Source organism: Xyrauchen texanus, chromosome 29 (assembly GCF_025860055.1).
Source record: "Xyrauchen texanus isolate HMW12.3.18 chromosome 29, RBS_HiC_50CHRs, whole genome shotgun sequence".
In the NCBI taxonomy this organism is placed as follows: Eukaryota; Metazoa; Chordata; class Actinopteri; order Cypriniformes; family Catostomidae; genus Xyrauchen; species Xyrauchen texanus.
In genome coordinates, this window is record NC_068304.1 from 35,513,648 (window position 1) to 35,774,703 (window position 261,056).

General features: G+C 39.2%; 1 protein-coding gene across 1 annotated transcript; it reads right to left on the minus strand.

Moving 5' to 3' along the window:
• Window positions 1-7,882: 7,882 nt before the first annotated feature.
• LOC127622987 (protein unc-13 homolog C-like) lies at window positions 7,883-171,539 on the minus strand. The gene is given in 34 exon segments (XM_052097209.1): window positions 7,883-9,438; window positions 13,244-13,403; window positions 14,051-14,143; window positions 23,478-23,625; window positions 27,881-27,961; window positions 29,561-29,613; window positions 31,686-31,813; window positions 32,125-32,265; window positions 33,037-33,125; window positions 40,790-40,867; window positions 43,194-43,271; window positions 46,212-46,355; window positions 49,632-49,728; window positions 54,834-54,960; window positions 98,616-98,701; window positions 101,915-102,048; window positions 113,329-113,457; window positions 116,915-117,004; window positions 120,690-120,758; window positions 121,475-121,628; window positions 127,487-127,650; window positions 131,824-131,912; window positions 131,915-131,938; window positions 135,210-135,379; window positions 145,248-145,389; window positions 146,716-146,943; window positions 150,596-150,815; window positions 158,997-159,068; window positions 160,780-160,785; window positions 162,507-162,585; window positions 166,205-166,254; window positions 166,863-166,885; window positions 168,248-169,193; window positions 169,380-171,539. Coding segments are annotated over 34 exon segments (6,738 nt in total). The 3' UTR covers window positions 7,883-9,152.
• Between the last annotated feature and the right edge of the window lie 89,517 nt (window positions 171,540-261,056).

Sequence of the window (261,056 nt, forward strand, 5' to 3'; positions counted from 1 at the left end):
CTCCTAAAGTTTGCAGACGACACAACTGTCATCGGCCTCATCCAAGCTGCCACAGGTGCTGCTAATCCAGTTCTACTCAGCAGTCATTGAGTCTGTCCTCTACACTTCAATAACTGTCTGGTTTGATTCATCTATGAAATCAGAAGACTACAAAGGACAGTTTGGACTGCTGAGCAGATTATTGGTTGCCCCCTGCCCTCCCTTCAAGAACTGTACACTTCTAGAGTGAAATCTCTATGGACCCCACTCACCCAGCTTGCTACCTCTTTGAAAGGTTGCCTTCTGGCAGGCGCTATAGAGCACTGAGCACCACAACTGTCAGGCACAGGAACAGATTTTTCCCTCAGGCTATCCATCTCATGAACTGTTAAAACTGCCCTATTGAGCAAAAAATTTGTGCAATACACAGCTTAGTCTATTTATATTTACCTTACATATCCTTCCTCTTCTGCCAATACATTCCCTTGCATCTGTATATAAAATATTTTTATTTTTACATACATTTAAGATGAAAAAAAAAAAAGAAAATATATATATATATATATATATACACATACATACAAGGAATTTGTCTTGGTGACAGAAGCTTCCAGTGCACAAACAATACAACAACAACAATAAAAAAATCGAATAAAAATACGGAATGGAAAATAAAAGTATGTATAGAAATACACAAAATATAATAAAAAATATATATGTACATGTATATATTGTATGTTTAAGCATTCTTGGCAATATTATTATTGTTATTATTAGTATTACAGAGAATATTACATAACTATAATGTAGTGATATATTTCTGTTTACATTTTTTCCATTTAAATGTAGCTTTTAATTTGGCTGAGCTTTTATTTTGAAGTAAAGCGGCCCATTCCATTTTTATGTATTTTTGACAAAGCGCTTCTCACTTCCGGAAAATCAGGTCATTACCTGACCCAATGTGATTATTAAATGTCAAAAAGCCAAAAGCGTGCAATGCTCATGATGCTCAGCACAACAACAGCTCCACATATTCACAAGTGCCCACATTTAAAGTGCGCAGCACATGCAAACTAATTATTTATCTCATTACATCGCAACCTTTGCTGTTTGATAATCACACAAGGATATATAGTGATTTTACGGAAGGACATTCGTGCGACGTGTTTGGTATCGAAGTATTATTATAAGCATGAGTACAAGTACATGAGTGCGGTACTGGATCCGATTACGATACTTGAATCGGTATCAGGACATTCCTACTTGTCAGAGTATTTAGTAGAAGAATGCACGTTTGAGAACCGCTAATAAAATTATAAGTCATGAAAATTCAAGATGGTTCAGGAATCTTTTGGTACTATGGTACCTAAACGGTACTGTACCTAACCCTAAAGAAAACATAACCATTAAAATCAGAAAAGAAAAAACTATACGAGGTTGTAACAAAGTGAAATTTAGTAAATTAAAACAGCATTTTCATTTAAGAGTGAACAATTCCTTTAACCACCCCTACAATCAGAGGCAAATTATATGTTGGTAAGAATATTGGTGACTACATTATCCCTTGAATCGAATTAGTTAATGGAAATGTTGTGCTACTTGGTGAAATCATGTTCATCTCAAACTCAGAACATCTTGTCTTCTAAAATGAGATCTCTTTCTCCTGATGGAATAATAAACTCAAATTATATACAGTGTCACCATTCCTGTCCTTGAAAGCAATTATTACGATCCATAAATAAGCCATGCTGTATTCACAAACATCATCTCATTGGACTGTCAAGTGAAAGTCACCACACACAGATGCACGTGTGGACAGATGAAAGTGATGTGACATTTGAAGTCCTTGTCTTTTTGACTGATGCACACAGACATCTTAAAGTTCTCAACCTGATTGTGCGCTTCAGGTCGCAAAAAACATTAAGAATGAAGATGACAGAATTTTAACGTGACTTTATGTCCTCTATCTACTTTCCATAATGCGTCAAAGCCTGTCTCTTTCTGTCTTTCTGTCTCCTTGTGATTACGAGGAGATTATTATGGGCTGGCACGAGAATGTGGGTTGAAGGTTAATGTCTTTTGGCTGCTTGTGTATGTACAGTATGTTTCTCTGCACTTGATGAAGTGGAACATTTCACTTCCCAGAGATATGTCCAATGAGGACAAACAGCCGTCGGAGAATCGCTCTGAGACCAATGACATCGGAGTGTGTTTACCACAAGACACTGTGTGACTAGAGTGTTTTTTTTTCCTGTTTGCTATCTGAGGCAAATGTTGTCCTAATGGCTAATTGAGGAAATGCCTTACAGCCCAACATACCCTTAATAAAGCTGATAAGACCAAACCTTTAGTGGAAACCCTGACTTGGCCTCTCTTTTGTCCTTCGAATTCACCCATGGTGAGGAGTAACTAAAAGAAGTGATACTACTTACATTTTTCAGTAGCGTGACAGTAGGTCAGCTATGATTACCCCCTTGGCTGTATTGCTGCATGCCAAAAATGTAGTTTTGTGATTTAATTAAATAAATATAAAGTCTGCATGTGCTGCGTGCTGCAAAGTGAATGTGTGAAGCCACTTATAGGCTGAAAATACTTAAAAACTTGAAGCAACTTGATAAATTGAGAAACACTGGAAAGAAACATGCTATTGTTTTTTATTTTTTTATTTTATTTAACCTTTATTTATCCAGGTAAACTGTTTGAGAACCACTTCTCATTTACAAACATGACCTGCTAGCTATTGGCGGAGAGGAGATGGTAGATTGATGTAGCCAATTCAGGGATGGAGATTATTAGGAGGCCATGATATATAGGGGCCAATGGGGGGGGGAATTTGGCTAGGACACCGGGGTTACACCCCTACTCTTTACGAGAATTGCCCTAGGATTTTTAATGACCACAGAGAGTCAGGACCTCGGTTTAACGTCTCATCCGAAAGACGGTAATGTATTATTTACATTGAAATGTAACAATTTAATAAGCTAAATGAGTGTGTTCAATAGCATGTTACCTATTTTTCTTTGCTATCAAAATTAGTATTGAGAATCGAGAAACTTTACTGGTATCGGTACATAGTCAGTTTTTTTTATTCAAGCTAAATATTTAGATAATTTCTGCTGTTTATCACTATGTTTTTGACTTAGATATATAAAATAACGTAGTTTATTTGTAGTAGTGCATTTAATATTATAGGATCTTAATATATTCAATTTAATTGAATAAAGATACTGTATACCTTTTTTTGTACCACACAATACTGTTCTGAATATATACAGTATTTATGTGACACAAAAGTAATAATGAACCTTTGAAATATATATTAATATAGATATATGATATTAAGAAATATAACTGTAGTTACTATATATTTATAGTTCAAATAACAGTATTTACCTGGACTAAACTACATAACTGTATTAATAGAAATTTTGACTGCAGAATTATCATATGATATTTATATATTTAAAACAATTTTCATCCTTAAGTACAAATAATGTAGTTATCTACTTTTTGTTAGCTTGTAGTGTGGCTTAAAATGTTGCATGACTGTAGTTTAGCTGCTTTAAGTTATGAGTAGCTTGTAGCTTGGGAAACTTGGGTTACCAAGTAGCTTCCCCAAAATGGACTTTAATAAAAAAGATTTTTTTTAGAACAAATATGAAGGGTGAAGTGTACAATGTCTGTGTTCAAAGGTAACTTCAAAAATAATTACTGTTTTCAAACAGGTTTCATGAACACACCCCCTCTACATTGGTTCTACAAACAGATAGTACCATCCTTGGTTGAACCTGCGTTGCTGTATAGGGCTGGTCAGGATGCTCAAACTAAACAGAGCAATATTTTGAGTTGTGCCATATTGTGAACGCTTTTCATGGAAATCAACGTACGAATGGCTTACTTATAGTTGTCTCTGCATATTAAGCAGGGATAGAAGGCAGCATTTTAACATTGGAGAAAAATACACACCTCTGAACACACATTAAAAGGAATTTTCTAGGTTCAATACAAGTTAAGCTTATTTACCAGCATTTGTGGCATACTGCTGTTTACTAGGACTGGGCGATATGTAAAAAATATTTTAGCGATTATCGCCTTCAAAAATATCACGATATCCGATTACATCATCAACCCCCCTAGTGAGGGTCGGTTAAGTTTTTTGCTTTATTGATTTTGCTTTAAAAATGTAAACCCCAAGCCCATGAAAATGTTTGTCGATGCAGCCCTGGCCACAAATGTTGTCGATTGAGCTTAACGATTTTCAACCCAGAATATTCCTTAAATTGTATTGCTCTGTATTATTTTGGTATGTTAACAGTTTTCAAATTTGTCTCTATTTTTATTCCTCCTAAGTTATTTAGAGAAAATACACCAAATACAATGTTGGCATTCTAATGAAACATTACTGAGAAGTAATCCATAAAATTCTGAGCTTTAAAAGAACAACCTCTGAGCAATAAAATGTTCCTCTAGGCCCTGCTTTTGTCTTTCTAAATGTGAAGTAGGGTTTATCTCTTTCTACTTCATTGTAAAAGAATGTTCCGGTGGGTCTGAATTTATCCAGATGAGTGCAAGCATACAGTATGCCATCACAGTCCAGCTTTTGTCTGTATGATCTCATATAGTCATGTCTGCCCCCTTTAAAACGTTTAATATCCTGCCATAACCAAACAGATGAAGGGCATATGCAAAATATATCTGTACCTACCCATTTGTGTCCTCGCCTCTGTGCATATTCATAAATTACAGCATGTGGTGCATCTGACAGAGAAAGGGCTGCTCGATTTGTCTTTTTTGCATTTACATTCTGGAAAGTTTTCAGAATAGATTTTGCCATATGTTAATACAAGCATGTGGAATCGCTTTGAAAACTACATTCACCCCAGATGGAGGTCGATCGTTCGGGCCCATTTTGCTGCCAGCCCACAGGCAAAAGTCCCGGTTTTCCCTATTGTCAGTCCGCCCCTGGGCTTCAGGACAGTATTATACTTTTACAAAATTCAGATCTGTTTTGGTTCAGAGGAAAATCTGCTTGGGCAAACAGGGAAAACTGAGAGTCAGCAACAAAAAAATAAAAAACAGTTTTTATTCATCAGGTGTAAAGGATCCAGATTACACCTTTGACATTGTTGTGAATTCTTTGCCTCTCATTTTGCCTTCAAGATGCAGAGAGATTGATGACCCAGGGTCAGTGCATTACTTTACCCATGAGAACAGAAATATTGGCTCATTGCTAGTTTGGTGATTTTTTAAGATATCAGTTTGGATTCAGGAAGAATGACCCGCAGCACTCGGAGGCTGAAGTGCAGCGTATACATAGCAACAGCCTCAAAATTAATCCGAGGCTGCTGTCAAATGACTATGTGTGTAAATGCATTGAATATTGTATCCAGTCAATAATTTATTATGTGTTTTATAAAATTATTATTCCAGAGATGCACTGATTTGTCTCAGATGTTTCTCCCTAGCTGAATGCACAGTAAAATTGATGGGGTAAAAAATAAGAGGCAAAATATTGGTGAAGATGGTGACATTTTTCACATACAGAACATATTTATACACATATATATTTTAATTTAAAGATGCATATTAAAATGGGAGAAGAGTTTCTCTCTGAAATAAGTGTGACTTGACAAGCAGAACTCAAGAACCTTATTTTAGGTGGTCATGGCAGATGGTGAGGATTAAGGTTGTCATGATATTGTTAATAATGTCTATGAGAGGGACCTGGGTAGCTCAGCGAGTGACGCTGACTACTACCCCTGGAGTCACGAGTTCGAATCCAGGGTGTGCTGAGTGACTCCAACCAGGAGTCCTAAGCAACCAAATTGGCCCGGTTGCTAGGTAGAGTAGAGTCACATGGGGTAACCTCCTTCAGGTCGCAATACGTGTTTTTTGCTCTCAATGGGGGGGGGCGTGGTAAGTTGTGCATGGATTGCGGAGAATAGCATGAGCCTCCACATGCTGGGAGTCTCCACGGTGTAATGCACAGCGAGCCACGTGATACGATGCACGGATTGATTGCCTCAAAAGTGGAGGCAACTGGGACTTGTCCTCTGCCACCCGGATTGAGGTGAATAACCGCACCACGAGGACTTAGTAAGTAGTGGGAATTGGGCATTCCAAAATTGGGGAGAAAAGGGGATAAGTTACATTTTTTTTATAAATTATGTCTATTATATCAGCTGAAGCATCCTTATACCAGCTCTCAATTTCTTGAGCGTTTTTTATAGATACAGTACTATTGTTATTATTATTGTATTTAACAGGATATTTTATATAAAATAATGTAGTCCTGAATGTTTTAATTTCTCCATTTCATGCAACATTGCAAAAAAATAAAAAATAAAATAAAGAAAATAGGTGTAATTTTTACTGAATATGAAAAATATTTATTTTTGAGTGAAATATGACACAGGACTTCTTTGTAAGATTCACCTTTCCAAATCGCTTGATTTTTTTTTTAGTTTGTTTTGATTTTGAGGTGAAATGTGACATGGACATGTTTTCATAAGAACTTCTTTTAACGTCCTCTGATTAGACCTGATTAGATATCAGTGTTGATTAAGTTACTCAAAAACATAATCTATTACCTCTAAAACTGTAATTAGGTTATTCTTTACTTCATGGAAAAAACAATCACGTTTCTAATTACTCTACTTTTAAGTTACTTTCTAAAGCCCATATTACCAGAAAAGTATTTGTTGTCTGCTCAATGAATTCAAAATAAAAGTTTATAACTTCTAATGACAGAAGTCATTTCTCCATTACAATGACTTGTTATTTATAGATGTACGTCTGAGAGTGAAGAAGTGAATGGGGCCAATCTGTGAATGTTAAAATGCTACTGTTTCAAATGTATAGTTACAAGAAGTAAACCATGTGTTAACATAATTTAAGTATGCTAAAACTGTTTGCTAACCTTTTCTGTGTAAAGTTATATCCAATTTTACCACTTCGTTACCATGATGACGTAATGCCAGAAATCCTAAAACAAAATTATGTAAACACAATGACTTAAACGACTCAAATTATACACAAGTTTTATCAGAATAATTAATGTACTTTTATAAAATGCTAAGCTTCACACTTCTGCCTCCACAATTTGGCTCCATTCACTTATATTTTAAGTGACTCATTGTAACCTCGATTTATTTATGCCACATTATGCTACAAAGGCCAGTTGGTTGACCTTAAAGGTGCACTCAGTAATTTGTTCCTCATTAAAAAAGTTTAACTCCTAAATACATGAATTGAAGTTTTTCAATATATGTAGGAAATCAAGATCACTCAAATTAAAATAGAGACAAGTTATATCAGTAACCTTATAAAAGCTGTTTTATTCCACATGAAGGGGTCCGCACATGGGGGCTGCCATTTTAGAATCACATGACCAGCTGAAAACTACCTGTGTAATCTCAGTAGCCGTCCTGTTATTAGACACTTTCACTCGTTGATTAAAGTAACCATGGCTGACTGTGAATACTACATTTCTACCATGGAATCTGAAACAGAAATCTATTGATTTCAAATGATGCTACAGCCACACCACTAGGTGTCAGTGTAAGTCCAAAATGACACATAGACAAAAGTTACTGAGTGCACCTTTCACTTGTACTGAACCCAGATTATTCCTTTAAATTCTTTGCTTGTAAATATTTTTAGTAATATGTGTAACCAAAGTAATGTCTTTAGTGCTTAATTGACTGTATTATGATTAAAACCATTTTAAACGTAATGCTTTGTAACTATTTTAACTAAAAAAGTAATTAGATTACAGTAACTAATTATTTTGTAATTGCATTACATTCAACACTAATACATACTATAAAAGTGTGATGCGTGAAAAGATTGCTTTTCTTGATTAAAATGCAATACAATGAGACTTTCATTACAATATCTCACTAAATATATTTACATGACATACAATTTGCCATCAGTGCAATACATAAGAATGTTGCATAAATACCAAATGTTAAACTTTTTCCTCTGTAAACAAAAATAAATGAAATGATGGCAATAGATTTACCTTTTTTGTAAAGTAACATTTACAAATTTCATATCAGATAAAACAACCTCACAAAGATCATCCCAAATTAAATTCAGTACCGGCCCATAAACAATCAGATATGATTTAGCAAAACTAAAAACATAATTCATATACGTTTGTAACACGTGTACATTGTATATACTGATTTTCATACAGATCATGGATTGCTTTTGTATGAAATGTTTTTATATATAACTTTGGCATTTTTTTTTTTTTAGAATCAAAGTTGTTTGAAAAAAATAAAAGATGATATCAAACAGTCAGCAAAACTGATGTACGCTTGCGTTCCAGAGCCCATGTTCACAGTGATTATTCAGAAAGGCTGGAAGCCTATGTTTAAAAAATAAACAACATAAATGAACTAAAAATATGAAAAAAAAAATAAAAAAAATAAAATAAAAAAACATTCCTCCCTTTCTGCCTATACCGGCAAGACGGGAGGTGGATTTCATCGTTGTCAACAGCTATAAAATTACACACACTTATGAAGAGATTCATAGCAGTCATCGCCATTTAAAAAAAATGGTTTCTTTTTAAAGTCGGCTCAAAATACAAAACGTTAGAGGGGAAAGGGTTCGACCTGACACCCACAGTCACTGTGAACACATGGGAGAGACGTCACCAAGGAAACAATACATGCACCACCAAGTGCCTTTGTGAAAGATGGAAAGGGCGAGGCAACAAAAACTGAAAAAGTAGGGTGCGAATGAAAAGTCAAACGAAACCGCTACACACGTAAAGAGAGGATGATAAACACTGGACAAAAGCATCAAGCAAATTTAGAAAGACTTCATCGAGAATTCATATGGGTTTATGTGTCTATTGTTTTTTTTTCCGGTCATCTGTTTTGGCACTTTATCTGAACAAATTAACTATCTGTTCAAAAAGACTAATCGTCATACAAAACTGTATTCAACGTCTCTTGAACAAAACTTCTTAGAATATAATATTTGATAGAGCATACGGTAGGTAAACACTTTTGTACGTACTTGTAGTTTAAAATGAACATTCCAACAGATGTTTTACACACATGCACAAAAACAAACACAACCATCTTGCGCTGTTGGGATTTCCCTCTGTTTCTTGCCGCTTTTTTCCCCCTGCTCTTTTCCCCCCGCGATTATTTTTACGACACCTCCTCGGCTGACCGTGTGTCCGATTTAAGACGTACAAACTCTTTGGCCACTTCGTCGTTGGTCCTTTGTGAGAGTATTCTCATGATGGTCAGACCGGTTTCGTCCATGGTTATGTTCCTGACGAGTGGATAGCTTGCGTTCAAACTGCCTTTTTCGGCCAGTTCTCTGAGCTGCAGAACCGTCATTCCGATGATACGGTCCTCTCGGGCAAAGCAGTAGTCCTTCACGGAGATGTGAAGCTCGTAGGCCTCTGGGCCATGCTCGTTACTCAGCACACTGGGGAAAAAGGTACAAAAAGGCATAGTTTATATTCATTTTATTTGCTTCTGGATGAAGTATTAAAATACTTGCTACAGATTAGGGCTGCACGATAATGACAAAATCCAAATTGTTGATTTTTTCCCTTGAAGGTTTAATTGCAAGATCAGGTAATAGTGATTGTAATTGAGGTTACAGTAAGCGACTTACAATGGAAGTGAATGGGGCCAATTTTTGGAGGCAAAACTTAATTGTTGAAGCTGGTTGACCATCATGGTCTTTCTGGTGAAGCTGATTGACACACTAGCATCCAAAACACAACATATGCTGGTCTTTTCAGTGCAGATCTTTCAGTGCAGTCTTTGGTCTGATATGTTTGTTTTGTGACCAAAATCATGCTATTTTATGTGGTTTTTATGCCAGAGGTTAATACAGTGTCATTGAGTTTGATTGTAGAGAGCAATGCTTGGGTTAGATCATTTAATCACATTTTCTCTTTGGCTTTAAAAGTCTCTATTGAAATTTTGGATTCTGGCCTTTTTGTTGAGCCAACCCTTTACTAAAGCCTGCTCTTAATTCTCAGTTCCTCTGCAATAACCTTTGAAGCTTTAAATTAGACTGTCAGTGGTTAATGTTGACTCTTAATGTGAACGCTTGATTTCTGTGCTGTAATTCAAATGTATTTCCGTGGATTAAAGCTGATCCATCAATGCTGCTGGAGAAAAAAATAGGAGTTAAACACAATCATATTCTTCATCAAGATATTTCTGTCTCTTTCACGGGAGAAACACTCAGTATTTTTAAGCATTTTGAAGCCCCTTACACTAGTAAGATACGTGAAGATCTACACGTTATTCTCAGGTCCTGCTTACACTTGATATTAAAATGTGTCTTGGTTGATCCAATCACGAGTGGTCAAGTGGTCAAACTTTTTTTTATTCCCATTAAATGTTGAATGAATAATGTACAATTATTTGATGGATATTAATGGATTTGCCATAACTTATTAAGAGTGACTTGCCATCAAATAAATGTGTGAATATACACTCAGTGACCACTTTATTAGGTACACCTCGCTAATATAGGGTAGGACCCCCCTTTGCCCCCAGTATGGCCTGAATTTGTGGCATGGATTTAACAAGGTGCTGGAAATATTCTCCTTAGAGATTCTGCTTCACGCTTACATGACAGCATCACGCAGTTGCTGCAGATTTGTTGGCTGCACATTCATGATGCGAATGTCCCACTCCACCACATCCCAAAGGTGCTCTATTGGATTGAAATCTGGTGACTGTGGAGGCCACTGGAGTACACTTAAGTCATTGTCATGTTCCTTGAACCAGTTTGAAATGATGTGTGCTTTGAGACATGATGCGTTATACTGCTGGAAGTAGCTATAAGATAGCTAGACCGTGGTCATTAAGGGATGCACATGGTCAGCAACAATACGTAGGTAGGCTGTGGCATAAAGTGTGCCAAGAAAACATTCCCCACACCATTAAACCACCAACTACAGCCTGAACCATTGACGCAAGGCAGAATGGATCCATGTATTCATGTTGGTTACGGCAATTTCTGACCCTATCATCTGAATGTCGCAGCAGAAATTGAGATTCATCAGATCAGGCAATGCTTTTCCAATCGTCTACCATTCAGTTTTGGTGAGCCTGAGCCAACTGCTGCCCGTTTCCTGTTAGCTAACAGTAGTGATACCCAGAGGCATTTTCAGCTGCTGTAGCTCATTCGCCTCAATGTTTGACTTGTTGTATGTTCAGACAATCTTTTCTGCATAGCACTGTTGTATATTGTGGTTATTTATGTTGCTGTTACCTTCCTGTCAGCTTTGACTAGTCTGGCCATTCTCCTCTGACCACTGTCATTAACAAGCCATTTTCGCCAGCAGAACTGTCACTCGCTGGTTGTTTTTTGTTTTTCGAACCATTCTATATACACTAGAAAATGTTGTGCATGAAAATCCCAGGAGATCAGCAGTTACAGAAATACTAAATCTACTAAATACAGAAATCTTTATTGTAAAGGGTTTCAACAATTTTTTCCATGCTTGTTCAATGAACCATAAACAATTAATGAACATGCACCTGTGGAATGGTCATTAAAACACTAACAGCTACAGATAGTAGGCAATTAATGTCACAGTTATAAAAACTTAGGACACTAAGGAGACCTCTCTATTGACTCTGAAAAACAACAAAATTAAGATGTCCAGGGTACCTGCTCATCTGCATGAACGTGCCTTAGGCATGCTGCATGGAGGCATGAGGACTGCAGATGTGGCCAGGGCAATAAATTGCAATGTCCATACTGTGAGACGCCTAAGACAGATACAGGGAGACAGAAAGGACAGCTGATTGTCCTCGCAGTGGAAGACCACGTGTAACAACACCTGCACAGGATCGGTACATCCCAATATCACACCTGCGGGACAGGTACAGGATGGTAACAACAACTGCCTGAGTTACACCAGGAATGCACAATCCCTCCATCAGTGTTCATACTGTCAGCAATAGGCTGAGAGAGGCTGGATTGAGGGCTTGTAGGCCTGTTTTAAGGCAGGTCCTTACCAGATATCACCAGCAACAACGTCGCCTATGGGCACAAACCCACCTTCGCTGGACCAGACAGAACTGGCAAAAAGTACTCTTCACAGGCGATTCACGTTTTTGTCTCACCAGGGGTGATGGTCGGACTCGTGTTTATCATCAAAGGAATGAGCGTTACACCGAGGCCTGTACTCTGGAGCAGGATTGATTTGGAGGTGGAGGGTCTGTTATGGTCTGGGGCGATGTGTCACAGCATCATCAGACTGAGTTTGTTGTCATTGCAGGCAATCTCAATGCTGTGTGTTACATGGAAGACATCCTCCTCCCCCTTGTGGTACCCTTCCTGCAGGCTCATCCTGACATGACCCTCCAGCATGACAATGCCACCAGTCATACTGCTCATTCTGTGCATGATTTTCTGCAAGACAGGAATGTCAGTGTTCTGCCATGGCCAGCGAAGAGCCCGGATCTCAATCCCACTCAGCACATCTGGGACCTGTTGGATCGGAGGGTGAGGGCTACAGGGCTTCCTCAGAAATTTCCAGGAACTTGCAAGTGCCTTCGTGGAAGAGTGGGGTAACATCTCACAGCAAGAACTGGCAAATCTGGTGCAGTTCATGAGGAGGCGATGCACTGTAGTACTTAATTCAGCTGGGGGCCACACCAGAAACTGACTGTTACTTTTGATTTTGACCCCCCCCGCATTTGTTCAAGGACACATTTTTCCATTTCTGTTGAGTTTATATTTTAGTTGTTGAGTCTTTTAAGTTAACTTTGCTGAAAATAAAAGCATGTTTCTTTTTTTGCTGAGTGTATCTATATACATTATATATGCTGGCTAATTGTACCTCATACCTTTTTTTTCTTTAAGCAAAATCTATGTATGTAGATGTACAGATTTAGCTAGAAAAAAATTATAAAATATATCACTAAAATTATTTATTATGTACAATTAGGCCAGAATATTGTCAATATGAGCTGACACTTTGGGTTAAATGGGTTAATGCAGGAATAAAGTGCTGGGTTGCCAACTGGATTATTTTAAACCCAGCCAGAAAAGAAGAGAGTGCAGAAAATAATTCTAATTTTTGTAATGTGAATAATATAAAAATGCGTATATAATAAAATATATTTGCATATGAAATTACTGCAACAATTACTATATATAATGTAAACTGCAAAGTATGTATGCACCATGGCATAATGGCACAAAAAGCATAACCTCTATAAAAAGTTAAATACTTTATGAAATAAGTACTCACTACTGGAATGTTTCGTTGTATTTTGGAGACCAGTTGTTGTTTCTGGTTTTGGTGCCAAACTTGCGTTTCTTGTCAGCTAGGTGCGGTCCGATGGCGTTGATCTCCACAAATGGCCGGAACATGACGTTCGTCTGCCAGTTTATGTTGTTCACACCTATAACTGCAGAGAAGATTGTCAAACTACCATTAAACACATACAGCTGAGCCATATTTAACTTCTACAATGTCCATACATGTGACACTTTGACCTCAAATCCTATATCAAAATAGTAATTGGCTGATTTTAACCTCTATAAGGTTACTGTATGTTTTACTAGAGTGCCAGCTCTATAACCCTAGTGTTTTTAACTGTGTGTCTTATACCAGAACTTCAGTACTAGACCGGGTAAAGACTAAACTAACTCTGTAGAGACGGAGCTCATTAAAAGAGACTGAGCATGGAGGGTCCAGCTGAGAGCGATTACAGCTTGAGTCCTGATCTTTACAGCAGCAGCAAACCCCTCGCACAATCCAAACACATTATCAGTCAAATTACACTAAAGGATTCAATAAATATATAGACTGTGACAAAGAAAAATTATTTGTAGTAGCCTCTACATCAGATCTCAGAGTATCTTCATCATGTGTGTATCTACAGGCTCACAAATCAGCTAAATCATGTTTGCTTTAAATCTTCTGATATTAACAGGTGTGTGTGAGGGTTAGGTTTAGCAAATACAGTATATAAAATATCATTACCTCTTTATAAAGACCAGTTCATATTGGGGTCTTTTCTCATATAGTGAAACAAACATGTTTGTGTGTTACCTTTCACGCTGACTTTGTGTTCACCAGTACCAGGGTGTGAGATCAGGTCCACCTGGACAGCGACCTCGCCAATGGATCCAGACGTTGACTGACCTAGAAAAAGTTTTAAATCATGTAAACTTCATATGTCACATAAAAGCATGCAATAAATACCAGTCAACACATGACATTCACAATATACAATAAAAACATGCAAAATATTTACATTGAGACATTTAGCAGATGCTCATATCCAGAGTGACTTTCAAAATGTGCTTTAGCTTGACATAAATGACAATTATTAAAAACAGATAGCAAGTATGCAATTTAAAACAACAAAGAAGGGCTTCCTGTAAAAACATGGTAACTAGTACAAATATACTTAGACACGATACAAATACAATAAAACTACATGGACAAATATTATTCTCCCACAATCCTTCCACATTTAACTATACGAAAGCCACAAAAGAACTGTTGTATCAAAATTGAAGATTTGTTTCTTTCCGGTTCATGGCTGTTAGTTTTGAGGCCATCTACATTCTAATCCAAAATATTGACAAAATCAACCTTTATCAGATAGACATATTTAGAATTTGCAGAAGAGTAAAATGGACCAATAATGATGATTCAAATCGATGTCTATACAAATAGCCTTAAATTGTCCTATACAATGCTCTCCAAAATAAGAAAAATCCTTCCACCTAAATCACAAATACCACATGCCTCCAACCATTGTAAATAAAAAGGATAAGCCCTTCGAAATGTCCCACTCAAACTTCCTGTTTCAAAAAGGAAATACAACAACACAGGTCTGAAAACTGTGCTCAAGGCATTTCAGAAGGTCTGTACTTTTGAAAAATATTGTAAAAAATGTCATGTAACATTTTCAGGGTGAGAGACCTTGACTTTTAAAATACACATTGGCAGAAACTTGCACACACACACACACACACACACACACACACACACACACACACACACACACACACACACACACACACACACACACACACACACACACACACACACACACATTCTGATATGCTGATAATTGTGTTTGAATGTGTCCTGCATTCTAAAAGACACTCTGGTATGCCATTTAAACACCCAAAAGAGCCATAACAGCGTCGCTATACAGAACTACAGATGTCTTGATGCGATGAGCACACACACACACACACACTCTGCAATAAAGCCCAGATTGGTGGAGTATGGCAGTCATGGTGGTCCTTCTGGAATTTTCTCCCATGTCTACACATGATCTCTGGAGCTCAACCAGAGTAATCATCGTGTTCTGGGTCACCTCTCTTACCAAGGTCCTTCTGCCCCTGATTGCTCAGTTAGGTTGAGCAGCCAGTTCTAGGAAGAGTCCTGGTTGTTCCAAGCTTCTTCCATTTAAGAATTATGGAGGCCACTGTGCTATTGGGAACCTTCAATGGAGCTGAATTTTTTTTGTAGCCTTCCTCTGATTTGTGCCTCAACACAATCCTGTCTCTGTGCTCTGCAGGCAGTTTTTTTTTACCTCAAGGCTTGGTTTTACCTCTGATATGCATTTTCAAATCATGTCCTATCAATTTAATTTGCCTCAAGTGGACTCCAAACAAAGTGTAGAAACATCTCAAAGATGATCCAGAGAAATGGGATGCACCTGAGCTAAATTTCAAGTGTTACAGCAAAGGGTCTGAAAACTTATGTCAATGTGATTTTTCAATTTTTCTTTTTAATAAATTTGCAAAAAGCATTTTAGCATAAGGCTGCAACATATATAAAACAAATGAAGGGTCTGAACAGTTTATGAATGCACTGTATCTGACAATTAAAATATAGAGGGACTATAGCTCTGTTCCAAACTATAGTGAGCTGCCTGCCTAGACAGCATTTTGGGCACATGAAAACCACATGTACTTAATTTAATTTCAAAACCATTGGCAAAGGGAGTTGGTCCTCCCTGACAGCATCTACTGTTTTGGAAAACTTTCCACCAGATGTTGGAACATGGTTGTGAAGATCTGCTCCCATTTAGACAGAAGAGCATGAGTGAGGTTATTGTATGACGTATCATTAAGATTTGTCTTCATTTAAAAAAAAAAAGCCCAGCAAAACCTGTTAATTTGAAGGGAGTGTCCTCACACTTTTGGCCACATAGTTTATTTAGGAACCATTCAAAGCATGATTTAACAGAATGATCACACTGTGAATTCGGTGACAGCAGGTCACCAGTTTTTCGGCTGAAATCAGTCTGTGCTTAATGAATTTTAAATCACTTCCCCCAGTGGCTGAAGCTGGAAGCGTTTTTTAATGTATGGGCATGGGTGAGCGTGACACAGAGTGTTATAAATGATGTAATACAGTCAACAGAAATTTTTATTTCATTACCTTTTATTAACCCCCTAACACAAACCCAACCTTAAACCTAACTGTTAGTGGAGTAAAAATGTCATTTGAGAGCAGAAATGCAACCTCTGAGTTGTGCTCATCATTGTTTATGAACACGACTACCTCCTAGTTTCCCACGCGGGACCAGAACCCGTGTCTGGAAGGTTGCTCATCAGTATTGCAGTGCATGATTTCATTATTAATAGTGATCAGTTGAATTGGTGCAAAAACGTCTGATGGGGGATGGCACTTGCCAGTAATTCAGCAGTGTGGAGATGATTTCAGGGTACATTAACCCTCGGAAGCAACATGTCGATTTCCTGTATGATCATGTTGGATTTAAAAGCAATTACTCTGGCAGACAAACGTTGTTTAACTTTATTAGAGAGAATGTTCGAGACCTGCAGTACACTGTGATTGTTTTAAAATTGTGCTTAAAAATGAGAGGTATTCCTGTCTATAAGAAAAATCAATACAATCTGTCCTGCAAATTTTTTTTCACTAATTCATTTTTAATAGCTGGTGGTCTGCCATACATCCTGAATGCAGAATTCCTTAACTGTAGTCTATGGATTTTGGATGCCATCCATGATTGCTTGCTTAAACTGTATACTGTATTCTCACAGGACTTTGTCAAAGGAGTAGAGACAGACAGATTGCTCCTGCGCAGGAGAACACAGGTGAGAAATAGAGTAAATCAAAGGGCTTTGGTATATTTTTATTTGCTCTTCAAATTTACAGCAAACAGATAAACTATCAGGGCATCATTTGCCCAAACGAATTCAAGAGTGCTTAATGAGTGTTAGCTAAAAGAATGACGACACAATTACCTGCAGGTACCTTTCCATGGCAGACATCACCAATCAATCAAGTTCAGATTAACCTGGTCTCTATTTTCATTTGCTCTCTGACCTTTCATAACAAACACTCTTTTTGATCAGTGTTTCGGTGACTGATGCCTCGGGTCTTGTGGGTAAATTTCCTAATCACATTTGGATACTTAAAATGACACAGGAAATCAACATTGGATTGGATGGTGGCATAGTGGCTAAAGCACAGGGCTGTTAATCAGAAGGTCACTGGTTCGATCCCCACAGCCACCACCATTGTGTCCTTGAGCAAGGCACTTAACTCCAGGTTGTTCCGGGGGGATTGTCCCTGTAATAATTGCACTGTAAGTCGCTTTGGATAAAAGCGTCTGCCAAATGCATGAATGAATGTAACATGTTGTTTCCGAGAGTTAACACCCTGAAATCAATCTCATTCAGTTGAATTCCTGACAAGTGCCATCCCCCATCAGACATTTATGCATCGATTCAAGCATAAATACATTTCCATCTAGTACAACTTCCAACTGGAACCTCCAAGACACGGCTTGTTCTTCCCTGGAACCAGGAAGTAATCATGTTCACATAAATAAACAATGTTTAGTGTGATTCAGAGGTTACATATTTGCTTTAAAATTATTATTTTTTACTCTATTTTTTTACTGGGTTTAGGTTAGGGTTAATAAAATGTTACATTGTATTACATGCATTAAAGTTAACAACTCACTTTTGGTGCCCATAAACTGAAACTGAAGCTCACAGTTTATGTTCAGCAACACTTTCAGCTTCGGCCACCGGGGGCAGTGATTCAAATTTTGCTAAGCACTGAATAATTTCAGCAGCAGACCTTTCAACCTGCTGTGGCCAAATTCACTGTGTGATCAGTCTAACAAAGTATAATAAAGTACACAATGACTGTCCTAATGGAACACTGTGGAAAATGCTGTGACTACTAGAAATGTACTCATTGCAATGCAAGAACTTTAATTTAGTAATTTAGCATATTGTAATGATGAGATTATGAGAAAACTAATTTTCTTTGATCTTTTGTGATTAAAGATAATGAAAGAGAATCATTATAATATAACATTTCAGAAAAGAAAACATCCACCCTGGTAAAAAAGACAAACCCAAAATGCATTATGGCAAGCTTTGCTTTTCAACAGAAAGAAATGTCGATCAAATGTATGTCATTAAATACAGGACAGTATTGATGACAAAAAGAGTTACATTAATTAAACGCACTAGACTACTACATAAGAGCTCTTGATGGTCTCTTTGACATATAGTAATGTGTGAGAAGAAAATGTATTGATATCTCTGAATAGGACTGATACAGAGTTAGAGTTTCAATCTCTAGGTGTTGGACATGAACACATCTTTTAAATAAAAAGAAAACAACATAATGCTTAAAAGTTTTTCAGAAGGTCAGCGCTGATGATGTCATCCCCTCACATGTTACAATTCAGGCCAAAATACAGAGTAGTTAGTGGTGTTTGTTAATGTGAGGTGGATTCTTTTGACTTGGGTGAGTACCATCCATCTATTATACAGGTGAAACTCGAAAAATTAGAATATCGTGCAAAAGTTCATTAATTTCAGTAATTCAACTTAAAAGGTGAAACTAATATATTATATAGACTCATTACAAGCAAAGTAAGATATTTCAAGCTTTTATTTGATATAATTTTGATGATTATGGCTTACAGCTTATGAAAACCCCAAATTCAGAATCTCAGAAAATTAGAATATTACATGAAATCAATAAAAAAAAAGGATTTTAAATACAGAAATGTCGGCCCTCTGAAAAGTATAATCATGCATATGTACTCAGTACTTGGTTTGGGCCCCTTTTGCATTAATTACTGCCTCAATGCGGCGTGGCATGGATGCTATCAGCCTGTGGCACTGCTGAGGTGTTATGGAAGACCAAGAGAAAGAAATGTTGCATGGGGCAAAGCTCAAGCCACAAATTCTACTGCTGACTGGACTGCCTTCAGAATTTTAAGAAATAAATGCACAAGCATGACCAGAAAAGCAAAATCAGATTACTATCTAAAAAATGTGTCTGAAAATCTTAACAACCCCTCTAAATTCTGGAAGCAAATTAAATCTTTGTCTGGTTCAAATTCTTCTTCAGGTCTCCCGAAACACATTTTTGTAAATTCAGTTGAAATTAAAAACAAAATTGATATAATTGGACAGTTTAACAATCACTTTGTATCAGCTGGCTGTATTTTCAATGAATCTAAATCAAGTCATCATTGCTCTGACTCTAGCACTGAAGCACCATTGGAAACTTTTGTTTTTAGACCCATTTTAAAAGAAGATGTCTGTATTGCTCTTAAAGCTATTGACCAAAAAAATCAGCAGGACCAGACAATCTAGAACCTTTCTTGCTGAAGGTTGCAGCTGAAATTATAGCTAAGCCTATAGCATACCTTTTTAATTGTAGTTTGCAGACAAGTTCAATTCCCAAATTATGGAAAGCAGCCTATGTGCTTCCTTTGCTAAAGGGTGGCGATCCCTCAGATCTTCACAATTATAGGCCAATTTCCAAACTCTCCATTCTTGCAAAAATTTTGGAATCTCAAGTAAACTGTCAATTAAAAGAATACTTGGCAGAGCACAACATTTTAACTGATGTACAGTCAGGCTTTAGAGCTGGACACAGCACTGTTACAGCAACTTTGTTGCTATTAAATGACATTATAAATGCCTTGGATAAAAAACAACACTGCGCTGCCTTATTTGTGGATCTGTCCAAAGCTTTTGACTCTGTTGACCATGAGCTATTGCTAAATAGACTAAGTAACATTGGATTGGGAAACACAGCTATCAATTGGTTCAAAAACTATCTTACAGAACGAACACAATGTGTTTCTATAGATGATCTTAAATCAGACTTTTTAGAGATTTCTAAGGGTGTTCCTCAAGGCTCGATTTTAGCTCCTATTTTATTTTCTATATTCATAAATAATATTGGAAAGGATGTGCAAACTGCTAAACTACACCTTTATGCAGATGAAACTGTGATATATTCAGTTGCCCCTTCACTGAACCAAGCTATAAATTACCTTCAGTTAGCCTTTCAACAGCTACAAACTTCATTACATGGCCTCAAGTTAGTGCTAAATACTAAGAAAACCAAATCTATGACGTTTTCAAGGGCTCATTCCCAATCCCAAGATAATATAAATATTAATACACTAACTGGGGACTTAATCGAAAATGTCTCATCATATAAGTATTTAGGTTTTTGGCTGGACAACAAACTTTCTTTTAAAGTTCATGTTGAAAAGCTTGTAAAAAAGCTGAAACTAAGGCTGGGGTTTTACTTTAGGAATAAGGCTTGTTTTAATCTGTTAGCTAGAAAAAACTCGTGCAGGCTACTTTTTTAAGTGTTTTGGACTATGGTGATGTTGTCTACATGCATACTGCCTCTAATACTCTCCACGCTTTAGATTCTGTGTATCATAGTGCTCTACGCTTTTTAACTAACTCTGGTTTCCGTACTCATCATTGTACGCTGTATGAACTGGTAGGCTGGTCGTCATTAAGTCTACGTAGACAACTTCATTTGCATATTTTCCTATACAAGGCCATGTTGGGTAAATTGCCGGGATATCTATGTAATCTCCTGATGAAAAATTCCAGCAGTTTTCATCTCCGATCCACGAGGTGGCTTTCTTACCAGGTTCCAAGGGTTTTTACTGAGCTGGGGAAAAAAGCCTTCTCTTACTTTGCGCCATGGTCTTGGAATAACTTCTACATCTAACTGATCTAGTCCCATTAAATGATTTTAAGACCATGTTAAAATGCCATATAACTCAAAAATGTAACTGCCATATGTGACCTGTTCCTTTCTATGTGTGATGCTTGTTTGTTTGTTGACCATGTTGTATTTTGTATTTAAATTGTAACTGGTGTGCCGTCTTGGCCAGGTCTCCCTCGAAAAAGAGACTTTAGTCTCAAGGGACTTCCTGGTTAAACAAAGGTTAAATAAAATAAAATAAATAAAAAGACCAAGATGCTTCAATAGCGGCCTTCAGCTCTTCTGCATTGTTTGGTCTCATGTCTCTCATCTTTCTCTTGGCAATGCCAAGGGTTCAGGTCAAGCGAGTTTGCTGGCCAATCAAGCACAGTAATACCATGGTCATTGAACCAGGTTTTGGTACTTTTGGCAGTGTGGGCAGGTGCCAAGTCCTGCTGGAAAATAAAGTCAGCATCTCCATAAAGCTTGTCTGCTGAAGGAAGCATGAAGTGCTCTAAAATGTCACGGTAGACGGCTGCGTTGACTCTGGACTTAATAAAGCACAGTGGACCAACACCAGCCGATGACATGGCTCCCCAAACCAACACAGACTGTGGAAACTTCACACTGGACTTCAAGCATCTTGGATTGTGTGCCTCTCCATTCTTCCTCCAGACTCTGGGACCTTGGTTTCCAAATGAGATGCAAAACTTTCTCTCATCAGAAAAGAGGACTTTGGACCAATGAGCAACAGACCAGTTCTTTTTTTCTTTAGCCCAGGTAAGACGTTTGACATTTGAAGCCCATGTCCAGGACCCGTCTGTGTGTGGTGGCTCTTGATGCAGTAACTCCAGCCTCAGTCCACTCCTTGTGAAGCTCCCCACACATTTGAATGGCCTTTTCCTGACAATCCTCTCCAGGCTACGGTCATCCCTGCTGCTTGTGCACCTTTTTCTTCCACACTTTTCTCTTCCACTTAACTTTCTATTAATGTGCTTTGATACAGCACTTTGAGAACATCCAACTTCTTTTGCAATTACCTTTTGAGGCTTTCCCTCCTTGTGGAGGGTGTCAATGATGGTTTTCTGCACAACTGTCAGGTCAGCAGTCTTCCCCATGATTGTGAATTCAACTGAACCAGACTGAGAGACCATTTAAAGGCTCAGGAACCCTTTGCAGGTGTTTAGCTGATTAGAGTGTGACACTTTGAGCCTACAATACTGAACCTTTTCACAATATTCTAATATTCTGAGATTCTGAATTTGGGGTTTTCATAAGCTGTAAGCCATAATCATCAAAATTATATCAAATAAAGGCTTGAAATATCTTACTTTGCTTGTAATGAGTCTATATAATATATTAGTTTCACCTTTTAAGTTGAATTACTGAAATTAATGAACTTTTGCACGATATTCTAATTTTTCGAGTTTCACCTGTATATGCATAATGTGACATGCATTACAAAAGAAAACTTGAAATCCTTGACAGATTATCTCTTAGATAACTTTATAGCCACTATTAAGTACCTACAAATAAAAGATAAATACTGTATAATAGTTAAGACAACTGCATTGTGCTTCGAGATTTTCAAGCCAACATCAAAAAAGTCTGAAAAGTGCAGAAGTTTTGTAAGTTTGACCCAGCATGACATCTCTAAAATCGGCTGTGTAAAACCACAAAAGAGAATTCCCCTCCAAACCAAACCAACCCTAGAAATCCATTACCTGCCCCAACAGAAAAGCCCATGTAACTGCAATGATGAATTACACTTTACATGAAGTTTGATTAATTATAAACAGTATGAGGGGAAGTAAACAAAGCTCATCAACTCACATACACAAAATTGTGTATCACACAGAGAATTCACATTCTCTATCTGTATTTGGCCTCACTAGTTAGAGTGAAGCAGACCTGCAGGAGTAAGGTTGTGTTCTGCTTGCTGCATACTGCACAGTATGTACTGTATACTCTTTAAACATAGTGTGTAAAAAAGCCAAAAATATCATAGAAGCACCACAAATTGATGTGGCTGCTTCAGCAACTGCATTTTTCATGTATAATAGGCTTTTTATGTCACTACAATTTAGGTTTAGGTTTAATGTTTATGGTAGTGAGGACAGTTTTGTTGATTTAAAACTCGATAGAGCATTAACCTTAAAAACCTCATCTAACCAACATTTACAGTAACTCACTTTTAGCTTTTAGGTGGACATTTCACCTTGGAACTGCCGCAATATGTGTCAGGAACCACATAATATAATTTTGCAAAAAAAGGTCACATCATTTTCATAGTGATTTTGGCAGATGTAGTAGGTCATCCAGGTATTCTATGTATCCTGAAAATGTTCACACTGTGAATGGTATACATTCAGCGTAGTGTGCAATTTGTAACATACCCAGTCATACAAAAAGAGCATACAACTCTCAAACTCTAACTAACCCCCCCTCAAGTTCTGACACTGCTGAGATCATAAATATGGTCTCTTACCTTGAGAGGTCTGGGTGCATATATATTTCTTGATCAAGGCATCTGTGGATTGAGTGTAAAGGCTGAGGGCGTATTTCAAGGACTTCAGATCAGGACTCTTTTCCAAGAAAGTCTTCTTCAAACCGTTTCCCCCCGCATGGAAATATTGCTAGACAGAGAAATAAACATGCTGGTTACTAGCCAACCATTAACCTCAGTTTGACGGCTGTCAATTTAACACGTTAATTCAGTGCAATTTGTTTCTATAAAAATAAAGTGTAAAAAAAAATATGCAATGAATCATGTCTTTGGACCATAATAAGGAATCAGAGCAATTCATGTTTGAAGTATAACCTGTGTTCAGCAGGAGGCAGTAAGCAAAACTCCAGCTGTATTAGCAATGACAACAGACAACAAACCACACTCAGGTTAGCTCAGGTTAAGTTCTTGTGTTCAAACACAACTGCATGGAGTTTAATTACAAACGTCGGGAACTTGAGACGTGTTTTTACAGTTTCAAACTACGTATAACTTGACACTACGACCTAAAAACACTGTTTATGACACAGTGCAACCTAAGTGAGACGCTCCAAAAGCATCCGTCTGACGCATCTCTACATTGATGTGTCCTTAGAAAAGCCCTTATAATAAATCTATTTTGGACAGAAAGACGTATTCAATTGCAAAAGGTCTGCCACAATAATGTAATGCATTGTAATTACCTGAATTATTATAGTTACATAAAATTTAATAAAAGTTGGTGTCCTTAATATTTTTTACTATGCAGTAACCATTTAAAAAGGCATTCAAGGTCATTCTGAATTGACAACATACTTTAGCCATGACTATTCACAATATAGCACAGCCTAGAGCGCATTTTCGCTCAAGTATTTTAATACCACACACACACTGAAAAATCAGTCATTCATTACAACAGAGCAAATGAATTACAACATTGCAAATGAAACGTTCTCAGTGGAGAATCACCACAGGCTATGTTCAAGCAATTCTGTAATGTTCATAGTTCCATGTTATGTTAATTTAGTGAATCCCAAGTTAATCTTGAGACATAAGATGGATAAAGCAGCCATCACATTCACCTCTTGTCAGCCGAGCACAATCAGATTGGGGTTAAACAGAAACTCAGAGGAAATGTCAGAGTAAATGGCACATTGAGATATCTGATACGACTGCACATGGTTGTCTGCGACAGGTTGCCTTTTTATCAGCTCTGGTTTATTATTCCATTAGCAAAAGAAACGATTAGAGTGAATGATGGGGATGGCCTGGTGATGTTTTCTGGTGAGCTTATCATCTGCTATGATTAAGACAAATAAGATTAGCTGGTTCTCTAACTACATGATTCTCATGCAGTTCTCAGTTTGTTTTCTCATTTCAATAAGCGTCATTTCAGCGCTGTACCGTCTCAAGATGATCGGCTCTGGCCGCTGTGGTTTATCAGATGATGAACGATGACTGGCTGATGTTATTTATCTCTGTTGTATTGATTGGCCAGGTGGAGCAACACTTTGGTGGTTCAGAAGAAATAATAAACAAGCTGCAACATTTATGACATTTGCTCGAACTCAGAGCAACTGTCCTGTGGGTATAGGAGACTAAAGTATCGCGAACAATACATGATTCCAAAAAGTGCCCTAGTCTTTCACATAATGATCATATCAGTCTTTGTGTTATGGGAATACTTGAAATGCAGCAGATTTCAAATGCATGGTTTTCTAGTGGCTGATTATTTCAGCTGCATAATTAATTAACTGCCCAATATATCCTAATATTTTATTGTGCATGGTTGAATGTTGTGAATGGTGGACAAATGCTGTAAAAGAATATAATTTAAGCAGCTCGTCAATGCTTTGAAAATAGACAATCAATAATAAATAGGTGCTGTTTAGAGTTGCTGTCTGCAATAACCCTTTTCTCCCCTGACTATTTAAAAAGTTACACAGTTAATACCTCAAGCTATTATGGACTAGTTTATGCTGACAACACTGCGTGGACCACAAGAGACAACAGAAGCCTACATGTGTAGATATATTACACCTAAAAATACTTAATATCCAATATGAATACTATTTTTATGTATTTTTATGTCAATATGCTGTGAGAAAAATGATGTGGGTGACTCAATTTAAGTTCTTGATTTAAAATTCTTAACCATGATGAAACCGCAATGCAAGCACCATCTTGGGTGCACAAATGCCACACGCAATTTTACTAGTTGTCAGGTCCCGTGCCATGTGAAACTGCCTTGTTAAGTTTCTATTACATTGAATACATACCCATCTTTATGTTTTCATTGTTCCAGCCACCTCAGTAGTTGAAGTTATACAGTATTCTCTGTAGTAATATTCAAGCGTATTGGTTGACTGATGAGTGTGCCTGTGCATGTGTGTATGTGTGTGTGTTTGCATAAACACAGTGAAACAACTCTGGCTATGTCTACGACTTCGAGGGCTAATACAGCTGCATGCAGACAGAGATGTGTTCATTAATTTCTGTTTTGTTATTTTGTAATTTTTTTTAAATGTTTTTTCATTGCATCGCAAATGTCATGAACTCAGTTGGACTCAAAATACAGAGTTCCAAAGGCTCGAGTCCGAGTCAAGTCCGAGTCCATTAAAATTGGATTTGTGACTCAGACTCCAGTCCGAGTCCAAACTCGAGTACCTCAACTCTACACACAAGCATACCAGAAACAGATGTGAATTAACTATCTGTAAAGTACATGGATCAAAATCCACCCAGAGGAATTAGATTGGCAACACATAACTCAAATAATAAACAGGTCTGTCCAGAATAATTCATTATTTCTGCTTTTAAAGTCTCTGGAATGGTGGCCTGGTTTACTTTCATTGTCAGTGCAAGTTGTACAATAAGTGCACTCATAAGATTCACACATTTCAATTTCATATAAAAATTCCATCTTTCTATTAATCTTTAATAATGATTAAAAAAAATGATATATATATATATTTAAAGTTTTATTAATTTAAATGATAAACATTATACAATTCAATTAGATGGAATTTTGTTATGAATATGAAATGCATAAATCTTTATAATATGCTAAATTATAATTTTTTTTGCTTTAAACAAATTGAGGGACACGTCAAAATGGTTTTCTGTGTCAATCGACATTATGCCACAGATGCGGTCGATAGAGTTTAACTTATATTGAACCCAGAACATTCCTTAAAGGCTTTTAATAAGAACACATGAAGACAACAAAACAGATATCAACACAACAGGATTTCTCACATTATAAATCATTCTTGTTAACCCATGCATATATCTATTCTATCCTTACTTTGCCACCTCAGGCAAATAATCCTGCGGCAATATGTTAATCAAGGCTTTTGTTAATTTCTCTAATTTGCTTCTGTCCTGAATACTGATGAGCAAAAACTCCAACTCCATGACAGATCTAAACAGGGATTGGCGTGTGTTTCCTTGGAGACGACGGAATCAATAAAATCACTAATGTTGTATTAGGGCGTGCTGGGCACATATGAAACAGACTTCACGCCACTTTTTAAGTCAATCAGCATTCTTATCACAAGTGTGTATGTGTGTGTGTGCGTAGCCTATTTGTGATGCAGGGTTGACTAACTGTGTTAGCATTACAGAACTTCATAGTGAGTCTCACTTGCATTCCCTAAAACTGTTTATTAAAAGCATGTTTATTAAAAGTTGTCTCAAATCAACGACACACGTGGAATACAATTTAAAGTACAGTAGCGGCTTTGCTATCCAGTCAGTAAGTGACACAACAGATAGCATTTTTGTTGAAAACGAGATTGCCTTTAAAGGCACCATAATGTCATGTCTAATGACCTTAAACAAGTTCAAGTGAGCTTTAGAGATAACCAAGCAAATATTCAATAACTGCAATGCATATTTCTTGGTAGCAACAGAATCATAAGTTATAAAAAATAATTATGACACGCACCACATCACCCTCCAGAGGCTTGGAGAACAACTGACAGCATAAAGGGTTGCAGAAAAATGGCAATTTCAGAAAAACATAAAAAATTTTTCTGATTTGATCTTGTTTTGAGGGCAAAGTAGACTTTTGGAAATCGTCTGGTTCACTTTGCAGCTTATATGTCCAGTAACAGCCCACTTAAACATGACCTACATGCAAGTGACCAACCACAGTTTGCTTTGACATTTTGGGGCACGTAATGTGAAATCAGATTGGAGCCAGTTTAGATTGGTGCTTGTGATTCTTGTGCTCTTGTCTTTTTTTGTGTGTGGAAAATGGAGTGGAAAGTACATGAAAAGTCCTAGGGTGATGTCTATAGTGAAGACGAGATAAAAATTTAGCAAAAGAAGAGAGAATCAGAACTGAAAAAGAGAAAGAGACAGAGAGAGAGAGAGAGAGAGAGAGAGAGAGAGACCGATACCTTGATGGTTGGCAGCACTAAATCCATGGCAGCACACTGCCGAGAGCTCAGACTCCGAGCATCCTCCCTAATCACATGCTCCTAAGAGAAAGAGAGACAGTCATTTACTATGCTGATAATACACATGAACATTAAAATGCTTTAGTTAGTGCAATAGATCACCTAAATATTCTCTTTTTTAATAGAAAAATAAATTTGTTGAAGAATCTTTACGTAGGTCTTTGCCACAAACCAACAATTGACCATAGTTTTCTCCAAAAAGTAGTAAAAAAGCACCATAAAAGTTGGGCATTTGACTTGTGCACTATACATTTCAAGACTTTTGAAGCCATATGATAACTTTCTGTGATAAATGGACCAAAATGTAAGTCATTATTGACTGAAACTCTTACCCTCATTCATAGTTCTCGAATCACATTGTCCTAAAATTAGGCTTCATTGTCTTTGTGCAAAAATTTCATATTTTATTCTTTTAATTTTAGGGTGAAATATGACCTGGACATGCCTTGACAGGTTTTGTGAGATTCAACCAAACAGAGCGTGTTTGGAGAGCTCTTTACCATTAAGATAAAAAGTGACTTTTCTGCTTTAAAAAAAGAGTTTCAAAATGTTGATTCAGGCAGTAACACTTCATTTTATATTACAGGTCAATGGTCGTGCAAAATTAAATTAGAATAAGACTGATATTAACACCGGGTGGCAATGTGAAAGAAACAGGAATCCCATACAAAATCAGTGTGCCTACATATGAATTTCTCCACAAAACTCTTTTATTTGTTTTTTGCTGGAATGTTGGACCGGATAATGGGAAAGTAGTCAACAAGTGGCCAACATACACATGAACTTGTTCAACAGTGGTTAAAAAAGAATCCATCCAAAATGTTGTACAAAGCTAGAGAAATGTGGATAATTAATACTGTATACTTATAATTATTCACTACGAAAAACGATTATATGTTCCATCTAATAACAAACGTCTTCTTAAGCGTATTCAAGTATTTATTCACTAGGAAAAACTATCAATACTATTTTAAATCTAATTAAAAGCAGACTATTTTACCCAATATTTGTGCGTGCTGTATATTTTTATGCTTATTAAATTAATTCACGACATGCTGATTTCAAACTCCAATCAATTGCGTCCATCTGCCAGAATAGAAGAGAACGCTGTATTTTGAACATACTGTACCTCTCTCCAACCTGATGAACACAGTCTTGTATTTAGAGGCTTGTTTAATAAGCCAATATCCTGCCGTTTTGGGGGTTATGTTCACAGATGCTTACAGCAAATTGAGATGCTTAAAGAATGAGGAATGAGATGCTTTTTTTCATACATTGACAATTTATAGTTCTGAGAAGGACCTAGAAGGACTTTTCACTACGAAACACCAGTGTCGCTAAGATTTGGCAAAGGACAAGAGTATTAGTGAATAACATCTTAAATTTCATCCTGTTCCTCAAACAAAACTACTGTATGGCTTCAGAAGACTTTAGAAGAATATAGCGCATGACTTGTATGGGCTTTTTTATGATGTTAAATAGATGTGGTTACTATGAGCTATGTCCTAGTATGGAAAAGAGCTGCATACAGATACAGTTGTGAACTATTGCTTTAAAATGAGACATGACACTTTCGACCCATTACTTTACTTAGTGTAGATTACGAAATAAAATTCTCACCTTAAGCTTGGAGAGCTGACCCAAGTCCTTGGCAGCACTGAAGATCATCTGAGCTCCTTGCTGCAAAACAAAAGCACAAAACAAAGAGTTTAAATGTATTTCACTCACCTGGAAATGAGCTGTCTCCAGAGATGTGTTGTTTAGTGAGTGGAAACATAGTTTGTTTAGTGTGTTTGGCAGTTGGGACTTTGGGTGCTGAATCAGCTTATTAATTAGATGGACAGGAAGCTCCTGCTGGAATATTCTGTTTTCTCACAAACTGTTCCTTAGACACTACAGATTGTTAGTCACTAACTGGGATATTATTAAAGTCATTTTTGTAAAAAAAAAAAAAGAAGAAGAAGAAGAAAGAAAATATATTAATTTAAATTCAGTTTCATGTTGTCTTTAATATAGATGTCTAAATATATTATTAACATTTCATTTATTTGGTGAATTTACTCTAGTTTGATTTTGGTGAGTAGGGTTAGGTTTAGGGGTAGGGGAAGGGTTGGGGGTTAGAATATATCTTTAGCCTGCTATGAAATCAGTGGAAGTTTATGAGATGTCCTCACTTATATAGTGAAACAAACCTGTGTGTCTGTGTGTGTGTGTGTGTGTGTGTCTGTTAGAAAGTTAGTATATTTATGGATTTCCAAAAATATAAATAAATAAAAATAAAAATGGTTAATATAAAAATAATATATTATCTGCTATTTACACCCCACTGCAAATAGTGGCAGATATTATTTGCACCCCAGCCCTGGTGCACATAATGGTAGATACTAATTGCACCCATATTTACTAACATTCAGTATGGGCATCACTGCAGTGTGTTTATTGTATTTATTTAGAGTTCCACAGACACGCTACATTAACCCTACCCCTAAACTTAACCTTAACCTTCTCTTAGGAATTATTTCCTTGATTTTACTACAGTAACCATAGTTTCATTATGGTATTTTGTTGTAAATTTCCACCATGGTTACTATATTACATTTACATTTATGCATTTGGCAGACGCTTTTATCCAAAGTGACTTACAGAACCCTTATTACAGGGACAATCCCCCGGAGCAACCTGGATTTAGTGTCTTGCTCAAGGACACAATGGTGGTGGCTGTGGGGATCGAACCAGCGACCTTCTGATTACAAGTTATGCGCTTAGCCCACTATGCCACCACCACTCCATATTACCATTGTACCGTAGTACAACCAGTGTTAATTGCATTAAAACTATGGTTTCTGTGGTTACTACAATATCAGTAATGCAATGATGTAATCTACACACAAGCGATGCTGAGCCACGTGAACAAGTGCGATCAACAGTCTCCGCCTCTGGATCAAACCATCTCGGCTCTCCTCGACATTTACCGTGACCAAATCACTGCGATGAAATCAACATTTATATTCATTTTTATCTAACATTTTAAGTAGTATTAAAGGAAATATTAAGAGTAGAAACAGAAAATCGGATGCGAATAAGAGTGGGACAAAATGCGAATTTGAACCACGGTCGCTAGGACAACAGTACACATTCACACACTGTCTTTACACCCCATGCCACTGGAGCGACATCTGTTGTTTAATTTGTTGTATATTCCTGTGGTTTCACCAGACTATTGGGGTGCAAATAGCTGCACTGTGTGGCAGATGCTATTAATTCTGGTGTGCAAATAGACTCTATTTATTTTTCAAATAAAATAATAACAAATAATAATATCATAATAATAATAAAATATAAAGTATTTAGAGTGACATAAAATTAAATAAACAGATTAAGTTATCTTGTGTCTGCTATAACATATTTAAATTATTTGTTGAATTTCGAGTCTAACTGAATATAATGTAAGCATATTTATGTATTGACAATTGTATCTATCACAAAACAAAACATAAATATAAAGCTACCGTTCCATGGTACCTTTAAAAAACATTCCTCTTTCAAGATCCCTTTCCACTTAATAACAATTTGTATAAACACCAACACTCTTTTCAATCTGTGTATTCTCTGGCTACAAGCTGATCCCCTGTAATGTTGTCTTCATTCACATTTCCATAACCTTCTGTTAGCAGCAGATGTAGAGGATATGGCATGTGTGTCTAGCTGAGAGAGAGAGAGAGAGAGAGAGAGAGAGGTGTTACACTCACTGTCTGATCTGACAGTGGAGGCAGAACGATCTGACGCTCAATGGTGTTGAGGACGATTTTCCACAGCTCCTTCAGAACACGTTTGAGAACCGTCTTCTCGCAGATCTTAGCAAACAGAATCAAGCTGGAGAGAAGAGAAAAATTATTTCATGGGATTAAACATCATCATATCCAGAATTGCTTCATGTGTTGTTCTATATTGATGTATACTACTAGTCAAAAGTCTGGACACATTTGATTGAAATGTTTTTCATGACTTTAAAACGTTTTTATATAAAGGCTTACAAAGCTGTAATATAGACAAAGTGTCTAATTTGAAGAAGCTCAAATATAAGATATAAGTTTTGTTTTGTTTACTACATAATTCCCTTTCTTCCTTTTATATTATTTCATAGTTTTGATGATTTTACTATCATTCAAAAATGTGCCTCTTACTTCTTGTCCAGGAGGTCCATGAGCGGTCGCAGGGCAATTTCTGCATCCATAGCTGCGTTGCTCTTGTTTCCAGCATTTCCTTTTATCTGCACAAGCTCCTGGTTCATTTGTTTGATGCAATCCTCAATGACCGGCTTAAAACTGTGGATGTAAAATTTATCAGAATTTTAGAATTTTGATCACATTTAGAATTTTGACAAATGGTAGGTCATTAGAGGTCATACAACGAATGCTTTCAACAGCAACTTGTCTGGCAGTAAGAATATGTTGGTTTATATATATATATACAGTATATATATATAAAGAAGTATTATATCAGCTAATGTGTGTGCCTCTGCTGTTTGATATCTTTAAAGTCAACATGGAATCAAAATGAATTTCCTATCTTCATAAAGTTGCTGGTCTAATTGTGCACCATTCTTCAGTGCTCTTTTTTTCTGAAGAAAGGTTTTGTTTTCTTTTACTTCATCAAAAAGTAATTACTTTCTGCCTCTGACATAATTACTGCTGATGCATATAAGATTGCATCAATGTGGAAAAATTATATTAATAAATCATATCATTGCCTAATAAACTAAATTATTTTCTGCCGAACAATCTTTCACCAGGAAATTTTTCACATGACAAAAGTTAAATATGTTGCCTACAGTATACATATATATATATATATATATATATATATATATATATATGTGTGTGTTATTATTATTATTATTATTATTATTATTATTATTATTATTATTATATATTATCTACATGTATCTACAGCAAATCTAGTTTTTCCATGAAAATATCACATTCATAACATCCTTAGATCTTGGATTACTCGCTTCTGATGTACCGTTTCTCAATAGCAAGTCACTTTGAATAAAAGGGACTGTACACCTTATCTCTCATTTCCCAACAGTTTACCTGGAGCCGAAGACCCCGCTGAGCTCATCCAGCACTGTGTTCAGTTTATTCTGCAGTTCTTTCAGTAGATCACTGGCTTCAGCGTCCAGCTAGATGAGAGAGAGAGACAGAACCACTGTCACTCACTGACCATTACACACTGAATATGACACTGTCAGGATGTGCTGAAGATTGAGTCACACAGAATCAAGCCGTTTACATCAAATTAATCTGTATGAAACATTTAATGGTGGGTAGCAAATGCTAAACTCACTCAATATTCTTCATTACAAATAGTAATGCTATTCTGAGATGCGGCTTGGCACTCTTTTGGTGGCAAGAGGGGGACCTGCACAATATTAGGTAGGTGGTTTTAATGTTGTGGCTAATCAGTGTATGATGCTTCCCAAATTTGTTTTTATTTTTTTTATCATTGATCCTTGACTTTTCCATTTCCTTTCAAGTCAATTAATTGAAAAGAAGCGATTAGCTCACAAACTGAAAATCACTGTGGCATGCAAGCAAGTTTTACTCTACAGATGCTCAATATCTAGATCTAGCCAATTACATTTCCATTATCTACAGATATTTTGAAAACTTTTAAAATTTTATACATTTTCATAACTTTTCTGGGACTTGAAAATTTCCTGATGTTTCCATGTTTTCCATGACCATGGGAACCTTGGACAAAATATTCAGCTAACAAATCCCATTATGTTAGGGAAAACATACTGCATTTATCAGCCTGATCTCATGAACATTGCGTTTTCGTCACAAAATCTATTCAAAACAAAATTACGTGCCCATTTTGCTGCAGTTTCAAAGTGTAACGTCCAGTGGGTTGTGCCAAAAGTGAGTGATATGGAGTTGTAATCAGACAAGGTTTTTAAGGTGAATATTAGACTAGATTATTAGAGGTTTTTATGAGTAAAACTTAACTCCCTAACCTAAACATTTAACCTAAACCTAACCAGTAATTTTCGAAAAGCAAATGAAAGGTGAACAAAACAGACCATAAACCAACACCTAAACCTAAATGATAGTGTGCAAAAACAAAATACGAAATGAAAAGCACATTTTCTGAAGCAATCACACTTCTATTTCATGTTTTCAGCTTCTGAGCTCTGCTGGGGTAGAGCAGCAGATTACAGAGTTCAAAGTTCAACACTCAATCAGGTAAGCTACTGCAGAGGCTAATCACATTGTGGAAATTTGGGTGGGTCTGTAATAAAACATTAAAAATTATTGTTTTTCAAATGATGCGTTATATAACATAACATAGCAGTGTGTGAGTAATAGTGTGAAAAATTAGTGTGCAGCCTTTGTAGTCATGATTTACTTGAAAGAAAATAAAACGCAGTTATTGTTGTGCATCTAGTGTTCATTTCATCAGGAAACTGTGACGAAATGTATAACTCAGCATGTAAAAGTCAGATTGGAAAAAAATTCATTTTAGTAACGTTCCTCCTATGGCTGTGTTTGCGAATGACAACTGCATTTAATTAATGGTGTGAGTCTCGAAATGTTATTTTCATACTACAGATTATAGTGTACAGTATACAGGATCCATGTACATTGCGTTCGAATTTGTTTTGAAATTGGAAACAAATATGAACCAAGCTTTGAATGTTGTTTTTTCATTTCAAAAGAAACAGGAAGTCGGCCATTTTGGATTTTCTGAAAATCGCAGGCTCTGAACTGGTACCAAATATGTGAAACATCATGCCAAGAAAATGTAGATGCTTAATTGTGAACAGATGTTTGATATTTTGAATGATGTTGCCATGGCAAAGCAATACATTTATGGCAAAAATGGGAAACAGGAAGTGCGTTCAATCTTTTGTGTGCATTGTGTGATTTTAATGAAAATTCAGCTGTATTTTTGGTAATCACATGAAGGTGACTATTGTGGGTCACGGTCATAGTGCCACTACCTGGCAGCAGGAAGTGTAGCTCTTACAACAGACTTTAAAATAGTCCTCTTCTATTAACCCAAATTGATTCAAAATTGTTTAGAATAATGTCAAATGCCAAATGCATGTGTCCACCTTGCATTGTTTTCTGAAAGCCACCGGGTGGAAATTGACCCATGGTGCTTGGGCCAATCATCGTTGCTTGCAGATATCTCTGTGATATGTAGTTTGAAAAGCCTTGCAATTGATGTAGATGTATGACACATTGTTGTGTCCTCTTTTCCTCATCAGTAGAAATTCTGATAAAAATGTTCATGCTGTATAACCGTTTGAGAGGTTTGACTTCTTCCGTAGCGTAAGTACAATATAATACATTCTGTAGAATTCAAATGGAACGCACATGCAGTGAAGATGACTCACACAATAGATGCACGCTATCTTATCGATCTCTGAAGCACTCTGGTGTGAGCGCTGTCTGGTCCCTGCGACACATAAAAAAAGATGCACGTTTAAGTTCGGATGGATATTTAGCACCAACACACGGCCAAAAGTAAAATGAATGTAACTAAATTTGCTTCGCCGGTCCGGAATTCCAATCGCCAAGCTGATTCATACGAGCATATTCATAATTTTTTTTATTTACATTACGTTGAATAACATTGTCTTGTGATTTTGGCCTGAGATTTGTCCAGCGCATAAAAAAAATAAAAATAGTAAAGCAAAATGTATTTTTGTTTTTTCATTTTGAAACAAAAAACTCATGAACGAACAACTGAAGTCAAGCCCGTATTCTAACAACTGTATCCATAGTGACAATGACCAAAGCAAATATCAAAGATGGCGATGTCCGTAGCACTATGTAATTAAATAAACGAGTCGAACTGAGGCGCAAGTTCATCCATCTGATCATAATTATCCGACAGCAGCTTTGAATGATTCTTTTAACAGAGCGCGGGTTTCGTATCCTGTGGCATGAACAAGTGACCAGCAGATCTAGTTGAAAACAGCGTGTGGATCTTCGTCTTACAGTGACACGCAGCTCATATGTCTGTCTCTGTGAGTTAACAAAACCTCTCATGAAAAACACGAGTAAATAAATAAATTTAATAAATATAATAGCCACTAAGAAATAATTATTGGGCCAATAATTCTCAGTTCACTCGCCATTAGCAAAAAGTAAATGGACCCCCGTATATCCATGCATGGCTCAGATGGATTTGTTTTATTTTTTGGTTTTCTTTTTTTAACAGGTACAGTAGAGACTTGATTCTAAAATCTAGTGGACAGCTTTGTTTTCAATGGCTTGGTTAGGTGATTTTATTTGCCATTGCACAGCAAGCTTCAGTCATGTGTGCATCCGTTGAAAAGGTCTTGACGGAGGAATCGCTTGACTAATGAAGAATGCAAATTAAATATAAGCCTCTTGCCACATCAGAACAGATGAGCCAATGAGACGCAGGTGTTCTGCATTCAAATGTACTGTAACCTTAGTGCCTGTGGCTGTGTCCGAAAGCTAAGCCAGTCAGTCAATGATTTCTCTGGCAGCATTTTGGGTTTGGAGGCTTTATCTACAGACAGCCTTCCATGAAACCCTAACATCATGTCCAGGCCCAGACAGAATCTTTGTGCAGAACTAAGCAGAAAACTGAGTGATCTATCATTCATAATAGTTGTGTGCATTTCCCACCCCTTGCATGTTCATGCAATATTTTAGCTAATTTTACGAAGCTTTCAGCAACCAATAAGCGTGTATTGTAGTACTCTCAGCTCCATCTCTTCTGCTGAATTCCACAGATTTTGCCTCAAACAGTACATTTAAACCAAAAATCAAAACAGGACATTTATTACTGCTTTTTAATGCTCTTTCAGATGCCATTTTTATTCATTCAACCAACTACCAAATCATGCATAAAAGGCATTGACATTACATGACACATCTATGCTGTATTTAGAAATTGACCAGATGAGTTTGCTGATTATTAATTTGAAACTACTTCAAAACGCACCAAACAACCTCCTGGAATCTGAGTATGTCAATGTTGGTGCCAAATTTCTGTTATAATGGAGAATTTAAAAAAGGACTATAGGCCTTCTTGCGCTTGCCTTTTAAAATGATAATTTTTTAACATCCTAAAAGCTACATTTCTAGAGCACAAAATTTATTCTCCAGAAAATAAGCGCTGTTAATAATGACTGAAAACACAAACCATTAAAGAAATAACCTCTTCAATCCAAGGCTTAACATGCAAAATACACCTGCAGAAAACAGCTAATAGAATGACCATTAAACTACCAACGTTACCCGTTGTCCACTATTCCAACAAAATAGGTAGTCCCACCTTGAACTCACGGCATTGGTTAAGCCAAAATTTGACGTCAGGCGCTCAAACTAAAGTGCCATAGAGTCACAGTGTTTAGACTCTTCAGGAACTGAACCTACAACTGGCTCACTTACAGTATAGATTATTCTGCAAATTAAGCAGGAGAGAGTATTTTAACATCAGCCTTAAAATGAAGCACAAAATATTGCTTTCATCCACGAGTGTGTGTAGTAGTTTTGTTCTTGTTTAATAACATAGCTGTGCAGGCAGGCAGAGCGTGTATCTGGAAATGGATGGTTGACTTGTGAATTGTAACAATGTTTATGGTTCCAGGTAAGCAGACGGGTGGCCTGATCAATCAATGCAGGCAGCTGGCTGCTGTGCATGAATGACACCTCATCAGAATAATGGACATCAGAGGAGAATTCTGACACAGACAGAGCAGCATGAGAAAATATTCAGTGATACAGCCAGTGATACCATATAATGCAGGTCATTCTAAATGATAACTAATGGCAACAGATGCTTTGTAAAGCATTTTATTAGTGCAACCTTTGTAAAAATGCTTATTTAACCAGTTGTAAACACTAATGGATGTGAATCTCACGAAACCTGTCAAAACTTGTCCAGGTCTTATTTCACCCCTCTTATTATATTTTTTTATAATAATAATAATAATAATAATAATAATATATATATATATATATATATATATATATATATATATGCTTTGCACAAAAAAAATTACACCTATTTTAGGAGCCTCAAGATTTTTACTTCATGACATTATATTGCTATGACAATTAAACACATTTCTCTCCAAAATTTACATTACCGAAAGTCTTTAGGTTTCTGTTCTGTTGTTTCTATTTGTTAACATTAGTAAATGCATTAGGTATCAGGAACTAACAATTAACAATATTTTTTCATAGTATGCATATAAATCTGAGTTAAATTTAAAAAATGTAATTGTTAATTGTTCATGTTGGTTCATAGAGAGAGATTTTAATGTAGCCATAACATGTTTTTGTGAGATTTACCCAAAAACATCATATAGTTACAAAAGCGAGGAGAACCTGATATCGAACCATAAATATAATTAACATAATAAATACAATGTAATTAATTATATGGCAATAATAAGAGATATTTTTGCTAAATACTAATCTGATACTATGTTAAGAGGTTAAAAATATTAACAATATTAAGCCATAACCATGTTCATTTTATCATAATTAGATTTTTAATTAGGCAATCATGATGTGAAATATTACAAACGATTACTCGTGTTTATTACACCTGTGGTCTGCCTTGTATCTTTAATTGGCCTCTGTAATAATGTGAGGCAGATAACAGAAGCTTTGAGACGATCAGAGAGGAAGAATTCTTGAGAGCTTCCACTACACTGCGGCACTCCATCAACACTCCCGTACCCCCCTGCTATCACAGCTAACTTTGACTTCCACAATTAATATTTCCTGGACAGTTTGGGATCATTTATTTATAATTCCATGATAACGAGGCACTGTAATTACATTTTTTCTTTCAGTTTTCTAATTGCTTAGGGAACTGTGGCACTGCCAGAGCCAAGAAGGGTTATATTTGGAGTGTTTCACTTTAGCTTCCTCTGAAGGAATTGGAGTTTTATGAAGCAAGCGGAATTCATATATTAGTCAGACTTTCTAACAGCTGGACTCCTTATTTATACACTATTAGCCTTCCTTTCACCAGAGGTAAGACATATAACCATAGCCTGAACCTGTACTGAACCTACATACTGTATGATCATGATCCTTTATTCATCTTAAATGAGATTTTAGATTACAATGCAGATGGATAAAAAACAGCCCAAAAAAGAATTCACACTAGAAATGTTTTCACTGCCATCTCTAATGGTTTCATAGCTACTAACAAACCAGAGACATGTCAAAGCAAGTCTAGAGTGAACTTGGGAATAAACAGCTACAGTCTGGTTCCGGGATTAAAAACTCCCATTCATTTCTTCCATAGGTGAATTGATTATTAACGATAACTTATAAACCTTTAGAATGACCGTGAGCTCTGAAGTTGTTCATTGATGTTATGAGCATATTTTTCAGCCATTAGTGTGAATTGTTTCAACTTTATCTTTTAAAAATTGCACTCTTTGTTAATAGTGGAATTTGTGGGGAATAACATAGAAACTAAAAGAAAAATGCACCTAACAGAAGCTATGTGAATGATTCACCAATCAGAGAATTGTGGAAAACAAAGTGCGGCAAAAGAGCTTTGCAGTGACCGCCCACATCCCTGATGCACAACTAATAATGCAATCAAGTCAGTCTCTCTAAATGAATAAAATAATTATCGATTTGTATGTATATTCATATTTTTACAATAAATTGAAAATACACAGTTTCTGTACTTTACATTTTCTATACAACTTTAAACCAATAGTTTAATATTCTTACATTGTTTTTAATATGATTACGTCATTTGCAATGCTTTATGGGATTCATTCCCTCATCAAAGACGTTAAGTGCACAGTCTTACAGGAAACCTTTGTCTTTACGTTAGACTCTTTTGAGAAGAATTTTATGAAATCCCTATGGAAACAAATGTATGAAAAAAAAAACTTTTCAAGACAGCAGAAAAAGTGGAAGGGCACTGTAATTTTAAACTTCTGAACAGTTTGAACACTAAAATAATCTGCTGGAAAAAAATATTGATCCTGTGAAGTTTCATGGGAAAAACTCCAGCAGGTGTAGCATGCTCTTGAGGAAACAAGAATTAAGATTGATGTGAGGTGAGTTTCAATGGCAGTGAGAGGTCACGTGCTGCTAGTAGAACTGGTCAACTGGAATGAATTGAGACTGTACACTGCAGCCAGAATCTTAAACCAGAGTTCGCCTAAAATTATATCATCATTTACTTAACCAAACCTGGATGATTTTCTTCCATGGGACAAAAATGGAGATATTTGTTAGAACGGTAGCCCTAATCACCACTCAATTTCATTGCATCTTTTTTCCATACAGTGAAAGTGAATGGTGACTGAGACTGAACATTCTGCCTAACATCTCCTTATATGTTCCACTGATGAAAGGCATATGGATGTGGAACAACATGAGGGTGAGTAAATGATGATATTTAAAAAAATATATTTTTTTTTTTGGGTGAACTATTCCTTTAAGACAAAAGAATGCCTTTTGTTTGGCTGGAGAGCACTGGTCTTGGAGAGACGGGAGAGAAAACCAGTCCACACACCTTGCAGAAGACCACAACGCCTTCCTCCTGGTGCAAGACCCAGAGGAGACGGGGACAAGACGAGAAAGAAGGAGAACAGGAAACAGGACTCAAGACATTTTCATAACATAGTTAGAGACGTCTATCACATTTAGAAAATAGAAAAAAGAACACATATGCAAAATTGACGAGTTGATGTTACAGCAAGTGGCGTTCTTGAATTTAACTCACACAGACATACAAAATGTTAGTGGGAGAACATTGTTCTGGTTTAGGCCCAAGACATACTCCAAACACATGGGTAAGGTAACTGACCTGCTTTCCTCCCATAGACTCAAACATCTTCTCCAGTTGGACTCTGAGCTGTTGAATGTTGTTCAGGAGGATACAAGGCTGTTAGGAGAAGAGAGAAATATGTCATGACTGATCCATTGTTTTCCTTTTCAGAAACATGCAATCTTCAAACTCTCAGACCCTAATAATAATAAAACTAAGAGTAATTTGTTGAAGAAGAATTCTTTAAGGATATACAGTATACACAAACATTGATTCATTCAGATGTTGATGTGGTGGTGGACGCTGGAGCCATGCACCTCACAGAAGCCGTGATGAGTTTGCACATATTACTTTCATCAATGGCAGTAAATCTGAATTACATTATGTGAAATCTTTGTCTTCATCTCTCCAGAGAAACAGTTGTATTGATTCAACACTCAATTGAATGCATGAAAATATTTATCTTTTTCACACTAAAAGCGATATTGTCCCTTTAGGAGACATTAATTTAACAGGTGCTGTCGTGTGGATGGCGTTTATGCTGTCTGTTATTTTTGGATCTTCAAAAGAGTAATCTCCATTCACTTGCATTTTAAGGACCTACTGAGCCAAGATATTTTTCCATTTTTCTTCAAATGTGTTCTGGTGAAGAAAGAAAGTCATACACACATGGGATATCATGAGGGTGAGTAAATAATGAGATCATTATTATTTTTGGGTGAACTATCGCTTTAAAATACATTCAACACAATGTATTTATTGTGTAACTACGTGATGTTCTTCAAAATTCTCACAAGATTCACATTTGCTGCCAATGCAGGTTAAGGTTTAGCAATAGGGTTAGGGGTTAGAGGAAGGGTTGGGGTAGGGTTAGGATTAGGGGTAAGGTTAACAGGTAATTACATGAAGGTACTTCAAATGGAAGTACAATTCAACAACATTTGTATACTGCCGTTCAGAAGTTTGTGGTCACTTACAGGGCTGGACTGGGAAGAGAATGCTGTCCTTTGCTGCATATCACGGCACCATTTTGTGGTCCGTTTTGCATAAAGCGGTGGATAATTTTAGATTATCGCGGCCCATTCGACCCGTTTCGCGGCCGACCCAACGGCCTGCTCGGTTCTCCCAATGGCCAGTCTGCCCCTGATCGGCCCCAAAGTGTGTTGGCCCACCGGGAAAATGCCCGGTATGCCAGATCACCAGTCCAGCCCTGGTCACTTGACTGAAATGTTTCTCATGATCTTAAAAATCTTTTGATCTGAAGGTGTATGCTTACATTTTTTTTTATTAATTTTGTAGACGAAAATATAATTGTGCCACCATATTCATTTATTTCATCATAAAACTAAAATTTATAGAAATGGATTACTTGGACCGAATAAAAAAGAAATGCAGCCAATCAGTGCCCAACATAGTTGAGAACTACTTCAATACTGTTTAAAAATCATCCCAGGGTGATTCCTCAAGAAGTTGGTTGAGCAAATGTCAAGAGTACATGCCTGCAAATTCTAGGCAAAGGGTGACTTTGAAGATGCTAAAATAGTCCATAAACTTCATAAAACTGTCTCTAACGGTTCACATCCCCACAGTTCCTAAAAGTTAAGTGTCAACTTTGTGACAAATAGGTGTGAATCTTTGAATCTAAAATATTAAGCATCTGTGCTAATCGAACGGAGGTGCCATTGTCTCTCTGACAAGATCTGGCAATTTCACACAATCGTAAATTCAATTTAAGCCAGTGCTTATAAAATGCCATGGTGGTTATTGAGTTTATTTACAAGCCATTGGACCATTTAAAGTATGTGTAGACATTCTTAGGATGAACCAGGCTTCAATTAAGCGATGGATGAGCCGAGAGCAGCGGTTCTATCTTCTGAGACAACACAAAGATATGTCTTTAATTACCAGCTGCATGATTTTCTCTCTGTGTGCCTGTCAAAGCACTTAAAAGATATATCTGTCTTTCATTCTACCTCAGACGTCCTGCTTGTCAGGCTTTTATAATCATTGCAGAAAGACACAGTGAAAAATTTGAGGTAGAACAAAAGCAGGAGATTTAGTGTGCTGGCAGTCATTTTAAACAAATGCGTAAAGTTAAAAGAATGGAAAAGGGAGACAGGATGTGAAACAGGGACACAAGAAGGTCTTGTGCTTTATTTGTCATCTTCATGCTGCCATTTGATTCGCAGAAACAAAGAGATATTACAGAATGTGGCTCCTGCCACATGGCCAATCAAAATTTTTCGACTTTAATGTCTCACTATGACCGCCCGGCTGGTCTCCATGGCAATGTTCACAGAGTACGTCCTCGGATAATCAGATCAAGCCATGTTCATACACTTGCAGGGTCATGACTTTAAAATACGCTCACATTTCATGACCAAGTTTCTTACTGTGTAATTGTAAGTGAATAGATGTGTGTATGTGTGTTCTGTAAACTTGCCACTTTCTCCTTGCTCAGATGGTTGGTGAAGTCTTTCGAGATGATCGCCGCATACTGGAGAAGAACTTTATTTATGGTCTGCAAATGGAATAAAACAACAATGATTGCTTAAAAGGGATAAATCACCCAAAAAGGAAAACTCTGTCATCATGTACTCACCGTTAAGTCGTTTCAAACCCATGTGACTTTCTTTCTTATAATGAACACAAAAGAAGATGAAAATCAGAAGGTTATCCTCAGACACATTTCACTTACATTGTATCGAAAAATGATGCTAAGAAAGTGAATGGTGCCTAATACTGTCATTCTGCGTAACAGCTTCTTTTGTGTTCCGTGAAAGTCATTCAGGTTTGAAATAACATGAAGGTGAGTAAATAATAACAGCATTTTTGGGTGAACTATTGCTTTCATTTTATAATGGCTTAAAGAATTCAAAACATCACACAAAGATTCAAAATTGAATATCCAAGACGGTTCCCTTTTATGCCAAAGAGCTGTTTATCCAGTATTCATTTAAGTAACATTACTGTATTAGGTGGTGTACGCAAAGGCAAGCATCACTATTACTATTGTTTATACTTTGGGTTAGGAAATGTCAAGAAACCCTAAACCTAGGTATAAGCAATGTCAATAGTGATGCCTGCATTAATAAACAGTTTATTCATTGTAAATTATAGCAATGGTAAATTCCATTAACACAAACAACAAACAAATATGGTGATCTTGTCTCCCTGTACACACTCACTCAACCACACATACAGGATTTCAAGAGTTATAAGAGACTTCCAAAGGATTTCAACCCATCTAATGGGTTTTTGTATTCTAAATGTCTCTAGTGAGTGCAAATTAAATGTAAAGGGCAGAAACGGAGAGCAAGAGAGAAATTCCCAGAAACCACTGTACTCTTCTCAAAGGATTATGTGTAGAGAGTCTTGTAGGAGGCATTGATAACGTCACACAAAATCAACACGAGAAATCTACTACTGCAGCCACATATAATTTGCCACCCCCATTTTTACATATGTATTACTATATTGTATAGGTGTTTTATTAAGTTAAGCGTTTTATTAACTTTCCATTGGCTCCAGGTAGCTAGCCAGCACTGGAGTTGATGGGCTTTTAAGTAAGTAAGTACCTGGCAACCAATCAGAACACCCTAGCAATCACATAGAAATGCACGCGGGCAATCAGCACTTGCATTTTCTTCAGAAATTTTACAAATGTAGTATTTTGATGAACCTTGCCTATGTTCATTATAGTGTTCACAACTGACTTTTAATGAAGTCCTTCTGTTACATTTGTGATTAAGGGTCTACAAAAAAAACAGTTTGATCTTATGTCTTGATTATATATGACATGTTTTTACATGGGTGGTGTGAACAGTCACATGACCAGAGCCATTTAAATCCACTGTGCCCCTCTGCAAGAAGATGCCAGTGTCAAAAGTAAAACCTGCTGTATTACACATACAACTACCACATTTGGTACATATACTGTTTAAAGAGTGATGTTACTTTATTGTTTACAATTTTCTATTGGGTCTTAAGAACTGTGTAGAATTTGACTCTTTCCATCTGTGAATAAAGCACATACATTAACTTTATTATTATTATTATTATTATTATTAGAAAAGGCATGTAGTTTGTTTTTGTGGGCCAGCCAAAGAGTAAAATACTTTTCTTCACATAGCTGGGATTAAATGGGCTAATGTCAATCCAATAAATTCAATTCCTGTATTGATTGAATGGGTCGGCTGTATTGTATGCAAATATACAGTGCAGACAAAGTCATGCCAATAAATCACACTGGACTGCATTGCTTTTAAGTTGAACTGAGATCATCCGTATGTCTGATCAACCATTCTACACTTAGAGGACATGGTATTCTGATAGAAATAATTTACCCTCAATCTCAAAGGCTCCTGTTAACCTTTTAGATGCACCCCAAACACAGCACACACACACACACACACACACACACACACACACACACACACACACACACACACACACACACACACGGTAATGTTTAGTAAAGTCAAGAAGGCTAATCCACTCATTGTAAACCTGCTCAGACGTAATGTGCAAATTATGCTCTGTTTAAAACTTTCTAATTTCTGTTTCTAAATTAACTATTTATAGTGTTTCATAAACAGATAAATCTAGATCTAAAATCTGACTGAATCTGCCACATTAAAATCGAGTGTAAAATAGCACATTTACTGTACACATACATGCTACCACATGTCAATTCCATATTAAATATTGTTCCAATGGTAAACACCTTAATATGAATGAATTGAATAACTTACTGAACACTGGTGTCTTATATACTGCTGCCCCATGCATTATAGTGATTTCATCATGGTTTAGGGGGGTTAATCTTCATTGCATGGTTGCTTCATGCAACACCTTTAACCATATTAAAATCACTGTAACATACAGTCTTAAGGGGATTGCATTAAAATATACATAATATATTAGTTTATTACAGGACTCTCTGGATAACTCGATTCTGATCAATTGCACCATGTCTGATATTTCTGAATCGCTCTGCGATCTCTAAAAATAAGCTAAAAAAAGAAAACAAAAATTAACGAATGTTCATTTCTTTATTTATTTGGCAAGTTTTCATGTAATAAGCCGGATAATGAGCAGTCAGACAGTAAAACCAACAAAACTTCAAGGAGAAATTTAGCTGCTTCTGGAAGTCTCTTTCTTCTCACATAATAACAAATCTTCAGCGCAAATCAATATTTCATGTCCATTTTTGAATTTATTTGGTAGAGAACGATGTTATAAGTGGCATAATCTACAGTCAGTCTATCTTTGTAGCAAAATAAACCCTTCTGCTATGCGTCATAGGTCTATGATCACACTGTCAGGGTTTATTTTGAGATAATGACCAGTTGACTGACATTATCCCTTATGTATTCTAGCTTTATTGTAATCCAAGTCCAGTGATTTTATAAACATACACTTGAATATTAGAAACATTTCAATTCTGATACTCTCTTACCTTTGCGTATCTGTGCATGAAGTGAGCGAGGGCTTGTGGATTAGGACATTCTAGCTTCTTTATGATCTCAAAGCTTTGATTCAACTGTGTGAAAACATCCACCACCGAGCAGGAGAAGAGAGCATGATCTGATGTTTGCTGGAACTGCAATGCAAACAGGACAATTAAAACATATACAGTTATTTATGCCATGCAGTAGAGCAAATTCTCATTTGGATAACTCGGACTGAGCAGAAATGTAGCGTTTTATTTGAGCTGATGTACAATTTTTGTTGACCATGCTATCATCATGGTGGTATATGTTTCTAAAAATATAAGCATTTACAGTACATAATGTTAAAGTATAAATAAAGGTCCCAAAAAGGCTTTTGCTGCTTGGAAGCTTTGCAGCTTTGCCATGGAAGAACCTTTTAAATTCTATGTTGTTTTTAGTGTTGTTTTTTTTAGAAAACCATATCTAGTGGTCCCAAAATTCAAGCAATGTAAGTGCAGCATAGTTCTAGCGGGAAGACTAGCAGCTGTACATCATCGCACCATTAGCTGGGTAATTCCCAGCCAATCACATGTAAGCCGTTGCTTTATAAGTCTGCTCACAATCTATCACATTGCTGTTTCAGTGCGCTAACACGGCAACCTCCACCACCCCACCACCACCAGTTGAGTCCCGTCCTGCATGGGGGTAGTCTCCTCGCCCCTGCCTTCTATCTCCGGCAGGATATGACGGTTCCGAGTACAAGTTCCTCGGACCGCCAGATGGGGCCTACGCCAAAGAGAGACATTACCTTTCTGTTGTATATTCATCAAATAAATGTAATCTTACATTTCACTCCAGATGTGAGTCTTCCTGATAGAAAATCATTGCACGAAAAGATCACTGTTACATTTTCAATGCTACAACATTAGAAATACTCTTCAAAATGAAGACAAAATGTATTCGGACACTTTCTTGTTTTCACTTTCATGCCTTATTTTATTCCACTAAAAATCAACTTGATAACAGTTGGTTAAAAATCACGGCAAAAAAGTTAGTTGAGAAAAGCTCTAGCATCATTTGTTTGTGACTTGCTTTAATATTTTATTATTTGAGGGCTAGTTTCTTTTTGTACCAAAAGTGGTTCTTGATAAGAGGAGAGTTCTTGTGCTGCAAAGATCCTTTATTTATTTGGAAGACACTGCACTGATTTGATTCATAACCGTGGGGAATGCCTGCCAACATAACCTGTGACACAATTAACCTGTGACTCTGGCCTAATTCCCCAGGTGCATCTTCCAGTGAACACAAAATAATCATTAGACAATTAACTCAAAGGGCTGCTTCATTAGCAACTTAATCGTAAGAGCTGAAACTCACAAGACTTGAACTTGGGTGCATTTCAACAGCCAAACACAGTTAGAAACTAGCACTGGCTATAAATAAAACTCAAGCTCTGCTGATCCCTCACACCTCCCACCCTACATTTCTACATTAGTTTCTCTGAGGCGCTAATCTGCGTCTGAAAGGGTTGGTGTGCAATTATATTTCTCAGAGTCAAAGTTAGCCGCCCATCACCACAGTAGCTAATGCGCCGGGCAATATTAATGGCACTAAATAATTTGTGTTTTTATCGCAACTGGTTTTGGCTGAAAGCAATTAGCATATGAAACCAATCACAGTGGCTAGATTTATTTTTGTCGGCTGGGTGAACAGCGAGCAGGATAAATGCCTATTTTTATACTGTGATACAGTAACAGCAGCTTGCATTCAAACTACTTCAATCAGAAACGTTTGTTCAACATATACACAGTTGCAGTACTTCCTGAGCACTCATCAGCAGAGTGCATTCAGTTTCCCAGTCTATCCGCATGTTTGATTCAATTCATTGTGTTTACGTACACTCGCTATGACAAAAAGTGTTAGGAACCACATAGCAACATAAATTATGAGTAATATCTGCTGAAAGGTATAAGCATTTTTTTCAAGTTATATTCACACTCCTATTTAAAGAGAGGACTAAATTACATTTAAATAGTTCAAATCTTCTCTAAATCGTTGGAAATGATCATATTCATTTAAATAAGCTGACAGCTTAATTTTCTTCTCTCCTTTTATTGTTTTTTTATTACTATTCTATATAATTTATGCATTTTATTGTCTTATTATTTTAATTCTATTCTCTTATTTTATTTGTACTGTTTACTTCATTCTATGTATGTTTATGACATAGATATACCATGTCATTCTTTGACATATAAAAGATAGAAAACATACTGTATGTGCTATATAAATGAAGCTTAACTTACTTACATGAAACACCACAATGTCATATTTAGCTCACTGATAAAACCCTGATTTTCTGAGTAGGAAGTATGTCAATTAAAGCAGTGGTTTTCACACATCGGCCAGGGCCCACAAGGGGTACCCATGCAAGATGACTTGAAATGATTTAAAATGAGTTAATAAACCATAATACAATAATCTAACTTTCTATAATAAATCTAAAAATGCCAACCAAAAATGCTACGAATTAAGATGTACAACATGTAAACTGAGTTTTAGTTTTTATTTGTATTCAACAACTAAATATACAGTCTTGAAACTCCTGGACTCACAAAATAAATTGCAATTAATAATTTTAATCTACAGACATTCCTAGTTTCTGTTAATAATGTTTGAAAAGAAGCAGATTTGACATCATTAAAGCAGAGTTACCAGGAAATATCTTAGCCTACTGTACATGGGGGGCCTTTGAATATTGTCTTGGACAAGGGGTCAAAAAAGTTGAGAACCACTGGATTAAAGCACAATGGTGGAAACTAATTGATTTTGATCATAATGAGTAACTTTTGATTACATTTCTACAATTTGTAGGTGCCTTAATCAATTGTGCATCCATACAACTTTAAGCATTTTTCTCTGTGACAGCACAATGTCTTGTAAACCGTTAAAAAATCCATTGAATTGAATGTCACAATTTCCATCAAAATGTTTTATTAATGGACGGTTTATTAAAGACACATTTTGCTTCATCAATAATGCCCTTGGTGTGAATGTACATGATTTACTAGGAGTTATTACGATTTACACAGAAACTGGCCCTAAAAGTGTATCCTTTGGTCTTCATTTTGTTGCCCTGAAAAAGTGTGCTGTCTTTGTTATGAAATATTATAAGTGAAAAAGAAATATGAAATTGTCCAATGTGTACATTTTATACCGACCAAAATCACTTGAATATAAATCACATCGTAATTACAATTGCCAAAGAAACTTATATGTAGGAACTTCCCAGAAAGACTTAAACGCCTCATAGAAGCACAAGAGTAATGCTGCATTTAGTATTAATGCGACATTTGGATGATAACGGCAGTGTTAGGCTATTTACCAATTCACAAAAATGCTCTACAGAAACAAGGCAACAATTTTAAACTCAGTATAACTCTCACCCCATCTTTTTTATCTCTCTCCAGAGCTCCATTAAGGAAATCCATGGCTACATCTTCATTTTCATCCAACCACTGAATAACAAACGGCTCAAACCACCTGTAGATATAAAAACAGCATTAGTGAAAAAAGGCATATTGAGTAGTGGTGGTGTAGTGGTCTAAAGCACATAACTGGTAAACTGGTAATCATAAGGTTGCTGGTTCGATCCCCACAGCCACCACCATTGTGTCCTTGAGCAAGGCACTTAACTCCAGGTTGCTCCGGGGGGATTGTCCCTGTAATAAGGGCACTGTAAGTCGCTTTGGATAAAAGCGTCTGCCAAATGCATAAATGTAAATGTATGTTTGAAAAACAATCAATGAAAATAACATCACTAACAAAATTTTTACATTTATGGAAGAAAATTGACATTGTAAATGTTGCTAAGGTGTGTAAATGTGGCCAAAGTAAAAAAAAAAAAAAAAAAACTTTAGCTTGGGTCCCTCCTTCATTATAAGTCTATTGATATTTTTTCACCTGTTTTATAGTCTGCTAGGTAAAATCATATTTTTAATTGATCCTTCGCTAAGCTCCACCCCCCTTGGCTACAGTTGCACAGTCTGACAAGCTCTGCAGAACTCCCCATAGGAATGAATGGGAGATTGCTGTGAAAGGCACAGTGTTTGGCTAAATATTCTCAATAATATTACTAAGTGGGCTGGAATAACCAGTAAAATTGTAAAGCATATTTATCTGATGTTATTTGTAAAACAAATTGTTAGATTACACAGCAATTTGATTGAAAACTCTGCAATCTGTGAATCAGAATTGAGGCAAACGATCATCAGTGAATCAATACGTAAATTAACTAATGTTAAATTGTGGCTTTAATTTACCTTAGAGGAAATGTAGGGGTCCATGATGATATGATACATGCTCATTTGGAAATGAGAAATGACACACTTTAATCCATAACATGCTCTTCTAAAAAATTTTATTATAGAGAATAAAATTCCTATTCTGTAATTTGTCTGGACTCAGGAATAATAATAATTTATAGCCATGGATGTGTCAAAACACAATCTCAGATTAGCAGGGAATAAAGTGCACAGTAAGCTATAAGCCTAAATAGCACAATACATAGATCTTCAAAAGATAAAATCACACTAAAGTCGAACAAAAATAATCTCCGTCACTGCCTGCAACATAGTAGGCCTATTCTTAATCAATGGAAAATGCCTATTTCTGCCCAGGCAGATTCACTTTTACACGAGGCTGTGAGTGCTATGATTTATAAACCTCTTCGGGATGCTTTGACTTTAAATGATTTAGCATTTAACTTGTGTCATTATTGTCTGCACACCAGAGCAAAAGGGGAAATATATAGTGGCTCACCGTTTATCAAGTGCTGAATTATTGCAGGTGAAAAACAATCTAGAATCATGTAACAGCCACATTAAGTCATCAGAATGTCGATTTGTGACACCAGCACTATAAAAGCTTGATGCAGTGCAACAAATGATGAAACAGAACACAGGTGTCTTGAGATGTATTTATAATTATTGGAGTTCTTTTTAAGTTAACAATGTCTAAAAAATGTGACGGTCCAGCACAACAAATTGTAAAACAGGTGTCTTGAGATGTGTTTCTAAATATTAAAGTTCTTTTAAACTTAACACAGTATCTTAAAAAATGTGACGGTACAACGATCAAAGACAACGATCTAGTGCGTGTTAACAGAACAGTGCTCCACTCCAATCATGACAAGTTTTCTTATGTATCTTGTCTTGTTTTCTGGTGTTAACTCATTTCTGTTTCAGCCCATGTCATCTCATGTCTCTGCTGGAACCGCTGTTGTGATGATATGATAATCGATCTACTGTAGTCTTGAATCCACGCCGATGTTTCCCAAATACATTAAAGCATGTATCCAGCATATGGTCGACTGCAGTCACAGCGCTCTTCTTTAAGCTTCTATTTCTGTCAGTTGGTGGGCAATAAAATATCAGTATTTAGTTTTTTTGCATTGCTTGGTGTGCAAAAAAATAGACAACAGCTTTTTGTCATATTTTTCCTTGTTAAAATAGCCAAATTTGTAGGATATTTCTCCCCTTTTTCCTCATAGGAATGTATGAGTAACTATGGTAACAAGGCTTCCCTTTTCCCCATGTTATACCACGGCCCTGTGTATGTCGCATTGCCATCTGTGACAAGGGAACAAAGTCCCTTCGGAAGGGAATGTATGAGGTGAATTTTAGGATAGTCATAATAATGTAGAGAGAAAAGAAAATTTAATTTATGTGTACTTTTATTATATAATACTGTATTTTAATTATATATTAATATAATTATACATATTATATACTCTGCACCTGTCTACTGAGGTACTTCAACTTGGGAATTAACATGACATTTGTTTGAACATCATATTTAATTATTATAGACATTTTCATTGAAGCAAAGAATTATGGGTTGTGAGTGACCATGCAGGGTACACCTCATGCATCCTCTGAATTCCCGTGAAAGAAGGTCTCATTCGAAGGCTGCATTCGGAGCATCCTACTAACTTTTCTGAAACGAGACAGCCTTAATGACGGATGCGGCCATCAAATGCAACCTCCGGAGGATACAGCCTTTGAAACGAGACACAGCAAGTATCTATCGGGGAGAGCGCAATGTCTGTAACTGTCAACTAGCATTTTACGGCAGTTTAAATAAATGGAGAGAGCCGTAAACTGACACTTTACGGTTGTAAAATCGTCCATGACTTCTCTTATAAAACATCAATTTTATCATAGTAAACTCCACACATAGTTTACTCCAAAAGGATTGTGTAGTGTAAAACTAGTGTAAAGATTAGCAGACAGGTGGTTAATTCGTTAAAATTAAGATTATTCAGATTGATGAAGGATCACCTCCATAGACATCCATTAAAGAATAACAGCCTACCTCCCATACAACATCTATGGAACGGCTGCGTTTCGCTAATCTATGCTAACCTTGTAGGCTTCACGACCAGAAGGGCTTTGGTCAGAGTAATGGTGGTGGGGCAACAGTTGCTAAGACAGGACTGGTCAGCAATGCTTTTAAGGCTGGGCTTATCGAAGGATCAATTGCATAAGCAATAGCACAACTCTCCTTGCTGTCACTGAGATGTCACTGATGTTTATAAATATGATGGGTGGAGTAGCTCTCCAATGCAGTCACACCCTCACATCAAAATCAGTTCTCCTCAAGGTGTTTTTGATTGACATCTGTGTGGCTTTTCCCTGATGCTCTGTCCCATCTGTCAGCCCACCTCTCTACACTCATAACTCACATTAATGAATGAGTGACTTCTAATATGCAAACAGGGTGTGTTGACAGATTCAGGACAGCCGTATGAAGTGATCAAGATCCAAAATGAACACACACCAATTGCAAATACATGTAAAAACTGGCTTTGGCCATTTGGTTTTCACTGTTTTTGATTCTGTGTTTTGCACATACATGTGTGTTAGCTGGACCAGACAGAATTTATTTTTAGTATGATCTGGGCTAAAGAATCACAACTTATGATATGACTGTTGTCAAAGAAATGTTAACATTTTTAAATACATTTGAAATGCCTAATTCCCACTACTAAGTAGGTCCTCATGGTGGTGCGTTTACTCCCCCTCAATCCAGTGGCAGAGGACAAGTCTCAGTTGCCTCCACTTCTGAGACAGTCAATCTGTGCATCTTATCACGTGGCTCGCTGTGCTTGACACCCCGGAGACTCCCAGCATGTGGAGGGTCGCTCACCACACACTGGATTCAAACTTGTGTCTCCAGGGGTGGTAGAGAGTGTCAATACTCGCTGAGCTACTCAGGCCCCCAACAAAATTGTTTTAACCAAATATAAATATGTAATTTGTTCGTAACCTTGATCAACTGTCAGCTGGCCTTCCATTTAATGTAGTATGTTGAAATAGCTTTGGGAGACCACAAGGGGGTGATAGAATATTTACTGTACTCAATACTATGTCCGTCACGTTAGTCACCATTAAATTTGTCCTGCTGGTGTTTTGTTATGGGTAATGTTATGGCAGATAAAAAAAATGGAGAAAGTACAAAAGTTAAGTTTGAAGTCATTTTGGTTTCTGGGTAAATGGAGCTGGCCAATTCCTGGAATTTGTTTTGTAAAATGTCAGAATTGCCATACTCCGGGAACACAACCAATCTAATATCCCAAATTAACAGATATGGCAGGGATGTGCAGCGAAAGGCAATGAACAGGTACAGCTTACAATTGTGGAAGCTTCGAACCCTAGTAAAAAATATCTATTGACTCACCACAGGCCAAGAAGCTAACACATTTTATAGCTAATTTCATTGTTGGAGATATGCAGCCACTTAATGTGTTGGAGAGTCCCTTTTGAGACAGGATAGAGGAAATGGAACTGAAGTTTACCGTGCTGCTCACGCATTTATAACGTTGTGTTGAGAAATATGTGTGAAGAGACAAAAGCTGTTGTGCATATGCAGTTTGAGAAGTTGGAGGGCATCGTTCTTACTACCGACTCTTGGACCTCACAAGCCTACCATCGAATACCTGTAAGCCTTTTTAAGGGTTCGGTGTAGCAATGATTAGCCCTATTTATATCTGGGAAAAAAGCAGATATACTGTATATCGAATATTTTCTGATTATCGATGCCTGAAAAAAGCATTGATCCCAAGCCTAAAAGACAACTACTTTTTCTAAAGGGTAGCTTTGCTGTGGTTTAACAGCTTTAAAGTCAGCATGACATGGCATTCACAACCTACATTTTATTTACAAAATGGGACATTCAGTGAGACAAAGAAAATTAGTATGGGACTTGTTTTTATCCATTTGAGAATTAATTGGATCAAAAAAGTGGAAAAAGAAAAGTTGCATGGTGGTGTCAGAAAAGGAGAAAAGTTGTTTCAGAAGAGGCGCAGGATATTGCATTTTGAAGAAAGGTCACTAAGACAAAGACACAAAGACTATGTTGTCTTTGGAATAACATGCATGGATGAATCATGCACAAAAAGACCAGGAATGTGCATTAAGTAAAAGGGGTCAGTTTTGATTTCATGTTGACTTTAAATTATGAATTTATTAGGTTGGCAAGCAGCAGCGTTAGAGTAGCTTCACCAACACTGATAAACTTGAGAAAGTGTGAAAGTGAGATATGTGAAATGGCCAGAGAGAAGAGGACAGAAACTGTTGGATACTTACAGGGAATATTCCGGAGGAATTCCTTTAAAGGCTGGCAGGTCTCGAACATATTCGTTGTGGAACCATTTGACTTTGAAGTGCAAATTCATGTATTCTGTGCTCTTGCAAAGACAATGCTTGTTGTGTTCTGAACAGGACAAAAACAAGAAACAGTTTAGTAGTGAGATTACAGTGTTAAGAGTTATGCATGGTGTTTTAAACTCAATAAATTTATTCACCTTTAGAAATTATACAAACATTATCAGTAAGCAGTTTTTGGGAGTAACGGAATACATATAACAGGAGTACGTATTTTAAATACAAAATATAAGTCACTGCATTCCACTACAGTTACAATTTAAATCATTAGTAATTAGAATACAGTTACATTCAAAAAGTAATCTTGATTACTGAAGAGATTACTTTGCATTTTATTGTCATTTGTTTAATTTCATATTTAGTTCTTTCAGATGGAAAACATTTATACATATATATGATGCGATCCAAAGTGCATTTGAACAGCGGTGAAACACTTTCTTATGATGTGTTACATTCATACGAGCAGACAGAGAAGTACGTCTGAAGTAAGTTTGGAGCAGAAGAAATAGACATAAAGCTTGTGTAAATTGTCAGTTTTACACTAAGCTATAATGCTATTTCTAGCCATTTTACATGCACATGTTACCAGACACGTTCATATTTTTTATCAAGAAAATTCACGTTAGATCATAATTTAGTAGAAATATCTAAAAATCCTTAAAACAGGATCAGTTTGATTTAACTAGTTTTAGAAGCAACACTGCATAAGATATTTAGGTTTTTCAGAGAGTGTATTTTTAACATATATATTGTCTTACTGTACCATAGTTTTCATAGTCAAAACAAGTGAAAAAAATCTACCAGTGCTGAAGAAGTAATCCAAAGTATTTAGAATACATTACTCACCTTAAGTAATCTAATGGAATATGTTACAAATGACATTTCACAGCATGTATTCTGTAATTTGTAATTTTGTAACCCTCCCAACCTTGTCAGTAAGTAACCAGCCAAACTTTTCAACAGCTCAAAGGAAAGAAATCACCTGTGATATTTCTTTAATATCTCAATTGTTCTCCTAAACAGCAATGTCATTAAATCTAAAGTCTCCTGCTTCTCAGTTGTTTCTTCTTAGTAAAACTACACCAGTAATCACACGTGTCTCCTCCAGAGTTTCAGAAGATATCTCAAAAGGTCTCAAACTGTGCACTGGTTTGCTATGATATCAGTGTCTGCGATATCATTTCAATATGAACTCAGACATTTTTCATCAAATGTTTCCAGGACCAAAAGATCTGAGCTATACATTTAACATTAATTTTGCAGCTCCACACTCTTAAAGGATTAGTCGATGATTGGTTCCTGGGGCCAGAGTGCCGCTCACGCTCCGCCCCCATTCCTTTCTTCCCGGATGTGCATGATGAGCTCATGCGCTCGTGGCAGGCACCTTTCACTGCCTGCATGCGGTCCGTGAGCTCTCCTACCCTCGATGGCGGGGTGGCAAGGGGCTACTCGGCGATTCCCCAAGTGGACCAACGGTTGCGGTGCACTTGTGCCCGAAAAGCGCAGCCACCTGGCGGAACCGTCCGAGGCTCCCGTCCAGGGCCTGTAGGCTGACGCGTTTCTGACGGCTAAGGCCTACATCGCCGCTGGACACGCCGCCTCCGCCTTGCATGCCATGGCACTCCTGCAGGTGCACCAAGCCAAGGCACTCAGAGAACTACACAAGGGTAGTCCTGACCTGGGACTAAAGCAGGAGCTGCGCATGGTGACCCACTACGCCCTCCAGGCAACGAAGGTCACGGCGTGGGCTCTCGGGCAGGCGATGCCCACACTGGTGGTTCAGGAACGCCACCTCTGGCTCAACCTGGTTGAGTCGCGAGAGGCTGACGAGGTAAGTTTCCTTGACACTCCCATCTCCCAGGTTGGGCTTTTTGGTGACACCGGTAGATACTTCGCCCGGCAGTTCTCAACGGTGATGAAGCAGACAGAGGCCATACAACATATCCTGCCCAGTCGGAGACACAGACCCCTGTGGTGCCAACACTGACACCAGCTCTGCCACAGCCCGCCCCTCGGGGCCGGCCCTGTTGTGGAGCTACCCGCAGGACTGCGACACCACCCACCTCACGGCCGACCGCCAAGAACCCCAAGGTCCCTCTCACACGGAGCTTGGGAGCATGGCTCGAGCTCCCCAACCCGTCGTGCTGGTTGATCAGTACCGTCCGACTCGACTATGCGATTCAGTTCGCCAGGCGCCCACCCAGGTTCAACGGCGTCCGCTCCACTGCGGTGAGAGGCGATAACGCCACTGCCTTGCATGCGGAGATCATCTCCATCACCGATAGAGCCTGTCCCTCCAGCCGAGGTGAAAAAGGGGTTTTACAGCCCCTAATTCATCGTACCTCAACCTGCAAGTTCTGAACCGGGCTCTGCACAGACTCTCGTTCAAGATGCTCACACAGAAACGCATTCTAGCAAGGGTCCGGCATCAGGATTGGTTCGCTTACCAACCCCCTCCTCCCTTTTAGGAGAATGTTTTCAACACAAAAGTAGTTTATGCAGCGGTCTGAGCAAGGAGCTCGGTCTGAGTCATCTCCTCCACTCACTCACTTGCATTCAAACCGATTCAAACAGCTCTCCGTGTTCACCGTTCCATGATGGCACAGCAGTTGATATATTCAAACCAGCTGAATGATGCATCAATGTATGATTCTCTATGCTCCTCTGTTGTAAACAACACTGTGCTTCCATTTTTTTTTTGTATTTCATGGTCAGTTCTCGTGAACTTGGCAACGCACTTGACCTAGACCCTAGTGAACTTTTAATTAAAAAAAGTTTTAAATATTGATCAATTTCTTACACACACCTAGTGTTTCACTTCAGAAGACATTAATTAATCCACTGGAGTCTAACTGATTACTTTTATGATGGCTATTTGTACTTTTTGGAACATCAAAAATTTGGCACCCATTCACTTGCATTGTATGGACCTACAGAGCTGAAATATTGTTCTAAAAATCTTCATTTGTGTTCTGAAGAAGAAAGAAGGTCATACACATCTGGGATGGCACAAGTGTATGAACTAATCCTTTAACAATTGACTAATTTGTGTCTCTTTTTATTTCTAATTTTTTAGAAGAAACATCTGGGACAAATTTTATACTTACAGGTAAATTAAACATATAAAAGCCTATCAAAATTGACATTAAATTCTTAAATATTTCTCAAATAATTTTACTTCTGTAATGTGATCAAAAACAATGCTATATTTGGCTACTGGTGAAAGTGGAGGTGGAGCAAGTTATTAAAATTTGAATGAAGATTATGAAGAAAATTTGTTTTTTTACCATCAGAGTAACATTACCAATAACACTGATGAATTGTGCAAATTAAGTCAAGGAACATGTATTAATGAAGTAAATAGAGGCAATTTTGTTTTCATGTTGACCTTCATAGTTCACACAGAAAATTGAAATTCTTTTATCATTTACTCACCCTCATACTATCCCAGATTTGTATGACTTTATTCCCTCTGCTGAACACAATGACAAATTTTGTTTTCAGCAAAAGATAGAAAGTCATACACATCTGGGATGGCATGAGGGTGAGTAAACGATAAGAAAATTTCATTTTTGGGTGAAGTATCCCTTTAGGTCTCCAGAGCAATAGTGTGAAATGGCAAACTCTAAGCAATTCATATATTTTCCTCCAGAAAACCAAAAATGGTAGAACAGTTACAGAGGAATAGGACTGAAGAAAGCACAGATACAGTAAAGCTTCAGGCACTCTGTTTACATGGTACAAGATGCCATGTTAGATGGCAACTGAAATGATTCCTAGAATTTTTCCGAGTTGTTGTGGGTTGTTTTATTTTGACCACACAATTTGATAGTGACCACAGCGAGCTGAGCTCATCCAAAACTTGTCAAACAAGCTGAAAACTTGTACACCTGCGCAGATACATAGCAGACTGTGTCAAAGACTCGCAGGTCTGTAGGGGCATCTGGCAGAGGCTTTGATATACTCTGACTGGTCACACAATAAAGGTCACAGAGGAGTGTGGGTAGAGACAGACACGGCCCCAACCCACAACAGCTGCTACTGTTAATACACAGCAAGAGCAGAGAAAGAAGACAAGAGCACCCTGACATCCATTAGAGAAGGCAAGAGACAAACAGACAGGAAGTATAGCTCATAAATGACTGCAGGAAAACAATAAGAGCAGAAGAGAGTATTTATTGCAATTGTGCTTCTGCAGTCGTCAAGTGCAGGAAATGACATGCAACTACAATAATACATGTCAGAAGGAATGCAGTCCAAATATATGAATGGTAACGTCTCAGCTCTGACTGAAAACATGAAGATGTATCACTTCTGACAGACTTAAGATCAAAAATTACTCTTCGCAAGTATGTGAATGCAGACGCTAAACGTTGTGCATTGTTGAGTTCCAAAACAGGCAGACAGTCTCAACGTCTCTGTAAGGGGCGCTATTGCTGACATGTGTGAACTGTTCGCATCTATGGTGAGCTTTCTGAGCAGCAAAGAGATTTAAGATGACATTTATTTGATGAATATAAAACAGAAAATGAATGTCTCTCTTTGGCGTAGGCCACGTCTGGCGGTCCGAGGAAGTTGTACTCAGAACCGTCATATCCTCCCGGAGATAGGAGGCAGGGGCGAGGAGCTTATATATCAAACTTATTTACGCAGATACTTACTAAATAAATATGTAAACAAATGGACATGCAATTTTGATTTGAGTTTACTTTATTATGTGAAACGCGAATGCGAGAGACAGACACAAAGACCGACATAGATTATCGATGCGAGTGCATGTAGCCAAGATATCACAAGTGCGATGCACCCATGTCAATAACAGACAGACAAGTAGTATAAACGTCTGGGCCCGACACAGACTGAAACAGAACTAGACAGAAGTCAGGACCCAGACACTAAACTCCAGACATGATACACCACATATTGTAGAGCACGTGACAGGGAATATGACCCAGGGATACCCAACTTGAAATACAGAAAGAACAGGGCTTTTACTGCATTGCAAATTTTCCGAAGCAAAATTTCGGGACTGTGAAGCAAATTTTATGTGGAGTGTCTATTTACACTAAGTGCAAAGATATACCATCTTGTTGGCAGAGGCTATTCACACTAACTTCGCCCACCACTGCTCAGACCAAACTAAAGACAGCTATGATAGATTTATTTGGGGTCAACTGTTGATCAAATGAAGGTGGGCATATTTGAATTTTTTACAATGGGGCAGAGACATTAAACTGGTTAACGGATTAGACATTTAGTGGATTAAAAGATTGGATAACTAAGTGACTATTTGCACTTTTTGACTATTTGTGTATGTGTTGTCATGCTGGAAATTTGGGTTTGAATCCCACCGCTTGACATACTTAAAGTTAACCATGGATTTACTGTAGTAATATTGTAGTAACCATGTGTTTTGGTTGAAACTATATAGTTCTAATGTACTAACCATGGTGTTACTACAGTAACATGTTGTTAATATTAGGTAATAGTTACAATTTTTAATTTTGCGGTTACTATGATTTTACTAGAATAAAATACAATGGTGATACTATGGTTACTGTGGTAAAATCAGGATACATTTTTGTAAGGTATGGTTAGGGTTAGGGGTTGGTGTAGGGTGTCTGTGGGACTCCAAATAAACAGAATAAAAATGCTGCAGAGATGCTACTGTACTGTATGTTAGTATTTAAACAGGGGTGTAAGAGTGTACCTGCCACTATTTGCACTAGAGTGCAAATAGCACCTAACGCTATTTGCACTTAGAGCAAAGAACATGCTTTTTGTTGCTTTTTACACTTAGTGCAAAAAGCCTCTGCCAATTTTATGACATTCGTCTTGCTTTTGCCGCTTTATAAGTGCTAAATATGCTTCTCATGCGGATGTGTGTTGTGCAATCCATCGAGAATCACTCTAGAAAGTGATGCATTCTGCTCTATCCTCCTGTATCTCCGGAGCACACAGGTGCACACACATCATCCAGGCTTCCCTCGATATGTGAGCTCCTGTAACAGGATGGAGCAGAGTGGATCACACTCACGATTAAACTGGTCTTCCCTCGATATCATGACTCAGACAGCAAATTTTAATTTGACATGAGAATACACTATTTTAAAGCGCAGTGGAGCAATTCAACCATTTCAAACGCATTTAAAGCTCTGACATTCTGAATATCACTTAAGAGGGAAAGAGAAAACACCTGCACCAGAATCAATTACAATTCTTAGCACAGCTACACATGAACACTCTTACTAATATTTATCACAGTAAACTGCAACAGAATTTATAATTACAACTGTGGCAGTTGAGTTAGAAAACAATATATTTTAAAATGGGTTTAGGCTATTTTTTTTTCTTTTTATAACAAATAAACTCTTTATTTTTAAGAAAGACTAACTACCTAACCACTGCAATGAGAAGCCAGACATGGTCTTTCTTGTGATCATGGAATTACAAATGTAACTGTTGAACAAGGAAAGAATCATGGTAAACAAAAGGCCTTGTACAATGTAGAATAAAAGTCTGAACCTTTATACATTTTGAACAAAGTCGTGTTAAATATTGTAATATATTTCTTGATGATGTTTGAGATTAGGAAACACACACACACACACACTCATGTAGTGTTTCCATGTTTTATGGGGACTTTCCATAGACATAATGGTTTTTATACTGTACAAACTTTATATTCTATCCCCTAAACCTAACCCTATCCCTAAACCTAACCCTCACAGAAAACGTTCTGCATTTCTACATTTTCAAAAAACATAATTTAGTATGATTTATAAGCTGTTTTCCTCATGGGGACCGACAAAATGTCCCCACAAGGTCAAAAATTTTGGGTTTTACTATCCTTATGGGGACATTTGGTCCCCACAAAGTGATAAATACACGCTCACACACACACACACACACACACACACACACACACACACACACACACACACACACACACACACACACACACACACACACACACACATGTTGTGTTTCCATGTTTTATGGGGACTTTCCATAGACATAATGGTTTTTATACTGTACAAACTTTATATTCTATCCCCTAAACCTAACCCTACCCCTAAACCTAAACCTCACAGAAAACTTGCTGCATTTTTACATTTTCAAAAAACATAATTTAGTATGATTTATAAGCTGTTTTCCTCATGGGGACCGACAAAATGTCCCCACAAGGTCAAAAATTTCGGGTTTTACTATCCTTATGGGGACATTTGGTCCCCACAAAGTGATAAATACACGCTCACACACACACACACACACACACACACACACACACACACACACACACACACACACACACACACACACACACACATGTTGTGTTTCCATGTTTTATGGGGACTTTCCATAGACATAATGGTTTTTATACTGTACAAACTTTATATTCTATCCCTAAACCTAACCCTACCCCTAAACCTAAACCTCACAGAAAACTTGCTGCATTTTTACATTTTCAAAAAACATAATTTAGTATGATTTATAAGCTGTTTTCCTCATGGGGACCGACAAAATGTCCCCACAAGGTCAAAAATTTCGGGTTTTACTATCCTTATGGGGACATTTGGTCCCCACAAAGTGATAAATACACGCTCACACACACACACACACACACACACACACACACACACACACACACACACACACACACACACACACACACACACACACACAAAACTGTGTACATCAGCCACTACTGTACACCATTTTTGACCCTGGGGAAAGTTATACTTTTTCATGTGTAAAGACACATTTATATTGTCTAAAGTTAAAAGCAAAAAAACATTTATATCTAATGATGTAGTACAAACAAATATACAAAAGAAAAGTTCAATTAAAATGAACCCACCGTTTTTAGAAATCAGAATGAAACAGTAACAATGTCAAATTTGTTATTCAAAAAATTTATTTTTACAGACCTCCTAGCACACCCTCATGGCACCCAGTTTAAAACTGAAACACTGAAAACGCAAGGACTTTGCAACGTTCACATCTTTCATCCAAACTAGAAATGTAAGCGCAGTGTAGTTCTAGCGGGTACATCACATCATCACACCGTTAGCTAGGTAACTCCTAGCCAATCACATGTAAGCCATTGCTTTATAATAATAATAATAACTTTATTTTGTATAGCGCGTTTAAAAGTTAATTCTCAGAGCACTTTACATAAGCAAAGTAAAAAAATAACACATAAAAAGGCATGATCACACAATACAAAATATTTCACACAAGATTACAAACCTAAAAATAACAAATAAATAAATAAATAAATAAATAAATAAATATCAAGACAGAGTAAAACCATAAGATACATCTCATTAACAACCACTAATATCACCTTTACCCAAAAGCTTCCGTAAAATAATGAGTTTTAAGGGATGTTTTAAACCTTTTCAAAGATGGTGCAAATCTTATTTCGGAAGGCAAGGAGTTCCATAACTTTGGGGCGACTGAAGAGAATGCCCTATCACCCATTGTTTTTAGATTTGTTACCGGAACAGCTAAAAGACCGGCATCAGCAGAGCAAAGATTACGTGTTGGGATGTAGGGCATTAAAAGCTCTGCGAGATATTGAGGAGCGAGTCCATTCAATGCCTTGTACGTCAACATCAGAATCTTAAAATCAACACGAAATTTAACAGGTAACCAATGCAGGATCTCTAAAATAGGTTTTATATGATCTCTTTGTCTTGTCCTAGTCAGACTACGTGCGGCAGAGTTTTGTACCCACTGAAGTTTATTCAGAATAGATTTTGATGCTCCTGCTAACAAGGCATTACAATAATCAATTCTAGAAAAAACCAGAGTATTAATTACATTTTTCAGCTACAGGAAAGGACAGCATGGGCTAATCTGGATATATTTCTAAGATGAAAAAAAGAAACTCTAACAGTATTACGTACATGAAGATCGAATGTTAAATTAGAATCGAAAATTACTCCCAAGTTTTTTAATTTTGATTGGAACTGGATTACAGAGCCATCCACTTGTAACGCTACAGGTTGCACTCTGCGTAACTGGTGGGTCGAACCAATACGCATCACCTCGGTCTTATCACTATTTAAGCACAAAAAATTCGCAGACATCCAATTTTTAATAACTGTGTGTGGCAGCGGGGGCGTGGTCAAGCGCCCGTCCGGGAGAGGAAAGCGGTAAGGGCGCTTACACCTGAGCTAAATTATGCCTAACACCTGTCTCTAATTCCAGTGAGCACGAGGAGAGCGGCATAAAAGCAGAGACAGAGCCTCCAGTCGGGGGGAGACGACAAGCCAACTCAGTGCGCTTGTGTTACATTGTGCGTTGTAAATAAAGAGAATTTAAAGCTTACCTTGTGCTGAACACCTGTTTCCTGTCCTCCTTCCTGTGGGAAGTGTTACACTGTGATACAGTTAGAAAGATGTAATACGGCCACATTTACATCAGATTTTGAATGAACATATATCTGGGTGTCGTCCGCATAAAAATGAAAATCAAGACCTAGAGACCTCAAGAGTTGGCCAAGAGGAAAAATATAAAGAGTGAAAAGTAATGGACCCAAAACTGAACCCTGAGGAACACCAAATTTTACCATACCAGCCTCAGATCTGCAGCCACCCAGCACAACGAATTGTTTGCGATCTGAAAAATAAGACTTAAACCAGCTCAGAGCAGAGTCAGATACACCAAAGACAGACTCTAAGCACGAGAGTAAAGTGCTATGATCAATAATGTCGAAAGCAGCACTGAGATCAAGCAGAATCAGTGAGGCTTTATAAGTCTCATTGCTGTTTCAGTGTGCTAACACTTTTTAAGTGTATGAAAACGCTGTTCTAGTGTCAATGAGAGGCATATACAAAACAAAATTAATGAGTTTTCAAAATAAAACATATTAGTGTGGATGTGCCCGAAGACTTCGAAAACGCCCTCTATTACCGCATACTTTGGAAAATTAAGACATTAGGAAACTGTAAACTGAGTTATCGAACTGAAATGAGAATGAGAATTAGTGAAGACAGCCTAAGGAACAACGTATCCCAAAAAATAAGCAGTTTTATAATACTATGTGGTATCTCAATGTTTCAGCTGGAATCGTATCGTAAGATATGATTAAGGTATTGTGACAGAGAGTTAATGGCTATTTTGCCAAATAGTCACAGTACAATTTAACACATTCAGCCTATCAGACTTGGCTGTCGACATCTCGATGTGTGAGTGTCAGTTAATAATTAATGAAAGCATTAGCTCCCCTCATTTATCAATGAACTGTGAAATCCAGATTTCAAGCCCTTCTGCTAAAGTGATACGCTTGCATGTTTCTGCCCTCTACCCAGAGCCAGGCCCAAACCCATGGGTCAGTCAAAACCAAAAACCACGGTATTAAGTTTTTAATAGCTTTACCTGAACAACAGCTCCTTGTGTGTAATATCACTACTTAACTGTGGAAACAACACACCACTGAAATCTAAAATAAAGACTCTTTATATGCTGATTGCATACTTCTTGCATATAACTCGTAAATGTACACAATCAACTATATGAATATATAAATATATATAGGCTATATATACACACAGTGTTCTAAGGGGCATTCACACTGACATCAATTTTATGGGTCAAAGAGATCAGAGGTAATTATATTTTTATGAGAGTTGGTGATGTGAGCCAGCATGGGCAAATAGCAAATGAGGGCACATCCAGCAACTTTGAGAAAAGGTTATCGTATGCCATTCAGCTGTGATGCAATGCGGCGACCACCAATAGGAGTGAAAACCATGCAGATGTGATCCATCAGCTGTCGGCAAGATGGAGGAGTTTGATACAGTGAGCAATTTCACTATCCTATATGATTTGTCTCTGCCCACATTTGTTTTTTAAAATGAACCATGTTAGAAATTGTCGACATCCCAAGTGAGTTTGATTCACGTAATGATCATCGTTCATCTTGTCCATGATATGATGCATTATGCACTGCTGCAATTTATATAAAACACTTTCACCTCCAGAGCAACTTTTAGTGGCAAGAAAAAAGATTACAAATTAGAATTACATTTATTGTTTTGGGCAATACATCACATTTGTGATAACATTTTCAAAAGCTAACGCTAGTTGTGCAGCCTACCAATAAAATTAAAAAGAATTTAAAAATATATATTTCTGAATAAATGTCCCTGGTCTTATTGCGCATGTTACGCTACAGAAAGAAATGCTGATTTTGATCATCTTTCATCAATATGTAATATTGAAACCAATCGATCCAATCAGATCCTTATGGATAAAATCAAGTCCAGCCTTACTTATTTCCTACTGGATATTCAGTTTCATTACAGAAGCTAAATGTGCTGCAAATTCCACTTCATGTTGTCATTAACATACTGTCTTGAAAATCGAGAAAGAAATTCTAAAACTTTGATAAAACATGTCTCGGTTTATTTGTGCAACTCTGCTTTCCCATAATTCTTAATAAGTTTTCCAAAACTCCCTAATGGAAGACATTCATAACACCTGCTTACGATGCATGTCTGCATGAATTATTAAAATGAATGACTAACTCTTTCAGCAGCTCACTGTTTCCTGCAATGCAAACTCACAGAAGACAAATAGTGATGACGGGCTTAATTTGTGAGCGCTGTTCTGAATTTTGCCACTGGTTGCCATAATGTGCCGATATGCTGTATGCTGATAATTGCTCGTTTATCTTAAAGGAACTGTTTTGGTTGTGGCCCATTTCTTTCGGAGGGATTAGCCAGCCCTGGGGGTAATGTGAGGGATATCAGATTAATTTACAGAGGCGCTGGTCAATGACTCGCTCTACAGGATAAAATATAGCAACTCATCAGCAAAACGTCTCTCACTTTAACATCAAAGCGTTCATAATCCATATTTCACATTTAACTGGAGTTTTCCACCACAAAGAGAGTCCTGATAAACACCTGGTGTACTCTTCCATTTAAACTGTTTAATCCATTTTAAAGCTATTCTGCATGTTATATGGAGGCAGATGATGCTGAAAAAAGTTAGAAAATGCATTCTAGTGTTAGTTATGGAATACATCTAGAAATATAGAACTATATTCAGTAGATATGCACCGATCCGATACCTGGATTTAGACAGATCGGGTATTGATCCAAAGAGCCCGATCCAAAACTGTTACTGTGTGTTAGTCATGTTTGTTACTGCCAAGCTCACAAAATGACATAAAAGAACACAATTAAAGTAGTTCATATGACTTGTGCATTTTATTAAAAGCCACTTGAGGATGTGCGATAGCTCTGTGAATCATAAAAGGCTGAGTTTAAGAAGTAAATATATCAAATGCATGCGTAGCTCCAGTGCGTCAGTAAATGGCGCGGCTCTGTTTACACACACACACACACACACACACACACACACACACACACACACACACACACACACACACATGTTGTGTTTCCATGTTTTATGGGGACTTTCCATAGACATAATGGTTTTTATACTGTACAAACTTTATATTCTATCCCCTAAACCTAACCCTACCCCTAAACCTAACCCTCACAGAAAACTTTCTGCATTTTTACATTTTCAAAAAACATAATTTAGTATGATTTATAAGCTGTTTTCCTCATGGGGACCGACAAAATGTCCCCACAAGGTCAAAAATTTCGGGTTTTAGTATCCTTATGGGGACATTTGGTCCCCACAAAGTGATAAATACACGCTCACACACACACACACACACACACACACTCACAGCTATTTTTAACCTTCATGCAGTGAGCAATATTGAGCGCTACTCACGAACAAGATCTCAGATGCAGATGGTCAATAATTCGGTTCACTTATAATATGCATTTAGAACAGCACTGGAGGTGCATTTGGCCAGAATTCGAATAAGAAGCGAATTTACTACTGTGAACTTGCCTACAAACAGACACATACAGGACTTCCTGGAGAGTTCAGAATGTCAAAATAAAAGCGTGAGGGTTTAAAAGTACGCTAACAAGGAGGCTAAAGGCTACAGCCTCTTGAGGTCAGGAGAGTATCTGTCAGCTGGCCAACGTTATACTCACCCCCCAAAACCTCACTCCATTACGGGTCACGGCACCATTGTGACGCTCCTGCTCTATCTGCTCTGTACGGGACTCGAACCGGCGTCTCCGGCATGGGAGGTGTGCGCTAACAAGGAGGCTAAAGGCTACAGCCTAGCGTCAGTCGCTAGTGCACCTCTTGAGGTCAGGAGAGTGAGGTTTATACACATTGCAGAGCTATCTGTCAGCTGTCCACCATTACACTCACCCCCTAAACCTCACTCCATTCCGGGTGATGGCACCATTGTGACGCTCCTGTTCTATCCACTTCGTATGGGACTTGAACCGGTGTCTCCGGAGACTCAGGAGAGTGAGGCTTATACACATTGAACAACTATCTGTCAGCTGGCCACAGTTACAGGTGTATCCCTAATATTCAGTAGTTACTATAATTTGAAAAAAGAAAAGACAATTATTTAAAAGTTTATTTAATTAAGATAACCATTAAAAGTATTACAATTAATGTTTTATTTTATTTAAATTGTTTAATTTAATTATGAATTATTTATTTTAATTAAAACTATTAATGATATTGTAAGGTATTTATATATACAGCATATCATGGTAGTAATTGTTGTAATGCATTTAATTTATGCTGATTTAAAAATAAAAAAAATGCATTACAGGATTTCTTACTGTATTAAAGTAAAATAGGAAATAAACTCAAAAGTAATAGGTTCATAGAATTTAAGGGGAAAATTTCCTTAACTGTCATGAAAATATTACAATGAAAAAAAAAAATCTAAAATGCCATCCAACCGTTTTCCTTTTATTTATACAAAAAAACAGTTTCTTGTTTTGTTTTTATTTTGCTTTTTGGGGTGAAATGTCACCTGACATCCTTTTGTTAGATTCAACCCTTTTAGTACCTCTGAGCTTTGGGTAAATATACAGTAAACCTCAAAACACATAGGAGGTTTGCAGCTTTGTACCTCTGTGTTGTGTAAAGAGGTGGATGATCTCGAAGAGGAATGTGATATGCTTGGACAGCGCCACTTTAATCATCTGACCCAGAGGCTAACACGAGTGCAAGTGTGGGGTGGCAGAGACGCAGGTGCTTTTCTTTGCCCTGTCTGTCTTCCAACTCCAGAATGGGCCATATTCAGGACCATTCCCTCCCCGGAGTCAAGCCCTTATTAGGCTAAGACCAGCATTGGCCACTCTGGTTCTAAACACTGGGGGCATTATACATAAGTACTGTCATGTGACAGCTACGTTTTCCTGCCTATTTGACAAAGTTCCTGACTCCATACATTCTAATAACCTCAAATTATCCCCAGGCTGTGTCTAACTGTATTCCGCACTCACTGATTTCCCAGTTATGTTAATCAGTATATTATGAATGCAAATTCGGGCCTTGATGCACTAAACATTGGGACACTACTGACTCATAAACACACGATTGCATTGTACAATAGAAAAGTATAACATGCCTCTACCTACAGTATATACTGTACTACTGCAATCCGTTTTGTTTAATGTGCATCTTTGGTGTAACTATTAAAACATTTTACATTGCCATTAATAAGAATGCTAGATCATATAATCATGAAATAAAATGTTCATTATTTGAATGTAAAAAGAATGTAAAAATGCTACATTAAAAAAACTGCTAATTGGTTACTGGTACCTTACCATATAGATGAAAACTTATATTATATTAAACAATACAGTACATGTAATTTTATGCAAAAATATTGTAATATATATATACAGGGTTGTGAGGGTTAATTTTGAAAGGTATTCAACAACAGGTTACAGAATAAATGCTGTAAAATGTAATTTGTAAATGTAACGTATTCCGTAGATTACTCGAGGTCAGTAACGTATTCTAAATACTTTGGATTACTTCTTCAGCACTGGTAGATTATTTCACTTGTTTTGACTATAAAAACAGTTTCACAGGGGTGGCCGGGCAGGGGCCAGTGATCAGTCTGTGGTGGCACAGAACTTTTCAGGCAGTACATGTTAAATTTTGCCCTCAAAAATGGCAATTGCGTGTGGGGTGGCCAATGGGGTGGCCAGGCTTCAGTCCATGGTGGCTACGGCCACCCCCTAGCTCCGCCACTGGACAAAATACACATGTTAAAAATACATTCTCTGAAAAACCTAAATATCTTATGCAGTGTTGTTTCTAAAACAAGATACATCAAATTGATCTTGTTTAAAAGATTTTTTCATTTTTTTACAAGAAAACAAAACAAACATTATTATCAAGAATACATTTTTTGCCCTAATATCAAAGGTCTTACTAGAAAAGATAAATTATGATCTAACGTGAATTTTCTTGAAAATAAATATGATCATGTCTGTAACATGTGCATGTAAAATGGCTCGAAATATTATTTTAGCTTAGCGAAAACTTGACAATTTACACAAGGTTTATTTCACCGCTGTTCAAATGCACTTTGGATCGTATCATATATATGTATAAATGTTTTTCATCTGAAAGGACTAAATATTATATTAAACAAATGACAATAAAATGCAAAGTAATGTATTCAGTAATCAATATACTTTTTGAATGTAACTGTATTCTAATTACCAATGATTTAAACTGTAACTGTTGTGGAATACAGTTACTTATATTTTGTATTTTGTATATACTGTATATATATGTGTGTGTGTGTGTGTGTGTGTGTGTGTGTGTTTCAGAAGTAGATAGCTTATAGTAAACAATAAAAATGTTAATGTTAACAAAAAATATGCTTAAAAAGACAATAAATGTACTTTTATGGTAAAATATGGTTAAAATACTGATAAAAAAAAATACATTTGTTCCCAGAAGTTCTGGGAATGGGAAATTCCTCACATTTTATAATATCTTAATGAAATATTTATTTTTCTTCTTATTTTTCATATCAGTAAATTGGGGTGTTTTACATTACATTTTATGTTGTTGAAGGTATCCCAAAAATGAAAAGTTACAACCCACTAAAACATTTTTAAATTCTGTCATCATTTACTCACCCTCATGCTATTCCAAACCTATATGACACACAAAATGAGGCATAATGTCCTGTTGTGTTCCACAGAAGAAAGAAAGTCATATGGGTTGGAACAACATAAGTGTGAGTAGATGACAGAATGTTTTTTTTTTTGGGTGATCTACCACTTTAATGTAAGAAATCAAAGAGTTGCTACATTTAAAAAGTAATAACTGGTTAGAAATTTGATTGTAACTACTGTATACAACATATTGACCAGGCTGATTAATAAGCACATACAGTATGTGGCCATTACATTTGGTTAACAGCCTACAGTTAGGCTAATGAACTATACTCCTGAGCAGAAGAATGTTTACATCTGTTTATTAATATAAATATGAATATTATGAACTATTTAATGAAGACATGTGTTCCATTGGATAGCCATTCCAGGCTATGTTACATTGCTTTTTTACATATAAGGAAGTTCACATTCTTCTCTGCATTGTACCTTTGCGAACACCCCGGCCCTTACCCATGGAAAAATAAACGTAACAAATGGCCTCTAATTGCTTAATGCTCTCTAGATATCGGTATCAACATTTAGCCATTGAAAGACCCATATTGGCCAACCACCCGAGGTGTCATGCACCTTCAGGCCAGCCACCACAACTCCTGTATAAATCATGAGACACAGTATCACCTTTTTAATATAATAATTTGATTTATATTAAAGACGTGCAAACACTTTTATATGCAAAGTTAATGAACAGCGACTGATCAAATAAAAACATAATCCTAATCTTTTTACATTAAATAAAAAAACTGATTGACTGTTCCACATCGATCAAGCATAGTTGGCAAATGTAAACTGCTCTGAACTTGATACAATTAATTCGTTTTTATTACCATAACAGCACACTTTCCCTTGGTGCACAACATTCCCCGTGAGCACGATCTGCAAAGCAGCCATGGGACGCCGCGTATAGCAGAACATAATGTAAGTGACTCAGTTGGATTTGAACTGCCGAAATTTAGAGATATGAATAAGGATTCCTGCCACAGACATTATTTTTTACATGCATTAATCATTTAACGTAATTATCGAAGTCATAAATACGTTTTTGGAAGTTAAAATAATCCATTCAAAATCCTCTTGGCTCACAAATCTAAGGGGGCATGTGCCCCCTCAGTTTGAATGGACATGATGCCTCAGCTGACCACCACAAATCTAGGAAGCAGATTAAGACACAGCGCCTCCTCTCAAACAAAAGCTACTCTATGTGGATCCATTGTGGGTAAACAGGAGGGCATTCCTCTCTAGGGGAAAGATGGAGGTCAGGTTCAGTTAACAAATTTTGATGCCCAGCAGGTGTTGGTTTGTAGGGTGAAGTCAGACGCTGCTGTGCAGAAAACAGGTGTACAACCCCAGATTGTAGACCCTTCATATAATGCACTTGCAATAAAGCCTTCAGGAAGAGATGCAATAAATGCAAAACTCTTCTCTCCTCTTGTGGTAATGGTTATCAATTATGAATAAATTACAACTTGTCATTTATTCATGATGGTGTGCACAATTACTCAGGCCATATGGAAAGTACATTAATAATAAGATGTGATAATGAACTAATAAAGTGAAATGTGTTTTAATGGAGCTTAAACCACAGGTCTGTTGAATGCTTGATTCTGAATGGTTGACGAATGTTCTAAGGTGTGCAATTATTTTTCAATGAAACGCACGGCTATGAAGTAGTTCCAGGTCTTGACCGCATAACGGTTCCATATCACCAAATTATTTCAGTTATTTCGAAGAGCCCATACAGGCTACCCCAACAAAATAACCAATTAAGCCAAATACATTGGATAAGTACATATCAATTGAAAAGCATCATTGTGTTCCTTCTCTTTCTCTCTCTCTCTCTTTCACTGTCGTCTCACCCCCACACACACCTTACATGCTACCACAACAAAATGACCAATTAAAACAAAGAGAATTGTTTCAGTACATCGGATAAGAACGTCAAACAATGTCTATAAAATCCTACATTTATTTACATTTTGGTTGAAAAGCACTCCCTCGTCTCACCCACACTCACACACGCTAACACACATGCTAACACACACACACACACACACACACACACACACAAACACACATGACAATTGACAGTCATTTACTTGCCCTCGTTTCATTAAAAACTACAGTATTCTTTCTTGAAACAAAATGACTTATTTGAACAATGTTCAATCTGCTCTTTTCAATATAATAAAAGCATACACTATATAGTGACCAAACTGTCAATCTGCAAAAAACATCATAAAAGGAGTCAATATGACTCATGCACTATCATCCTAATACTCCTGTAGATGTTCTAATGTCCTTCTCAACAACACCTTCTTTCTGTATCACTCTCTTTATTGCCTTTCCCTTTTTTAAGTTTAGAGACATATCTCTTTCATTTGTGAGTCTCTGTGAAATTACTGGCCTTTGGAAGCAGTTACACAGTTTAAGGGGTTAAAAACCGTTAAGAGAAAGCACTTTCATACACACTGTTTCTGTCGGAGAACATGTCTTACATCCATAATATTAACGCATAAGTGGCATTCTTGGCTGCGGTCCAAATGCGATAAATCAGCCACCAAAGGGCACTTCAAAGGGATCATAATTGGCATGCTGTAAGATCGCTTCAAACTGAATAAAAAAAATACATAAAAAATAGCTTAAAGGAATATTCCGGGTTCAGAACATGTTAAGCTCAATCGACAGCATTTGTGGCATAATGTTGATTACCACAAAAGTTAATTTAGACTCATCTGTCCATTTCTTTGAAAAAGCAAAAATCAAGGTTACCTATGCCTCACTTATAACGGAAGTGAATGTGGCCAATGTTTGGAGGGTTAAAATGCAGAAATGTGAAGCTTATATTTTTTAAAAGCACTTACAATAATTCTTCAGTTAAAACGAATCGGTTACCTTACGTAACCTCGGTTCTCTCTAGAAGAGGGAACGAGTATTGCGTAAGCTAGCTTACGCTACGGGAAAGATTCATCTTTTCTGAGATATTGAAGCCAAAAAATTATCCTTAATTTTGTATCCATTGTCAACGCAGTGCAGCAGCTGCATACCTTGAGCGGGCTAGCTAGCGAGCTCATAGGTTGCTCTGCGGCAACTGCTGCAGCCTATAGATGAACTTGAGTGAACTTGCGTCCAATGACAGGCGCCCGCGCCATCACTGCATCAAAGCCCGCCAAAATGGGCGTGGCTAGAGTGCATATGAGCGTAAGTTCGGAGGCTGAAACCCTGGTTTTCATTGAATGAAGCGAAAATCGCCGTGGGCGCGAAGCACGGCCAGCTACGCAATACTGTTCCTCTTCTAGAGAGAACCGAGGTTACGTAAGGTAACCGATTCGTTCTCTTACGAGAGGTTCTCTCAGATATGCGTAAGCTAGCTTACGCTACGGGAACCCATTGTCAACGCCGTGCGCGCCAAGCATCCACTGCATGAGCCCCGGGGTGGGGGACCTGGGGAGCCCTTGTGAGTGGGGAATAATATTTGGCCGGCAAGAGTGCGGGCCAGTGTGTGTGTAATACATAAGCACATAGTGGGAAGGAAAAGACAGAGCGGCGGTGCCGGTCTGTGTGGAATGTGTCCCATCAGTGCAGCTCACCAGGGGAGCTGTAGCGTATTAAACCGCTAGTAGTTTCGCCTGCAGGGCGGGCACTTCCAGATTGTAAAATCTGACAAAGGTGGAGGGGAAGCCCAGCCCGCTGCCACACATATGTCGTGAATGGAAATCCCGCTGGACCATGCCCACGAGGAGGCCATGCCTCTAGTGGAGTGAGCCCTAATGCCTAACGGGCATGGTAGGTCTTTGACGCGTACGCGGCAGCAATAGCGTCCACTATCCATCTAGACAGTGTCTGTTTCGAGGCGGCGAAACCCTTGGTGCGCCCTCGAACGAAACAAAAAGCTGCTCAGAGCGTCTGAAAGAGGCGGAGCGCGCAGTATACAATCTCAGTGCTCTGACTGGGCAAAGGAGATTGGCGTCGCGTTCGCTATCGGATGCTGGCAGCGCCGATAGGGAAATGATTTGTGCTCTGAAAGGAGTACCGATCACCTTGGGGACATAGCCGTGTCTAGGCTTTAAAATGACCTTGGAGTCACTAGGTCCAAACTCAAGACACGCAGCGCTGACAGACAGCGCGTGAAGGTCTCCCACACGTTTAACTGATGACAGGGCAGTCAGAAAAACGGTTTTGAGTGAAAGGTATTTCAAATCCACGGAATGAAGCGGTTAGAAAGGGGGGGCTTTCATAGCTTCGAGAACTACGGAAAGATCCCAGATAGGAACCGATGGGGGGCGCGGGGGGTTCATCCTTCTAGCTCCCCTGAGGAAGCGGATGACCAGCTCGTTTTTTCCCAGTGACTGGCCGTGCAGGGGTTCAGCGAGAGAACATACAGTCTTCTCGTGGAAAGGGCTCTAGCGTGTATGATAGTGTTTATTACTCCTTCTGGCAAAGCGACGGGTAGTCGTTGATCACCCACGCGTGCAGCGCCCAGCGCTCTGGGTGGGGATGCCAGATCGTGCCGCGAGCTTGAGAGAGGAGATCTGCTCTCACTGGAATGGGCCACGGGGCTGTCAGTGACAGCCGCGTAAGCTCCGGGAACCATGTCTGATTCTCCCAGCGCGGGGCTATGAGGAGCACCGAGTGACGCGTTTCCCTGATCCTCTGCATTACCTGTGGCAATAGCGAGACGGGAGGGAAGGCGTAAAGCGGGCGGTTGGGCCAGTCCTGGGCCAGCGCATTCTCGCTTTTCGAGAAAAATACTGGGCAGTGAGAATTCTCTTCTGACGCAAAGAGGTCTATCTCTGCTCTGCCGAATATACTCCATAACTTCTGGACTGTTTGAGCGTGCAGGGACCATTCCCCTGGGGAAATATTGTCTCTGGACAGTCTGTCTGGGCCGCCGTTCAGGTGGCCTGGCACGTGCGTCGCCCTCAGCGAGTGCAGGTGGCACTGGGACCAACTCAGTATGCGTTTTGTCAGATGGAAGAGGTTCCCTTATTGTGCTTAACACCCATTTGGAAATCCCTGGGATAGCTTTCCACGCTTTGAAGCGTAACGCTAGAGGGTGAATGGCCAAGTCGCCCTGATTGCCGCACACAGCGAGCTGAACAGAATGTGTGAGCGCGCTTACTGTGCTTATGCATGACTGCTCGCAGACAGCAGGGACAGGCTGTTCTGTGAGTGACTTCCCGATTGAGGTGAATGGGGAAAGAGTCACATCTGTGAAGTGATGCGCGAGCATAGTCACGGGCATGGGACTTACATACAGAGAGGTGTTTGCTGGCCGTGTGACAGAGCGGGCAGAGCAGGGGCACGCGCACGGATTCGTGGGCGCGTTTATTGACTCTAACACTCGAGCTGGCTGTGCCTGCTTTATGTGAGTGGGCTCTGATAGGGACACGGGAAGTGTAATGCTTGTGTGTAGGGGTGAACACTGGATTGTGGGCACATTTTCTACACATAAGGCATGTTTGGTTTTCACAAAATTTCTTTTGTTCGCCGTGAAAACGGCATTTGAGTGCAGGCAAGCGGGCAGTATCACCAGCTTGTTGGCTGCTGAATCCACCACTGCAGTAGCCTGAGAGAAGGGGACTGACAGGGGGCGAAGCTTTGACGGTGGTCCGGCCGCGGCGGGACTGAGCCGTCGTTTCCTTAACAAAGCTAGGAGGACTTCGGTTGCTCAGGTTTCAGCGCAATCTTAGGCCGAGGCCCGCAGGGGGGCGACGGTCTGCGGCGGCTGTCTGAGCGCGTTCTAGGGCGGCCACCCTGTCGACGCTGAGAAGTCTGGCTTTGCTGAGCTGGGCGCTGTGACCGGCTTAGACCGCCATCTCGCGGAGGGCGGGCAACGGTGTGCTGCTACCGAATCCTCGACCGGGGGGATGGAAGAGTAGCCCCTCTCGGCGGCGCCGTCCACCAGAGCAAGAGAGGTGGAGACGTGGGATCGGTTCCTGGCCGAGAGAAGCGCGTTCCACGATTTAGAGAGCTCGGCGTGGAGTTCCGGCAGGAAGGGCGCGGCCCGGGCCGCGGGGGCCGCGGGCGCCGCGCGGCGACGGCTCTGAAGAAAGCAGCCGTCGAGTCTGTTGGGAGCCTGCTCAGAGGGCGGTGACCACTCGAGCCTGAGGCGGTCGACGGCCTGTGTGAGGAGGCGCGTTAGCTCTTCCTCGACTCCGGCGCGGGTCCTGCTGGATTCCTGGGCCGAGGAGGAGGCTTGGGAGCCTGACCACTCCTCGCTGTCCGAAGCCATGATGGAACAGCAGCCCTTATCCTCCGCCTCGTCATCCGAGATGGCAACAGTGCGGCCGCTCGGTGGCAACTGCGCGTCCCGGGAGGGCGGGGAGGGTGAAAGCGAGGCTCGAAGGAGAGGCTCCGGCGATGTAGTCGCTTCTAACACCGGTTCCGGCAGCCTTTGGGAGCGGCGCTTCTTTCTGCGCGGCGAAACGAAAGGCGGCGCGGCGGCTTCGGTTTTGAGTGCTTCGAGTTCTCGTAAGAGAACTCATGTATTAGGGGGGCCTGGGAAGCTCAGCAAGTAAAGACGCTGACTTCAACACCTGGACTCACAAGTTCAAATCCAGGGCATGCTGAGTGACTCTAGTCAGGCTTCTTAAGCAACCAATTGGCCCGGTTACTAGGATGGGTAGTATCACGTTGGGGTAACATCCTTGTGGTCGCTATAATGTGGTTCTCACTCTCGGTGGGGCGCATGGTGTGTTGTGGGTGGATGCTGCAGAGCATCGTGGGGGCCTCCACACATTTTTTGTCTCCACGGTCAACAAGCCACGTGATAAAATGGGCGGATTGACTGACTCAGATGCAGAGGCAACTGAGATTTGTCCTCCGCCACCCAGCTTGAGGCGAGTCACTAAGCCACCATGAGGACTTAGAGCACATTGGGAATTGAGATTTCCAAATAAAATAAAAAATAAAAACTAATGTATTTTTTAATTCTCCTGTTAGAAATCTTGCATTATTTGAGCTGTAAAGTTGTTTAAATTGTAATTTTAACAGTTGTTTTAGGGTTTGTTGACATAACATCGTCATGGCAACACAGTTGTAAAATTGGTTATAACTTTACACAGAAAAGATTAGTCAGTGACTTTATCACACTAAAATCATGTTTACACACAAATATTTTATGTCTTGTGGCTATCATTTTGAAACAGTGAGTATTTTAATGTTTGAAAATTGGCCCCCATTTATTTCCATTATAAGTGCCTTTTTTATATATAAAAAGAGGGGCAATTCAAAATGTATTTTTGTGGTAAGCAATATTATGCCAAAAATTCTGTCGATTGAAGCCCCTCAAGTGCTCTCACAGTGGATGGTAAAGACTTTGAAGGGACAAGTGCACTTTGAAGCATGCGTATGTGAACTACGAAGTCTGATATAGAGGGAAACGCCACTTTTGAAGCGCAATGCATCTGTCTCATTACACATTGCACGCCTCTTTCGTGTCTTCTTACTGGTGTACATATAAATAAGCTTTTGCTTTTTATAAATAAACTGGGATGCATATGATCTCTGCAGAAGCTATTACTCCACCCCCTGCATAACGTAATTAATGACAGCTCTATACTGTCGAACCAGCATGGTTCGAACGATGGTTGTGCGACATAGTTACTATGGTGTTGTGACTATCTAGTTAATTTCTCCAGCGATGCATTGTACTATGGTGGTAAAGTGCAACACTTTATCAGTTGAGTTAGCATGAAATTTGATCACACTCAAACACACTTGTAATAGTAGTTGGTATGTAATGTAAAAATTAAAATGTCATGCACTACAGTAAAAGTGTTTTGAAAGCATTGTAAGAGGAAAAGAGTGAAAAGTGTTTATGAACTGATAATCTGCCGTTTTACTCGTGTTATGTATGAAAGTGAATAGAAGTCATTGTTGTTGTAGTGCCTCTGGTGTTCATTTCAAAGGAATACTGCTGCGAAATGTACAACGGAAATGGGACTGTTGCTGAACTTCAATAAGACCAAGGTGATGACCAATGAAAATTACGATCAACGAACCCTTGACCTGGATGGAGACGAAATTGAGGTTATCAATGACTTCAGCCTACTTGGATCAATGATCAACACGAAGGCAACAACTCTCGAAGAAGTGAAACGAAGAATAGCCATGGGAAAATCAACGATGAAATCATTGGACAGAATTTTCAAATCGAAGGACATTTCTTTGCTCACAAAGACACGACTTGTTCACAGTCTCATCTTCCCTATTGTAACATATGGCAGCGAGAGCTGGATAGTCAAGAAACAAGAACCGAAAAGAATCAACGCCTTCGAAATGTGGTGCTAGAGACGAATCCTGTCAATACCATGGAAAGCCAGACGGACAAACAAATCTATATTGGAGCAAATCAAACCGGACATGTCTATCGAAGCAAGGATAACCAAACTACGACTTGCCTACTTTGGACATATCGTACGAACAGATCACTCACTGGAGAAGGACGTTATGATGGGACGCATCGAAGGAACAAGAAGAAGAGGAAGACCAGCAACCCTATGGCTCGACACTATCAAGCCAACAATGGAGAAGACCTTGGCCCAACTTATCCAACTGGCACATAATCGATCTTCTTACAGATTGTTCATCCATCAAGTCGCCATGGCTCGGAATCGAGCATAGGGCCTTTAACTAACTAACATACCAGGCTGTCCAAAGGCCTTATGAATGAATTTACTTTTTTATTAAAAGCCACCGAAGAGAAGTTTGTCAGAAGCCGTTTCTCTATTTAACTATTTAACTCTATTATGTCTGAATATCAATGCATTAGATATGAAAATATCTAAGGAAGTATCATTTATTTTATTAAGCACACAATTCAAACAAAACATTTAACAAGAAGAAGGTTTTAAATTGCAAAACAATAGATATAGTGTTCAAAATGATGCAATATCACAGCAGAACACATTTACGGTCATAAATAAGAGATATTAAGAGGAATTATCCCACATTCGACTGATTTATATAGCACCTTTCAAGGATCCAAGGTTGCTTTACAAAGCATAGGCAAAAATAGAATGAAGTATCACTATTTGGCTGAAATTTATCTGGACCTATTATGAATGCAAAGAACATTTTGGTGTATAACTGCTTAGAAACATTTATTCTCATTTCACTTACCTCCTCAATCTATTAAAGACAAATATATATAAACGGGTAGAGTTCTGCAACCTGATGGGACCTGACAGGTTTTGGGCTGGGTTCGGGTCAAGTTCAAGCTTTAAATATGCGACTTAGCTGGCTAACGAATGTTTATGTGCCAGTTTAATTGGAGCATAATTGACACGGGTTGACAAACCTTGATACATGTTGCTTAAAATTCATTGCAGCAATGGCTGGACAATTTGAAGTTAGTTCTGAGAAAAGCTCTAACAAGATTTGTTTGCATATAAAACTTGCTTTGATATTTATTTATCTAATGAAATGACATTCAAACATTTTAAAGTGTGGCTTAAGTCTCCAATTACTTTTCAGGCCTTTCTATGTTTCTAACCATTTCATAAACATCTCCATATTTCATCGATCACAGATTTTTACCTATGACACTTTTGCCCATCTGCTTATCAATCTTGTAGTGTGAGTGTGATTGCTGCTTTGGATTATCCTCGATATCAGTGGTCTTCAAACTTTGCCCAGCTCAAACTAGACCACCTTAGATGACTCTAAGCTTTGAACTGTTCATAATTTCACAGCTCAATGAACAATCTTTCTCCCTCTTGCCCCAGAAAATAAAATTCTTCCTGGATATCATTCCCTGATCGACTCCCTGAGTAGTGAGGCACAAAACAAGCTCACTGGGCAGCCAGACAACAGTTCGGATGAGCGCTGTGCTGATTGACAAAATATAGAAATATTTGAAGGAATCCGAAAAAGACAATTGTCATTGTGTACTCACCTTCATGCCATTCCAAACTTGCATGACTTTTCTTTTTAGTCCATGGATCATGAAAGAAGTTAGGCTGAATTGTTATGCTGTTATTTTCCATGCAATGAAAGTAAATAAGGAGAGGCTTTCAAGCTCCAAAAAAAAAAAAAAAAAAAGGACAATAAAAGTAGACTATACAAATTGTATGATTTGTACTACAAATGTTCTGAAGCCATACCATAGCACAAGTCACGTGGAGTACTTTAATGACTTCTTTTCTGTGTTATTTTTGAGCTTCACAGCCCCAATCCAAAACATAATCTTTTGAGTTCCACCGATGAAAGAGAGTCATTCTGGTGTGGAAAGACATGAGGGTGAGCAAATGATAGCAAGTGGGGAAGTGGAAAGTGTTGGTGTGATGACGCAAGTAATTTGTTTGGGAATCAGACTACACTGGTCGCACTGTGTGTTTTAAGCTAGATTCAAAAGAATGAATCATTAGTGTAATTAGTTTGGGGATCAAACTACACTGGTCATGCTGTATGTTTTGCAGTATAGATTCAAAAGAATCATCTCACTCATTAGAGTAATTTGTTTGGGTATCAGACTACATTGGTCATGCTGTATGTTTTGCAGTGTAGATTCAAAAGATTCGACTCACTCGTTAGAGTAATTTATTTTGAATCAAACTACACAGTCATGCTGTATGTTTTGCAGTGTAGATTCAAACGAACCGACTCACTCATTAGAGTAATTTGTTTGGGAATCAAACTACACAGTCATGCTGTGTGTTTTGCAGTATAGATTCAAATTAATTGACTCACTCATTAGAGTAATTTGTTTGGGAATCAAACTACACAGTCATGCTGTATGTTTTGCAGTGTAGATTCAAATGAATCGACTCACTCATTAGAGTAATTTGTTTTGGAATCAAACCACACTGGTTGCACTGTGTGTTTTAAGCTATAGATTCAAAAGAATGAATCATAAGTGTAATTAGTTTGGGGATCAAACTACACAGTCATGCTGTATGTTTTGCAGTGTAGATTTAAATTTGAATACACTGGATGGGGTGTATGAATTGTGATGAATTTTAGTGGTGGTGGTGTTGAGGAGTGGTGGTGGTGTAGTGGGCTAAAGCACATAACTGGTAATCAGAAGGTCGCTGGTTCAACAAACACATCTTCATTGTTAAGCTGTGACCTCTATGAGTCTATAATTAGTGATACATTAACTTGTTTCTAGTACTGTGTTCAATGAATCTCTCACACAGTAAAATTAGCCACCTTCATCTAACAACTGTCTGCCCTCAGGGCACCGAACAGGAAGTACATCAAAGCCTTCATTAGGCAAGAAACACATAGACAGACAACATATATGGTGACAAACCAGCCTTGTCTTCTTCTAAGTGCTACTGGGTAAGACATTATAAATGAGTTGCGCGCCCGGGGTCAGACTTTGAATAAACAGGTCAGAGAGAGTTAGCTCTAGACTGGATTACAGCAGTCGAATGAGAGAAAGATGTCAAATTTACAGTCAGCAAAGCAGCGCTATTTTTATTACTTATTTTTTATTAATGTTAGGGTAATATAACAAAAAATAATGTTATATATTTACAATAAATAATTGAACATATAAAACGTTTGCTAGATTTACACTGCTAAATAGGGCAGAAATGCATCATTATACATAGTCTGTGAAATATAGGCTTTAGGTGTGAAAGTCCCACCTTACAGTTTAAAGAGCCAATCGCCTGACAGCTGTAAAAATCGATGTCCCACCCACCAGTTAAAAAAGAGCTAATCACAGTTTGTTTGTTTTTTACACTGGAATGCGCATTAGCCTGAAAAATGCTGTTTTTTTTTTCAACTTTAGACCAGGTTAGTAAGTGATGCTATCACATTAGTCTAATCCCAACAAATATACATCTTACATCTTATGGCGATGCTTTTGAAATTGTGTATTTTAACATTTATTGCCAGGCCAATTTCCTTCCATTTTCTCTCTACCTGCATTCTTTTTTAATTTTTTACAAAAATTGAGAGACAAGGCAAAATTATATTCAGTGGTAATCCACATTAAATGAATAGTTCACCCCAAAAATCGAATGATGTTATTTTTTTTTTTTATTATTCACCCTCATGAAGTTGCCAAACCGAATTACTTTATTCTGTGGAACACAAAAGATGAGATGTTTTAATGAATATCATAGTCTGTCTCTTCAAAACAATGGCTGTGGACAGTGCCTCATTTTACAGCTTAAAAAGGACCCCGAAATTTCATAACAGCCATGAGCTCTTTAAATATTTCTATATTAAGTCTTCTAAAGATATGCAATAGATTTGGGTTAGAAACAACCTGAATTATTGTGCTAATAACCACCGTAAACAAGATTCTCTCATAGTGCTCATGAACATGCAATGGACGTCAAGATTTTCACTAGAAAATGATAAAAAATGTTGGGTTGTTCCTCACAAAAAGTTTGTTTGCCTTCATAAGACTTGGAATTGAATGTGCGAGTCGCATGGACTACTTTTATGTTACTTCTGGGTCCTTTTAATTAACAAAGTACATCGTACAGTAGGCTTGAAGGTGAACAGTGATACTCTAAAACATCTTATTTTGAGTTCTGCATATGAGAGAGAAAGTCATACAGGTTTGGAATGACATAATAAATTATGTCATCATTTTTATTTTTGGGTGAACATCCCTTTAAGCCACAAATGCTGTTGATGGAGCTTAACTTGTGTCAAACGCAGAATATTCCTTCAACACTGTGACAGTATCAATCTGAGTGAGAGAGAGAGAGAGAGTTTAGATCGAACCATCTGCTTAGAATGATGAAACATCTCCTATACAGAGAAAGTGAGAAAAACCAGCAAGCATCTTCTAGAATCTCCTAAATAATCTGTCTATATTAAAGAAGACAGGCTTGTCAGGTAGGTGTTTTTGCTCTACTCAGCTTGCAGGGGAAATATTCCTCTGCCGCAGGGTGAAAGCATTTGCACATACACACAAATATTCACGCACACACAAATGCCTCCTTCATCTCTTGCTGTGTTGCTGGCGTGTTTGTGAAGGCTTTTGTTTGAAGCTGCACTTTGAAGATTTCAGGCGTCAGTGTCAAACAAAGATTTTCACAGCTTTGTGGATGCTGATGTCAATGCAGAACACACAAACTGATATTTATTTGGTGGTGTTTGCAAAGGCATGAAGCATCACTATTACTATTGCTCATACTTAATGTGAGGTATTTCAACAAACCTTTAACCCTAATTATTAAACTTTGAACTTTGACTCGACTCACATACCTCAGATCAGCGGTTTGTTGAGGATAGGTATGCTATTAATTGTCTAAGAAATTGGACTTGTGATTTTTAACTGACAGACGATAAAACAGGCAAAAAAGCAAAACAAAACAAAAAAAGAAAATCGATTTTGACTTGGGACAATAATCATCCACCGAGAAACCACCAAGAACACCTTACAAACCACACAGAATCACTTTTCTCACATCTATATGGAGATGTAAAACTGCATACCACTATTGTAACTCCTAATCTTAGCAGTACAGCCGTTTGACCTGATGTCTGAACACTATCTCACACTATATCAGACTGCAGAAACAGCTTGAAGAGTGAAGAGTGTGAGAGAGAGCGTTGGCAAGCAATCGCTTCATACTCTTATTTACCAGGTATAAATAAGTCATCATGGTAATAGATGTAAAAAACCTGCATAAGATTTTCATTTAAAGACTTTCATAGGCACATCTGCCATGTCAGTGTGTGAAATTATGCTGAAAATAGATCTGCCCATGAAAGTCTTATAATATATATATATATATATATATATATATATATATATATATATATATATATATATATATATATATATATATATATATATCTCTGCATAATATATATATTGTTTGTATGTTTACATTACTGCTCAAACACATGCTGAGCCGTATGCACAAAATCTTATTCTTTAATCTCCTGTTTTTTGGAGCTCTACATGTGACCCCACGATTCAGAACCAGAACTGGCAGAGCATGTCCATTTGACAGGTGGCGGCACAGGGGTGGAAGGGCGCTAGAGTAGATTTGCTGTAATCCATAATGCAGTTTCTCCAATGATGTAAGGTGCTGCACCACACAATGAAACACCAAACATGCTGAAGATTTCTGGCACTAAAACCTAATTGTTAAAGCCAAGCTTAAATTGTACTAAAGGAATAGTTTTTGCACTGCAAAATATCTGGACAAGACATTCTTAAAACAAGCTCAATTGACTTGACAAACACTTAAGACAAGATGTTTTGCCCTGTTTTCAGAGAAATCTAACTAAATTTAAAGCGGTTAATGCTTCAAACAAGAAAAAAATAAATGTAATCAAGAAAAATTAGCTTATTTCAAAGTTCAAAGTTCTTAAAGTATCTTTCTTACTCCTCTGTCTGTTTTTTTCTTTTCTTGTTTTAAACATAAAATGTTGTACATTCACTGTCAACAGCAAAAGACAGCATTCACTGTCTTTTGATAGGCGAACCTATAGTCTTAGCCAGTCACGTGTCAACCCAACCTTTCTGCCTAGATCATATTGTCACATGATCCCAAAGGGGCTTCAGTCTCTACCTCATCCTCCAACAGGTCAGTTACATCCAAGGCAACTGCAATTTAACCCACATCCATATTCAGTGCCTAGTATTCCGGGTTCACAACCACAGCCCCCAGTCAATATGATGGACATCTTGATTGCCAGTTCATATGGAATACCTTTGCTTTACTCAAAATGGCTCTAGATAGTCTTGTAGTTGGCCATTCTCATCTTAATGAGCAGTTTAAATACCAAGTGCTTCTAGACAGATTAAAGCTACCAAGTGCCTACAAATTAGCACAAGCCTACATGCATGACCCAACTCCGTACACAACCGCATTGCAAGTCCTCCAAGACAAATATGGGCAACCCCGCCAACTTGTACAGAGTGAACTTGGAGCTATATTGAACTCTCCACCAGTCAAAGTAGGGGATGCTGAAGCATTTGATAACTTTGCACTCTCAGTACATGCTCTTGTGGGTATGCTTCGTTCCTTAGAGGGTGAGAATGGCTACAAACTGAGATGTGGCTCACATGTGGACAGACTCTTAGTCAAACTGCCTGCCAGCTACCTTGATGGGTTTGTTGAGCATTGTCTAAGTCGTGGTATACTAATCACAGGGACAGACCTACCCAGCCTGAGCTGTTGTTATGTTTCAAGAGCAGACGAAGCCTCAATAGAAAGGGAAGAGAAATCCAAGTCAGCCATCAGCTTCAGTGCTACAATACCAGTAGTAGTCCTGAAAAAATACACCCTAGCTCTCGGACTCACAGTGCCTTCCCTTTAAAGCCCAAAGACAAGCCTAAACCTTACTGACCATATTGTGAAACACGTGAGCACTATCTCTGTTTGTGTTCAAAATTCAAGTCACTGACAACTGCCCAAATTTCAGAGTGGCTTAAAGACAAAGGCTGTTGGCACTGTGGACGCTAATCACAAACCCGAGGCTTGTACCATCAAGAAGCCCTGTAAAATATGTCAAAAGCAGCATCTCACTGTGCTACATGACATAAATGAACAGGAGCCCAACAAAGTCCTCATGGTTAGTACTCCTCAAGACACCATATACCTTGACCATACCAACCGTCCACAAAATGTCATGTTAAAGGTAGTCAAAGTGGATGATGGTTCAGAGCGGACTATCATCCTCTCCTCAGCTGCACAATACCTTCAGCTACAGAAAGAACCATAAACCCTCTCACTGAGAACTGTACGGCATGAGGTCGTTCACCTGAAAGGAGCATCCGTCTCTTTTGAAATTTCCCCAGCTGACAACACTGAAAATAGATATAAGATCTATCATGCATTCACTGCTGATGAACTGGGTCTTTCTGAGCATAATTACCCAGTTAAAGTACTGATGAAGAAGTACAAGCACCTACAAAGACTGCCAATCCCAGGAATTGACAAAGTAAAGCCTGTACTACTCATTGGATCTGACTTTCCACATTTGCTCATCCCTACCCAGCCTGTTCCTGTTGGTCCTACTGGGGGCCTGTTGAAATATGTACCTCTCTTGGCTGGACACTTCAAGGACCTGCCAGCTTGTTATATCTCCCTATTGATGAGCAGCAGTGTTTCTTTACAACAGCGAGTTCTCCCCACTATGATCTTCAAAAGCATGTGGAGAAATTGTGGCAAATTGATACATTGCCATATATCAATGAGAAAACTGCCACCCGATCCAAGCTGGATCAGCAAGCACTTGAATTGCTAGAGCAGTGCACTGTAAGGGTGAATGTAGATGGCATACAGATATATGCCACACCTCTTTTCAGATGGAAAGACAGTCCTTGTCTACAAGCACCCAAATCTGCATGTCTTTCACTACTTCGAAGTACAGAGCGACAGTTCGCACACGACACCAAACAAGCCATGACCTATTGCCAAGAGGTACAAAAGCTTGAAATTGCAGGCTATGTGAAGTGATTGACACCTGAGGTTGTAGATTCTTCTACCGAGTCATGGTACCTCCCTCATCACTTAGTTCACCACAATAACAAAGCAAGACTTGTTTTCAATTGCTCATATCAATACAGAGGACAAGCTGAATGATCACCTTCTTCCTTGTCCCATTCTGGGTCCATTCCTTCTTGGTGTGTAAATGTGTACAAAGTTCTCCGGTTTCACGAGCACACGGTGGCCATCAGTGGAGACATTAAAGCAATGTTCCACCAGGTCCAACTTCTGACAGAAGACTGCTCCTTGTTACGCTTCCTCTGGAGGGACATGAAGAGGGACGAAGTACCAAGTGTATTTGAATGGCAGGTTCTTCCATTTGGGATGACCTGCCACCTTGTGCCACATATGCACTACAAAGACATGTGAAGGACAACAGTGAAGACTACGAAGATGTTCGGAACTCTGTAGAGCAGGCATTCTATGTAGATAACTGTTTGCAGATCTTGACTCCCCGGAGAAAGCCCATAACCTCGTCAACAGGATGCAGAGTCTTTTGTCTTCTTGTGGCTTTGAAATCTGTCAGTGGGCCAGTAACATACCTGCTGTAGTAGAACACCTCCCTGTTGAAGCCAGAGCAGCCAGCACCGAACTGTGGCTTTCTGAGCATAGTTCAGACCCACAAGAGCCAGCCCTAGGTATTCGTTGGAATTGTCTCACTGACCACCTTGGATCCAAACATTGCCAAGTTCACTTCTCTGAACCCACACTATGAAATGTGTACAAAGTTCTAGCTACACAATATGACCCTCTTGGATATCTTGTACCCTTCAGCACCAAAGATAAAATACTGATTCAAGATCTCTGGAACATCAAGATCGGCTGGGATGATATTATACACCCTGAGAGCTTGTTAGTACAATGGCAAGCTTGGGAGGCTGGACTGGTGAACTTGCACACTGTAGAAATACCTAGAGCCTACATACCAGCATGTGCTGACACAAAAGGCACCAAGAGATGGCAAGGTCTAGAGTGGCTCCTCGCAAACAGATCTCTATGCCCCGCTTAGAGCTTTGTGCAGCTCATACAGGAGCACATCTGGCAAAGTAACTTCTTTCAAGTGATATAACTTTGTGGACTGATTCGACAACAGTGCTGAGTTGGCTGAGGTCAGATTCCTGCCGCTACAAAGACTTTGCTGAGATCCAGGACATGACTTTGGCATCAAATTGCCGATATGTCAATACTGCAGATAACCCAGCGGATGATCATACTAGGGGGAAGACTTTGCAAGAGTTGAGCAAACCTCGGCGCTGGCGTCAGGGACCACCGTTCCTTTGCCACCACCCCAACACATGGCCATCCCTACCTCAACTAACAGCTCACGAGGTCAGTGATGAGTTAAAAAAGCAATAATTCTGTGGAAATGCATGTCTAGCCAAGCCGCAACCTGATATCTCAAATATCAAGAGTTGGAACGAACTGTTGAAAGCAGCTTTCCAGAGGAGGCGCACGCACTGACCTAAGGGAAGTCTATATCAACCCAGAGTCGTTTAGCTTCACTTTTCCCTGAATACGATCAAACACTTGGTTTGATCAGAGTTGGTGGATGACCGCGTCAAGCTGAGGGCCTAGATCAATACACTATGCATCCAATAGTACTAGACCCTAAACATCATATTACAATGCTCCTAATCAAAGAATATGACAACCAACTTCTCCATCCAGGTCCTGAGCGGGCAGAGAATCTATCAAGAAGCACCAGTACAATTGTGAAATGTGTCAAAAATGGAGAGTGAGTCCCATAATTCAGAAAATGGCAGACATGCCCCCATAATGCCTACGGCTACACAAACCACCATTCTTTCACTGTTTTGGGCCATTCACTGTTAAACTGGGCAGATGCACAGAGAAACGCTGGGGAATCATATTCAAATGTATGACAACAAGGTGCATACATCTTGATCTCTTAGAGAGCATGGACACTGATGCTTTTTGATGGCGTTAAGACGATTTGTGTCACGTCATGGTAAGCCATTTGAGTGCTATTGGAAGTTGAGGGAATCATCAACTCTAAGCCACTCGGCTATGTTTCATCAGATGTTGCCAACCCAGACCCAGTCACACCAAATCTATTGCTAATGGGTCTTCATGATGCACACTCCCACAAGCAATTTACTCATCTAGTGATCTGTTAGGGTGACGACGATGGTGACACAGCCGAATTCAAGATGATCACTTTTGGGTTAAGCCTACAGCCATGCCAAAAATGGCAGAAGGACAATGCCAATCTGAGTAATGGTCAGATAGTCATGATAGTTGATCCACAGTTGCCCTGAGCCTTGTGGCCTATATGCAGAGTGACTAAAACATATGTAGTAAGTGAAAGGGCGAACTTAGGTTAGTTAAGTTGCCATTATGGGATGATGATGGAGATACTAACTGACACTGAGACTTTCCTATCTAACTACAAATTTAGATAATAATAGTAGCAATGTAGGAAAGTCCATCCCTTTAATTGCACTTTCCTACTTCACCACTAGAGGTAACATGTCTTTCACATTACTGATTCCTATACACCTTTTCCCTTGAAGACAGTGGGCTTTATACATCGCACAAGCTGGGTTACTGTGAGCATATAATCTTTAAAGCTATGTGCGTTTGTGTGGAAATACCACACACACACACACACACACACACACACACACACACACACACACATACACACACACACACACACACACACATACACACACACAAACACATCTATACACTCATACCCTTTTCACCACTATACATTATAACCTAGTTGCTCACCGTCGTGACTTGTATCCATGTACCCAGCTTTTCATTAAAGTTTTGTGGATGTAACTCTCCGAGCCCTTACTCTCTTACCGGAGTCACCAGTTTTCAAGAACTATCTGAACATTCCAGAGGCACCACCTCTACAGTTATTGTTATTAATATATGCAATTAGGTATTGAACTTAGGAGTCTTTTGCTTGCCATGTTGCAACAAGCCACTTTAGGCCATGCATTACTGTGATTTTACGATGGCTAAGAGGGCTTCTGTATGCATTGTGCATAACAAAACCACCAAACCATAGTAAAATCACACAGCATGTGGATTACTGCTTAACACATTAAGATGAAATAACACCATCCATCCATCCATCCATCGTCAACCGCTTATCCTGTGTACAGGGTCACGGGGGGCTGGAGCCTATCCCAGCTAACATTGGGCGAAAGGCGGGGGACACCCTGGACAGGTCGCCAGTCCATCGCAGATGAAATAACACAACAAGCTAAAATATTATATTATTTATTTTGAAGGAAAATAATCATACAGAACTTAAATGTATAGGCACTACTGTATCTCACTTCCATATCAATCAACACAAACACTCAACCCTGAATATTTCACAACTACCCACACCCAAACTCAACTTTTTACAATTGTAGTCTGTTTATTTAAAAAAGGCCTTACTTTTCTGAATTAAAACTATATCATAAACTGTTATGAGTACTTTAATACTTTGGCAATATTGTAAAAGCTTTTTTAGATCCTGAAAACAGATGATCAGGTTATGAATATGCGGTAGTAAAGTTCATCTCTCAATACTGCATGATACTTATTTCTGATCTAGACACCTACTGTCTGCAATTTCAGTATCAATTGTGAACACTAATAGTTGAATCAGCATGTTTTTGGTGCAGATCCGTATCGGCTACAGGAATTCGCTCTCAGTAACTGCACAGAACAACAGACTTTGATCAAAATGAGATCTGAAATGCTGACCGCACATGTGCCAAGACAGCTTCAAGCTTATATATCTGCTATATATATATATATATATATATTTTATTTCAGAAACAGCAGTGAGTACACGCTATAACTGTAGACCTGATAACATTATTAAACAGATACTGTCATGAGTCAGGTTTTTCTTCCCTCTCGTACACACACGCAGACACTCACCCACACACACTCTCTTTCTCTCTTCTGCTTCGTTCTGCAGGCCTTCCTCTCCTCTCACACCTGTCAGTCATTGCGATCAGCGCTCGCGCTGATTTGCTTTGACACCTGTTTCCACTTTCCCCTAAGTGCGCACTCTTTATCTGGTGTTTGTTCTGGTAGATTCTTTGTCGGATTATTGTTGCATGTTACACGTTACTATTTCCGCGACCTTCATGTCATCACAGTTAAGTGCTTACCCTGTCTTGTCCTGTTTTTCTGGATCAGCCTCGCTTCAAAGTAGCGTCCGTGCCCTGCTGTTGCTGCTGCATGTGAACCTATGCGGTTCTCTCTCTCTGGCTGAGACTTCTACCCCTGATCATCAAGTCTGCCCCAAGGGAGTCCTGTTCTGTTTCTCATCGCGACTAGAGGCAGCGCTCCTCTTTAAGTTACTCATCCAGCTCTGTGTGCTTTTACAAGAGACTGCCTTTGTTTGTTATCACTCCATTAAAGACTGTTATTTCTGTCATCTCTGTTTTGGATCCATCATTTTACCGTAACAGAATAATCCGACCAGACATGGATCCGGCAGATGAGATGCCCGTCCGGGCGGCGGTCGGGCTCCAGGGAACTATGCTCGGCAGACACGAGGAGGAGTTGGCGCCGCTCATCAGGCCGTGAGGAGTCTTGCAGCTCAGGTGTCTGATTTGTCTGCTCGTTTACTTCTCCAGGAGTCTTCCTTGTCTCACAACCGACAGCTGCCCCCAGAGCCGCGAATCAACAATCCATCCTGTTATGCTGGTGAGCCTACTGAGTGCAGAGCCTTTCTCATTCAATGTGAGATTGTTTTTTCTCTTCAGCCCCAGACGTATGCGGAGGATCGGGCTCGCATTGCATATGTTCTCTCTCTCCTCACGGGACGTGCACGCGAGTGGGGGACGTCCGTCTGGGAGGCACAATCAACATGCTGTAGCAGGTTTGGGTCGTTCAAGGATGAGATGATAAAGGTCTTTGATAGATCCGTCTTCGGCAGTGAAGCCTCACATCTTCTTGCTGTTCTACGTCAGGGCAGAAGATCTGTGGCCGACTTCGCTATTGAGTTCCGTACTCTAGCTACTACTTGTGAGTGGAATGAACCTGCACTAATCGCTCGCTTTCTTGAAGGGTTGAATTTAGACCTTAAGGAGGAGATTTACGCACGGGGGTCGCCAACTCAGCTCGATCAGCTCATCGATCTGGCCATTCGCCTGGACAAGTGTTTCGAGCAGAGGCGACGAGTTCGTTCTCCCATTTCCACATCAGGTGATGAGTTTTCTTCTGCTACTGTTCCCGTCCTGCACCAGCCTGATGTTGAGCCCATGCAGGTTGGGAGCGTCGCGATCTCCTCGGAGGAACGCCAGCGGCGAATAAAGAACCGTCTCTGTCTCTACTGTGGTACGGCTGGTCACTTTGTTTCGATCCTGCAGTTTAAAAGCCAAGGCTCGCCAGTAGACGGAGGAGTACTGGTGAGCTGTCTGTCATCTCCTCATCCCCAGGTCTCGAACTACGATCTCTGCTGTTATCCGTCGGGCTGGGTTCTCTGCGACTGGTCTTGCTCTCATTGACTCAGGTGCTGAGGGCAATTTTATCGATGAAGGGTGGGCCCGTGAGCACAAGATTCCTTTGGTCGATTTGACTCAGACTGCTTCTGTCTTTGCCCTGGATGGCAGAGAACTCACTTCAGTTCGTCGCGTCACCAGTCCGGTTAGTCTCACGGTCTCCGGCAATCATCAAGAGACTATTTCTTTTTATGTTTTTCAGTCCCCCTTTACCCCCGTTGTTTTAGGACATCCCTGGCTTATCCAACATAATCCTCAGATTGACTGGGTTAAGGGGTCTATTCATTCATGGAATTTATCTTGTCATGTAAATTGTCTGGTATCTGCTGTCTCCCCGTGTCTTCTGTTCCTGTGTTTCAGGAGGAGCCTGATGATTTGTCTGGAGTCCCGGAGGAGTACCATGATCTGCGGGCGGTTTTCAGTCGCTCCGGCGGTTTCTTTACCGCCTCACCGTCCGTCACGACTGCTCCATCGAACTCCTACCTGACACCATGCCTCCTCGCGGTAGGCTGTACTCTCTTCGGCGCTCGAACGAGAGGCTCTGGAGAAATATCTCACAGAGTCCCTCGACGCGGGGATCATTGTTCCTTCTTCGTCCCCCGCCGGTGCTGGGTTTTTCTTTGTTAAGAAGAAGGATGGGTCTTTGCGCCCTTGTATCGACTATCGAGGGCTCAACGACATAACAGTCAAGAACCGTTATCCCTTGCCTCTTATGTCGTCTGCTTTTGAGATCCTACAGGGCGCAAAGATATTTACTAAATTAGACTTGCGCAACGCTTACCATTTGGTGCGTATCAAAGAGGGAGACGAGTGGAAGACCGCGTTTAACACTCCTGTCGGGCACTTTGAATATCGGGTTTTACCGTTCGGTCTGGTCAACGCCCCCGCTGTTTTTCAAGCCTTAGTAAACGATGTCTTGAGAGACATGCTTAACGTTTTTGTTTTCGTTTACTTGGATGACATCCTAATTTTCTCACCATCTCTCCAGGTACACGTTCAACACGTTAGCCGTGTTTTGCAGCGTTTATTAGAGAATCGCCTTTTGTTAAAGCTGAGAAATGCGCGTTTCACGTCAATCGGTTACTTTTCTCGGTTCGGTTGTTTCTGCGGAGGGATTAGTATGGACCCTGACAAGGTTCGAGCAGTTCTCGATTGGGCTGTCCCGATTCCGAGTCTCGCTCCAACGATTTCTGGGGTTTGCAAATTTTTACCGGCGCTTTATTCGTAACTTTAGCCAGGTTGCCGCTCCCTCACCGCTCTCACCTCGTCCAAGACCAGGTTTGCTTGGTCAGAGGAGGCTCAGGATGCGTTTGACTGCCTAAAGAGGCTCTTTACCTCGCGCCCATCCTGGTCACCCCTGACCCTGTACGCCAGTTTATCGTTGAGGTCGATGCCTCCGACATTGGAGTAGGAGCTATCTTGTCGCAACGCTCTTCCCAGGATAACCGGGTTCATCCGTGCGCGTTTTACTCCCACCGTCTTTCGCCGCGGAGCTCAACTACGACGTTGGTAACCGAGAACTCCTGGCGATCCGTCTGGCGCTCGGTGAGTGGCGACACTGGCTTGAAGGAGCCAGTGTACCATTCATTGTCTGGACGGATCATCGCAATCTGGAGTACATTCGCTCTGCTAGACGTCTTAACGCTCGTCAGGCCCGCTGGGCATTATTTTTCGATCGCTTTGATTTTTCTATTTCCTTTAGACCCGGTTCCAAGAACCTCAAACCAGACGCTCTTTCTCGGCAGTTCGACTCGTCAGAGGGTGCCTCGACCGATGAGAGGGTTTTACCTCCGCGCTGTGTGGTCGGGGCAGCCGTCTGGGGAGTGGAACAAGCGGTTAAGCGTGCTCTTTTGCGCACTACGAGACCCCCCCGCGCCCCTGAGGGAGCTTTGTTTGTACCCGAGGCCGTTCGTTCGACGGTTCTTCGCTGGGGGCATTCGTCTAAATTAGTCGCGCACCCCGGGGTAAGAGGTACGCTAGCTGTTATCCGTCAGAGATTTTGGTGGCCCACTCGTGAGCGCGATATTCGGCGTTTTGTTTCCGCTTGTTCTATCTGCGCCCAGACCAAGTCTAGTAACAGTCCTCCGGCGGGTCTTCTCAGACCTCTCCCCATTCCTTCGCGTCCCTGGTCTCATATCGCGTTGGATTTCGTTACCGGGCTTCCTCTTTCGGCTGGTAATACGGTCATTCTCACCGTCGTGGACCGTTTTTCCAAGGCCGCGCATTTTATTCCGCTCCCTAAATTACCGTCGGCGCAGGAGACCGCCCAGATTATGGTGGACCACGTATTCAAGATCCATGGTCTTCCTTCGGACATTGTGTCTGACAGAGGTCCTCAATTCACCTCTCAGTTCTGGAGGGAATTCTGTCACCAGATAGGGGCTTCCCCCAGTCTGTCGTCAGGATTCCATCCACAGACCAATGGGCAAGCCGAAAGGACCAATCAGATTCTTGGTCGCATGTTGCGTAGCCTCATCTCTCAGAATCCCGTGTCATGGTGCGATCAGTTACCCTGGGCCGAATATGCCCATAATTCTCTTCCATCGTCCGCCACTGGGTTATCTCCGTTTGAGGGTTGCCTCGGTTACCAACCGCCTGTTTTCTCTACGCAGGAGTCTCAGGCCTCTGTTCCGTCTGTCGAGGCTTTCATTCAGAGGTGCAAACGCACTTGGAGGAGGGTGAGATCCGCCTTATGTCAAACTAGGAAACGTACTCGTCGAGCCGCCAATCGCCGCAGAGTTAGATCTCCCAGATATGTTTGCGGCCAGAGGGTGTGGTTATCCACCGCAATTTACCCATTCAAGAGACGTCTCGTAAGCTCATGCCCCGTTTTGTTGGACCCTTTTCTATTGTGAAGGTCATTAGTCCAGTCGCTGTTAAGCTTAGACTGTCCGGTCAGATGCGGCGGCGTCCATCCGGTCTTTCATGTCTCCTGCATTAAACCCGTCATTCGATGCGCCCGCCGCCCCTCTTCCCCTCCTCCTATTGACGAGGGGCCTCTATCTACAGAGTTCGCAGGCTCCTCGACGTTCGGTCCTCGGGGCGTGGTCACCAGTTTTTGGTGGACTGGGAGGGTATGGTCCTGAGGAGAGGCGGTGGATTCCAGCCCGGGACATCCTGGACCGCTCGCTGATTGATGACTTCTACCGGTCCCGTCAGGCTTCTTCCTCGAGCCTAGAGGCTCGTTGAGGGAGGGGTACTGTCATGAGTCAGGTTTTTCTTCCCTTTTGTTTCTCGTACACACACGCAGACACTCACCCACACACACTCTCTTTCTCTCTTCTGCTTCGTTCTGCAGGCCTTCCTCTCCTCTCACACCTGTCAGTCATTGCGATCAGCGCTTGCGCTGATTTGCTTTGACACCTGTTTCCACTTTCCCCTAAGTGCGCACTCTTTATCTGGTGTTTGTTCTGGTAGGTTCTTTGTCGGATTATTGTTGCATGTTACACGTTACTATTTCCGCGACCTTCATGTCATCACAGTTAAGTGCTTACCCTGTCTTGTCCTGTTTTTCTGGATCAGCCTCGCTTCAAAGTAGCATCCGTGCCCTGCTGTTGCTGCTGCATGTGAACCTATGCGGTTCTCTCTCTCTGGCTGAGACTTCTACCCCTGATCATCAAGTCTGCCCCAAGGGAGTCCTGTTCTGTTTCTCATCGCGACTAGAGGCAGCGCTCCTCTTTAAGTTACTCATCCAGCTCTGTGTGCTTTTACAAGAGACTGCCTTTGTTTGTTATCACTCCATTAAAGACTGTTATTTCTGTCATCTCTGTTTTGGATCCATCATTTTACCGTAACAGATACTGTCAATGTTACACCGTACAGCACAGAATGAGTTCAGATTGGATTGAAATGTGTACATATGATTATTTATCGGAAATACAGTACAGCTATGGAGAAGATCCGATTAGTATTTCTTAGAATATTTGAGGGACAAGTGAGCATTTCAGGTTTTATTTTGTGTGTGTGTATCTACTGGATGATTATTATACAGTCCACAATGAACTAAATAGTTGTACAGTTTTTCAACTGAAAAGCAGGAATTTGTAAATATGAGTTAGTGCCAAATGCCACATGTAATTAAAAGAAAGGTTCAATTGCTTTAAGATGCAACATGCAACACAAAAAACATAGATAGATTTTTTTAGAATATTCCATTTGTTAAAATTAGTTAATGCATTAGGTATCATGAACTAAAAATGAACAAGATATTTTTTCATCATTTAATAATCTTTGTTAATGTTATTAAAAAAATACAATTGCTCATTGTTAGTTCATAGTGCTTTAACTAATGATAACATATACAACTTTTGATTTTAAAATTGTATTTGCATATGTTGAAATTTACTTTAACCAAGATTAATGCTATAAAAGTATTGTTCATGATTAGTTCATGTTAAATAATGCTGTTAACTAATGTTAACAAATGGAACATTATTGTAAAGTGTTACCACATTTTCATATGAATTCTTCCTCAAATAATCCCATGGGTCTGTTTGGGCTCCTTCACTCAAAGAATAGATGCTGATTAACATGCCATTATAAATAAGTGAAAATATTTAACTGACAGGGAGTGAAATAAGTTCAAATTCAGTTAACTTTGAACGTTGACATATAATACAAAAAATATATTAAGTGTGTGTGTGCTTTTGTATTTAATACCTGTAGTTGCCTCATATTAAGGTCAATTTAGCAACACACACTAATCTGGATTATATTAATCTGAAAGAGAGATTTGCTAAAAAGCCATAGTGGAAAACAATAATGAAATGACAATAAAACTGTTAAAAGTAATAGATGTTATCTCATGGCAACATGTCAATCCATTTAAATAAAATCATAGCAAAAGCAAGGAAGTGTGCAAAATCCATAGATTCCCATTACCTTGGCACCTGGTTCCTATGGCAACCTAAAGATGGTTCTGGAACCTGTGAAATACAGAGCCTGTGGGTGTGGCTTTTCATTCTCTAAGTTTTCCAAGTAGACAATCTGTGGTCAGGGGCATGGAAGCGCACGCGCTCGCGTGTGTGTGTGTGTGTGTGTGTGAGCGTGTATTTATCACTTTGTGGGGACCAAATGTCCCCATAAGGATAGTAAAACCCGAAATTTTTGACCTTGTGGGGACATTTTGTCGGTCCCCATGAGGAAAACAGCTTATAAATCATACTAAATTATGTTTTTTGAAAATGTAAAAATGCAGAAAGTTTTCTGTGAGGGTTAGGTTTAGGGGTAGGGTTAGGTTTAGGGGATAGAATATAAAGTTTGTACAGTATAAAAACCATTATGTCTATGGAAAGTCCCCATAAAACATGGAAACACAACATGTGTGTGTGTGTGTGTGTGTGTGTGTGTGTGTGTGTGTGTGTGTGTGTGTAGCCTTTGAGAGCATCCCATCTCTGGTTAGATTTAAATATCACGGGGAAATTTGAAACCAAGATAGTCGGTTCCAAATGTAACTATTAAACACAGATGCTACACAGTCCTATTGTCATCAGCTACACACACTATAACCGTAACCAATAATATCCATTAATTATCATTCCAAATCTTGTCATGATCATAATCACCAACTTAGTATGGTCAATGTATGCTTGAAATAGTTGATTTGTGGAGTTTGGTGGTCTCAAATCCAAACAGATCCATCTTTAAAGAACCATGCTAGAACAAACTTGCCTGCAAATATCTCTAAACCCACTGAGGCAGTTGAAAAAAAACTTCAGAGTAACTCACCCTCCATTGCGTACTTCATATCTATAGCGAAGAGGTTCCACATGATTTCAGCACTAATTTTACCCATGTTCAATTCTTGAGGGAACCTGGAATTAAAAACAGGCATCATTGCTGACGATACAGAAATCTGTTCAGCTATGTTAGTCATTCATTAATTCATCCATCTAGCTCTCTATCAGAGAGAGATATTCTCCTTAAAATTAAAGATTTTTGTAATCAATTAGAATTTTTTTTGTTTGTTTTTGGATAAAATGGAAACATTCAATATAAGGTGAGGACTTGAATATTGAGTGTTTGAAAATAATTTAGTTATAAATTCATTATATTCTCTATTGTCGTTCATTGAAATGGGCAGCATGTTGCTTGACTGACATGTCTTGGTCTGGGTCTGGTCTTATGAGTTAGGACTTGGTTTAGATCTGGGTCTGGGTCTTAGGGAGTCTATGACTTATGGAGCACAATATTGGTCTAGGTCTAGATGTTAGCTGGGCCTGGTATTTGTCTGGATCTTAGATTTAGGACTTGGTGTGGATCTGGGCTTTAAAGGGTCTGGTAAGGTCTGTGTTTAGGTCTTAGGGGTCTGATATTGGTTTGGGGTCTGGGTTTTAGTGGATCAATATTTGTCTAGATCTAGTTCTTTGGTAGGTCAGATATTGATCTGGTCTGGGTCTTAGATTTAGGCCTTGGCCTAGATATGGGCCTTAAGGGGTCTTGAAGGCCTGTGTTTTGGTCTTAGGGGGTCTGGTGTTAGTTTGGAGTCTGGGACACCTGGGGTGTAGTATTGGTTTGAGTCTAGATCTTAGGTAGGTCTGATATTGGTCTGATGTTGATCTTAGGTTGGTCTGATATTGGTCTTAACAGTTCTGGGACTAATATATAGGCCTTAGTCTAGATCTGGGCCTTAAGGTGTTTGGCAAGGTTTGTGTTTGAGGCTTAGGTGGTCTGGCATTGGTTTGAGGTCTGAGCTTTTAGGTGGGTCTGGGAATTTTCTGGGTCTTATGGTGCGTTCATATACAACACAAATTGAGTTTTTCGCACGGCGCGATTACATACAATGTCCATGCAAAGATGTGAATAGACGTAAATAGTAGAATAGAAGCTTAGTAGCAGAAGAAATCAGTAAAAATGGGTGAGAAAATGGTTGTAGCGGTGAGTGGGCACACGGAATTGTATGAAACAACGTCAGCGTATCTGGGACTTTCACAACAGATACAGAGCAGCAATCGCTGTGATATCGGCCATGGTTGATGAAGTTGTCGTAGAAGACCCTCCTCCTGTCCTATTCAAGAAGAGCAGGGGGAATACTCGTGGGTTCATGTTACTCACGCGAATGCGAGTATAAACACATATTTAATCCAGCGGTCAAACTCGCGCGAAAAAGAATGTCTGCGTTGTATGCGAACGCACCATTGGGGTTAGGCCTTTGCCTGTAACTGGGCCTTATGTGGTCTGGAAATCTTTAGGCCTTAGATTTAGGACTTAGACCTGGACATTAAGTGGTCTAGAAAGGCCTTTATTGTGTCTAATGTTCTAATATCTAATATTGATCAGGTTCTCAATTGTCTGTGAATGGATCTTAGGTGGTCAGGTATTAGTCTGGGTCTTAGAGGGTCTGGCATTAATCTGCATCCTGGAGTTTTTGGTCTTGATTCAAACCCTGTTCTCATAATACAACACATAAACTCTCTAAAATACACAATCAAGACACAAATGAGAATGAATATAGTAAATTGCTCTCATTAGGAACACTTCCATCACTATGAGAGAGAGAGAGAGAGAGAGGCAAGAGGAGTGTTAAGGCATCCCGTCCCATCTTAGACATGCATATCTTCACAGATCCCTTGAGCTCATTCCTCATACGGCCATCACATTTACCTCACTACCCTATTACAAGAGCTGTTTCCATGGCAACCAGTGCATAAGCTGCCATACCATACTAGTGAGTGAAGTGATCAGTTCTCCTTCCCCACACTCACTGCTCAAAAACAATTTCCAACCAATTTAGACCAGATTAAATTATATTTGGTCCAAGCTAATTGCTTTAGGACTTACAGAAGAGCCCAGTAGAGGGATGGAGAGATGGACACATATGGATGTATATGTCCATGGATATTATATATATATATATATATATATATATAGTAATTATTTAGTAAATTAAATGTTTGTTTATTAAAGCACATTTTTGTACATGTCTTTTGCTGATACACAGTGGGATTCAAAAGTCTGAGAATACACTGATCTTTTTTAAACCTGGAAATAAAACAAACAGTTTTTCCATTTTTAATAATTAAAAACAAACAGAAGAGATAATTGAAGAAGAAATGTTTAAGGAAAGTACATTTGAGACATTGGCCATACTAACTCTTTTGTATAGTTCAATTGAATTACTCAAGATACTCTTTAGAAAATTCTCAAATCATGCTGGATAACATGGATCAGCTTGGTTTGTCCATTCCAGCTCGAGTGCATGCTGTAATTAAAGCAAAAGATTTAGGCCCACAGTACATACCAAATACTGAAATAAAGAAATGCTGAAATTCGTGTACAACTGTTTTCACTCAAATTCGTGTTCTGATAATATAATATGTAATGAGAAAAATGGTACCAACCAGAAAAATGTCAAATAGAAACAATTTCCCTAGTGGTCTTGGACTTTTGGATCCCACTGTATACACATTGGCAGTACTGTATATCTGTATTGGCCCGTTGAAGAAAAATAAATTTGTTGACCACTAATATCCACTGAACTTGTGGTCTAAAATATATGATTTTCATTACTAAAATTTTTCATGCAACTTCTGAAGAGAAACAAAGGACAGGCACACATAAACACATAAACAAACAAAAACACACAGCAGTCGCTGTGAGAGATCATTAAATTCCAAACATAGTATATGCTGTTTTCTGTACTCAACACGAGTCCAAAGTCGCCATCAAAACTAATGATACTGTTTTATAAGTTTAAGGTATAGCCAGTAACATCACACTCATGCCCACACACACTTCTACAAAATTGTGAGATAAAAGAGAAAGGGCAGAGGAAAAAAGAAAAACAAATTGTAAAGGAAAGATGATTCTTTGCTCTGTTTGAATCGTGTGCTAAATTATTCAGTTCTGCTGCCTGCCTGTGACTCACTGCTGGAGAAACACTATCAGTGTCTGTTCAGCACTCACTCACTAAAACTCTTTTGCAGAAATCAAAAAAGACACAAATGTCATTGCTGTCTAATACAGATACATTCTGATGGGTTCAATGCGTGTTCCCATAGTAGTGTACGTGTGTGAGTGGTACTCACTGGTTAATGATGGGTGTGTAAGCTGTTCTGTCCTCATCTATAACAGACACCATCAGCGTGATCAGTTTGGGCCAGAAATCCAAGTTCTTGATGGACGGGCCCTGTTCCTCTCTTGGTAAATCCTGCTTCTTAACCTAGAGAAAGAGAGACAGAAAGATTAAATAAAGAAAAATTCTAACATTTTTCCTTATCCGTCTACTAACCGGTAGTGTTTTGTAGCGTTTTAATAATTTAGTCAGGTTAACTGATCGCAGGATGGAGAATGTGAGCTCTAAGCACTTTGGTTAAGTGTTTTTGCTTTATAAGGCATTTTGCTCAAGGTATTGAGAACACACACACACACACACACACACACACACACACACACACACACACACACACACACACACACACACACACACACACTCTGATCTCTGACTAAAATAATTTACACTCAAAACGATTTCGTTCTAAGACCTACTATTTCCTGCCCTTTAAGTTCAATAACGTCTTCGTCTATTATGCAGTACTGCAGTTTTGTAGGGCCCCAGTTCTGTTACAACTCCTATCAGACTATTCACTAAGGCTACGTTGAATCCCAAACACTCACTTTGAGTGTTTGGGATTCACAACCGGATGTTCTAAAGGATGTGACTCCATATTTTCTAACCAATTTAGCACTTCAAACAGGCTTGACAAACAGAGTATTCGCCTGCTGTGTGAACCTAGCCTCAATCAACAAGGAAACTTTTCATTAGCTCAGTTGATCATTGAGAAATGATGCATCTTATCGCAATGCTCAATGTGCATCGTGAGCATCCATACAGCTGTAAAGATATAAAAGACACTTTAGAATTCATCTAATACACAGTGAGTGTGATCTGGTGGATTACAGGTACATTTACATTTACATTTACATTTATGCATTTGGCAGACGCTTTTATCCAAAGCAGGGAATAATTACAGGGACAATCCCCCCGGAGCAACCTGGAGTTAAGTGCCTTGCTCAAGGACACAATGGTGGTGGCTGAGGGGATCGAACCAGCAACCTTCTGATTAACAGTTATGTGCTTTAGCCCACTACGCCACCACCACTCCTATTAGGTACGAACATCTCTTGCCATACATGTCAGAGTTCACTGTGGGGATGCTTGTTTATCATGGATCTGGGTGGTAAAAACAGCACTCTCTCTTCCACACGAACTCTCCCACAATGCCTTTCAGTCTGACATCAGGCCAGGCCTATTTGATGGATAACTGGGCATCATGCCAGTCTATTTCTGGCACCTCTCCGGGCTGTTTTCTACAGCATAACAATTCTCACGAAAACTCTAGAGCATTAAACTTCTCAGCGTCCAGGGACTTTAGAATTAGATTTAATCTATTCTTAAAGGAATCGTTCATCCCAAAATAAAAATTATATCGTCATATATACACCCTTATGTCGTTGCAAAACCCATATACCTTTCTTTTTCCATGCACAAAAAGCAAATTTACAGCAAAATGTAAAAGTTTCCCTTTTTCATACAATGAAAGTGAATTGTGACAATGGCCGTTTTCTATAGTGAATAAAATTAACAAACTTAAATTTCAGTTTTCTCCTCACACAAAGCTATCATATGACTTTATGAGACTTGGAATATAGCGCCAGAGTCATATGGACTACTTTTATTTTTTTTTGTTTTCCATTTATATGATTGACAGCTCATGGTCCCCTTCCATTTTCATTGTATGGAAGAGAGCACATCGAACATTCTGCCAAACTTCACTTGTTCAACAGAAGAAAGTCATATGACATATGGTTTAGAATGACATGAGGGTGAATTTAACCATTTTACTAACTCATCATAACCTCATACATTATAATTCACTTAAAACTATTCTGCACTTACATTTCATTTGAAATAAATTGAAATTTCATAAGGTAACACTAAGATTAATTGCTTATGCTGTTGCCCAGCACATAACTTCAATGTAGCATGCAGTATATGCAAAACAAGGACTGAGCATATTTTGCACATTGATGTCGTCATAATTGCACATTAAAAATATTTGCTCTATCCCGCCTACAATATTACCTCATCATCTGCAATTACAACATATATGTATATATATACAGCACTTACTTAATTATTTGTTATTTCTTGTTTTCTACCTCTTTTCAGTTCAATTTATAAATGTTTATTTAAATGTTTTTTTTTATTTCTGTATGCTATTTATTTACCTCTTAAATGTAACTATTGCCAAACATGGACACACAAAGTAAGAATCTTTATTATATAATGAAACCTGTTACCCAGTGCACATGACAATCAATAACTTGGTAACACTTTAAAGTAAGGTAGTATCTGTTAACAAACTACATTAGATAACATGATGAACTAAAAATAAAACAATCCTTTTACACTATTTATTAATCTTGTTAATGTTAATTTTCAACATACAGTATACTTTTTTAACATTAACATTTGTATACTTCTGCATTAGTTAATAAATCATGAACTAACATCAACTAGCAATGAACAAATGCATTTTCCTAAATTAACATTAACCAAACGAAATAAATGCTTGGAAATATTTTCATTATTAGTTCATGAAACCTAGTACATTAACAAAGGTTAATGAATTGAACATTATTGGAAACACTGTCCATGGGACTGAGATATGAAGTGCTGAAATACTGTCCATGGTGCTGAAGTACTCACTGCAGTCTGATTGATTGCTTTCTGATTAGTATTACTAATCTTCCTCATATACAGGGTATAATAATGCCTCAAATTACAGTACTATTTTTTTTAACACATCAGTGTACTGAATACAGCAAGCTTCACTGTAAACCATGCTAAAAATCTGTGTTGTCAATTTTGTGTTGTGTGTGAGTGTGTGTATGTGGGCGTCAGACCTGCAGTTTTGATTAAGGAGAAAGCTGCTCCTACAGGGCGTTGAGCAATATGTGTTGAACTACATCAGAGTCCACAGGATAAGAACTGATCTGAGGACAGAACACTGATTTCCACTTTGTTTTTAGGAATGAAAAAAAAAAAAACGTTTGTCCTCATTTCTTATTCAAATCCAGAATGTTGATGATGCGGTAATTTACATATAAAAGAAGAGGAGTAACATTTATAGTACTAAACTACAAGAGAATACACTCGAAACATCACACACTGACAATAAAATGCATAAAACAATTTTATTTTCATGTGAAGTTTATAGAATCTTGTTTGATATTAACAACACTCAATCTCTAAGTGCCCCATCACAAAAATAACTCGTTGCAAAAATAAATGTGGAGTAGGTAAAGTGGAGGAAGAATTTTCTCGGGAGTGACATAAACATCTTTTTACCGAATTTTTGGGTCATTGACAAATAGGGTTGTCTTTAATAAGAAAAAAATTCAGCAATCTTTCTAAATTTAGTTGAAAACGTGTCAAGTTCATAGACACATAGTCTTTGTGTCCATACTAGTTTCATTAATGTGATTTCATAAAAACATTTGTAGCATTTTCTACATAAAAATAAAATAATTACTTTAAAAATGTCAAGTGGTATAACCATCAAGTGAAAGGTATTAAAATACTTTCCTTGCACTTTGAATACATATGTATACACAACTTAATTAAATACGTTTTTAAAGGATTACGTTTTTACAAATATTATGAATTTTTGAGTCACAAAGCCAAATAAGTTTTCTTAGGGTTGCTCCATATGACCGGAATGGACTTTTCATAAAAATGTCAAAATATCGAATATGTTTTAAAGACATTCACACACACAGTTATGAAGGTCTAAAGAGGTCCTCTCTGTTTAATGTCTGTTCTTTTTTTCCACATGGCAACAGCAGGGCCTACAGTACTGTCAGTTACACCACCTTGGTAGATAAAAGTTTTTATTATTATTCCAAACTACGTGTGCCAACATTTCTTTTTCAATAATTTCAGCTTTTAATGAGACTTTTTATTTTTCCTGTCACTGGACAGTTGCACCACTTTTGGCATTAAGCCCTAGAAAATATATCAAACGAATTTGAAATCAGTAATTGAAAACATTTATATATTAAGCATATTTAAGTATTGATTTATGTGAATTGCATTTTTAATGTGTTTTTAATGAACTAACTAATTAAAAATGAGCATTAAATTGCAATTAATATTGTTAGTACTGTTTGCCAAGACAAGCATCATTACTGCTATTGCTCATACTTAGCAATAGCATGTACAGGTTTGAACAACTACCTAGCAATGCCCTAGAAATGGACTACAAATAACCTAGCAACAACCCACATCCCCTTAGCAACTGCACATCTATCCTTGGCAATTGGCAACATGACACTTTAGCACCGTGGAGGTGAATTCTTTACTCATTCACATTTTCTTTCCAAAATGTGAACATTTTGTACATTTTTTCATTCCTTCCAAACATTAGTTTGAAAAATGTAAAGGTATCTGCTCTGGCATAATTATTTATTTGTGTCTGTGTGTCACATCTCTCACAACACACAACACCAGCATCTGTCGGTCATCACACAGACACACACTGGTCATTAACACGAGACAAAGGACACACATACACAGAGTACACAAACACTCACACACAATTACATACACTCTACACACAGACAATTTTTTTGTCACACACACTTCATAAACACACACACAACAAATGGAGCTGAGTCACTCCATCCCAATGAATTTAGATGGGATGGATTTTTCCTTAGGGCATGTGTCTGTATGTATGTGTGTGTGTGTGTGTGTGTGTGTGTGCTACTGTTGTATAAGAGAAGATTGTTCTGAAAATGAGATTATCATATTCATATTAGAAATGAAAATTATCACTATGCCTTATTAAAAAGGCATAGTGAGTGAAATACGACCCATTAAAGAGTGAAATATGACCCAGAAATATTTGTCACAGCATGAAAATCACCCTAATACTTATGCAATTACATTCACAATTAAACAAGTACTGTTTTTCTTGTGGCCCTGCGATGGACTGGCGACCTGTCCAGGGTGTCCCCCGCCTTTCGCCCAATGTTAGCTGGGATAGGCTCCAGCCCCCCGCGACCCTGTACACAGGATAAGCAGTTGACGATGGATGGATGGATGGATGTTTTTCTTGTTTGTTTTGTCAGAAGATTCTGCCCATTTATTTGTCTCTATTCAGTGTATCTCTCTTCTTGTGTCCCATCATATTTCTCTCATCCTTTTTTTCTTTTTCCAGTCCCTCGACTCTTTCTCTTTCTCTCTCATGTTTCCATGTATCTCCTTCACTCAAATCATACTAACAGTATTTGGTTGTTCTTTTTGACATGATTACATAACATACTGCTGCCATAACACAATGCTGCCATATTTATATATAAAGCATCTTAAGAAGCATAATTCAATGCGCCCACTCCGCTATCACAAAAAAAAAAAAACCTTTCTTCCTCCACAGGGCTGGTGCTTCATTTAAAACAGAAGATGGGCCACGGGCCACTTCTGCCAAAATATATCCCTCTCCACTACTCTAACTGAAACTCTGGCTCATAATTTTGCCGTTTGAGGACTGCACATGGACTCTGAGCTGGTATTTAGGGCTGTAACAGTTTCCCTGGCTGCTATGCACGAGCATCTCTTTTAAAGAACAAAATGATGCAGACCGTGTTGCCCTCGAGAGATAATTATAATTTATAATTCAAATAAAACACATTTTAGAACATCTCATCTTGTCTGAATGACTTTTTTAAAGATTTTAATGAATTTTGGACACTAAAAGCATACATTTGCTTGCACTGTCTGTGTTGTAAAGTGACCAATTCACTAAAAGAATTATGCTAATCAGGTAACAGACAGTTCCTCTCCGGGAACCAGCACCTTATCGTGGTGGAGAGGTTTGTGTGCCCTTATGATCCTGAGGGTTGTGTTGTCTGGAGCCATGTGCTCCTGGTAGGGTCTCCCAAGGCAAAGTGGTCTCAGGTGAGGGGCCAGACTAAGAATGGTTCACAATGACTCATGGATAAAACGGCAAGAGGAGGAGTTATCCTGCCCGGAGGAAGCCCGGGGCCCCAGTCTGGAGCCAGGCCCAGATGGAGGGCTCGTCGGCGAGCGCCTGGTGGCCGGGTTTGTCACGGAGCCCGGCCGGGCACAGCCCGAAGAAGCGACTTGGAACCCCCCTCTACATCCCTTGGGCCCACCACCCATTGGAGGAACCGCAGGAGTCGGGTGCGCTGCCATATGGGTGGCAGTGAAGGCCGTGGGCCTCGACGGACCAGAACCGGGCAGCAAAGGCTTGCTCTGGGGACGTGGAATGTCACCTCACTGGGGGGAAAGGAGCTGGAACTAGTGAGGGAGGTGGAGCGTTACCAGTTGGATCTGGTGGGGCTTACATCGACGCACAGTTTTGGCTCTGGATCCGTACTCCTGGATAGGGGATGGACTCTATTCTTCTCTGGAGTTTCCCAGGGTGTGAGGCGACGGGCGGTGTGGGGATACTCACGAGTCCCCGGCTGACGCCACTACGTTGGAGTTTACCCGGTGGACGAGAGGGTCGCCTCCCTACGCCTACGGGTTGTGGGGAAAACTCTGACTGTTGTCTGTGCATATGCACCGAACAGCAGTTCAGAGTATTCGGCCTTCTTGGAGACCCTGAATGGAGTCCTGAATAGGGCCCCAGTAGGGGACTCCATAGTGATGCTGGGTGACTTCAACGCACACGTGGGATATGACAGGGACACCTGGAAAAGCGTGATTGGGAGGAACGGCCTCCCTGATCTGAACTCAAGTGGATGTTTGTTATTAGACTTCTGTGCTAGTTATGGATTATCTATAACAAACACCATGTTCGAACATAAGGATGCTCATAAGTGTACGTGGTACCAGAGCACCCTAGGCCGTAGGTCGATGATCGATTTTGTAATCGTGTCGTCGGATCTGAGGCCATATGTTTTGGACACTCGGGTAAAGAGAGGGGCAGAGCTGTCAACCGATCACCATCTGGTGGTGAGTTGGGTCAGGGGGTGGGGAAAGACTCTGGACAGACCTGGGAAGCCCAAGCGAGTAGTGCGGGTGAACTGGGAACGTTTGGAGGAGGTCCCTGTCCACGAGATCTTCAACTCACACCTCCGGCGGAGCTTTTCAGGCATCCCTGCGGAGGTTGGGGACATTGAACCGGAGTGGGCAATGTTCAAAGCTTCCATTGCCGAAGCTGCGGTGGAGAGCTGCGGCCTCAAGGTTTTAGGTGCCGCAAGGGGTGGTAACCCTCGAACACCGTGGTGGACACTGGTGGTCAGGGAAGCCGTCCGACTGAAGAAAGAGGCCTTCCAGGATTTGTTGTCCCGGAGGTCTCCGGAGGCAGTTGCAAGGTACCAACAGGCCCGAAGGGCTGCGCGTGAGGGAGGCAAAGCAGTGGGTGTGGGAAAAGTTCAGAGAAGCCGCACCAAAAGCCACACAAAAGTGCTTCTGGAAAACCGTCCGCCACATTAGGAGGGGGAAACGGGGAACCATTCAAGCTGTATACAGCAAAGATGGGACACTGTTGACCTCAACCGAGGAGGTTATTGGGCGGTGGAAGGAACACTTTGAAGAACTCCTAAATCCCAACACGCCCTCTATTGTAGAGGCAGAGCCGGAGGATGATGGGGGATCAGATTGTATTTCCCTGGGGGAGGTCACTGAGGTAGTCAAACAACTCCGCAGTGGCAAAGCCCCGGGGATTGATGAGATCCGACCAGAAATGCTGAAAGCTTTGGATGTGGAGGGGGTGTCATGGATGACACGCCTCTTCAACATTAGCGTGGAAATCTGGGACAGTGCCTAAGGAGTGGCAGAACGGGGTGGTGGTTCCCTCATCAAAAGGGGGATCAGAGAGTGTGTGCCAACTACAGGGGTGTCACACTTCTCAGCCTCCCTGGTAAAGTTTACTCCAAGGTGCTGGAGAGGAGGGTTCGGCCGATTGTCGAACCTCGGATTGAAGAGGAACAATGCGGTTTTCCTCCTGGCCGTGGAACGACGGACCAGATCTTTACTCTCGCAAGGATCCTGGAGGGGGCCTGGGAGTATGCCCATCCGGTCTACATGTGTTTTGTGGATCTGGAGAAGGCGTATGACCGGGTACCCCGGGAGAGACTGTGGGAGGTGCTGCGGGAGTACGGGGTGGGGGGGTCCCTTCTTAGGGCGATCCAATCCCTGTACGTCCAAAGCGAGAGCTGTGCCCGGGTCCTCGGCATGAAGTCGAGTTCATTCCATGTGGGGGTTGGTCTCCGCCAAGGCTGCACTTTGTCACCAATCCTGTTTGTGATATTCATGGACAGGATATCGAGGCGTAGTCAGGGTGGGGAAGGTGTGCGGTTCGGTGGGCTGGGGATCTCATCGCTGCTTTTTGCAGATGATGTTGTCTTCATGTCATCATCGGTCCGTGACCTTCAGCTCTCACTGGATCGCTTGGCAGTCGAGTGTGAAGCAGCTGGGATGAGGATTAGCACCTCTAAATCTGAGGCCATGGTTATCAGCAGGAAACCGATGGAGTGCGTACTCCAGGTAGGGAATGAGGTTTTGCCCCAAGTGAAGGAGTTCAAGTACCTCAGGGTTTTGTTCACGAGTGAGGGGACAATGGAGCGGGAGGTTGGCCGGAGAATCGGGGCAGCGGGGGCGGTATTGCACTCGCTCTATCGCACCGTTGTCACGAAAAGAGAGCTGAGCCGAAAGGCAAAGCTCTCGATCTACCGGTCAATTTTTGTTCCTACCCTCACCTATGGTCATTTCGTGAGCTGCATTATTTTTTCAGCATTGAAGTTTGTGTGTTTATTTTTTTAAATGTACTGTATAGATTAATGGACCATGAGAAATCCTGTTTTCATGTCTGACTAGGAAGATCAGATCAATGCGGCTTTCTAATTAGAGGGTCACTGTGTGTCAAGACACACATGCACGCACAAACGCACAACAAGAACATTGGAAATAAGTAGTGTCATAACACAGCATGTATTTTACCGCAGGGGTGAAGAGACTATAAAAGATCTGTCTTTTCCTTTTCAGCAAAGAAAAGACAGATCTTCATTCTACATGCTCATGTTTAATTACTAGGTCTGGGAATCAATAACAAGTTCTTATTCTAAACCGAATGATTTCATGACATTTGGTTCTGTTAACATTCTTGAATGTTTAAATTCATAAATATGGATGGAACATTGTACAAAAATACTGTGATGGCACTGGTATTGTTCAACAGTGCCACAGCAAAACAAATGAAGTTTAACGGTACTTTAATTATAATGTATTAAATAATAGAGCTATATGTAATCTATATATTAGAGCTGTCAAAATTAACACGTTAATGCATGCAATTAATAAAAAAAGTTTAAGGTGTTAATTAATGCAATTACAGTTAATAACGAATGAACTGAGCGAGTATTGGTGCTGACAACCACCCCTGGAGTCACAGGTTCGAATCCAGGGTGTGCTGAGTGATTCCAGCCAGGTCTGCTAAGCAACAAAATTGGTCCGGTTGCTAGGGAGGGTAGAGTCACATAGGGTAGCCTCCTTGTGGTCACGATTAAGTGGTTCTCGCTCTTAACGGGGCACATTGTAAGTTGAGCGTGGACCGCGGAGAATAGCATGAGCAAGTCTCTTATCTTTATAAGAGGTGTGGATTGACTGTCTCAGAAGTGGAGGCAACTGAGACTTGTCCTCCACCACCTGGATTGAGGTGAGTAACCGCGCCACCACGAGGACCTACTAAGTAGTGGGAATTGGGCATGCCAAACTGGGTAGAAAAGTAAAAATAATAATAAAAATAATAAAAAAAGCATGAACCCGCAAAAATACTGGGACTTGGACAGAAACTTTGACACACACCCCACAAAACACACAGATCTGTTACTGAGAAAGTACCTACTAATGCTATTGATTGAACAAAACAAGCCCAGATGTGACATAAATAAAGTATTTTGCAGACTCACGAATTATGAACGTGGCTGTAGCAAAGCAGATAGCCACAGTCTACCGGCTGACTAATCTTTTGGTGTATGAGTGTTTAAGAGATTTATTGTCCATTGCAATAAATATAGTTCTTTCAATTATTCAACCTCTCACTTAGACTTTGGGAAATGTTTAATGTTACTTGAAGTGGTGCTATTTTAGTGCATTTCTATATTTATACTGTGGTAGGCTTTGTTTTGAAAGATTTAAAAAAGCATTACACTGATACATATTGTTTTGTTTTCATTCCTAAAAAGGAAATAAAAATGCATTTTATCAAGAAAAGAAGTATATAGAGAGTCAAATTTCAGCACTTTCAAAATCTGTGATTAGCAATAAAAATTATGCAATTAATCGCAATTAACACTAATATATATATATATATATACTGTATATACACTGATCAGCCACAACAGTAAAACCATCTGCCTAATATTGTGTAGGTCCCCCTCATGCCACCAAAACTGCGCCAACCCGCAGATATTCATCTCACCACAATTGCACAGAGTGGTTATCTGAGTTACCGTAGACTTTGTCAGTTCGAGGCCATTCTCTGTTGACCTCTCTCATTAACAAGGTGTTTCCATCCACAGAACTGCCGCTCACTGGATGTTCTTTGTTCTTTGAGACTGTTGTGTGTGAAAATCCCAGGAGATCAGCAGTTACAGAAATATTCAAACCAGCCCGTCTGGCACCAACAATCATCTATGCGATTATCTAATCAGCCAATTGTGTTGCAGCAGTGCAGTGCATAAAATCATGCAAATACAGGTCAGGAGCTCACATCAACAATCAGAATGTGGAAAAATGTGATCTCAATGATTTGGACCGTGGCATAAATGTTGGTGCCAGATGGGCAGGTATGAGTGTTTCTGTAACTGCTGATCTCCTGGGATTTTCACACAAAACAGTTTCTAGAATTTACTCCAAATGGTGCCAAAAAAAAAGTCCAGTAAGCGGCAGTTCTGCAAATGCAAACGCCTTGTTGATGAGAGAGGGCAACAGAGAATGGCCAGACTGATTCGAACCAACAAAGTCTACGGTAACTCAGATAACCGCTCTGTACAATTGTGGTGAGAAAAACAAAACCTCAGAATCCTGTTCTGATATGCGGTTTGGCACTGTTTCGGCAGCACGAGGGGTTGTGCTTGTTGTTAAAAACTGTTTCGTTTTGTTTAGTATGTAGTTGTACTGTCATACAATAACATTTTTATAAGTCTAAAACTCCAGCTTTGATTTATGATCGCTATTAAATGATAAAAATGTTAAAGCTAGAATAGAAATGTTCGAATTAAGAAATGAAAATGATTAAATTAATTTCTTCATTTGAAAATCATGGAATCATTAAGGAACCTAAATCATTAAGTGGCATTGGTACTGAAGTTGGAACCACAATCATTACATTCCTTACGATTCCCATCACTAGCACGTCCTGATCACATTTCAGTCAACATTGCAGCTTGGTCTCTCTTCTCTTACCTGGTCCAGAAGTTGGTTGTAAAGCTCATGGCAGTTGTCAAAGATGTACTTGTAAGTGGAGTCCAGACATGCTTTCACGCAGTCTTTTACAACCATACTGGCTCTGGGGGGATTCTGCAGCTCCTGCACCTAAACAAATCACAAAACCACTCAAAAATTAGTCAAATATAACACACTCTCCAACACTCAACCTAAAACAGTTCATCACACAACACAAAGTTAGACAACTGGATTTCCATATATTCATATTAAGAAATTGTGAGTGGTACTAGCATGTGCAAAATATGCCACCATGATTATATGATTATGTCAGTTACAAGGGCGTTAGTATGCGGTTGCTAAGGTGTACTTACTTACTCATTCTTCAGTATATAACAATATCATCATGGACAGATGTCTTTCCTTGTACTAAGTAAGAGTTTTGAGAATTATATTGTGCTACATGTAAAGTAAATAAAAGACACTATATTTTGTGTGTGTATTTATTTATTTATTTATTGTTTTTTGTCTTATGCAACCGACTAACGTCAGGTTAGTCGGTTGCATAAGACAAAGACTATAAGACTAACGTCGCCATTCCTCTGAGATTGGTGTGTTGGTGTTTGAACATGAGTGCTAAGGGGAGGCATAAACTTCACCCCGGTATGGGCATTCTTCCATTACCCAAGATGCATCATGACAGTTTGAGTTTTTATCCCCCACTCACTCTATCGGTGTGTGGGGCATCTCTGGCTCTTTAGCTGCGCTTCATTGATTTGACTGTGCAGACTTCTCTAGCTGTCACTCATTAAAGTTGCAAAGCACTTTTTATAGGATGTGAGCACTGGGTAATGAGCTGACAGCACTGCGTGTGTGGCCATGTGCTGCTGTGACATCATCTCCTAATGTGCCTCAGTCCACTCTGACTGCACGACTCGGATTAAAACACACGACTTAATTCTTGCAGTTGACAGGCAATCAAAACTCAATGTGGGTTACAGACAAAAAAAAAGATGTCTGAAATGATGAGCGGGGAATATCTTATTTAAAAGCACTTGCCAAGATTTTTTATTGATCTTGGATTCATGTTTTTCAAAAAAAGTTGTATGCCATTTTCAACAATAATTTTAATTTAAAGATTTAAATCGTGCTAAAACGGTGCGCTACGTTTTATAAAATGTTCGTGAGAGTGCTAATTCTAAGTAAAATTTTCATGCTGGAGCAAAGCGCAAGTGGGTGTGGGTGTAGGCGCGCAAACTGTGGGTGTAATGCATGGTAATGAAGTGGCGCATAGCGCAATTTAATATTTTGCAATTTGCTATTTGTATTCACTTCCATTGTAAGTGCCTTACTGTACTTAAATTTTTTAATAAACGAGAAGCAACTAAAATATATATTTTTTTGTGGTAATTAACATTATGCCACAATTCTTTTTGATTGAGTAAAATTAATATTGAACCCCGAATATTCCTTTAAACCCCACATAAAATATCTAATTTAATTTTTAATCAGAAATTGAATTAAAGTTATTGCAAATAATCTGTATGAATGACACTATACATTTTTTTTATTAAATAGATGATGAAAGTAGATCTGGAAAGAATTGATGTGAAATTAATGGATTGTCTATTCAAATGAATACATCAATGTGATTAACATCTACAGCTTTGGAAAAACATTTTAGGCATCAAACCAAGCCTGAAACCTAGGCTACTTTACACAAGTTGCGAATGCAAGCACTTTTAGCAACACAATCTTGTGCTGTTAATTTCCAAAATGTGTCCAAATGTAATTCGAAACGCAATGGAAGTATTCGTTACATTCTGTATTCATTAAACTCGTTAAACTCTGTACAATTTGTAAAGGCAAAGTACTAAGGTGTGTTTCTAGCACAATGACGCAAGGATGCACATTAAGAATGTTAAACGGAATCTTGCACTCGCAATAAATTGGCCAAGCATTTACTTCAGCATTTGCGTACTTGCAAACAGCATGTTTGTGACCTAAGCCATTGCCTGAGTTTCCCAGAAGTGACCGAATCTGACAAAACTGAAAAGCACATGTGTGGATGTCTGTGTAAATGAACTTTATTAGCCTGGATGCAACAGCGAGGGGAAACATCAATCATTGTTTATTCTCTGTATTAAATATGAGGGCTTTTTTACAACTAGTATTAACCTGCAATTACAATAGCCTGCCATACCATATATTAAAATGCATGTTAACTGCACAAAAGAGAATCTAGCTCAGAGCAATCACAGAGGACCACCGCTTCTGTGATCTAATGTAGAGTGCGTCTATGAGGACAAAAATCTGAAACATTTACCCTACAGCAACCTACAGCTCTTTTACTGTGATTCTATGCACACATTCACTCTGAAAATATTTTCCGACACAGATGCTGCTCCCAGACAGAGAGAAATCACCATGTTCTTTATGACTTCACATAAAAGGCCCGTATTCTCTCACACAGAGCTGAGCGATATGTCTTAGACAATTTTATTGCCATGAGACCCCACGAGACAAGCCAAAACTTGTTATTGTGCCCAAATAAATTCGACTTCAAGAGCGCATTTTGAAAGCAAGGAGATTTTTTAACCCTGCAGTGCTGGTTAAAAATGTTTCATTACAGAAACACAGTCTGATGAAGTGTAACGTATTTCAAAACAATCAGGGAGTGTTTCTTCTCATATTCACATTTATCTGTGCCAGCTCATGTGAAACTCATCCGATCTCTTTCAATGCATGAATGTTATCAGGAACTCTGTGATTTGCAGCTCATTTGCACCAGAGATAACCAACAATAGATGTGTTGTCAATACTGCTGTGTATGTATGAGTGAAATATACTGTATCAGAATTATAGAACTGTAGAGTACATAGTATAAGGTTAAATCTCACGAAATCTGGCAAACGCACGTCCTAGTCATAGTTCATCCCAAAATCAAAAATCAGAAAGAAAGAATCTGAGAGTTCCCATTACCATTGTCATTAACGTCAAACAAAACATCTCATTCACATAAATGTAATAAAAAAATTAATAAAATATATTGTATAAAATTATTTACTATATTTCTTATATAGTATATACTGTATATATTATTTAGAATATAATTTCTAAATAATGTCAAAATTCATATATACATTAAGGTGAGATATGACCTGGACATCGTGAGATTCACCCATAAATATGTAAAAGTTTGACTGTGTGTCTTGGGACAGATTTGATATCCAGAGTTGTGTATCTGGAGTTTAATACATACTATTATTTAATGCAATGAGATCCTGCAGTGTCTGGTAAAAAGCTTTCTCAGTCAGAAAAACTACTGCCGCAGTGTTCTGAGTGCCCGTGAAAGCACCAGAGATGGCATCATTCACATTTTTATTTTATATAAGTTATTTCATTCATGAGTCGCATGAGGGATTTTATTGTGTGTGTTTAAGTATGTATGATTCATGGTGCTGCTGAGTCACACTTCTTTAATTCCAGTTTCAGAGCCTGCATAAATGTGTGTGTGTGTGTGTGTGTGTGTGTGTGTGTGTGTGTGTGTGTGTGTGTGTGTGTGTGTGTGTGTGTGTGTGTGTGTGTGTGTGTGTGTGTGCTGTACCTTCATCCTGAAAAAGGTGATGCTCGTTAGCAGGTCGACGGTTGATTTCAGGTCTTGGAGTCTCTCTGGATTTCCTGCTGGGAAGTTATCCTGCAAACACAAAAGAAATATAAGAGCATCTACTCCATTTCTATGTCATTTTCATGGTATCTCTGACACTGAAGAATATACTGTACTGTATATTATAATTATAGATTTGGCTATAGCTATAGATTTGGTGAATACATTTGTTTCATAATATTCTACTTAAACTGAAAACTATATATATGTTTGACATCTTAAAGATGCCATTATACCAGAATTGACATATTGTGGCCTTTATTATGTGTCCGTCAGTTTTGAGACATCTGTGTGCAAGTGTCCTTAATGTGACAAAATGAACTTTTAGCAGATATAAATGTTTAAAAACTAGTACAGCCTTTTTACTTTTGACTTTGGTCACTTCCAGGGACAATAGAGCAAAACATATTGATGACTTGCTCACAGGGGTGTATGCCAATTGTTTTCTGATAAAATGTGCCCTATACTGAGAATGTCCCTTCCACTAATACCACCTGCCTCTGAACTGCAATAACAGGTAGCAATAACAGTAACATGATTTTGCCAGTGACGTAAATTAAAGGCTATTGCCTCTTTTGAAAAAGGACAAGTAGTGTTTACATATCATGTCCTGATGCATTTGAGTATATTAATGAGACACTGATTGAATATGAGACCTCAGCTGGGTCCTGGTTTTCGGAAGCAACCCTTGACACGAATAAATGCCAACACACGATTGTTGATTTATCTGTTTATATTTCAAATGCCCTTTCTGGCAGAGATGGAATTGGTTGAATAGATGCCAATACAAGCTACATTTATACACCAAGCAGCGTTATAATGCATCATGCACTGCACTATGTGAAAAAATGAATAACCAGTACTGCTCGGGATACTGTACATGGGCACACATGTGCATGGCTAGAGGCCCCAACATGTAACATGAGCACAGAGAAAAAGCGTGCTGTGGGAACCTGAATTTTGTGGTGGGATGAAGTCATTTTGCACTGGCTTAATTCTTGGGTTTTGCTGATGGCAGCAAAAACAGACGGATACTTAATGGTTTTGTGATTTTGTGAGAGCGAAGAAATACTCCTGCAGTTGTAAAAAGATGTGAGATATTCTCTGTTAAGACCTGAAGAAGGCTTGCGGTGGTATTATTAATGGCAGAGCGTGAAAGCTGCTGTAACTCGTGTCTTTTGTTTCACTGCTTGCTTTTTATTCACAGTGCGTAATAGAGAGGTAGAGCTGTTTGTCAACAACAATAATGAAAAAGAACCCAAACAAATATATGAGGTGTTAGAAAACAAGCATTTTAACCAAGTACAGACTTACAAACATCAAATAATATCAGTAAAATCTATTTAGATTAAGTTTAACTTTAAAATGCTACGTGTGCATTCATGCTGCAACTGAATGTGATGCAAATCTAACACTTTCCCTCATAAATTACCCAGATCTGTTTTTGGATGAAAGTGTGGACAGTGAAAATCATGTGAAATCTGACATATTTAATTCTAATTAGAAAAATGGCATATGTATTTTATTTTTTTGCAATGTGACTTGTGTAAAATAAAATAGCATAGCATAGTTGGTCACCAGCATATGTTGTGTTTGTAATGCTGGACCACAGTATGGGTTGCAGGTGTGCTGGTGTTCTAACAAGGCTTTTCAACTACCTTAACCAGCAAGACTTCCTTGGTTATTTTGAATTACCAGAAAAACAGCTTCACCAGTTTGCGGGTGAGCAATATGACTATGCTGGTCCACTAGCTAGACCAGCACTACCCAGCAAAAAGCAGCTTAGACCAGCTCCAAACCAGCACTAACAGCATAAACCAGCTTAGACCAGTACCAACATGCCTCAAACAGCACAAACCAGTACTACCCAGCATGCACCTGCCTAGATCAGCACAAAACAGAGCTCACCAGTGTAAACCAGCCCAGACCGGCACCAACAACATGCATAAACCTGCCAAGACCAGCACCAAACCAGCACTAACCAGCATCAACCTTCCTAGAGCAGCGCTTCCCGCAAAAGCAAGCCTAGACTAACATAAGAGCAATAACAAGCATAAGCCAGCCTGCATCAGCATAAACAGCACAAACCTGCCTATGTCAGCATAAACCAGCATCAACCAGCATAATTATTCCTAGAACAGCAATTACCAGCATAAACCAGCAATAACCAGCTTAAACCTTCTTTCAAAGCACATACTGTACCAGCATGTAAAATAGCTCAAGGATGGGCAAGGAGGAGGCGAGAACCGGCTTGTCAATAAAAATGATAATTTAATGAAAACTTAAACCAAAACACATAAACAAACACACACGACGGACATGCCCATAATTCTCTCTCTCTCGAACCATCGTCACCGGCCGCCTTTATCCCTCGCGCGCCTCATCAGGCCGATTGGGGACCGGGCGCGCCCCCCCTCCGCTCCACACAGCACTAACAGCATAAACCAGCACAAACCTGCCTACACCATCATAAAACAGCACTAATCAGCACAAACCAGCATAAGCCAGTAATAACCAGCTTTAACCAGTCTAGACATGCACCAACAGTCATAAATCTGCATAGACCACCATAAACTAGCACTAACCAGCCAAAACCAGCCTAAACCAGCCTTAGCCAGCACCAACCAGCATAGAACTTGATCAGCACTAGCCATCATAAACCAGCTTAGATCAGCACTAACCAGTATAAACCTGCCTACACTTGCATTAACCAGCCTAGACCAGCACCAAACCAGCATAAGTCAATGCAAATAAAGTGTCAGGAGTAGTTGTGCAGCACAACAAAAATAGTGCCTGTCAACTGCAAACACGTTGCATTGCATTGTCATGAGCTGAATAGAATGTAGACGGCCTTGCTAATTATAATGTGATGTACAGTATCTTTGTCTGTGTGCAACAGAACTTCAGAATGATGTAGACAACCAAGCATCCTATGGTGAAAATTCCTCTAATAAAGACGAGGGGCTACAAACACTACTGAGGTACAAAAGCTGCCTCGGCCGAATCCATCCACCGCTATAAGGAAAACCAAACTCACTTTGCATCAGAATTTCATTACGGTCAGATCCACAGAGCCCCAGCAGATCTGCAGTGTATTACTGTCAGGATGTGTTGCCTCGAAGCTGACGGGATAGCAGCAGCAGGTAACAAGGGCACAGAATTCCCTGGATGACTGCCAGTGGAAAGTGTGTGAGTTGTAGCTCACAGACTGAGATAGGCTCTGGTGTATAGATGGACTGCACCATGTCCAAGAGAATTCTGCGATTGTAGTAACAGTCTAAAATGCGCTACATGACTCAATACAACCTTGTAGAAGAAAGTACAGTAATAATTTTGTATGATTCAGAGACATTTTCTGCTATTATATATTTAGTGAGGCATTGTAATTCGTATAAAAGCAAGACAAGCATCATGAGTCAAAGACAATCTTTGATTTTTTTTATCAGCTACTTTCTCAAATCGCTGCTGTGCATAAAAGAAACATCATGCCTTTTCCATAAATAGCGTGTAAAGCAACTGAATCTCAAAATGAAGGTAAGGGATCACTAAAGGTGATGGAGAGGTTATATGATATCCATGGGGATGAATAATAGATTTGTTTTCTTTTCAATCACAGTGAAAAGGAGAATCTATCTCTAGCAGCGTATTGGAATGAGCCGTAAGTTTACAGTACATCAGGAGGGATGATGGGTGGCTGAGAGCTGCTTTTACTCACTCGATACTTGGAGAGATCGATCCTCAAAGAGTTGTGCAGCTGATCCAGGAGTTTAACAAACTTCTCTCTCTGCAGAAAAACAAGATAAAAAACAAAATACTATCAATCCAAAAAAATGCATCCATTCATAAAGAACATTAACTGATTTATTCATGAAATCATCCATATCCATTCATCCGATTGCATTCAATTATACTGTTTATCCAGTCATATATTCACTCATTTATTCATGCAATCATTTGTCTATCTATCAGTTAATGCATGAATGCAATCATCCACCCATTCATCCGTATATACATGGAATCAGCCGCACAATCAATTATATTTCCATTCACGCATTCACCCATTCATTAATGCAATCATCCACACATTTATTCACCCCTGCATTGTTTCATGCATTCATCCATTTGTTCATTCATTCATGCATGTAATGAATATGTCCGTATTTATTCGTTTATTCCTCCAGCTGTCTGTGCATTTGTCATTCATTCTGCTGTTTATTCATCCATTCATGCACTCATCCATCCATCTGTCTGACTGTCTGTTTGGTCATATGTTCATCCATCCTTTTATGCATTCCTTTGCTTGTTCATTTGTTCGTACATTTGGTTCTTTGTTCGTTAATTAGTTAGTTCCAGTTGTCCTTTGCTTATTTGCTCATTTGTTCGTTTATGCATTTATTCATTAAAAAATCTATCTATCCACCAATTCAATTATTCATCCATTCATTTATTCATTCATCTATCCATCAGCCAATCCATCCCATTGCAGTGAAACTGACGAACCCCAAAGTTGGACGCAGCGAATCGATCGGAGGCAGAGATGTTGGTGGTTGCCGTGGTAGTGTGAGCGAAATAAGCATTTATGTTGGCAAGCAGGTTACTCATCACCGCGGGAACACCGGGACACATGTACTTCGATGAGAGACACGAGAAATGACTGAAAAAGTGAGAGGAACAGAGAGGCAGATGTTAGATTTAGTCATTAAAACTCATTTAGCACTCATAAGCAGCTAAACAATGAAAAAACTGTCATAATTGTATTTTGATCTTTAGATGTAAGTTTATGAGCACCAAAATTACAACAGCAATATTAAAAATGTACTTCAGAATACAGACAATAGCTCTGTTCCAAAATCTCATGAGCTACCTCACAGCTTACCACCCGCATTGGAAGCTGCCTCCTAAAGCACCATGTTAACCATCATCAAACCTTGATTTTTTTCAGAATTAAATAAAATATATTCATTTACATTTATGCATTTGGCAGACACTTTTATCCAAAGCGACTTACAGTGCACTTATTACAGGGACAATCCCCCCGGAGCAACATGGATTAAGTGTCTTGCTCAAGGACACAATGGTGGTGGCTGTGGGGATCGAACCAGTGACCTTCTGATTACCAGTTATGTGCTTTATCCCACTACGCCACCAACTGTTTCAGTGTTTGGCCATAACAAGGTAGCTAAGGTGGAAGCATAAGTTCCCTACCTTTTGGAACATCCTTCGTGTCAGGAGCACAACTATAGTAAGAAGCCTTAAATAATACTGCCTCCGTAGGCAGCCCCTCTAGATTTCCAAACAGCGTATATGTCTGCATTTCCTAAATTCCCTTATAAATGACTACTATAATCTAAAAATGACATGGTACTAAGACATTTTAGCATCACCAACATAAGAAAAAAATAACTAAGGACATGACACATATACAGATTATCATGTTAGATATGCAGATATAAAATGTGCTGAGTGAAATATCTGATATAGTAAAAATGAACAGGCTGCAAAACACAGTTCTGCTCTCATGTTCAGCTGCAGGGCAGCACAGGAAATTGTGAGGTAACATTGGCCAATGTTAGAGGAGATTCATTAAAGAAAGATATAAAGAGATAGAAAAAAGAGAAGAGAGACATCACACATCACTATAAATAGCACCCGGCCTGCAGGGCTTATACACAAAACCACACACACACACACACACACACACACACACACACACACACACACACACACACACACACACACACACACACACACACCTCAGAGCAATACAGCATCTCACACGTGTACTGCTGAGACACAAAAACACCTCAGTGCTATTTGTCTTGTTGAATGTTACAAAAAAACAAAAGGTCAATATAAACATATTTTTCTCTCCTCATGGTATATAATCAGGTATCAAGGTAAATACGTTGTTTAGACTACAAACAGAGCAGGACACAAACACAAGTTCTGCGTTTAGATGGAATTAATTTTCATTAAACAAATCTATTGACAAAGCAGACAAAATAGTTGATAGTTTTCTAAATGTAAGTAACTGTTGTGATAAATTTACCGAGAGCAGGATTTATGGGTACTTTTCTGGACAATATGCTGAATATACCTTAACAGATGTGTACACCAAGTATACTGTATATTGGAGGATAAACTGCCTGAAGCCACACCTACTAACTAAAAACACAACCCCTGACTGAAACCACACCCCCGAGAGTAACCACGTCCACTTAAAGGGTCAGTTCACCCAAAAATGAAAATTCCCTCATGACTTGCTTACTTTTATGCCATCCCATATGTGTATGACTTTTCTTCTTCAGCAGAACCGAAGTGGAATTTTTTCCAGCAGATTTCTGCTCAGTTTGTCCATACAATGCATGTAAATGGGTGCCATCAGGCTGCTGGCTGTTTGAAGGTCCAAAATGCATATTTAGGCAGCATAAAAGTAATCCACACTACTCCAGGCGATCAATTAATGTCTTCTGAAGCAAATCGATAGGTCAAATCCTTTCATTGTGCTGAAGAAGGAAAGTCATGCACATCTGGGATGGCTTAAAGGCAAGTAAATCATGAGAGGATTTTGGTTGAACTAACCCTTTAAACCACAACCACTGATTTAAACCACACCAACTGACTGAAACAATTCCCACTCAAACCACACCCACTGAATGAAACCACACCCACTGAATGAAACCACACCCACTAAGTAAATCCACACCTATTTCCTGAAACCACATCCCTGACAAAACACCCACTGGCTCAAAACACACCCATTAACTTAATCCACACTGACTGACTGAAAGAGAGCATCTACATGCTATTTAGAAGAGATGCCATTAAAATAATATTCCAGGATAAAAAAGCATGTCAAAATGTCCCTCAGTTTTTAACTAAATAGAAAAGCCTCACATTTCTGCATTGGGAAGCACTCATTTGTAGTAAGTGCAGGAAATGAAGCTGTGTGTTGTGGTGATATAAGTCCAGAAATGGGCGGACAGAAATGATTTTAACGCAAGTGCCTGCAGACATTGATTTGGATCTCATTAGTTTTGGTAGCATGACCTCTGAGCCTGAATGCCCCCCATCATGACACACAGGGAATGAAGAATTATTATGCCTGCAATAAAAGTTGAGAAGTTATTCTCTCCTCGCTCTCTATTTCTGTCTTTCTGTTGCAGACTCGACTGAAAGATGCTCCTAGCTAAACCAGAATGATAACTGATTGAAGGTGTTGACTTCCTGTTGCCTGGTAACAGCTTCCTTTCCTTTCTCCCTGGAACCATTTGCTCTTTCCTCATTTTTAAAATCCTTTCCTTTCTGCTCCAGTGGTCCGTGGAGGTCCACTGTAAATCAGGGAAATAAGATCTGGCTGCGAGTATTGACTTGTCTTTTCTCTCTAGCTGCTGTCTTGTTTAACCTTTATGTGAATCTCTACAATCTGGGTCTTAAATTTCCACGCAGCATCAATATCTGTAGCATTGTGTGGAAACGAGTTACTGTGATATTTTGAAGTATCTTCATCTTTATTAGGGGTCATTCACACAGTCTTTGCTATTATTATTATTGCATTAGGAAACATGTACTAGACGGACGTCTTTTGACCGTTTTTTAGCATCTCGTGCCATGAGCATCATAATTTTGGAATTGTAAAGTTAAAAACTATTCAAGTTAAAAACTTCTGCTCCACTCCGCTTTGCTGCATCCTGCTGGTTTTGAATGCAAGAACGTGTCCTGGGTGAATGGCACCTTAGGGTTGGGAATTTTTATTATGAACAGTAGGGTTACAAATTGGACCATTTATTTTGTGGTAGATAGAGTTGCATTGTAAGTGTGTATGGTACGTTGTAATAAATGCCACTTTTATTAAATAACATTTAAAAATAATTAAAATATGTTACCAAATGTATAGTAATAATTATTATGTTTAATATTTTTGATGAGCAAATAGACCAAACAAGCTTTTAGGACTTTTGCAGCACCATTAATGGGATAGTTAAGGAACCATAATCAATATGAGGAATCAAAAGCAGAATTGTTACAGTAAATTCATTATATTCCTTATGATTCCCATTCCTAGACTTCATCTTCTCCCAGAAAGCTTCAAACAGGCTCCAACTTATTGTAATGTGTTTTCTGAACAAACATACTGCTGATGGCCAACAATTTCACTCTGAAATCATTATCTCCCATTCAACAATAGAAACTGCCGAATGGCAGAAAATATGGGCTGCATCTCTAATAACATCAGGGACAGATCACATGACTTTGTTTATGATTATAGGGCAGACAAAAAAGGTCATTGGGACAAACATGAGGATCTCTGGAGCTTTAGAAAAAAGCCCAGTGGCACTCCGGATATGATAATTCCCGTACCTCAGGTTTTAAGTTAAACCTGCAAATGAGACCACATGCATATGCAACAGATACACATGCAAAAAACCTTCCACTGCATGCATACATTAATAGTAGACTTTAATAGGTTCATTAAAACATACAATGTTTCATACATAATAAGAAACTAGAAACTACTTAATCTATGCTAAAAACATAATATGTGCATATAAAGGTGTATAATTAATTCTAGTTCAAATCATTTGGGTCAGTTCCACTGGTAGCTCTGTGCGGAGGACTATCATTTATAAAATGAATTAATTTCCATTACACTAAAACAGAAACACAAATCAGTTGATGTTTTAAGAGTCAGAAATCGACTGAGTAGCAGAATAAAAAGTCTCTCTGGGTCAGCAAGAAATACTGCGGAATCCAAAATGAACACTTGCCACGCACCAAATGTGAGTAAGAATTGGCTTTGGTGAGTAAATAAAGTGAGTTTACCTGCCAATTGGCTGGCAACTTTATTAGAATCAGCATTATTAGATGGTTTAAATTGAAATTGAAAGAATAATAATCCAACACTCATTAATGTAAGCAGCCTGAGTGATTTAAATCAAAGATATACAGTACAAACTGTCAACAAATTAAATTCAGCCACGATTCACACGTCGTCTAGCGACTTACCTCAGTGGAAATTTGCCATCAGTACTTTATCTATAATTTGCCATCTAGTAGTTTTTATCCAGAACTCCATGTTGCAACATACAGTATATGTGGAATTTTCCTCACATTGATTCTGAAACTTTTGTGAGTTTTTTTTTGTCAGGAGTTTGATTATTAACAACAAATGTGAAACAGCAAATTATCCCACTGTCATTAGGATATATATATATATATAAAAAAAAATGCCCAGTACAGTTTGATGGCTGAAATTTTGTTCTAAATTGTATTTATGCTGATTTGAAATCGCATTCTGACAGGATAATTTTCATTTTTTGCATTACAGTAATGAGAATATGATTTTTCACATTACGGTAATGAGAATTTATATGTAATTTACATGATAATAATAATATCACAATACAAAATAATCTTAATGGTCTATTTTCTTTACGTAAGTACTATTTTCTTTACGTAAAATATAAATTCTAATTTGTTTCATTTCATTTTGGGCTGAAATATAACCTGTATATATCTTTGTGAGATTTTAGAGACCCTATAGTACAATAAGAAAAGAGATAGAGAGATAAAAATATAGAGAGTAAGACAGTTCCGATGATAAACTACAGATGCAATAATGAGGGTAAAGGGCCCTTTGAGCAGAGTGCCACAAATTAGGGCCCCAAATTAATAACTTCCTTCCAAATGGCCATCTGAGAAAGAGCAAGTGAGCAAGAAAGAGAGAGAGAGAGAGAGAGAGAAATAGCTAAGGCTGACAGTTTTTCACTCGAGACTACGGTCATTCTGGCAAAACAGTGTGATTTATAAAGCCATCATGTTCGCATATGATCGTATGTCATTGGCAGACTCATAGAGCTCCATGGAAAACAAGGCTTTCATAAATTCCTGTTGAAGCACAATAAGCATCAGTCGTGAAAAATACCAAGCATCATCTTTCCGCACCATGAGATGCAGACGCGAGTGTTAAATACCAGCACATTGCAATGCAAGACCTGTAGTGTGTACAGTATATGAGCAACCAGCTGCTTACAGTTCAGTAACTTGGAATACAATGTGTTATACTTAGAATCCCCATTCAGTGGCCAAAAATAAAAGATAATTAAGGATTAATTTTTCTAAATATGTACAGTATGTGCATATTATATAAAAATAAAAAAAAGTGATATGACCATTTGAGTTATTGTAATTCTATTGGACAAAATCCTTCTTGCAATGTCAGCATTATTTGCGTGGATCGCCTTTTACCTGATCTATCTAGAATTTGTATATAATTCTTTTGTATAATTCCTTTAAAAAATGGGAGCTAAAACAATGCAGACGGTGTGTGTAAATAAACAACGCAATCATGCTTAGTGAATTCCCCCATGACTTTTAAAATCTGCAGATAGTCATCAGCAGAACTCAACAGTTAGGATATAAGATGACAAACTTATTTGTAATCAAACTGATCAAAGTCAAAAAGAGAGCAAAAAATAGTGGCATGACGGAGGAAAAGAGCTCTTTACTCACGTCATGGCCTGGTAGATGGACTCCACACCAAAACGCATCGCAAATTCATCTACGATCTCCTGAGACACGTCATCAAAATAAACCTTCCAAGCATCGTCACCTTTGACCCCTGGAATCTTAACCACTCCGTTGTTTTTCACCTCCGTCAGATAATGGAAGAGATTCTGCACATGTCACAAGAACAAAAGATAAAAAATGAGCCATGTTAAGAAATAATAAGAATCAATCTAAACCTTATTGTAAAGTGTACCCAAAGCTTTTTACAAGGCCCTCATCTTTTATTTTATTTTATACTTTTCAAACACGATTTTATTGTTTTGGCCTTGTCCCAGATCCATACTTTCAAAATTAAATTCCATAGAAATTATTACATAGCAAAAACAATTATAAACAAAGACTGAAATAAACATGAACCACTTCAATACGTATGTGAAAATTATGTGAAAAAATATTTCTATAAATGTATCAAAAGTTATGACTATCCTAAAAATGTCTTCGCCATCATTTCCACCACACCAAACAATTTTACAATTTCGAGCTGCGTAATCGCATTGGGACACACCCTGAGTGTCACGTAGTCTGAAGCCCTTGTAAAACCATGCCAATTTATTGGCTGGTGGCGCTTAAGTGATGCCATTGGATTCTTCCTCATGTTTGTTGCCCTCCCCTTTAGCTAAAGCTTGAGTCTCATTGGACATGCTCTGAGGCCTAGCTCAGCGGCCATTTTCTGATAAACAAGCATGCAAAAGAGTTACCATGTGTGTCTTGAGACGGCACTATTAAAAAACACTGTATGAGAGAATTTGTCGTTGAAGGAAACAAATTGGCCCCTTTGTCCCTATTGCCTTTTCTGTGTTGTTCTGGGAGAATGTACATGAATAACGCAATGGAGGAGCAGCCTCTGACTTTCTCTCTCTCCCCTCCCCATTCGAAGTGTATTGCTCACAGTGGTGGGGATCATGCATGGACCGGTGAGCCCGGCCACAGAACGAGGGGGCTGGAATAAGAGAATATTCCTTGACGGAGTGATGGCAAACCAACGTGCGGGCACTTCGTTGGTGCCATTCTTTTTTCTGGATGCTATCAGGAGATGCAAGGTATTTTTTATGTCTTTCACTTGTTTGTGGACCACACAGGCATTCTAGCAAGACGAGAGACCTGCACTCCTATCTTTGCTCGATTTTTCGTTAGCGGCATGGATGTCATTCTTTCCAGTCAGCTGTTGGATCTGCACACGATGGTTTCACAGTCAAACTAAGTGCATCGAGTTAAGGAATACTTTGAGCTAATATCGGCTCGGTTTGGAGTAATTTTTCGGTAATTTCCTTAATTTTTCCCCTGTGGCTCGAGCTTGGGAACTAGTTGGTCAAGGTGATGCTTTTGTCCACGAGTGTGTTTCACACTATCTGGGTACTACGTGTTGTTCCCCCAACCGATTTAGTTCTAACCCATTTTTTCAGTATACCAATTTAGCTCAGTCTCTCCTGTAAATGATGCTGGCGAACGAGCATTAAGTATCGTCAGCTTGAGTTTTTCCTCTGCCTCTACGATCAAGGGTCTCGATGCATGCATAATATAACTCAATGTATGATAAAAAATATAGTAGGTCTACACATGAGCCTGACGGGCTTGCTGTGTAATGAAGGATGAGCCCCTATTCAGTGAATGTAATTGGACCGTATAAACTTATCTGTTTCTCTCCTGTTTGCCCTTCGGTCAGTATCAGGATGAGTTCGTTCATTGTACATGCCATGAACATCCAACAACCAGAATATGATTCAGTTTCATCTGGCAACCTCTGCTATAAATACATCAGAATGACTGCTTTTTTATAACTGCCTGATCAGATTCAGTGCTGTCTCCATGACCATGGGTTTCGATACATGCATAACAGAATTTGATGTTCATCGAGCACAAGTGTACACAAAACATACAGTGAACGACACGTTGTCCACCCATAGCAATGCAGGGGCCGTTGTGGCAAACGTGTTTTTGAAATTAACATTCCCCCAATGTTCATACACTTTTCCCCATTCAAATACCAGGAAAAAGGTTTATTCTGTCAGCTTCCCTGCTGTAGATACATTCTGGGTGCTCATCATTTATGCCTTAATACAATAAAGTAAAACATTTTCAAATACCCTTCAACCAGCCACAGTATTAGAGGAGCGAAGGATTCCCTCCGCTGTGCCACTGTTTTTGGGAAAGTCACTGAAAGTAAGCAAAGTGCACCATCTAGTGGTAACAGAATTCTGTGCTACCGAACTCTGTTACTATAGAAATGGATCCGTCTTTTGATGTTGGGCATTCTGTTGGGACAGATGTGTCGCCGCAAAGTTATAACGACAGACACCTGCTCCATGGGTTGGGGCGCTGCATACAAGGGTCATCCAGCTTACAGGGGCAATATTGGCAAATAAACTGTTTGGAGATGTCCACAGTGCTGGTGTCATTAAAGATTTTCCTACCGGAGATTCAGGGCAGCCATGTCCTCATCCAGTCGGACAATAGGACGGTGATGTCCTATATTAATCACCAGGGAGGAATACTAGAGCTCCATCAGCTAGGAAGCTTTATACATTCTAGTGGTGTATTTTTGGTTTTTAGTCTATAGGGCAAGGTGAAAATCCAGTTCACTGACCTGACAGTACAGTGCTGGATTTTTTTGCAAGAGCTTTATGGGGCCGGGGTTGCCTCGGCAAGACTTAAAGACTATGTTACCACTGTAGCGGCTGAGCATGCACTTATCAATGTAGTCTCTGTCGGTAGACATTCTCTTGTCTCTTGTTTTATGTGCTGGGTACCCTTATGGAATTTATCTGCTGTTTTAGAGGTACTCTTGGGTCCTCCGTTTGAGCCCTTGGCAGTTGCTATAAGTTTCTGACTTTTAAAATGGCCGTGCTAGTAGCATTGGCATCGTTTAAGAGGGTTCGTGATTTGCATGCCCCTTTCAATCAATCTCTTATTTTAGGACTGGTGTTATGACCTCGTTTGGGCTATTTGCCCAAGGTCTTTCTACATCATTTCACTCTTTCTATCCTCCCCCATTTGAGTCAGAGGAGCATGAAATATTGCATATGCTTTGCCCAGTTCGGATGTTGCAAGTTTATGTTGACTGTACTAGTCAGTGGTGTAAGTCAGAACAGTTGTTTGTTTGCTTTGGTGGCCGAAACAGGGGTGTTTCTGTGTTTTATTGGCTTACTAATGCTTATGAAGCACACGGTTTACCTATGCCTTCGGGTATAAGAGCCCAATCTACTAGGAGCATGGCATCCTCATGGGCTTTGGCTACAGGTGCATCCTTTGGATAGGGTGGTCCTCTCCAAATAAATTTGTTAGATTTTACAATATGAGTAAACTCATAATCTTCTCTGTTTATCCAGACACTTTATCTTGCTTGTGTACAGCTATATGCTTGCCACACGGGCGTAGACAGTTGGCAGCTAGAATTCGCTTGGTGTGAATGTATATCGTTCCCAATGAGATTACGCAGCTCGAGTTCCTATGAAATGTAGCGTCTCGGTTGCGTTAAACGTAACCCTGGTTCCCTGAGTGGGAACAAGACGCTGCGTAAGCTGGCCATACTCTCTAGCAGCTGCATAGGCTTGTGCCTTCCTGCAGAAAATCGAACCCGATGGCACCAAAGCGAGCGCTTTTATGGAGCCCGTGATATAGCTCCCTAGGGGCGTCGCTTAAGCGCCACCAGCAAATAAATTGGCGTGATTGAACAAGGGCTTCAGACCACTTGACACTCAGGGCATGTGCCAATGCGATTACGCAGCATCTCGTTCCCACTCAAGGAACCAGGGTTACGTTTCACGTAATCAAGACTTTTTCAAAAAATTTGCATACTAGTCGATAAAAGTGTCGGTAAAGAGCATGTTTGAAAGGAAGTATTGCAAAAGTAATTTTGCCAAATTATGAAAAAAGGGTGAAAACATTCCTTTTTAGTGTTTTTATTTATTTTAGGATACAGCAAATGTTTGCTAAGAAATTAGACAACTGAGTCAACTGTTTTATTTCAAAAATGCTTTTTCCATCACCGTCATTTACACCACAGAATTCTATTGAACACAACATAACATTTGAGATGTGTTGGATATCACACTATTGTTGGAATCTACATGACTTTTGAAAAAAAAAAGAAGACAAAATTGACAACTCTCCTGTGGTACCTATGTGGAACCGAAGTTAAAGATTAGATGTTTATGTTACATTTTGGGTTTAAATATGATGAGCAGAAAAATTTCCTGACTGTTTTCTTGAGATTCAGTATTAATATTTGATTTTAGCACTGTTTGCGTTGCCACAGTAAGGACTGTTGATGTCACACTGACCTCGTGTAAACATGTGTACTGCCCGTGTGGTGGAGCCACCTTCTCCTCTCCTTTCATCTCAACGCTGATCTTCAGTCGGATGGCCCCGACACCATTGACTTATCTGTTCTTTTCTCTGCAGGGGAGAACAAAAGCAGGAACAGAGAAATAAGTGAGTGTGTGTGTGTGGGGGGGGGTTAAGAGGACATTAAACATAATTACAAGGGGATTATGCTATAAATGTGATTTATGAGGACATTTCTAGTGTCCCCATAATTCAAATTGCTTTAAAAACATACTAAACAATGTTTATTGTTTATTCAATGAAAATGTCTAAATGCTGTAAGTTTTTTAATAGACGATATACAAAAATATATAAAAACAGAATGAGCGAGAGATATTGAACAGAATTTGAGCTGCAAGGTCTCATCTCTCTGACTCATCAGCTTGCGTTCATGTTCTATTTTGACAAATCTGACCCCAGGTCACACAGTTGCCCAAAGTTGCCTTAAGTCAAAATGTCTTTAATTTTAGTCATGTGCATTGAATTCTGGATACAGGAGCTGTTTTATAGCTAAAATTAAATGTAGGGAGGGATGTCCCAATATAATTCTTTGTTTAGAACGAGTGCAAGTACCAATAATTCATTTTTGGCACTCACTGATACCTATGTCCAATACCTTTTTTTTTTTCTCCATAAAATCCACAGTTTATTTAAATTGCATCATCCAAATGGTGTTTAAATAAATTTTATCAATTAAAATATAAAAATTAATTTTCAACATAATATTGTATTATTTTTTTATCAAATTAAGTGCTTTTATACAAAACTTCACTGCACAATCCAAAATACAACACTGGAGTTATATTTTGTCAAATAAAGTGCTGCATAACAGAGCATCACAGTTGTTAGATACAACTTAATTATAATACAATTACTACTGATTTATTATTATTATTATTATTATTATTATTATTATTAATAGTAATAGTAGTAGTAGTAGTAGTAGTAATGGTACAGTGGAAATAAGATAGCTTAACAGTATATTTCGGTCATATTTTTTCCTATAAATTTACTTTTCATTTTGACTGAACTTTTATTTTGAAATGTTTCTGTTGTTTTGACCAAGTAAGCGCTGATGTTTTGACAGCAGATTTCCACTCTAGAAAAGCCGGTTGCTACGTGACTCAAAGTGATTATTAAACCGCACACAGCTGCTATTTAATTAAATAAGTATGTACTCTGTATATGCCTCATGCTACAATGTGAATTTACATTTACATTTATGCATTTGGCAGACGCTTTTTAAGCGACCTACAGAGCCCTTATTACAGGAACAATCCCCCTGGGGCAACCTGGAGTTAAGTACCTTGCTCAAGGACACAATAGTGGTGGCTGTGGGGATCGAACCAGCGACCTTCTGATTACCAGATTACCAGTTATATGCTTAGACCACTACACCACCACCACTCCGTTCTTGCAGTCTGTTTACTGTCATCTGCTACAATGAGAGTGTGCAATGATCATGATGGTGTTTTCCCTGTATGAGCCAAGGTGGAGCCTTAAAAGGTATGAACATTTGGCATCAGCACAACACTGTCTCCACACATTCTCAAGCACTCACGTGAACTACATGCAAACTATACATATATATGTATCTCATCAAATCGCAGCAGATAAATAATCTCTAGGACATAACATGATCTTAATTTGTGGGCTGAATGTATACATTATGATATTGGTATATGGTAGATGGTAGAATTTTTTGGTATCGGAGCATTTTTACAAGTGCGAGAACCAGTACATGAGTATATGAGTACATGAGTATACCAGTATTGGGACATCCCTACTTAAAATGAAAATTCTCTCATAATTTATTTACCCTCATGCCATCCCAGATGTGTATGACTTTCTTTTTTCAGCAGAACACAAATTAAGATTTTTAAAATAATATCTCAGCTCTGTAGGTGCCTACAATGCAAATGAATGGGTACCAATATTTTGAAGCTCCAAAAGCACATAAAGGCAGCATAAAAGTAATCCATGCAACTCCAGTGGTTTAATCCATGTCTTCTGAAGTGATATGATAGGTGTGGGTGAGAAAAAGATCAATATATAAATATTTTTTTTTACCATAAATCTCCCATTTCACTCTCAAATTCTCCTTCTTTTGTTTTTGGTGATTCACATTTTTTGTGCATATCACCACCTACTGGGCAGGGAGGAGAATTTATAGTAAAAAAGGAAAATTTTGATCTGTTTCTCACCCACACCTATCATTTAGCTTCTGAATATATAGATTATGGATGCTGACTTTATATGCTTTTTGGAGTTTCATTCACTTGCATTGTATGGACTTACAGGGCTGAAATATTCTTCTAAAAATCTTTGTTTGTGTTCTTCAGAAGAAAGTCATACACATCTGGGATGACATAAGAGTAACTCATTTTGGGTGAACTATCCCTTTAATCACCATGAAACGACATTCGTAACCCATTTTCCTTCTGCAAAGTGACCTATTTCTCAGTGAAACTAAATATTCAATGAGAAAATTTTTTTTTAGGGTGGGACTTGATTTTGTCCATTTTGATGAATGATTATCAAAACAAACATTGTTTTTCTTTAGAATTCTATAATATTGCATCACTGATAAATCCTGCACTGTAAGACCAGCAACATTTTTGAAAGTGAATAGTGTCAAGTTTCATGTTGACTTTAAATCAGATGGGATATTCTGCAGATGGTATTAAACATTAAATGCAAAAAATGGCACTTTGTAGATAAGACTCCCCACATGCCAGCTTTATAGCTTTTAGTTGAATGCTCTAATTGATGTCTGGTTAGTGGCTTCAGTAGCCAATCAAGCTTGTATCTAGAGTCTGGATCTTTCTCACATCTCAGCTTCGAGGACAGATGGAGATGGAGTGAGAGAGAGAGAGGGAGGGAGGGAGGAGAGAGAGAGAGAGAGAGAGAGAGAGAGAGAGAGAGAGAGAGAGAGAGAGAGAGAGAGGTTGTGAGAGGTTTAGTTTGGCCCGAGTCACAGCTCTAAAAACCACAAGCTTCTCATCCAAGCCAAGGAAAACAATCTCACAATCCAACACATAAACCATCAACAGAAGCAGCAATGTTTCTCTGTGGAACAATAAAGCCATTTGCCTATGTACAAGACCAAGAAATATATTTTCAACTTATTTTCAACTAATTTGTTAAAAGGTAATTAATAGTTCAGCCATGTATGAAATTAGAAGACTTGTGTTCTGTTCAACCTAGCATTTGAAAGCATTTGTTTGATTAGTCAAACAGGTTTGGAATTACATAAGGGTGACAAAATGATGAAAGATTTTTCTTTTTGGGTGAACTATCCATTTATAGTTGGTGAAGTGAAATGTAAAGGCCCAGAACTTACCAAGATTGTACCAAACGTCCATCTCTCCACTTAGCATCCGCACCTCGATGATGGTTTGTCCCAGGAAGTCATCAGATTCCTTCTTAAAGTGCTGCTTCACTCTAGATTTTATGTCATCATCTTCATCCCATACGCGGACCTTTATACGATCTGTGGCGTTATGGCACTCGCTGCAAAGAGGGAGGAGTGTTAAACACAGATGCTCCTTTGAATAAATAAAAAATAGACACTAATGTGACAATTGTTGACACACAGTAAGAGTATAAAGTTATAAAATGAATGTGGATAGCTTAGATAATTTGGTCTTAGAAGAATTTGATGAGAAATGTTTGCATTCATATAGAGATCTTTGACTTCGATTGAAGATTTTGGCAAATCTGAGCACAATTTGAGACATTGTTGAGATCTCTTCTGAATCTCTAGAAGATTTATCTTACATCTAGGCCCTAATATTGTGCCTTACGCTAAGTAAACCCACATAAACACACACACACACACACATATACTCCAGAAGAGTTGCAAGTTGCTTCTCAACTGCTTTAAATGGTCATTTGCTCCACTGAATCTCCAAACAGGGCACAAAGCCAACTGTGGTCAGTCTACACACACAAACACACACATCTTTATGTCTTTTTCTTCACTGGGGGATTAATTTGAGTGAGACGGGCTGATAGACAGTCACTCCACAGATACAGCCAAAAACACGATCTCACAGCACTACAGACAACAGTACAGCCTCAATACAATTAACATCACACCAACAATATACTGACTGACAAAATGTGAAGGAAAATGATATTATTACAAGAATGGTTAAAGTTATCTGTTACAATCGGCATAAACTGATCTTTGTGAGGGCCATACATCCTAAACACTGCTAGTTTATTTAAAATCTTTTGCCTTTTTTTCATTCAAATAACATGAATTGATGTCTTGTTAAAAATATGTGTGAGTAAAGAAAGTAAGCAAGCAAAAGTTTCAACATTTAATACTTAAAGCTGAAAGATATAATGTTTTAAATGTTAATATTTTTCTTCTTCTTCCAGCTTGTTGTGCAGAGACAACTTTAAGTAAGACATTGGTTTATTCCCCTGAAAGTAAACACTGTTTCTCTTTGGCACTTTCAAAACATTGCTCTGTTTATTTAAGCATCCCGGCACCTAAATTATGAGTTTGGGATCAGGGGCGGAGCCAGGAGTTTTTCACAGGGGTGGCCTGGCAGGGGCCAGCAATCAGTCTGTGGTGGCACTGAAATTTGAGTACAGTACATGTTAAGTCTTGTGCTAAAAAATGACAACTGTGTGTGGGGTGGCCAATGGGGTGGCCAGGCTTCAGTCCATGGTGGCCACGGCCACCCCTATCCACTGTTTGGGATAGGACTACCTGTTTGATCGCCTATGGAAAAACTGAAGCATTTTAGTTTAGTTTTGCTAGTGGCACAGAAAAAGCACTCCTTTAAGTTTTTAAAAGTAAAATGCTGCCTTAGCTTTCGGTATTGACTTAAGATTTTCTCAGATAAGCTAAATATGCAGTTTCTACTTTTTGGAGGTCTAAATGAAATAATAAGTACTTTGCCTTGGAAATTGAAATGAGTCGGCTTTTCAGGCAATACAGTTTGTCCTCATTAATAGTTTAGATCTTTTAAACAAAACCTGAACATTTATCATTGAGTTAGAGAAATCATTTTCCATTTTCTTTGAGGCCAAAAGTATGTTTTGGTTTAAAGCTAATCCAAAAAGTTTGTTAATCTGCTAATGAAACTGACCGTATAGGCGCTACTGAGATGTGCTATTGCCTGTGGTTTTAACAAGAGCTGCTAATGGCAACATAATAAAGGTCAAGGCTGTAGTTTCATCTGTCTTATTTGTTTGCTTTATGGCATGTTCTACTAAAATATTATGACTTCAGGGGAAGAAATAAACATGCCACAACAGAATGCCTCAAGATCAGAGAGATTTATAGCAGCTTTTCCACAGCACTCATAAATAGATTTACTATGAAGAATATTTGATAGATATAATGTGCCATTATGACAGAGAGACATACTATCATCATTCAATATGACAGAAAGAATGAAAGAAAGATATGAACAAAAAAAGAAAAAGAAATTAACAGAGAAATAAAAGACAGAACAAACAAAACAGCAAAAGAAGGAACAAATGTACAAACAAAAAATCGAAAGGAGAAAAGACAAAGAATGTATGAATAAAAGAGCCAAAAAAATAATGAAAGAAAGAAAGATAATGAGGAGGAACAAATGTAAGAGAAAGAAATAACAAATTAACTAAAGAAGAAATTTATGAATAAAAGAATAAACAATCAAATGCACAAAAGAGAGAAAAAAGAAAGAACAAACAAGCAAAAGAATGAACTAATGAAAGAACAAAAAAGAACAAAAGAAAGTATAATAGAATAAACAAAAGAAATAACGAACGAATGGAAAAATCAAACAAAATACTGACAGACAAAAAAGAATAATGAAAGAAACAAAGAAAAGAAAGAAAGAACAAATGAAAAAGAATTAATGAACTAAAGAAGACAAAGAATGAATGAATGAAAGACAAACAAGCAAAAGACAGGAAAGAAAGAAAGAAAGAATGTCCTTGGGCAAGACACTGAACCCCAAGTTGCTCCCAATTGCAGGCTAGCGCCTTGTATGGCAGCTCTGCCGTCATTGGTGTGTGAATGTGTGTGTGAATGGGTGAATGAGTCACAGTGTAAAGCGCTTTGAAAACCACTAAGGTTAAAAAGGCTCTATATAAGTGCAGACCATTTGCCATTTACAAAAACATATGAAAGAACACATTCAAATTGGAGAAGCCAAATAATTAAGTGAGATAAATACAAAAAAAGCTTGCTAGACTCTTGAAGGCTTGGACTGAAGAAGTCATAAATCTCATCCATTCTTCAATTCTGCAAAGTTTAAACAGGTGAGAAGAACTCATTCCATAATAAACATCTTTCCCCGATTCTCTGTAAATCCTTCCAAATCCGCCAATCCTCTCCTGCAAGGCGGCAACCCTGGAGTCTCTCATCACCCTTTAGACTGAGCAATGTGTCACCATGTCCTCTATTCCCCCCGGCTGAAGGAAAACACAGACACTCAAAGCGACAGAGCAATTTCCTGTTTGCAAAGTTTCTCGCGTTCACTCTGTGGTTTCATTTAAGCCTGTCAGTGCTCGAGTCTTTGGGCCTAAATGCTGCTTAAACGCTGTCCGTGGTGCTGAAATCAATGTGAGAAGTCTTGAAGCGGTCATACTCTCTAAAAAGCCCAAATGTCTTTTAACCATGACTTTATAAACTACACATTCCAGTCTCTAGGTCTTTAGTGTCTTCTTGCTTAAAGGAATATTTCACTTAAAATTTCAAATTGACTTTCGTTCACTACCCTCATGTTTCAAACTTGCATGACTTTCTGTTTTGGAACACAAAAAGGAGATATTAAGCAGTCGGTTAGCCCCAGTCCCCATTTCCTATCATTGTTTGAAGAAAGAAGATGCAATGAATATAAATGGTGTCTAACACACAGCCTAATATCTCCAGGTTTGGCATATGCAGGTTTGGAACAATGTAAGGGTTAGTAAATTATAACATGATTTTGACTATTTAGTGAACTATCCCTGTAAGTCAAAGAGTTACTTATTAGGCATTGTTACAACCCAGGCCTTTTTCTCTCTGTTCCATGGTGGCTGAGTGGGACAGTTGCTGGTTGGCTGGGGGAGTAATTGATTTAATTAGGGGTGTGTATAGAAGTTACCCATTTTGCTCATTTTCTTTTCTCTCTCTCTTTGGGGGAAGGATCAACTCTCCAGAGGAGTCACCGGTACAACTCTCTGCTCGAAACTCACCTGCAACTACCAGCTCCATATGATGTTTGTTTTGTTTGAACCCCTTGACGTTTATTTTGCTTATCATGTCAATTTGACTTCATTTACAATGAATCTATTTTTCTAATTGCATTTTGGTGATTGAAACTTTATGTTGCGGTCAGGAACGAGCTGGTCATAAAAGCCTATATAACTACCTGTCACATTTCAGACTTTTCATACTGGGGTAAGTTCAACCACACCCTTCTTTTAACATTCACTTTAGTATATGTACACTGCCAGGCCAAAAAGAAAATTGGATACTCTAATATTTCATTGGACCACCTTTAGCTCTGATTACGGTGCACATTCGCAGTGGCATTGTTTCGAAAACCTTATGCAACGTCACAATATTTATGTCCGTCAAGAGTTGCATAATTTTTTTGCCAAGATCTTGTTTTGATGATGGGAGAGTCGAACCACTCCGTACAGTCTTCTCCAGCACATCCCAAATACTTTAAATGGGGTTAAGGTCAAAACTCTGTGCCAATTCATGTGTCAAAATGATTCCTCATTCTCTCTGAACCACTCTTTCACAATTTGAGCCTAATGAATTTTGGAATTGTCATCCTGGAATATGCCTGTGCCATCATGGAAAAAAAATCCATTGATGGGATAACCTGGTCATTCAGTATATTCAGATAGTCAGCTGACTTCAATTTATTGCTGCATAACATTGCTGAGTTTAGACCTGATCAACTGAAGCAACCCCAGATCATAACACTGCCTCAAGAGGTTTGTACAGTGGGCACTGTGAATGATGGGTGCATTGCTTCATGTGCTTCCTTTCTAACCCTGTGCCCATCACTTTGAAAAAGGGTCAATCTGGACTCATCAGACCACATGACCTTTTTCCACTGATCCACAGTCCAACCGACATGGTTGTTTAAGAAATGAGAAGCTACACACTGCATTAGATAGGGTTAAAAGAATTGTTGCCATCTGACATATATTAATCTCTGCAATAATGATCCAATCATTGGCTCTTAAATATCTGCTTATTTAAATCCAAAGGGCAAATATTTTGGCCTGGCAGTATATGTATGAGTTAAACATTTTACATGTTAATATAATTTTAGTGTGATTAAAATTGCTTGGTCACCTCATTTGTGTAAAGTTATATGCAATATAACAACTTTGTTGTCATGACAACAAAATCCCAGTGTTGGGTATAACTGTACACAGATAAAGTCAGAAAGTGATCTTTACCACTGAGCTACCCAGGCCCCCAGAGGTGGGTAGTAGCACACTATATTTACTCCATTACATTTACTTGAGTATCTTTAAAAAAAAAATACTTTTAGAGTAGGTTTAAAAATGGGTACTTCTTACTCTCACTCAAGTAAATTTCTAATAATTTTTTTTTTACATTTACTTCTTCACAATGGTCGGCATGCCTGTCGTTACATTAATGGGTTTACTTTTAATGAATGCATAATTTATTGAGTGATTATTGAGTGGGACTTTTACGAGAGCGGATGTTCACACAGAGGGGCGCTGCTGTCACAGACTGTAACTCAACTCATCAGTGCTACAGCATCAAACTCTTCAACGTAAAACACTTTCTTTGCTCTGCACAGTGAAAAAAATAATAGTTTTGTCATGCATTCCTTTCATTTAACACCAAGACAAGCTGATATTTCAAGATTAAGATCAAGATTAAGACAGCTCCAACTTAAGGGAGCACGCTGAGGTAAGTTTTGGCTCTAATGCTCACACAGGCTTTTCTGTGTGAATGTGATGGTAATTTTCAGGGTGATTCAGTAACTGGGCTCTTATGACATCAGTTTTTAAGTGTACATTTTTAAAGCAGTGTAGCAATATATCAGTGCACTTTGTCCCGCATGTCATGAGCTGCATTTACGCATTTACCACACACCCTCGTGGGGGTACTTGAAACTATTGCAGCTACTTCAGGCGGATTAACTATAAATCCATGTATACATCTAATTTAAGTGTAAATAAATGCCTTGGCTCTGCGGTTCACGTTTCTGCATGTGCACAGCAGGGCGTGTGCGTGAGAGGTGTGCGGGCACGAGGCGATCGTAGGCATCGTTCACTATTTCCTATATAGTGAATGTCAGTTAGTGCACTATATATCAGCAGTGAGTGAATGAATTGGGTGGGTGAATTCGGATACTGATGTATACACAAAGCATCAGATCTCTTGGGCTGTAACAGAAACAACATCACATATGAACTTTTAAAATACTTGGGCCTTACTTGTTTTTTTTATTATTAAATAATATATTAATACCATAAATCTTCATTCTGTTTGTCATTTTTACTATATACTGTGTGTTAAATTTGATCAATAAAGAGTACATTTTAAAATGTATCTGTATGTTTTGCCTCTCTATATGCTATTATGTTACTTAAACATAATAATGTAAACTACCCCTTTAAAGTGATAGCTCAGTCATAATTAATATTCTGTCATTATTTCCCTACCCTCATGTTGTTCCAAACCAGTGTGATGCTTTGCCTTATGTGGAACACAAAATATGTTAGACAGAATGTTAGGGACTGACACTCTTGGTCACCATTCACTTTCAAAATATGGAGGAAAAAAATCACATATTAAATAGTGACTCATTAAATGATAATGAAATAGTTTTTAATTAAATAGTGAAAAACATTCTGTCTAATATCTACTTCGTGTTGCATGGAAAAAAGTAAGTCATGCAGGTTTGTAAAAACATCATGGTGAATGATGACAGAAATTCCATTAATAGTAATAATAATAATTCTGTAATAAATGTTTTATGTTTATTATGTAATGAATATAAGGGAGTAAATGTCTATTATGTCATTTGTTAAAGTAACAAGTTACTCACTACTTGAGTACTCTTTTAATTGGATACTTTCTTACTCTTCCTCAAGTAATTATTTATGTTAGTACTTTTACTTCTACTTAAGTAATTATTTAAAGTTATTGTACTTTTACTTCAGTACAGTTTATGGCTACTCTACCCACCTCTGTAAGCCCCCTGCCAAACCCTGTTTTCTAAATAGCCTTAATGTAAGTCTTTCTCATTCCATTGGCATGCTAATTGGATGATAGCTCCTCTGGGACTGTCAGTGATTGGTGGAGAGAGCTGTGGAGGAGGGAAGTAATTTCTTGTTGAAGCCCTAATACCATGAAGATTTTGATGAATGCGTCCCCTATAGCTTTTTGGGACAGTCGGATTTACACATATCACTGTATGATTCGCTACGCAAGCAACAGCTGGTCAACTAGTCTGTAAGAGCACAGCATAACTTCCTCTTCAAATGTATGACATCAATCTGGGAAGTAAAGCATGCATTACACTACTGGGATTTACAGTATGACGCCACGCTCTGAGCAGCCATCAACACCCATTAACAGTGTCATATTTGAGAGTGGTTTGGGTGCAGTAACCATGGAACACCCCTAATGGAACGCAGTTAGTTGTGTTTGCTAAGGCAAACATCACTACTGCTGTTGCTCTTACTTAGGGTCAGTGACCCGAACAAACTTCTAATGCAAAGAATCTGAATGTGTTATGTAGCTCAGCCCACACCATTTGTGCTATGCACATGAATGATAGCTCACATTGCAGGACTCGTTTAGGAGAGGTGTTCTGTTACTCTTCTGAGCAACTATTTTTAGCATTTTAACATTTTGGACAGAAAAACGGAAGAAAAAATAATAAGAATAAATAAAAACGGAGGGACCCGTGATATATCTAGAGATCAGAAAGCCTTTTGACTTGGGCCACTATGCAACCACCTAGCAACACCTTAACAACCACTCAGCATAGCATCGCCCTGGCAACCAGCAGAAAATGTGAAACTCTAGTCTACAATACTTTCCGCAAAGATGGTTTAGAATATGTGACCTATATAGCCGTTGCTTGAAAACAGTAAGAGTGTATGAAAGAGATTTCTGTGGCTATATGTCAAGAGCCCCTCCTCCACAGGCAAAGGTTGCCATTTCTATCAGGGATTAAGATCGCAAACTCGTGCTGAAATGTCAAATTAAAGTGGGCGATGAGGATTATGGGTTGTATAAGATGTTCTGCTACAAGCTGTAACTCTAATCACTCTCTCTAATAATCCAGCTATACTTCCACGCAGCAACAAACACTTCCACATCCACACATTTAAAGTTGAAAAGCAGATCGTTCCTGTATTGATATCTGCCGACAGGATTCAGTGGTTTGATATTCAATGCACCAGCGGTGTTTATCTCTGATGTAAAACATGCTGGTTGTTCTCTCAGGCCACATTTAGTGGCCATTCAAACGTTGTTTAATCCGTGTGTCAATTTTCAATTGATTTTCTATGTAAACATGTGCTAGATGGATGACTTCAACCAGGTTTAATGATAATTTTACTAGAAGGCAAAATAGTAAGAAATCGTACGTGTTGAACCTCATGCAAAAACGTCCAACTCTTATTTGTGTAATGGTAGCCAGTTGGTAGGTAGGTGTGCAGTCTCTCCTGGCCTCAAGAGGTGCATTAGGGGCTATATCCTTTAGCCTCCTCATTAGTATGCCTGCCTCCCATGCTGGAGACGCTGGTTCAAATCCTGCTCAGAGTGGGTCGAGAAGGACCCGTTACATTTGCTTAGAAAAAAATAAACCAATGGTAAATGGTCTGCACTTATATAGCACCTTTTTCACCTTAACGGTATTCAAAGCGCTTTACACTGTGACTCATTCACCCATTCACACACACATTCACACACCAAAGGTGGCAGAGCTGCCATGCAAGGCACTAGCCTGCCATTGGGAGCAACTTGGGGTCAGTGTCTTGCCCAAGGACACTTCAGCATGTGGAGTCGTGTGGGCCGGGAATCGAACCACCAATCCTGCGATTAGTGGACGACCCGCTCTACAAACTGAGCCACAGATAACTGTTAACCCAAACCTAAACCAAACAATAAAGTCTAATCCATTACCGAAACCTAAAAACGACTAATAGGAAAATGTATTTTGTTTCCCACATAAAAAATAAAATTTTAGGGTTTGGAACGAGACAAGGAAAGCATATATGTTTGGTTGGTCAAAAAGTTTAACCTTTTAGTATTAGCCAAGCCTTACGATATCTTACAATTTTGCCATTGCATATGAATTATTCACAGTCATGTCCCACTGTTTTTTCAGCATCTTGCGCTGGAGTGGCAATTCTTTTAGACAACATAGCAGGTTAAAAAGAATGGCAACATTAAAAAAAATGCACCATAAGATACCCTGCTTTCAGTTCTACTGTTGCGCTGTGTCTAGCTTCTTTTTTTTTTTTTTTTTTTGGCATGAGGATACATTTGGTCACTGCCAACCAATTGAAAAACACATACATGAAAAACACATACATGATTGGATTTTTTTGCTGATCTGGTATGGATGGGCACCTTTCTAATGTGGTCTTAAAACTGACATGTTTCTGTTATCTGGTCTCATCTACATTCAAACAAACTGATTCTTCTCATTTGGCGAATGACTGCATTCAGATGATTATATTTTTCAGTGGTAGGAACATCTTTCAAATGTAATATTCAAAATGTAGCAAACATTTTTGGAAAAATGTGATGTAAGATACTGTAAGATTTAAGTAATTTCTGTGTGGTAAAATTGGCCAAATGTTGGTAGGGAAATTTCAGATTTTCTCAAAGTTGATAGGGACATGTCTCTATCATCCCTACCTAAATCTACACCTGGTGGTCTAAAGTGGCCACGACATAGCAAAACCAACTGGACTACAAATTATTTTTATTATGCCTCATTTACAATTCATACAGCCTTTTCAAACAGACCGAAAAGCCCCTTTGAGTATCAACAAGAAAAGCCACAGTTTCATACTCGTAATGGAGAGGCTCAACAGAAAGTGTAAAATTAATGAAAGGCAGCTTTAAATAATTCATAAGTCATTCAAAAATCTGTTTGAGATTGAATGGCAGAAATGTTATGAAATAGAAACAATAGCTATGCTCTCAGCGGTTATCCTGGTTTTATTTTTCAATCCTTTACAGCATTGGAACATCCAATAATCCCAGTTGAAACTATTCACCCTCGATCATAGCTCAAGAGCCTATATTACTGTATAATATACTGTATATGTCCGTTACCTTTGACATAATGTTAAATACTATAGTTCAAAACATCAAACATACATAAACAGAAAACATATTTGCTTCTATGACACTCACAAGAAGAACTTTTCGTCCCAGACGGGGTTGAGATTGCCAAAAACAGTTTTGGTCCTGCGTTTAGTCTTTCCAACTTGCACTGTGACATAAGGGTCACTGGAGCCCGTCTTGTCCTTAGCTTGTAAACCTTGAGCACACAACACTAGAGAAAGAAAAGAAAAAAGAGTCAACATGAAGCAATTTGCGTATTCATGAGGTAAGCAAAACAAACTCAATGCTTCGAAGTGCCCCTGAACATTTGTACAAGAGATAAAATGCTATTGTCTGAAGAATTGGGCATTTATAAAGCTGTTTTAATACACAAAGCAATAAAAAAGGGCATCAGTCATGTTCTGTGTGTGTGTGTGTGTGTGTGTGTGTGTGTGTGTGTGTGTGTGTGTGTGTGTGTGTGTGTGTGTGTGTGTGTGAGCGTGTATTTATCACTTTGTGGGGACCAAATGTCCCCATAAAGATAGTAAAACCCGAAATGTTTGAACTTGTGGGGACAGTTTGTCGGTCCCCATGAGGAAAACAGCTTATAAATCATACTAAATGATGTTTTTTGAAAATGTAAAAATGCAGAAAGTTTTCTGTGAGGGTTAGGTTTAGGGGTAGGGTTAGGTTTAGGGGATAGAATATAAAGTTTGTACAGTATAAAAACCATTATGTCTATGGAAAGTCCCCATAAAACATGGAAACACAACATGTGTGTGTGTGTGTGTGTGTGTGTGAATGCATGGGACCCTAACTAACTAAAATTTAAATTTGAAAGAGACAAACGTACAATAATACAACATAAAAGTGTGTGTAGCCTGATTGTGGCACAACAGTCAGTCAATGGGGATGCCAGCAGTGTCCCCATTCATCACAGAGCCAATAGTAGTTCACAGGAAGCTCTCACCTCATTAAATATGAATGAGCAGGGTTCTAAATTATTCAAGGAACATATTTCCTTGGGGTTGGAGACAGACAGAGTTTGGTGCAATGTCAAAGGGCTGCTTGAAAAGGCTAATCAAATCCAAAATGTTTAGCCACCAAACAGACGATTTTGAAAACATTGCGTTTTGCACATTCCTAGTAAATGAACAGGAAAGGTACTTTATGACTCATTGAGACTGACAGAACTGCCTATGTTTCTCTCCAGAGCAGATGGTTGCTGTCGTCTGCCAATTCTAGCTGCCAGGAAACCAAAAAAAACCTCGGACGATTTCCCCCCATAAAACTAAGCAGCATTTCCATGTAAGGTATGTTCCAGCCATATAGTTGCAAAGAGCAGACAAAATCCATAGGTATTTCTCCCTTAGGGGTGCTGATAGAGTAGGACTGTACCTCAAAAAACAATTTCCTTAATCAGTATTTTTACCTTGTTTTTCAATAAATACATCTAAACATCCTCAAAACAAGGTACATTTACTTGAAAAACAAATTGAGATATTAGATCCATTTTTTTCAGATAAATTGTACTTTTCATAGATGTTTTGCTGCTCACCTGTGATGGTAATCTTGGCAGACCATTTGGATATCCCCTCCAACACGGCCTGTTTGGCTGTTTTCAGATGGGTGGTGAAATCTTCCTTCGAGAGCTGAAACATCTCCTGGATCAACTCAAACACCTCAGGTCGGTTCTTTTCTCTGATCTTCATCCGTTCCTTCATTGCCATAATGATGCTTTGGGTTTTGTCCTCTGCTCCGTGTTTTGAGCTCTTCTCCACCGCACCTGTGGGGGGCGATGTGCTTAACGTTACACTGCACGGGAAATTGTGTTCCTAATTAATCATCGGTGATACGATCAAGGCTACATCCTAATTTGCATACTATGATTCCTAAATAATATACAAGGTTAGGATCAAGGCTCCCAAAATAATACTGTGATGGAAATAGTATGTTAAAGGTGCCCGGTTGGCATACTGTTTTCAGCTAATTTTGAATGAGTGCAGAGCAAAAACTGTATTTTTTCATTCCAGTTCAGAAGTTCTGCAGCCTCCTCTTCAAATGGTAACCGGTTAGAACAAAATTAGAGACTGGCTAATAGCGTACTTTTTAAAATGACAGTACTCTGTGCTAAGAGGTGGGTGAAATACCAACTGTATTTTTGCCAGATCTCAAAAGAGAAACAAGCAATCTGGTCTGGAAAAACAAGCCCAAAATAAGCCACTTATCTCACCAAAACAAGCGGAAATAAGCAATTACATTTTTTCACGTGTGGTGGATTTATCAGCATAGAAATCATAACAGTTCAGTATAATTATCATTACAGATCTACTTCTCAGTCAAAACCTGTCAGCATCAAATCTGTAATGCATCATATCTAACAGTAATTCATTGAAGGTTTAGAAACAACTGAGAAATGTACTGTTTGAAAGCATCTAAAACATAAACATTTGTATATATTTACAGCTTTAGAAATGTAAAATATTGACCATTACACATATATTTGAATACCCGATTTAAATTTTTTTGTAGATATTTTAGACCCTATCCCAACCTCTAAACATAACCACATTTCAGCAATATAAAAGCAACTTAAAAACAAGTAGATTCATGTGCAGTAGCAATAATGTTTTATTTAATATATTCATTTATATATATTTTACAGCCACTAATCCCACACCTACTACTAAACATAACCATAACCATTTAGTTAGCATATAAAACACGTAACAGGCAGATACATTTAATCACAATTTTCTTTTCAGAAAAATGGCAAAATTCTGTACAAAAGTAAACATATGGCGATGTGCTCTCTGACGTCATCCAGTAGCATTGTGTGAGGTGGAGAGTAGAATTTAAATTATTATTCGCTGTAAATCTTCTACTGATGCACTCCAGAACTGTGCTACAGCATGTCTCAAATGGTCACGAGACACTTGAGAGCCAATCAGCATTCGACATCACTGCCGTAAAATCGCTGGTCGTTACGCTTGAAGGTGCGTACACACTGCCAGCGACTTTGTTGCTGCAGGTCGCCAGTGTAAAGTAGTTCCCACTACTTGTTGCCTAGTAACGTTTATAAATGACATTCACGGATGCCATTCCATTGCTGTTGAGAGCGAATCGCTTTTCTTGCCACTAAAAACAAACATATTGGAGGGAAAAGACTAAATATTAATGGAATCAGTACATAAAATGCTTTATATCAAAGATGAATGAGAAACAAGGCGTGCTGTTTGCCAGAGCGGCTGTTTATCTGCGGCGAAAATGCCGGTCTGTCTGGGTCCATAAAATCCCTGCGATCTCAGTTACACCTTTCCACGCAGTATTTTTCTTAACAATGTCCTTGTACGTGGGAAGAGACATATCATAGAGCACTGGAAAATTTCAAACAGCAAGAATTAGCCTTTCATCCATCTTTCCACTACTGCAGGAGCTGAGAGAGAGAGAGAGAGAGAGAGAGAGAAGGATCACGTGAGCTCTCCCGTCTTCTCTCCTATTGGCTGTCGCTTCCGTAAGTCGCTCTTCATTTGAATAAAGTTGAACTTGTCTCAACTTTATCGCGTCGCTGGACACGCCCACATCTAGTCGCCAACGGTCGCGACAGCTCGTGACGCCGGAAGTCGCTGTGCTCTCATTGAAAATGAATGGTATGGAGTCGCTGTCGCGCGCGATGTCGCTGGCAGTGTGTACGCACCTTAAGGCGGCAATTTTTCTTATTTTGAAAATGAAACCAATCAACGCAGGTTGAGTGTTACTAGTACTGCCGCGCCCTACACGCATACTACGCGGTCTGCGTAGGGCACCAACTCTTTAGGGGGCACCATCTTACCCTAGGAGGGCACCAGAAAGTCCACCGTCTGCCCTTACTCGCTCGTACGATAATCAAAAAGCAGTTGCGGAACACAGAAGATCGCTTCACGCGGCAGTGACACCGTGCGCATGAATCTGCAGTGGATGGAGATGGAAATCGTTGATTAAAAGGCTTGAATTTGGGTCAGTTCTTCACAGAAAGCAGTCTGAAGGTTTGTATTATAGCTATTATAACAAAGGTGTGGATTAATTTTTATTGTTGTTTTATGGTGCTTTTTGTGGTTTATTTACATTTTGGGCATATTATGAAAACTCCCATGGCAAACAAAAATAAAATTAAATGCTTAATATTGATTAAATGATTACAGAATTTTTATTTATTTTAACATTTTAAAGTTAAGTCTTGGTTAAAGTGATATAATCCTTTAAAACTCTGTATAGGGCTGCAGAAATCACACAGAACTGAATGAAATTGTTAAAATGTCATATTATAATGTTAACTGTGTTAAATAAATGTGATGGCATTTAACTAATCTCATTGATTATAAATTAAATGTAATTAACTGATTAATTCTATGAATTATTGCATATTAATCAATTCATACAGTACACCTAAACATTTGTATGTTTCTAAAGGTGTTGATACGTAAAATGATGACGTTTAGATGCAATACATCAATATTGTTAATTTCCGTGTGTCTAGGCAAATGTAAAAGAATGTACATTTGCTTGAACCAAATTTACATAAGAATACATACAAATTCACATGAGATCACATTGGTAATTCATAGCAAGCCATATAAACCAAACAACACACTTGGACAGACTCAATGGTAAACACACACACAAGCACACGCACACACACACACACACAAGCATGCGCACACACACACACACACGCTTTAAGTATAAGTATGACGGCTCATTTAATAAATCTCCCTCTCTACACAGGTCCATTTGTGCATTTGGCAGGCAGCCATATTTGTGAGGTTTACTAGAGAACTCCAGAGGACCAATAACATAGTACATCTCACCCACAGTCCTTTATTGCAGTCTGACTTTACCACTCGAGAGAGAGCAGTGTGCTGCACGTTTGAGTCTTTTAATGCTGAAGTTTTTTTTTTTCTGTTAGCAGACTGAACTATAATGTGCAGAACTTTGTAAAATTCAGAGACAAAGCTACAAACAGCTGCCAAACACTTCATCAAAGCTGAAAGCTGTCAGGCGGCATGACAGACAGACAATACTTTTTTATGAATCTTTAAGATTGCATTCATTTTCATGCTTTGATAGTGACTAAACAGACTTTCCATTGTCTAGTGACTTTCAATCAACAGTTGTCGAGGGGATTATTTATTTTTTTTAAGAATTTCTAATTGGCTAAAAAGAATGATTCTGTTTTATTACAGTTTATGAAATCTTTTCAGAGACATGTGGTTTCTCAGAACACCTATTTCAGATGTATCTCTCAAGTTGTAAGGATATATTTTGCATGCAATACAGTGTCCAAATTCTTTTTTGGGGCAAAGTATAGAATCAGTTAGGTAAGGTGAAGTGATAAGGTGAAGGGGGAAGATTTATGCAAACAAACAAAACAATTAGACGTGACTGAATAATAGACTCACGTTGAAGACAGTCTGCATTCAGAAGGTCTTGGCATTTCTCGTGGCATTTCACCCCGCATTCCGTGCAGCGCATGCCCTGGCGGGCGATGCCCCACAGCAGCCCTTCACACTCGTGACAGTAGGTGGGTGCTGTTGCCGTCCAAACTTCAAAATTATGAGGTGTCGTGGAGGAGATGGGATAGATCAATGCCTGCAAGGTCTTTCTCAGCACATGCAGTTTCTGCGAGATAAAGAGAATACAGAGAGAGAGTTTAGAGGGGAGTTTGGTAGATGTAGCAAGACTAGGGCTGGATATTAAACAGATTCGATATCGATTCATTCGGGTTTATTTCAGTTATAATGTCCCTTTTGCTTACATATAAAATAAATGATCTCCCAGCTAATGCTGTTAATTATATGGGGGCTTTTAACTAAGTATATTAGGAAAATATTAATTGTACTAATTCTATTTTACTACTTTTTCATCATTCTGGTCACATTTTGGCTTTTTTAAAATGAACTAATAATTGTATTAAATCAATCAATAAGATATTATTTTAAATATATTATTTTTGTAACATGTTTATTTGCAACTTATCGAAACACTGTTAGAACAAACAGGATGAAAAGCTATATTTGCCGTTTTTAGGATTACTTTGCATTATATCTGCTGAACGCCACCTGGTCTCATAGAATCAAGTAAATTTTTAACTACACTGTAACTACACTGTAACTACATTGTAACTACACTATAACTACATTGTTGCAAAATTACTTTTACATGGATTGTTGTAGGTGTAGACACATGAGTCGAAAGTGTCATTGAAGCCCCACCAATTGACATAGTTGCTTCAGTCATGGCGTTTTTCATCTCACATTAACTTATTATGACTCTCTCCGTTAGGTTTAGGTTGAAGGTTTAGGGTAGGGAGGTTGATTTTGATGATTTAAAAGCTGATAAAGCATTAACCTTAAAAACCTTGTCTGTTTGGAAGAATTTAACACTCTTTTAGCACCACACAGTGGACACTTCACATTGAAAATGCCAGGATACATGTAAGAAACAATGTAATTTAATTTAGTAAAAATGTCAAAACAGTCAATTTCATGAGATCAGTCTGGCTGAATGTTGAGTATTCAGTAACTAGGTAGACAAAAACATGGTTTTGGGTGGTTGTGATGTAGTTGCTAAGAGCATTTATTGGTTGCTAGAGTGTTTGGGTGTTTGTTGGATTCTAGGGTGCTTTCTCAAGGTAGTTACTCAAAAGTGCCCACCACCAAGTTTCTATGATATTCTGGTCTCTAGTTACTGTATGGCTCAGATCCCTCCTTCAGTTTAGCCTAATATCTCAGCCATGTTATCTTAGAAGTCAATATAATTATGGTGCTAGCATTGTAACAGACTTTGAGTCTGAATGATGCTGTAAAATGCTGCCTATGTAGGCAGCTCACTAGTTTTTGGAACAGAGCCCTAATGAAAGAGAGGTTGGCTCGTGATGTGCTTTACTCGTTTCCCATGGTGCATTTTTGCTGAGATAGGCCTCTGCTCTCCGCCCACAGAGTCATTACTTTAAGAGCTGCCGAGAACTTCAGCCACATCCAAACGGCTGGTGAATGAATAAATAAAGCATACAAAAGAACTGCAGAGTGAAAATGGCTAATTAGCAAAGTATCCCTAAAAATAGATAAAAGGATAGCACTTTACAGAACCCAGAGGAGAAATTTAGATACAAAACAGCCAAAACATCACAAATAAAGTGGCCTCGTCAAATGTAAAATATGCTGATAGTGCCTGAATCAAACTACACTTAATGATTAATGACAGTTGTCTTAGTTAAATGAAAGACCTTAATGGGCCATATCGTAAATTTTGTATTAATTTTTTCCTCCTTGGGTCCACTTATAACATTTTACGCTATAAATTAGTTCTACTTTGCCATTTTGCTGCTGTATCTTTAAGACTAATGTGTTATTTATACAGCCTTTTTGCACATGCATATAACTTTTTGAACTTCTTTTGGTTCCAATATAGTTTTTAAATGCCCAAACTAAATAAACTGCACTTAAATGTGCTGCCTAAACTGTTAAGGCTATTCAAATGATCAGGAGTCTTGTTACTTCCTGTAAACTTCTGCAGCTTGTTTCTAATGTTGGGATTATTCAAAAGGATATGCAGAGCGGCAAGTGCTACACACAACCTGAAACAGCATGTTTTACAGAGTTTATCACTAGTGGTAGACCAATATGGGATTTGAATGGCCGATATCCAGAGAGAATGGTGGCCGATAGGCTGATGCAATTCCAATATATAACACAATTTAATATAGTAAATAACAAACATAAAACTGCAAAAAAATTATAATAGTAAACTCTTATTTAGCACTATATTTACACATTTTCACACAAAACAAAAAAAATAATATTGTATTTTAAATGGTAGATAGCAGTTTCTTCTGATTTAGTCATCAAATTGTATTAATTTATTTTCACATTAAGAAATTGTTAAGAGAAGGAAATAACATTACACACTGTAGTCCATAATAATAATTCCTTACATTTATATAGCACTTTTCTAGGCACTCAAAGCGCTTTACATAGTATAGGGGGAATCTCCTCAACCACCACCAGTGTGCAGCATCCACCTGGATGATGCGACGGCAGCCATAGTGCGCCAGAACGCCCACCACGTACATATTAGCAATCGCATTTTCTCAAAAAATATATAATCAAACCAATTGTACATACAGTGCATAGTGAATATGACATTTACTTATAAAACACGTGAATCGCTTTTACCTTGGGCTGCATCCGAAAACATAGGCAGCTGACTTGCTACCTAATCAGTTAATGGCTTAACTGACTTCGGTTTTGAATGAATGGAACTCTGAGGAAACTGGTCTCCGAACAGTTTGAAAAGAACCTTATTTTCATCATACCTCCGTATACAGCCTCCAGCGCAAGCATTTTCCTGGTTTCGGACGCATCCTTGAAGTTGCACTCACGTGCTTGTACGGATCCAGCGCGAGCCTCAATCTCCTGACAGTTTAAACAGCCTGGATCACCTACTTGGACTGAAACTGAATTACCGCCATTATTTGTGTATCAGAGGAACTTTTGATCCTGATCCTGAAGTTTTTGATTGTGGCTGATGGAATACACGCTTCAGAGGAAGATATTAGATGCGTGCTCGACGGGAAGAAAACACTGGATTTTCATTAGCTTCGTGAATCTTCATCTGTTTAAATGAGATATCTGCTTATTTGCAGATGATATACAATTGAAGTATTATTGATATTTGCCTTTTATCATTAGAGAAGTTACAGGGAACTGTTGAGGAGAGACTGTTAGAATACATGCTTCAGAGGAAGATTTATTAGCGTTCAACAGGATGCTGAATCTGCGGAAGTTGTGTGAGGTTGGTTTATTACATCTGTTTAAACGAGATGTGTGCATATTTGCAGATGGTATATGATATTATTTTTATTGATATTTGCATTTTTATCATTAGACAAGACAGTTAAAAGTTACAGGGAACTGTTGAGGAGAGAGAGGGAGAATGAAACAGACGAGCACTTTAACATTATGATCTCATTACGATCTTATTAACATTACGATTTGAGCACTCTTGAGATGCACTCTCCCGTCTGTCGTGCTTTCTGGAAACTCTCTCTCCCTCTCTCGACACTTGGCGTTCCTTAAATGTCTCTCTCCGTATCACTATAATAAGACACAGGTGTTAGAGGTAATTACAAACCAGGTGACAACATAAACACACACCAAAACATAAAAACACACATGACGGACATGTCCGCTAACGATCTCTCTGTCCCGCACGGTCCCCTGCAGTCAGCCTTTAACCCTCACGGAGGCATAGCCTAATACGGGACCGGGTGCGTAGGATCACGACCGGGTGCCCCACCCTCCGCCCTGCCACAGTATCGGCCAATGCCTAGAATTAAAAAAGTGGAAATATCTGCAAATTTATTGGCTTCTGTGATGTATCGGTCGACCACTATTTACCACATATCACTCTTATCGTTAGTTCTTCTGGTATTTAGGAATCATACTGTAGTATCCATCGATACAGACGTTGATGACGTTTAGAATCTTTACTCTACATTCTAATCTATGAGGGAACATTGTCTTTTGCATTGACCAGCATTATGGGCTGCATCTCATAAATATTAATTGAATGTTTGTTAAATCAAAATACAAAGTATTTTTTTCTATACCAAGTAGAAATTTTGTTAGGTTTATGCTTAGAACGACAACAAATAATAAATTATAATATGTTGCCAATGGGGTAAGGAAAATAAAAAAATTTCCTTTGATCAACATAAATTTTTTTACCGTTGTCACGATTCCCTTGTTGTCTGCCCTGGGTTTCACTTGTTCTTGTTAAAAAAACTACAATTCCCACAATTCCCGGCCTCCCTCACTGCCTGCACTCATCATTGTTCTCACCTGTGTCTCGTTTAGTCTTCATTGTGTCTGTGTATTTAAACCCTGTTGTTTTCCTTTTCCTTTGTCGTTCGTTGTATGGCTACATGTTGTTTCATGTTCACTGTTCAGGCTCCTGATGTTTATTCATGTTCGTTCGTTCGTTCGTTCGTTCGTTCGTTCGGTTCGTTCGTTCGATCGTTCGTTCGAGGTTTCCTTGCCCTTCGTGGATGTTTGTCAACTTGTGTTCACCCGTGTGTTATTTTGTGTTTGAGTTTACTTTTCCCATGGTGGACCTTTTATTTGTTCCAGTGTTTGTGTTCTTTCTATTGTTATTTAATAAAGCCACATTTGGATCCGAACCACCAGTCTGCCTTCTCCTGCATTCCACACACTCATAACAACCGTAATGACATTTTTTTGAGAGAGTTTTTGGTTGTATTCTATCTTTTGTTTAATAAAGCTAACTTTTTCCTCCATCTCTGCGACTCGGTACATTTTCTCTGGAACAACTGTGACCACTTCCCATCAGCGTTTGAATCAGAGATGTGAGCATGGGGGCGGGTGGCTATAGTGGCACAGCAACTTAAAATACACGACACATTACATTTTGCCGGACAGCGAAAGAGGCATTTAATAGGTCCTGATTTCCTTCCCTCACCTTACGTGCAAAACAAGCTGAATTCCGTCATATTAGCTAAGCTGATGAAAGTGGTTAAGAAATGTTTTCAATTGCTCGTCCATCTTTGAAATGCTCTTTTAACTGCATGGCGGGACTTCCTTTCTATATCCATTGACCGTTGGGCGCTCAGAGCTCCTTGGTTGAGTGTTCCAATTTATCCCATTAATTTTAATTGTGACCCATCTCTGCTAAATCTCTACTATAGCTAACTGCTTGCTCTGTTATGTTAAGTTGATATGGTCACAATCAGCGCATTAATATTGCATGGTGATTAAAACTGACTGGAACTACCTATATACCTACAGTATATAGAGGGTGGCTGTGGCTCAGGTGGTAGAGCGGGTCGGCCGCTAATCGCAGGGTTGGCAGTTCGATTTCCGGCTCACATGACTCCACATGCCGAAGTGTCCTTGGGCAAGACACTGAACAACAAGTTGCTCCCAATGGCAGGCTAGCGCCTTGGTGTGTGAATGTGAGTGTGAATGTGTGGGTGAATGGGACACAGTGTAAAGCACTTTGGTAACCTCTAAGTTTAAAATAGGCTATATATAAGTGCAGACCATTTACCATTTTACCTTTGCATTCAATGGTTTGAACTGCACGCATTCCAGCCAATCAAAATCGACTATTAGAACAGGCCATGGTATACAATCTATTATTCCTATACACAAAAAGAACCAATGACAAAAGAGTAAAATGTGTTAACATCACTCAAACCTTGTGCTGTTTCTGACTCTGTGTAGCACTACAGCTCCTATTTTTAAACAAGATTCCTTGATCATTTTACTCTGATCTTAACGGTTTGAAAGGCACATTTCAGCACATATTGTTTTGTGAATCAGGCACAATGTAATGTAGCTTTGCAAAGAGGCTGTTATTGCACGATTCAAGAGTGCAAATTATATTGGAATCAGCAGAAAATCTGCAGTAAAGCATTATACCCCATTTAAAAATACAAAAAAGGCATTTACATTGAAGTCTTACATGGCACAGCATCATAAAAAACATCTGGTTTAATTAAAAGTGTAAAAAAGAAAAGAAAATCAACCTAATGAATGTTACTATAACAACATTTTTGCTTAATTTGATGTTTCCTGCTGAAGTTAACACTAGATGCACTACAACAACTGTGCGTTTTAATCCCTTTCACACAAATCACGACTACAACGGCTGATTATGACTTTCAAACACTTATTTCTCGCACTATTACTCACACACTGCTATGTTATGATATCGGAACACTTACTATAATTTACTATAAAGCATCATTTTAAAAACTATTGATTTTAACGCCTGTATTAGACACCTACATTTACACACTTATTAGCTTTGCGGTAGCTCACCGAGTGTTGGACAGAAGACAGAGGCTCGAACCCAGCCGAACGCGCAAGCTGACACATGAAACAAATGTTTCAATGTGACACAAAATGATGCTGTAGCTTCAGAAAATGTGCTTTTCCATTCAAATGTTGTTTTTGGACACTGTTGGTTAGGTTTAGGTGTTGGTTTAGGGCAAGGATGTCTATTTTGTGTCTACCTCTTATTTGCTTTTAGATCACTATTGGTTAGGTTTAGGTTAAAGTTTTTGGTTAGGGTGGTATGTTTTACTCATTAAAACCTCTATCTATATTCACCTTAAAAACCTTGTCTGATTACGACCCCACTTCACTTCCTTTTGGTGCCCTCCGCTGGACATTTCACTGGGAAACGGCAGCCAAACGTGTAATTAGGCACGTAATTTAGCTTTGCAAAAATGTTGTCACAATCATGTAATCTTCATGAGATGAAGCTGATAAAATGACAAAAAATGTACAATGTTACCCTATTAAAATTGAGGTGTTTGACTGAGCAATGTCTCAGAATGAGATCCAAACAATCTGTTGATTTTTCTCTTTCTTGCGTTTGCGAGCACTGCCTTGTCTTCTAGTGAAATAACCATTTCTGTCCTTGTTTTCTTTTGTCTTCTTAAGCATTTGGCACTCTCTCCTCAGAGGGATTCTTTCCCTCTTACTATTTCTCCCCTGCCCCCTCGCTTTTGTTTAATTCTCTCTTTCTCTCTCTCTCTCTCTCGCTGCCGTATTGAATGCAGTTAAAAACCCACAGACATCTGTTCGGCCTACTTTGAAATCTGTAGGCCAGCCACAGCCTTAGTTTAAAACCTGTAAATATCACTTCTTTTGTTCATTCATGTGCATGTAACTCGAAATTACAATATTCCGGACTACACTTATTGTCGGCATCAATTATATACGAATTACAATGCATCCTTGCCATTTGGTCCCAGTTGTGCTCTTTGTCAGGCCAAAGCAGAATAAGAGAAAAAGATATATGAAATTGTCGAACACATCCATTTTGTTCCAACCAAAATCAACCAATTCTAAATTCTGGCATCTCAGAGTCAGATATCCCAACATTTACATTTATGCATTTGGCAGACGCTTTTATCCAAAGCAACTTACAGTGCACTTATTACAGGGACAATCCCTGCAGAGCTAAGTGGTTAAGTGTCTTGCTCAAGGATACAATGGTGGTGGCTGTGGGGTCAAACCTACAACCTTCTGATTACCAGTTCAGTGCTTTAGCCCACTACGCCACCACCACTCCATTAATTGAACATCACATCACCTTATGCCATTCCAGCATTCTGTTTATTCAGCGAAAAGCAATCAATAAATGGGAGGGAATGAGGATCGGGGGACAAAAAAAAAGAGTAATTCTTCTTGCATTGACTATCTCAGGGCTTTGGCCCATCTCTAGAACTAAAGTACCAGGGTAAAATAAAAACTAGAATCATTCATCGTCACCCAAATAAGGCAAATCAGCACATCGGACAGACCTCTTAATACAGTCTTAAACAGATTCAAACGCTGTCTTCTTTATAATCAACCTGACACTCATAAACACACATAAACACAGGATAACAGATAAATCGTAATTTTTTATTTAAATCTGCGACAGATGATGCGATCACCTTTTTATAACCAATCAGGTCATTGCAATAAAAAGCACGCGCTTAATAAAAATTTATATTTCACATTATAGTCATACTCGAGAATATCATTACAGCTCATAAATAGTCAGTTTGATTTGTTTGTACTTGCCTCAGGGTCTGTGCAAATGATGTGTGTTTGCATACGTGCATGCGCATGTTTGTGTTGTCTTTATGCATGGAGGGTTACATCAGTGCCACATTATTGCTCTCCATTAGACTGACTGGCTGCTTACTGAGTGATTTATACATCAGTCTAAAATGGTCTAACCACTGAGTGTGTATACACTACATCTGTGTTGAAAACTCACCAGCTCCTCGTTGTTTAGAGTTGATCTGTTCACGAGGCCAAACGCAATACCTGCCTTTCGAGCAGCCAAGGTCTGAAATGATAAAAGAAAAATGAGTGAAATAGAGGTGGGAGAAAATTACAAGCCCAAAAATTGCAAACTGAATAATGTTCTGTATGAGATGGAACGCTAAGCTGGTGAAACCACTTTCACATTGTCACCTCATTTTCAAGCCTATATTCACCATCTACCATTCAGAACATGTATCTTGAAAACCTTCTTTAGTGTATTCTATCATGGGTAATGCAGTTTCATTTAATAAGGTGTATTGTGATTTCACGAGACTAATAGCTTAGTCTTAACAAAAAATAACTCTTTAATTTTCTGAAGAAATGTAAATGGTGCTCACCCATGCAAAACTCATTGCCACAATGCTGGGGTGTTGTGGGTGGTAGCCAGAACATTACTATGCAGTTTCTAGGGCATTCTGAGTAGATACTTTATTCTATACTTTATGGTTTAAGGCTTTATTCATAAGGAGGATTAAATTGATCAATGATGATGAAAGCCAAAATATTAAATGCCATGGAACCATATTCACTGAGTAATCCATTAATTTGTAGAGGGGGTCATGATGAGAATTTTCGCTTACGAATTTAGAGCAAAACTACAGGTAAAAAAAAAGAAAACTTTGTTTTATGCGGAGATAGGTAGGTCAATAACTAAAATCGGTTGACTTCTGCATTCATTGTTGCATTGTCTGCCAAATATGGGGGAAAAAATGTTTTGGTGTTGTTTTTCCAAGTATTCAAAAAGATATCTTAATAGCCGTTTTTTTGGTTCAGAACAAATATTCAGTTTTGTATCTTTATTTTTAAGGCCCTATATAGTTAAATCCTAGATTTCCAGGGCTCTCAATGTGGCTTAAATAGTAATATTTAAATTTTTAATGGTCACTGCCCATTTTCTTGGTCAGATGTAGGTTCCATGGTATTTTCTTGTCCAACAAAGCATAGGTATATTTATAGTTTTTTATATTTATTATATTTTTCTAGATCAGGGCAGTGATGGCTCAGTGTGGGGCAGTGATGGCTCAGTGTGGGGCAGTGATGGCTCAGTGGGGGGCAGTGATGGCTCAGTGGGGGGCAGTGGTGGCTCAGTGGGGGGCAGTGGTGGCTCAGTGGTTGAGGCTCAGGGTTACTGACCAGAAGGTCAGAGTTCAAGCCCCAGCACCACCAAGATGCCACTGTTGGGCTCTTGAGCAAGGCCCTTGATCCTATCTGCTCCAGGGGTGCTGTATCATGGCTGACGCTGCACTCTGACCCCAGCTTGTGGAAACTAAAACATTTCACAGTATATATGCAAAAAAAACTGTGTGTATAATGTGTGACCAAAATAATGGATTCTAGTTTTGTACCTTGGTTATCTGTTGCAATACCTATATATACAGTATAATGTTTGGATAAATGTCTATCGGTAAAGTTCTGGAATGCATAATTTGGGTTCCACATACCAAAGGTGTTTAGGTGAAACCCCACTGTAATTTTTTTATTATTATTGTTATTATTATTATACTTTCTCTGCCCTAAAAGTGTCTGAATATCAGAGACCTTAAAATGTAGAGATCCCAGACTTAACAGACCTGAGCTAAACTCAAAATTGTTGTCTTTTGATTTCATGGGGTCTTTAAAAGGTTCTCAAACAGCATCATCATAAGAACATTCAAATGTACATCTCTCATTCTGTTCTTCTTATTATTATTAAGAATAAATATAATTAAAATGTAAGTATGAGAGAAACTTACCAAAGCCTAGAATGTACAGAAGCAGTGGAAAGGAGAAAGAACACAAATGAGACAGTGAGTGAGAGAGAGATAGAGTGATCTGTTATACACACACACACACACGCGCGCGCGCGCACACATATCTTTTTTTATATACCTGCCATCATGCAGAAAAATCAGGTTGTGAGACTTTTTGTAAACAGCAGAGTGAAAGCTGCAGAGGTGATGCATTTTGTCTGAGCCACAATTCCTTAAATAACTCACCTCTGACATGCATTTACATTTCACTCATGCATTTTCTGTGCAATTGTTTGGTAAATTTAATGTAAGATGCCCTGATATACTCTATTGCTGTCGGCAAGAACTGCTACAAAACAGACAAAACTGCATGTGTTAAAGCCAGCTAAAAACAGGACCGATACAGTTCAGGACAATAAGATAGAGAGAAAAAGACAGAGAGAAAGAGAGAAAGAAAGATAAGGGGGGGGGGGGGCACTACATAGCCGATCAAAAGTCAAATAGTCACAATTAGCCATGTTTACATTGGCAGGCATGACAGATGACAATACAATAGTAGTCTTTACCATCTCAATCCTCAATTTACCAGTGGTAAAGACCAAGTGGGCCGCAAATGGACCCTTAAAGCAGGGGTGCATATAGGAACAGGGTAGATTTGACCTCTACATGAACGTCTAGTGTTTATGTACAGGTAAGTGTAAACATGCACTTGAACTGCCAAAGGTTGCTGCAGGCAATGGAATGGCACGCTTGAGCATGGTTGTCAAACGTTATGGTAAATATTTGGAGATTAAGCCCCCCCACTGCAGTTTTGGGCAGGTTCCTTAACTGACTGTCGCTGCCCTGAAGCAATCACACAGCCCAAAAAGGGAAAGAAACACAGAACAAAGGCATAATGGGATAGATCAGATCAAACCTGGTACAGCACTGACTTCATCTACGCGTGTAAAAGGGTTTGCCGTACGTCACTTTTACATGATTTAAAAAGTCACAGTTAAATCAGAAGTCAATGAAGTCCTCTGATATATTTTTGGGTAGAGTTGTCAACATTTCAAGTTTTTAATGCTTCTAGTTTTGATTGATAGAGTGAAATAAACTAGTTTGTTTCAGCTTGTAGAGAAATCTGACAACTCACGGAAAAATATCCCCCATAACAAATATGGGCCCAAGAGTGGGAATGGACCACAGAACACGCCAAAAAAACTAAATAAAGAACTGAACTATGACCCGTACTTACCAAAACAGGGTTGGTTTTTAATTTCATGCAAAAATATGGACAGATACAGCATCAACATTTGTCCTTCAAAGATGAACATTTGCACAAATCTGAATACAAAATTCAGTTAAGAAAATCTGCGCTACCAAATCAACAAGAAATGGAGACAAAGACACATAGACAGACTGTAAGAGCTTGAACATTAGAGATGTAAAACCTCCATTTAAATGTTTAACAAATACAAAAATATGACTTTAAAAAACAACATCCTACAGAGATGCTGTGAATCAATCACTTGTCCTCTAGAATTTCATAAATAAAGTAGCACTTTATTATAAATATATGAGTACTACACATTTAAGGACAAGACAGATGATTTGAGAACACCAGGCAAATGACCTACTTTTACTCTGGTGCAGCGTAAACTCTCAAAATAGCATCACAACATAAACACGCACCTCCATCTTGCACGGCCAGCTCTCAGTTACCATGTGGGCTGGGCATGGTTACTCACCAGGTCTCGGACGATAGGCATGGTCCTCTTGCGGCGTAAATCTGGCATGCTGTCAATGCCATAAAGTATACTGCCAACTCTGGGGACAGATGCAGATTTAGAGTCTATTAATACCATAATCATGCTGTGTGGTATGAAATATTACCCAGCTAAAAAGCAGTTGAGTGATTTACAGCACCAGCAAATAACATGGGATGGTCAATAGGGGTGTGTGGAGGGGGTACAGGAAGTACTCACACCGTATGTTCATGTGAAATGTTGGTCTTCCTCTGATCTACTCAACAACCATTTCATTTCTTGCGATTCATTGGCGCAAGTTGTGAATTTGACAGTTTATGGTCTGTGCAGCTCTGGCTAAGATATATTTCAATATTAAAACAGAAACTGCAAGAGACTATGGCTATGTTCGGAATGGGCTATTATCATTTTACTGAAACATTTTTGCCATAGAGCACAATACACACATTTTCCATGAGCATGGAATACTCGGATGACCAAGTGCACTTGCCAAAATATGCTATATACAACTCAAGCACACTGCACTGAGTACTGGATCACACAATGCAATGTTCTTACCTTTCACTTTGAATGACTTTCAATTTCCAGTATGACGAAGGAGCGGAAGCTAAGCTAAAATCAACAGCAATTGATTGTTTTTTTAATTTTTTATTTACTAATTAACTATAATCCTTTTTGACTCATTATTTGATCAGTTTACCGAAAGTAATTTTTTACATTATTGTTTACATTAAAAAAAAGCAAAATAAATATTTATATCAAAGATGATATCTATATGTCACGTGCTGAATTAGATGTTTTTTATTATTGGTATAATTATTATTATCATCTCCTTGACAACAGATTATCAAAAGTTTTGAAAATAAAATATATTTAAAAAAAATAATACATATTTATGTTCAAGATGATATCTATATGTCACTTGCTATATAAAGTTTTTTTTTTTCTTACATTTTTATAATCTCCCTTTATAAACTCAAAAAGTTGTTTGATCAGATTAACAAAAGTTAAGTTACAAAATTTGAAATTCTATATATATATATATATATATATACATATATACACACACAGTGGCCAAAAGTTTGGAATATTGTACAGATTTTGCTGTTTTGGAAGGAAATTGGTACTTTATTTCACCAAAGTGGCATTCAGCTGATCACAAAGTATAAGTCAGGATATTACTGATGTAAAAAAAACAGCACCATCACTATTTGAAAAAAGTCATATTTTGATCAACTCTAGACAGGCACCATTTCCAGCAGCCATCCTTGAGTAATCATGCTAAACTGCATGAAAATAATTTACCATTATACCAAACACAGACATTGGACAACAGATAATTGGAAAAGAATGTTATGGATCTTCATCCCATTGAGCTTTTGTGGGATCAGTTAGACTGTAAGGTGCGTGAGAAGTGCCCGAAAAGACAGCCACATCTATGGCAAGTGCTACAGGAAGTGTGGGGTGAAATGTCACCTGAGTATCTGGACAAACTGACAGCTAGAATGCCAAGGATCTGCAAAGCTGCCATTGCTGCATGGGGATGATTTTTTTGATGAGAGATGAGATGAGTGTAAGAAGATTTTTACTTCAAATTTTTATAATAATTTTTCACATTATTGATGGCCTGACTATATAGTGATCAGTTGAATGCCACTTTGGTGAATAAAAGTACCACTTTCTTTCCATAAGAGCAAAATCTGTACATTATTCCAAACATTTGGCTGCCAGTAATATATATATATATATAAACTCAGCAAAAAAAGAAACATCCCTTTTTCAAGACCCTGTATTTTAAACGAGACGCAAGTCCTAGTGACAACTAATCGTCCTCGCAGTGGCACACCACAGGTAACAACACCTGCACAGGATCAGTACATCCAAATATCACACCTGTGTGACAGGTACAGGATGGCAACAACAACTGCCTGAGTTACAGCAGGAATGCACAATCCCTCCATCAGTGCTCAGACTGTCCGCAATAGGCTGAGAGAGGCTGGATTGAGGGCTTGTAGGCCTGTTTTAAGGCAGGTCCTTACCAGATATCACCAGCAACAACGTCACCTATGGGCACAAACCCACCTTTGCTGGACCAGACAGGACTGGCAAAAAGTGCTCTTCATTGACGAGTCACAGTTTTGTCTCACCAGGGGTGAAGGTCGAACTCACGTTTATTGTCGAAAGGAATGAGCGTTACAACGAGGCCTGTACTCTGGAGCAGGATCGATTTGGAAGGGTCTGTCATGGTCTGGGGCGATGTGTCACAGCATCATCAGACTGAGCTTGTTATCATTGCAGGCAATCTCAACGCTGTGCGTTACAGGGAAGACATCCTCCTTCCTCATGATGGTACCCTTCCTGCAGGCTCATCCTGACATGACCCTCCAGCATGACCCACCAGCCATACTGCTCATTCTGTGCATGATTTCCTGCAAGACAGGAATGTCAGTGTTCTGCCATTTCCAGCGATCTCAATCTCATTGAGCAAGTCTGGGACCTGTTGGATCGGAGGGTGATATTTCCTGGACTTTGAACTTTCAAGTGCCGTGGTGGAAGAGTGGAGTAACATCTCACAGCAAGAACTGGCAAATCTGGTGCAGTCCATTAGGAGGTGATGCACTAGCCCTTAATGCAGTACTTAATTTGGTGGTCACACAGATACTGACTGTCAGTTTCTGTCTTAGTTTTTGAATATTTTTATGTTCATACAAATATTTACACAAGTTAAGTTTGCTGAAAATAAAAGCAGTTGAAATTGAGAAGACGTTTCTTTTTGCTGAGTTTATATATATAATATATATATATATATATATATATATATATATATATATATATATATATATATATATATATATATATATATATATTTTTGTGTTTTTTTACACCTCTTTATTAATTTGATTTGATTTGCCAAACATTACAAGATTTTTACAAACATTTGCATTAAAAATGTCAAATAACTGTATTTATTTTCATTATTTTCATATACTCATTCCATTACACATGCAACGGAATGATCATTATGTTTACAACAATGTAGCAACTACAGCTTGAAATGCTTATCATTGCATACGGCATACTTTTTGTATACTATTTTAAAAAACAGTATGCAGTATACAATACATACTGCTGAACATGCTTTATGCAGTATAATATACAGTATTATATTCCATTCCAACATAACCAAGATCTGGGAAACTGTTCTGCCTCAAGCTATCCCATTCTTCACACACATATACACAATCTAGAAGGTTTTATGAAGTTTTAAATAACAAATTCTCATGCCTATACTCATATACATCTATTTCATTCATGCAATGCCCCGCATGCAGTTTATCTTTATTAGAGGGAAGACAGTGACACCAGCAGTGCTTAATGAGAGCGGGCCTTTAATAAGAGTAAATGCCAACGATGCTGAGTTTATTTATTTATTTCTGGCAGCTCATTGGAAAAAATTTTTTCCATCCCCACCACATGCCTGTGGTCAGTCAGAGCAAAATAATATCAGAAAATGTTTGTGTGTGTGTGTCAGTGATAAATAGAAGATGATGACCCCCCCCGGGCTGAGTGACACACTCGAATACCTGAGGACCCTGAACTGCTACCAACAAAAACACACACATACTGAATATACTGTATTTATACACGTGTGTATTTGAGTTTAAGATGGTTGTACTTACCCACCACCGGTCAGACCAAGTTTGGCTTGATCCAGAATATTTGCGCTACCCTATCAAACAAGAAAACATGAGAACACAAATCATAATTTACCCCTTTGTATAATATGTATTAACAAAGATGTGCTATCATAAATTAAAAGTCTATCTATCTATCTATCTATCTATCTATCTATCTATCTATCTATCTATCTATCTATCTATCTATCTATCTATCTATCTATCTATCTATCATCAATTATTGAATTATTATACACAATTTGCAATCATATTTAATCAAACTACACAATGATGACTAATACTTTATAGATATGACAGTTTCATTTTTTGTTAATGCATGATTTCCTGTAAAGCTGCTTTGAAACGATGCATGTTGTGAAAAGTGCTATTCAAATAAAAATGACTTGACTATGAGTCAGTCTGTCTGTCTATCTTTTTACCTAACCATCTGTCTGACTTTCAATCTGTCTGTCTGTCTGATTATTTATTGTTTTACACATATAGCACTTAATATCATATTGTTTATACAGATGTTACCACCAAGCAATAAAACAGAACAGACAGTTAAAAAACATGCAACATATTTATAGATATTCAGAAATGGACAACATACACACACACACACAGGTGAAAATTAAATAACGAAAGAACAAAGGAAGACCTCTGTATCCAGAGCTGTGCTGTCTGCAGAAGAGAAGCAGAAAGACAGAGAGAGAACATTAAAAACAACAGCACATATAGACTCTTTCATCTATAAATAATTGCACAGACTTATAATGACTTGTGCATAATGGAGCCAAACAAATAGTGCAAGCATAGCCTGTTTGTGATATCTCAGTCACAGTAATCCCTGACACACACACACACACACACACACACACACACACAATCCTTCACCTAATATTTGCACTACATATAATCATGATCCATCACAGTAGTCAATGTATGTATGTTTCTATTCCATTTGTTTAGCCAGTGTACATTTGATTTCTTGATATGATATAGCCAATATTTACATTTTCAATAATTAAAAATAACTTTTCATAGAAGTAACAAAGCCAGATCTGTGGCAACCATTTTAACCTGGGGTGTGGGGCCACGTCCCCCTTCTTCTAGAAATATTTTTAGGAAATTAAAAAATATATTGTTATTTTTAGGAAATACATGAAATTTTAAATGTTTTGGTAGAAGAGCAAGGAAATAGTAGGCAGCCGTATAATCGATACACTTAAGACACAGTGTCAGGTTAATGACTCTAAGGTTCCTTTTAAAACATGATTGTGTTTCTGAAAATTAATGTCATCATGTTATGTAATACATTTGTATGGGTAGTAGCAGCACACAATTTACTTTTGCATTAAAAATTGGCATTTTATCACAGTCAGTTGCCTGAGCACACACACTCTCTCACGCTCTCTTTGCACATATGCAGCTGGCACACAGTTACTTGCTGTTATTGAAGGAATAGTTCATCAAAAATTACAATTCGCACATACACGTGCATATTGAAATTGGGAATGTCACGTTTGGACACGAGACATGCGGAACCAATTCTGGAATGACAAAAGTGTGAGTAAATGATCACATAATTTTCATTTTTTAAGTAAACTATTCCTTCAAAAATAAATCTGGTCATAAACAGCAAAGTTGATGACATGATTGATTTGATCTCTGAGATTAACTAAGGCCACAAAAGGTGAAGTACACTTTGGTCTGTACTCAACCATTACACATACACACACAGACTCGCACACAAATCAATAGCCAGTCCTAACCACTCAACAACAAATACTGGCAATCATCTACTTGCCCTTTAAAACTCAACTTTGCCTTCAAAAGAGTCTGGGGTTTCAGGAGCCAAGCCCTTAGAAAGACATCATCTCTGAACAACCTTAAATGACTCAATTAATGTCAAAGCAAGCCTTGACAAAACTGTCACAAGATAAACATTTAAAGAATGCATAAAGAAAATCTAAACAACTTCCCTATGATATTCTTGTATGTCAGCAAATCTTTAGAGCTAACATCATAAAGACTGAGTCTTACCTCCCGCCAGGATTTGCTGTTCTAGCTCTACCATCTGCTTTCTGTAAGCTCTCAGAGCCGCCTCTTTGAAGGTGGGCCGTATCCTTTTTTTGGGTGGTGCTGGCTCCACAGGAACCTCTGTAACATTTTTGTTCTCGTCCTCTTGTTCTACTGTCTCTTTTACCTCAGCTGCTTCCTTTGTTCCTGTTGTTTCTTGACCTTCCTTTGTCTGCTCTATTCCATCTTCCTGTTCCTCAGGTTCTTCTTCCTGTTCCTCTGTTTCTTCAACATACTCCACCAAACTCCCTTCGTACTCCGCCGTGTCTTCAGTCATGGGATTGTCGTCATACTCCTCACTGTATTCCTCATCATCTTGCTCATCAAGGCTGCAGTCATATTCTAGGACAGGATTACCCTCTTGCAAGATGTCATATTCTTGCGAGACGTCGTATTCCTCTTCTTGGTACTGTTCCTCAGCCTCGTTGGCATTTGTTCGGTTCTCGAGATTAGCCAGCACTTGTTCCATTACCTCAACATAATGTGTCTCATTGTCCACAGGTTGCTCACTGGCTTGTTCTTCCTCCTCTGTCTTGTAATAGAAAGGTTCTGTGTAGACATCAGAGTCGATGGTTGTGCTGGAACTATTTTCAGTGGACTGGGACGAGGTTCTGAGCCTGCCCATGGTGTTGCTCGTTTCTTCGACTGGAGCACCAGTGCTCTGGGAACCTTTACTCCAGACAAAATCCAAAGCTGACTTGGCTCTTTGCAGGGTAGATCCGAATCCAAAGCTGAAGGATTTCTCGCTGAGGTCTATGCTGAGCCTACTACTCCAGGATTTAGGGACGTCCTCCACTTTCTCATTACAGATCTCACTCTGACTGCGGTACATGGATGAAGATTTCTGGTTCTGTTGGAGGTGGTTCACATTGACATCTTGTCGTTGCAGAGTTTGAGGAGCTGATTCAGGCTTAGCACGGACTTTCTTGGTTTTCGGCTTCTTTTCTGGTTGTGATTCAGCCACAGGTGTAGGTACTGGTTTTGATATGGGTTCAATCACAACCTCTGGCTCTGGTTCAGGTTTAGGTTCAGGTTCGGGTTCTGGCCTGGGTACTTGTTCTGGCTCTAGTTCTGGCTCTGGCTCAGGTTCTAGAACAAGTTCAGGTTCTGTATATATATCTTGGTCTTGGCCTGTCTCAGGAGTGCTATCTAGTGTCAAGAAGGTCTCACCTTCAAACTGCAAATCAACCTCAAGGCATTTTGTAATTTTCTCAGGGAAACCTGGGTTAGCTGCAGGGTCAAAGGGGCTACTGATCTCTGAGATTATGTTCTGTTCAGTTGAAGCATCCAAACCTGAATCAGCACCTTGTTCAAGGTGATGCCAATCTTTCCATGGTGAGAGGTCACCTTGTAGAGACAGCTGTGAGCCACTGTAATGGCTCCTGTCCCCTGATATGCAAACAATACCATTACTTACACCACTGTCAATTGTCTCTGTGGTTTCAACTTCATTATGTTCCACATAAGGTTGTTCTTGGCTCAGAGTTTGACTGGGAGGACTAGCATACCAGGAGGACGCCATGTCTTCTTGCTTTCTTTGCCAAAGCTCCTGATCCGAGGAGGAGAGCATGGAGCAGCCGTTGACTCTGCTGAAGTACTGACTCTCTGAGAAGTCCTCTGAATAAGACTGGCAAAGTTTAGAACAGTCCGATTCAGACCGACTGAGTTTGGGAGTAGAATAATCACTCTGAGACTGCCACCCAGGTGTTAGGTCAGAGTAGTAAGACTTGCTTTGCTTGTCAGTGTCATCGTAGGCTATATTATCCGCATAGTGCACAGAATATGCAGTATCATCAGCCAACCGTCGGTGATTGTGAGACCTTTTCTTGTCCGATTTACTTTTTTGAGTTGGTTTGGACACAATTGCATATTTGTTCTTATTTAATTCATCTAGCTCTTTGTCACTTTCCATGGAGTCCCATTCATCACTTTCAGCCTTATCTTTGGCTGAAACCTTGATATCCATGCTTTCATATGTCTGTGAGGAGGCCATTGCCTTGTTCTTCCTTTCTTTTGAATCATGTGCTAGACTATCAGTTGATATTGATATGCCAGTCCCTTTAAGCTTATAACATTTTTTCAAAACTAAATTTCTATCTTGTGGGCTTGAAAATATAACTACAATTGGTCGAGGTTTAGCATTGTAACATTCTCTTTGTTGCCCTAGTCGATGGGCGAGTTCAATTTTAAATGCCTTGCATGCATCAGTGAAACCCATTTTCTCTTTCAGAATCTGATAAATAAGCTCTTCGGTTTTTTCAAACTTCTCCTCAGGCACATTTAAAAATCTTAGAGTAGCTTTGTTGGTATGTTGGCTAATCTGTTTGATGTAATCATGGATGTCTCGAGTCTCACGTCTGGACTGTACGAATCCCGAACGCAGCTGCTCAATTTCACTCTGTACCACCTCTACACTGCTGGAGATCTCGTCGATGGAGCTTTTGAGGGCGTTAACATGCCCTCGCAGTTCTGAGAGCTCAGACTCGATCTGACTGATTCCCTGAAGTTCTTTGAAGATCATCTCCATCACATCCTGAGTCTGACTGATACACCCTGTTGAGCTGGACCCTGGCTCCAGGGTAGTGGTTTTCTGTTGCCGTCCAGCCCTGTCCAGAGATTTGCTCCTGATGCCAAGAGTCTTTCTCCAGTTGCTTGCCTCTGAATCTGAGGACACACATTCTTGGCTCTTCTTCCATTTCCTCAACTTTTTCAGAGCGCCTAATCGAAGGGTGTGGAGACTGCTACGCTCTCCCCGCTCTCCCTCTGAGCTGCCATCTGAGGGTGCTAGACTAATCAAGCTCTTCCTATTCCTTCTTACTGGCATTGTATAAGCTTTTTGTTCATCGAATCTATGGACAAGTTTGGTCTCGTTTAGACAGTCTGAGTAATCGCTGTCAACTGACAAGACCTCATGAAATTCATTATTGTTTAGTAAGAGGTCATTTTTGAGTAGTCCATTGGCAATTGCTACACGATAACTAAATGTTGGAGAGAGAGAGGAACAGTCGTTTTTTCCATCCTCCTCCTCAAGAGAAATATTGCGTGTTGACGAGCATTTGGATATTTTTTTGACTGTGCTTTTCAATGTAGTTGAGAATGTTGGGTTCCGTGCATGTAGTTCTGGAAAGGTTTTCGGCTCTTTTTTGTTGTTGCTACTCTCTTTCTTCTTTGAGGTATTTGCCAGTTTCTTTGTAAACATTCCTTTGCAAATCTTTACAATGTAAGATGATAGCTTCTTGAAATGGGCAGAAACCATGGATGGCGATATTTCAGCCGTTTTGCACTCTGGATGCAGCAAAGCAAAACTGGTCTTTGATCCAGAGGTGCTTAACAGGAAGCACGCAAACACTTATTAGTTTGAAAGTTAACTCTGCGGTATAAGAGGGACTAGAGAAGAGTTGATGTCCTCAGAAACAATTGTGCCAAGCAGAAATCATTGCACATGCTGTGCTCACTTCTGAAGAAGTTTCATATCTCTGCAAAAACATCAAGAAGAAACGTAATTTAAATTAGTTTTCATTAAAGGTCAACATGTAAAATGCAGAACACTGAATGGTACACAGCACATACTGTACCGTATAAAGAAACATTGAACAATGCTTCATACTAATGGATCAATTTCCTCAAGGGGCTGTCAAATCCAATTCAGCTGAGCTCAACATGTCATATTCTTTGAGTATTATGGGAAGCTTCTGATTTATACATAAACTGAAGCAGAAACAAAGCTGGGCCATGATTGTAGTGTTTTGGAGATCCAATAAAGAGATATATATAGTCACCATAAAATGTCAATTCTGTCATTATTAACTTACCCTCATCTTTCATGGTACACAATATAATGTTAGGCAGAATGTTCAGTCACTATGCACTTTTATTGTGTTGAGTGGGGTGGGGCAATACAAGTGAATGGTGACTGAGGTCTAACATCTCTTTTTGTGTTCCACAGAAGAAAGTAAGTCTTACAGGTTTGGAACTAGGATTAGTAAATGATAACAGACTTTTCATTATTGAGTTACCTATCCTTTTAAATTCTTAAACATCTTGGCATGATAATGAGTTCCTTACAATATTTTTAATCCATTAATCACCCGCTGGAAAATGTCTCACTTGAAATCATGTTGGTGTGATAAAGGCACACAACCTGATCACAGCTGAACTGTGCAGTTCAGATGTAATAGAAAACACAATATGACCTTTAACCCAAACACTGTGGTGAGATGTAAAGGGCAAGACAAAAAGAGGAATATGTTTGAAAATCAATAATTCAGATAAGAATGGTCATGCAAGGGACCTCATGTGTTATTCATAAATTAAGGAAAAAAAGTTATTAATAAAGTCATATTGCATATCACTGTGCAGAAGGGACCTGTGGTGTCTATTTAGATATGGTTCATGCAAGGGTCAGAGAAATGATGACGAACTAAGAAACAGAGATGGATGAAAAGATGGATGGATACATAGGATTAGGGGGGTTTCAAACCTTCTAGCTTTAGTATTAAACTTTGGTGAGTAATTTGCCCTGAACCATTTTTGCATGATATCTCAGTAGCTACATGGCCAAAAGAAAATACCCTTTAGACCTGAGCCATATCTAGAGACCAGAAAGTCAAAGGCCTCTTTTGACTTGGGACAGTAAGCAACCAACTACAGTAGCAACCAACCGAACACTCTAGCAATTGCATTGCAATTTGCAAAAACCACCAAGAACATCTTAGCAACCGCATAGCAATGCCCTGGTAACCCCACACAACACCGTAGGCATGCACCAATCACGTTTTCTTAAAAAAAAATGAAAGATCTAGTTTTTATTAGCATATATGTCCTCAAAGTGAAAAGAAATTCAGTTGCAATACACATTGTGTTCTTTATAGAATAAGAGAGGAGTTCGATGGAGCTGTTGATAGAAGTCAGAACCTTGATGTTTACTGACCTCTCTCTCTCTCTAACCTTATTCAACACCTCCCTTTTTCAGCGCTGCACCCTTCCATGTTTTGTCTCTTACCTTCCGGTTTGAATTGAAGCTACTGAGAAGAGTCGATCAAAATGGATTACGTGTGGGAACACAGAAAGTATTTTTTCACCAAGAGTTGATGGTGTGAGTTTGCACCACCCCTTTACTGTATGTGAATATGCTTGTGAGGTGTTGTGCTGTCATTTTAATGTTTGGTTTGTTTACACCAGAGGGGGACCTGGCAGATCACATTCAGACAACTATGAAACGCTGCAATTTTACATGATACAAGCGTTTCATTGTCATACACCGATCAGCCCAACATTAAAACCACCTGCCTAATATTGTGTAGGTCTCCCTCATGGCACCAAAACAGCTCTGTCCCATTGAGGCATGAACTAAACAAGATCTCAGAAGGTGTCCTGTGCATCTGGCACCAAGGCATTAGCTGCAAATCCTTTAAGTCCTGTAAGTTGCGAGATGGAGCCTCCATGGATCGAACTTGTTGGTCCAACATATCCCATAGATGCTCAATCAGATTGAGATCTGGGAAATTTCTGAGGCCAAGTCAACACCTTGATAATGTTCCTCAAACCATTCCTGAACCATTTTTGTAGTGTGGCAGGGCACATTATCCTGCTGAATGAGGCCACTGCCATCTGTGTATACTGTTGCAATGAAGGAGTGTCCGTGGTCTGCCAAATTTTTTAGGTAGGTGGTACATGTGAAAGTAACATCCACTTGAATGCCAGAACCCAAGGTTTCCCAGCATCACACTGCTCTGCCAACCTGCCTTCTTCCCATAGTGCATCCTGCTGCTATCGCTTCCTCAGGTAAATGCACATGCATCAGGCCATCAACATGATGGAAACATGATTCATCAGATCACGCCACATTCTTCCATTGCTCCATGTCCAGATCTGATGCTCACATGCCCATTGCAGGGGTCAGCATAGGCACTCTGACCAGTCTGCGGCTACGCAGCCCCATACGCAGCAAGCAGTGATGCACTGTGTTTTCTGACACCTTTCTAACATGGCCAGCATTAAGTTTTCAGCAATTTGTGCTACAGTAGTTCTTCTGTGGGATCAGACCAGACAGGCTAGCCTTTTCTCCCCACGCACATAAATGAGCCTTGTGCATCCATGACCCTGTCGCCGGTTCACTGGTTGTCCTTCCTTGGACTACTTTTGGTAGGTACTAACCACTGCATACCGGAAACACCCCACAAGACCTGCCATTTTGGAGATGCTCTGACCGAGTCGTCTAGCCATCTCAATCTGGCCCTTGTCAAGGTTGCTCAGATCCTTACGTTTGTCCATTTTTCCTGCTTCCAACACATGAAGTTCAAGAACTTGTTTACTTGCTGCCTAATATATCCCACCCCTTGACAGGTGCCATTGTAACGTGATAATAAGGAGACCATGAGGAGGTTACCCCATGTGACTCTACCCTCCCTAACAACCTTAGGAGACCTGGCTGGAGTCACTCAGCATGCCCTGGGATTCGTATTCACGAATTCCATTGGTAGTCAGTGTCTTTACTCGCTGAGCTACTCAGGACCCCCCAAAGTTCCGAGTTGGAATTTGCTACAATGTATAGTTGACATGAAATTTCCAGCCCGTATCATTTCACATTACATAATAAAGCTTGTATATTTATTAATCCAATCAGACGTAGTCTAATGATCACTTTTAAACTGCCTCTGTATCTAGGGGAATTTCACAAAAACTGTCAAAAACATGTCTTTGTCGTATTTCCAGTAAATTTTCTTTTACTTTTTCAGTAAGATTTTCATGATAAATAAGATCATTATACAATAAGATAATAAGATATTACAAAATTGTGTCAAATTATTTTTTTGTTTTCTTGTTTTAAGCAACTATTACTAAAGTTTGATAACTTTATGATTAAAACAAGCATTTTTAATCACTACCGTAAAAACTAGATTAGATTAAATTAATTTCAGTAGTATAACAAAATAATAGATTGTTTAATTAAAGCCAGTATACATTAAAGTCAGAACAAGCAACAATAAAAAGATGTATTGTTGTGCAAATGTATAAGATGTACAAAAATAAAAATACATTGTTTGTCTGTTCAACTGAATTTAACCAATGAGGTGACAGACACTTGATGAATACAGATAATTGGAGCTAATTTGTCAATTTTACTATTTATCCTTTGTACAGACTTTTTCAGTTTGTGTGTTTGTTTGTTTGTTTGTTTGTTTGTTTGCTACTTTTAATTAGGGAAAGAATTCACAAGTGTTTGGCTGGTAAGTCTCCAGCTTGTGGTTTTCTAGACAGTGATTCATGGCATTTTCAAGATAATTTAAGATGTCCATTCAGAAAGTTCAGTCTGAGTAGAGGAAACAAATGCTGCAGAGTAAAGGTTTCTTACTTCCTCTATCAATTAATTTATTAGCTCTTCTGTGATTAATGACCGATCTCAGTGTCTTTATTAAGCCATTACAGAATTACAGGCCTCATTCAATCAATCTGCTGAAAAACAAAGGCGAGACTCAGACTAAATTTGATTACTGTAACAGCAGTACTCCCCCACTGCCCTCCAACAGGTAGACAACTTCTAACATCTGACATGATGTCAATGTAACACTAAAGATCATGATGGAGTCCATTATGGAAAATGATGACATCCCAAAAATATTACAATTATGAACGATTTGAAAGCCGATTTATTTTAACATTTGCATTACATAACTAAAGCAACTAGATTTACAAGCTTTTTCCAGCACTTTTGAAAACACATGAGCTGAAAGTTTCATCATAAAATGACATTCTTCAGCGATTACATTTTACACCAAACCTTTGCTTTTATGACACTATATGTTAGGATTTAGGGGTAGGGACAACAGTTTTGTTTATTTAAAACTCCAAATCTTAAGGTTTTTAAGGTTAATGCTCTATCAGGTCACAAATGCTTTTTTTGTGGCACTATTGGTTAGTTTTATGTTAAAGGTTTAGGTAAGGGAGGTATGTTTTGTTCATTTAAAACTCGATAGAGCATTAATCTTGAAACATCATCTGTTTGGAGAACACTTAACTTGCTTTTAGTGGCCCTCACTGGATTTTTCACCTCAAAACTGCAGCAATACGTGTCAGAAACCACGTAATTTCAGTTTGAAAAATAATTGCCAAAATACACACAGCGCACACACATTTTGGGTAAAATAGTCAGTTTCGTATCATATTAAACTGTTATTTACTGATCATTTTTAGTATTTAATGGATTATAAGTATATTTATAAACTCAATTTCTCTTGCTTCACCCACCAATTTGGATTTATTTTTCCAATGAGCTCATCTCGGTGCATTCTGGGATCACCTACCCAGAGAAGGATACATCCGATGCTTCCTTAAAATTTGGCCAAAATTAGATATCTTAAGAGGTAGCATAATTAAGATACCTAGCTTTTGGAACAGCCTCCTGCTAAAATCCATCCAGAGTTCAAGGGTGGATTGTCAATGCAATCCTGAGAAATATTGGAAACAAGGTAATTGAACACATAAATAGATTACTTGATATTTGATGAACATTCAAAAGGATGTTTATGGGTTCTTTAACAGGTTCTGCCAGTATGGAAACCCTGGAACCCCAAATGGTGCCTCACATTCCATTTTTACAGCGATGTAGTGTGAAAGTGCTCTAAGAAAAATGTGCATTAGTCATGAAACTGAAGTTTTATGTTTCAGTCAGTTTTCAGGAGTTTAGTTCATTTATTATGTAGCTGCTCCAGATTACTGCACTTCACAGAGTGTTGTGCAATGCTTAAAAAAAAACGGACAGCTCATTAGCATCTCTCTCTTTATCTCTCTCACTCTCACTCTGTGAGTCGCCCAGAGGAAAGCTGCTTCTCATTTGTGGCCATCCACGAGCTTCAAATGCAGAAGAGATATGGATTATCGATGCATTGCAGACGCATGAGATCTGACCCCTTACCTCACATACACACAACGTTCTGACATCCCCAGCCCCCGTCCTGATGCATATTTAAGATAGAGAGAGAAGGCGAGAGACAGACAGAGAGAAAGAGAGAGAGGTAAGAAGAGCCCCACCCACTAACACAATTACAACCCGTTGCTCATCTCACATTCAGTCATTACCCTAAGAAACCTTGGTGTGCATGCAGCGCTGTATGATTATTCATTCTAAAAGAAAATATTCCATTCATTAAAAAAAAAAGATAGATTTTGAAGCAAGAACATGACAGAAAGCATGGCTGTCCTGGCATGCATGCATGCATTAATTAAACACACACTAATTTTTGTAATGTGTGCATTGTGTGATGCATCAGAGCACCGTGTGCATGCATCACCCAAGAAATGCGACAGATCAGAGGAATCCATGAGCTGCTGGAATTAGAAAGCTCTCTCGATGGTAATCTAGTGAGCACTTCAATCATCCCTCCTCCTGTGTGTGCATGCCACCAGATGTTGATCAGAGAAAAACGCTCTGGGAGCATCAACACGCTGAACACATCAAACATACCCTGTTCCCCTTTTCCTCCCAGAACAACACAAAAAGTCTAATGAAATGGAATGATAACTGCCAAATATTACTGTAAATCAAAACTGAGAATCCACTCATGCATTTGCATGAGCGCTGCAGTATGCAAATACACAGAGTTCCAATGCTAATAAACTTGAAGGATTAGTTCTAGGGCAGGCTTTAGATGCAACAGCTTAACTTAGCAAAGACAACCATGGCAAGGAAGAGACGTACCTCAATCACAGCCTACTCCTACAGCACACCAAATCCATTTACTACAGTGCCGGAGCTCCGGAACAGTCACCGAAACTCTTAAACGTCCTGTTGTGGAGCACCAAGCATCCTTTCACAAGCCTCTAGATGTCAGACTCAGTTCCATGTCCTCCCCTCTATACGATCCATCCCTCCCTCGTTTCGTGCTGCAGCGGTTGTGCTCGGATCAACCTTGGGCTGAAGTCTGATTCGGCAGGCACATGCTGTTGCAAATCAAAGCGAGATCCTGGGTAAAATCCCTCCTCTTTGCCTGTCTCTTCCAGACAAAAGTCCCAGCACTCTGCTGGGCAGCAGACACTGTGTCTGGGACGGGCGAAAGCTCCGTCTGGATGCACAGGAAGTATGTGTGCTGAAGAGAGTAAGAGAAGCCCTTGGAGGAGTGCAGACCTGAGCTTCTCTCCCTCTCACACAGAAGGAGATGCACAAAACTGGTGCTGCGATTCACAGAGCTGCACACGTGATGAGAGAGAGAGAGAGAGAGAGAGAGAGAGAGAGAGAGAAAAAGAAAAGGAGGAGGGTGGGAAAGGTTGAGAGAGACAACATGAGGGAGGGTACAATGTGTGTGTGAGAAAATCTATTATTGACTTGCAGCTATTAAATCCTAGTGAGCATATCCTTTCCTCCTTCTCTCATTGCAATCTATCACTCTCTCTCACTCTATCTTTCTCGTTCATCCTTTAATTAGTGGTGCTTCCTACGGCAAGCATCACTATTGCTGTTGGTCATACTTAGGCTTAGGGATTTGCACAAAACCCTAACCTAAGTATTAAACTGGTGCAAACAGTTTGTGCTGCAGACATACAGTACTGTGCAAAAGTTTTAGGCACATGTGAAAAATGTTGCATAGTGAGGATGTCTTCAAAAATAATGACATAAATAGTTTTCAAATAATGTCACACAAAGTCTAGTAAACATAAAAAAGCTATATCAATATTCGGTGTGACCACATTTGCCTTTAAAACAGCACCAATTCTCCTAGGTACACCACCTGGACACAGTTGTTCTTGGTTGTTAGCAGATAGGAGGTTCCAAGGTTCTTGGAGAATTCACCACAGTTCTTTTATCTATTTAGGCTGTCTCAATTACTTCTGTCTCCCTGCTCTTCTGTTCTAATCTTTTCTATTTGCAAAAGTTTGGGAGTCAAACATTTATATTTCCTATTGACACAATAAAGCTGAAGATATAAATAACCATCTGAAGAAAAATCTTATGTGTCTATGAATTTTGCACAGTGCTGTAAATGATACCTCAAATCGTGCGGCTTGCTGAGGAGAGTGTGCTATTACTTTTCTAAGCAATCAGGCTGACATTTAAATGGCCAAAAAAATCCCAACGATTTGTATTGAAGGAAGGACCTGAGACTTATCCAAAGACTAGAAAATCATAGAGATTTAACGTTAGGATGTTTTGATTTGGGCCATTGCGTGACCACCTAGCAACCACCCAGGACACTCTAAAAGCGCCCTAGCAACAACCCAGAGCATCTAAACAACCAGTTAGCAATGCCAGAGTCACCGCTCTCAACACCAAAGCAACTGCAAAGCATAACGCTAAAAAGAACACCTTACTAACCACATAGCAATGCCCAAAAAACACCCAGATCATTGTAGCAGCTGCTAGCAACCACTCTGAACACCTTAGCAACCACATCGTAAAATGCTAAAAACCTCTCAGAACATTCTAGGAACCACATTGTAACACACTTAAACCCTTCATAACACCTACACAACCCCAAATAGCCAATGCCCTAGCAACACCGCAGCTGCATAGCAACCGCTCAGAACCCCCTAGCAACCACATAGTTACAGTACATATTAAAATCCACTTCCCTAGCAACCCCATACTAAAAATCATTCAGAAAACACTAGCAACCACATAGTTGCATGTTCAAAACTACTCAGAACACCCTAGCAACCATATAATAACCTGTTGAAAACTACTCAGAATACCCTAACAACCACATATTAACATGATACAAAACTACTCAGAACACCTGAGCAACTGCAAAGCTATTACTCATGCATCATGGCAGAGTTTTGTACGGACAAGCACACTCACATTTTCTTTATTTCAGCATGTAAAAATCTAGTTATTACAATAGAACCTAGTTGCCCTCATTATAAATACATAAGCACTTCTTGCCAATTTGCATGAGAAAACTAGTTCAATAACTACATGACTGTGAACACACACTGATATACAAGACACAGCATTGAATATATTGAAGATCAGCTTCCATTTAAATATGTATGAATATACAGCCTTTTGCATGATCCTCGGATATAGTTAAAATGATCTTACACAGTCTCTCTCATTCTCTGTTCTTGCAGAATGTGATTTTCATTTCGGATTTATTTAGAGCTGAAAACTATGCTTGCTTAATTTAGCTGCAGTATTATTTCTAAAGCATTCATTCTGATTTCTGTATCACATAGTATGCGTGTAATCCAACAAACAAGCACTAATGTGTCTCACCTCACAGCTAAACTCCATTTTCAGACTCTTTCCCTGTGTTTCAACAGAAATGGGTGTATGTTTGTATGTTTATGTGTTTGTGTGTGTGTGTGTGTGTGTGTGAGAGAGAGAGAGATAGAGAAAGAGAGAGAGAGAGATAGAGAGAGAGAGAGAATTATCAAGGGCCAGAGGGATACATGCACAGAGAGTGATTATGAGATGTTAATGCAAAACATGGCTCTTTGTCGCCCCCTAGTCTAGACACGGGTAATCATAACACTCGATGGGACCTAAACCAGAACCAATCCAAAGCTATGCATTCATGAAAAGGTTATTTTCTGGCACAAAAACACATCAACAAAGTATTCATGCTCTGCTTTTCTAAGAGATGATATCTGCTCTGATATCTTCTCTGTACATACTGCAAAACAAAACAAACACATGCATTTAGATGAAAAGGATATTTCACACAAAAAATGTAAATGCTGTCATCGTGTACTCACCATCACTGTGTTCCAAACTTGCTTTCTTCTGTAGAACGCAAAAGATGTTAAGCAGTATGTTAGTAACAGTTCACTTTCATTGCATGTTTAGAATATCTTGACAGATTAATTCATATTTTCATATGCATTGTATCACTGTATCTTATAGTTTGTTTTTAATAAATCAGCCATGCCAAAACCAATTAAGATAAACAATTATTCAGGAAAATGCCAGACTTATGGAACATTTACCCTCACATCTGTGTCAATGAAAAGTAAAACTCCACTAAATGGTCTCTCCCTTTGTCTTTCGCAGACAACCCATCTGTCTTCCTCTTTCTCTCATCATGAATCTGAATTCTAGAAGAGGCCTCGGCATTTGGGCATCAATCCTGGTTTAAACTGATTCCCTCCACGACCTACATACAGTACAGCACAGGAAAATCTGCACTGCACACCGCATGGCCCCAGGGCTTTCATGCACATATGTGTAGCTGTCATAGATCATAAAGAACATATGATACCAGCCTAGCACCCATGACGAGCCGTGAAGTCTCTCCACAGTTATAGGATATTAAAAATAACTGCCGGTAATTCATCACGAGTGCCATGTTTTTATGCTCAGAAATATTACAATATTCTCAGCAACATAATGGAACCTCACCACCAAGGGAATTTCCGTTTGAGTGTGTTGTTTGACTGTAAATGACAATCGTTTATGATCAATTCTTGTTTTCTCTCCTCCTGCGAAAGCTATCTGTGATATCTCATTTCATTCAGTAATATTTCAGCAAGCATTATTAACTCAATTTGATTTGATTGCCAAATGCACGAGAATGAAAAAATTATGTTAGGTTTTAAAAACAAATATCCGATCATTTTGATTATATTATTACCTAAATAATCATCAAACCGCTTACTACATGTTATTAACACATTATTACACAATAATAACATATTAACAACATATTTATTACATGATAATAACATGCTACAATTTTAGTTATCAAAAAATTCATTTGTATACTTGCATAATGTTATTTCATGACCAAAACAGAAATAAATTAATTTATATGCTCCTAAAACGTGCCTGTGTGTGAAACAAGGAAAGCATCTTTCTTTGACATTTAAGAAAATTAGAGTTATAAAGGTCACAGCTGAGAATTAGATCAAAACACCTCAGATATCATCCAATATGGTTATAGCACATAATAGGAGGAAATAATATAATACAGAAAATGTGTCTTCAGGTTAACCTGTTGGCAAAGCTACCGTTCTCCTGAGACACAGATTTCAGTGTCTAGATGTCTAAAATGATAACATCTCATCACATTTTCATAAGTATTCAGCTGTTCTGTTGCACTAATGAGCTAAAAAAAACAATCAATGAGTGGGCATGTCTATCTTTGAAGATCTGAGCAACTGTGCAGTTTGTGACTGATAAATCAACAGCACAACGTTGCAGAAAGAAGAGGTGAAAGGTGAGAGTGTATTGCTGAGGATGAGGGTAATGGGATTTGTACGTCACAGGCAGGTCTGGACTGCTGCAATGAAGTTCAGAGCTGTCTTACAGTCCACCAAACACACCCAGAATAAAAACCTCAACACTCCAGAGAAAACACTCAAAGGTGGCTTATGAAAAAGCATTATCGCTCACTTAAATATTTATTATTACCTAAACATACCTTCTCCTATCCTATCCTAGAAACCTGTTTATGTTTGCAATTCTGTTTAGTGATGCTAGTGGCACAGAAATAATGCTTTTTTGAAGTTTTGTGAGACTTCCAAAAAACAATATGTGAAATTAAACTATAAATTAATATTGTGAATATTGTGAATTTAGGACCAATTTTGGGTTGGCTGGGGGAGTAGAACTCTACTTACTAGAAACTAGAAACATGGCAGCCAAGATAGATGCGAACGAAACTTCTCCTATTGGAACACAAACTCTTACGGTTGAGGAAGCATTGAGAGGCATCTGAGATATGCGCACAGTAGTCAATAATACACTGACTGGTTTTTAAAAACACAGCTTTAGTCTCTAGTACCTATCACAGATCTGCTCAAGCTGTCCCTCTTGACTGTGAGGAAACTTCAACTGAACTTTAACTTAATGTAAGAATCCATCTCCCCCTGACTTAGGTCTGTATGTCTGAACCAGTGTTAAATGGTTGTTGTTGTTTTTTACTTAAATGGATGTTACTCGTTGGCATTATTTGCTGATGACATGGCATGTGACTTATATTGAGTAAAATATGTCAAATATGTCTCAATTTTACTTCAGGGTTGATGAGATAGCTGGCTGTCTTCAACGTATGTGGTAATACAGAAAATGACTTTCAAATACAAACCTAAGGCAAGAAATATTCACTGGAGTACAAAGTGTGACAACTAGCCCTGGTCTTTCCTATAAAAAAAAAAACAACTTTGTTTCCTGGCAAAAACCGCATAATGCCACACAATCAGATTGGAACAGGTGATTTCAGCCAGCTCTTGCTATTTTTGAGCACGTTATGCTTCAGTGTGTAATATGTGATGGTTCATGCTTCTGCTGTCTAAGGCTTAGACTACCCAGTCATTAACCAACATGACATTTAGGACACCTATTAGCATGCAGTCTCATGCACACACAAACACACACACACCTCATACATTTATTGTGCTCTAGTTCCCCTGTTAGAGGCCCAAGAGAGTTACACTGAGAGAACACTGATTCTGTCACATTTGTGATGGACGTCCTCCACATATGGGAGCTTTTCTTCTGTAAAAACACACCAAAAAACTCATTTTCAATGTCCATTATACCAAGGGGTCAAGGTTTGGCTGATTAGCATTGGCCAGTTAGCCCCAGCTGGTAGATGCAGTAACAACACCATTTGTGCACTAGCCGAGCAACTGCCATTGAGATGAATGGGAATACTTATGATATAGCTCAAAAGCATTTTGCACAACATCCCTTGCTCAGCTGAGCATTCTGTGAGATCTGTGAAAGTGACTGAATCTCTTTTTATATTCAGCATAGATGACAAGTTCCTTTCAGGGCCAGGGCCTCAATTGTCTGGTTTCAGGCTCATTGGATTTGTGTTTGAGAAGGAAGCAGCTGTTTGTTCCTGGAAGACCGTGAAATATTGCAAGCAAACAGCAAAGCTTTTGAGTGTGACTATTCCAGTGTGCAGCTGTCCATACCTGCAGCTCACTGCAAACCCTGAAAAGACAGAAGAAACATGGAGGATACAAGCAGGAAGTTTAGCTTTTATCAGTTTATCATTTGTTTAGGTTTAAGGCTGCTTCACACTGACCCAAAAAACACCAACATTTTAACAAGTTAGAGAAGGGTTAGCTGTCCATAGAGAACATATCTGAACTGCTCTGCTATTGTTCAGGAGTCACACCTGTTCATAAATACAGTATGGGTGTAACAACTGATAGTAAATGGCTATGTTCACACAGTCAGTGTTTGTGATTGATAGCCACATTTACAGTAGTTACAGGTTTGAGTCTTGAAATGTCCTATTCATACAACAGCTTGCAGTAGCTGTTTGAATATTTTCTTTATGAACAAACAACCGAAGCCAAAACCGTATTCTAGCAGCCATAGTGATAATGACTAAAAATAATATCAAAGATGACGATGTCCATAACGCTGGCCTGTCTTATCAATGTTGACACTGCGTTATTAAATAAAAAAGTCCAAACGAGGCACAATTCATCCATCACAGACAGCAGCTTTGAATGCTGTTAAACCGATTGCTGAGTGCAGAGTGCAGCATTTATATCATGTGGCTTGAGCCCGCCAGCAACTCTGGTGGAAGACAGAAGCTGGATAAATAAAATGTTAATAAATATGGAGTCCTGCCTGTTAATACAGAGTCACTCCTGTTAGTAAATACAGTCATGTTACCCCTGTTAGTAAATTTGGTTGTCAATCCAAAACACTCGCTGTGTGTCGCCATTAAAATACAACATCAGAATATACAGCTTTAATTAATAAATATGGAGTCACACCTGTTAGTAAATATGGAGTCACTCCTGTTAGTATATATGGAGTCACTCCTGTTAGTATATATGGAGTCACACCTGTTAGTATATATGGAGTCACTCCTGTTAGTATATATGGAGTCACACCTGTTAGTATATATGGAGTCACACCTGTTAGTATATATGGAGTCACTCCTGTTTGTAAATATGGAGTCACTCCTGTTAGTATATATGGAGTCACACCTGTTAATAAATTCGATGTCACGTCTGTTAATAAATATAAAGTCACACCTGTTAATAAATATGAAGTCACACCTGTTAATAAATATGGATTCACTCCTGACAGTATATATGGAGTCATTCCTGTTAGTAAATATGGAGTCACTCCTGTTAGTATATATGGAGTCACACCTGTTAATAAATTTTATGTCACATCTGTTAATAAATATAAAGTCACACCTGTTAATAAATATGGAGTCACACCTGTTAGTAAATATGGATTCACTCCTGACAGTATATATGGAGTCATTCCTGTTAGTATATAGGGTGTCACACCTGTTAATAAATTCGATGTCACGTCTGTTAATAAATATAAAGCCTGTTAGTAAATATAGAGTCACACCTGTTGGTACATTTGAAATCACGCCTGTCAATAAATATGGTGTCACTCCTCTTAATAAATATGGATTCACACCTGTTAGTAAATATGGTGTCATGCCTGTAATTAAATATGTAGTCCAACATTTTTGTAAATATGGAGTCACAACTATTAGTACATTTTGAGTCACACCATTTGGTAAATATGGAGTCATAACTGTTAGTAAATATGGTTTTCAATCCAATACACTGGCTGTGTATAACAACGCAATACAAATACTTTGTTTCTATACTTAAGTACAGTTTTTGTATAAATATATTCTTTGGACATTTACTTTAATTTTGCTATATTTTAAAGAGAAAATGTATAAATTTACTCGATATATCAACCTTTACGACAAATTTCTCCAGACCCTTTTGTTACTTTTGCGACTTAACACTTAAAAAAAAATAACAGCTGTACGTGCAAAATTTTATACAGATCGGCGATAGTGATTACTTTGAAAGAATCATTTGAGTTGAATCTTTTAAATTTGATTCATTTGAACTGAACAAAAAGATTCAAAAAGCAGCCTAAATTATTAATTTCGCAAATCACGTATCTGAATCAAAATTACAAACAAAGCGCGTGCCAGATTATGTGTCCACTGGGGAAGGCAAGAAACTGCTTGTGTTAGTTAAATTTTTTTTTACCATAAATATTATATGTTTAGGCTTAAACATTATGAAAGCTGTTAAATAATGTAGTTATGTGCAATCAGTCGCCCGCCTTTCCAGGAGACCTGTTCATATAAAAGTAAATCACATGCATTCACATTTTACATGTAAACAAGGTATGATGTGTATGAATAATTACCAGCGCTCATGAAAAAGTCCAACAATATTTATTTCTATATTTTATGAAGATGTGAATGGTCTTTGCCTAAGGAAAACTAGTTTTCTGGTGGATGCTAAAGTGTTACATTTGCTCTGTAGCACATTTATGCCACAGAATGTGGTAACTAGGGTTTTCTGTATGGTTGCTAGGGCATACTATGCAGTTGTAAAGGTGATCTCTGCTGTGTGTTTTGGTGAATTGCTACAGTATGTGGTTGCCAGGTTGTTGCTATCCTGTTGTTAAGTTGTTTTAACTGTGTTTCAGCACTTTGCTATGCAGTTGCCAGGGTGGTCTGGGTGGTTGCTTATTGGACTAAATGAAAAGAGTCTCTAATATGACTCAACTCCCTCCTTCAATGTTCAGATTTTTATGGACTGTGGGGTTCATTTACATTCATCCCATGAATACGATCATTCTGATGTGAATGAATGATCCCATTAAAGGGAAAGTTCATTTAGGTGCAGCTACGAAATCGGACACCAGAAGACTACAAAGGACAGTACGAAATGCTGAGAGGATTATTGGTTGCCCCCTGCCCTCCCTTCAAGAAATGTTCACTTTCAGAGTGAGGAAAATGGATGGACCCCACTCACCCTGCCCACTACATTTTTGAACTGTTGCCTTCTGGCTGATGCTACAGAGCACTGAGCACCAGAACCGTCAGCACAAGAACAGTTTTTTCCCTCAGGCTATCCATCTCGTGAACAGTTAACCTGTTGATACGCACCCCCTTTTTGAGCACAAACCATGAAAATGATATACCTGAACTTAAATGGTTGTTGTAAAGCAGACCAAGGAAGGGACGGAAACAGACGTCAGCTTAAGGGGTAAGCTTTATTTTTTGTCACTTAATTTACATTTTCTTAACCCACACACGTATTCTCTGCCGTGTTGTCAGGCTCTCTCGATGCTCTGTGGCTGCTGGCTTTTATCCGCTCTCCTCACGCTACTGTAATTAGAGACAGGTGTTAGACATAATTTAGCTCAGGTGTGAGCCCTTACCGCTTTTCTCCCGGATGGGCACTTGACCACGCCCGCTGCCACATACCCCCACCGCCCGACTCAGGCCGGGCGTCATCCGCCTGCCTACCACTCCCCCATTTCTGGAGAGGAAGTCAGCGGCAGCCATCTGCACCCCGGTCTGTGGACCACCTTGAACTTAAAAGGCTGGAGGGCCAGATACCAACGGGTGATCCGGGCGTTAGTATCTTTCATGCGGTGGAGCCACTGCAGTGGGGCATGATCCGAGCAGAGGGTGAAGGCCCGCCCCAGCAGGTAGTATCGGAGGGTGAGGACCGCCCACTTGATGGCCAGACACTCCTTCTCTACGGTGCTGTACTTAGTCTCCCTCAAGGAGAGCTTCCGGCTAATGTACAGCACCGGGCTCCTCTCCTCCACCACCTGCGTGAGTACGCCCCCAGCCCTCTGTCTGAAGCGTCCGTCTGCAAAACAAAAGGGAGAGAGAAGTCAGGTGCATGCAAAAGCGGTCCCCTACAAAGTGCAGCTTTAATCTGTGTAAACGCCTGTTGGCACTGCTCTGACCATTGGACCGGATCTGGAGCCCCCTTTTTAGTGAGGTCAGTCAGCTGGCTGGTGATATCCGAATATTTAGGCACAAATCTTCTGTAATAGCCAGCCAGCCCCAGGAACTGCCTCACCCCTTTTTGGTCTTGGTTCTAGGGCAAGTCGCAATCGCCACGGTCTTGTCAATTTGGGGACGCACCTGGCCATGACCCAAGTGGAACCCCAGATACCGTACCTCCACACGCTCAATCACAAGACTTTTTCGGGTTTGCCGTGAGCCCGCCGCACGCAGCGATCTCAGGACGGCCCTCAGATGTTGCATGTGCCGCTGCCAATCATTGCTATAAATGATGATGTCGTCTAGATAGGCAGCGCGTAAGCAGTATGCGGTCTGAGGATCCTATCCATGAGACGCTGAAACGTGGCTGGTGCCCTGAACAAACCGAAAGGAAGCGTCACGAATTGGTGTAAACCAAACGGCGTGGTGAAGGCCGTTTTTTCACGGGATATTGGTGTCAAGGGGATTTGCCAATAACCCTTCGTTAGATCCAAGGTCGAGTAAAATCGAGCCGTACCTAACCGATCGAGCAGTTCATCAACTTTAGACACCGCGTTGACTTTTCTATAATCCACACAGAATCGTACAGACCCGTCGCTCTTGGGAACAAGGACGACCGGGCTGGACCAATCGCTGTGGGATTCTTCTATTACTCCCATCTCAAGCATCGCGTCCAATTCTTCTCGAACTACTTTCTTTTTATGTTCGGGCAAGCGATAGGGGTGGCAACGCATCACCACGCCTCGGCTCGGTCTCGATATGGTGATGTATGATGTTTGTGCGGCCCGGTAGAGGAGAAAACACGTCCGCAAACTCCTCTTGTAATTCGAAACCTCTGCGAGTTGGCGCGTGAGAGGTGGTCTCCACAAGGAACCGGGTGTTGAGATTGCGGGCTTTGTTTACCTCCGGTCCGAAGTTCCGCCCTCTCGGAACTACCATTGCCAACGTCACAGAGGCCGCCTCTTCTCTCCACAATTTCAGGAGGTTGAGGTGATATATTTGCCGCTACGCCCTCTATCGGTACGCTTAACCTCATAATCGAGATCCCCTACTCGTCGTGGTGACCTCAAAGGGTCCTTGCCACTTGGCGAGTAATTTAGAGCTCGATGTTGGGAGTAATACAAGCACTTTATCTCCGGTGCAAATTCCCGTAGCTGAGCACCCCTGTCATACAGCCGGCGTTGGCGTTCTTGAGCCTGGAGCAAATTCTCCTGTGTTAATTTCCCCAGTGTGTGGAGTTTTGCTCTAAGATCAAGAACGATTGAATTTCATTTTTACTATTGGAAGGTCCCTCCTCCCAAGCTTCGCGGATGACGCCGAGGACCCAGCGTGGCGTCGCCCGTACAACAGCTCAAATGGGGAGAACCCCGTGGAGGCTTGCGGGACCTCTCGTACTCGCGAATAACAGAGGGTCCAGCCACTTATCCCAATTCCTAGCGTCTTCGTGCACGAATTTACTGAATCATATTTTTGAGCGTCTTATTAAATCGTTCCACCAGTCCATCTGTCTGAGGATGGTACACACTAGTGCGAATCGACTTAATGCCCAAAAGTTCGTAAAGTTCGCGAAGTGTTCGTGACATAAAAGTAGTGCCTTGGTCGGTGAGGATTTCTTTCGGAACCCCCACCCGGGAGATTATCTTGAAGAGTGCCCCTGCAACACTAGTGCCCCTGCAACACTACGTGCTGAGAAGCAGACCAAGGAAGGGACGGAAACAGACGTCAGCTTAAGGGGTAAGCTTTATTTTTTGTCACTTAATTTAATTTTCTTAACCCACACACGTATTCTCTGCCGTGTTGCCAGGCTCTCTCGATGCTCTGTGGCTGCTGGCTTTTATCCCCTCTCCTCACGCTACTGTAATTAGAGACAAGTGTTAGACATAATTTAGCTCAGGTGTGAGCGCCCTTACCGCTTTTCTCTCCCGGACGGGCGCTTGACCACGCCCCCGCTGCCACAGTTGTATTTACTGGACACTTTGGAGTATGGACACAGTTGTAGTATCTTTTGAAAGAAGACACTTTGGGCTTTATTACCCAAGTAACTCCGAATTCATATATGTTGTTAGAGAAGCTGATGTTTATAGTAATGGAAATATTTTGTGCTGAACATGTTTTTATAATCTAAAAAAACAATAAGACAACCCAGTAATACAATGTTGTCAAAGCCACAAGTCCAAAGAAGTTATGTTTAAAATTTGAAGATGATCTAACAGAAAATGAGGTTCCTGCGAGCTTTCTTCTCTGAAAATCGCTGCCGGTGTACAGAGTAAAATTAAGGCTCCGCCTTTCAAGATGACACAAAATCTGACTGCACTGCTTGGCTATTCTGAATAAAACTATGCCGCATTTTTAAAAATAGACTTTGGAGACAAGCTCATTTTGTTTATGGGACTCTAATATATAAGATAATATACAGTTTTACAACATGAATGCTGCTCAGATTACATAGGTTGTTGAAGAACGATGCCGAAGGGTAATTCTTTCAGGCGAGATCTCATGTAAACAATGGAGAATATATCAATATTTCTGAGACTGATCACTTTTATGGACAAAAAGTGCTATTTGATGTTTTTCAATGAACGCTTGTCATGGACAATTGACCCAAGTGTGGCGAGTATCGCGTTTCATAATAAATGTATGAAGTCCCATTTTGATATTGCATGTTTTCAATTGTACTCCTGGCACAAATAACTAAATTGCTGTTTCTGGAGCATTGCTATGGTGAAACAGAGATCGATATCAATGTTGAACCATTAGACCTTTGAAAAGATGTATAATTCATTAACATTAATTACATTTATAGATGCAAATTATTTTGTAAATGTAAGCAGAGTGACGTCACTCCCGTGTCACAATTCCCTTGTTGTCTGCCCCGTGTTTCACTAGTCTTTGTCACAAACTACATTTCCCATAGTTCCCTGCCCTCATCACTGCCAGCACTCAGTCATTGTTCTCACCTGTATGTCGTTTAGTCCTCATTACCCCAGTGTATTTAAACCCTGTTGTTTCTCCATTCCTTGTTGATCGTTGTTTGTGAATGTCACGGTAGTCTTCGATGGTTCTCCTGCCCGTGCTCTCCGTAGATGTTTTTTATGTTTATGTTGTGTTTTCCCCTCGTGGATGTTTTGTTTGTTCCCGGTGTTGTTTTATTTTATTTATCCTGTTCACCTTTTGCTCATTCATTAAAGAACTGCATGTAGATCCTCACTCCTCGTCTGCCTCCTTCTGCCAACCGTAACATCCCGAGTGCGGGAAAATTGCGTGTCAACAGGTTAAAACTGCCCCATTGAGCAATAGTTATGTATACACAATACACAGCTTAGTCTTTTTATATATATTTGTCTTATAGTGTATTCTGTATATATACTTTATTTTCTTTTCTATTATTATTGTTATTCTATTTTTATTTATTTTATTTTTTAATTATTTTTGTATTATTATCTCTGTCTTGTTGCTGTAATGTATTGTTGTGCATTGGAAGCTCCTGTCACCAAGACAAATTCCTTTTTTTGATTAAAAATGAAAATGCTCTCATAATTTTCTCACCCTCATTCGATTCAAGATGTGTATGACTTTTTTTTACACAAATAAAGACTTTTAGAAGAATACTTCTAGGTCATTTCAATGCAAGTGAATGGAGACCAGACCTTTGAAGCTCCAAAAAGAAGATAAAGGGAATATTAAAATAATCCATTCGACTCCAGTAGTTTAATCTTCTGAAGTGATCCAATCAGTTTTGGGTGAGAACAGACTAAAATGTAACTCCTTATTCATGGTACATTGCCATTGCAATCCAAGGCACGATCATGATTTCAAGCTCAATTACACTTCCAAGTGCTTGACGCACATGCTTGGGATTTAAAACTTAAGGTTTAAGGGTTTTTTCCAATCCTTTTGCCTTAACAAATACCAATAATAAGACTTTACATTCCCCTGTGCTGAAACAACTCTCAATTCCCCTGTTCTGAATTCATTCTCTTCCAAAGATCCTCTGGCGTACTGTTATTGTGTGTGGGCTGAGACAGAGGAGGTGGATGCAGCCTACAGCCAAATGAAAGACTGTATTTACATTTACATTAGACTCAATGTGACTGCTGAACTGCACCCAAGACATGCCAGTGCTTACTAACCAACTCAACCCATAAAAAGATCTGTCTCTTTCTGCATAGTTCTGAGATGTTTTCTTAGTCACATGCAGGCTCCAGCGGTCTCTTGAGTCGGGACAAGAAACAGTATTGTAGGAATAATTCTCTTATCATCACTAGTGGGAAGCCAAAGCCTGTGAGAGGGATTCTGTTAAGACTGCCAGCCAAGACAGAGCTTCTGTTCATTAAAGCCCAGGGTTATGATTTATTTCTGCTTTTAAAGGGCAAGTTCATCCAAAATAATAATGATAATTCTATCATTTATTCACAATCACATTTGTGAAAATTATTTTTTTTTCTACTTTGGAACACAAAAGGAGATGTTAGGCAGAATATTCACACTGCTTTTTCCAAAGAATGAAAGCATACAGTCACTACTGTTTTTTAAGCATGAAAAAGAACAGAAAAGCACCACAAATGCATTATAAAAGTAGTCTATATGACCCATCTGCTAAATTCCAAGTCTTCTGAAGACGTACAATAGCTTTGTGTGAGGAAAAGGTTTTTTCAAGAGATCAGGGTGTACATTTCAATCTGATCCTCACATAAAGCTATTGCATTGCTTTAGAAGGCATGAAATATAGTGCACAATTCATACAGACAATTTTAGTCATTTTGGGCACTTGACAGCTTCTATTCCCATTCACTGAAATCATATTGAAAAGAACAATGTGAACATTTAGCAAAGTATCTTCTTTTGTGTATGATTGAAGAAAGAAGTCCTGCGGGTTTGGAACGATATGAGGATAAGTAAATAATGACAGAGTTTTCTATTGCTTTAATTCTGATGCAAACACTTCTTCCTAATCAACACTGCAGATAGGTAAGCTGGACAGCAGAACAGAGAAACCAACTATGTTTTCATCTGGATGCTATAAGCATCTACAGCCATGGCCAAATGTATTGGCAGTGACATACATTTTGTGTTTTGCAAAGTTTGCTGCTTCGGTATTTGTAGATAATTTTTTTCACATGTTTCTATGGTATACTGGAAAACACTGCTAAGTATTTCATAAGTTTTAAAGGCTTTTATTGGCAAAAACATTCAATATACGTGTATGCCAAGAGTCATTATTTACAGTGTTGACCCTTGTTCTTCATAACCTCTGCAATTCGCACTGTCATGCTGCATATCAGCTTCTGGGCCAAATCCTGAGTGATGGCGATCCATTCTTGCCTTATAAGTGCTCTGAGTTGATCCCAATTTGTGGGCTTCTGCTTGTCCCCTCACCTTTTGGGGATTGACCACATGTTCTCTATGGGATTAAGATCCGGGCAGTTGCCTGGCCACAGATCCAAATTTCAATGTAATGATCTCCGAGCCACTTCATTATCACTCTTGCCTTGTGATATAGTGCACCATCATCACCAAGTTTCTCCTGGATCATTGGGAGAAGTTGCTCTTGCAGGACGTTTTGATACCATTCTTTATTCATGGGAGTGTTTTTGGGCAGAATTGTGAGAGAGCCCACTCCCTTGGATGAATAGCAACCCCACACATGGATCATGGTCTCAGGATGCTTCACTGTTGGCATGACACAGGACTCATGGTAGCGTTCACCTTTTCTTCTCCGGACTATCGATTTTTCAGATGTCCCAAACAGTCGGAAGGGGGTTTCATCAGAGAAAACATCTTTGCGCCAGTCTTCTGCTGTCCAATCCTTGTACTTCCTGCAGAATTTCAGTCTGTCCTTGATGTTTTTCTTGGAGAGAAGTGGATTCTTTGCAGCCCTTCATGACACCAGGCCATTGTCCAAAAGTCTTCGCCTCACTGTGCATGCAGATGCACTCACACCAACTTGCTGCCAATATTGAAAAAGCTCTGCACTGGTGGTGGCACAATTCACAATGATTGGAAGCACTTCTTCCCTCCATTTATAGCAATCAGTCTGCTCTTATAATCCAATCAGAATGATAGAGGGATTTCACCTGACTAGTTCTCGTTCACACTTTCCCAGGTGCTGCTGATATGATTAGTGAAATGATGTTGGCTAGTCATTTTGTGCCAGGACCATAAAACAGTGAAATTTGGGTTTTTGTGATAACGTTTTTTTTTTGGCATATGAAGCTTTTTGCAATTATTTAACTCACTCTGCATAATAATCTAGAAACAATGTGAATCAACGCCACAACAGCTGAAGCAGAAAACTTTGCGAAACACAACATTTATGTCACTGCCAATACTTTTGGTCACGGCTCTACACACACACACACACAGTTGTTCCCCTCTGAGAATCTTTTCCAATCTCATCAATCCACACTTCTAAAACTGAAATGGGCATCATCATAAAGTATCACATTAACATAAAGCTTGTTTTAAAGAGACCTTATACAGTATATACTGTATACTGTCAGTGCTCTATGCTAAATGTAATCTGTTGCATGAGAGAGGGAGAAAGAGAGCTTAGCCTCATTATTTACTGTATCTTTTCAAATCAACCAAGTACAAATGCATGCTAAAGCAAACATACAAACACACAGACATGCACATAATACATTAGTCATCCGCACTGCCTGCATATATGGACGTTTGCTGGTTCTTCTCCCTCAAACATACACATACACACTAGTGTTGTGGAGTAGTTAACTAAAAGTAGCAACGCTACTCCTGTAACTTACTTTTTAACTATAGTGTAGCTTTTCCACTATTTAGATACAATTTCCAATGAGTAGCACTGTAATATATTTGTGCTATACACTGTGTTTTTGTAATCTGATCTTATCATTATTTCCATGCAAATTTTTCAACTCCAAACCATATAAACTTGAATGCTTATTGGATTCAATCATTTTCAGGTGCTATATATTTGTGTTATGAGGGAGGGTGTGGCGAAAGTGACTAACACCTTCTATCAAGGTGTCCATAATTATTAGGCAGCTTCATTACCGCAGGTAAAAGGGCCAATAAAGAGATTTAACTGGCACTGAAAAGAAAAAAAAAATTAAAATACCTTTCAGACCTATGCAACACTCTTGAAATAGCTAAACTACTGATGCGTGACCACCGGACAATCAAACGTTTTGTTGCGAATAGTCAACTTTTGCGCAAAAAACCCATGGAGAAGGAAAGGTGCATATTAACTGCAAAAGACTTGAGAAGAATTAAACGTGAAGCTACCAGGAACCCATTATCCTCCAGTGCCACCATATTCCAGAACTGCAACCTACCTGGAGTGTCCAGAAGTACAAGGTGCCAAGTGCTCAGAGACATGGCCAAGGTCAAGAAGGCAGAATCATGACCACCACTGAATATATTCACAAGTTGAAGCATCAAGATTGGGCAAAGAAATACCTGAAGACACATTTTTCAAAGGTTTTCTGGACAGATGAAATGAGAGTAAATCTTGATGGACCAGATGGATGGGCCCGTGGCTGGATCACTAATGGACACAGGGCGCCACTTTGAGTCAGGTGCCAGCAAGGTGGAGAAGGGGTGCTGGTGTGGGCTGCTATAATTTAGGATACGGTTGTTGGACCTTTTCGAGTTGAAGATGGAATGAAACTCAACTCCCAAACCTAATGCCAGTTTCTGGGAAGAACATTCTTAAAGCAGTGGTACAAGAAGAAGTCCTCATCATTCAAGAAGGCCATGATCTTTATGCAGGACAATGCATCACATGCATCCAAGTACTCCACAGCTTGGCTAGCCAGTAAGGGCCTCAAAGATGCCTCAAATAATTACTTGGCCCCCTTCCTCACATGACTTAAATCCTTCTGAGAACTTTTGGGCCTTTCTCAAACATGAGATTTACAGTGAGGGAAGTCAATACACCTCTTTGAACAGCATTTGTGAGGCTGTGGTTGCTGCATCAGCAAAATGTGATCGTGAACAGATCAAGAAACTGACTGACTTCATGGTTTTAAGGCTCATGGCCGTTCTTGAAAAGAGGGGTGGCTATATTGGTCACTGAATATTTTTGAAAGGCCAAAAAAAATTTTTTATTGTCATTTTGTTTTACTTATTTGTTGCGCTTACTCTAAAAATTGAGAATAAACATTTGAGTTGGGAGAAATTATTTATTAAATTTAGTTGCCTAATAATTGTGCTCATTAATAGTTGCCCAATAATTGTGCACACTAATAGTTGCCTGTGACAGGGCGGAGGGCGGGGCCGGGTCGTGATTATACACACCCAGTCCCTTATCAGGCTAATTAAGCCTCTGAGAGGGCTAAAGGCCGACTGCAGATGGTGGTGCGAGAGAGAGAGATCGTTTACGGGTATCTGACCGTCATGTGTGTTTTTGTATATTTTGGTTTATTTCTTCATTAAACTATTATTTATATTGTCAAGCCGGTTCTCGCCTCCTCCTTGCCCTTTTCATTGCCTAATACACTCCACAGTAGGGATGGCCGATACCACTTATTTTCTTTTCGATCTGATACCAATAATTTCAAGTCCAATATGGTCGATACTGATAGCAATATCGATATTCTATTAAATGTATTTATTTTATTTATTTTTTTACGATTTCTTGACATAAAATGGGTAATTTAATATATTATTTTAGTCCTAATTCAAGTTATTATTATTATTTTATTTTTTATACATTTGTGAGCCTAAACAGAAAATTATTAGACTTCTGTTTTGTTTATCCTAAAAATGTACCATGGTTTCACTACAGTAACTATAGTTCAACCAAGGTATTTAGTTAAACCATAGTTACCACATAATTAACCATAGTTACTACTACAATATTACTGTAGTTGAACTGTAGAAACCATTACATGGTTTCAGCATAAAAAATAAGCAAATAAATAAATATAAATAAAAGGAAGTCGGAAAATCTGACTTTCCAAGTTGAATGCAATGCAGCATAATCCACTTTGAAGCACTCAGCACATGCAGACTATATATTTATATAATTAAATCACAGCATATTTGCTTTATCGATCACACTGGGCCAAGTAGCGAACTGTTTATCCACAGCACATACGGAAGTGCATTTTTGGTGACAACAGCATAGCAGAGCCCTGAGGATTCATATTGCTTGTTCATTCGCAGTGAAGCTCGTAAATAAATTGAAGAATTGCTGCTGCTAAGATCATGAACATTTCCCACAGCACTACAATGCAATTGCAGTGTGAATTCACGGCTCTGGATGGCCCTGTCAATCTATGGCAACACCTCTGGCCATTCAGCTGCTGCGATAATCGCATTCTGGTGGGCAAACTGAAATGAGCACGGCCATTTCTCCATTCTAACCATGTTCTTTCTCATCTATTGGCAGATTAAAAAAAGACCCTCATCTAAAACATAACACTAGAAGCATTTGAGGAAAAAAAAACTTTTTTCCGGCTGTTAGCATGGATGCAGCGAAAATGTCAAGGGAATGAGCTAAATTGTTTTCCGGAGGACAATGGACCAGAATTGCTACTGACCTGCTCATAAGAGCAAAAAAACCAAACAAATCTAAAAAGCTAAAACACTGAATTACTGAAAAGCTGAATTAGTTTGAGGTGATTATATTTAAGTCTTAGCATCAACCGCTAAAAGGTGTACATGGAGAACATTTTCAAACCAGCACTTACTGCTTTTAAGATTCGTAACAGCACTATGTAGAAACTTATAGTACATTTGAAAGTTTTAACTTTTAATTAAGTGCAAACAGAAATCTCGTTTGTGCGGCATTGTGAAAGTGCAACAACTTAATTAAGACTCTGCGGTTTGAGAGTGATAAATGTGACCATGATCATTATTTGCATATTTAGCCGACAAAGCTAAAGTCCCTTAGGAGTGCAGATATATATTACACAGTAGAGTCACAGTTACCATAGTACACAGGACATTAATGATAGAGACACTGGTGCTGACACTGAAAGCGTTTAGGGGGAAGGTATACGTATGTCCTAATGGTGTGTTCAATTCCTCTCGGGAAGTCTGTACGTGCGGCCACATATAATGATGGGAAGTGTAGTTTAGTTGCAAACACTTGACCCTGCATAAACCTGCTAAATGAACCTTACTTACTTTGAACCTTTCATTATGCATTCATCTAATTTGTATAGTCAAAATCCTCAAGGTACATTATTTCCAATAACCATTTGCTTCCGCCTTAATTCTTAAATCGACATGCTCTCAACTCGGAAAGCCAGGGCTCTGAGAAAAGTTTGCCACTCGTAAGTATGACTTTGTGGTGGCCAAGGACGGATTAATAACTGAGAGGCCCATGAGCCTGTACACCATGGAGGCCCCCCATGCGACTACATTCACTTCTATGCGCTACAGCACACTTGCCAGATTTGGTAGGATTTTTCAAATTGACGGAAGAAAAGTTTAGAGTAATGTCTTAAATGGCCAGTTAAATGTACTTTTTAATTATGAACTGATCCAAAATCATGCGTAATTAATAGGGATGTGCATGTTATTCAAATACCGAAATCACTATTCGGTCATTCTGCACGTTTAGAGGTCTTCAACCCGATCTGAGTCTGACAGTACCCAGCAAACCTACAGGTTTTGGGCCAGGTTATCAGGTAGTTCAGTTACGGGCTGTTCACACGTACATCGAGGCCATGTAAACACACATTGGATGGACGTCTTTGATCTATGTGCCACAACTCACTGCATCTCAAGACTCCTGCATTCTGTTGAATTCTGTTCAATATTCGTTGTGCAGGACCATCTAGTTTTTTAGACACCGTTAACTTAAAAATCATTTCAATATTTATTAATGCATCTCGAGACACCTGTGTTCTGTTTCACCATTTGTTGCGCTGCATCATGCTTTTACAGTGCTGGTGTCAAAAAAAAACATTCTGATGAAGCTCAGGTTGCAAAGAGGACTTAACTATTACACATGATTCCAGATTGTTTATCACCTGGCAAAGTTTCAGCGCTTGATATACGGCGATCCAAAATGTTTCCCCCTTTTACTCTGATGTGCTGACAATATATACATAAGTATAATGCTGAATCATTTTCAAATTAAAGCATATAATCCTATAATCCTATAATCCATTGCATTCACTGCCACATGGATGTAAACCTGCCCGGGCAGATATGGGCATTTTCCATTGATTAAGAATGGGCCTACTCTGTTGCAGGCAGGCAGTGACTTTAGTGTGATTTTATCATTTGAAGATCTATGTATTGTGCTATTTAGGCTCATAGCTCACTGTGCACGTTATTCCCTGCTATCTGAGATTGTGTTTGATGCATCCATGGCAATAAACATTCTTTATTCCGGAGTGCTGACTCCAAACAAATGACACAATAACGTTTGTGAACTCTCGTGGTTAACCAAATATTACAAAAGGTTACGTGCACATATTTATGGTATTAAGGCTTCTTTCTCTTAGTCATTAAATATTAAATGCATGCAGAACTTAAACATTTTAATATTTATAATGTTACACGAATTCTGTCGCTTATTTGTAGCCCTTCAAATAAACGTGCTGCACCTGTGAGATGCAGATTCCCTAAACTGATGGTTATTCCATTACTGGTGGGGGCATTCATGTGCTCTTAACTCATAAATACAATCATTCCGACATGACTTGAACACACCATAACAGTCTGTGCCCGGGACACAGAGAAGCAAACTTAAAACACAATTAGCATGGTAAAGGGAGAGCCACTTATACTGTACATGCATGTGTCTTGGCATTTAGTCAGTGTGATTCAAACAACAGACCTCTAGTATCTCTATTATAACAGAAATGGGACCCTGTGCACACCCAGAAGCGCGTTGCGTCCAGAAGCGTGTCGTGTCAGTAGCAGGGGAGACCAGGGATTGGATCCCATGTAGAGACCAGGGATTAATCGCAATTGCATAATCAGTGACGTGTATGATTCAGACATTGCATTTTCACCTATAACATTACATTTTTACTCCACTAATGGTTAGGGTTAGGCATATGTTTGGGTTGGGTGGCAGACTTTATAAAACGGGCATTTCTCTTCACTGTATTAATGCCTGTAGAGCTGAAAACAGCTCTCTTCACATCTCGCTTTTGGTGCCCAGGTGCCCATTCGCCCAACAACACTTACCGCTTTGGCCACTGGGGGCAGTGTTTTGAATTACGGTATGTATACATCGATTTTAGCTAAATAAAAGTCGACCTACTGTTTCCGATCTCACTGTGAGATCAGTCTGCTTATACAGAGAGCAAACCACACATACCGACAGCAGACAGCACAAGATGAGGACTCATTATTGCATTCAAGCACAGCTTAATGGAGCACAAATTTGAAGGCAGGGATCTTATGACACAATAAGTTTCAAACTATGTTTAACTTGACACAGCAATCTAAATATAGCATGTTTATGATACAACCAAAGTGAGACAGGTGTACATTGACGCATCCTTAGACAAGCCTTTATAATAAATCTTGGACTGATTGATTGATTGAGCTGCAAAATGTATTGCTGTGAACTGTAGGTCAATGATTGGCTTACAGTATGTTCAATAATATGAAATAAACATTATACTGGATTCTAAAGCCGATTTTTGTATTGACTTATCAATACTTACTCGTCTGCCACAATAATGTAATGCATTTTAATTATCTGAATTATATTTTATATTATATATATATACACTACCATTCAAATGTTAGGGTCACTTACTCATTCTTTATTTTATAAACTCATTTTAGAATAATAGTTAAGTCATCACAACTATGGAATAATATAAATGGAAATATGGGAATGATGTTGTGATTAAAAAAATCCAAAATAAATCAAAATTATGTTATACTTTAGCATCTTCAAAATGGCTATACTTTGCCTAGAATTTGCAGACATGTACTCTTGGCATTTTCTCAACCAACTTCTTGATGTATCACCCTGGGATGCTTTTTAAACAGTATTGAAGGAGTTCCCATCTATGTTGGGCACTTAGTTGCTGCTTTTCTTTATTATTCGGGCCAATTCATCCATTTATTTTATTTATTTATTTTTATTTTTTTGTAATTAAATATATTAATATGTTGGCACAATTATATTTTTGTCAAAAAAAATGAATTTCAAACATTTAATCATACACCTTCAGATCAAACGGTTTTTAAGATTTTCAGGATTTATAGGTATAATCTTCATCAACTGCTCCACTTTGATCCTCTTCCTCATCATCAGCACCATTTACACTAATACACTCTTGTTCGTCAAACAATTAGATCAAATAGCTTTGCTAATTAAATATGATTAATGAGAGAAGTGGCTTTTGGTATTTTGATTTAGCTCAGTGAAGCATGCAAGCACATCAAAAACTATTTTTGCAGAAGAAGAATGAAGTATCACTAACTAAAATATATTGCTGTTGTCGCATTTTCACATGAAACCATTTTTGTGATGCAAGAATTAGTTTGCATTCACTAGCTTTATCAGTGACCATTCTCCTAAACTAATTTAAAATAAATTAACATGTCACAAAAATATAGTCACCATGAGAAAACAATTCATTTGTAACGTTACAATCAATGCAAATGAAATACAATATAATTGAGTGATCAATCTAGGGCTGTTTTATCTCATAAACACAAACACACACAAATCCAAAAGCAAATGAAAAAAAACACACACACACACACACACACACATGCTTCACACATTAATTATTTGGTTTCTGTTGCTGTATCACAACACTGACAGATAAAATTGACTCCAACAAACCCATCTTCATCCAACAGCTCTGTCACACACCACACAGGAAATTAACTCCTCCCTGATATCACGCTTTCATCACAATTCTGTCTAATAATTTGCTTTGCCACTGAAAGAAATGTCCTCTTCCACTAACATTATGTAGGTCGTAAATAATGTTAACCAATAGCCAAATAACTGTTTAGGCATTGTTTTAGGCTACTTTTGTAGGTAATGCAGCCTTTCTAAAATCTTGCTGATAGTAAATGAAGTAATTTAATGATCGTTAACATTATAACAAATAATTATGGCAATAATAGCAAACAATGAAAGAATTTAATATGAAGCTTTACCACTGGGATATGTCGAGATGTCCTGGTCAAAATGTTTGCTGGTGGTGTTTCAGGAGGGGAGTGATCCACCATAATCAATCCTGATTGATCAAATAAAAAAGTTTTGACAGGTTTTGCTGCTTTATTAAAATACAAATATTTTGTCGATAATTTCATAAACTTCATCCCCACTAAAAAAACCTCTCCACACATGTAATGTCACTCTCGGTGCACATAAGGACTCCTGTAGGGTATATGAATTTTTATTCCACATTGTTTCAGAAAAAAAGGCAGTTTTTATGCTGACTGGAGGAATATTATAACCTTCCTGTTTGATCTTGAAAAATATTGACCTTTGTTACCCATGATCAATGACAGTGACTGACCTTTACTCAGGCAAAACACACACACACACACACACACATGCACACACACACGCACACGAACACATGCACATATGCACATACATACAAAATGGGCAGAGAGCTTCATTATTTCTCATCTCTTTCTTTTGATTCCTCTTACATTAATGGCTAAAAGCTGCTTCTTCCCACATCTCTTTACATCGCTCTCTCTCTCTCATTTCCAGCCACAACTGAACAGTTGTTACGAATGACTATGATATGTTCATACAAAGAACCTTACACAAACACTTACCACACAAACACTTACCACCCTGGTGGTAGTGGGCGTGTGGTCGAGTGCTGGCTAATGAATGGAGAGCGAGATCGGGATATGAGAACAGTAAGGTCATCACCTGTCAATGATTGTCTCTAACAGCTGTTTGTCATTGCAGTGAGAGTGGAGACAGAGTTAAAAGTGAGCCAGTTGCCAGTAGAGGAGAGAGAGACCCACACACACACACACACACCTGCAGAGCCTGTGTGGCATAAGAGTGTTGCGAAGACAGTGTTTAAAAAGTAGTGATGTTATGCCTTTTTGCTTGTTGAAACTCACCGACTCCCACTTCCTCCTTGCCCCTACCACGAACCCTGTTACAGATGTACAGTATTTTAACATTTGCATTATATAACCACTCACAAGCTTGTTCAAGCACAGTCAAATTGCACAGCAGCTCAAACAATAGAGTGCTGCACTTGTGATGCAAAGGACGTACAAGTCAACACATGAGCCGCAAATATCATTGAAGCGCCGCAAAATGATGTGATTGCTCCAGCAATTGCGTTTTTCATCTCACATTTGCTTTTTCTGACTCTATTGGTTAGGTTTAAGGTTTAGGGTAGAGCATTTATCCTTAAAACATCATCTGTCTGTGAGAAAGCTGAACTCGCTTTTCACACCACACAGTGGGCATTTCACCTTGAAACTGCTGTGTTACGTTCACTGCTGTATCATTATGCAAAAATGTTGCCAGTCACATAATATTTATGAGATCAGGTTCAGGTTTTCATAATTCACAACTATTCATAATTATATAATTCAGAAATTTTCCACAGAGCCCATGGTAAATCACACCTACTGTAAAAGGTCTTCAGGACTCTGGATTGCAATTTAAATTGTGACAGCTTTGAATGTTAGAGACAACTAATTTTAGGAATATACCAATACACTGGTATTTAGGAGAGTGACAGATGGTTTCATTGGCTGTGGATGGCACACATATGGTTCAGGAATCGGGACGGGTGCCAAAGGCCCGCTGGGGAACAGGTTCATAAGATGAATCAAGCTGTCTGGAGCCAGACAAAGGCATCGTTCCATGTCTTTTTCTTTATCTCAGTATCCATCCACCCATGTTTCTTAGGAGTCTTTCTTTCTCTTGGAATGTGAAAGAAGCTTATTTTGGATGGGCCTAAGGAGCAGGCAACACCTCTCTAACTTATTTTTCTATGGCAAGTGTAAAGTCTATTTTTTCAACATGATCTCATGAGAATTATTATGTAGTCTTATGTAAAGTTTGGTTCTAGCAAACATACATTCTCTTACGTCAGCATAGACACCGAAACTTACAATATTGACGTACTGACAGCATCTAAACATCATCATTTTACATATTAACCCCTATAGAAATGAACAAAGGTTTACATGTACGGTTTGAATTGATTAACATTGAATAATTAATATATTTAGTCAGTTAATTACATTTAATTTATAATCAATGAGATTAGTTAAATCCCATCACATTTATTTAATGCAGCTGACATTATAATATTACATTTTAATTGTTTTATTCAGTTCTGTGTGATTTCTGCAACACAATACAACTTTTTAAAGGACATCACTTTAACCAAGAAAGATTATCCCTATGCCCATTCCCTTAAAGATGTGGGGCTGCAAAGTAACAGTTATTTGGAATTTACTTTTTGAGCCATTTTTTGAATGCTTTAAATGCAGCCAAAAGTGGCACTTGTGCATTAATATGGAAACAGAAGGCATGTTCTCCAACAGAAACAGCTTGTGCTAAAGCTCTTTCTCACTTAAGCTATTGCATATGCATTTGCATGACATTTCAGAATGACTTTCTGCAAAACTCAGAATAAGTCTTTTTTTTAAAAAATGCATGTAAACGTGATCAAAGTCTAGACAGAATTAAATATATATAAGGAATAAAAGTTCTAGAAGCCTCAGTGAAGTCAGATTATGTTCACTCAGCAGAAAGGAATATGCCTCTAACCACATGTAAAGAGCTGTAGTTCCAACCACACATGCAATGCTTTTTGCGAATGTCCATTGGAACTACAGTTATAGGAAACACCAAATCATTGAACTATGTTACCAAGGTGTTGCTATGTGATTGTTTGATGGTTGCTTACTTGCCTTAATCAAAAAAAACTGACCTCCAAGTCTCTTTAATATTCTAGTCCTTAGATATAGCTGTATTTTCCCTGTGAGCCTCAAATAAAATTATTTTATTTGCGTAAAATATGTGCAAATTAATAGTCTCTACACTCACCTAGAACTTTATTAGGAACACCTGTACACCTAATTATTCATTTGATTATCTAATCAGCCAATCATGTGGCAGCAATGCACTGCATAAAATCATGAAAATATGGGTCAGGAGCTTCAGTTAATGTTCACATCAACCATCACAATAGGGAAAATTGGTGGCATGATTGTTGGTGCCAGACAGGCTGGTTTGACTGGTATAACTGCTGATCTCCTTGGATTTTCATGCACAACAGACACTATAGTCTCTAGAGTTTACTCAGAATGGTGCCAAAAACAAAAAACATACAGTCAGCGGCAGTTCTGTGGACAGAAACACATTGTTGATGAAAAAGGTCAATGGAGAATGGCCAGACAGGTTTGAGCTGACAGAAAGGCTACAGTAACTCAGATAACCACTCTGTACATTTGTAGTGTGCAGAATAGCATCTAAGAATGCAAACACTTCGAACCTTGAGGCGAATGGGCTACAAGACCATATTGGGAACTATTTTTAGGACCATACTGTTCCTAATAAAGTTCTAGGTGAGTGTATATTGTATACAAAATTCTGACTATTACAATAAAGCCTGCTTGTAATAGTAAGTAATGCTGCTATTACCTATATTAGTAATGTAGCTAGAAATGTCATATTTTGCCTCCTCCATCAAATGTAATTTCCTACAGCTTTGATGCTGTTATGCTTACATTTAGACAGTATTTCCCTAAAAGTCAAATGTTTACATGTTTTCATTCATAAAAACTATGTTTTATTATTATTACTTCTTAAAAGGGAATATGTCAATGAAAGCAACGATGTACCTTTAAGAATGAACAGTTGAATGAGTTTCCAAATTAAATCTAGATAAAGTGTAGAACAGATGACACAGAAGCCACATTAATCTCTTACTGTTGGTCTGTGCATGTTATAAAGGCCTGTATAGACTTATACATCAAGGGAATATTGCTGTATGTTGCAGAAAGCAGATTTACTCCAGGACGTTATCCCCAAACAGTGGAGCTCTTTATAATGTTCTTAAAAAATGTTGATTAAATATCTGAGCCCCTGCTATAAAATGACTTGTGCAATTTCCACCGCACACTATATAATCCAACCATTAAGCAACTATTTGATTCACCGCAATACAATGATGATGGCTTCAGTGAGCCATGGTTACTACTATATCTCAGAGAGTGCTTGTGACAGCCATTGCTGCCCAGTTTTATTTTACAGAAGCAATGTAAAAAAAATAGAAAGAACACAGAGACACACACTCATACACATTGTTGGCTTTAATCAAAGTTCCATTGGACGACCTGTGCGTGACATCGCCTCCTGTGCTGGTGGATATTAAACACCCTTGGTTGCACCAGCCACAGCTGGTGGGGAAAATGAGGTCACACTGAGGTCATTGCCAGTGAACTTTGACCTCAGAGTACATCCTCTGTCCGCCCTAAAACAGTTACATCACAGACACTTCAGCCCTGATGCAAGACAGCAGATGCAATTTGATACATAAAATTACTACTGTTACTTTATCAAATGGATTTTGAATTTCACGATATGAACCGTGTGTACATGCATTGTTTATAATTAGTTACTTTTAAAGAAATAGTTCACCCAAAAATGAACTAACTTTCTTCTGTGGAACACAAAAGGAGAGATTTTGCTGAATGTCCAGAGAGCACTTTTTCTCAAATCTCATTTAAGCCTACACTTAAATACAGAGAAAATTCCTCTTCAATCTGTTTTGTTAAAGATGGTGTTTGTTTATTCTCTGATTATCCCAGCACAAGATATCATGAAAGTCAAAGTTGTTCATGTCTTTGTGTTCTGTATAATCCTTTTGCATTCTCAAGGTTGTTTTGCATTTTAATCGAACAACATTTAATATGCAAATCACTGGGAGGCTGAACATATTCTCTCAGAGGAGTTGAGGTATCTTCACATCTGCATAACATTACAAGATCGGAGAGAATTTCTCAGCTACTAGTGGCACGAAATGAAATGTTTAGATTATTTTTCCAATGTGGCTCCGAAATTCCTTTCCAAATTGTTACCGGTAGGACGAAATAAAAGAAGAGCTAATAATAAAAAAATTATTATTCGTTTTTTTAATTATTATTAAATGACAGTTCTGGCAGTGTTGCCACATCTCACAAGAGAAACAAGCGACCTGATCTAGAAAAGCAAGCTCAAAATAAGCGACCTGCCTCACCAAAATAAGCAATCCGATTTTTCCCATGTGGGGATTAGCACCTTAAAGAATGCCTTTCTTGGGTGGCTGTGGCTCGGTTGTAGAGTGGGTCGGCCACTAATCACAGGGTTGGTGGTTCAAATCCCGGCCCACACGACTCCACATGCCGAAGTGTCCTTGGGCAAGACACTGAACCCCAAGTTGCTCCCAATGGCAGGCTAGCACCTTGCAGGTCAGTGGAGTTGGCACTGTCCTTCAGATGAGATGTTAAACTGAGGTCCTGACTCTCTGTGGTCATTAAAAATCCCTTGTATTAATCTCCATCCCTGAATAGGCTACATCACTCTACTCTCTCCTCCTCACCAGATGTGGTGTGCACTATGGCTGCTGTTGCATCATCATCCCTATGCTATGTAAAGGGTTTTTAGTGCCTAGAAAAGTGCTATATATATGTAAGGTATTATTATTATTGGGGGTTTGGTCATGTGTGAGCTCCATTTTCCAGGTGTAGTGTCCACAGTGGGGGTGCCAAAAGCGAGTTGTGAAGAGAGTTGTTTTCAGCTTTAAAGGCTGTAATACAGTGAAAAGGAATGCATATTTTATCAACTCTACCCCCAAACCCAAAACTTAAACCTAACCATCATTGTAGTAAAAATGTAATGTTAGAGGGGAAAACGCAACCTCCGAATCGCACTCGTTACTGATTATGCGAACGCCATTACTTCCTGGTTTCAAGGTGGAATCCAAACCCAGATCTCCCACGCTTCTGACGCAATGTGCTTCCGGTCGCCCCATAGGGGAAGGTAAACCTGCTGGAGTCAATGCAAAATGTCTCATAGGTAATGCCGCTTGTCATTGAGTCAGCAAAATGTGGCCGATCCTTGGGGAAGTATTGGAAACAACATGCAGACTTCCTGTGTGATCATGTTGCTCTGAGTGGATGTTAGCGCATTGCATTGTCATTACTAAGGAGTTCTGGTCCTAGATACCCTGCCCCAACGACATGATGGGATGCTCAGACAGAGCAATGTTTAGCAAGTTCCACAGTGTTTACAGACTTTAGGGAGCAAATCTACAAATAGACAAAATGTCTCATCAAGAGTTTCTCATCATAAATGTAGATGTCAAAATAGTGATCTGGCAGGGTTGCATACTTAGGAAATTGAGTGTCAAAGTGTCCATGAATCAGACAGGTCAAATTACCTGGAAACAGAATATGTCAGAATAAGTAGAATAAACATCATAATTATCCATTCCCTATGCCTGAGTTCTATGTTGCTCTCAAAGCCATTTTAGTACTTATCTACAAACTTCTACCTCTACGCACCTGCAGGCATTCCCGAATGAGGCCTGAAGGGGATTTGACAACGTCCCAGATATCTTTGTGGGGAACAACATCCCATTACATTTTCATTAGAGAGAGATGCCTGTGGATCCAACTCTCCCTGACACTTTATGACATTGCACGACACTCTGCATTGTACGCATACAGCATATTGATTCGATCTTTGATGTTGCTGTATTCTCATAGAATGATTTTGGGCTGAATTAAATTAAGATATTTGCTGAATCCGAACACGATGTGTTGAACAAATGACTATTTGTTGTGGGAAATGATGTGCAGAATCTAATGTGTGTTGGCTTGTGTGTCACTAGCTGCAGGAAATCATTAGTTTAGAGAGATGTTATACACCCTGGATCAACACAGAGCCATAGGACAGTTACATAAACATACATGACATAAATGAACATGTCATCTTTTACAGTCCCATGAGACACTCATATGCAAATACCTAGAGCCAAACAGCCAGGGAATAACTCCATTCATTTGATATGACCAAAGAATTACAGTTCACTACTAAAAATCTTACTAGTATTGGCGATATTGTTTTGAGTTGGTTTGTGACATGGTTGAACAAATTAGAGGACATACTATATGTCTTTGACAGTATATAACAAATAGGTTATTATATAATAAATAAAGCAAAGCTCTGCATTACAGTGATTTTATCATTGGAAAGGGATTTTAATCTTAAGCATGGACAAATCACTGCATAGCTTCAAGTGGCTTCTTTCTTTTGTAAAATGGCACACACGTTTAATTAATGTTTAAATATTCATAACAATAGAGCACAACAATGCTTGCTCACTTTTTCAGCAGTCTTGGATCTGGAAATAATTTTCAAGTAAATTTTGGTAATTTAGGATTTCATAAAACACTTAATAAAAGAGTTCTAAGCCATAAATGAAACCAACTAGCTCCGAGGTCAATCACACCATAACAAACTTTGATTTGAAGCAAAAAAAAAGTAAATAAAAAAAACAACAAAATGGCAACTATAAAAAATACAATACATTGTGTACTTTAATGAGGGAATGAACTACAATCCCATGAAGCATAGCAAATTCTGTAATTATAAACTATGGACAATTTTTATAATATTGATTTAAAGTCATTAAATGTAAGAATAGAATCAATGTATTTAAAGTATTCTGCAACATATTCAGATGTATGCAAATACTGTTTATAAGTAGTTTAAGAGTATTGGGAGACCAGCTGGATTGCATTACATTTACACATTTGGCAGACGCTTTTATCCAAAGCGACTTACAGAGCCCTTATTATAGGGACAATCCCCCTGGAGCAACCTGGAGTTAAGTGCCTTGCTCAAGGACACAATGGTGGTGACTGTGGGGATCGAACCATCATCCTTCTGATTACCAGATTACCAGATATGTGCTTAGACCACTACACCACCACCACTCCGTTACGGAAGTGGGCAGTCACTGAAGAGCTCTTGTAGCGTGGTCTGTTTGCCACAAGTCTCTGATTGGTGGATTTTCCCCCTCATGATTATGGGTAGTGTAGTTCTTTACCAGGAATTTCAATATTAAACATGCTTTAAAAAAAAAAACATTCAGACTAATGGCTTCAGTAGAAGCACATACTATGGATTAACAACCTCAGGGCTCACAGTGAGTCTTATCATTTATAGTCAATAATAAATGACCTTAAAGAAAAAAGAATGGGAGTTTTACTTCTATCAGGAAGACTTGCAAACTTGAGTGAGATTTAAGATGACATTTATTTGATGAATATAAAACAGTCTGGCGGTCCGAAGGAGTTGTACTCGGAACCGTTATATCCTGCTGGAGATAGGAGGCAGGGGCGAGGAGCCTAACCCCGTGCAGGACAGGACTCGACTGGTGGTGGTGGGGTGGTGGAGGTTGCCGTGTTAGCACACTTAAACCGCAATGTGATAGATTGTGAGCAGACTTATAAAACAATGGCTTACATGTGATTGGCCAGGAGTTACCCAGCTAATGGTGCGATGATGTACAGCTGCTAGTCTTCCCGCTAGAACTATGCTGCACTTACATTTCCAGAAACCAGACAGTTGCACTCCATAATTAATTCATTTTTAAAGTAAAATGGTTAATTAGCCTAACCTTACACTTTTTCGGTTGTAAAGTCATGTGCAACTTGACAATAAAAAATAAATAGAATTTGCAGTCACAGGTGTTTAATTATCGGCATTTTACAATGGCTTCAAACATGGCTCCTCCAATCAGAATTTAGAGTCAGAACTGTCTGTTTTATAGCACTAAATAATATCTTCAACACTTAAATTAAATTAAACAATATCGATCTTCTTGCCAATGAGGAAATCACAAACAAGCATTCTTCACCTCAGAGAGAAGAGGAAGATATGCAATATCCAAAATGACACACTTCCAGTTTCTGTTCCTCTCACAGAACACACACACACTCATACATGTATAGGGTTACAAGAAGGAAATGTATATCAGAATGTTCAATCGATGCCTTTCAGAATTAAACAAATCAATATTTTTCTCTTTAACTTTAGGATGTATTTCAGTGTAGATTGTGTCTCAGAATGAATCATAAATCTGGGGCTGCTGACCTCCTATACCATAGCTAATGAAAATCACACTGCAGAAAATGCAATTACAAGCATTATCTTGCATATTACCCAATATATTATTACAATTACCAAATATATTTGTATTGATTTGACTGACTAGATATACTACAGAGACAATTTGAATGGTCCTGTGCAAAACTCAATGCTATAATGTTCTGGGAGGTTGCTTGTTGGCCCATGTCAAAAGAGCCCCAAGTCTCTATGATATTCTGGTCTCTAAGTATGGCTTTGGTCCCTACTTCAATGTCCCTCCTAGAGAGGCACACTAGTGAATAGCATACTTCTTCTAAACAAACCGCATGATTTGAGGTACATGACTGTAGAACAAACGGTGCAGGACGGTCACTTACCAAACTTTAATAGTTACGGATAGGGGTTCGTTCAATTCACTAATTTAAGTATGAGCAAATTTAATACTGATGTTTGCCCTAGCACTAATAATAGTTGCATTATCTTGTAATGGTTATTGGACCGGTAGTGGATTTTGCCAATAACGTTAACTAAGGTCGACAAAGGTTAATAACCGATTAATGGGCCGATAGTTTTTTTCAAATCTATTAATTGAATGTTTAAAGATTTTCTTGGTCTTTTCTTAATATGCCGGGCTTATATATAAAGGTAGCAAGAGTCCAGAATTAATACATTCAGATTTGGTGCATAGTGTAGGACTTTTAACTATAAATTAGCCCAAAACACACAAGGGACTCTTATTTTGAAATGATAGACACTTGGCTCCATTACAATGCTTGTGATAATAATTAAACAAATTAAGCTTTTTATAGCCTATATATCCACTAGATGAATGGTTTCGTGCATGTATGTATTTCACTAGATTATGTTTAATGACGAATAATGTTTATTATTAATATATGAAGTTGGAGACACAATATATGTGCTAACAGGGCATGTTTCAATATAAACTCATACTGTCCTTTTTATGTCCTCACTTCAATTTAACACACGTGATTATCTAATAAAAATAACAAATTATGCAATGAAGTGAGAATAAAAATATGGATGAATATTGTCAATGATGAAAGATTTAGATACAGCTAATGCCCAAGTGATTGTATTTATTTCACTTCTGAGTCTTCTGTTAAACTGTAGAATGAATCTGTTCTAACTGTAGAATCCTCCAGTGCCAGCCACAGAGGAACACAGCAGAATAAAACATTAAAAAAAAAAAAAAATACTATCGACCTGTTTCAGTGATGTCACTTTTCTCCACAGCCGCCATATTTGTGACCATCAGCAGGAGGAAACAATGGCGGTGAATGGAGAAAGAAAAAAACCAACTATATCAAGAAAAGTAGCTTTTGATCCATGTCCCAGAAAAGTTCATACAGGTCTAAAGACAGCACAAATATTGGCTAATTGAACTTTCTCAGACGTTTAAAGATATTTTACCCGCAATTCATCCAAGGACGCCGGTGAGTCTGATGTGCGACCGGCGATTACACACACCCAGTGGCACATCACCGTAAACATCCCTCATTCAGACGTTATAAATGTTTTTCTGTTGTTTTCTGGTCTGATTTAGTCACAGTATTAAAAAATGTCTGTGATGATCCCATCTGTATGACTGAGCTTCTTTTAACTCCTGAAGAAGGTTTTTGTTGCATCTCACAGCACAGCACAATGAAGGTCTATGGAATATTGGTCACAAACATGGCGGTGCGGTCATACAGTGACATCACATGAAACGGGTCAATTGACAAAAATCAGTTTATTTTTGCAGATATCCGATAGTTCCAAAAGCAACTATCGGCACCGGTAATAAAGATATATTGGTCTGCCTCTAATGGAGATTATTCTCTGTCACTGTTCCCTCTCATTGGCAGTGTTTTTTAAAGGCATGTTCCAGGTTCAATACAAGTTCAGCTCACTTGACAACGTGTGACATAATGTTGATTCAAAATTATTTTCTACTCATCCATCATTTAGTAAGGCACTTGCAATGGAAGTGAATGCCAGTTCATATACATTAAAACACTTTCAGTTTTGAGCTTATTATGTCTAGATGAAAGCATAACATGAAATTATTATGATGAAATTGATTATCTGTGATACGTTGTATCCAATATTACAACTTTGCTGTCAGTCCAACATAACGTTGAATTAAACTGTGCAATATTTAATATATTTGTTTTTTTTAATATTTCAACTTTTATGAATTAAATTTTGTTAAACATTGCACAGTTCAATTTGATATAATTTAATGAAATTGAATTGCGTAAATCGCAGAAGTAAAAATAAAAAAAGGCTAAAATATATATATATTTTATTTTTACAATAATAAACAAATGTATTCCTTCCCCCACCCCCCTTTTTTTAATAAACAAGAGATGAGTCGAAATAGTTTTTTGTGGTAGTCAACATTTTGCCACAAATGCTCTCCATTGAGCTTAACTTGAATTGAACCCGGAACATTACATTAAAGGTATGTGTGTGTCTGCATGTGTGTGTGTGTAGCGGAGAACAAAGTGCTCTTCTGCAAGTACAATTCTCTGTGTAGCTGTAGAAGGGAGTACTTCACTTCACTTGAGTGCAAAGACTTGTAAAAGCTTTTATAATCAGACTTGTGACCTTGTGCAATGAAACGTACCATAATCTGATCCATACCTCCCAGTGCGCATACACTATTTCACAGAGAACCCCCTTTATCTTACTGATCAGTTTCTTAGTGGAGTTATGGTCATCTACACGGACACTCACACACATAATCCATACTAAATGGTTCAACACACAATATTTACCTCTATGTGACTTTCCCCTCTTCTTTTTTCTCATCAGTCTGTGGACATTGTCATTTGGCCTGATGTGCTTCTACAGTCATCAGTGACAAACACACGCTCTGCGGCCCTGAAAACGAGTGGAGACATTCTGTGGAGAGGTCCCGTCTCACCAACTGTCATCACAAATTGTATCAAATAATCAAATGAGCCAGCGAGATCTGGACTTCAGATTGAATGTACGTTTGAACTGTTGAATCCAAGAGGACACCTCTGTCAAGATTAATTTTTACATGTCAAAACCAGTCTTGATCATGTGGTTTTTGGCTTGAGAAGACTCAAGAAAACATACAGTGCATGGACCTAGTATAGGTATCCAATCAAAGGTTGGTGTTTAACTAGAGTTTTTGGTGCAAGCCCAAGTTTGATGTCAGTGTTCAGTTTGTGCAAAAAGGTACAAATATTTAAATAACAATCATGGTGTTAACCATGTCAAGTTGATGGTAGAAACATACCGTGGTTCAGACCCAATTAATACAATGGGGAAAAAGTATTTGTGGTATTGTTTTGGATCTTGGAGGGTCTAGTCTTGACTCCAACTCTGGAGAAAACAAACCATCCGTGCCATTGTCAATCATGGGCTACAATAGTGCAGTTTAGGCAAACATGTCTGCTACAGTGTGTATTTATGGACAGCATCATTGATCGCTCTTTCAACACATTTATTGAAGGAAACAAATAGAATAATTCACAGTTTCAGAGGTAATGCTGATGAAAATATAATTGTTGTTTGTTTGAAGCCGTGAACTTTATGTCAGCATGTTTGTGGAATATGTTTGAAGACCTTTAACTCTTTTTCTTGCCATCATTCATCATTTTATTCCTCTTTTTCCTTTCCTTTTTTCTGCTTCAGGGTTGTCTTGCGTAGCCAGATTTTGACTATCGGCATAAAGTCTTGTCCATTTTGCTGCTTATTTGGTAACACTTTACATCAGTGATGGACTGGTAATCTGGCATACCGGGCATTTTCCCCTTGGTCTGATGCACTTTAGGGCCAATCAGGCGTGGACTGGCCATCAGGAGAACCTAGTGGGTTCACAGTGGGTCGGGCTGAGATAAGCTAAAATGAGCCACAGTACGCAGTACGGACCACAAAACGGCGCCGCGAGATGCAGAAAAGGAGAGCGAACGCAACAACATTTGGGCCAGTTGCTATGTAAAGTCCCAGGCCGATCAGCTCAAAATACCTCAAAGATCGTTTATTCCTACCATGTCTTTAGACCCCTGTTTTGTAGCCCTGTTCCAAATGGGCTGTTTTAGTGTCTGTCCCTTTAAATGCAAAGAAGCTGCTGCACCCCTTTCTGGAAGTGAGCTGTGCCTCTTCTGTTGGTGCCATGGATATCCCGGCAACAACAATGTTGGAGAACTTAAACAGTTAAAAAATTATAAATAACATGGAGAACACACCAAGTTAATCATCTGACTGTATTGTGCATAACAAAGGTTGAGTTATGAAAAATGTAAAACAGCTATAGTTGTCTAAAATACCACTATCGTTTCATAATCATTTTTGAAATAATGACCAGTTTTATTACATGGAAATCTTCATCGCATGACCACTCAAGCGGGACTGTGGAGGACGCAGATCAGTTTATAGCTCTGTTTTGGTGACGACTCAATGTAATGGAATAAGATAGTTAGGGACTAGTTGCACATCATTACACAAAGCAACAATGTTTTCACAACAAGCGTTTTTCACACAACTTGCAAACAAGCAAATTCAGAAAGCCAAATTGCAAACATCAAAAAAGTATAAAGTGCGAAACTTGCGACTTGCAAATCTGAAGTTAGGTCACAGAGGGTTGGTATCGATCCATCCATGATCCATAGCTTTGAAGCAAATCCAGCCTTGTGTTGACCATCGCTGATGAAGCAGTCCGAGTTAGCACAAGCGGCTCTAGAGAGGAGATAAATATGTCGGACTGTGCGCTGCTCGCTCAGGTTTTAATGAGGACAGATCTAAGCTACTCGGGCGGATCTCTTCGCCAGCCGTGGGTGGTAACTTTCCACTTTTGATGTAATAAGGGCTGCTAACCTGAACGGCTAGTTCAGAGACACTGTTTTTTGTTAATGGGGAAAGGAAAGAAATGAGTGGATGGTCTTTTATCATATTTTGTGTTTGTCTACACACACTGGGGACACATAATTATGTTCAAAAAAATAAAAAGTGGATTATACAGAATATGTTTAAGGTTCTGTTCATTAGCATTGATTAATGCATAAGGTATCATGAACTAACAATTGAATATAATATTACAGAATTTGATGACTAGTTATAAATATACAATTGTTAATTGATAGTTCATGTTAGTGCATTAACTATTGTTAACAAATACAACTTTTTATTTAAAAAAATGATTAGTATATGTTTAAATGAACATCAACCAATATTAATCAATTCTGTAAAAGTATTGTTTATTGTTAGTTCCATTAACTAATCGTGTTAACTAATGTTAACAAATGGAACCTTATTGTAAAGTGTTGCTTATTCGGTGCAACGTGGTGGTAGTTCATTCACATACAGCTGCAGCATCTCTGTAAAAGGTCATACAGACAACAACATAGAAATGAATGCAAAACGCATTTTAGATTTGAGGTCAGAATTTTTGTCCATTCAAAAGTATCAATTTTATGAAGTTTTAATTACATGGCACCTTTTGAAAGCTCAAGAACACATCTTATACTCACATTTTAAGTCAAAACAACATTAAAACAAAAATAGTAAAGGAATATTCCGGGTTCAATAGAAGTTTAGTACAATCGACAGCGGCATTGTGGCATAATGTTGATTACCGCAAAAATGTATTTCGACTTGTCCGTCCTTTTCATTAAAAAAAGCAAAAGTCTGGGTTACAGTGAGGCACTTACAATGGAAGTGAATGGGGCCAATATTTGGAGGGTTTAAAAGGCACAAATGCGAAGCTTAAAATTTTATAAAAGCACTTACATTAATTCTTCCGTTAAAACTTGTATTATTTGAGCTGTGAAATTGTTTAAATTGTCATTTTTACAGTCGTTTTAGGGTTTGTTGACATTACGTCATCATGAAAACGAAGTAGCAAAATTGGCCATAACTTTACACAGAAAAGGTTTGTATTTTATGTTAGCTATTTTATCACACTAAAATCATGATAACATGCATATTGTTTAAGTCTTGTGGCTATACTTGTGAAACAGTGATTATTTTAATGTTCACGGATTGGCCCCCATTCACTTCCATTTTAAGTGCCTCACTGTAACCCAGATTTTATGTTTTTTAAGAAAAGAAGGGGCGTTTGAAAATGTTTTTCTGTGGTAATAAACATTATGCCTAGAGCTTAACTTGTATTGAACTTGGAATATTCCATTAACGGAAAATGGAGAGCGGGAAAATAAACACAGGTTCCAAACTAAATTACAATAATATCAAAACAAAAGATCAAAACAATCAAGTACAGGCAAAAAGCATTTCCATAGATTTAGTGCCACTAACCATGCAAACTTTGTCAAATCCACTGATTACTTTTAAAGAAAATGACTAATTAAGTTCAATTTAAATTCATCCATGTATAGTAATGTTTTCAAATAGGTTGTACAAACAGATAATCCCGTTTCAAACACACGCCATTGGTGACCCAATGTCACTGTTTTGGGCTGGCTGGAAAGCTCATACAAGCAAGCAATGTGTTGACAGCACCACAGTGCTTCTACCTTTGGGGAAATCAAGCAACAAATGGCTAACTTATAGTTGGCTCTGAATAAAAAGCTAGAATTCAAGAAAGTAAAATTGCACACCTCAGCTGCAAGTGGAACAGAAACCCAATTCATAATGGCTCCAATGATTGATGAATTTCACATGGTTTCAAACGTCCACCTAACAGTATAAATCCTCTAACAAATCAAACGGATATGGGCGTAAACGTCAGCAGGAGTTTCAGGATTAACAGGAAACAACGCGGAACAGCACAGATGAACGCCTACTAAATAAAAAGCCTTTGTCTAATTGAATTTTGCACAACTGGTCGATGTATTGATGTTGATTAAAGCCTTTAGACTGATTAATGATCGACTTTACTTTAGCTGAGCATTCTGGGCAGTAGCCATTGAATCAAACTACCAAGCAGAATGTTTTGCTTCAGTGTCTTAATTTTCTCCGGTAAGTGCAGATGTTTTAAGTCTATGTGCAAAAAATGTCTATAACAAAACAAGAAACAAAAGAATAAAGATTAAACTTAAGACAAGTGAACAAACCTGTGAAGGGAACAAGACAAAACCCACTTTAATACAATTATAGTCTACATACATTCTATGTATCATGTTTTAAGTCAGCATGAAATCAAAATTGATCCTATTTACTTTCTCGATGCACATTATTCTTGTACAGAGGTGGACTGGCCATCGGGAGAACTGGGACTTTTTGCCGGGCGTGAAACGAGGCCACGATTTGCCATGGGGACCACGAAACAGGGCCCCCATATACAGAATGTAAGCAAGACTTTAGTCCTCTGTGTTCAATGACATGTGAAATATCACATATACCAGTGTACTCTTGGGTGATTAAAACAGTGCTGAGAGAGATCTGGACATGTAAGACATGGACACAGCCTGAAGCTTCAAACAGCCCGACTGTCTTTACATACTGTACATGCCTACATACATACAAATATAAAAAGATACAGCACACATTTGCAAACACAATACACACACACACACACCCGGGGGGAGAAACTGGACTCATTTTGAGCAGAATCATTACATCTGTGTGACTTTCTGTTGGAGCCTGATTTTGTTTGGACATATTTATGGGCGCTACATCATTGCCTGAGCTCTTGTACGGCAGTGTGAGGATTTCCACACAGCTAAACATGAGAGGAGTGCACACATGTGTGTTTGCATAGAAGACAGGGCCCTCGCATTATAAAAGTGATTTTGACTCGAATTATCTTAATGCTGGCAGATACATTTAGTTTCATGGATGAGAGAATAAGTGGTATGTTGACTTTTATTTGAACATATGAAACTGCCGGGAAACAATAAATGTCTCTGGCACTGCGGGGCTATCGCAGTAGACAACCTACAAGTATGTACTGTGTAGTTACACTATTAATACAAAACATTTTAATCTAAAGTGTTACCTAAAAGACCAGTGTGGGGAAAAAAACATGGTGAATGTTAGTACCGAAAATACTGAAAAAATATGTGGAAAATCTATATACATCCAGTATATTTCTGCCCATCCAAGAAGTATTACATACTGATTTACTGTACTGTAAAACAGACATAACTCTGCTCATGAATATCTTTACTTGGAATATTCATATAATGTTCAATATAATACAAATTTTAATTCTCTCATAATTTTCTGTCCCTCATGCCATCCCAGATGAGTATGACTTTCTTTCCTCTGTAGAAAACAAATTATGAATTTTAGAAAATATTTAATCTCTTTCGGTCCATACAATGCAAGTGAATGGGTGCCAAAATATTGATGCTCCAAAAAACACATAAAGACAGCATCAAAGTAATCCACATGACTCCTGTGTTTAAATCCATGTATTCAAAAGCAATATAATAGGTGTGGGTGAGAAACAGAAAAGTTTTTAAGTCCTTTTTAACTCTAAATCTCCATTTTAACTTTCGCTTTCAGATATAAAAGTGAAACTAAACAGGTACCACATGTGACTTTCAGTTGTAAAAGAGAAAGAGGAGATTTAGAGTTTTAAAAAAGTACTAAAAATCTGATCTGTTTCTCATCCATTATATCGCTTCTGAAGTTATGGATTTAACCACTGGATTCTTATGAATTACTTCTGTTTCTTTTATGTTATTTTTGGAGCTACAAAGGTCTGATCACCATTCACTTGCATTTTGTGGACCTACAGAGCTGAAATATTCTTCTAAAAATATTTGTTTGTGTTCTGCTTAAGATAGAAAGCAATACACATCTGGGATGGCATGCGGGTGTGTACTGTAAATGATAAGACAATTTTCATTTTTGGGTGAACTATCCCTTTAATATAACTGTATGTAGATGTCAATCATTCATGTCTATCTAGTGTTTATGAACAGTTATACTTTTATGAGAAAATGGAAAGTTCAAAATTACAGAATTATCTCTCTCTCACACACACACACACACACATTACTCTGAAAAATCATACTGGGAGACTGGAGACCAGAAAAGGATGGAACGAGAGAGAGAGAGAGAGAGAGAGAGATCTGTAACTTTGTGAAAGTTGTGCTGGTTGGCACCCGGTGAGAAGCAACTGTGCCATAACACCAAAAATGTCATTTATATTCACATAATTGCCTCTTATTAAAGTGACATCATCGTTATCTTTTACTGTAATGCATTTAGGAAACATACCAGAGTTTAACACCGATTACTGAAAAACCTCTCTATATACATATATTATGTGAACAAGTCACCCAACAATGAAAATTCTGTTCCAATCCCTTATAACTTTCTTTTTTCCATGAAACACAAAAGTTTATCAGAATGTGCATGCTGGTCTTTCCCACAAAATGAAAACATATAGTGACTAGGGGCTGTCAAGCTCCAAAAAGGATAAAAAATAAATTAAATAAAACTCCATTAAATACAGTATTTACAAGTAGTCCATATGACTCATATGCTTTATTATTCTCGTGTGACCCCACGTCCTCATGCACATACCTTGTATTAGTCTTTGCTATATGCAACACATAATTTCATTTAATCTAAACCAACTGATCTCAGGACACTCTGAGCTGTAATTAAATGGATAAAAAATAGTTGTGTGTCAAAACAACATGGCTTTGACAAAATAGCTTTGTGTGAGGAACTGACAGAAATTTAAGTCAGTAATAAATCATTGCACAGAATGAAAGTCATACAGGTTTGGAATGACATGAGAGTGAGGAAATGATGACAGAATTCAAATTTTGGGTGAACTATACCTTGCTGTACAAGGCTTGGTTTAGCAGCCATAATGCCCATCAAGTATGCCAAGCACACAATTTGTGTTACCTGAAATGATCAGACTGGGAGAATACCAACTGTCCAACCAAAGACAGATGGCTTGGTACCCTAAACCCTCATAACTCTTATAAGAGTGTGCCACATCTTAAGCTCGAGTTAGCCTTAAAGATAAAAGCTTCAGACTGCTTGTGCCACAGGAAAGCAGATTCCAGAACTAACAGCCTGAAACTGTGGCCCTTAATGGGTTCTTTAGACCGGAGTTGTGCTGTGTTATGATGGGGAATCTGGGGATTCTCTGCTGAGTGGGTTTATTGGGACTGTGAATATAATTTTATGGTCCAACATCACATCACAGTGTTTATTATTGTGGATTCTGAGACCATTTGGATTTGCTGGACTGACTTTTCCAGTTAGAAGCCTGTGGATGGAGTTTTTCATCTACTTTAAAATGACCTGAGGACTTTATTGTCTAGAAACATAGATGCAAACTCTCCATGCTAACTTATTTAAGAGTGGTGCTTGCCCATGCAAACGTTATCAGCACGATGCCAGGGTGTTGCTAAAGCAGTTACTAAGATGTTGTTGTTTTTTATTTATTAAGCACTTTGCAAATTGTGCAAACAGGAGCACATATAAAATATACATATAAACATGTCAGACGTATACATAAAAAAATACATTAAATAAAAATATATTTATGAAAGTGAATCAACACAAATTACATTATAGAAAAAGATTGTGCAGAGTAAATAGTTGCAGTGTTTGTATTGTTTTGGATATGGTTTTCAAGTATGTGCCAATTCAAATTTTTAATTGTTAAAATAAAGGCATTTTTCCAGTCTATTTAACTTTTTGTAAATAATAATGACCCCTTATAATAATTAAATCACATATACTGGAAAATGCTAAATTTGTATCATTATCAACTGAAATACATTTAAACATAATATTTGATTCTTTCCTCAATTGGAAATCATTTCTTTCTTCTAAATACCTGTAATTTAGGACACTCAGAAGCATGTTGCTAAGATGTTTTGGATGGTTGCTAGGGCATTGCTATTTGGTTGCTTAATGGCCCGAGTCAAAAGAGCCCTTTCCAGGTATCTACAATTTTCTGATCCCTAAAAATGGCTTGGGACCCTCTTTCAATATAAGTCTATGTTCACACCGCAGCTGAATGTGACCCAAATCTGATTTTCTGCTCAAATCAGGTATATTTGTAAGATTGTTCTCATGACATTTTAAATATAGCCCAGATAGATTCTGGTCTGCAGAGCCGACGTTTGGTAACTGACCCATATGCCTAAAACATATACACAAGCGTATCAAACTCTGGCATGTTTAATAATATTATATGAATAATTTATTAAAATGGTTTTTTTTAGCAGATAGGACACTTAATGCGTTTCTAATAATATGTCAGCATATGTCAGTGATGGCAAAAAACCGTCTTGATGCATAAAGTGTTTTTAAGTTTTAAGCTATTTGCTTTTGTATGGTGTAATTTAATAATCAATATTACTTTAAAAGTGAAACACGCCATAAAATAGGACAGCAGGAAAAACAGAGCATATATGTAAGGTAAGAAGAGTTGTTATATAATTATTTAAAATATAATTATTAGGGCTGTCGATTTAATGCATTAATTCAGTGTGATTTATTTGACAAAAAATAATGCGTTAAAATAATTTACGCAATTAATCGCACCATAATAAGGAAGATTCCTGAGAAATGCAAGCTTGTAGTACCACCTGTTTACTCCAGAGGGCGTAAGTGAAATTTCAGCTGTATGAACAATGCACAGTTTATACAGTGAAGAAAACACTTCAGTAGGCAGAACAACAAAAAAATACGTTAAGTTCTTGCGTTAAAAACTCTCGAAGGAGCGCAAATGCGATCTTAGGGATCTCAAGATGTGTTTAAAGATTGAGTATTAAACTATATTTAACTTGACACAGTGACCTAAACATTTTATGTTTATGACGCAACACACCCGAGACGTCTGACGTATGTGTACATTGATGAGCTCTTAAACAAGGCCTCATAATTAATCTCCAACTGATTGACAAATTCACTTGTGAAATGGATTGCTGTGAACTGTGTGCCAATGATTGACTTATGATCAATAATATGGTAGTAAACAATACATTGTATTCTAAAGCCGCTTTTGTATTGACTTATCAATGATGAACTCTTCTGCTACAGGAATGTAATGCATTTTAATTATCTGAATATTTTTATATATATTTTTTTATATATATTCAAAGATAACTATGTATAATTATATATTGATATAAATATGTATAATTATTATATATTGAATTATTGTTATATAAGGGGCTTTCTCAGCAAATATTTGTATATGCGATTAATTAATCGGGACACCATGTAATTAATTCGATTAAAAATTTTAATCGATTGACAGCCCTAATAATTATATAATAACTATGTTTGAAAAATTTTGAAAATGTGTTTTCTGCACGAGAAATCTTTCTCTGAATCTTTTCATTCACATATTTTAATATGTGTAGTCCAAACGAATCGCTGAACCCAACTGTTGTGCCTTTAATTTGATTTCCTTTAAAAAAAGAAATGAATGCATTCATTAAAAGATATGACTCACAAGTAAAAGTTTTAAACCATAACATGCTGATAGCCTATATGCCAGATATAAAAAAACAAATGATGAATTTTGAGTTAGAATGTTGTAAAAATTATTTTAAATCTGACCTGGCTGTTCACAATGAAGGCACATTGGAAAAAAATCAGATACGTTACCGATTTATTTCCACATATGAAAATGGTCCAGATCGGATTTGAAAATGATAGCTGTTCACATGGTCATCCAATTAACAGATCTGTGTCACATGTTAGTGAAAAAAATCCTCTTTCAGCTGCCGTGTGAAATAGCAATGTTGTTGACCATTTTATCATCTGGCAGGCTAAAGAAGTTTGACTGCAAAGACAAGTAATTGTACAACTCTCTTTAATGAGCCATACATTTTCAGGCATCATTCATGTAGATTATTTAACAATTAAAATTTGGGATGCGTTAAGAACACAAAACCATAATTTACTTTTGAAAACGTATTCAATTTTTCAACGCCTCTCATCCACACTTGACCGCCAATTTACTCCTCGGAAAACTGAGCATTTCCACACCGCTCTACATAACCTTGATTTTGGAAAGCAATTACGATACAAACTGAAAACTGAGTTTTCAAACGAAAGTATAGATGTGGCCTTACATTATTAATAATTTTTAGCCCATTATTAGGAGGCTGATTGTGACTTCACCAACATCACACTTCCAAGCAATACATGAACTCCAGTGTGATTGACAGCTCAGCATCCAAAAACCTCTATAGCACTTCTTTAGGATCCATTTCTTGATGCTTAAAACACACAGACATTTGCATAAACAAAGAGCTTTGAAGTGTGACACAGTACTCGAGAAAATCAGAAGCAGACACTCTCTCTCTCTCTCTCTCTCTCGCTCTCTCTCTCACACACACACACACATATATTAGGTGATGGTCTTGGTCATATATAAGGATTTACTCTGGAGACTCTAGTTCACACTATAACGAGGCACCAGCCTCCAGCAACACCAATGTGGGAGCCGCAGGTATTAACCACACACGGTTTTCACACCCTTCTCTTCTGTTTCACCTCAACAACCCAGTAGAGAGAAACACGGTTCTATATAATGAATGGGTGTGTGTGTGTGTGTGTGCGTATGTGCATATGTGTGTGTGTGGCAGAGTGTTCCTGCAATTTCCTGTGTGTCTTTGGGTTGCAGTGGGTCTCCTGCTGAGCCCTCACACCAGGCCCTGTAATTAATCAACAATGGATCACACACACGCGCACACACACTTACTGGGAGGACAGCAGCCATGGGCCATCTGCCCTGGTGTGCATGTGTGCATATGTTTAAATACTGTCTAAATAGAGTGTGTATAGCTCTGTTCCAAATCCTGGTGAGCTGCCTTTCGGTTTAATGTTTGCCTACTAAGGCAGCATCTTAACTATGGATGGGAATTGTTAATGATTCTGGCTCATTTTAATAGTATTCGATCCTTAGCGATTGCATTAATTATTCTTTCAGTACTGGAAAAACTATGCACAACAAATATACTAAGCAAAAGTTTGTCAAGCTCCATTTAATATTTATTCCTTGTCTTTCTCTTTCTTCTGCACTAGCTTGTACAGTACTACAGCCCACTTTGAAAACTTGGCAGTATGATACTGCAGATATTGTTGACTTTTGTTTGACAAATTGCTTGCTATGTTCCAAAGTCGCTTTGGATAAAAGTGCTTGCTAAATGATTAAATGTAAATGTGAAGTGAGGAATTTTGGGAAGTTAAAATACCTTCTCCTAGGGCAGCACAGTCAATCAAATAAAACAATTATTAAGATTGAAATTACAGCAGGCACAATTGGCTAATTGGGAAATGTGTCAATTATAGCTCTTCATGTAGGTCTACACATGTTGAGGAAAACATTTTAATATAAGGTATGTTTCAGTGTTTGAGCCTTGTATCAAAGCACAGCCATATTTGTTTTTCATGCTTCAACTGTGCCATTCAGGAACACAGTTCTCAGTGTATTGTGGATGTGTAGCCACAGAAAGAATAATGAGTGCATTTCATCCACCCAGAAAAAGTATTTTAAATTAAATTTGAAGTCAAATAGACAATATCAAGTGAAATTATTGACAATAATGATTTTTGTAGTACTGTACCCTACAGTCCTACTTTCTCCAATCCCAGCTACATTTTCAGAGAAACTATAAGGAATCTATTGGTAGCTTGATTCCCACTTAGTTGTTCTGCTATCCTGATCGGATCACGGTTGACAGCATTGCCTTTCAAAGTATATTCTCCCAACACACTCTCATGGCGTAATCGTCAGGATTCAAACAACTTTTCTAAATTTGGCTAATTTGTGTGATATCATGCGACTGCACTCGTTTAAATTTCCACAACTTTCACAACAGCCAATGATGTTGCCGGATATAATACTTACTTAATGCTTACTTAATACTTACTTAATAATTACTTAATACTTAATAATTACTTAATACTTAATAATTACTTAATACTTACTTAATAATTACTTAATACTTACTTAATAATTACTTAATACTTAATGCTTACTTAATAATTACTTAATACTTACTTAATAATTACTTAATACTTAATGCTTACTTAATACTTACTTAATACTTAATGTTTACTTAATAATTACTTAATAATTACTTAATACTTACTTAATACTTACTTAATAATTACTTAATAATTACTTACTTAATACTTACTTAATAATTACTTAATACTTAATGCTTACTTAATGACTTACTTAATTACTTAATACTTACTTACTTAATGCTTACTTAATACTTAATAATTACTTAATGCTTACTTAATCTTAATAATTACTTAATACTTACTTAATACTTACTTAATTACTTAATGCTTACTTAATAATGACTTAATACTTAATGCTTACTTAATAATTACTTAATAGGTACTTAATAATTACTTAATACTTAATGCTTACTTAATACTTAATAATTACTTAATGCTTACTTAATACTTAATAATTACTTAATACTTACTTAATAATTACTTAATACTTACTTAATAATTACTTAATACTTACTTAATGCTTACTTAATGCTTACTTAATAATTACTTAATACTTAATGCTTACTTAATAATTACTTAATACTTAATACTTAATACTTACTTAATGCTTACTTAATAATTACTTAATACTTAATACTTAATGCTTACTTAATGCTTACTTAATGCTTACTTGCTTCTGTCACATACAAAAGCTTCCTATCATGTTTACACAATCTACTGATTGGTTAAGTTTAGATAAGGGGTTTGGGTGTAATATTAATAAGTATTTCCTTAACGCCTCATGCGTGAAACTCAGGCTTACTTCCACATCAGTCATCTGGGAATTTATGAGTTTATTTGAACAAAATTGTGCGACATGACACAAAATAGCCACCTCGTAAATTATGTCCGACTTTTCATGAGATCGGGTTGACTCTTCTGACTCGTGTGTATTGAGACTGTTTTGTGATACTCTTTTGGTACAGTCAACAGCAGTAGCATGAGGACTGTCCAAGTGTCAAGCAAATCTGGGCTTCAAGGATGATTTATACTTCTGAGTCGTAACTATGCAGTAGACTACGTGTAATGGCCAGCATGGTGGTTTGCATTTATAGTTCTGCGTTAGTGTCTCTGTGTCGTTCTGCGAGTACACAGCCAAGTGCTAGTAGGCTATTTTAAGAAAATGCATTAATTCGTGGATTCAAAATAATTTATTACATTATTGTAGCATTAAAAACAAGTTCAACTTATGCTGTATTTAGGTACATTATTATAATAGTTGTTGGCTGCCATGCAGATCGAAAATAAATCAGTATCATAAACTCTATAATTACACTTGAGCCGCTTTAATAATAATAATAAAAAAATCAATAAAAAAATCTAATTAACTCGCTTGACCAACACAAAATTGGTGTCCCTTTACTATATACCAAACTAACAAATATACTTGTTTTTTGTCAAAACATCAAACAGATCAGAAAGGTCTTGTGTAGAATTAAACAAATACATATAATAATACATATACATATATATATATATATATATATATATAAAATAAGCCCCAGGAAAAAATCACTGGGACTTTTTGTTGTGCTTTCGCTTGTAACTTCATGAAACACAAACAGAATATAAAAACAGCAGATGTTCCCGCAAAACAAAATGAGTCCAACTACAATGTGACATGATCATTGTGTAGCTTACTTTCAAGTGCCCGAAGAATAGTTCCCTAAAACGCCACCAGTTGAACCGTAAAGTTTGTGTCTCATAGTATCAACTAAAATACAGTTGAAATCAGCTAACACTAGTATGTCCTGTAAATTATAATGGCAATGTGGCACAATGATGATTTCAATATTAAGTTCAAGTTGGAACACAACGCAATCATATGTTACCATGCAAACATGCATACTATGTTGTAGTAGCAGGCTGGATAACATTAGTCTAGACTTCATTTAACATTAGTCTCAAGACAAGATCTGTATTGATCTGTAAAGATCAGTGGACCTGTTGCATAATGACCATTTAATATTAAGACATCAACTAAATGTTATATTTGGTTATGCATCTGTGGTGTTGATGGTAGTTTTTTAAACGTTCAGGGTTCTTTTCAAAGTTCTTTATCGTCTGTTTATTTAAAGGCCAGTCTGGTATTGAAAAAGTTAGTAAACTTGTTATTAAGAGAACAAGATCATTGTTGTCTATGTTTCCAACAAAAAATTAAATGGCTAGAGAATGGACCCACCCACAGCAGGCAAGAGCTGTCAATCATCCACAGTCTGAGTCATTAACAGCAAAGATTAAACCACACAAACACAACCCACAATTCAATATTTAACACTTACAGCCATACTGCACGTAACAGAACAGGGTGAGACATATGCTCCTTTACACAAACACAACCAAATAAATAAGAAAATGTCTGTCGGGCTCCCTCAAAACTGCTTTCATTTATGTAGATGCTCATAAAAAGGCCATTTCTGAAATTAAACCATGGGCTGTGTTCTGAATGGAATACTAGCATACTACTATCTTTACTACTGTGCAGTATATACTGAATACAGTTTGTACAAAAAAATCAAATAGCATGTTATATGCACAGTGCTACAATAATCACTACAAACAGTAGTATGCTCATCTACTATTCCATGAATCTTTATTTGCATAATATGCACACTAAACATGCTACATCATGCAGATATAGTATGTTAGTGGATTTCAAAAACAGGCAATCTTGTTTTTACACAACCCAGTTTATCAAAACAGTAAGAGTGGTGTAGGCAAAACTGGGTCTGGACACTATTAATTCAATCAGTTCCGATGATGGAAGGAGAGAGTACGAGAGTGATTCAGACACTGTACATTTATAATATTACTGTCCTATTCAATTTGCTGCACACAAAGGCAGTATAAGCCATGCTAACAACTAACATGAAATATGCAAATAGCATGATAAATATTCAAAAATTGAGGCATTCTGTTGTGCATGTTTACAAAATGCCAACAATTAAATATAGCACAGATGGAAACAAAAATGGTCCATAATACCTTCAAAACAGCAGTAAACAGTGCAGATGAATGAAACAGTATGAAGGTCGCCTTTTAGAGTTATAACTTGGCATTGCAACACTTAAAAGCGGCACGAGATGAATAATAATGGTCAAAGCCGTTCGTCTAGTGTAGAAAAACAATCAAATCCAGATAGGCACATAAAGTAAAGGTGAATCTCCCATGACAGGCCCATATCTCTTAACTCTCTCTAACTTTCATATAGGTTTAGAAAAATAAATAGTGACATTAAAAATGTTATACAATGATTGTATGATATTTATTGAGTAGATTTGAGCATATTGAGAAATTTAGTGTTCTTCAACAATGATCAATAAAATGAAAGTTAAAGAAATATTCAGGGATCAATACAAGATAAGCTCAGGAATGGAAGATAACAAATTTAAAAGGTATTCTCAGTTCAATTCTGAATGGCACACACCCCTGTTTATACACACACACACACACACACACACACACACACACACACACGCATTCTCACTCCAAACACAGTAGAGAGCTGTGCATGTCTGTGATGTATAGATTCAGGCATTATAACCATGTAAAGAGCTGGTGTTATGCAATATTCACTATCTTTACATGAAAACAGTTTTCTGACAGAGAGGTCACACTCGCTGTGTTGATGCTCGCGGTGGACTTACACATCACCTCAAATCAGTCATGTAAAGCTACAGACCCTGAAGACAGGCTTCCCCCTTACCCTTGCAACACAGAACCGTAATCTACACACCCCAGCGCTCATTCGCAACTCTACCATTGCTCAGGGGTAGAGCAACACGTAACTGCACACACTATTTAACTGTCACATGTGGGGAATGCTGATGTGTCTTACAATACCTCTATTGAGAAGAAAGAGAGCGAGAGAGAGAGAGAGAGAGAGAGAGAGAGGCAGTGACTGCTAGGAAATCCTTTTCTAAAGGTTAATATGGTCATTTGTGCTCAGAGATGGATCACATTAAACAGGTCAACCCAAATCAACCTTGCACAAAAAAATTCAAATACAGGATTAATGGAATATCTGTCATAATTTAGAATCAGCAATCCTTAAGAATCTAAATGGAATAAAAAAAAATAAATCTGAATTCTTAATTTCTCATATTATCCTATTTGGATCATTTAGATTGGCTGGTTCCAAATGCAACCTTGTCCCATAGAATCACATAACTTTACCTACATTTTTGCAAAATGATTTTTTTTTTCATGGCTTGTTATTCATATTGTGTCATTTTCCTGGTACCGTAATCACTAGAGACACTACAATAATTTAACTACAACAACTATTACTTTTATTAACTTTCATACATGGCCATAACCACAATATACACTGTGAGGAATAGATGTGAATAGAGCGAATGTGCATATTTTGTAAAGGAAATGAATGAATGTGGTTACCTGGTAAGTTACTGAAGTACCTTTTTAGAAAACTCACTTGACATTGTCTTAGAAAATGATCTAGAACACAAAATAGAGTGTTTTCACTCTCAGATTAAAACCTTGTGGCTTCAATTGAGTTTTTAGGTTGTGGCAAGGACAGTGTCATATATTTTTAATGCGAATATTGTTAGGTAACAATTTAAAATAAATGTAATCGATTTTCTAAACAATTTGTTTGTCTTTAATTCTGAAATGTGTACAGCATCACCTAAGAGTCTTCTTTTAAAAGAGACATTTTATTTTGAGGAGTCACCAGTTAAAGGAGTAGTTCACCAAAAAATGTAACTTTTTGAAGTAGTTAACCTACTTATACTCACTCATTTACTCACCCTTATGTTGTTCAACCCAACATGCTGTTACTTTTTCTTGAAACATAAAAATACATATTTTAAGCAGCTCTATTCCATAGAATAACAGTTTATAGTGAGCAGGAGCTGTCAAGCTTCAAAAAAGGCAAATACTATAAAGCACTATTAAAGGTTCAGTATAAAGACGTCATAGCAGTAGTCCATATGACAAGTGCACTATATTCCAAGCTTTCTGGGGCCACACAACAGCTTTGTGCTGTATGGACTACTTTTATGGTATATTATTTATTTATTTATTTTCTTTGGACCAGTGGTTAGCAGTGGTTAATATGAACTGTTTTGTATGGAAAAGAGCAGTGTTCGTGTTCTCAAAGATTCTAATGAGGGGAAACACAATGGGGGACAACTTGATGGCAGTAAATAAGTTTGTGTATTTTATTTTTGCTAGCCAGCTGATACAGTCATATATTATATTTTAAAACCAAAAATTATAAAATGTTGGGCCTTTATCACATTTAAAACCTTCAGAAATTAATGCATTCAGAGCCTTTACTATTTTAAAGGACCAAAGAGGACAATTATATTTGTGACCTCAACACACCTGACCCCCCCACCCCCAAAATGGTTTGGTCCCCCCCAATATTCAAGACTTGGTTACAGCCTCATACAAATCATGAGTTAAACGGCAGATTATCAGTTCATAAAGACTTCATTTTTTCCCTGTTCATCGCATAATACTATTTTTTGACATCAAAACACTTTCACTGTAGCACATTACTTGTAAGGCAAGCATTCAGATTGAGCACACGATCAGATTGTGCAATAGCTCAACTGATGGAGTGTTGCATTTGCGATACAAAAGACTGGGGTACGAGTCCTGAAGAGCACACAAGCTTGGGTTTATGTTTAAGGTTTAGGGTAGGGAGGTTGGTTTTGTTAATTTAAAACTCAATAGAGCATTAACTTTAAACCCTGTTTGGGAGAAAATCTTAATTGCTTTTAGCTCCACTGAGTGAATATTTCATCTCAGAACTGCAGCAATACGTGTAAGGAACAATGTTATATCATTTTGATAAATTGTCGCCACAGAAACGTAATTTACATGAGATCAAGCTGACTGTATACCGTAACGTAATGCACATAACCTGACCTTCCATTTCCAGTGTGATGAATGAACCCGAAGTGATTTTAACATTGTTTTCTTGACTCATTGATCAGACTGCCAATAGTTGATATAAGATGTATATATACTGTATATAAATGCATCATAAACATTTATATTTCCAATATAATTACAAAGATGTTTATTTTGTGATGAGTTACTTTGCATGATATATTATAAATTAATATATAATACATTGTTCCTTTCAGCAGAAATGTCACATCATATAAAAACAGGTTTGAGAATATATGAAAACTTGGCAGGCATAAAATTAGTCATAATCTTTATTTATATTCAGGACTAAACTTTTAAATTAAAATGCAACAGTGGACATGTCGAATCAACAGCCCAGATTAATGCAGTGCCTGAAATGCACCAATTTACCACGCTTATCTACACATTTCTGTCCCCCGAGTCTTTAGGAATGAGTCCTGTAGCCTGGATGAAATCTCTCACAAACATCTGTACAAAGGCTTATGCCTTATCCAGATGGCTTTGCTAACACACTGAAAGCCCTGGAAGACAGATGTATATATTGCAAATCTATTGGGTGGCTCTAATAATATCAAATAAACAAGATTATCATTGTTCACAAAAAACATGAGATCCCATTCAACACTGTTTTATATTTACTGCTGTGTATAATTTGAGTGCTTTGAAATAAAGTCATTTTGGTGGTCTTCTGAAATTGTGGTTGAAATGTGGCCGTCATTCATTTGGACTGAATCAGTTTTGCTTTTCCTGGTCAAAAGCTGATTTACTGCCATTATTCCATAGGTTGCCTGACCCTGTGGTGTCAGTCAGTGCGATTTGAACAATTTTTTTATTAAAGGTAATACATGATGTGCACACATGACAAACTGCAGTAAAATTATTAAGCACATACCATCTATTTGTTCAATTCATACTGTTTATTGCATACTAAGTAGTACATAAAGGGCTCTATAAAGGACGCAAATGCATCCAAAATAATTGATTGTGACAATCATTTAAAATCTAGTCGCCATTGGCGACAGTCGGGTTGAGTGCGTTGTCAGATATCATCTTGAGTTATTGAACACATTTTAAGAGCATGCATCACTAGTGTGTCTCAAACCACTTTTCACCCGTTCTGTTATGATGAGCTCGTTGCACCGCACTAAACAACAAACCCAGCGTGAGAGAGTCGTGAACAAATTAATCTTTTGAAACAGGTCTTTTCATAAATCACCCGAAAAGAACTGAGAGAGTGAACTCAGGAGCTCAGGTTAGCAGTTTGAATCAGTCACTTTCTCAGCAAATCAAGTCCCATGTGTATTTCGGGCTTCTTCATAATTAAAAGTCCCACACCACTTATGTACAGTATGTATGTAATATATATGTGTGTGTGTGTGTGTGTGTGTGTGTGATCCAGCTTTTGACACTTAGGACAATTGAGGGACTCGTACACAAATTGCACACATTCATTGATGCTCAAGAAGGCAACACACTACTATCAGCATACTATGCTTTATGTAAATATGTGCTTATGTAGATTCTGAAGGATAGTACAAAAAAAACCCCGTTTATCTCAAATATATCTTGATATACTGAATATGGTTTACAAGTCTTTAAAAATAGTAAGTAAAATATTGCGCATTATACAACAAATTCCTGTAACATTTATAGCATAACATTTCCAAAAATGAGCAACATTGATGAACACTGATGCCACATGAACTCATTATGTTTAACTAAGCAAATGCTGTATTTTTATTATCTTGGAAATAAAAAAAAATATTTATTTTTTTTCAAAAGCCTTAATTTGTGGTATTCTGATCAAACAATGAGTCAAGAAAAAGCTAGAAATTACCATTTATAGTACTTCCAAAACTTTGTAAGCTGTGCACTAGTGTTGTAGTCAAATCACTAGATTTCGAGTCCAAGTTGAGTCCGAGTCCTCACTGCTCAAATCCGAGTTCAAGTCACAAATATTGTGTCTGAGTCGAGTCCGAGTTGCCAATAACTGCATACAAGTCCGAGTTACGAGTCCTTGTCTATGTCATAAAATAAGCATAAAAAAATCTCAGTTCTGTTGCCATTTTACGCGCACACGCGCACTCACACACGCGCACTCTCACAGACACACACACACACACACACACACACACACACACACACACACACACACACACACACACACACACACACACACACACACACACACACACGTGTTGTGTTTCCATGTTTTATGGGGACTTTCCATAGACCTAATGGTTTTTATTCTGTACAAACTATATATTCTTTCCCCAAACATTCACAGAAAACTTTCTGCATTTTTACATTTTCAATAAACATCGTTTAGTTTAAATTGATATGCTGTTTTCCTCATGGGGACCGACAAATTGTCCCCACAAGGTCAAACATTTTGGGTTTTACTATCCTTATGAGGACATTTGTTCCCCACAAAGTGATAAATACACGCTCACACACACACACACACACACACACACACATCTATCTATCACCTCAATGTTGTATATAGGCCTATACAATAATTAAGGAAATTTAAAAAATGAGATGTCAGAAAAATAACATTCCACTGTAAACAACAGTGCCTTCTTGCCATTTATTTGAAATGTATTTATTTATTATTTTTATTCTCAGATATTGTCCTCTAGTGTTATATTATCAAAATTCATTATAATTCAGGCGTTGGAGCAGTTCACATGATTTTTCATGGATGGATGGATGGATATTTATCCATTTAGCAATGTGATTACTTAATTGTTTTAGCCTACATTTGTGATAATCTGGCATCACACGAGTCAGTCTCCATCTCTATGTAAAACTGCACCTGTCATAAACGCACGAACACGTCAACGTGATCTTATGTTCCCGTTATAACTATAACTCGTAATAATGATTTACAATTTTGTTCCACATATTTTTGAATTTTCTACGTATGTGCCACCACATAGATTCTGAAAAATCCTTTATGCGTTCTAGACAAACTTGTGTAGGTACATTTTCAACTGAGATGAAACTGTTCTTTGTTAACAGTTTCTGACATTTGGTTTTCTCATGTCTCTGACATTGTCAGTGTTTATAAGTATATAATTTGTACAGTACCACTTTAACAATGTATTTTTCAACACTGACCAAATGGCAAGTTGACTCCTCAAACTCTGGTATTCTCCCTCACTATACCACATCTACAAATCTCTTTGTATGAATAAACAGAGGCAAAGTTATTTTGCATAATAATAGATTTGACATTTTTTAGTAGCACACACACTCTCTGAATGAGAGCAGGGAGATTTGAGAGTGTGTGCCAGTTTTGAGTGAAAGCAAAGGAAATTCGTGCTAGCCACTTGCGCAACTGGTACATGGCATGACATGCATGTGATCTCAAGCCAAAAAAGGGCAGAATGCAAAAGTTAACAGTTGTAATGAGTTATCACTATCGCAACACGAGTCGGACTCGAGTCCGAGTCCTGGACTAAAGCAATACAACACTGCTGTGCACAGTATACTGTAAATATTTTATACTGCGTATTATGGTAGTATGCTAATCCAAACATATGAATTTCCATCATCCTGATTGCTCCACCCACATGACATCATAAGCCTCAAAACATATCAAGAAAATGTAATTCTGCTGTGAATACCTTGAGGAGCCAGGCTGAGGCAGGTTGGAGCCTTTAAAGCACAGCAGGTGCTTCATGAATAAAAGAATCCTTACTCATTAACATTAGCATTCATTTGCATACATTGATATGGCACACGTCACATTAAGGTCAGTTTAAGACAGTCTAGAGGTGAAACACCTAGAGCAAAACCTCTAGAATTTTTAGAATCTAGGGTTTTTGGATACAGCTGTGACACCTGTTTGAAAGAAAGACAGAGCAAAACAGACTGCGAATAACCCCCGTCTCTCTGTCTTCTGTGGGCTGTGGATCAGTTTCCGCGGCCCTGCAGGAAGCTTTGATTTGCTCCTCAAATCCTTTCATCCCCTCAGGTTGAGTCCCTGACCGGGAAAGTGGGGGAGGTGTTGAGATAAATGGGTAAAGACACGCGGAGGAGGAAAAGAAGAGGAGGTCAAGGCAAATAGGAGTAGAAATGCACCTTGTATCTAATACATTGAGACAGAGAGAGAGTGTCCAGGGAGAGTCTTGTACCTGTATTTAAAGGAATGTTCCGGGTTCAATACAAGTTTAGGTGACATTTTGTCCGCAACTGCTGTCAACTAATAACTGTTTCTTGCAGGAAAATAAGGTGTCTTTTTCAAGGGGGTGCAAAATGGCCTGAAAATTAGCCTGTTCTCATTCAAATTATGTCCTGAGGTGAAATGTCCAGCACTGTGTGTCAGTAAAAGCAAGTAAAATATTCTCCTAAACAGATGGGGTTTTTAAGGTTAATATACTATACTGTAACAGTTAAAGATTGGACATGGAGGAGGCAGCAATCGGCTCAACAGTAAACAAAGTTTAATGATATAACTCAACTTAAAACAACATAAAACTAACATGAACACAAACACACACACGTCGCGGCCACGTCTGTCGCTCTCTCGAACTGGCGGCTCTGGCTCCCCTTTATCTCTTCTCACCCACTGATCAGCTGATTCAGTGCCTGCCATGCACCATCACGGCCCAGCCAAGCCCTCCTCCTCGTCACACTCCTCCCCCATCCGATTCAGGCTGGGGTGGCACCGGACTGACTTACTCCCCTCCACCTCTGGTGGGGAGAAAACACCTGTGGCAGCGGGGGCATGGTCAAGCGCCCGTCCGGGAGAGAAAAGCGGTAAGGGCGCTCACACCTGAGCTAAATTATGTCTAACACCTGTCTCTAATTGCAGTAGAGCGAGGAGAGCGGATAAAAAGCCAGCAGCCACAGAGCAGAGGGAGACCGACCTACAGCAACCCAGCGTTTCTGTGTTGATGTGTGTGTGTGTGCACAATATAAAAGACAATAAAAAAGGCTTACCTTGTGCCGGAGACCTGTTTTCCTGTCCTCTTTTGGAGAAAGTTACTACACTGGTGCCGAAACCCGGGAACTTTGATAATGGAACAGAGTCGCCCCATAGAGTCCTCCCAGCTGGCGGAAGTCCTCCAGTCCCTCGCGACACTCCATCAGAGCCACCAACAATCCCTGCTTGAGCTCCGGCAAGACCAGGACCGTCGGTTCTTCGAAATCATGCGGGCTCAAGCAGAGGACCGGCACGCCATCCGGAGCCTCCTCAGCCAGGAGGCCGCTCCAGCCGCAGCCGTGACCCCGGACACCCGCGCCACATTGCCCCCACCCGCGTTACAGAAGATGGGGCCGGCAGATGATCCAGAGGCGTTCATCGATCTGTTTGAACGAACGGCGGAAATTTGGGGGTGGCCCCAAGACCAGTGGGCAGCCCGCCTAGTCCCTCTCTTGTCCGGGAAAGCACAGCTCGTGGCGCAACAACTGCCGGCAACAAGCCTCCTGGCTTACCATGATCTGAGGAAAGCCATCTTGCAACGGGTTGGTCGGAGCCCGGAAGAAAGTCGCCAGCTCTTCCGGGCCTTGAAGCTCGAAAAAGCCGACCGCCCGTTTGCGTTCAGCTCAGCGGCTCCGTGATGCCTGTCGGAGGTGGCTGCTCGCTGGGACCGCGACGTCGAGGAACTAGTCGACCAGGTGGTACTGGAGCAGTTTGTCCAGCGTTTGCCCCGGAAGACGGCCGAGTGGGTCCAGTGCCACCGCCCGGCGTCGCTGGAGGAAGCCGTCCGACTCGCGGAGGACCACATGGCGGCGATTCCCAGGGCGGATGAGCCCTCTCTCTGTCTCCCCTTCCCCTGTGTCTTCCCCTGTTTTTTTCCCTCCCCTCTTCCCTCTCGCTCTGCTCTCTCCCCAGGGTCCGTTCCTGCCCCCGCAGGCGCTGAGCGTTTGTAAGACCAGCTTCCCGGCCTTGGGAACATCCGCCTAGCCCTTCCCCGTCCTTCAGCCGCTCTCCTCCTCAGGTGGGGGCACCCACCAGCACGGGTGCGGCCGCAGCGCCTGGGCCGGTCTGCTGGAGGTGCGGAGACCGGACCATTTCGGGATCAGTGTCCGCTGATGGAAATAGGGGCAGTGGTGCGGGTCTCCGATGTTCCACAGGCTGCCCCGATCGGGCTGGAGCGTACGGATTCGGTAAGAATCCAGGGGGGTACATACCAAGCTTTGTTGGATACCGGCTGTAACCAGACCACCATCCACCAACGCTTGGTTCAACCCGGGGCTTTGGGCTCAGCTAAACTGGTGAGGGTAAGGTGTGTGCATGGGGATATTCACAAGTATCCCGTGGTGACTCTGGCGATCAAATTCAGGGGAGAAAAACATAGTGTGGAGGCAGCAGTTAGTTCCCGCCTCACCCATCCGCTAATTTTGGGTACGGATTGGCCGAATTTTAGAAAGTTATTGGAGGGAGTTTGTGCGGATGGGTCCTGCGTGAAAGTGAAGGGGTGTGTGATGTGCGATGCTTTGGCGGGGGAGGCGGAGCCAGGGCCGTCCTCTGCTGCTCCGAGTGACGTGGGAAGGGGCGAGGTGGACGCTCCTCCTCTCCGGGAATTCTCGGAGGGGGACTTCCTCTTGGAGCAGTCGCGGGATGAAACCCTTAAGCACGCCTTTGACCAAGTGAGAGTAATCGATGGTCAACCTCTCCGGCCGGGTGTCGCCGTTTCATACCCGTATTTTTCACTTATTAAAGATCGGTTATACAGGGTGACGCAGGACGCCCAAACAAAGGAGGAAGTAACCCAATTATTGATTCCACGGAGCCGCCGGAAATGGTTTTCCAGGCGGCTCACTATAATCCCATGGCCGGTCACCTAGGGGAACGGAAAACACTTCTCCGCCTAATAGCCCGCTTCTATTGGCGGGCATTGGCGGTGACGTCCGCGAGGTGGTGTGCGGCGTGCCGTGAATGTCAGTTGGTAAACCCACCGGCCACCCCAAAAGCGCCATTGCGCCCTCTACCGTTAATCGAGGTCCCCTTCGAAAGAATTGGGATGGACCTCGTCGGGCCATTAGAACGGTCAGCACGCGGACATCGCCGTGTTAGTCCTAGTGGATTATGCGACGCGATATCCGGAAGCAGTGCCTCTGAGCAACATCTCCGCGACGTAGTGTTGCAGGGGCACTCTTCAAGATAATCTCCGGGTGGGGATTCGAAAGAAATCCTCACCGATCAAGGCACGACTTTTATGTCACGAACACTTCGCGAACTTTACGAGCTCTTGGGCATCAAATCGATTCGCACTAGCGTTTACCATCCTCAGACAGATGGCCTAGTGGAACGATTTAATAAAACGCTCAAGAACATGATTCAGTAAATTGCGTACACGATGACGCTTAGGAATTGGGATAAGTGGCTAGACCCCTGTTGTTTGCAGTACGAGAGGTCCCGCAAGCCTCCACCGGGTTCTCCCCATTTGAGCTGCTGTACGGGCGACGCCCGCGGTGTCCTTGACGTCATCCGCTGGCGTGGGAGGAGGGACCTTCTAACAGTAAAAATGAAATTCAGTTCGTTCTCGATCTTAGAGCAAAACTCCACACACTGGGGCAACTAACACAGGAGAATTTGCTCCAAGCTCAAGAACGCCAACGCCGGCTGTATGACAGGGGTGCTCGACTACGGAATTTGCACCGGAGACAAGGTACTCGTATTACTCCCAACATCGAAGCTCTAAATTACTCGCCAAGTGGCAAGGACCCTTTGAGGTCACACGACCAGTGGGGATCTCGATTATGAGGTTAGACGTACCGATAGAGGGGCGCAGCCAAATTTATCACCTCAACCTCCTGAAATTATGGAGGGAGGAGGCGGCCTCTGTGACGCTGGCCACGGTAGTTCCGAGAGGGCGGAGCTCGGACCGGAGATAAACAAATACTACAATCTCAACACTCCGGTTCCTTGTGGAGACCAACTCTCACCGCGGCAGCTCACAGAGGTTTCTGAATTACAAAAATAATTTGCGGACGTGTTTTCCCTCTACCGGGCCGCACAAACATCATACAGCACCACATCGAGACCGAGCCGGGCGCGGTGGTGCGTTGTCGCCTCTATCGCTTACCCGAACATAAAAAGAAAATAGTACGGGAGGAATTAGATGCGATGCTTGATATGGGCGTAATAGAGGAATCCCACAGTGATTGGTCCAGCCCGGTTGTTCTTGTTCCCAAGAGTGATGGGTCTGTTCGATTCTGTGTGGATTACAGAAAAGTCAACGCGGTGTCTAAATTTGACGCGTACCCAATGCCCCGTGTTGATGAACTGCTCGATCGGTTAGGTACTGCTCGATTTTATTCGACCTTGGATTTAACGAAGGGTTATTGGCAGATCCCCTTGACACCAATGTCCCGTGAGAAAACAGCCTTCACTACGCCGTTTGGATTACACCAATTTGTGACGCTTCCTTTCGGTTTGTTTGGGGCACCAGCCACGCTTTCAGCGACTCATGGATCGGATCCTCAGACCGCACACCGCGTACGCCGCTGCCTATTTAGATGATATTATCATTTACAGCAATGATTGGCAGCGGCACATGCAACATCTGAGGGCCGTCCTGAGATCGCTGCGGCGGCGAGGGCTCACCGCAAACCCCAAGAAGTGCTGCGGTTGGGCGTGTGGAGGTACGGTATCTGGGGTTCCACTTGGGTCATGGCCAGGTGCGTCCCCAAATTGATAAGACCGCGGCGATTGCGACTTGCCCTAGACCTAAGACCAAAAAGGGGGTGAGGCAGTTCCTGGGGCTGGCTGGCTATTACAGAAGATTTGTACCCAATTATTCGGACGTCACCAGCCCGCTGACTGACCTCACTAAAAGGGGGCTCCAGATCCGGTCCAATGGTCAGAGCAGTGCCAACAGGCGTTCACGCAGGTTAAAGCTGCACTTTGTGGGGGCCGCTTTTGCATGCACCTGACTTCTCTCTCCCTTTGTATTGCAGACGGACGCTTCAGACAGAGGGCTGGGGGCCGTACTCTGCAGGTGGTGGAGGGAGAGGAGCCCGGTGCTGTACATTAGCCGGAAGCTCTCCTTAAGGGAGACTAAGTACAGCACCATAGAGAAGGAGTGTCTGGCCATCAAGTGGGCGGTCCTCACCCTCCGATACTACCTGCTGGGGCGGGCCTTCACCCTCTGCTCGGATCATGCCCCACTGCAGTGGCTCCACCGCATGAAAGATACTAACGCCCGGATCAACCGTTGGTATCTGGCCCTCCAGCCTTTTAAGTTCAAGGTGGTCCACAGACCGGGGTGCAGATGGCTGCCGCTGACTTCCTCTCCAGAAATGGGGAGTGGTAGGCAGGCCGGATGACGCCCGGCCTGAGTCGGGCGATGGGGGTATGTGGCAGCGGGGCATGGTCAAGCGCCCGTCCGGGAGAGAAAGCGGTAAGGGCTCACACCTGAGCTAAATTATGTCTAACACCTGTCTCTAATTGCAGTAGAGCGAGGAGAGCGGATAAAAAGCCAGCAGCCACAGAGCAGAGGGAGACCGACCTACAGCAACCCAGCGTTTCTGTGTTGATGTGTGTGTGTGTGCACAATATAAAAGACAATAAAAAAGGCTTACCTTGTGCCGGAGACCTGTTTTCCTGTCCTCTTTTGGAGAAAGTTACTACACCACCCTTCCAGCTGTTCTGTTAGCCGGTGGTCCACACCACACTGTGAACCTGTGGAAGAGATTAGGGGAGACGTGGGGGGAGGTAAAGGGCGAGCGGAGACACAGAGAGAGAGAAGAACTTTCCCGCTGGCACCCGAACGTGCTGTCGCCCAGTCCTCAACAGCTCCTCTGCCCTCTGCCGGACATCAGCTCTCACCTCCCCTGGCGGACAGTAGCGAGTCCTCTGGCCCCTGGCGGACGGAACCGCTCCTCCCCCTTCTTCGGCGGATGGCAGCAGTTTCTCCAGCTCTTGCCGTCTGGCAGATTAGATTGATTTTATGTTGTTTTAAGTTGAGTGATATCATTAAACTTTATGTTTCCTGTTCAGCCGGTTCTTGCCAATTTTCCCACCGGTTCTCTCTCAAACTGGCGCCTCCAGCTCCCATTTATCTTGCTCTCTCACTGATCAGCTGATTCAGTGCCAGCCATGCACCACCAGACTTTTTAGCATTGGCTGCAGTACGTTGAAGTGCATTGTGTCCGCAGCTGCTGCTCACTAGATGTTTTTTTGGCACCATTCTGAGTAAATTCTAGAGACTGTTGTGTGTGAAAATCCCAGATGATCAACAGTTACAGAAATACTCAAACCAGCCCGTCTGACACCAACAAACATGCCACATTCTATGTGAAATGTGAGATCACATTTTTCCCCATTCTGATGGTTGATGTGAATATTAACTGAAGCTTTTGACACATATCTGCATAATTTTATGCACTGCAGCCACCTGATTGGCTGATTAGATAATCACATGGATGATTGTTGGTGTCAGACGGGCTGGTTTGAGTATTTCTGTAACTGCTGAACTCACAACAGTCTCTAGAATTTACTTGAATCTTGTCAAAAACAAAAAACATCCAACGAGTGGCAGTTCTGTGGACAGAAACACCTTGTTGATGAGAGAGGTCAACAGAGAATGGCCAGACTAGGTACGGGCGGATCGATCCTAAAAGTATCAATACTTCCAATACTGATGTTGTATAGAAAATATCGGTCCTCACACATAAATATCGATTCTAAATAATGTATTTATTTATTTAACAAGGGGTATTAGTATTTGGTTACCACGAACAATAATCATAAGCTTCAAAGTGAAATAAAATGGATTAGGCTATATTAAATACTTGTGAAGGATGGGAACTAATTTCTTCTTCCACTCATCTTAACATTCATAAATGCTGAAAGACACAAGCGGACAAGTGCTTGTGACGTCACAACTCTCGTTCAAACAAGAGGGATTAGCGCCTTGTAGAGTAATGATAGAAAACGAATCGGTTACCTAACGTAACCTCGGTTCTCTCTAGATGAGGGAACGAGTATTGCGTAAGCTAGCTTACGCTACGGGAAAGATTCATCTTTTCTGAGATATTGAAGCCAAAAAATTATCCTTAATTTTGTATCCATTGTCAACGCAGTGCAGCAGCTGCATACCTTGAGCGGGCTAGCTAGCGAGCTCATTGGTTGCTCTGCGGCAACTGCTGCAGCCTATAGACGAACTTGAGTGAACTCGCGTCCAATGACAGGCGCCCGCTGTCACTGTATCAAAGCCCGCCAGAATGGGCGTGGCTAGAGTGCATATAAGCGTAAGTTCAGTAGGCTGGAACCCTGGTTTTCATTGAATGAAGCGAAAGTCGCCGTGGCACGAAGCACGGCCGGCTACGCAATACTCGTTCCCTCATCTAGAGAGAACCGAGGTTACGTTAGGTAACCGATTCGTTCTCTTCACGAGAGGTTCTCTCGTATATGCGTAAGCTAGCTTACACTACGGGAACCCATTGTCAACGCCGTGCGCGCCAAGCATCCACTGCATGAGCCCCGGGGTGGGGGACCCGGGGAGCCCTTGTGAGTGGGGAATAATATTTGGCCGGCAAGAGTGCGGGCCAGTGTGTGTGTAATACATAAGCACATAGTGGGAAGGGAAAGACAGAGCGGCGGTGCCGGTCTGTGTGGAATGTGTCCCGTCAGTGCAGCTCACCAGGGGAGCTGTAGCGTATTAAACCGCTAGTAGTTTTGCCTGCAGGGCGGGCACTTCCAGATTGTAAAATCTGACAAAGGTGGAGGGGAAGCCCAGCCCGCTGCCACACATATGTCGTGAATGGAAATCCCGCTGGACCATGCCCACGAGGAGGCCATGCCTCTAGTGGAGTGAGCCCTAATGCCTAACGGGCATGGTAGGTCTTTTGACGCGCACGCGGCAGCAATAGCGTCCACTATCCATCTAGACAGTGTCTGTTTCGAGGCGGCGAAACCTTTGGTGCGCCCTCGAACGAAACGAAAAGCTGCTCAGAGCATCTGAAAGAGGCGGAGCGCGCAGTATACAATCTCAGTGCTCTGACTGGGCAAAGGAGATTGGCGTCGCGTTCGCTATCGGATGCTGGCAGCGCCGATAGGGAAATGATTTGTGCTCTGAAAGGAGTACCGATCACCTTGGGGACATAGCCGTGTCTAGGCTTTAAAATGACCTTGGAGTCACTTGGTCCAAACTCATGACACGCAGCGCTGACAGACAGTGCGTGAAGGTCTCCCACACGTTTAACTGATGACAGGGCAGTTAGAAAAACGGTTTTGAGTGAAAGGTATTTCAAATCCACGGATGGAAGCGGTTCGAAAGGGGGGCTTTCATAGCTTCGAGAACTACAGAAAGATCCCAGATAGGAACCGATGGGGGGCGCGGGGGGGTTCATCCTTCTAGCTCCCCTGAGGAAGCGGATGACCAGCTCGTTTTTTCCCAGTGACTGGCCGTGCAGGGTTCAGCGAACGCCGCCACGTACACTTTGAGCGTGGATGGGGATCTGCCCTTATCCAGCAGCTCTTGTAAAAACACGAGCAGCGACGACACCCCACATATCCGTGGGTCCAGGTCTCTGTCGGTGCACCATTTTGAAAACACATACGCATAGAGTCTTCTCGTGGAAGGGGCTCTAGCGTGTATGATAGTGTTTATTACTCCTTCTGGCAAAGCGACGGGTAGTCGTTGATCACCCACGCGTGCAGCGCCCAGCGCTCTGGGTGGGGATGCCAGATCGTGCCACGAGCTTGAGAGAGGAGATCTGCTCCCACTGGAATGGGCCACGGGCTGTCAGTGACAGCTGCGTAAGCTCCGGGAACCATGTCTGATTCTCCCAGTGCGGGGCTATGAGGAGCACCGAGTGACGCGTTTCCCTGATCCTCTGCATTACCTGTGGCAATAGCGAGACAGGAGGGAAGGCATAAAGTGGGCAGTTGGACCAGTCCTGGGCCAGCGCGTCCTCGCTTTTCGAGAAAAATACTGGGCAGTGAGAGTTCTCTTCTGACGCAAAGAGGTCTATCTCTGCTCTGCCGAATATGCTCCATAACTTCTGGACTGTTTGAGCGTGCAGGGACCATTCCCCTGGGGAAATATTGTCTCTGGACAGTCTGTCTGGGCCGTCGTTCAGGTGGCCTGGCACGTGCGTCGCCCTCAGCGAGCGCAGGTGGCACTGGGACCAATTCAGTATGCGTTTTGTCAGATGGAAGAGGTTCCTGGATCTGACACCGCCCTGACGGTTTAGATAGGATACCACAGATCTGTTGTCCGAACGGACCAGGACGTGGTGACCCTGAATGACCGGGAGGAAGCGCACGAGCGCGTACTTGACCGCTATCATTTCCAGACAATTTATGTGAAGGAGCTTTTCCTGAACTGACCATAGGCCAAAAAACCGGAGAGCCCTCGCAGACCGCGCCCCAACCCGTGTTGGACGCATCTGTCGAGATGACTTTTCGGCGAGATACAGCTCCCATCGTCACTCCCTGCTGATACCATTCGGCCACTGCCCAGGGCTGCAGAGCTCAGATACAGGTCTGAGTCACTCTGATCGGCTGGCGGCCCATGGCCCAATCCCGGCGAGACGCGCGGGTGTTTAGCCAATGCTGAAGCGGGCGCATGCACAGTAAACCCGAGCTGAAGTACTGCTGCGGCTGAGGCCATGTAACCTAGCATTCTCTGAAATTTTTTCAGAGGCGTGAGGCTGTTCATCTGAAAGGACGCGGCTAGTCGCTGAACACGGCGCGCGCGCTGTGTAGATAAGCGAGCCGTCATCGCCATGGAGTCTAGTTCTATTCCAAGGAAGGAAATTGCCTGACTGGGCTGTAGTGAGCTCTTGGTCCAATTGACTGCAAGACCCAAACTGTTCAGATGACTGAGGAGAACTGTCCTGTGAGACAGAAGCGCCGTATGTGACTGTGCCAAAATCAGCCAATCGTCCAAATAGTTCAGAATTAGCAAGCCCTGACTCCGCAGGGGTGCGAGCGCCGCATCCATGCACTTCGTGAAAGTACGGGGTGCTAAAGACAGGCCGAACGGAAGGACGGTGTATTGATAAACCTGGCCGTCAAAGGCGAATCTCAAGAATGGCCTGTGACGGGGATTTATCTGAATCTGAAAGTAGGCATCTTTCAGATCGAGAGAAATAAACCAGTCCCCTTGGCGCACATGCGGGAGGAGTTTCCTGATTGTAAGCATTTTGAACGGTCTTTTTGCGAGCACCTTGTTCAAAACCCTGAGATCTAATATTGGTCTGAGGCCGCTGTCTTTCTTGGGGACAAGAAAATAACGGCTGTAAAACCCCGACTCGCTCAGAGAAGGTGGCACTCTCTCTATGGCCCTTTTGCACAGAAGGTTTGCTATTTCTGAACGAAGCATGCAGGCTGCTTCCGTGTTCACAGTAGTTTCGAGCCGCGCTCTGAAGTGGGGATGGCGGCGATCGAACTGTAGCAAATAGCCCTGTTTTATTGTGCTTAACACCCATTTGGATATCCCTGGGATAGCTTTCCACACTTTGAAGCGTAACGCTAGAGGGTGAATGGCCAAGTCGCCCTGATTGCCGCACACAGCGAGCTGAACAGAATGTGTGAGCGCGCTTACTGTGCTTATGCATGACTGCTCGCAGACAGCAGGGACAGGCTGTTCTGTGAGTGACTTCCGATTGAGGTGAATGGGGAAACAGTCACATCTGTTAAGTGATGCGTAAGCATAGTCACGGGCATGGGACTTACATACAGAGAGGTGTTTGCTGGCCGTGTGACAGAGCGGACAGAGAAGGGCGCAGCACAGATTCGTGGGCGCGCTTATTGACTCTAACACTCGAGCTGGCTGTGCCCGCTTTATGTGAGTGGGCTCTGATAGGGACACGGGAAGTGTAATGCTTGTGTGTAGGGGTGAACACTGGATTGTGGGCACATTTTCTACACATAAGGCATGTTTGCTTTTCACAAGATTTCTTTGGGTCGCCGTGAAAACGGCATTTGAGTGCAGGCAAGCGGGCAGTATCACCGGCTTGTTGGCTGCTGAATCCACCACTGCAGTAGCCTGAGAGAAGGGGACTGACAGGGGGCGAAGCTTTGACGGTGGTCCGGCCGCGGCGGGACTGAGCTGTCGTTTCCTCAACAAAGCTAGGAGGACTTCGGTTGCTCAGGCTTCAGCGCAATCTTAGGCCGAGGCCCGCGGGGGGGGGGGCGGTGGTCTGCGGCGGCTGTCTGATCGCGTTCTAGGGCGGCCGCCCTGTCGACGCTGAGAAGTCTGGCTTTGCTGAGCTGGGCGCTGTGAAGAGGCTCGTGCAGGAGGCTGGTCATGTGGGCGGCCTGCAGAGGAGCTAGCGCGACGAGGCAGGAAGAGATTCATGGCCTGGGTGGCTTTCTGGACTTCCGAGAAACGGTCAACAATGCCACTCACCGCGGAACCGAAGAGACCGGACGGAGAGAGCGGCGCGTTGAGGAACGTGGAGCGTTCAGCTTCTCCCATGTTGGCTAGCGTTAGCCATAGGTGTCTCTCGGTCACAGTCAGCGTGGCCATGCACTTCCCTAGGGCTTGAGCTGCAGCTTTGGTGGCGCGAAGGGCGAGATCCGTCGCGCTCCTTAGATCTGAAACAGCCTGGACTTCCTCATCCCACTCTCGAAGAAGGTCCACTTGGAAGATCTGTATAACGGCCATGGAATGCAGAGCAGATGCGGCTTGGCCAGCGGTGGCATAGGTGCGGCCAACACAAGCGGAAGTAGTTCTGCAGGCCTTAGACGGGAGCACTGGCTTAGACCGGCATCTCGCGGAGGGCGGGCAAAGGTGTGCTGCTACCGAATCCTCGACCGGGGGGATGGAAGAGTAGCCCCTCTCGGTGGCGCCGTCCACCGATGGAGACATGGGATCGGTTCCTGGCCGAGAGAGGCGCGTTCCACGATTTAGAGAGCTCGGTGTGGAGTTCCGGCGTGGCGACGGCTCTGAAGAAAGCAGCCGTCGAGTGTGTTGGGAGCCTGCTCAGAGGGCGGTGACCACTCGAGCCCGAGGCGGTCGACGGCCTGTGTGAGGAGGCGCGTTAGTTCTTCTTCGACTCCGGCGCGGGTCCTGCTGGATTCCTGGGCCGAGGACGAGGCTTGGGAGCCTGACCACTCCTCGCTGTCCGAAGCCATGATGGAACAGCAGCCCTTATCCTCCGCCTCGTCATCCGAGATGGCAACAGTGCGGCCGCTCGGCAGCAACTGCGCTGGCCCGGGGCGGGGAGGGTGAAAGCGAGGCTCGAGGGAGAGGCTCCGGCGAGGTAGTCGCTTCTAACACCGGTTCCGGCAGCCTTTGGGAGCGGCGCTTCTTCCTGCGCGGCGAAACGAAAGGCGGCGCGGCGGCTTCGGTTTTGAGTGCTTCGAGTCGAGCCTGCAGGGTCGACATCAGAAGCTCCTCGCAGAGGTCGCATCCGCCGTCAGCGAGGGCGAGCTCTGCATGTTCCAGTCCCAGGCAGAGAGCGCAGATGAGGTGGCGGTCTCCGGCGCTGAGAGGGGCGCGGCATGAGGCGCAGGTGGTGCGAGGCACCAAAGAGGCTCGTTGCTCTTTTTGTGAAGTTCGCTGAGGAACTAGCTTGCTCTAAAAAGGATACGTCGCCGGATGGCGTAGCTCGCAGGATGGCTGAAGGTGGCGAAGACGGCCGGCTTCTTCGAGCGCTGTCCAAGCTTGCTAGATGCACCTCGAATGGCGGCGCGGCTTCTGCAGTTCAGAGATGCGAAGAGCTTCGCTGAATAGATGAAAATCAGGGTTCCAGCCTACGAACTTACGCTTATATGCACTCTAGCCACGCCCATTCTGGCGGGCTTTGATACAGTGACAGCGCGGGCGCCTGTCATTGGACGTGAGTTCACTCAAGTTCGTCTATAGGCTGCAGCAGTTGCCGCAGAGCAACCAATGAGCTCGCTAGCTAGCCTGCTCAAGGTATGCAGCTGCTGCACTGCGTTGACAATGGATACAAAATTAAGGATAATTTTTTGGCTTCAATATCTCAGAAAAGATGAATCTTTCCCGTAGCGTAAGCTAGCTTACGCAATACGAGAGATCCTCTCGTAAGAGAACCAGAGAAACAGCTTCTGGTGTGTAGTCTATACGTCGTATACCCTTCTATCAGTTTTGGGATTTTGCGTATGCCCACATGAAATACGTGTGGCCGCCAGAACAACAAGCATTTGACCCTGAACGTTTTGAGTGAATTGTGTTTTATTATTATTATTTAAAAATAACGTACAGAGATTCTCTCTAAACTGGGGAGCACTGGCAAGACAGACAGTCGGACTGAGCTGATCCACCAATCAGAACGTTTGTTGACCAATCATATTTTCCGTTTCAGTAAGGGGCGGGACATTTCCAGCGTCTGATACACAATAAACCCTGGAGAAACTATCACTGCATATTTATTTCCCTGCTAAACGTAAATATATGTATATACATTTAAATGTAACTTATGCAATGAAACTTTTGTGAAAATACTGTACGTTATTGCACCCCTGATAGTTTTTGATGCCCTTTTTTTCTTTTTTTTGGCACTTGACTGCTGTCCGTGGAGCCTTTTTCTTGTGATATCAAATAATTTATATTTCTAAGTAGGAAAACAATTTCACTATAAACAGAAAAGCACATAATATTACACAAATAAATTAAAAACACATACATATTTATGTAGGCTTTATATGGTAATATACAAGTTATCGTGAACATTACTACACTCATATTAATGCTTAACAGTTTATTGCGTATTATGAATTAGTTTATTAGTTAGAATAATAATCAAGTATTAACAATTTTCATAGTAGCATTATAAAAGGAACAATAATGACACGTATTCATTTAAATACATATTTAACATGAAGTTACTATGCCATTGAACCCATTGATTTACTACTGTAATATTTTAGTAGTAACCATGGTTAATTGTGTGGTAACTATGGTTTAACTAAATACAAAGTTAAACTATGCTGAATTACTGTAGTGAAATGGTTAATTTTAGTAAGGATAAACAAAACAGAAGTCTAATAATTTTATGTTTAGGCAAAATAATAATAATAATAACTTGAATAATGACTAAAATTATTATTTTAAATGACCCATTTTATCCCAAGTAATCATAAAAAAAAAATTTTTAACAGAAGTATCGGTATTGGTGTTGACGATATTGGACTTGAAAATATTGGTATCGTATCGCCCATCCCTAGGCCAGACTGATTCGAAAGTTTATGGTAACTCAGATAACTGCTCAGTACAATTGTGGTGAGAAGAATATCATCTCAGAATGCTATTCTGGTGCTGTTTTGGCAGCATGAGGGGGGCCTACACAATATTAAGCAGGTGGTTTTAAAGTTGTGGCTGATCGGTGTAGGCCTGCTATCCCGCTGTTCTCTGCAGTTTTACCCAGAAGAACAATTTACTATTGCTGGTCACAGCAGGTATTTGTACTTGTTAACTCTCTTCACAAATGTCAGTGCATAAATATTAGTAATTCTAATGATATTCACAGACTTTGAGGCAAAGATGCCACAGACATCTGATGTTTCAGAACTTTGTTGCTAAGCTACAGGTACATCATAAGGAGCCCATAGAGTGAAACCTCTGACATTGGTTTTCCCATGCTGTGTTTTCTAAAGCAAACAGAACTTTTGGATCTGGGGGTTGATGCAAGTGCACTGATTAAAGAAGTAAAAACCCAAAGGTCCAGGGTACAAAGACCAGAAAAGTTGATCAATGAACTGGACAGCTGGGGAGTTCAGTATAGCACTTAACCCCAGGTTAAGTCCCCAGCAACACGGGTACTTTAGTTGCCTTCGATAAAATGTGTCTGAAAGATATACAGTAACAGGGCAAGTGAGTATCGTTGTCTTACTGCTTTTGCATCGGTGGTCTTAGCAGCATGAAAGACATGTGATGGAGTTAGAGAAGAGCATCATAACTGCAAAACTGATGATATCATATTCTGTTAGTGACTACGCTGACAATGATTTACCATAAAATGCATAGTTGACCCAAACATTTTTATTCTTTCATCATTTAGTCACCCTCATGTTACATTTACATTTATGCATTTGGCAGACGCTTTTATCCAAACCCTTTTATTACAGGGACAATCCCCCCGGAACAAACTGAAGTTAAGTGCCTTGCTCAAGGACACAATGGTGGTGGCTATGGGGTCAGAACCAGCAACCTTCTGATTAACAGCCCTGTGCTTTAGCCACTACACCACCACCACTCCATGTTGTTCTTCCTTGGAACACAAAAGGAGATGTTAGTAAACGACAAAACATTTCTCTCAACAGTATGCATATGCTTACTAATTGACACTTCAATAAGCTCCGCCCCCCTTGGTTATGCTTGCTCGCTCTGGCAAGCTCTGCAAAACTCCCCATAGGAATGAATAGGAGATTGCCGTGAAGGATATTATACGTGTTCATTTGGGAATTAGGAATGATTTTTTGAATATTTAAATTAAAAGAAAGAACAAAAACACTGCGTGTCTAGGTACCTTCCTTTTAATATTACAAGTGACCCAGCAACAATGTTTTTTTTTATCATTTTGATAAAATACTGGTTAAAACTACTCAAACATGCACCACTCCCATAGGTTCTCATTGTAAAAAGGCAAACGCTAAGACAGGATTGGTCAGAAATGCTTTTAAGGTGGGGCTTAGCCAAGGGTCAGTTGCTGCCCACTGCATAAGCAACCTAGTTAATCATTGACCATTAGTTACTGGTGCATGCATGACGAAGTTTAGAAGCCTGCTGCTTTTTTAACCTGCGGGATCTTTGGCTCCAATGCACACATTTTTCCATGTGACGCTACATGCCGAGTAGCCTTTTAAATGTGTGCACACTAAAAAGAAAAGATTCAATATCAAGAATAAGATGACTTCTGAAAGAAAATGAAAACTTATTTAGGATTCATTTGTAAGGAGAAATTTTATGCAGATGAGATTCAATGATTAAACAATGCATATTTATGAAGAAGCTACACACATAATGGACCTTATTCATGAAACACGAGCAGAACAAATTTCTGTGTGGATTGTTCACAAATCCATTGTTACCAAAAGGGTCCCATTGAATTGAATGCAGCAATATATGTACGAATGGTTTTACATGTGATTTACACACAGAAATGCGTTTTGTGTTTCATGAACAAGGGTCATTGTGTGTAAAATCATTAAAATTGGAGTTTTATGGCTTTTAGTCCTTGTCTGTGAGGCCATCTAAAAGCTATGGTCATAAAACTTAAACAAAAATGACATTTTAGCAGATATATGCATTTAAATTGTACAGCATTCAATCTCATCAGTGAAACATAACAAAAATATTAGTATGAATTTTGCCCATACAGAAATCTGATAAAAGGCCATATATGAACATAAATATATAAAATATAGTTTATAGGCCTGAATTTGTGCATATATATATATATATATATATATATATGTATCTATATATACATATATATACATATATATATATATATATTATATATATATATATATATATATATTATATTTTTTATATTTAGCAAAAGTATGTGACTTTTATATCAGTGAAACCTATATATGAATATGTTTTGCATATATTAGATTTCTATATGGCTTGGTCTAATCAAATGCTCTCAAGAATAAGAATGTCCCTCCAACAGAATTATAAATATCAATTGAATCAGACTAACAAGTAGCAAATAGAATTTGTTTAAATTCTAACTATAATAAAGTTAAATAGAATTTGTCTTCATTGCTTTTGTCCATAGTACTAACTGTCAAGTGTGGTTTTGACAAGTTATTACATAAATTAAAAAATATTTGCTATATGTATATATGTATACATTTATATATAAACTCAACAGGAAATATATCAATATATGAAACAAAAATGCTCTCGTCAAATGGGGTCTTTAACACTGTAAGCCCTTTTAAGTTAGCAGAAATAATAATACAAAAAAAGGTAATCAGATTCATAATGTTTTTTAAGTTAATAAACTTAAACTTTCATATTTTTATTTGTTCTACACATGCATGTAAATTGCTCTTAACTTGAAATATTGAGAAAGCTAACTTGTGCATTTGATGGTACTTAATTGAACTCTGGCTTAACTTTCAAGTAGTGGGACTAATTGAATAAGTCTAATTGAATAAGTCAACTAAATAAGACGTGTAAACTTATGTATATAATGAATATCTTTGTTATAAACTAGCTATTACAGTGAATGCTAGCTTGTAAATTGGAAACTCTATGCTTTGATTAGAATATCAATTGCTCAATGAGTAAAGCAATGTAGAACATTCTTAACTAATACCTGTCTTCAACCGAAGCAGAAACTCCACAATTCACCACATTGATACACCCTAAAACATAACAGAAACTCTTCTACATAACACAACAAAACATTATACTAACAAGTGTCGCTCCTTTACATTCATCTGGCACAAAGACACATTATATAACACTTATTTTGAGCATTTAGTCGCCATGTCAAGTGCCATGTAAATCATGCTGGGATTTAGAAATCCCCTGCCCAGTTTCAGTTAGCCAAACTAAAAATATTCATGTTGTCCCAACATAATAGATTAAGTAAAGCTTGAGAAATAGGGAAACAAGAAACAACTCCCAATAATCTCTACATCTACACTCCCATTGCAACATTGGTAGCAAAGATTGAGAGGCTACAGGACATCTTTTAAGTTCAACTGGACATTTTAATATTACTTAAAAGGTGTCAGTTTCGTGAACTCAAAAGAAAGAGAAAACTCTAAATACTCAGTTAATTTATTTGAACATTTGTATGATTACATTCTCCCCTACTCAATAAAATTAATTACTTTGAGCACTAAGGCTTACAGTGAATTATAAGAAAGAAAAGTAGTACAAACAGTGCAAACAATGACAATTCTGACATCATATACTCACTATTATGACTAACAACTGTATGACTTTATTTCTTCCATGGGACACAAAGGGAGAAGTTAGACAGAATGTCACTATTCAATTCATTGCATCTTTTTTCCATACAGTGAAAGTGGATGGTGACCGAGATTGTTATTCTGTCATCTCAACATCTCATTTCAAGTCCTATGGAGGAAAGAATGTCACACATATTTGGAATGTCATGAGGGTGAGTAAAGACAGTAGTTTCATTTTGGGTGACCTATCCCTTTAACACAGTCTTGGAAACTGTCTGTGGGGTGGACAGAGTTAAAGTCTGTGTTGTTGGAGGAGGTGTCTGTGGTCTCAGGGGACATCTGCTCCTCTGAGGGTTTCACGGTCTCTCTGTGTGTCTCTCACAGATGCTGCCCTGTCACATAAAGCTGTAGAGACTCTTTCAGACCACACAAACTGAAGGCACTGACGGCAGTCATTAACAAACCACATATGAAATAAACATGATATATTTTACATTTCCACTGTTTAAAACACCAGTTTGGCATATTTCTCTATGTAGCCAAGAAACAGTGACGCAGGTTTGGTTCTGTGTCAACGAAACGCAGCATCAGAGGAGCCTTAAACTTTGTTGTTGTCATGATAGAGCATATTATGTATATTCCCTATTAAGTTTCATATTTACACGACAGCTTCATATTTTCATTTATTTCATGTTTCTATATTCATAATTTTGTATTTTAAATATAACATTACATATCATTGCTGTCCGATGAAAAACACGTATCTCCATTTTTGGCAATTTAGATTTTTATAGGCAGTTTTGATGGACATTTCTCATAGCCAATGGAGATTCTTGTTAAACAGATTGCCTGATTAAAGATATTTTAATTAGTCATTTCGATGCACAATTCAAGCAGTAGAAAGAGGTCATTCGGCGAATTCTGTCTATGGTTAAAAAGTCAAAATTGCCAAAAGTGGAGATGCAACAGTAATTGCTCTATAAATGCATTTATGCATGCTGTGAGCAGCCTTGAACTGTCTGTGTTATACACCTAAATGCCACGTCGGATGCAGCTTCTGTGCCAACATTGCAGTGTAAAGATGGCTCTAGTGTGCGGTTAAGGTTTCTCATGGGTTTTCTACCCCCGGGGCTGGTCGTCAATATCATACAAAATTCCATTCAATGTATGTGTAAAATAAATAAAATACAATTAATAAAACTTGTATTTCATTTTTCATTGTACACTCACCTAAAGGATTATTAGAAACACCTGTTCAAATTCTCATTAATGCAATTATCTAATCAACCAATCACATGGCAGTTGCTTCAATGCATTTAGGGGTGTGGTCCTGGTCAAGACAATCTCCTGAACTCCAAACTGAATGTCAGAATGGGAAAGAAAGGTGATTTAAGCAATTTTGAGCGTGGCATGGTTGTTGGTGCCAGACAGGCCAGTCTGAGTATTTCACAATCTGCTCAGTTACTGGGATTTTCACGCACAACCATTTCTAGGGTTTACAAAGAATGGTGTGAAAAGGGAAAAACATCCAGTATGCGGCAGTCCTGTGGGCTGAAAATGCCTTGTTGATGCTAGAGGTCAGAGGAGAATGGGCCGACTGATTCAAGCTGATAGAAGAGCAACTTTGCCTGAAATAACCACTCGTTACAACCGAGGTATGCAGCAAAGCATTTGTGAAGCCACAACACGCACAACCTTGAGGCGGATGGGCTACAACAGCAGAAGACCCGCCGGGTACCACTCATCTCCACTACAAATAGGAAAAAGAGGCTACAATTTGCAAGAGCTCACCAAAATTGGACAGTTGAAGACTGGAAAAATGTTGCCTGGTCTGATGAGTCTCGATTTCTGTTGAGACATTCAGATGGTAGAGTCAGAATTTGGCGTAAACAGAATGAGAACATGGATCCATCATGCCTTGTTACCACTGTGCAGGCTGGTGGTGGTGGTGTAATGCTGTGGGGGATGTTTTCTTGGCACACTTTAGGCCCCTTAGTGCCAATTGGGCATCGTTTAAATGCCACGGCCTACCTGAGCATTGTTTCTGACCATGTCCATCCCTTTATGGCCACCATGTACCCATCCTCTGATGGCTACTTCCAGCAGGATAATGCACCATGTCACAAAGCTCGAATCATTTCAAATTGGTTTCTTGAACATGACAATGAGTTCACTGTACTAAAATGGCCCCCACAGTCACCAGATCTCAACCCAATAGAGCATCTTTGGGATGTGGTGGAACGGGAGCTTCGTGCCCTGGATGTGCATCCCACAAATCTCCATCAACTGCAAGATGCTATCCTATCAATATGGGCCAACATTTCTAAAGAATGCTTTCAGCACCTTGTTGAATCAATGCCACGTAGAATTAAGGCAGTTCTGAAGGCGAAAGGGGGTCAAACACAGTATTAGTATGGTGTTCCTAATAATCCTTTAGGTGAGTGTATTTTTATTTATTCATGATAATTCAATCTGATGGAATTTTATTGTGAAATTGAAATGTGTAAATCTTATTTTTATTTTTGTACTGTATATGGCATGTTAGGGCAATAATAGTGGAAATGTCCAATTTTTTTTAGCAAAGACTTGCTATCAGAAATAAACCTACCCAGAGAAACATTCTGTGGACTAAAAAGTGTGACAACTAGCCCTATTTTTGCCCTCTAAGACTAAAACTCGGTCTACACTGGACAGCATCAATGATTACACCAATCAGCCACAACATTAAATCCACCTGCCTAATATCATGTAGGTCACCCTTGTGCCGCCAAAGCAGCTCTGACCCGTCGAGGCATGAACACTACAAGACCTCTGAAGGTGTCCTGTGTATCTGGCACCAAGACATTAGCTGCAGAACCTTGTAGTCCTGTAAGTTGCAAGGTAGGGCCTCCATGGATTGGTAGATTGGTTGGTCCAGCGCAACCCATAGATGCTCAATCGGATTGAGATCTGGGGAATTTGGGTGCCAAGTCAACACCTTGAACTCTTTGTCATGTTCCTCAAACCATTCTTGAACCATTTTTGCAACGTGGCAGGGTGCATTATCCTGCTGAAAGAGGCCACTGCCATCAGAGAATACTGTTGCCATGAAGGGATGTCCGTGGTCTGCAACAATCTTTAGGTAGGTGGTACAGGTCAAAGTAACAACCACATAAATGCCAGTACCCAAGGTTTCCCAGCAAAACATTGCCCAGAGAATCACACTGCTCCGACAGTGCATCCTACTGCCATCTCTTCCTCAGGTAAAGGATGCACATGCACCAGGCTATCTACATGATCTAAAAGAAAACATGATTCGTCAAACAAGGTCACCTTCTTCCATTGCTCCACTGTCCAGTTCTGACACTCACGTGCCCATTGTAGGCACTATCGGAGGTGGACAGGGGTCAGCATGGGCACTCTGACTGGTCTGTGGCTACCCAGCCACATATGCAGCAAGCAGTGATGCATTGTGTGTTCTGACACTTTTCTATCATGGCCAGCATTAAGTTTTCAGCAATTTGTGCTACAGTAGTTCTTCTGTGGGATAGGACCAGACGGGCTAACCTTCGCTCCCCACACACGTCAATGAGACTTGGATACTCATGACCCTGTTGCCGGTTCACTGGTTGTCCTTCCTTGGACCTGCATACCGGAAACACCCCACAAGACCTGCAGTTTTGGAGATGCTCTGACCCAGACGTCTAGCCATCACAATCTGACCGTTGTCAAAGTCGCTCAGAGCCTTACACTTGCCCATTTTTCCTGCTTCCAACACATGACGTTCAAGGACTGACTGTTCACTTGCTACCTAATATATCCCAGCCCTTGAGAGGTGCCATTGTAACAAGATAATAAATGTAATCCATTTCACCTGTCAGTGGTTTTAATGTTGTGGCTGATCAGTGTATAATAGGGTGCTATTGCTTTTGACGCGACACGCCGTTCACGTCCGGTGACCAGGGAGTTAGCCTACAATGCAAAAAGCACAAATTAAAAAGCTTCCTGACTAAAATGAAATCCCATTAAAATACCACATACAGCATAGATGTGAAAGCAATACACCAAGCAATACAAAAACTCCCTCTGAAAGCTGTTCGGCAGCAGCACAGTATGTCTTTGGCTTTGTATGAAGGACAGAAAGTTGTGCTGTGTTTGTCTTTGAAGCAGTCTGTTAAACTCAGGAGACTTTACTTTCAGACTATAACAAAGATGTTTTCTACTTCTAGAAACACTTTGAAGTTCTGGGCCTGTACAGGCCTTCTGAAGTTACTGATATTTGGTCTGTTTTGTGAACGGATTAGAACAGATTGCAGTGGTGTCAAATCCCAAACCAGACTTCAACTCTCTACATGCACCAAGAAACATTTCATCCAGAGTCTTCACCTCCTGTAAATCAAAATGTAGTGAATGTTTATAACAATACAAACCATTTTCAAAAGAAATGTTTCCACTAGAATGTTGTCTGAGAACTAAATGTGGATATTTAAAACACATTTCTGCCAAAATACCACGGGTGCGATTGTTTTTAAAGGGATTGTTCACCCAAAAATGAAAATTCTGTAATCATTTACATCCCAGATGTGTATGACTGTCTTTCTTCTGCTGAACAAAACCAAAGATGTTTAAGAAGAATATCTAAAGGAATATCTGTAGCTACTGGTGATTAAAACCATATATTCAGAAATGATCTCATAGGTGTGGGTGAAAAACAGATTCATATTTGAGTCTTTTTTCATAAGTCATAAATCTACACTTTTGACCAGCCCCAACCAGTAGGTGGCAATATGCTCGAAGAATGCTAATAGTCAAAAAACAAAAGAAGAAAGTGAAAGTGGAGATTTATAGTAAAAAGGATGTAAATAGTGATCTGTTTTTAACTGACTAATCATATTGCTTCTAAAAACATGGATTAAACCACTGCGGTCACATTGATTACTTCTATGCGGCCTTTAGGTGCTCTTTGGACCTACAAAGTTCTGGCCACCATTCACTTGCACTGTATGTACCAACAGAGCTGACATATTTCTCTAAAAATCTTTGTGTTCAGCAGAAGAAACTCATACATATTTGGGATGGCATGAGGGTTAGTAAATGATGAGAGAATTTGTATTTATGGGGTTAACTATCCCTTTATCACAGTTCAAATTAGGTAATTTGTCATTGAGAAAGGGCAGCTATTTTCTATGGGTACAAGCGGCATTAAAGTACAGCTCCTAAATCTACTTGAATGGAGAAAGACATAAATCTCCAAAACATTTGGTCAAGACTGCAATCGAAGAACATATTTCAAATAGGCAGTTAAATCTGATAACAGAGATCTCATAAATTGTGCTTTTTTTTTAGCTCAGACTACACCAAAAAACAACATTTTTCAGGCTGGTCCGGCTGATGCGCACGTGTGTTTTCAACTTGACTGACAGATGAAGCATTCAGTACGGTGCAAAAGTCTTAAGATGTTTCACAAAAGCATTTGTCTTCAGATGGTTATTTATATCTTCAGCTTTAGTGTGTCAATAGGAAACATAAACGTTAGACTCCCAAACATTACTTTTGCAAATAGAAAAGATTAGAATAGAAGAACAGGGAGCCCTGCAACAGATGTCATGGCCCCCTCAGAGGCCCCCACTGAACATCATGTCAGTCTGAGATTACATAAAGTGACAGAAGCAATTGAGACAGCCTAAATAGATAGAAGAACTGTGGCGAAATCTCCAAGAAGCTTGAAACATCCTATCTGCCAACAACCAAGAAAAACAGTGTTCAGGTGTACCGGTGATTGGTGCTGTTTTATGGGCAATTGTGGTCACACCGAATATTGATTTGGCTTTTTTATTTTTAATGGACTTTGTATGTCACTATGCAACATTTTTCACAAGTGCCTAAAACTTTTGCAAGTACTGTATATCTAAAAGGTGACTGGCTCATTTACCTGAAAGGTGGGACTTCCTTTTCTGCATCTGCCATATTGGGCATTCCAATTTCTCCCATTCATTTTGATGCTAGTGCACTGGTGTCGGGCTAAACAGTCTCTGGTAGAATACAATTAACCAGCATGTCGCCCTCTGCTGGAGACAGGGAGTAAAGTGCTTCTCCATAAAGGCTCATTCCCAGTACAATGTGCAGAACACCTGCTCAATGACAAATCCATTCTGAGAACTTCAAGGAGAAATTTTGAAGGCTATGAAAAGAAAATATAGAAAAAAATAGCAACTAAAAAATTTACTTCTCAGGATAAAAAGCCCAATAACCTGGCACAATTACAGAAACTGGCCAAAAACACTAATATTGATTTAAAGCTGAAGTGTGTAATTTCTGCACCAAAATATATTGCAAGGAAAAAACAAATTTCAAACAGATTCCAGAGAACTCCTCCCATCTTCCATTGGCTGTTCAACCATAGTCACCTTAATAACACCATTGGTCAAGCCAATGTTGCTGTCGGCTTGAAGGGTTGCTCAAACAAACAGGAATGCTTTGATAGTGCCACAGAGACACAGTGTGACACTTTTAGTTGAAATCATCCATCAAATGAATTACTTATAGTTGATTCTGCAAATTAAGTAGGGTTACAATAAAGAATTTGAACGAAATAAAAATGACAAGTTTATTCAAAAACTCAGCTCTCTGGAATACTTGATTTTGGTTGGTTAATTGTGGCATTACGCAATAAATATTTTATAAAATGAGAGCTAAACAGCATTGTAATCATTATCACCTGGAGCCGTTTCTCTTGTGACGACTGGCTGCACATTTGACAGCAGAATGGCCAAACAGAATCAAAAGTGTTCCGAAAAGCTGTGTAATAAACAACAATAAAGACGCGAACTCTTTCTTCACGTGCCATTGTGCAAATAACTGACAACACTGTGGAAACGGGAAATGTTTTATTAATATATTTCACAATAATCCAAATATTCATACCAGAAAATACTTCCATCTTTTACTAACGTAAAAACATGACAGTAAATGTTTGAAAGAATGTCATCAAAAATAAACGCTGTGAAAATAATACCGAACAAGGGCAAACATTTCGGCAGTCTGAAGCGCACAGTAGTTCCTCTTGTTTTCTAGGTGGTCAGTGGTTCATACTTGTAAACGTATGGAATGCATTTATTTACTGTACAGACACGCAGAGAGATACCCTGCAGAACAAAATACAATTTCGTGTTTATTTTAGTTTGATTTTGGGTTGAAATATGACCTTGTCATGTTCTTTACAGGTTTCATGAGATTCAACCCACACTTGGCCCCAGCTTAACCATGGAAACCAAACACTGCTGGATGTTTTTGGAACTCACCCCAGTAAACCTGGCATGACGCAGTGGATCCGTCTGTAAGCAACAGCAT